The following is a 288,358-nucleotide window of genomic DNA, read 5'->3' on the forward strand; positions in this document are numbered from 1 at the left end:
TACTGCGAGCAGAGGTATAGGTCCTAGAAGAAGGTAGTTGTAAATACAAGCTTGTGACGAGTAGCAGAAACAAAGACTGTAATAGCTACCTGCGGTTCTTTCTTGTTTTGATATACATGTATATATTCTTATATATATATATCAAAAAATATATATATATATACATATTTTCCTTGTGGTTCAGCTGGTAAAGAATTCGCCTGCAGTGCGGGAGACCTTGTGTTGGATACCTGGGTTAGGAATATCCCCTGGAAAAGGGAAAGGTTACCCACTTCAGTATTCTGGCCTGGAGAATTCCATGGACTGTTTAGTGCATGAGATCACAAAGAATCGGACACAACTGGGTCACTTTCGCTTTCATATATATGTATTGTGTATTATATATAAATACACACACACTTCATTCCTGAGGTATGAGATTAACTGCTATTAACACATTAGATGATAGAGAGGGGGAAGGATATTTATATATCTGATATTTATATATAATATATATTACTATTTATTAAAATTACCAGGTGGCTCAGTGGTAAAGAATCTGCTTGCTAAGCAGGAGATGCAGGTTCAGTTCCTGTGTCAGGAAGGTCCCTGGAAAAAGAAATAGCAACCCACTCCAATATTATTGCCTGGGAAACGCCATGGACAGAGGAACCTGGTGGGCTGCAGTCCATGGGGTTGCAAAGAGTAGGACAGTACTTAGGGACTGACCATGCAAAATTATAATATAAATATCATATATAGAATATTTTTATTATCATTAGCTTTTATAATAATGTATAGTATTATAACATTATTAATATAGTAATATATTATATAATAAAATAAATATTACTATTGTATCAACATATCAATCAATAATAGAGTGTGAATTAATATATCATCACTGTATTTTTACATTAATATAAATAATGTTCCCATATTACTATATTAACATATATTATATACTGTATATGTATTATATAAATATTACTTTTAATATAATATTAATATTGTATATATAAACTAATATTTTTATTCCCCTTCTCAATTTTCTACCATGTAATATATATTAATAGCAGTTAATCTTAAACCTTAGGTTTAAAGTTACAGGCTCTCAAAGGGAGAATGTGATTCAGCTAGAAAAGGCACTGATAATGTCCAAAAACAGTTGAAGGACTTTGTATACTCTTTTGGAGAGAGGGTCGTTTTTGGTTCTGTGAGGGATACTTGTATCATGTTGGGGGAAAGCATGAATTTTCTGTCTTTTATTGAAGTTAAGTATGGTTTAAACGGGTATATTCAGAAGCCAAGCTGACGAGGCATGGACTTTGGTAGCTTCATACTGTGCCAGATTATCTAAGATGAAGCTAAATTTCTCAGAATTCCCCTCCCTATATGGTTATGAGTTGGTGTTGGCCACAAGAGACACTTTATGTGACTTTGGAAGCCAGCTTGAAGCAGAAGTCGTATTTTTCACTCTGAAGGTTGGTGCCGGGCGCTAGGCATTGGCCACCAGCCCAGATTGTTACTGCTGTGCTAGCTGACTTGGTGGGCGTGGGGCGGCAGTGGGGCCCAAGGTCCTCCACTTCTCAGGGGGTCTTCTCCTTGAGCTTTTCTGAATTCTGGGCCAAGTACATATTTAGCTGGCTTCTCTTGCAGCTTACCCATGACATCAGAGTTGGAGGTGTTAATAGACACATGCGTTCCAGTTCACCCTCATGTTTCCTTGTTGTGGTTCACATGTAGCTTTTTCCCCCTGGCCGACTTACAGTGACTTTGACTCAACACTAGATGCACAATCAACAGCTGCTCCACAAGCTCCCATGATTGTGTAGGATTTGTCTCCTATTGATTCTGCTTTTCTCAGTGAACCACATGCTAAAGACATGTCAGCAGGGACATGGGAACAGTGTGAGTTCTTATGCCAAAGGCCATTCAGTTTTCATGGGAGAAACATACATAGGTTTTTTGTATCAAGATTCATTAATTTTATTCCAAAGAGTTTCTAAGATGCTCCCTTAAAGACTACTTACTAAAACAATATCATTTTTATTGTTTTATTTTTAAAAGTTATATATATTTATGTATGTAGACAGTTTGGCAGGTCCAGGTAATTGCCTGGATATGGATAACATTTTGATGAATATCCTTCAAATCTTTCTTCACTGCATATATATATATAATGTATGTGTGTGTGCATGCTAAGTTGCTTTAGTCCTGTCTGACTCTTTGCGACCCCATAGACTATAGCCCTCCAGGTTCCTCTGTTTGTGGGATTCTCCAGGCAAGGATACTGGAGTGGGTTGCTGTGCCTTCCTCCAGGGGATCTTCCCAATCCAGGGATTGAACCCTTGTCTCTTATGTCTCCTGTATTGGCAGATGGGTTCTTTGCCTCATCTGTGCCTCATTTCTGCAAATCCACGTGGCCAAATTTCTGCACAGTTAAGCTTCTTGTGTGTATCGTGAGAAGGAAGGCATGAACAGGGAGGTCACATCAATTTAAAATACGCACAGCCTTCATTTTATAAAACAGCAAGGTGGTTCTAAACTTTTCTAGACATCTTCTGGGGATGCAACATTATCAACTAATTTTTTGGAGTCCTTCTTATACCTGCCTGCCTCTAGAATGAACCTGAATTGATTGATCTACCTTCTGACGTGAAGCTTGGAATTTTCTCCAGTTTCCCAATTTCCTTTTCTCATCAAAGACAGAGTCTACCTGTAGACCCTCTGTGGCCCACAGTATGCTGAAATGAAGTAGAATTTCAGTCCCTATCCCAGACCTGCTGAATCAGGATTTGCATTTTACTGTGATTCTCATACACATTAGAGCTTGAGAAGCACTGATACAGACTGGGACAGAGCCCACACTCAGCCCTGTACTACAGAGGTGAGGAGACCAAACGGGCAGTAACAGCCATGTCAGGGACAGAGTGTGTACCCAATGATCCACTTCAACCCTTTCCACTTTACCCAAGCCCTGCCTGCACAGGAAGTCAGCCACTAAAGATAGGCGCGTGGAGGAGCCGTGAGGACACAGGGGCCTCTGCAAGCCGATCAGCAGGGTGAAAAAGGGTGGAACAGGAAAGGGAGGAAAGCAAGTTCCTGGACTCCCAAACCACAGTTTGTCTAGGTGCTACTTTCCCCCTTATTTAGCACATAGATTTGTGAAGAGACAACCTTCCGATGACCTCTTTTCCTTTTGCATTTTGCCCTGTATTAAACGGTCACCATCTGAAACTTTTCTCCGTGAATTAGAAACTTGAAGTTGTCAGGGACTGAATGTGCCCGTTTTCCAACGGTTTCTGGCAGTTCCCCGCTTTTATGGTGTAGTCATGGTGAAACCTGAGTCATCTGAAGATGGTGAGGGTGCCAAGGAGCCGGGGAAGGAGCTGCAGCCAAGCCAGGACCCAGGAGCTGGGGCTCAGGAACTGCGGGCCACCCTGGGCCACTGGCCTTCCTTGGGGACAGGAGAGCCGCCCTAACCCTGTGTTTAAACAAATTGCTCCAAGCTTCACAGTGCTAATGAATACCTTCGGTAGCCGAAGTGTTCAGCGGCAGCCCAGAGTATGAAGCATCTCCCCACACAGTTGCTTCTCAGAGTTTCAAGGAGCAGCACCTCACTCTCACACGTGCCAGAATTTTCTTCCCCACCTTTTTTTTTTTTTAAACCGAGAAACCCACATTTTCCTGGAGAGGCAAACAATATACATAACTCTTTGTTTCAAGAGGGGAAAAAAAGTTTTCTCCCGGGTTTATTGATTCATATACGTTCAACGGCTACCAGAAAACACACCCCTGTTTGGTGTGTTTGCCATTTTCTCTCAGATTCTGACTCACAGTCTGGAGGACAATGACTGATTTTTTCCCACCTCCCAGAGCGGCCGTGCACTCTTCTCCGCACAAGGAGGGGCCTGTTTACGCCCCCCGGCATCGCCGGCGGAGCGCTCGTGTAAACAGCCGGCGGAGCCGGGTGGCCGGGGGGCGGAGCGGGGCGGCCGCGCCAGGTCGGGCGGGCTGCGCGCCTCCCGCCTCCCGCCCGGGTCTGCGGTGTCGGCCGGGGCGCCGAGGAGTGCCGCGGTGATGCGGCGGGAGGGGTGGAGCCGCCGCGCCCCGGCTTGGTTTGGAGCCCTCGCTCGGTCGGCGGGCGCGCCCAGCGCTCACTGCTGAGCCGGGAGTCTGGGCGAAGCCGGGAGGCGGTGGGAGGCCACACCCCGCGCGGCCCGCGTATTTCCTCGGGAGCCCGCGGCCGCAGCGCACACAGCGCCGAGATGCGGGGCCTCCGGCTCCTGACCGCCGCCCGCCTCTTCTGCGTGTGGAGCGCGGCGCTGGCCGCCGTCCCCGGGTAGGAGCGCGGGGCGCGCGGGGCGGGCGGGGAGCGGGGGTTCCCAGCCGGACCTCGGCCTGGAGATTTGAGCCTGCATCGCTTCAGCTCGGTCCTCCCAGGGACAGTTAACTGTCTCCACCCACGAGGTTGTTCAAGCGTCTCCGGCCAGGACTGCTTTCTGATGACTTTTTATTTTTAGTCCACGCTTCCTCTTGAGTTTGTTTCGACTTTTTGCGCCCCTCGCCCCCCTACAGTAATGTGCCTTCTTTTAAACACATTCGTGCATATTTTTTCTAAACAAGATGTCTCAACTTTAGCAATGATAAGGTGTGGCCGAGGTGGTTAAGTATGGGTTCAGGTGCAGACTTTGTAGGAAGATAACCAGTGAGACACTTAAGTAATGGAATGCACTTCCTTCCCCCTCGGAGGGTTTTGCCCTGGAGCCCTAATCCTTGGTTTGGGCAGAGAAAATGCTGTTTTAGCCATTTTTTGTGCTCTGCTCCACCTGGAAATGTCACCGCCGACAGATAGTTTAATTTCAGATGGTATATTTTAATTAGTGTTGTTGATTAGATGATGTTTTCTTGGGTAGATGCCCAAACATAAAAGTTTGAATAAGAAACAAGCAAAATCCATGTGTGTGTGTCTCTGTGTGTGTGTGTGTTTAAACCAAGAAAAAAAAAATTACCCTGGGATGATGTCTTGTATAAAGAAGTTTAGAGGCTTGTACTTTGCCAATAACTTCTGCTGTCTCAGTGTAAGCTATCCTGTGCTATTTGTGGTTTATAAAATGGAAATACTAACACAGGCCATCCTCTAGCAGTGCATACATTACTGCATTAAAATTGATTTATGGGAATGTACAACATGATAAATATAATTAACACTGCTGTATGTTATAAATGAACGTTATGAAGAGAGTAAATCTTTAGAGTTCTGATCACAAGGAAGAAAATAAGTATTTTCTCTATTTTAATTTCGTTCCTATGTGAGATGATGAATGTTCACTAAATTTATTGTGATAATCATCTTATAACATGTGTAAGTCAAATCATTATCTGTACATTTTAAACTTGTACAATGCTGTATGTCAGTTTTTTCTCAATAAAACAGGACAAAAATTGATTTAGGGGAATGATTTTCTTTCAACAGCCTTTCAATGCAGTTGATAAATGGAGCAGTGGGGCCACATTCATTGAAACAGTTACAGTTGACACTGTATAGGGAATCTATCTCACCATCTATGAAATTTGAGAATCTCAAAAGAATGAAGATGTAAGGATAAGCAACTTCATTTTTCTCTTGTTGTTGGGAACTCTTTAGGCCCAGGTTTCTGGTGACAGTCCCTGGGATCATCAGGCCAGGTGGAAATGTGACCATTGGGGTGGAGCTTCTGGAACACAGCCCCTCACAGGTCACCGTGAAGGCGGAACTGAGGAAGATGGCAGCGAACCGCACGGTCTCTGTCCTGGAAGCAGAAGGAGTCTTTGAAAAAGGTAAGATACACAGCAGAGCTCCTTCTGCGATAATTGTTCAGTTGCTCGGTGATGTCCGACTCTTTGCGACCCCATGGACTGCAGCACGCCCGGCTTCCCTGCCCTTCACTACTTCCAGAGTTTGCTCAAACTCATGTCCATTGAGTCAGTGATGCCATCCGACCATCTCACCCTCTGTCATCCCCTTCTCCTGCCTTCAGTCTTTCCCAGCATTAGGGTCTTTTCCATTGAGTCGGCTCTCCGCATCAGGTGGCCAAAGTATTGGAGCTTCAGCTTCAGCAGCAGTCCTTCCAATGAGTATCAGGGTTGATTTCCTTTAGGATTGACTGGTTTGATCTCCTTGCTGTCAAAGGGACTCTCAAGAGTCTTCTCCAGCACCACAGTTCAAAGCATCAATTCTTTGACATTTGGCATTCTTTATGGTCCAAATCTCACATCTGTACATCTGCATTAATAATTGGAGTGTGCTAATAAAGCCATGTGCTTTATTAGCACATGGTAGGGTCATGAAGAAGCCACACATTTTCAGTGGCTTACACAATACACTTTTGGTTTTGACTCATGTAGAGTCCAAAGTGATGTTCCTGGGATGCTCTTCTAGGGGGAGGTTCTGAGGCCCAGGTTGCTTTCTCTTTGTGGCTCTGTCATCATCAGTATGTGGCTTCCAAGTCTGCAGGGCAGGAACGTGGAGTTCTTCTTGTGGGAGGTCCTTGTGGGCCAGGCCTGGACATGGCTCATATCACCCCTCCTCTCATGACCACGCTGAGCTTCACAGGAGTCTGGGGGTGTAGGTGTGCCTAGAAGAGGGAAAGGGCATAGTTAAAAGCCTGACACAAGACCATATTTGTATATGGTTTATATAAACCATGTGTAACCATATGTCTTTATTGGGTGCAGAGGATTTTACTAAGTAGGCCCATGGGAAGTAAAAGAAGAACTGTAGTTAAAATCTAGTTTTATAGAATATGTTTTAATTTTTTAGGTGACAAGAAAAAAAATAATGTAAACGTGGGAGCCATTTGTAAAAGAACCCACATCTCTTATTTTAAATTTTGGTTCTAACTAGGCCCAGGATTAAATTGGGTCAATGAATATCTTCTTTTTCAATACTAAGGGCAAAATAATTTTGAGGGGTAAATAGTTGAATATATAAACTCGTTTTTTCACAATGAAACGAACACTTAATTTTTTCTAATTGAAAGAGTAATATATACTCAGTGCTGGTAACCTGGAAAACACTGTAAGTAAAGAAAATCAAAGTCACCTGGAATCCTACCACCCACCTATAAACACTATTAACTAGAAGCATGATTACAGGTTTAGTCATAGACCAGAAACTGAGGCATAAATTCCTATAATGTTGAGAGTTATCTTTTAGGAGAATAATTTAAGGGCACAGAATGAAGGGTGAATGAAATTCCACAGTAGCTCATTATATAAATGTTTACCCTTTACCAGCATAGGGAAATTAATACCATCATGAAATAAGATAAAATCAAAGTTTATCTGCATTTGAGATTCTTTCTGCATTGGCAACTTGACTGACTGGGTAGGCAAATTTGGAGCTGGAAGAGGTGATGCGTGCAGGGGCCAGGCCACTTTATGTTGTAGTGGGAAAGACAGAAAAGTTGGAGGCCTTGTCCCTGGAGAGGAAATGTTAGTGCTTAAGATCCGAGATTGAGTCTTAGTACTAGCTGTGTGATCTTAGGTAGGTTACTTAAATGCTCTGAGCCTCAGTGTCCTCATGTATAAGATGGGGATAGTGTAAAGTTAAAATCAGTATCTAGTACCTGTTAGACACTCAGTAAACAAGATCTGTGAATATTGTGAGTAGAAATACTATTGAAGAAGAAGATGCCGGAAGCATCATTTCCTATTTACCTGGGGGCCAATCTCTACTTTCATTATTGAACTGTTTCTTCTGAAAATGGATGAAATCGTGGCCTTAGGATAATGGCTAAAGAAAATACTGAAATGCCAAGTCACAGAGGACAACACAAGGCTAAAGAGGGGTGGACGGCACAATCCTGGGAGCTTAATGGATGTTTGAAAAAGAAAGAGAGAAAATGCACTACTTTCAGGGGCTGTTTCATTGAAAATACCATTGCAAGCATGCTCCCTCTTTCAAAGGAGAATGTTAACTTTGTTATCAGGGGTTGTGAGTCATTGCTCTCAGAACAGATGCTTCCTGTAAGGTTAGGACTTAAGGATCAAGACATTTCTCCCTTTCTGTCTTCACATCCTTTGCTTGATCTGATTTTTCCAGTTGTAACAATATGTAGATCAAGAAGGACTTTCTAAATTAATGGGGCCTGGATCTTCCTAGGATTCATTTTATTTCTTGCCATCTAAACACAAGCAATTAAATACATTTTAGGTCTGATTATTTCATCATTTTCTCATGGAGGCCTCCACGAGGTTACTGCCAAGAAACGACTGAGCTTCCCTGGTGGTTCAGATGGTAAAGAACCTACCTACAATGCAGGAGACCCGGGTTTGATCCTTGAGTTGGAAAGATAACCTTGGAGAAGGGAATGGCTACCGTCTCCAGCATTCTTGCCTGGAGAATCCCATGGACAGAGGAGCCTGGCGGGTTGCAGTCCCCTTGGGGTCACAAAGAGTTGGACACGACTGAGTGACTAACACTTTCACTTTCACCTTCTAGCAGAGATGGGTAAGGAGGGGGACTGTTTCTGAGTGGCTGTTTCTAGCAGCTGGGCTGTTTTTTGGGTAGGGCAGTGTTTCACCATAACCAGAACGCATTTGAATTGCAGCATGGACCTTAATGGGCTTCCCAGCTGGCGCTAGTGGTAAAGAACCCGCCTGCCCATGCGGAAGATGTAAAGAGATACCGGTTGGATCCCTGGGTTGGGAGGATCCCCTGGAGGAGGAGGACGTGGCAACCCACTCCAGTATTCTTGCCTGGAGAATTCCATGGACAGGGGAGCCTGGCGGGCTACAGTCCATGGGGTCACAAAGAGTCGGACACAACTGAGTGACTAAGCACAGCACAAACCTTAATAAAATCAAAAAGTATGGCTTGTTCTCAAGGAAAAGCCCATTTAATTGTTTGGTAGATATGGGGAGAATTTTGTTTACATTTCCATCCTTGAGGCCAGTAGCATGGACTACATTACAGTTAGTTTATTCATTTGTAAATATATCAATTCTATATTTATAGGGGATCAATTATTTTTATGTATTTATTTTTTGGTGAACAATAGCCCTTGAGAAAAAAGTGTTTTTAATAAACTTTGAGGAGTTCTAAGAGTACAGACATGGAAGTGTACTTGTTATTACCACCACCAGCAGTATCATCACCACCATCATCATCATCATTTCTATGGTGAATAGTATAAAACAACTAGTTGAGAAAATATAATTGATAAAATTCAGTGGGAAGTGGTTACCAGAGGAGAGAAGATGGAGCAGCTATGGAGATTTGAAATCAAATCAGACTATCTGTTGGTTGGAGAGCGAGTCTGTCCCCTTATTTCTTACCTTCCGGCCTTTTACCTCTTCCTTAATTGTGTCGTTGCCTGGGAGTTCCACACCAAATTAAGAAAAAAAATGTTAAGAACATTTGAATTCACAGGTCATAAGTGAGAACCAGCTCTTAAAGCATGTAAAGTAATTGAATTATTTTTGATGTCCTTAAAACCGTAATTTCTGTTTTATTTCCCATTCTCTTTTTACAGTTTGAAATGTTCATTTGTAAACGTTCATTGTTTTTCCTGAATGAGATTTACCTCAAATAATGAAGAATATACCCTTTTCCTCCACTAATGAATTCATTGTCACTGGTTTCATATACCCCTGATAAAAGATTAAAAAAAAAAAACCTAAGGAATCTCCATACTGTTTTCCATTAGTGGCTGGTCCAATTAACATTCCCACCAGCAGTGTAGGAGAGCTCTGTTTTCTCCACACCATCTCCAGCATTTATTGTCTGTAGACTTTTTAATAGCACAGGGAACTCTGCTCAATATTCTGCAATAACCTAAATGGGAAAAGAATTTGAAAAAGAATAGATACCTGTATATGTATAACCAAATCACTTTGCTATACATCTGAAACTAACACAACATTGTTTATAAATGATATTTTAATATGAAATAAAATTCAAAATAAATTAATAAAATTTATTTTCTGTCCTTCTTCCCCCAAAAAAAGAGGAAAGGAAAAAAAAAACAAAACAAAAAAACTACTAAGCAGAAAATCTTGACTGTTAACTTGAGTGCTCAGGAGGGCATCTCCTGGCCTGGAGGCACTGCTTATTTAATTACGACACCGAGCCTGCTTCCATCTTCCCACGGTCGGGTGAGGTGGACTCTGTGCGTATGTCTGTATCCTTTAATAACTTGCCTTTTCTTCTTGCCCTAAAATCTTGGAGAGTTAATGGGATGTTTATCTCCTATTTTTTAAGGATGAAACATCTTTCTTTGTCTTCTCCTATCAACTATGGGCTTTTTTGTTTTCTATCTCGATCCACGGGGATGAAAAATCAATATTTTAAAATTTGAGATGTTAGCTGGAGAACTTAAAAAATCATTCAATTCAGTTTGGATGGCTTTCTGGTGGAAACAAAGCTCCCGAACATACATTTCATGGCTCGTAGATCACAATCAGTGCCATGGTTTTTATGAGCATAGATGAATTAGCGTGCTATGTGGGCAGGTCTCCTAGGGAAGGTTTTCACAGGCAGTGTGCCAGTAGAGCTCAGTTTGAACTTGTAGCGACATGAGAATTATTTTTAAAGGGTGTGGGTTCTTCATTCACATGTCTTTGGTATTGTGTGTAATGTGTATACACAGTTCGGGACCAGAATGTGGTCACAATGAGCTTGAGCTCTGCAGCCAGGCTACCTGATGCCCTCTCGTTGGTGACTGTGTGTCTGTGGGCTGTCGCCTTTTCACTGGGCTTCGGTTTTATCATCTGAAGAGCAGTGGTTTCTGCTTTGTACAGTTACCCAGTTATTGTGAGGATGAAATGAGGTAAACATGTTTAGAGCACTTAAACGCAGAGGACCTATTCAAGGAGCTGGTGGTACCTACTGTTATTGGAAGATGATGGCAGCAGTCATGTCAGAGGCAATTCTTGGTCATGTGTTGGGACGATCTTGAACTGGGAACACTCTATAAAAGACACTCACTAGGAGGGGGTGGGAAGGGATGTAACATATTAAGTACTGAGTTTCCTTATAGTGTGGAGATTAATGCACAATCTTAACTTCAATAACCCTAGGAGGAAGGCACTATTATCTTCATTTTAGAGATGAGAAGTCTGAGGCTGAGAGAGAATAATTTTCCTGGATTAACACAGTAAATGGTATATATCGCCTGAATGTGAAGTTGGTTCTGATGGTTCTGTTGGTTCTGAATCTGAAGGTTTTCCACCGCCTGGAAGAACATGGAATAATTTTTGCTTGTTCCAGTTTGGAATATTGACGCAATGTGGTATCAGTCTTCTGTGAAAAGGATTTTTCTTGTTTGCTTGTGGTAGTTCAGAGTTGGATCTCATGAAATCTAATCTGGATCTAAGAGTTGCAAGCTGCAGTGCCAGCTCTCCTCCCGATTTAGTCTGAGCTTCGTAGAATTTGGGGGAGATGAGCCAAGTCAATCGCCTAGTTCATGGCTGAGGAGACTGAGGGGTGGTGTCTGGTGACTTGCCCAAGGTGAAATGCCCGTTGGTGGCAGAAACTGGAAACAGATCACAGACCCCCAAATTTACAATCCAGTGCTTTTTCCATTATACTCTAGGAAACTCTCCTGACATAGGGAACCGTGTGTGACTTAGGATATATTTGCAAATGTTGCTTTATCTGATACAAACAAAATATGGCTAACTAAGAAGTTGAAAATTGCTTGCCTGCATTTTTGCGCTAGTTTCTTATTTCAGCTGAAGGTGGAGTTGCTCTTTATGGACTAATGGTTCTGCGTGGGTTGGGGGCCAGGCTAGTTTTAGAAATTCTATTGCTGTGATTCTCAAAATGTGAGTCATACTTATTCAAATGTAGATTCATGGTCATCTTCTCAAGACATGGGTAGTGTCTGGGAATCTAAACTTTATTTTGAGCAACCACCACAAGTGAGTCTCAGCTGTGCTAAAATGAGAACAACTGCACTTCAGTTAAAACCGTTCTCATGGATTGTTACCAACCAAGTATTGGAAAGCCTGAGAGTGAGAGGCAAGCCTTTGCAAGTCTGTGATGATTCACAGCAGCTGAAGGCCCCGCCCAGATTTCCCTGTTTGCCTTTCAGGCGGCCTCCAGCCCTCAACCTTGGTGTTAATTTGATGCAATGGAGAAACATGTCTTGGCATTTGATTATGAAGCAGTGATGGAGTGAAGTTGAAAGTGAACAGACTGATTCTTTAAACTCCAAGTTAAACACGTTCTACTCTTCTTCTGACACAGAATGAGTCACTGAAGGCTTGTGGTGGAAACAGAAATCAGATCCTGTAAGAATTTGGGCGGGGTTGCTGTTTGATCCATTATGCTGTTAAGAAGACTTTACAATGTTGGAACTCCTTGTTTTCCTAGTAATATTTCCCGCTGCTAATTTATTATTTATTGCATGGGAGACCTGGTTTCGATCTATGGATTTGGAAGATCCCCTGGAGAAGGAAATGGTAACAAACTCCAGTTTTCTTGCATGGAGAATTCCATGGACAGAAGAGCCTGCTAGCCTACAGTTCATGGGGTCGCAAAGAGTTGGACACGACAGAGTGACTAACACATGGATTATTTGCTGTATGTGAAACATGAATGAATGGGGCGGGCAGGGCAGAAGGAAGGAAGTTTCAGAGGTGGCAGAAGGAAAAGTATAATATTAAAAGTGCAGAGGCTGAGTTTTTATTTCTTGTTTGTTTAGAAAGTTCAGTGTGGTTGGTAAGTAGTGCTTCTTGTGTGTGACCCTCTGCCTGGTTCTGTTACATTTTACATGCAGAACTATACAGATGTCCATTCATGAGCATTCCACCTCTGCTGATATATTTGGCATTTTGTGGGAACAGTTAGTTCACAGATGAGAGAAGGGAAGGGTGTGCCAGAGGAAAGCACCTGGGGCTGGGAGTGGCCGAACTGAGGAGACAGAGCTGTGTGTGTATGTTTTCTGAAAAGATGTTACTCTCTGCATTAGATGAGTGTGGGGAAACACCCTGGCGGAGAGGCCCAGCAGATAGTTTTGAAATTGTAACCAGGGAGAGAGTTGAAGGCATTGTTTTCATAGAGGCAGACCATATTCCAAGTGTTGGTGGGAAGGCGTGGCATGCCCAAGAGATAACGCTTATGGAAAGAACCAGCCTGATGAATGGAGCTTGGGAGGCGGAAGAGAAGTCAGTGAAATGGCTGGACAGTGAGCAGCCAAGACAGGGATGGGTTGGAGATGCTGAGATGTCTCAGATGACAAGGGAAGAAACAGTACCGAGAAGGAAGTTTTTATTAACTTCCTTTTATTAACTGTGAAGTGTCCTAAAGAGTCAGGGAAGAAAAGGACAGAAGGGCATTGGTGAGCCTCCAGTGAATGAATGCTTCTAAGTTGATTGTTGGAGCAAAAGCAAGTTTTTAGTAATAAATGGGTGGTGGGGAAATATAATCAGAAAATGTAGAACCACTCTTCTTTTAAAAAAAGTGATTGCAGTAGTCTCCTTGATTGTTTTCCCCCCGCTCCCTGCCGCCCCCACTGATGCCTCTATGGGGCTTCCAAGGTGGCTCAGTGGTAAAGAATTCGCCTGCCAATGCAGGAGACTCAGGAGACTTGGGTTCGATCCCTGGGTTGGGAAGCACAAAGTGGCAACCTGCTCCAGTGTTCTCGCCTGGAAAATTCCTTGAACAGAGGAACCTGGTGGGCTTACAGTCCGGTGGGGGGGAGCGGTCACAGAGTCAGACATGACTGAGCATACATGCGTGCACCCACACACATCACTCTATAGTCTGTTCTCAATCCAGTGGCCAGCAAGCACGCTAGATTTTGTTACTCCCCATCTCAGCATTAGCATACATCTATCCTCACCATGGCCTGCAAACCCTACACGATCTGTCTGATCTCACTTCGCATACCCCCCACCTCACTCTGCAGCCTCTCAGGCCTTCATGCAGGTCCTGCAACACAGCAAGAGTGCCCCCACCTCAGGGCCTCGAACTTACTCGTCTCTCTCCCTGTGATGCAGTCTGCCAGATGTCTTCATGACTCAGCTGCTTCAGGTTTTGATTCAAATATCACCTTTGTAGTACACCACTGTGAAGACCAAATGTCACTCTGTAGTGAAAGGAGAGAGGTGGAGCGTCTCTTTAAAGACACAGTAGAGGTGCTTCCCTGGTTGTCCAGTGGTTAAGAATCCACCTTGCAATGCAGGGGACACTGGGTTGATCCCTGGTCTGGGAAGATCCCACATGAAAAGTGAAAGTGAAAATCGCACAGTGGTGTCTGACTCTTTGTGATCTCATGGGACTGTAGCCTGCCCAGCTCCTCTGTCCATGGAATTCTCCAAGCAAGAGTACTGGAGTGGGTTGCCATTTCCTTCTCCAGGGGAATCTTCCCGACCCGGGGATCGAACCCAGGTCTCCTGCAATGCAGGCAGATTCCTTACCAACTGAGCCACCAGGAAAACCCTAGTGCAAGTGAGCCCGTGTGCCACAGCTGCTGAGGCCTTCGAGCCCTGGAGTCCATGCTCTGTAACAGGGAACCCCTAGCACCACAGCTAGAGGCAACCTGCGCTCAGCCTCAGAGACCTAGCACAGCCAAAATAAATAAATACATAAATACTAAAAAGACCCCCCACAGTACTGAGGTAAAGGCCAGGGGTAGATAATTTAGCGTGAGAAGTGGGCTCATGGTCAGGAGCACGGGTGAGTGGATTATGGTTAAAAGTGTGCTTTTCCCTTTGATATAAGAAAGAAACGAAAGAGAGAAATGTTTTGAAGTGTCAGCTTGAGATGAATAAAACTGAAATATGGTTTTAGAAAACCTTGCCATCAGTTCAGTTCAGTTCAGTCGCTCAGTTGTGTCCAACTCTTTGCGACCCCATGAATCGCAGCACGCCAGGCCTCCCTGTCCATCACCAACTCCCGGAGTTCACTCAGACTCATGTCCATAGAGTCAGTGATGCCATCCAGCCATCTCATCCTCTGTTGTCCCCTTCTCCTCCTGGCCCCAATCCCAATGAGTCAACTCTTCACATGAGGTGGCCAAAGTACTGGAGTTTCAGCTTTAGCATCATTCCTTCCAAAGAAATCCCATGGCTGATCTCCTTCAGAATGGACTACCTTGCCACAGTTACCTCTAAATTGTGCAGATCCATCATCTCTTTGTAGAAAGTGGGGATAAACATTAAAAGTAAAAGCTCCCTGAGGAGAGAAACACAGAACTGGAGGTGTTCCCTGGTGCTGCCCTAACCTGGGTCCCTGCTGGACTGTGAGCTAGTGAGATGCAAGAAGGGTGGATACCAGTACTGGCATCAGGGGAGGGTGCACAGGAGAACAGAGAAGAGAGGGGAGCTGTTTGTGTGGAAGTATGCCTCACTTGGGGCTTCCCAGGTGATGCTAGAGGTGAAGGACCCACCTGCCAATGCAGGAGACATGGGTTCACTCCCTAGGTCGGGAAGATCCCCTGGAGGAGGGCATGGCAACCCACTCCAGTATTCTTACCTGGAGAATCCCATGGGCCGGGGAGCCTGGCGGGCTACAGTCCATAGGGTCGCAAAGAGTCGGACACGACTGAAGCAACTTAGCACACACACACATGCCTTGTTTGAAGCTTGAGGGGATGGGGTAGGGCATTTTGCTTTCACTGTGGTTGTAAGTGTGAGAAGAAGTGGACTCGTGGCTCCTCACGTCCTGATCTGGGCTAAAAGGACCTCATACCAAAGGTGCAGTGATAGAACTGGAAGAGAGGAGATGATAGTGGGTCCTTGACCTGCCGTGTCTCTTCTGCCCTCATTCCCCTTAGGAGAATCCATGAGTTGGCTCGCTTCCTTTGCAAGAATGGGATCGAAGAAACTGATCAAAAAGGATTTGGTGGAGGTGGAGGAGTAGGGAGCTGGTGGGCAGGTCTGTGGGTCTTTATTTCTGAAGAAATGATTCATGAGTTGAAATCTGAAAACCAGAGAGGTTAAGTGCTTGGAAACAAACAATGAGGGAAGTGTTTTAAGAGCGCCTGGTAGCTTCTTTTGGCAGGATGATGTTAGGAGTTTATGAAAACGTAACAGGGAGAAATCGTTTAGTATGATTAATTTAACATTTGCTGAAATAATGTTTTAAATCTCCTCAGGAATATAGTTAAGACAGGGCATTTACTATTTTGCGAACTCCATTCATTCATTAGGCACCAAATTGTGTATGGCAGAAAATTGATGGCATAATGTTTGGTCATGCACGAAGTTCCTGTTCTCTCAGGCTCCTCACAGGGAAGCAAGGTGGGTTTCATGTCTCGTGCCAACTCAGGTTGGCGGTAGAGCCTGCTGGGAGTGCTGCCACGCTGCTGTTTTCAGATAAAGTGTGCGTTTGCTGAAGTAGAGACCAGGTGGGTTAGCTGGGTCCACCATGCAAGGGAACCAGGAATGTGGTGTGAATGTTGCAAATGAGCCTGTTGGTTTGAAGATGGATGGTCACCTGGAGGGCTACATAGGGACTCGATCCGAAAACACATGGATAAGAGAAAATATGGAAGAGTGGGTGTGTCAAGACACTAACTTGAGAGCGCAGTAAGCTACAGAGGCATGACAGGGGAGGAGTATGAGGCTTTTTGGACTGATATTTTAGAAGAACTAGCTGGGGCTGTTCTATACAGTTTGGGAGATACGGTGGGTCCGAATGGGGACTCCTTAGACACATTGCACTTCCCTGATAGCTCAGTTGGTAAAGAATCCGCCTGCAGTGTGGGAGACCTGGGTTCAGTGCCTGGGTTGGGAAAATCCCCTGGAGAAGGGAAAGGCTACTGACTCCAGTATAACGGCCTGGAGAATTCCATGGACTGTATAATCCATGAGGTCGCAAAGAGTTGGACATGACTGAGCGACTTTCACTTTTTCACTAGACACATTGGAACTGGGCCCTTACACTGCTACTTACTACCTCTGTGGCCTTGGGAAGGTCATTCATCTCATCTAGTCTCAGCTTCTTCATCTCATAAAGGCAACAGTAATGGTACCTACCTCAAACTCTGTTGTGAGGATTAAAGGAGACGATGCCTTAGACAATGCCCTGTCCATTTTGGTAGCCACTAGCCACATGTGGTTTTTGAGCTTGAAATGTGACTCATGCATATAAAGATGAGCTGTGAGTATAAAATACACACTGGATTTTGAATACTTTTAGTGCCAAGCTACTGCTGCTAAGTCGCTTCAGTCGTGTCTGACTCTGTGCAGCCTCATAGACGGCAGCCCACCAGGCTCCCCTGTCCCTGGGATTCTCCAGGCAAGAACACTGGAGTGGGTTGCCATTTCCTTCTCCAATGCAGGAAAGTGAAAAGTGAAAGTGAAGTCGCTCAGTCGTGTCCGACTCCTTGCGACCCCATGGACTGCAGCCTACCAGACTCCTCTGCCCATGGGATTTTCCAGGCAGGAGTACTAGAGTGGGGTGCCATTGCCTTCTCCGTTTAGTGCCAAAAAGTGTAGCAAAACTCAATAATTTGTTTTGGCAATGGTGGGATAATAATTATTTCAATAATTTGGTGGGAATGTAAATTGTTAACAGCCACTATTGAAGACGGTATGGAGATTCCTTAAAAAACTATGAATAAAACCACCATATGACCCAGTAGTCCCTCTCCGAGGCATATACCCTGAGGAAACCAAAATTGAAAGAGACACATGTATCCCATTGTTCATCATAGCACTATTTACAATAGCTAGAACATGGAAGCAACCTAGATGTCCATCAATGAATGAATGAATAAAGAAGTTATTGTACATATGCACAATGGAATATTCCTCAGCCATAAAAAGGAATGCATTTGAGTCAGTTCTGGTGAGGTGGATGAACCTAGAACCTATTATACAGAGTGAAGTGAGTCAGAAAGAGAAAGATAAGTATCGTATTCTAATGCACATATACAGAATCTAGAAAAATGGTACTGAAGAATTTATTTATAGGACAGCAGTGGAGAAACAGAGAATAAACTTACGGACATGGGGGGAGGGGAGGAGAGGGTGAGATGTATGGAAAGAGTAACCTGGAAACTTACATTACCATATGTAAAATAGATAGCCAATGGGAATTTGCTGTATGGCTCAGGAAACTCAACAGGGGCTCTGTATCAACCTAGAGGGGTGGGATGGCAAGGGAGATGGGAGAGAGGTTCAAAAGGGAGGAGATATATGTATACCTATGGCTGAGTCATATTGAGGTTTGACAGAAAACAACAAAATTCTGTAAAGCAGTTATCCTTCAATAAAAAAATGAATTAAAAAAACTCATTTTTTAAATGTTGATTACACATTTATTGGTAATATTTTGGTTATATGGGCCTTCCCAGTAGCTCACATGGTAAAGAATCTGCCGCACTGTGGGAGACCTGGGTTTGGTCCCTGGGTCAGGAAGATCCACTGGAGAAGGAATGCAATGGAGAAGGCAACCCTCTCCAGTATTCTTGCCTGGAGAAATCCATGGACAGAGGAGCCTGGTGGATTACAGTCCATGGGTCACAAAGAATTGAACATGACCGAGTGAATAAAATGTTATTAAAATTAATTTTACCCTATTCTTTTTCCTTTTTTTGGTTCTTTTCCCTTTTCTGTGGTGTACTGCTTTGGGATGTTCACCGCAGTGCCTGGCACAGAGTAAACACTTGGGAATGTCAGCTTGTACTGAGCATCTCCCAGCAGGCACACTGCCCTGGTGCCTCCCTTGTGAGCTCAAGCCTGTGGCGTGAGGCCAGGTGTGTCTGTATTTTTTTTTTGTATTGCCAGGTGTCTCTGTTGATGGCTCTTTGATTCTGACTGGAGTGGGCCTTCAGCCTTACTCCTCACCCCTTGAGGAAGGAGAATATATATCTTCCTAAAAAGAACACCATACTATAGGGGTCGGTAAACTTCTTTTCTATAAAGGGCTGGATGGTCAGCACAGTAGGTTTTGCTGGCCTGTGGTCTTGGTTGCAGCTACTTGGCCATTGTAGTGTGCAAGCAGCCATAGATGGTGTGAAGCAAAGGAGTGTGCTCATGTGCTAACAGAATTATCTGTGGACCCTGAATTTGGAGTTCGTATAATTTCCATGTGTCACTAAACATTGTTCTTTTTAAAAAATTTCCCAGCTATTTAAAATGCAAACTGTTTTTAGTTCATGAACTGTGCAAAAACGGGCATGGGCCAGACTTGGCCTGTGGGCTATAGATTGCTGACCTTGACATGATGAATGGCCTGTATATTTAGCAGCTCAGAGCTTGGCTTAAATGGTTTTTCATTTGTATAGCACCTAACAATTAGTTTATATTGTACCATTTTATTTACTTTATTTTTAGTGGGCTTTCATTTGACCTATTTTACACTTCATCAGTCTAAATGGAACAAAACATTGTATATGAAACTCTTATTAAGAAATTTGTAGAGCTTCTGTGGTGGCTCAGTGGTAAAGAATCCACCTGCCGATGCAGGACACACAGGTTCGATCCCTGATCCAGGGAGATCCCACGTGCTTTGGGGCAGCTAAGCCTGTGTGCCACGACTATTGTGCCTGTGCTCTAGAGCCAGGAGCCACAGTGACTGAAGCCCTTGTGCCCTAGAGCTGGTTACTTTGCAGAAAGAGAAGCCACTGCAATGAGAAGCCCGCGTGCCACAGCTAGAGAAAAGCCTGTGCAGCAGCAAAGCCCCAGTGTGGCCAATAAATAAATAAATAACTAAAATTGTAAAATTCTTTAAAAAGAAACATTTGTAAGCAAGGAGAGGCAGGAGAGAGAAAAAAGTAAAGAAGTATGTAAGGGACCAAAGGACATTTTTTTGTTTTGTTTTGCTCGAAGTACTTTTGTTTTCTGTCTAGAATGAGTTTGTTCACTGAAGAGTTCCTTGGCTTAAAAATGACATTAAATCATGAAGCAGGATCATATTTTAAGGTTTTGCCTTCCATAAATTTGTGGTGGAAACCCCATTTACCACTTTGTCCCTTTGTAATCAGAGAAAATGCTGAATAATGAGGGTATTGATGAGAGAATATTTAATTTGGTAAAGAGATCAAATTTTTTAGCTGAAAAGGTGATTTCCTTAAGTTCTTTATTGTATATTACTGAACAGCAGAGAGCTGTCAAAAGTAATTTACCAGTAAACACTAAGTCAGGCACATACATGGTAGAAAACCCTTTTTTTCCTATAGAGAATATTTCTGGACCCGGTTGGATTTCCAATTACACATTCTTCTTTCCTTCAGCGATTTTCTGCAGAGCTGTTTGGTGAGCACAGATGTCAGAAGAGGCAGCCTATGGCATAATGGAGTGTGTTTAAAAAGTTAAGGAAAGGTTAGTTTTTGAGTATGCTTATTACACGATTTAAAAATAGCTTTGACTCTATTTGTAAATCAAATGACGGCCAGCTCTCAGGCCTGTGCCAAGTGTGAAGCTTTAAAACAAGGTTTCTTTTGAGTGGTTTTGGTGGCTCTGGGAAGGCCAAAGCACTGGAGGATGTTAAGATCGACTTTCTGTGGTAGTAACACAAAAATGATCTGAGTTTTACAGAGTTATCTGCAATAACATTGAGAAGGGCTTCACAGAACATAATGTATGTTTAGTCAGTGATTAAGAATGACATGCAGCTTTTTGGGAGGTGGTTACTATTTCCTGTGTCTGAGTCTCAGCAAAAGGCCCCAGCAAAAAGGAGAAAAAATTGCTTACAACAATTTGCAGATACCATCTATTTCATCTTCAACCTAGAAGCTCCAGAGAAAGAGATGACTATTTCTCATTGGCACTCCTACCACACTGCTCCGAATTTTATATTTTGCTGCTATAAATTATTGCTAGAATGTTAGGACTTTCAAATAAGACTTACCCAGTGCCTGGGAGATTCCAAGCTGCCCTTGTAAATTTAGAGGGAAGACAGCAAGTTAAAAAAAAATGTCAAGTACTTCAAGTCGACCTTTTAATAAGGACACATGGAACAAGTGAGAGGGCTTTAAGTTGGATCTCTTTGCACATTCTTCAAGCCACTTCCTGAATCCAGCAATATTTAGGGGTAGGCAGACCTCTCTCCTGCACCCCAGCTTTTGAGGGCAGCTGTGTGTTTCTTGAGTCTATGGTGGACATGGTCACCTGTCAGAGCAGTGGGACCTGGGCTTGCAGTCCACCCCTTCTTCCAGTTTCTCTCTGATGAGAAAATCCCTCGAAACTTGGACTCTATGAAGAGCTGCATTAAAATTTGCTGTGTGACTCAGGGAACTCAAACAGGGGCTCTGTATCAACCTAGAGGGGTGGGATGGGAAGGGAGGTTCAAGAGGCAGGGGGCACATGTATACCTGTGGCTGATTTATATTGATGTTTGACAGGAAACAAAATTCTGTAAAGCAATTATCTTCAATTAAAAAATAAATAAATTTAAAAAATTAAGAAAAATTTCTATGAATGGGATTTCCTGCACTTCAAATCTGGGTAGCTGGCTTTGAATTGCTGCAATGCTTGACCTCCTATTAATCAACCTACTGGATTTATTTGGATTGTAGCCTCGAAGCTGCTTTTTTATTTTCTCCTTGCTCAGTGTCATGTAGATAAAAATAAATTGCTCTCCGTCCCCTGCCCCCAACGCACACGCACACACACGCACACACACAGCCTTTAGTCTTTGTGAGTTTGCCAGTGATGGGAGGTAACTCTCTTGGCAGAAAGGAAGCACATTGTTTCCTCCAGTCATGGGGCTGACAAAACAGGCAACCCTGATGGTTTATCTTAAAGATGTGAAAAATCAGTGACCCTCTATCATCACTCATGCTGGCTTGTTGGGAGAAGAGCTCCTTGCAGTTTAACATTTTTGATTTTATTCCACTGTGGGACACTGTGGTGGGGTGCCGTGGCCTCCCTCCCAGAACTAGCGCATCAGGGATGAAGACTTATTCTCTGAAGTCGCTGGGGGATGTTGCAGCCCACTGCCTTCTGAGCTGACTCCTCGGGGACTGCACCCACTAGGGAGATTTGCCCTGCACCCTCCTTGGGGGAGGCCCAGCTTCCCCGCCAACCCTACTCAGGACAGCTCTCAGGGGTCGGACTGGCTTCTGAGGGCTCCCGATGGGTGTATCTGGAGCCTGCGTTGCAGCTCCTTCCCTCCTCCTCCCCAGTCCTGCCTCCACAACCCCCTCTTCTCCAGGGCTGGTCCCAGGCGCATGCCTGCTTTTTCATCACCATCTCAGAATTAGCTTCCCAGGGAACCCAACCTTAGACACCTGTGGTTGTTTCCTTTGAAGGTGAGTTTTTCTGATCTTGAAGTTAACTTCAAATGTATCAAGACTGTGTAGTGTGAAGAAGGGATAAAAAGAGCTGAGAAATTGTCCAGTTGGTATCTCCTTTTCAGAAGGTTTTTGTATTACACAAATTGTTTAATGAGCTCCACCACTGCGGCTCCTCTAAGGGCAGGGAGAAACTTCATGGAAGAGTGTCTGGGTTCCCAGTGATGATTAATGTAGAGTCGAGGGGAGCAGGGAGTCCAAGAGACTGTGATTTTGAACCTGTCTGCGTGAGGGAGTAAGGAGCATACACAAAGAGGCTACCCAGGATGTGCAGCTTTTATGTAATCAAAGGTGGGTAGAGTACAAGAACGAAAGTACAACTGCTGGTAGAAGCGGAGGCAGTGGCTTAGAATCTCGGCTCTGTTACTTCTTTTTTATGTGACTCTGGGGAACTCACTAAGGTCTCTGTGATTCAGGTTCTCATTTGTAAAATAAGGATACTAATACTTAAAATTGCTAGAGAATCTTTTTTTATTTCAAATGTGTTCCAGTTATCTATTGCTGTGAATGAACCACTCAACACTTAGGAGCTTCAAACAACCATAGTTTATTATTTCTCACGAGCCTTAGTCCTTCTACATATACACACAAAATTGGTAATTTGTCTTAGTTATTATCATAATTGTGAAATTTTCTAATTCCATGATTCCTTTTACATTTATTAATTGGAATTCTATGGTAAAGAATAACTTTTTCAGAATGTATATGTATAACAGAATCTCTTTGCTCTACAGGAGAAATTAACATTGTAAGTCAACTATCCTTCAATAAAATTAATTAAAAATAGTAAAAAAAAAAAAAAGTAACTTTTTCTTCTCCCTCATTTAAATTATATACCAGCATAAATTCATAAGCTCTTATTTTATTCTGTAGGTTATACTCCATTATTTATTTGAATGTTCCAGTTATCTGGCCATTATCATCATCATATTCAATCTGAACATTCACATAATTGAAAAATTATTTTTGCAGATTTCCGATATTATTCCTGACATCATGCATGCCTAGCTTTCCCTATTATCAGTATTGCTCATGAGAATGGTACATTTTTTTCTTACCAAGGATGATCCTGTGTTGTTATTTCATAATCTCCCAAACTTCATAGTTTACGTGTTTACATTAAGATTCAGTCTTGGTGTTGTAAATTCTATGGGTTTTGTTGAATGTATAATGACAATTTGTCCATCATTATAATATCATACAGAGTATTTTTACTGCCCTAAAATCCTTTTTTTTTCTGTCAAAGATAAGTTGACTACCTAGAGTAATGAAATTAGAAGCAAAAATAAACAAATGGGACCTAATTAAATTTAAAAGCTTTTGCATAGCAAAGGAAAGAATAAACTAAAGAAAAGACAACCCTCAGAATTGGAGAAAATATTTTAAAATAAACCAACTGACAAGGGATTAATCTTTAAGATATACAAACAGCTCATGCAGCTCAATATCAAAAAAAAAAAAACCAAACAACCCAATCAACAAATGGGCAGAAAATCTAAATAGACATTTCTCCAAAGAGGACATTCAAATGGCCCACAAACAGATGAAAATATATTCAACATCATTAATTATTAGAGAAATGCAAGTCAAAATTACAATGAGGTGTCACTTTACACCAGTCAGAATGGCCATCATCAAAAATCTACAAACAGTAAACGCTAGAGAGGGTGTACTGAAAGGGGAACCCTCCTACACTGTTGGTGGGGATGTCAGTTGGTTACCGCCACTATGGAGAACAGCATGGAGGTTCCTCAAAAACCTAAAAATAGAGCTACCGTCTGATCCAGGCAATCCCACTCCTGAGCATATATCCAGAGAAAACCATAGCTCAGAAAGATACATGCACCCTGAAGTTCATTGCAGCACTATTTACAATAGCCAGGACATGGAAGCAGCCTAAGTGTCCATCAGCAGAGGAATGGATAAAGATGCGGTACAGATGTACAATAGAATATTATCAGACTGTAAAAAGGAATGAACTAGTGCCATTGCAGAGATGTGGATGGATCTGGAGAGTGTCATACAGAGTGAAGTAAGTCAGAAAGAGAAAAACAGTTGTCACCTAAAACTGCCTATAGGTGGAATCTAGAAAAATGGTACAGATGAACTTATTTGCAAAGCAGAAATAGAGTCACAGATATAGTGAACAAACTTATGGTTACTCAGGGGAGGGGGAATGATATGAATTGGGAAATTGGGACTGACATATGTACACTGCTGTGTATGAAATAGTAACTAATGAGAACCTACTGGGTAGCACAGGAAGCTCTACTCAGTGCTGTGTGTGCGTGCTAAATCCATTCAGTTGTGCTCGACTCTTTGCCATCCTGTGGAATGTAGCCCACCAGACACCTCTGTCCGTGGGATTCTCCAGGCAAGGATACTGGAGTGGGTTGCCTTCCTCCATACTCAGCGCTTTATGGTGGCTTAAATGGGAAGGAAATCTAAAAAAGAGTAGATATATGTATAGGTTTAACTGGTTTGCTTTGCCATACAGCAGAAACGAACACATTGTAGAGCAACTATGCTCCAGTAACAAGTAATAAAAAAAAATTGGTTGACTGTTCTCATGGAGTCTATTTCTAGGCTCTCAACTCTGTTCCATTGATCTGTCTATCCTTTTGCTAGTATCACATGGTCTTGATTACTGTAGCTTTATAGTAAGTCTTGAAGTCAGGCAGCATTATTCCTCCACCTTTATTCTTCAGTACGGTTAGCTAGCCTGCGTCTTTTGCTTTTCCATGTAAACTTTAGAGTCAGGTTGTTGATATCCATAAACTCCCTTGCTGGGATTTTGATTAGGACTGCGTTGACTCTAAAGATCGAGTTGGGGAGAACTGATGTGTTGATAATTGAGTTGTTCTATTTATGAACACTGAGCGTCTCTCCATTTATTTAGCTCTTTGATTTCAAAGATTTTTTTAAAAAGTATTTATTTTTAAACTTTGGCTGCATTGGGTCCTAGTTGCAGCATGGTGGCTTTCCCTGCAGCATGTGGGGCCTTAGCTCCCGACCAGGGACTGATCCCGCATTCCCTGTGTTGTAAGGCTAATTCGGCCACTGGACTAGCAGGGAAGCTCTGTGGTTGAACCTGGAGAATTAGGTAACATGTCAAGGGTAGGACTAGTGGTCTGATTGCAGAAGCCACCGGCCTGACCCCCGTTGCATGCTATGCCTGTCTGTTCCCACGGGGTAGATGCCCGTGGCCTCCAGGAGGAGAGGGGCTGTGTCTGTCTTATTTACTGGGTTACCCTTAATAAGTGTTTCTTAAATGAATGAAGAAACTGAGGGCCTGTTATCACCTATAAATTCATGTCACTTAAATGGGAACTTTGAATAAGTACTGTTTTATTTTTAACTTGGAACATTTTTCCCTAGCAGTAAATAGATTTGATGAGAAGTTGGCATGAGTTAAATTAGCAGTCTTTGTTTAGTAACTTACATGAAAAAAGTCTGCATCGTTTTAATACTAATGGGTCAGTTAGGAGTCCCAGCTCAACCCTGATGTGACTAATGCCTTCCTTTTTTCTGTCTGTCATGAGTGTATGAGAAATGTTCATTAGAAATGAACCTCAGCTTCTTTCTGTACACTGTATGAAGTGTCCCTCAAATATTTTTAACCGTAAAACAGCAAGAGGAGCAGCAGCAACACTGACACCAAAAATGAACGTGGAAAAGAGAAGCAGAACCTAGGTTTTGGGAAGAGGTTCACCCACTGATAGCCTTTTAACTCTTTGGCACAAGGATATGTATAATCTCTCAGGGGTTCTGGGCTTTAATAAAGTTGTTTTGGCTTGGCTAAATAAATTTGTGATTTAGTAAGTTTATGATACCCTGTATATTTGAAAGAATATTAGGAGAGTCTTAATGAGTTTTATGTTATATCATCATATTCAAATTATGACTGTTTTCTTCCCTGTTTTCCTTTTTAGGCTCTTTCAAGACACTTATTCTTCCATCAGTAAGTATTTATTTTAAAACTTTGGTTTCATAATTATACATCATGTCAGTGAAATGAATTTCCGATTTTGTTGACTTTCATACTGATTTGCGTGCCTTGTGAGTTTGGCTGGAGTTCAGTTCCACCTTCAGATTATTTAAGGATAATATTACTCCAGGGAGATGGGTTATTAGCCTCTTCAGACTCATCGTAGAGATTTTCCTTTTGTCAAATAGAGAACTTCCTGAGGGGAGCTGGCCTGGACTATTTGCACAGGGACCTGGGTGGGTTTGGTCCTGCTTCTGCCCTAATGAGCACAACAGTCTTGGGTGTGTCATTATTGCTCCCTCCCAGTTTCTTTGTCCTAGAAAAGGGCAGTGCCTCGCTGAACAGAATTGTTGCTTGAGGCAAAACAAACAAACAAAAATCAGTAATTGATACTGATCCTATCTTGGATTAAAAGTTTGATATTTTGTGTGTCATAATTCTGTATTGCTTTTGCTATTTATTATTGAGTTTTTTTGCTATTGAGTTACTTGATTATTGAGTTTTTTGGCACACTCTTAAATTTTACACTTGAGGCAAGTGCCTGGCTCACCTCACCGTGGTCCCAGCCCTGGAGAAGGGGATAAAAGTGTAGTCTGTTTCATAGAGGCTACCTTGGAGGTGAAATGAGATGTAAACATGCTGTGGCATCTGCTGTAGAAGTGGGAAGAGTTAGCGGATTCATGTTGATGTGTAGCAAAACCAATACAATACTGTGAAGTAATTAATCTCCAGTTAAAATAAATAAATTTATATTTTTTAAAAAAAGAAACCTGGTTATTCAATGTTGCTTAACTAGTCCTGCTTCTCATAGCTTTGATTTGGAAGTCTGTCCTTTATAACTGTTTTCTTTTGGAGCTTCACACATTTAATGTATAGTTAAACACAGCATCCACCAAGAGGACAATTTGGTGTACTTTTCTGGGACTAGATGAGTAATGACTTTGACCTTGACACATTACACACTTATGTAGGGTCAGCATCTCCCGATAAGCCAGGTTCCCCATTACCTCTTGAAGTTTGCTTATTAAGCACATTCAGAAACCACATTCATTTTGAGGGGGAGTTCTTAGTGAATGGGCTTCCCTGGTGGGTCACTGATAAAGAATCTGCCTGCAATGCAGGAGACCTCCGTTCAATCCCTGGGTTGGGAAGATCCCCTGGAGAAGGGAATGGCTACCCACTTCAGTATTCTTGTTTGGAGAATTCCTTGGACAGAGGAGCCTTGTTGGGGTGTGGGGGGAGGGCTACAGTCAGTGGGATCACAAAGAGTTGGGATGCCTGAGTGACTAACACTTTCACACTTTTCACACTCTTAGAGAATACAGTGCTCCCAAACAGTTCTTCCCCCTGGAGTAGGAAATGGCAGCCTGCTCCAATATTCTTGCCTGGAAAATTCCATGGACAGAGGTGTCTGGTGGGCTACAGTCCATGGAGTTGCAGAGTCAGACACAACTGAGTGACTGAGCACAAACAATCCGTTATAAAAAGGCCTTGATTTTATTCAGTCTCTAAGTTGTATCTGTCTCTTTGCCACCCCATGGCCTGCAACATGCCAGGCTTCCCTGTCCTTCACTGTCTCTGGAGTTTGCTTAAATTCATGTCCACTGAGTCAGTATTGCTATTTAATCGTCTCATCCTCTGCCACCCCCTTCTTTTGCCTTCAATTTTTCCCAGAGTCAGGGTCTTTTCCAGTGAGTCGACTCTTTGCATCAGGTGGCCAAAGTATTGGAGCTTCAGCTTCAGCATCAATCCTTTCAGTGAATATTCAGGTTGATTTCTTTTAGGATTGACTGGTTTGATCTATTTGCAATTCAAGGGACTCTTAGAATCTCCAGCACCACAGTTTGAAAGCATCAATTCTTCAGTGCTCAGCCTTTTTTATGGTTCAACTGTCTGTACAAGTCATCTGTATGTGACTACAGGAAAAACCATAGCCTTGTCTATACAGATCTTTGTCATCAGTGTGATGTCTCTGCTTTTTAATACACTTTCTAGATTTGTCATAGCTTTTCTTCCAAGGAGCAAGTGTCTTTTAATTTCATGGCTGCAGTCACTGTTAAAATCATGGCTGCAGTGATTTTGGAGCCCCTAGAAACAAAATCTGTCACTGTTTCCATTTTTCCCCCATTATTTGCCACGAAGTGATAGGACCATGAACTTAGTTTTTTGATCGTTGAGTTTGAAGCCAGCTTTTTCACTCTATTCTTTCACCCTCATCAAGAGGCTCTTTAGTTTCTGTTTGCTTTCTGCCATTAGAGTGGTTTCATCTGCGTATCTGAGATTGCCAATATTTCTCCCAACAATCTTGATTCCAGCTTGGCATTTCACACCATGTACTCTGCATATAAGTTAAATAAGCAGTGTGACAATATACAGCCTTGACATACTCCTCTCATAACTATTGTATTTCTTACCTATTACGTTTGTACTTACCTTACTAAGAAATATACTGCTGTAATAATAGAAAGTAGGGGCAGGGGAAATGAAGGCATAAGTAGGCAGAGTGGGGTTAAGAAAACCCCCAAACTTAATGACAATAAGATATTAGACTGCGTTAATATGACCTCAGACTTTAGGTGCTGGCTCCCCATGTCTGTGTCCCTAACTCTGTTGAAAGAATATTACAATGAGAAGATTAAAATAAATCCTGTGTGACTTAATTGTCTGATAGCAGAAGAGGGTGAGATTTAAGTTCAGGAAGAACAGCTTGAAGCATAGTAACTGCTTTCCTCAAAGAAGTCCACAGCTGCACTGGTTGGAGGGTAGTGAGGCTGGAAGGAGTAGGCGTGTGGGTGGGACCAGAGCACTTGGGCTGGGATTCCAGTAACCCTCCTCTACACTGTACTCATCCCATTTATCATTAGCTGCAAATTTCACTCCTGTTATTCTTTAAAGAAATTTTTAAAATTTATTTTTGGCAGCACTGGGTATTTGTTGCTGCATGTGGGCTTTCTCTCGTTGCAGTGAGCGAGGGCTGCTCTCTAGACAGGGTTTGCAGGCGTCTCATTGCAGTGGCTTCTCTTGTTGGGGAGCACAGGCTCTAGAGTGTAGGCTCAGTAGCTGTGGCACAGAGGCTTAGTTGCACACAGGCATGTGGGATCTTCCTGGACCAGGGATTGAACCCGTGTCCCCCCCATTGGCAGGTGGTTTCTTAATCACTAGACCACCAGGGCGGAGAAGGGGCAATGGCACCCCACTCCAGTACTCTTGCTTGGCAAATCCCATGGGCGGAGGAGCTTGGTAGGCTGCAGTCCATGGGGTCGCTAAGAGTCAGATGCGACTGAGTGATTTCCCTTTCACTTTTCACTTTCATGCATTGGAGAAGGAAATGGCAACCCACTCCAGTGTTCTTGCCTGGAGAATCTCAGGGACGGGGGAGCCTGGTAGGCTGCCGTCTATGGGGTCGCACAGAGTTGAGCTCGACTGAAGCGACTTAACAGCAGCAGCAGCAGACCACCAGGGAAGCCCTACTATTATTCTTTAAAGTCTTAACTATATGAAATACTTACCCCAGTATCTCATATTTGTCTTTAACATTATTTCTGTTGTATATAGATATAGCAATTACCTGTTGAAAACTTTACTAGAGCTTATATTTAGGACTAGATCCTTTTTTTAGTAAAACAGAACTTTAAAGACTTAGTCATAAAGTGTCTGGGAAAATTTGATAATGCTTGGCAAAAATAGAAGGTTCTGCATTTTTATGAGTTTTCAATGAAAATAGACCCATCTTTAAAAGCATACTTGCATTCTGATGTTTGCAAATATAATATTTAAAATTAGTTTTTAAGGTCCTCATGGATTTTTGCTATAAAATATGAACATTTTGGCTGTATTAAAACAAATGTGTTTTTAATATCTGACTGGCTCATTGTTTCTGCTTCTGATATAGTGAAGTCAGCCTTCAATAAGAAGTAAATAAAAAAAGCAATTTATGCTTAACATAAAGGTTGTTTTTTGTATAAAATATGCTGGAAAAAGTTTCTGTTATTCTCTTTGTAAATAAAACGTAAAATGAGGGAGTGGCTTTTAAAATTAAAATGCTTAAAATTTTTTAAAATTTTATATTGGAGTATAGTTGATTTACAATGTTGTGTTAGTTTCAGGTGTACAGCAAAGTGAATCATGTATGCATATACATATATCTATTCTTTTTCGGATCTTTTCCCATATAAGTTATTACAGAATATTGAGTATAGTTCCCTGTGTTATACAGTAGGTCCTTGTTGATTATCTCTCTTACATATGAAAGTGAAAGTTGCACAGTCGTGTCTGAATCTGTCCATGGAATTCTCCAGGCATGAATACTGGAGTGGGTTGCCATTTCCTTCTCCACATCTTCCCAACCCAGGGATCAAACCCAGGTCTCTGGCATTGCAGGCAGATTCTATACCAACTGAGCCACTTGGGAAGCCCCATCTTACATATAATAGTATGTATATGTTAATCCCAACCTCCTAATAAAATTAGAATGCTTTTAATGTTTAATTACTAATATATTTTAAAATAGAAACTATCATCTTAAGTTTCTCAATTTTATTTAGAAAGTTATTGAAATTGCCATTACTTTTGGTAACTGGAGTTATTAGTGAAATAAAGTAGGATTGAACACTCTTGTGTCGTCTCAGTTTCCTTAAGACAGTTACTCTTTCAGAGAAGGTGAGATGGTTTTAGATGGGCCAGGTTAGAGTCAGGAATCTGTTGTCACTTTGGGGTTTATTGTCCATCAGGGACTTTTCCGATCATCCCTCTGTCATTTAGAGAGCTCCCCTCGCTGGGTGGGGAGCTGTCATCCACCTGGAGGGTTTGTGCTTACGTATACCCAGAACAGACTTAGCATGACTGAGGATCAACAGTGCTCAGCTCAGGTGCTGGTTGATATCTTGTTGATCTAAGTCCCGGGGAGTGAACACCCCCAGCCTGTTGTCTTGCTGTCAGACAGTGTCTGTCTCTGGGTACCACGTCTTTTCCCAGCCCTGCGACTTCAGCTGAACACATAGGATCCAAAACCTCTGTAGGTAAATAATTGGTTCTTGTATAAGAGATAAGGAACCCCTTTATTACCAGTTCAGGGAACTCTTTTCAGTAATTGTGGGAGAAGGTGGGAGGCAGTTTACCAGCAGAGATTCAGGAGGTTTACTACCTTTGATCCTCACCACCATCGGAAGCAGGTTACAACTGACTGCGGGTCCGGCACAGGGAGACTCTTTCATGAGGATTGCTTAACATCCCCAGTATTTCCTCCAGTCTCCTTCTCACTGTGTCCTTCCACTGTTACCAGTGGATGGCCAAGATCTGTGCTGACAGGTGACACGGTGACACCCTGCGCCGTGCAGGGATGCCCCCCGATTCATGGGGACATCCCAGGTCCACTCTGACAAGTCCACATTGTTATCTCTGACTTTCCAGCCCTAGGATCATCCCCAAGACTTTGAGGATCCTGAATCGCCCAAATTTTACATATGAGGAGGTGGGATTTCTACCAGGGGAGGGTTGAAAAAGAGAATTAGGGTAACTGAAAGGAGCAGAGAGTCAGTACTGTCTCCTCTTGTGTATCAACTCCCTGAAGGAGGATGGAGTAGGAGACAGGAAAAGTCCTTGGACACCTTTGTGTCACTTCTAATTCTCTAACTCTTTGACTTTTTGTGGTTAATAAGTCTTTAGTTGCAGGCCTCTGCATCAGTAATTTGGTATAAGTCTTTAATCTACTGGAGCTTTCCTGGTGGCTCAAATGGCAAAGAATCTGCCTGCAATGCAGAGACCTGGGTTCGATCTCTGGGTTGGGAAGATGCCCTGGAGAAGGGAATGGCAACCCATTCCAGTATTTTTACCTGGAGAATTCCATGGACAGAGAAGTGTGGTGAGCTATAGTGCATGGGGTAGCCAAGAGTTGGACACGACTGAGCGACTAATACTACTTTAATCTACTGTCTGTTCTGGGGCCTCTGTGCCTCTAAAAATGATACCCAAATCATGGAGAGACATGCCATCTAATCCCGTATTTTAAAATCACGATCTGTTTATAAATCTGTGGCATATACAAGCAAATGATATGGTGGTTCCTGGCATATATATTTTCCTGCTTACCTTCCCTTGTGGCTCAGCTGGTAAAGAAACCGCCTGCAATGCGGGAGACCTGGGTTTGATCCCTGGGTTGGGAAGATCCCCTGGAGAAGGGAAAGGCTACCCACTCCAGTATTCTGGCCTGGAGAATTCCATGGACTGTGTAGTCCAGGGGGTCACAAAGAGTTGGACACGATTGAGCGACTTTCATGTGTACTCTTGTGTACATGCTTACAGAATTGAACGCTCCGTTTAAAAGAATCTGGGGACTGATTCTCATCAGTAAAAGAATCTCATCATTTGAGAGAATAGAATAGGAGGATGCAAGTGCTAGGTTAGGTTCTCAGCCCTCTAGGGTGTACATCTTTGGTTCATGTTGAATTCCAAGCTCTAAGGTGCTCAGTGAATGTTTGTTACAGGAAAGCAAAAATCAGTACTAGAGGTCATTTGAAGGTGATATGACTGTTTCTCCTAACAGTTTATTATGAAAATATTAAATATCAAAAAAACCTGAAAGAGTTTCATAGTGAACAGTCTTATAGCTACCACTTAGAATCTACTGTTAACATTTTACCGTACTTGCTTTATCACATAGTTAATCTATCTACTCATTTCTCCATCCATGAATTCATCTTATTTTTAAAATGCTTTTCTGAGTGAATTGCAAACATCAGTATTTTTCTCCCTGTTGTGTCGGCGGTTCATCAAGTTTCTTTCATATTCTTACCCGTATTGCTGGCTTTTTGGTGGCTGCTGTTGCTGGAAAATCTCCTCAGAGCCCTCTGTGGGCAAATCTTATTTTCCCAAAGGAGGCAGAATGTCATTTCAGAATCTCGGGTTTAGGAATATGAAGACGAACTAAAAGTCAGGTGTGCTAGTTATCTGCTGCTGTGTAACCTACGGTCCCCAAACGCTGGTGTAAAACAGTCAGAGAATTTTATTACTTCACACAGTTTCTGTGGGTCGGGAAGCTGGGGGCTGTGTAGCTGAGCAGGTCTGACGTGGGGTCTCAGGAGACGGCGCTTCCCAAGCTGCTGACCTCTGCAGGCGACCCTGGGCCTGGGGGTGCCCGGGAAGGTTGCTGTTCACATGGCTGGCAGGTGGGCTGTGGCTGTTGGCCTCTGTCCCTCCCCACATGGCCTCTCACGGGCCTCTTGAGTGTCCTCATCGCATGGCAGCTGACTTCCCCCAGAGCTTCAGATCCGAGAAAGAGAGAACCAGGCAGAAGGTATCTGGTTAATGATGCAGCCTCATTCTACTCCTGAGGAGCAGGTCACTGGAGATTGAGGCTCCCCCTTTTGCAAGGAGAAGGGTCAAAAAATATTTGGACGTGTTTTGTTTAAAAAAACTTTTTATTTTGTGTTGGGCTGTAGCTGATTAACAACCTTGTGATAGTTTCAGATGAACAGGAAAGGGACTCCGCCATACATGCACATGTTGGATACGTGAATGGATTTCTCCCCCAAACTCCCCTCCCAGCCAGGCTGCCCCATAACACTGAGCAGCGTTCCATGTGCTGGACAGTAGTAGGTCCCTTTTGGGTATCTATGTTAAATATAGCAGTGTGGACGTATTTTAAAACCACCACATGAAGGCTCTCGTTAGAGTATATAGCTCGTCCCGGGTCTGAATCTCAGCCAGTGACCTGGAGCAACTTCTTTCACTCTTTCAGGCCCCCCAGGTTCCTGGTTTGTAACCTGGCATTTGTTAGAGCATCCCCCTGAAGGATTGTTGTGAGGTGGAGCGAAACAGCGTGTGTAAGTTGCTGAGTGTGGCTTCTGGTCTGTCAGTGCTAGAAGGTAGGATTTCCACTGGTGACGGAAACGGTAACAGTATGGGTGCCATCAGACTTACCAGGACTGTGACACGATGCACAGGGTTGGTCAAGAGAGTGCATCTTGGCACAAGAAAGAGATCCTGGAGAGAGAATGGCAAGAAAACCGGTCTTGTGCAAATGTGCCTTTGGGCTGCCTCAGACAGGGCAAGGCTTGGAAGTGAATGCTGAAGGGTGTTCTGACTCACAGTGACTGTACGTGCAGAAGAGTTTGTACTTGGAATAGGAAGTGACAAGGTGACTGCTGACAGGGCTGTGGGGCGAGGCTCCTGCAATCCGGGAACCTCGAGATTTAACTACAGAGCAAACCCCAGGGTGTCAAAAGAGGGAAAACAAATTTTTTAATTGTGCCTAGGAGTGGCACACTTTTCAACCTTGCAATTACTTTTGATAATACTGTATATTTAAAACTTCAATGCTAACTTACAATTAAAAACATTTTTGAGGTAAAACGATGAGACCTTGGTACATCTGATGTCTTTTTTTTTCCCCCCCAGCTACCTCTGAACAGTGCCGATGAGATGTATGAGCTCCGTGTCACCGGACGTGCCCAGGATGAGATTTTATTCTCAAATAGTACGCGCTTATCATTTGAGACCAAGAGAATGACTGTCTTCATTCAAACAGACAAGCCCCTGTATAAACCAAAGCAGGAAGTGAAGTTTCGTGTTGTTACACTCTTCTCTGATTTTAAGCCTTATAAAACCTTTTTAAACATTCTAATTAAGGTGAGTGCCAGGTGGAAATGAAACTGGGGCTTCAAGCCAGCTCATGGAGCTCTCTTGGAAGTTCTGCTGACGTTATTGGTCCTGGGACATCTTAGGATTCACGTGGCTAAGCTCCCCTCCTGATGTGGGATGGTTTCCCTAGGAAGGGGATGGTAGAACATGGGTTAAGAGCTCAGGCTCCAGAGTCAGCCTGCTTGGGTTTTTGTCCTGGCTTCGTCATTGATGAATTCACTTGTCAAACATGTTAAACCTCTGTGTCCTTGATACAGAGGGTGAGTCCTTGCTCACATTGATGTTGTATCCTGGTGGGTAGTGGACAAATAATAAATTAACATACAAATATATATTAAAAAAGAATAAGTGTATGTATGTGTGAAAGAGAGGGAAAGAGCTTGTGTTTGCTGTTTTCAATAGGGTTGTTAGAGAAGTCCTATTGAAACAGAGACCTACAGGAAATAGTAGACCCTACAAACAGAGGGAATGGCATATGCAAAGGTCCTGTGGTAGGAACTTGTTAGGGCCATTGGGGGAGTAAACTAGCAGAGCACTGTTGACCAGAAAGTGAGTGGACAATATTAGGAGATAAATCAGGTATAAGTAGGTTGACTGGAAGAGGGGCTGTACAGGATTTTCTTGGCTATGATATGGACCTTGGATTTTACTGTGAGGGAAATGAAAATTCACTGGAGAATTCTAAGGAGAGGCATGATATGATTTGACTTAAGATTTTAGAAGGATCGCTCTGCTCTAAGAAGTGCTTAGAGGTGCTAGCTCTGTGACCTTGAGGAGATGAATCAAAATCTCTGAGCCTTGGTTTCCTTATTTGTAAAATGCATAAAAATAATAATACCTTTATGAGGATTTTGTGAGGGAGTTCAAGTAGAGCATTTAGAACTGTGTTTAGTGCATAGAACATGCTCACTAAACATTAGCTAGCTGTAGGAACCCCATTTGGCAGGAAGTCTTTGGCCTCTGCTGCTGGAACACTCCAAGCTCTGAAAGCAGTGTGGTTAGCAGACCGAGTGCTTTCTAGTGAGAACCAAGCTGAAGATGGCTGAGATCCAGGTGGACCTGGTTTTCTACATGTAAGCCGAGGAGAATATTAGACATTTGAAAAATGGCATAGAAATTGGGTGAGCAACTCATCCCAGTTTGCTGGGACTCTCTTTTGAAAAATCCCCTCAGTCCCAGCACATCGGTTATCCTAAATGTTCTGACGAATAACAGACTGGAAGGTAAATTTAGGCTTTTTATTTCAGTATCTTCCTATTCTTCTTAGTAGTTGTTGTTGTTATAAGTTAAACAAACACAGAAATCTAGCAAACAAACATGTATACATATAACTTAAAGCCAAGATATGTTTGTAGCAAATACCACATGGGTTGGCATGTTCAATGCAGATTTCTTGAATGGCACTGGTATTAGTTCAGAATTTGCAGCTCTGTGAATTTCTGCCTTTGCTGTGTTGGAATAAAGCAGGTCGCCATAGTGAACAGCATTTCTAAATTCATATAACTCTGAATGGTGTTTATGGATGCCATTCATACTGTCTGTCATCCTTTGTCCACAAATACTGAGTGCTCTGTGTAAAAGAAGGATTCAGAAGTTAATGTCTGTCTGTGTCTGGCTGTTTGCATTAGATCTGCCTGTTTTCTGTCTCAGTTGAGTACAAGTCAGCCCTGGATAAATGGTCTGTTCTAGGCGTTAACCCAGAAGGAACCCTGCTGATTCTGTTTTGTGGATTCGCTGGGCTCCTGTCTCAGATTTTGGACTTGGCCTGACACATTTGTCTTTCCCGGAAGTGCATGGAGAGACCTTCCTTTTGCTGCTTCTGGTTCCGAGGGATCCTGCTGGCCTGGCTGGTGGGTGGCTCCCTCGGTCAAGTGAAGTGAAAGTCGCTCAGTCGTGTCCGACTCTTTGCGACCCCATGGACTGTACAGTCCATGGAATTCTCCAGGCCAGAATACTGGAGTGGGTAGCCTTTCCCTCCTCCAGGAAGTCTTCCCAACCCAGGGATTGAACCCAGGTCTCCCGTATTGCAGGAAGATTCTTAACCAGCTGAGCTACAAGCCCCAGGGAGGAGAATTTAGACTGAAATTCTACCAGGAACCCACGGTGTTTGGGCCCCTGCCCTCCTCCCTCTGAAAACAGTCCTTTGGGCCTGGTTCATCAGACTGTGATATTTCCTACATCTTTCTTGGAAAAATTTCCCAGAAAAAAGTAGGTCTTTAGTGTAGTGAGAGCCCCTGATGTGGACAAAGTTGTACTTGCTAGCACAGCGCGCCCTGCAGGTGAGTGTGGAGAATGCATCTTGGGTCTACATGAGACCAACTGTTGGGGGCCCATGTTGCCCAGCCAAGAGTGACTCATGGTAGGATGTACCTAAAATATTGACCATCATAGCATGTTCAGACACTTCTGTGTTTTTCTGGGATCATTGGTTAATTCCTCTGATCTACTGACTGGCTTTCTCAGGAAGCCAAGGGGATTCAGGGGCCCGTTTATGGTAATATAAGCTTCTTTCTCCTAATTCTGGCCATCTGCAGCCAGTTTGTCCTTACACAATGGAAATATAAGTGTTTCAACAGTGTGACTGGGGGCTTCCTAGGTGGCTCAGTGGGTAAAGAATCCGCCTGCAATACAGAAGACACAGGAGACGTGGATTTGATTCCTGGGTTGGTAAAATCCGCCGGGGAAGGGAATGGCTACCCACTCCAGTATTCTTGCCTGGAGAATTCCGTGGACAGAGCTCTGAGCCTGGAGGGCTACAGTCCATGGGGTCGCAAAGAGTCGGACACGCCTGAGGTGACTGAGCACGACAGCGAGGTGGTCACTGGCTCGCTCTTTTCTACCCTGCTGCCCTTGCTCATGAGGTTGTTGCTCCTGGTACAGGTGGATGGTTTTGTGGGCACAGCGGCTGGCCTGGGGTCCATCCCGTCTGTGGCTGTGCTCTGACGCTTTGGCCTGGAGCAGTGGTGGCAAACCCAGGACCTCATCCTTGGCCAGAGGAGGGGCTGCCACATTTCAGTGACTTGACGTCTTTAATTCTACATGCTAGACACTTAACGTGTGTGTGCTGTGCTCAGTCATGTCCGACTCTTTGCGACCCCATGCACTGTAGTTTGCCAGGCTCCTCTGTCCATGGAGTTTTCCAGGCAAGAATTCTGTAGTGGGTTGGGTTGCCATTTCCTTCTCCCAGGGGATCTTCCCGGCCCAGGGATCGAACCTTTGTCTCCTTCACTGGTAGGCAGATCCTTGGCCACTGAGCCACTCTGTGCATAATCCGGGACTCCGGAGAGTGGCAGAGATCCTTGCCTTCTCTAGCCAGGGTTAGTTTATTGCTCGAGAGGGTGTGGCATAGGCAGCAGGCACTGTGCTGTGCAGAGGAAGCTGACGGAGAGCCCAAGCTGTGCGGAGGTGACCCAGAGAGCACGGGGGACCACTTTCCCTGTGTCTCCAGCCATGTGACTGTTCCATCTGCGACAGGGGCACTGTTCACATCACCCTTCGCTGTGCTGTGTGCATCCCAGCAGGAGGTGACCACGTGCAAATGCTCTGCTGTGGTGTGCCTGTTCAGATCCTCGTGTGCCCTGGAAGGACCTCTGGCCTTTCTCCGTTCTCTGTGTCTACCTGGTTGGTGACATGCCCAGGTCCTAGACAAGCCTGGGAAACGAGAGGGATTTATCTCATTCACACCCAACCCCCAGGTCCTCTAGGTCATCAAAGCCTTCATTGTGGGTTTCCTTTGTTTGTAGGGCTGTGGGAAAAATGGGTACCTTCACCAAAGTAATGTATCAGTAGACTGTACGCGTTTCTTTGCCTAAATTTTAAGCAACCCTGGGAATTATTTTCTTTTTGTCAGTGTGACAGAAGAAAAATGGCCTTTCATTGTTTTCACTTGCATTTCCTTAATTATTCGACAGCATGTATTTATTAGCTTTTTGTATTAGCTTTTCATTTCTGATCCTTTGAGCTCTGGGTATCACACCTTGGCAGTGGGTAGGAGAGCCAGCTCTGATTGCAGTGCCTGCTCCGGGGCTTGCCAAGCATGGTGACCTTCTGATTCTTGACCTGCTTGTGGTCTTTGGTTTTAACAGTTGGTTTCTGCCTTACTAGACCACTTACTCAGTGGTCAGCATTGTTTTCACCCCGACTTTCACACTCGCTCCTGCTGGAGGAGAGAAATTTCTTCTGACCCAAATGCTACCTAAAGTCAGAGGATAGAAATTAAGAATGGGGAAATATTTGATCCCTACTTCCAGGAGTTCATAGTCCAGGGAACAAAGAAATTCCAAACCCAAAGTAACAATGACAAAAGCATCAAAAAAACCTAGATAATGAATGAGAGCTTTGAGCACTAATAACGGGTCAAGAGGGATGAACTCCGGACGTCCTGAGGTTTCAGGAAGTGGTGGCTTCTGCCTGTTGGAGGCGTGTGGAGAAGGAAGAATTTGGAGCTCATTTCAGCAGCTGGACAAGGAAGGGAGGGCGTTCCATGCAGCAACTGTAGAGGCTTAGGTACACCGGCATTTGGAGCAAATTACAATCAAATCTGTGTGTTAGGAGGAAGATGTGCCTAGAACAGTAGATGGGGTCAGCTTACTGAGCCCTGTAAACTGTGCAAGGGCTTCCCTGGCGGATCAGCATGCCAAGCAGGAGGTTCACATTCAGTCCCTGGGTCAGAAGGATCCCCTGGAGGAGGAAAGGGCAGCCTGCTCCAGTGTTCTTGGCTGGGAAATCCCATGGACAGAGGAGCCTGGTGGGCTACGGTCCATGAGCTTACAGAACAGTTGGACATGAGTTAGCGACTACACAACAACAAACTATGCAAAGGAGTGTAGCTCTCATTCTGTAGGCAAATAGAAGTCGTTGTTACTTGGTGGTCTAGCATTATGATCATAGCCAATGTTTGTTCATTGTTACATGCCAGGAACTGTGCCAGATGTTTTAGCCACTGTGCCTCAGTCTCAGGTTTGTGTTTGGCAGTGGGGAAGGTGCATTGGAGGGGCAAGACTGTGGGAGAGAGATGAGCTGCAACAGTTAGAAATGGTGGCTGAATGTGAAGAAGGAAAGGAAGGGACAGGGCTGGGATTGGATCAGATGGATGTTGCCCATGGGGATGTGGTCTGGGAGAGCCTGGGAGACTCAGGTGTTTTTCATGCATCCTCCTGGTTAAGCACCTTCATGACATACTTTTGTTGAATCAAAAGACACATAGGTTCGAAGCCTCGATTTCATCATGTGTTCGTGCCTTGACATTAGACCAGCTGTTTGAGGTTGAGGGCTTATCTAACCTCTCTGGGGGCTACTTTTCTCAGCTATCATGTGAGGGTAATCCACCTCTGGAGGAGACTCATAGTGATTGAATGATGTGTGAGTAGTTGTGAGAAGGCTGAGTGCCAGACACACGGGGCCTCTTATCCCCACAGTGGGATTTTCTTCTACAGCAAGAGCAGCAGCATGGGTTTGGAGATGGATGTGTTGTGGTGTTTCATGTGGAAGGAAATACAGTTCCAAGAATTAAAAGGTAGAGCAGAATAAAGACATTCTAAGGAGAATATGATGAAAGAATTAACTTTTATTTGCCTTTTTTGGTAGTATTTTTGTTGTTATTCAGTTGCCAAGTTGTGGCCGACTCTTTGCAACCCCATGGACTATAGCATGCCAGGTTTCCCTGTCCCTCACCATCTCTTGGAGTTTGCCCAATGTAGAGCTGACATTTTCCAAGAGCTCCCCCGTATTGCATGTGCCTGTGGGTACTGTGGGACCTTATTCGTAACCAGGTAGGATCCACATGTTCATGGCGGGTTTTATATAGTTAACATGCATGGTTTTCATTGTAGGATCCCAAGTCAAATTTGATCCAACAGTGGTTGTCAGAAAAAAGTGATCTTGGAGTCGTTTCCAAAACTTTCCAGTTATCTTCGCATCCAATACTTGGTGACTGGTCCATCCAAGTTCAAGTGAATGTGAGTATACATACATTTTGTAGGTGGGGGAGGGGAAAGTTAAACTGTTTTAAATAAATCTGGTGGGGAAAAGATCTCTAAAGTCATTTATTTCAGTGAACAGAAAAAATATTAATATAAGTATCTAGATAATTTAAGTGATTTATTTTTAATTTGCTGTTATCAGTGGGTTCACCTGTCTTGTAACATATTGGAGTTTTAATCATGTTCTTTTGATGTAACATTTGAAGGTTAAAACATTTCATATTTTAGTATAAAGCTGATTAAATGTTTATTATACTTAGTTATTGCACGCATTGAGTATTTTAAAACTAAGTAATGAATATATAGCTATGATTTGGCAAATCTTATGTCAGGATGATGACTCCTGATGAGAGATTGGTCTAAACTGCTTTATCTTTGTTTTAAAAATGCCATTGACCTGAGACTTAGAGAATGAACTTATGGTTGCTGGAGCGGGGAAGGATGGGGGGAAGGGATAGTTAGGGAGTTTGGGATGGATATGTACACTGCTGTATTTAAAATGGATAACCAATAACGACCTACTGTATAGCATAGGGAACTCTGCTCAGTGTTATGTGGCAGCCTGGATGGGAGGGGAATTTGAGGGAGAATGGATACATATGCATGTATGGCTGAGTCCCTTCACTGTTCACTTGAAGCTATCACACATTTTTAATCAACTAGTGTTGTTCAGTTGCTAAGTCGTGTCTAACTCTGCGACTCCATGGACTGCAGCACACCAAGCTTTCTTGCCCTTCACTATCTCCCGGGGTTTTCCCAAGTTCATGTCCATCGAGTCGGTGATGCCGTCCAACCATCTCATCCTCTGTCGTCCCCTTCTCCTCCCGCCTTCAATCTTTCCCAGCATCAGGGTCTTTTCCAGTGAGTCGACTCTTCACATCAGGTGGCAAAGTATTGGAGCTTCAGCTTCAGCATCAGTCCTTCCAATGAATATTTAGGACTGATTTCCTTTAGGATGGACCGGTTGGATCTCCTTGCTGCCCAAGGGACTCTCAAGAGTCTTCTCCAGCACCACAGTTTGAAAGCATCAGTTCTTTGGTGCTCAGCCTTCTTTATGGTCCAACTCTCACATCTGTACATGACTACTGGAAAGAACATAGCTTTGACTATATGGACCTTTGTTGGCAAAGTGATGTCTCTGGTTTTTAATATGTTGTCTAGGTTTGTCATAGCTATACCCCAATGCAAAAAAAAAAAAAAAAAAAACTCCAGTGACCTTAGACAGCCACATCAGTCTTCTGTTCCCTATCCTTCTTTCCGCAGGGCTCCTCCACCTACTTCCTTTGTTTTCTGCCAGCTCCCCTGCTCTGAGATCTGCAGCACAGGCACTAGAACGCCATCCGTGTCTCTGCCTCAGGTTTTCTCTGGAGCATCACTCTGTGGTGTATGAAAAGTCATGGAATATTTTCTGATTTTTTTTTGGAGTTTATTAAAATATATATAAATTTACAAATAGGAGCTTTAAAAAATAATCCTATTAGAACAGAGCTTTTCACTGTTGATGTTACGGTAAAAAATTCCTTGTTGTGGAGCTGGCTTGTGCACTGTTGGACGTATAGCAGCATCTCTGATCTCTCTCTACCCGCTAACTGCCAGTAGCTTCTCCCCCCTCCAGGTCGTGGCAGCCAGACATGTCTACAGATAAGTGTCCCCTTTGAAAAATACCCTCTCCCTTCTCCTTTGGAGAGGGCTTCCCTGGTGGCTCAGATGGTAAAGAATCTGGCTGCAAGGCAGGAGACCTGGGTTCAATCCCTGGATTGGAAAGATTTCCTGGAGGAGGGAAGGGCTGCCCACTCCAGTATTCTTGCCTGGAGAATTCCATGGACAGAGGAGCCTGGCAGGCTAAAGTCCATGGGGTCACAAAAGAGTGAGACATGACTGAGTTACTAACACACACACACATTCTCCATCTGAGAATCACTGTATTAGAAGGAATAATCATTCATTAGCATGTGAGCTGAGGGAAAAATACTAAGTACTTAATAAAAAATGAAAACAGATTTCCTTTAGTTAGAATTTTTTGGGGGGCCACTTCTGAAAAGCAGAACTAAGTCCCCTTAGTCAGCACGTGGTTTTGGAGCGTCTGCGTGGGGATAAAGTGCACGCTCGGCTCATGGCGAGGCTGTGCTGCAGAGGAAGCGAGAAAGCTCGCGGGGAATTACGGGCAGAGAGCCAGGAGGTGAGCTCCGGGTGGCACAGAAGCCGAGCTTGTAGAGCAGGACAGGGTGTTTCGTGAGACCGGGGCTCTCATGAGGAGGTTTCCTGTAGCGGGCGGGAGGGTGGAGGAGAGCGCTGCGGCCTGGGGGCCGGGGAGAGCTGAGGGTTAGGAAGCGCGGTGTGAGTTTTAGGGCGTTAGGACTTTATTCTCTGTCCCCCCAGTTGGGCTTCACTACAATTTTCCCAGGAGCCAGCCGTTTGTCCGTCCGTCCGTCCGTCCGCTGTTCATCAAATACGTGTTGAGAGCTTCTAGTACTGTGCTGTGGTACTGGGAAGCTGACCAGCTGATCCTTGTCTTCAAAGACTATTGTGGGGGAGACGACTCACACGATAAATATTAAGTGACATGAGGGTGATGGAGGAACTTGAGGTTACGCAGCCGCAGAGGACGCGTGAGGCGCTCGGTGAGGCCGGTCAGGTTCCTGCAGAGGGAGTCTCACTCAGGCCTCCAGGGGGCAGAGAGGGTGGTGTCTGCTGTCAGCTGAGCGCGGTGCTCTGGAGCCAGCGGCCCCGCTCTGTCCTTGTGGTCACCTCATTCCCCGTGCTCTTCTCAAACGCTCTGGTCTCGGTCTGGGCTGAGCGCATTGACTCAGCCTAGTAACCATCATCCTCATCGTCCTGCAGTCAAGCCTCTGCACGGGTGCTGGCAGTTTATGGGTGGGTCACGGAGTCAGGTGTCCGTCACTGGCCCATTCAGAAGCCACCTCCGCACAGTGGTTGGATGGGACCACCTCAGCCTTATGGTAGCAGCCTCTGAGGGATTAATTTGTTCAGTGAGTGGTGCACAGAATATGCACTAGAGGAGAAAGGAGACTAGAAGAGTGGAGAAAGGCTGAGACTGTAGGGAGAAAGAATGACTGGATTTCTCATGCAGTAGTTTCTTTTTTTGTGGACTTGACCTGTGTTATTGATTTACTAGCCAAAAAAAAAAAAAAAAAAGATAAATGCTCTTAAGGAAATTTAAGTGCTTGAAAAATTAGAAAACATTCACAAAATCTTGCCTAACTCTTTGGCCTTGTTAAGGGCTGCTCTCACTCTTGGATGCTATGCTTTAGATGTATTATCCCCTAAATTTCCTAAACTGGCCAGTCTGTTCTGTCCCAGAGCCTTTCTGCTCTCTCCGGCTGGAAAGCCGCTTTTCTGCCGTTTTTCTGGCTCCTGGCATTTATCTTCAGGCATCGTCTGTGATGGCCTGACCCCTCGGGAGGTTTGCGTAGCACGCTGTGCATCTCCTGGTTCATTCCTGTCACTCGGTTGCCAGGCCCTGACAGGCAGGGGCTTGTTTCCCTGTGTCTTTGAGACCCAGCACAGTGCTTTTCCACAAGGTGGAAGTCAGTGTGTGCTTGTTATGTGGACGCATGAAAACTGTATAACAGTCATTGGTCTTGAAGTAATAATGTTCAAGACATTACTAAATGTAATGTCCTCTTTCCACAGTCTATAAACATCTTTATCCTTCTGAAGACAGGCATATTCATTAGGAACTTGTTATTGGTGTTAAGATGTGTTTTCCCTCTAGCTTTATTGAGGTATAATTGGCAAATAAAATTGTAGAATATTTAGTGTACAGTGTGATGATTTAATATGCAGAGACATTGTGAAAGGATTCCCCTAGGTGATAATAATGTTAAGGCACACAAAATGTTTAGTCATTAAGTCATGACCCACTCTTTTGCAACCCCATGAAGTGTAGCCTGCCAAGTTCACCGAATCCTCCGTGGGATTTTCCAGACAAGCATACTAGAGTGGGTTGCGATTTGCTTCTCCAGGGGATCTTCCCCACCCAGGAATCCAACCCATGTTTCCTGCATTGGCAGGTGAATTCTTTACCACTAAGCCACCAGGGAAACCCAAGGGAAAATAGACTCCTTTATTAAAAAAAGTCGCTCAGATCAGATCAGATCAGATCAGTCGCTCAGTCGTGTCCGACTCTTTGCGGCCCCATGAATCGCAGCACGCCAGGCCTCCCTGTCCCTCACCAACTCCCGGAGTTCACTCAGACTCATGTCCATCAAGTCAGTGATGCCATCCAGCCATCTCATCCTCTGTCGTCCCCTTCTCCATCTGCCCCCAATCCCTCCCAGCATCAGAGTCTTTGCCAATGAGTCAGCTCTTCCCATGAGGTGGCCAAAGTACTGGAGTTTCAGCTTTAGCATCATTCCTTCCAAAGAAATCCCAGGACTGATCTCCTTCAGGCTGGACTGGTTGGATCTCCTTGCAGTCCAAGGGACTCTCAAGAGTCTTCTCCAACACCACAGTTCAAAAGCATCAATTCTTTGGCGTTCAGCCTTCTTCACAGTCCAACTCTCACGTCCATACATGACCACAGGAAAAACCATAGCCTTGACTAGACGAACCTTTGTGGGCAGAGTAATGTCTCTGCTTTTGAATATGCTATCTAGGTTGGTCATAACTTTCCTTCCAAGGAGTAATGCTATGCTAAGTCACTTCAGTCGTGTCCGACTCTGTGCGACCCCATAGATGGCAACCCACCAGGCTCCCCCGTCCCTGGGATTCTCCAGGCAAGAACACTGGAGTGGGTTGCCATGTCCTTCTCCAGTGCATGAAAGTGAAAAGAGAAAGTGAAGTCGCTCAGTCGTGTCCGACTCTTAGCGACCCCATGGACTGCAGCCTACCAGGCTCCTCCGTCCATGGGATTTTCCAGGCAAGAGTACTGGAGTGGGGTGCCATTGCCTTCTCCGCCAAGGAATAAAGCATCTTTTAAATTAAAAAAAAAAAAAAGCCTCTCAGTCCAGTCAAAAAAAAAAAAAAAAAAAAGTCCTCCAGTGGCCACCAGAGGTCAGTATAGTCAAAGAAATGTTAGGGGAAGCAACCCAACCCAAGCTTTGGTCTCTGGTTTTTTATCTTTCTTTGACTCCTGCACAGCATTCAAAGACTCTGTTGCTTATTATTAAATTCTTTTCCTTTTAGCTATGAATAATGATTATAGAGTAAATACATTTATTATTTAAACAAAATTTTTTCAAGGCAGTGACCATTCTTGGTGTAAATCTTTGGGAGGAGAAAATACCTATTTTTGGGATAGTGTTTTGAAATTCCATTTTTGTCTCTAGAAAAAATATGGCATGATCTTAGTATTACTGCTGAAGGACAATATATTAAAAATACAGGACTTCCCAGAGCTTTGATTTGTAGTGATGTGCAGATGATCAGAGTGGCAGTATTGTAAAGCAAGTCTTGATGATTATTATTTTTAAACCCTCTTAAAATGAGTAAGATTTAGTTAGAAAGCTGACTTTGTTGCCTGATATTTATGCGTATACTTAATTTGCATAGTTGCATTGGATGAGAGTAGTTCTTGGCTACACTGGGGGCTGTACTGCTCCTGAGAACAATCCCCGTCCTGCCCAGCTGTTCCACACTTTGCTCCCTTCCCCCTTTCCCGGCCTTTTCCATCAGGTTTTCCTTAATTTCCTGGAGCACCAGGCTCTCCCCTCAGAGGTGCTCCTCCAGGTGTAATACCCCTCCCTGGTGACATATGCATGTATCCATTCTCCCCCAAATTCCCCTCCCACCCAGGCTGCCGTGTAACATTGACCATAGTTCACTGTCCTGTACAGTAGGACCTTGTGGGTCCTACTTTTTAAATATAGCTGCGTGTATATGTCTATTCCAAACTACCTAACTATCCTGGGAAGATAATTTGTTTTGAAAGTTAGGTATTGCTTGTACTTGAATTTTTTGTAGTATTTCTCTAACTGCTTTATCTTTTGACTGGTATCCTTAGTTCTCCCAAGTAGTTGCAAAATTTTTTATTTGCTCCCTATTTGTGTGTGTGTGTATAGTAAAATATATATAACAGATTTACTGTCTTAAGTATTTTTAAGTGTACAGTTCAGTGGTATTAAATACATTCACAGTCTTGTGCGACTGTCACCACCATCTGTCTCCAGAAGCTTATTCATCTTGCAAAACTGAAACTCAGTACGTATTAACCAGTAATTGCCCATTTCCCCCCTCTCAGCCCCAGGCACCCACCGTTCCTCTTCCTGTCTCTATGATTTTGACTCCTCTAAGTACCTCATATAAGTGGACTCATGCAATATTTGTCTTTTTTGTGACTTTAACCCACTTAATTTAATGTCTTCAAAATTCATCCGTGTTACAGTGTGTGTCAGAATTTCCTTTTTAATGATGAATAACCTTCTGTTGTATGTATATTCCAGATTTAGATGCCAATTTTCTGACATCTGTGATTGTAAATTGTTATTCCAGGTTACTAGAAGGCAGTTTTAGAGCTTTCTCTTTTTCTTCTTTTTTAAATACATTTCAGAGACCAGGAGATGCCTCCTCTGCTTTTTAAAAAACATTATTTACTTGGCTATGCCAGGTCTTAGTTGTGGCATTCAATCCCCTGACCTGGGGTTGAACCTGGCTCCCTGCATTGGGCGCATGGAGTCTCAGCCACTGGACCATCAGGGAAGTCCCTTAGGGTAGTATTAGAGGTTCTTTTGGAGAAGGAAATGGTAACCCACTCCAGTGTTCTTGCCTGGAGAATCTCAGGGACAGAGGAGCGTGGTGGGCTGCCGTCTATGGGGTCGCACAGAGTTGGACACAACTGCAGCGACTTAGCAGCAGCAGCAGAGGTTCTTTAAGAGAGGCTGGCGTTGGTGTCTGAATACCAAGCTTCTAGGAGGTAGGAGGGATCTTGCCAAACGGCCTTCTCCCTGTACTCAGCGTAGAGTTCCTGTACTGGCCCAGAGTTCCAGGTATCAGTGACAGTCCTCTGAGGACCCGGAGGAAGGGCAGAGTCACAGAGAGAGCCCCGCTACTGGATGTCATAGCTCTGTGCCCTCTTTCCTCAGGGGAAGGGGGAGACAACCTGTCTTTCCTCCCAGAGAGGTTGGTGTGGCTCCCGCTGCTGAAACTTAGCAGTGGTTCCTGCGTGCTCGCGTGCCTAAGAATCTGCTGACGGCAGCTCTTGTTCAGGTTATACAACCCAGGCCCCACCCCTAGATCACTAGTCAGTACTGCTGGTAGGGACCTAAGGATCTGCATTTTAGATACGGGTTCAATCCCTGAGTTGGGAAGATCCCCTGGAGGAGGAAACGGCAGTCCACTCCAGTATTCTTGCCTGGGAAATCCCATGGACAGAGGAGCCTGGTGGCTACAGTCCATGGGGTTGCAAAGAGTCGGACACGACTGAGTGACTAAGCAGCAGCAGCATTAGCACTCTAGGAAATCCTGTCTGTTTTCAGGGCTGCGGTTTGAGAAGTGCTGCTCCACGCCCGCAGCTCGGCCTCTTCAGTTTCTGTCTTCGAACGGGAGGCAGTATCAGGTCGTGGGGAAGGCCAGCCCCTGACTTATTCTTTGAGTGCCCTGGTGGTGAGACTGGGCTGCTTACCTCTCCCTGCAGGCAAGTAGCTCTGCACAGCCCTCTGGCAGCCTAGACTTCCTAACGCAGGTCTGAGGGGCACACTCGGTTTCTTCAACAGCCTCCCTGGAGATTTGGAGGCACAGCTGGCACTGGAACCCCTGAGCCAGATGACCTCATAATCTCTTTAGTCTGTAGCCGGCTGCAGTTTCTCAGCCCTTGTTTTGATCTTCGGCCAGCGCTGGGCTAGCGGACAAGAAGCAGAAGGCAGAAAGCTCGGTAGCCCCGAGGCCTGGGATCACTGTTTTTTGAGCCCTGTGTGCTAGTCTGTGGGTGTAAAGTTGTTGTGTAATTCAAAAGCAGCCTGCACGGAATCGTTCCTTTGTTGGTAACAGTGATATCTCCTTTCTCCTGAGCTGGTTGCTCAGGAAGGTCAGGTAACGGGGCACCGCCTGGCTTCTTACAGCCTTTCAGGTTCTCCTTCTCTTTCTATCTCTGCTTATCTTTCTGCTCAACTGTTCTCTGGTGAGTTTGCTTCTGCTCGCAAGGTTTTTCTGGAGCCATTGTCGTTTGCGAGAAAGCAGATCTTTGTTTGACACTTGTTGAACTTGAAACACTCTACAAGTAGCGTCTGGTGACCCCCTCTGGCTGGTGATGACAAATGAACAGGGCATGGACCCCCTGTAACATGTCACCTAATAGTATATTCTCTCTGGATTGTGGGTGTGGCCTCCAAAATCCTTTTGCCAGCTCTGCTTGAAAGAAGGCTGCTTTTGGTGGGGAGAAGATCTTAAGTTCTTGCTTGCATGTGCAGTGAAAAAAGGAAGGGGGAGTCAGTTTTAGAATTTTGATATTTTAGAGTATCAACTGGCGAAGGCAAGCAATTCCTTCTCCATTCTTCCCTGGGTGCTTTTACACAACATTTATACTGTAGCACTTTCTCATGTAGTTTTCTCTTTCTCTATTTCTCTTTTTTTTTTTCTTGTGATAAGGTGTTGATAACATAAAATCTGCTGTTTTAGCCATTTTAAGTGTATAGTTCAGTAGCATCAAGTACATTCACATTGTTGTAAAATTAGCACCATCAATTTCCAGAATTTGTTTCATCTTTCCAAACTTTGATCAGTGTAGTTTTACAAAATATGACTGCTTTATTTAATAGACTCAGAGTCACAATTTAGTAACTGTGAGCTCCTTGAAGACTCAAGTTCTTTTCTTTAATTGAAGTATAGTTGATTTAAAATATTATGTTAATTTCATATGTATATGGCATAGTGATTTGTCTTTTTTCAGATTATATTCCATTACAGGTTATTACAAGATATTGGGTAAAATTTCCTGTGTTATAAATCCTTGTAGCTTCTCTGTTTTGTGTATAGTATTGATAGTTTGTATCCCTTAATCCCATATTCCTAATTTGTCTCTTACCCTATCCCTCTCTCCTTTGGTAATAATACATTTGTTTTATGTTTGTGAATGTGTTTCTGTTTTGTATATAGATTAATTTGTATTATTATTGATTCCACATATAGTATATCGTAGTATTTATCTTTCTCTGACCTATTTAACTAATTGTAAAATTCCCTACATTTGTTCGTGTTATTGGAAATGGTAGTATTTTATTCTTTTTTATGGCCAAGTAATATTCCATTATATATATACATATATATCTATCTCATATCTTCCTAAGCCAGTCATCTGTTAATGGGCACTTGTATTGCTTCCATAAGACAGGAGTTCCATATGATTAATTTTCACTTTGATTCTGTCCTGTTGTAGTAGCTCATTTATGTTTGTAGGATGACAGAATGGATGAATGGATGGAGTGATTGAACAGTTTCTCCTAAACTGTTGCTACTGGTCATTGTCCTTTGTGAAGTTCTTTGACTTATAGTCCCACTCTTCTATATGAGACTGCAACTTAGTAGAGATATGTTCATATCTTTTCATTTTGAGGGTATATACATAGTTGCTGTATTTGATGCACCTGTAGGCCAGTAGGAAACAGGCCTTTTGGATTAATATTCTGCACTTTCTGATTTGAAGATTAAAAAAGATTTCAGTCGAGATCTGAATATCCTGGTCTCTTGTGAAATTCAAGATGCACACACACAAGTTTTGTGCTGTTTTATTCCTGTGGCTGTATTGGGTCATTTGATCTGCTATTGTCAGACCTTGGGGGTGCGCATTTTATTAAATTCTGGCTCCAGGCTATTGATGTGAGGAGTTCCTTGTCTTGCTCTTCCTTTAGAAGCTACTCCCGGGATGCCCTTCCTCTCACATGGTCTCTTACCAACCACTCTCCTGAGTCAGAAAACTTTGGGGTCAGATTTTAGCATGTCCTGATCCTCAGTGAATCAGAGAAAGCAACGGCACCCCACTCCAGTACTCTTGCCTGAAAAATCCTATGGACAGAGGAGCCTGGTAGGCTGCAGTCCATGGGGTTGCTAAGAGTCAGATACGACTGAGTGACTTCACTTTCACTTTTTACTTTCATGCATTGGAGAAGGAAATGGCAACCCACTCCAGTGTTCTTGCCTGGAGAATCCCAGGAATTGGGGAGCCTGGTGGGCTGCCGTCTCTGGGATCGCACAGAGTTAGACACGACTGAAGTGACTTTGCAGTTGCAGTTGCAGATCCTCAATGAAATGAGGTCTGAGAAGCCCATCAGCGCATCTCACAGGGCTTAAGTGCTGGAGAGGATCTTAGCGAGCCTCTTACTTAGACCCATCTCCTCTTTTGATGGAAGAAGAATCTAAGTGACTTGTTTGAATTCGGGTGGTATTATAGTAGGGTCAGGACTGGAAGCGAGGTTTCCTGATACTTTCAGCTCTATAACAGCGAACTGTTTAATATGTGCAGCAGTTGCTGTTTTGAGATGGTCGCCTTTTTGTTTGAATGCAGATGCCGATGGGGCTGGCTGGGACTCCCCTGGTGTTCCACTGTGGCTGAGACGCTGTACTCCCGACGTAGGGGACCTGGGTTTGATTCCTGGTCAAGGAACTAGATCCCATGTTCTGCAGCTAAGACCTGGAGAAGCCAAATAGATAAATAAAAAATAAGTATTTAAAAAACCAGGGCGTGCGAGATGCAGTGGTGGGGTGAATGCCCACCTGTTTCACATGATTTTCGAGTCACATGTGTCACTTCCTCAGAAGTTGGGTTGTTTCCAAAAGATCTCGGGTTCCGACCGCTGCAGGCAGGGCTTTGTGCTTTGGACTGAGGGTTTGGGTCCAGGAGACTCATGTTACAGCATATAGGTTGCCTGGTAGGGACTATGTAATATCCATTAGTGTATTTATTGAGGATTAGCTTGCTGTCACCTAGCAGACTGTATAAGCTTGGTGTTATAAGCCATAAGATTTTTTTTTTTTCAGTTCTGTGACATTAATTCTTTTTTTTAGAATTTCATCTCTTTTTTAAAAATGGAAATAGAGCTGATTTACAATGCTGTGTTAATTTCAGTTGTTAGCACAGTGATTCAGTTATACACACCTATATCTATTCTTTTTCAGATCCTTTTTTATTACAGGTTATTACAAAATATTGAATATAGTTCCCTGTACTGTGCAGTAGGTCCTTGTTGCTTATCTATCATATGTATAGTAGTGTATATCTGTTAATTCTGAACTCCTAATTTATCCACCACCTCCTTCCCCTTTGGTAGCCATAAGTTTGCTTTCTACGTCTGTGAATCTATAAGAAGATTAGTTAATTAATTAATTAGGCTGCATTGGTTCTTCGTTGTTGCTCGCAAGATCTTCATTGCTTCATGTGGGATCTTTCGTTGCTGTGGACGGTGTTTGCAGAAAAGTTTATTGCAGGGCTCTAAGCAATGGAGTGGGGGGACCAGCCACTCCAGCTGGGTCTGTGAATTGGGGCGTTTCTTAAGGAAAAGAATGAAGAGGCTAAGATTAATGGTCATCTTGTGACGTGTCTTTATTTGCAGTTTTGAGGGTCAGGCTGTCTCTGGTTTACAGTTCTCTGGCCCCGTGATCCATGGCTCAGGCATCTGTAAGCTCATCTTGCCCCAGAGAAATAGCCTGAGTTTGTGTGTTAATGACAATGTCCACAACATCAGTTTTAGTACAGCAATGGTGTTATCAACAACCACCATGATTTTAGTCATCTGACTCTGGTTGATTAGCATTCAGCTAGCACAGGCTTGAGGTCAGAGGGGACAAGAATGGGTATAAGTTTCGGATAGAGGGATTAGTCATAAACTTAGTATTGAGCTCACTTCTTGTGGGACTGGGTTTCACACCCACAAGGCTCCCGCCCCACGGGGCCTGCTGCCAGCTTTGCAGCCTGTCCCCTAGCTCTCATCCTCGGTCCACCCCCCACCCACCCCACTGGCCCCCTCTCAGCCCTGCAGGCACTCCACCTCCATCCAGTTGACACGTGGAATTTTAAGGTGTAAAGAGGCTTGCAAGTTCTCTGATCAAAATCCTCTACTTTATAGCTGAGGGAACTGGAATTTATAGTTAGAATGACTTGGCCATAGTCTCATGACTCCTCAGTCTAGAGTTTTTTGCATTCATTCTTTTTAAAAAAAGTTTATTTGTTTATTGACTGTGCTGGGTCTTCATTGCTGCCCACGGGCTCTCTCTAATTGCAGAGGGAAGGGGCTTGTCTCTAGTTGCAGTGGGTGGGCTTCTCATTGCCTGGCTTCTCTTGTGGCAGGGCACAGGCTCTAGGGCATGCAGGCTCAGTAGCTGTGGCACATGGGCTTCGTTGCTCTGTGGCATGTGGGATCTTCCAGGATCAGGGATTGAACCTGTGTTCTCTGGGTTGGCAGGCAGATTCTTAACCACTAGACCACCAGGGAAGCCTGAGCTCTTTGCAGTCTTAAATGAAGCTTTCCTTGACTGTGAGCTTCCCTGACCCTATTTGAAAGTAGGAACTGTGTCTTATCATCTTTAGATGTTTACTGACTTGTGTTTTTCCCCACCTAATATATACAACAGGAAATTTCTCTATTTTTAGCTTTATTCAGATCCCTACTAATATTCCTAATGATGATGATGTTGCTAAGTTGCTTCAGTCATGTCTGACTCTTTGCAACCCCATGGACTGTAGCCCGCCAGGCTCCTCTGTACATGGAATTCTCCAGGCAAGAATACTGGAGTGGGTTGCCATGCCCTTCTCCAGGGGATCATCCTGACCCAGGATCAAACCAATGTCTCTTGTGTCTCCTGCATTGGCAGGCACATTCTTTACCACTGGAGCCACCTGGGAAGACCTTAGCCTTAATTACCTACAGAACAGTCAGATCAGATCAGATCAGTCGCTCAGTCGTGTCCGACTCTTTGCGGCCCCATGAATCGCAGCATGCCAGGCCTCCCTGTCCCTCACCAACTCCCGGAGTTCACTCAGACTCATGTCCATCGAGTCAGTGATGCCATCCAGCCATCTCATCCTCTGTCGTCCCCTTCTCCTCTTGCCCCCAATCCCTCCCAGCATTAGAGTCTTTGCCAGTGAGTCAACTCTTGGCATGAGGTGGCCAAAGTACTGGAGTTTCAGCTTTAGCATCATTCCTTCCAAAGAAATCCCAGGGCTGATCTCCTTCAGAATGGACTGGTTGGATCTCCTTGCAGTCCAAGGGACTCTCAAGAGTCTTCTCCAACACCACAGTTCAAAAGCATCAATTCTTTGGTGCTCAGCCTTCTTCACAGTCCAACTCTCACATCCATACATGACCACAGGAAAAACCATAGCCTTGACTAGACAGACCTTTGTTGGCAAAGTAATGTCTCTGCTTTTCAATATGCTATCTAGGTTGGTCGTAACTTTCCTTCCAAGGAGTAAACGTCTTTTAATTTCATGGCTGCAGTCACCATCTGCAGTGATTTTGGAGCCCAGAAAAATAAAGTCTGACACTATTTCCACTGTTTCCCCATCTATTTCCCATGAAGTGATGGGACCGGATGCCATGATCTTCGTTTTCTGAATGTTGAGCTTTAAGCCAACTTTTTCACTCTCCACTTTCACTTTCATCAAGAGGCTTTTGAGTTCCTCTTCACTTTCTGCCATAAGGGTGGTGTCATCTGCATATCTGAGGTTATTGATATTTCTCCCGGCAGTCTTGATTCCAGCTTGTGTTTCTTCTAGTCCAACATTTCTCATGATGCACTCTGCATATAAGTTAAATAAATAGGGTGACAATATACAGCCTTGACGTACTCTTTTTCCTATTTGGAACCAGTCTGTTATTCCACGTCCAGTTCTAACTGTTGCTTCCTGACCTGCATATAGGTTTCTCAAGAGGCAGATCAGGTGGTCTGGTATTCCCATCTCTTGAAGAATTTTCCACAGTTTATTGTGATCCACACAGTCAAAGGCTTTGGCATAGTAGTAGTCATGTAATATCTTTTCTTTCCCCCTCTTTGATTTTTACCATATAATTAGCAAAGAACTTAAGAAGCTAGTAAATCACAAAAGCATCAAGAGATGTATATTGTCTTTCTTAGAGAAATGACAGATGTGCACACTGCCTGAAAAGGGGGGAAATCCCACCACTTTTCTGGTTATTCTTTGGTGATAAAAGGTCCTGTCATTTTTGGTTACATGTATGCACACAAAATTCTGCATTCAGTAATTAATATGTCCAGCCCTCTTTTCTCACCTTGGGTCTTCTCTGCTCTGGCCTCCTGTCTCTCATTCATGAGGATACATTGCACCCCTGCAGGATTAAATCAGGTGGAGGGAAGAGAGGTGAGGGATAAAAAACTCCGTATAAGGGTGAGACATATGAATTTGTTAATGTTCATTCTGTGTGCATGTGCTGCTTAGTCACTTTAGTCCTGTCTGACTCTTTGTGACCCCATGGACTGTAGCTCACCAGGCTCTTCTGTCCATGGGATTCTCCAGGCAAGAATACTGGAGTGGGTTGCCATGCCCTCCTCCAGGGGATCTTCCCGACCCAAGGATCGAACCTGAGTCTCTTAGATCTCCTGCATTGGCAGGCGGGTTCTTAACCATTAGTGTCACCTGGGCAGCCCAATGTTTATTCTATAAAAAGTTTAATATGGTTTAAAGTACTAGTGTCATCAGTTGGTATCAGAGCTTTCTGGGCTTGGCAGGCATTTAAAACGAATACCTTTTCTTCCTAGAGCTCTTTTATGGGTTTGTTGGAGCACCCCTACCATTGCTGCGAGGTCTCTCATCCAAACTGTCTTCCGTGCTTTTGACTGTCTCCTCCGGCTGGCTCTGTCCTAACAGCTACATCTTCAGCTCCTGGCTGTCTGCAGTACACCTCTGGCTGTATCTCCTGGGGTTGCCTTAGGCCTCTGGAGGCTGGTTTTGATCAGGATAGAAGCAGCCTCATGCTGCTCTCTTTTTTTTGCACACTCAGTTCAGTTGGTCAGTTGTGTCCGACTCTTTGCGACCCCATGGACTACCTCATGCCAGGCCTCCCTGTCCATCAACAACTCCTGGACCTTGCTCAAACTCATGTCCATGGAGTCAGTGATGCCATCCAACCGTCTCATCCTCTATCACCCCCTTCTCCTCCCGCTTTCAATCTTTCCCAGCATCAGGGTCTTTTCAAACGAGTCAGTTCAGTTGAGGGGAAAAGCTCCTGTTTTCTTTGCTCCCTGAAACTCAGCACAGCACCCTCTTCCAGCTCAGCCTTCTGTGCAGCGGGTCAGCAGCAGTATTTTTCTCTCTAGGATTTTTGGGCATGTCAAGTGCCTGACCTCTGTGGTTTGAGGTCGCTCCCGGGGGCAGGCATCCAGCTCTCTGGATTGTCCAACTGAAGCCCTTTTCGTTAGGCTTGAAGTGAGGGGCAGGCAATTCCCACCTGATCCCTGGGGGTAGGGTGTGTGAGACTCCTAGCACATTAGAAACTTTCTCTTAAAATTCGTTTCGAGTTGATTTTCTTTTGGTGAAGAGCTGCAAAACCAGTTTTTTGGAGCCCTCCTTTGCAAGTCCTGCCTGCTAGTCTTGCACATTCCTGGGCTTGAGAATGTGGCTATATTTGGCCTCTGCCATCTTGGGGGGCAGAGCCAAAACTGAGTCTGAAATAGTTCCATTTTAGCAACCTGTTATATGTGGATGTAAAAACTTTTAGTGCCTTTCTTAATCTTTAAATAAAAATTAAATCCAGACACGGGAGATCAATGCTAAAGCAGATTTTTTGCAAAGTTAACATGTTCATAAATGAACATAAATGTGCAACAAAAGAGAGTCCATCCAATCCTTTAATTCTGTTTCTGGCATTTCTTTTTATTCTAGCAGTGAGTTGAAAGAAGCTGACCTGCAGTTTTTAAAAATATACATCTTTAAGCAGTCAGGTCGTGTGCCATATTTTTTGAGGTTTGTTAAAAAATAAAAGCCCTCTTATAGCAGTTGGATGGCTTCATGGTTAGAGAAGGGAAATCAGTAACTGGAATAGCAGGTCTTAGGAATTCATGTGTCTCCAATTTGCTCTGTAGTCATAGCAGATATTTTAGGAAGGTAGTAAAAATAGTCTGTTTTCTGTCTTTCCCCTTTCATTTGATTGATTTCCACAATATACACCATCACCAAGAACTATTGATGTAGGGATAAAGGGATAAAGAAGTCCAGAGATTACTGAAGAGCACCTCCGGGTTCTTCTTTTCCATTCTGCTTTAGAAATTGTTTAGAAATCAAACTGAGATGGGGTCACATGTAATACAGATGAACATGTGTGCTGAAGAGCAGGTTTCCTAAGGGAGTGCTTTCTCCCTGGAAACAGTGACCATATTAAGGAAAGCAGAGCTCTGAAGACCTCGATGAGTTCTATTTTTTTCTTTTTTTTCCTGGAAAGGTGTCTGCTTAGAAGATACGCTGCCCAAATATTTAAGCCTTCAGGTCAGCTTCTCTCTCTGGTTGCTGGTAGAGTGAATGAGCACAAGCTCTTTCACGAGCTAGAATAAATATTAAAAACTCATTTTGAAGCAGATTGTTGCTTTGAAGGGATTCTCAGGTGGTGCTAATGGTAAAGAACCCACCTGCCAATGCTGGAGACATGAGAGATGCGGGTTCGATCCCTGGGTTGGGAAGATCCCCTGGAAGAGGGCACGGCAGTCCACTCCAGTATTGTTGCCTGAAGAATCCCATGGGCAGAAAAGCCTGGTGGACCACAGTCCGTGGGGTCACAACGAGTCAGACACGACTGCTTTGAAAGGGAAGGAGAGTTAAGTAAATGGAACTTTACGTCCTACGAAAGGTCTAGGGTTGTTTTTTTGCTTCATGTTTTTAGTTTGATTTAGTCAAATTTAGTTGAGTTCAGCTAGAAATAACAGAACAAAATGGAAATAAATTTTAGTTTTTAGACCAGGAGTCAGCAGCCCAACACCTGTTTCTATAAATAAAGTTTTGCTGGCACACAGCCAGTCTCATTTGTGTTGTCTCTGGCTGTTTTGCATTGCACCAGTAGGGTTGAGAAGTTGTAAGAGGGACCATATGGCTTGCAAAGGCTAAAATATTTACTGCTGTGCATTTTATAGAAAAAGTTTGCAAAAGCCTTTTCTGGACTAATGAAAGTGTTCCTGTTGGTATCTTTGTTATCTATAGCATAAATGGCTACTGATTCTTGGAATTATTATTCATTTAAAGTATTTCAGTATCTTCTATATTCTTGATTGTGTATTCTATAAAAATATTTTATAAAAAAATACTAAACTTGTGAAAATTGGTATGGCCCGATTGCCTAATGACCACATGTTGAGAATGCCCAAACTTATTTCTGCTTTTTAAACCCCTGGAACAGTAAAATAATTTCCTTCTAGATTTGCATGTCACATCTTATAAACATCCTAGGAAAACCTCATCTGTTACAAAGCACACTATCACCACTCGGTTACTAGATGATTTATTGGTTTATTGGAACAATTTAAATGACAATGGAAAGAAGCTTTTGTCTCCCACATTTTCTTCAGTTTTCTGTGATGACTGTTTTCTTCCACTCCCAGACATTCATATTTCTTCCAAATGCAGTGCAGAGAGTTAAGGTTACTTCATGGGTCACTTGGCTGATGGCTGTGCCTCCTCAAGGTAGTCTGAAGGCTCTGAATTTCTTGCAGGAGATGCTATGAGATAACTGAGGCGAATCTGATGAGCTCCCCCCCACCCCCACACCCCCGCCCCATAAGAACCAGCCTGGGGACAAAAATCAATATGTTCATTCATTAATATGTACATTCATTCAACAGACCTTGAAAGGATGCTGAATTAAGTGTAGTACCCCCAATGGCTTCATAGTCTGTTCCAGGTGATGAACACAAAGCAGATGGTTATAGTATATTAAGTAAAGTAACTGACTTATACACAGGATGTTTGGGAGAGAAGGGCATCTAATCCAACATGGGGAGAGGCAATCAAGAAAAGCTCCCTAGTGGAGACTAACTCCAGATAAAGGAGTCCAGGACATTAAAAAATATATATTTATTTTATTTTTGGCTATGCTGATTCTTCATTGCTGAGCATGGGCTTTCTCTAGTTTTGGCCAGCAGGGGCTACTCTGTACTTGTGATGAGTGGGCTTCTTATTACAGTGGCTTCCCTTGTTGGGAAGCATGGGCCCTAGGGCACATGGGCCTCACTTTTTGTAGCACATGGGCTTAGTTGCCCCGAGGCACATGGAATCTTCCTGGATCAGGGTTTGAACCAGTGTCCCCTGCATTATCAGACCAACTTACCTGCCTTCTGAAGGCAATGGCAACCCATTCCAGTACTCTTGCCTGGAAAATCCCATGGGCGGAGGAGCCTGGTAAGCTGCAGTCCATGGGGTCGCTAAGAGTTGGACATGACTGAGTGACGTCACTTTCACTTTACCTGACTTCCGAGAAATCTATATGCAGATCAAGAAGCAACAGTTAGAACTGGACATGGAACAATGGGCTGGTTCAAAATTGGCAAAGGAGTATGTCAAATCTGTATGTTGTCACCCTGCTTATTTAACTTATATGCAGAATATACTATGCGAAATGCCGGGTTGGATGAAGCATATGCTGGAATCAAGATTGCAGGGAGAAATATCAATAACCTCAGATATGCAGATGACACCACCCTTATGGCAGAAAGTGAAGAAGAACTAAAGAGCCTCTTGATGAAGGTGAAAGAGGAGAGTGAAAAAGTTGGCTTAAAGCTCAACATTCAAAAAACTAAGATCATGGCATCCAGTCCCATCACTTCATGGCAAATAAATAGGGAAACAATGGAAACAGTGAGAGACTTTATTTTTGGGGGCCCCAAAATCACTGCAGATGGTGACTGCAGCCTTGAAATTAAAAGACGCTTGCTCCGTGGAAGAAAAGCTATGACCAACCTAAACAGCATATTAAAAAGCAGAGACATTACTTTGCTGACAAAGGTCTGTCTAGTCAAAGCTATGGTTTTTCCAGTAGTCATGTATGGATGTGAGATTTAGACTATAAAGAAAGCTGAGTGCTGAAGAATTGATGCTTTTGAACTGTGGTGTTGGAGAAGACTCTTTAGAGTTCCTTGGACTGCAAGGAGATAAAACCAGTCAGTGGTTAAGGAAATCAGTCCTGAATATTCATTGGAAGGACTGATGTTGAAGCTGGAACTCCAATATGATGTGGGGAACTGACTCATTGGAAAAGATTGAAGGCAGGAAGAGAAGGGGATGAGAAAGGATGAGACGGTTGGATGGCATCACCGACTTGATGGACATGAGTTTCAACAACCCTTGGGAGTTGGTTGTTCCAACTCCCAAGAAGGACAGGGAAGCCTGGTGTGCTACAGTCTATGAGATCGCAAAGAGTAGGACATGACTGAGTGATGGAACTGAACTGAACTCCTGCATTGGCAGGTGGATTCTTAACCACTGAACCACCAAGGAAATCCAGAAGTCCAGAACATTCTCTAGAACATTCAGGTGGAAGTGTCCAGAAGATGTATTTGAGTCTAAATCTCCAGCTTGAGATAAAGTTTTAGAAGTGTTTACTGTAGAGATTGCAGTTAACACCATGGAAGTTGAACTAACTTACGGGAAGAGCACGGGGCTCAGGATAGGAAGGACCAACGTTTCAAGATCAGAAAGAACCATTAAGGAAACAAGGAATGATTCAGAAACATACTCAAGAGTACCAGGAGAACAGAAGATGTAACAACATCTATAGACAGAATGAAGGGGAGGAGACAGTAAACAGAGAGATGGAAAATCCAGGTATTGTCAGGGATGATTGGTAATGTAGGAGGCAGGAAGGGAGACTTCATTTCAGATGTAATCTAATGTAACCACTTGTGTTAAATAATTGCCTAAGTGTTGATTTCAAGGCTGTTTAAAGGAGGCCCAAACAGTGAATTTTCTACATTTGTCAAAGCTAGCACTTTTATTCAATATAAAACATGTTATTTTGAGAACTTTTTTGTATCAAAAACTCTTTTAAGTTAACATGTCAAGGGATAAACTGTGAAGGGTAAAAACATGATCCAACATGGACCTGGCCATGAAGGAACTTACAGCAAGGGAAGCCATGTACCTAAATATTTTGGATACAGGGTAAAAAGTGATGAAGAAGGGCTGAAGTGCAAGGAGGCAGAGAGATTACTTTTGTTTTAGTTTAATTTTTTTTTGTTTTGTTTTCAAACTTTGAACTCTTTATTTATTTATTGTATTGTGGTGAAACCATTTACCTCAGGTTGGGACTTGAACCCATATGGCTGGGACTCGAACCCAGCCAAAACCCACAGTGACTGGTTTCAGAACCTAATGAAGCTCAGGTTCTTGATGTCTCATCACAGAAGGAATTCAGTGAGAGACAAAGTGATAGGTAAGAAGCAGATTTATTTAGATTCAGAGAGAAGCGCACTCCATGGACAGAGTGTGGGCCGTCACAGAGGGTGAGCGCTGGCTGTGAAATGTGGGGTGGCTAGTTTTTATAGGATGAGTGATTTCATATGCTAATGAGTGGGAGGATTATTCCAACTAGTTTTGGGAAGGGGTGGAGATTTCCAGGGCCTGGGCCACCGCCACTCCTTGGTCTTTTGACAGTGTCTTGCAACTGTCATGGTGTTTCTGGGTGTGTCATTTAGCTTGCTGATTGAGAGTCAAGGTCTAATCAAAGTCGACTTCTCTGCCATCTTGGATTCATTTGACTTTAACCGGTTTATGTTGTGTCCTTGGGCTATGTCATTCTTTCAAAAGTTGTGCCTGGCCCTTTTCCTCGTGTTACAGGGGTGCAGCCAGTTAACAATGTGGTGGTGTTTCACATGCACAGTGACGGGATTCAGCCACACACATACATGTATCTGTGTGTGTTGAGTTGCTTCAGTCGTGTCCGACTGTGTGCTCCCCCACGGACCTTCAGCTTTCTAGGTTCCTCTGTCCATGGGATTCTCTGGGCAAGAATACTGGAGTGTGTTGCCACGTCCTCCCCCAGGGGATCTTCCCACCCCAGGGACTGAGCCTGCATCTTTTTGCCTAACCTGTATTGGTAGGCGGGCTCTTTACCACTAGCGCCACCTGGGAAGCCCATGTGTTCATTCTCCCCTAAACTCTCCTCCCGTCCAGGCTGGCACATAACACTGGGTAAAGTTCTATGTGCTATACAATAGGTCTTTGTTTGTTATCCATTTTGAATATAGCAGTGTGTACACGACCTTCCCAAACTCCCTAACTATCCCTTTCTCCTGGCAACCATGAGTTTGTTTTCTAAGTCTGTGAGTCTCCTTCTGTTTTGTAAGTAAGTTAGTTTATATCATTTCTTTTTAGATTCCACATATAAGGGATGTCATATGATATTAAAGAGATTACTTTTAGATTGGGGATCCAGGGAAGCACGTATTATTTGATCTAGGTCCTGGCAGGAGATTAGAGGTAGAAGTGTGTGTAAGTCAAGCGTAGGGGGCTGAGAGCAGAAGCACAGTGCATGAAAGTCTAGGGTACTGTCGCCTTGCAGAACTGCTCTGGACTGTGTCTGCTCCCTCTTGAGACTGACCCTCTGGTGCTGAGGACTGTAGTTTACCTTTACAGAGCTTCATGCCATGTTTTACATGAGATACTCACGTGGCATTTGCTATATGAGCTTAACTTGATCAGCAGACATCATCATTATTAAATTGCTTGTTCACAGCCTTACCAGTTGTAAAGCAATAAGCAATTTAAAGACTAGAATTCTCACATTATCAGTAAAATGGGTATTACATGTACATTACTTTCTTGATTTGATTTTTGAGGATAGTAAATCAGAACTTAAAAATGAATCAAAAACATGTAATTTATACCATTCCTATATGTGACATGAAAACACTTTAAGATAGAAGGGACAAATGTGAGATTCTTAAAGACTGCTCAACACAATTTCTTTGGGATCTACTTTAAATGACAACGTTGAAGCCAAGCTTTAGACAATTATTTTGCTTACGTGTAACTAGTTACATTTGTCTTATACTTTGAAATGAACTGTATTCTTTAAGCATTAAAAAAAATTGCTGGTGTGTACTTTATTTATTAAAATTTTATTATTTATTGAGGTATAGTTGATTTATACTATCATATTAGTTTAGGAGGTATAGAGTTACTTTAGATTAAATAAATAATGATTTTTTAAAAATGTTATTTATTTGCTTTGATAAATTTAGGGAATCAGAATTGGAATACACATTTCTTTAGTGGAATTTCTTAGCTATTTTGAAGTGGTTCTGTTTAATGTGTTAACTATGATTAGGAGTGGACAGATAGAAACATGAGGAGTTGGGGAAAAAAGATATTTCTAGGCTACACGTTTTCTTTTTTGTTATTGTTTACTTTGGGGAAAGCTCTCTCTGTTTAAAAAAGAGTTTTTTTTTAACTTTCACTTTGTGTTGGGGGTATAGCTGATTAACAATGTTGTGATCGTTTCAGGTGGACAGGAAAGGGTATCCATTCTCCCCCAAATTCCCCTCCCATCCAGGCAGCCGCATAGCATTGAGCAGAGTTCTAAGTGCTGTACAGTAGGTCCTTGTTATTCGTTTTAAATATAGTGGTGTGTACATGGCTGTCCTAAGCTCCCTACCTATCCCTTCTGCCCATCCCCCGGACTCTGCAACTAGAAGTTCCTCATCTAAGTCTGTGAGTGGTTTCTGTTTTGTAAATAAGTTCTTTTGTATCATGTCTTTATAGATTCCACAAATAAGGGATGTTACATGATATTTCTCCTTCTATGACAGGTCACACGTTTTCTTGTTGATCTTGGAAAAAGAAATGATATCTGTTGAAATAGGGTAGAGTATATTGACTTAAGGATTATCGTAGACAATACTTCAAGCAATTAGGAAGATAAAGGGTGTTGGTCCATGATGATTTTGTATCCTCGACTATTTTATGTATTTGAATAGTGTGTAATTTTATTTTCTTCATTGTTTAGCTTTGATAGGGATATACAAACCAAATTTGAAGTCATTTCTTGTTAGTTTGCCATGCTTCATAAATAACCTGATTTAATTTTGTTCTAATTTCACAAATGAGGAAAGTGAGGTAGTTTGTTTCAGTGACCTGCAGTGAATTAAAGAGACAGGTCACCTTTTCATGTTAGTGAATTGTTAAGAAAAACTCATGAAATTCACAGACTTCATGTTGCAGGTGATTAAAAATAAAATTTTGTAAAGTTGAAATAAATTGTTTTGTTCATCAAATAATTATAAAAGTTTGTTTAAAGTTTTTTCTAAATATTTTTGTGAAGTGAGTAAACAGATGAAGTAATTAAATAGAAACTCATTTATTTTCTTGTCTTTTTTTTCTTTCTCCCAATAGGACCAGACATACTATCAATCATTTCAGGTTTCAGAATATGGTAAGAATTCTTCAACTTATTTTGAAGGAATACACATTTGTTCCTTTCCACAGGGAAAAGAGAAATTTCTAAGAGGTGTATTATTTAAAGTAAAAACCCCAATGGAGGTAAAATACTGGTATTTCTATAGGTCTGAACATTTTTTCTCTGTAAAAGATCATTATAAAGAGTGAAGTGGGAATGAGGTTGCCTGTAGTCCCATGATTCTACTCTTATGCACAGTTATTCTGTTTTTATATTTTGCTGTGATCATAACATATTTAAATTTTTTTTTTAAAGCATAACCTCAGTGATTTCCTGATTTTCCCGTTTTTCACTTGGTCAACACTAGTAAAGACCGGGTTTAACTTGGGTAAATCCTCTTCCTGTGGGTGCCGCTTTTGTAATGTCGTAGTTGGAAACACGTCGGTGTAAACCATGTGGGACCCACCGGCTTTTTGTTGGTGCGTGGAGAGGAAGGAAGGCTGAGAGTGAATGCGTAGGATCCCAGTATTAGTTATACTTTGAACAACTGTTCTGAGGTTGTACACAAAGCTCTTTTGTCTGGTTTGTGTTATTTTTTGAGAGTGTGTCCCATTTGGGCATTAGTAATTCTGGAAAGTCATCTACTTGCACATTTGTGGCTCTGGTCCACGTGTCTCTCACAGCGCTGTCACAGCTCAGTTTCATGACCAGCTGGAACAGGGAGCAGCGAAGCTTTTCCCTATAGATGGCCAGATAGGAAAACCTGATGCTCTGTGGCTCCCATGGCTCCGTCTTAACTACTCAACTTTGCCATCGTAGCGCACAGCAGCTGTAGGCAATATGTAAGTGAAAGTGGCTGTGATCCAGTACAGTGTTATTTATGGACATGGAAATTTCGATTTCACATGATTTTCACATGTTATGAAATACTCTTCTTATGATTTTTTCCCCCAACCAATTAGAAACGCACAAACCGTTCTTAGCTCCTGCTGGTCTTTGTTTACTGACCTCTGATCTGGAACTGTTTTGTCCAGTTCAGGGTTCACTCAGCACATTGAATACTTGAAATGTGGCTGGTCCATATGCAGATGTGCTCTCAGCGTGTAAAATACCCAAGTTTGAAGATGATATAAATAAAGAAATTAATAATTAAATTATTTGTATTGATTACATGTTGCAATGATATTTTGGCTATATGAGGTTATATAAAATGTTGCAAAAATGAATTTCACCTGATTTTTTTTTTCCTTTTTAAATGTGGCTGCTGGACATTTGAAATGACACCGTGTGGCTCACATTTTGTTTCTTTTGGATAGCCCTGATCTCGAGGAATAAGTCAGAGGTGGCTGTGACTCTCATAGGCTGTTTTTATGTCACGTAGGAGTGGTGCTGGGTGGTGGTATGTTGTTGAAGGAGGTATGTCGCGGAGGCAGAATTGATCACCAACCTTTGATATCTGAGGAGGGGACATTCTGATTTCCTTGTTCTGAGGAAATTCCACCCCTGGGTGGCCCCGAGTTTTGTGCCGGTGCAGAGTCCTGGACTGGTCTTGGTCTTGGAGTGTCCGGGCCCTCCAGGGTCTTTCACCTGGAGCTGGAGGCTCTCCTGTTCTGCTGATTCCTTGGTCATCTTGTTTTGTCTCTTTTACTAATTATTAGGAGATGAATCTAATTCATTGGTCAGTGAAGTTAAAGAAGAGAATTATTTCTATAGGTTTGTTTAGATTGGTAGGAAATATTTTCTTTTAACTCCAGTGAAGTGCTTTGTATTAAATAATATTACTATTTATGAAATATTTCACAGCTTAATTGTATTTGTTGTTGTTGTTCAGTCACTAAGTCATGTCCGACTCTCTGTGACCCCATGAACTGCGGCACGCCAGGCTTCCCTGTCCTTCACAATCTCCTGGAGTTTGCTCAAACTCATGTCCATTGAGTTGGTGATGCCATCCAACCAGATTGCATTACATAATTATTACTATTTATAAAATATTTCATAGCTGAATTATATAAAGCCAGCCAAAGTAGGGGTTTCTAATTTTGGGATTACCTTCAGGAACCAGTACCTGTTGCACAAGAAAAGCATCATTACTTGTAGTCGTATCTTAGTAATTAACTAGAAATCCTAGTACACAACTTTCTCTTCATGACATTCCATTGGGTTAGACTGTCACCAGATTTGCCTTTGATGGTCTCAAAGGGTGCAGATTCTCTGTGAATGCATGTATGTCAGCCTGCAGAAGGAGAGTCTTAGGGCCTCAGGATGTGCTTTTAGAAACCAAATTGGAACAAAGTCCTCAGAAGTAGCTATTTATCATGTAATATGGAAATATTTTAACAGGTAGTAAGTGCACACTAATGGGAGACAGTTGAATGAAAAAGCCGGGTCTTCTAGCACTCAGATGGCTTTGCCTCTAGGGTTCTGGATGCAATTTATTTATTTTTGGTTTAACTTTTTCTATTAAACTTTTTATTTTGTATTTGAGTACAGTCGATGAACAGTGTTGTGATAGTTTTAGGTGAACAGTGAAGGGACTCAGCCATGCATGTACGTGTATCCGTTCTCCCCCTAAGTCCTTCCCACCCAGGCTTCCACGTTACACTGACAAGAGTTTCCTGTGCTGTGCGCTGTGTCCTTGTTAGTTATCTGGATACAGCTTAGATTCTGCCGGCGGGAGGCTTCACAGACATGACTGTCCACAGCAGCCCTGCCCTTTTGGTGTCTCGTCACCAGCCTTTTAGGGTTTCAGATTTTGAGTGGAGTGAAGTACTTTCATCAATGTGTTAATGTGTATTTGGAGGCTAACGAATTTAAGTTTAAATAATACCAACACCTTTAGGACAGTTCTATTCTCTAGTTTGTTAAACTGTAAAATAAGAGGAAAATGGACGGTTTAAAATATTCTTGCTTTTCTTTTCCAGTATTACCAAAGTTTGAAGTTGCTTTGCAGACACCATTATATTGTTCTTTAAATGCTAAGAGTTTAAATGGTACCGTCACAGCAAAGTAAGTATCATATTGCTTTTTATGACTATAAGCTGTTGTGAAACTGCATGACAGAGAGCTCATTATATACCCCAGAACATGAGCGCAACATGTTGCTTGTTAAAATACCCCAATGGACAGGAAGCAAGTATTTATAATAAATAATTAGGCATGGAACATGTCTGCACAGGTCTTTGCAGCCATCTCTCTGCTCCTAAGCTGATCCAATCATAAAATATTCCCTATAGGCTAGTGTCTTTCCAAGACTAGTCGAGAGATTTACCTTATAGATTCTGCAGGATTGGAAAAAAAAAAAAAGGCTTTATCTTTATTTATTCCTCATTCAGCTGACATGGTTAAGGCAACTTACTCTTTTAAATGCTAATTATTTTCTCTGTCAATAATTGGGGAGGGGTTTGGTTCCCTTGGGGCTTCCCTGGTGGCTCAGATGGTAAAGAATTTGCCTGCAATGTGGAAGACCTGGGTTTGATCCCTGGGTCAGGAAGATCCCCTGGAGAAGGGAATGGCTACTGACTCCAGTTTCTTGCCTAGAGAATTCCATGGACAGAGGAACCTGGCGGGCTACAGTCCATGCAGTCACAAAGAGTCAGACGTGACTGAGCGACTAACACTTTAATTGTTTTCACTTGGTTCCCTTATTGCAGTTGGCAGATGAATCAGTAGTTCACATTCATCATCCATTTCATCATGCGTACACAGAGACTTCCAACCCCCTGCTGTGTAACTTCTGTGGCTTTCATGATTTCATAATTTTGATCCACTGGCTTGAAGAGCGCAGCATTTTGTTTGCCGAGGCAAAAAGCATACTTGGATTTCCAGACCAGTGACTCTTGAAAGTGTAGGATGAACTTGCCCTCAAGTAAATCCAGCACTGATTACTTGTAGCATTTAAACATTTTAATTTTTAAAATTTTTAAAAATTTTAGTTTAAAAATTTTTTGTCCCTCCCCATTTCCCAGGGTTTGCAAGGACTTGGCTGGGGCGACACCTGTGACATGGGTCCCTCCTTGGCTACTTGTCAGTGGGCTGGAGTCGGCCTGGGTGGCTAAGGCCTCCACGGGAGAGCAGCCTGTGGGCTGGGGTCCCACCTAATCCTCTGAGGACCTGGGACCTGATGGAGCATTGCAGTACCCTTTCCTGTTCAGTTGTCCCTCCTCTGTGTCACTTGCATCTCCTCTCCCAGACCACAGGGTGGTCCCAGTAAACCTCAGCAGACTCCCAGTGACCTCTGCAGCTCTTTTGGAGAAGTACTTGCTTTTCCTTCCCAAGAAAGGCTGTGCCATGCAGCATTTATTGTGTGTGTGTGTGTGTGTGTGTGTGTTAGTCACTCAGTCATGTCTGACTCTTTGTGACCCCATGGACTGTGGCCTGCTAGGCCCCTCTGTCCATGGAATTCTCCAGGCGATAATAGTGGACTGGGTTGCTAGTCCCTTATTCAGGGGATCTTCCTGACCCAGGGATCGAACCCGGGTCTTCTGGATTGGAGTCAGATTCTATACCCTCTGAGCCACCAGGGTTTACATTTATTTATTTCATTTTTGATTGTGTTGAGTCGGCAGGGGCTACTCTTCATTGCGGTGCGTGGGCTTCTCATTGCCGTGGCCTTTCATTGCAGAGCACAGGCTCTAGGCGTGTGGGCTTTAGTACTTGCAGCACACGGCTCAGTAGTTGTGGGGCACTTTTGCACATGGCATCTTCCCAGACTGGGGATCGAACCTGTGTCCCCTGCGTTTACAGGCAGGTTCTTATCCACCAGACCGCCATGGAAGTCCTGGCATTTATTTTTGATGTGTCAGTGTCTGTACTCAGGTTTGTGAAATTTATTTAGTTTCAGAATTTATTTGTAATAGCTGGTAACAACTGTACCCCATGTCACCACTGTCCCATCATAGTATTCCTCTCTTGTTGGGGGTCTGTGGCAGTGGCAAGCGTGGGCAGTGAGTTCACGCACCAAAACGTCTGAGGACTCCTGTTTTAGATTCTTCTTGCAAACAAATCATGTGAATCCCTGTGACGTAAAGGCAAAAACGTGTCTACAATTTGTATACCAAGCTAGTTCAACTAAGAGCTAGCTTCCAATGTGAATGTGGGTACTGTGGCTGGATTTATGGTTTAGAAAACACATAAATGCCTGCTTTTTCATATTATTATCCTGCTCTTGATCTTAGCTGAAGGTCAAGCATTCTGTCTGGGTTTTATTTGGAATTCTTTGACTAACACATATAAAACTTAGAGACTGCAAATCCGCATAAACCATCTGTGTGCACATGGATTAAGTTGAAAGTGGATATCTTCTTTTTTTCTGTTTTTAGTTTTCAGGCATGTGCCAGGGATTTAGACACAACTAGTTAAAACAGTGGTTCTTAAACTCTGGTAACTGTCTAGAAAATTTATTATACACTTTTCAGAGAGGGTGAATCCCTTGAACAACACTGACAGACAGCCTCTTCCTCATGCCAAGCAGAGCCTTGGGGACCTCTTGGCACAGAGGCCTTTCTATCCCCCATTTCTTGTAGGCAAGATTCCAGCCTCCATGACCTTTCCTGAGTTCCAAAGGGCAGACTTTGGGGGACTTCCCTGGTGATCCAGTGGTTAAGAAGCCGCCTGCTAATATAGGGTACGTGGGTTTGATTCCTGGTCCAGGAAGATTCCACATGCCATGGGCAACTAAGCTCATTCCCACAACTACTGAGCACACACTCTGTCGCGCCTGTGAGCTGCGAGTGCTGAAGCCCTTGTGCTCCAGAGCCCATACTCTGTGACAAGAGACACCACCCCACGAGAAACATGCAGCCTGCATCTAGAGATTAGTCCCCACTCAGAGCAACTAGAGAAAGCCTGGGTGGAGCAACCAAGACCCAGGGCAGCCAAAAATAAGTAAATATGAAGGGCAGATGGGAACAGTTGTGGGCAGATTCCTTACCATCTGAGCCTCCAGGGAAGCCTACTATATAACTGCTTCCTATTCACCAGGGAGAGGGGGGCACAGTTCTTGAGGCGCTAGCCTACTGTGTTCCCCTTTTGTCTGGCAAAGAAGTAAAGCCACTTTTTCCTTTTCCTCTGTACTCTGTCTCCATATTTCTGTTTGACACTGGTGCACAGAGAGGCAAGGTTTGGCAGCGTGTTCCTTCAGTGCAGGGCTCTTCTGATGTCAGGTGATGATGGGCGAATTGTGACCTGACCTGGAATGAAGAGTGCATCATCAAGTAGTTAACATCTTCCGTTTGGTGGGGTTTTTAGCTCTGCTGCTGCTACTGCTAAGCCACTTCAGTCGTGTCTGACTCTGTGCGACCCCATAGACGGCAGCCCACCAGGCTCTGCCATCCCTGGGATTCTCCAGGCAAGAACACTGGAGTGGGTTGCCATTTCCTCCTCCAATGCATGAATGTGAAAAGTGAAAGTGAAGTCGCTCAGTCGTGCCTGACTCTTAGCGACCCCATGGACTGCAGCCTACCAGGCTCCTCCATCCATGGGATTTTCCAAGCAAGAGTTCTCTGCAGAAGAGCTCAAAGACATGGTTCTGTGTATCGCTTGAGGCGGAACCAGGACCCTGCCCCGAGGCTGCACTATTGTTTCCTGACTGCTCCTCCCTTGTCTCGGCACTTTCTCCCTTCCCTGATTAACAGCTGCTTGATCATGTCATTTGGAAGTCAGGAAAGGGGACACAGAAAGGTTTTTGTGCCCAGGAGCCCCACAGGGTCCCGTTCGGTTTCAATTGCATTTTGTCTAAAAAAAACAATGTACCTACCTTGATTAAAAAGTGCTTTATTCTTAAAGAAGACTAACCATCATCCGAGCCTTCGGTGAATTGTAATGTGTTTGCAGTAGTGAAGTTGATCTCTGATCACAGATCACCACGACAAATATAATAGTGACGAAAAAGCTTGAAATATTATGAGAATTACCAAAATATGTCAGACAGACATGAAGTGAGCAGATGCCTTTGGGAAAAGGGCACCAGTAGAGTTGAGTATCGAAAAGTGAAAGTTAGTTGCTCAGTCATGTCCGACTCTTTCTGACCCCATGGACTGTACCCTGCCAGGCTCCTCTGTCTATGGAATTTTTCAGGCAAAAAGAGTGGGTAGCCATTCCCTTTTCCAGGGGATCTTCCTGACCCAGGGGTTGAACTCAGGTCTCCTGCATTTCAGGCACATTCTTTATCATCTGGGCCACCAGGGAAGCCCTTGCTTATTGCGAGATTGCCACAAAACTTCGATTGGTAAAAAGCACAGTATCTGTGCACTTCACAATATCTGTGATGTGCAATAAAGCAAAGCACAATAAAATGAGGTCTGCCTGTAGTCCATTCCGAAATTGGCTTCCTATTACCCCTCCTTCCTTCAGGCTTCAGTTGCCTAGGGGTGTCCATAGTGGGGGCCAAGGAAGGCGGTCTGCCCCAGGGCAGCTCAGATCTTACATGTGAATTCAAAGGGGTGGCTCCCAAGATGGCTGAGGAGGCCCTTTGCCTGAGGTCTGTGGATAAACGGTCCTTTTCCACCCCAGCATTCATGAGTTCTCAGTCTACCAGTGTGTTTCAGGAGGGTCTGCTTTTACTCAGATTGTGTATATAATTTGCAACTTTGCAACAGATTCAGGAAATCTTTTGACTAGCAAGGTCTTTTACCAGTCTCTAAAAATTGGCATATTCCTAATTTATAAATACTGTGTCCTGAAGGAGATGGAGGTGATGACGGTGAAGTAACCATCATCCTATGTCTATTGAGAACCCATCTCTGCTTCCTTCAGGCTCATCCTTCCAGTTTGCCTTGGATTGGGTCTCTGTCGGGAGAGTCCTGGCCCACTTCCCTTCTCACCTGTGTCTGAATTCTTCCATTTGGTATCTTTAACCTTCTGCTGTTTGGTGGGATCTTCACTCTGTATTTAAACATTTCTGTCATAGAGGGAAACAAACCCTCCCTGATTATCCTGCCTCCTCCTAGCTGCTGCCCCGTCTCTCACCTCTTTGTAGAGTTCCAGCTGCCTGTTTGTGCTTCTTCCCATCCCTTTTGTTCTTCAGTCCCCTGCCTTCTGCTTTTCTCCTTCACCATGGATCAAAACCGTTTTCACTACGGCACAAAGCCCTCCTTCTTGCCTTACCTTGTGTCTGCTTTCTTAGGCTGTTACAAATTTTTGCCCCCCTTGCAGCACTGGACATTTCTGTCTTCTCATTTCCTTTCTGGCTTTTCTCCTTTTGCTTTGGTTACTCCTTTGAGACTCTTTGCAGACAATATCCACATTGTAAACATTCTTATTCCTTAGAGCTCCATCTTTGGCTCTCTTTTCTTTTTTTACACATTTACTCAGAGTTTTCTTCTCTATGGCCAGAGCTTCTGCTACTGTTTATAATTTGATGAAACCTGAATCCATACTGGGCTTCCCTGGTAGCTCAGTGGTAAAGAATATGCCTGCTAATGCAGGAGACACAGGTTTGATACCCAAGTCAGGAAGAACCCCTGGAGAAGGAAATGGCAACTCACTCCAGTATTCTTGCCTGGGAAGTCCCAGGCGGGCTCCACTCCGTGGGATCCCAGAGTCCAACACAACTAAACAACAACAACAACAACAAAATCCATCTCTCCAGCCTTCATGTCTAGCTTGACAGTCAGATCCTTATGTCTCGCTGCTCTCTGGACGTTGTCCACTGGATGTCCCACAGATACTTGAAACAGGTTGTCTTCCCCAGCCCTGGTTCTCTGCATCCTTCTCTTGGTGGACTGCACCTCCCTCTCTCTAGCTGCCCAGGTCAGCTGTACTCCTTCGACTCCCTCAGTCCCCACAGCCGCCAACATCCAGCGCTGCTGGTTCTGTCTCCTTGTGAACGTCGCTCAGTCGTGTCCAACTCTTTGCGACCCCATAAACCGCAGCATGCCAGGCCTCCCTGTCCACCAACTCACAGAGTTCACTCAGACTCACGTCCATCGAGTCAGTGATGCCATCCAGCCATCTCATCCTCCATTGTCCCCTTCTCCTCCTGCCCCCAATCCCTCCCAGCATCAGAGTCTTTTCCAATGAGTCAACTCTTTGCATAAGGTGGCCAAAGTACTGGAGTTTCAGCTTTAGCATCACTCCTTCCAAAGAAATCCCAGGGCTGATCTCCTTCAGAATGGACTGGTTGGATCTCCTTGCAGTCCAAGGGACTCTCAAGAGTCTTCTCCAACACCACAGTTCAAAAGCATCAATTCTTTGGCACTCAGTTTTCTTCCCAGTCCAACTCTCACATCCATACCTGACCACTGGAAAAACCATAGTCTTGACTAGATGGACCTTTGTTGGCAAAGTAATATCTCTGCTTTTCAACATGTTATCTAGGTTGGTCATAACTTTTCTTCCAAGGAGTAAGCATCTTCTAATTTCTTGGCTGCGGTCACCATCTGCAGTGATTTTGGAGCCCCCAAAAATTAAGTCTGACACTATTTCCACTGTTTCCCCATCTATTTCCCATGAAGTGATGGGACCAGATGCCATAATCTTAGTTTTCTGAATGTTGAGCTTTAAGCCAACTTTTTCACTCTCCTCTAGTGTTTTTTACTGAGTTCTTTTCTAGTTTCAAGTGTTTTGAAACATCTCACCCAGCCCCTCATTTCCCCTCCCAAAGTCTCCTCCCAAATTTTACCTGTGTGTCCAAGTGCTTTTTCTGACCAAGACGCCTTTACATAGGCAATTTCAGTGTGGCTTCTTGCCCCTAAGCGTCTATCCCTGGGTCACGTGGCTAGATCCCCTCTTTGAGGGTGGGTCTCTGTCGTGGTTACTACCGCACAGTGCCAGTCATGGAGTGGACTTCCAATAAATGCCTATTGAAAGAATAGATGAAACAATGTGACTCCTGAGATTTCAGTTTCAAGCTGTGTGTAGCACAGCAGAGGCCTCTATACTTAACCAAAAGCCTCTTATTTTGAGTGAACTAAGTTAAGGTGTATGGGAAATAGTTTTGGTTTTGTCACCGAATTAGAGAGTAAAGAGTAGGACTTGAAATCCAGTTGTCTTTTGTGTGTACTTTGAAAGATGAGTTCTGTTGTCTTACCACTTGGAGAGTTGTTATTAAGTTATAAATATGACTTTAAATATTTCATATTAGCTCTTATAGTCATCTCTATTAGTGGATAATAACAATTTTGGTTATTTTTGCTAGTAGCCATCTGTCCCATCAAAGTATAGTTGATGTGCAGAGGGTTACTGGAAATTTCTTGGAGAAGAAGGTTAGCACTCTCTTTTAGTTTAAAAACTTTTAGCTGAGAAGAATAAAAACCTGCATTTGTTTATTAGCTTTGATATGAACATCTGCTCAGTATTCTCACCTCATTAAAATAAATAATAGATTCTTTCTTCTCATCATAGTAGGTTTAATAGTATTGTAAAGAAAATAACATGGCATACATCTAATTACTTCCATAATCCTTATGGACAGTAGAACTTAAAAAATATTATTTTTATAATCTAAGGCTTATTGAAATGTAGTTATTATTTGATGAGTTGAGATATTTGTATCCTGGAAATGATGTGGAAAAAATGGTGGGGAGAAATATGAATTATAATGATAGGTTCACTTTTGTAGGTATTATTTTGTAAACCTATTGTGCTATGGTTGTTTTCTGGGGAAAAAAAAAAAAAGTCCATGTTTGGTTAATGATATCATAGAATATCTTTGACTTACTTTTTAAAAGTTGTTGAACTTTTCTGAATGATTAGTTTATTCCCCAAAGTATCTAGATTCTGTTTAGCACAATAAATCAGCTTAGGACTTGGAAAGCTAAATCCATGTCACATTTAAATAAAAATTAAAAATATTTGTGTCTGAGAATACTTTAAATAATGTATGAATTCTCAGCTCCCTGTACTATCATGTGATATAACTTTTAAAATATGATGTTCTGGTGTTGTAGTTACGCATTTATTTAATTTTTAACAAGATACATGCAGAGTTAGGTTTTACAAACTCTTTTGAATGTATGAATTTGATGCTGACATTGCTGTCTGGGGGTTTCCACTGACTTTATTGTTTTTGTTTGGAAGGGTGGTACATTTGAAGATGGACTGCTTTATTTTTTTAAATTTTGGAATATGCTATATTTTATTACCAGTTTTTGAGTTGAGTTGATCCAGACAAGGGGATGTTTTCTGTGATCCAATGAGGGATTCAGGAAGCAGGAGTTAACAATCACGGTTTTACAGTGCAAAATAAAATTAGCTTTCATGTTTGGCTGAGCATTTCATAATAGAAATGGAAGGAACCCAGAAAATGCATTTATGGAAGGCTTTCTGACAGTGAAATGATTTACCAAAGACTGCCTCTCCTTTACACGAAGAGACGTTCCCATCATGAGAGAGGATACAGTTAAACAGTAGAATGCAAATCAGCAAGAGAGATATCTTCTTGACTCAAGAAGATAATTTTGGTAGTATGGGTTAAAAAATTGCTCTTATTTTAAATTTCTTTTCAAAAAGTGAATTTTCAATAGCTATGAGCATATTTGATGCCCTGGTGTCTTGGTCTAATAAACTCTGATGGTTAATATTGAAACATGCAGGAATGGGCCACAGTGAAATGCAATCTTAGCTAACATTTTAAAATGTTCAAAAGTTACAAAGTTTCCTGGGCATGCAGTTAATGGACCAGTCCAGATTTCTAAGGATAAAAGATTTTCATAATCTTTTAAGAAATCTTTCAACAGGAAACTGTCACTTCTAGTTATGATCAGATTTTCTCCAGAAGGCTGGGTAAAGTGTGTGTGTTGTGAACTGTTTTGAGGTATTATAATAAAAAATCTTCCCATTTTGGAGACTTAGTATCAAGGATCACCATTTATTAAGCACATTCCTATGTTTTGGTTTTAAAAATTTTCAGTAAGAGCATGTTTTTAAATATAATTCTTTTAAGTTAGGTCCTGTTTATTATTTTTCAGGTATACATATGGGAAGCCTGTGAAAGGAGACCTAACACTTACATTTTTACCTTTATCCTTCTGGGGTGTGAAGAAAAATATTACAAAAACATTGAAGGTAACTTTTGCAGATATCTTTTAACTTGTAATGGGGAAAAACTATGTGTACATTCCCCAGTAATAAGATTTTATACTGAATTAACAAAAAGTTGAGCATGAGAAAATCAAGAGCTTTCTGTCATTGGACAAATGAGAATTTGCCTATTTATTAAAATAATTAAAGTGGAAATAGAACCTTTGTATTGTTGTGACTTAGTTTGAATTTTATTTCTAAAATTTGAAGTGTTAAAGTGAAGAATGAAATTGAAAATTTTTTTAACAAAACAGATAAATGGATCTGCAAACTTCTCTTTTAATGATGAAGAGATGAAAAAGGTAATGGATTTTTCGGATGGACCTTCTGAGTACATGTACCTGTCTTCTCCTGGGCCAGTAGAAATTATAGCCACAGTGACAGAATCACTTACAGGTTTGTAGACTTTGAAGCATAGGCAAAGCTCTGTATGATGTGCTGCTCTGTCATCTCTTATTATAATTAGCATGTTCATTTGAGGGCATTGTTGCCTAAAGATGCTATTTAATGCTGAAATTGTCATGAATATTAGTCTGACTTGCAGAATGTTTTCATAATGATTTTCTTTGAACAAATGTGCTTCAACCACCTGTGATAGGTATTCATAATTTTTTCCATCTCTACTCTTTTTTTCAACCTGAAGACTACATGGAATGGCTACCTTTTCAACTGACTAACCACCCTCCTTTTATTTTTTTTTATATAGATATCCTCTGAAATCTCACCTGCTCCTAGACCATTTTCTCTTTTAATAATAAAATAAAGGTTAATTACTTGGATCTTTCTGTTGCTATTTTAATGGCTTTCATCAATCCCCAGAAGTACAAAAAGACTATTCTGTCAGTGGCCTGACCTTGGGTGCACATGTCATTGATGGGGGGCTCTGAAGGCGCTCAGAAGGGATTCACAGAGGACATAATAGAAGTGATGTTCCTTTTTGTGGCCAAGCCAAAGAGGCTTCTGTGCTCTGATATCCTAACCCTTTGGGAAGTAGCTCAGATGGAGAGATGTGGTGGATTGAAGCTGATGGTTATATATTACTTTTACTGTCTAAATGGTGCCATTTCCAAAACAGGTATCTCAAGAAATGCAAGCTCCAATGTATTTTTCAAGCAACATGATTACATCATTGAATTCTTTGACTATGCTACTGTCTTGAAGCCATCTCTCAACTTCACAGCCACTGTAAGTTGGCATGTTTAATAATTGTCTTAAAGCAGTAAGTTCAGTTTAGTGAAACAGGATGGGAGAGAGTACTTTTAGTGATAGTACTTTTAGTACTTTTCAAAAAATTTAAGCCCAAAGTAGATAAATTACTTTTCCCCTTCAGATATATGGGGCGCACAGAATTGTTTCCAAATGACCTTTATCTAATTTATTTTTAAAAACTAGTTTCCAGAATATATTTTCTTCAAAGTATATTTAATAAGTAATATAAATTAGATGTTTAGAAATTAATTGAAGGGTTTAGATGCTAGTCAAAAAATTTCAGTTTCAAAATTTCAGTTTGATTTTTATGACTAATTTTAGTTCTAAGATGTAGCATTGAAAATGATCATCTAATCTGGGACTTCTCCAGTAGTCCAGTGGTTAAAACTGCCTTCTAAGTGCTGGGGCGTGGGTTCAATCCCTGACTGGGGAACTAAGGTTCCCCATGTTGCAGACTGCCCGCAAAAGTTAAAAAATGATCAATTCTGTCTCAGTTTTTTAAGAGAATATTGGCCAAGTTAACATTTATTGGCCAAGTGAATTTTGACAGTCTGCAAGGCATGCTGCTGGGTGAGGCTCACTGACCAAAGAAGACCCTAGTCCCAGTCCTGGAGTCAGTACTTGTGATGGTGACAAGAGAATACACACATAGCTGTAATTCAAGACAGGATAAATGTGTCATGAACACATTTCTATAGGGATTTAAAACTGGCAAATATTTTCTGCAAAGGGCGAGATAGTAAATATTTTTAGCTTTGCAGGCTACATGGTCTCAGTCACAGCTGTGCAACTCTGACATTGTAACATGAAAGTAGCCAGAGCCACTTGGTAACCAAGGGAGGTGGCCATGTTCCAGTAAAACCTGAAGAGAGACTGGATTTGGTCTTCCTGCCTGCCATAGTTTGCTAGTCCCTGGTTTAAAGAGAAAAGGGTCAGTTCTTGTTGAGCAGATGAAGACAAGTTTTAGAGTTTGCAGGTTGGTGACTGTGGAGATTTGGGGGAAAGAATGTGCTCAGAGAGGGTCCTTTCCTGGTACCTTGCCCTGAACATCGCTCCTTTTCATTTTGCTCAGTATCCTTTTATAATAAACTGGTGATCAAGTGAGAAAAAAAAAAGTTTTAGATAGCTCCTAATTTTAACAATCTTATAATTCAGACAGTTTGAAAGGATAGTTAAAAAGAAATCTGCAGAGATTGTCACCCAGGAATCTGCACATGGTAACATCCAAATGAACAGAGGGACAAAGAGAGTTCAGGGAAGAAGAGCTGGCTATGGGATGGGGTGGGGACCATTGGAAGGGGAAGATTTAGGCTCTTGGTTGCAAGATCAGCAGCATTTTCAGTGTTTGGGTGTGTGGGTAGGGAGCGGGGAACAAGATGAGCTGAGACACGCAAGGTGAGAGCTTTGGGTGGCAAGTCAGGGTGCAGTCAGGTGTCAGTGACTGGACCCGGGCAGTGGCTGCAGAGAGCTCATGTCCGGGAGCAGACAGAGAGGAAACAAGAGGCGAAGCTTGGGGATTGCAGAGGGTCCTCTGAGTCCCATGTGCTCCATGGGGATTGCAGAGGGTCCTCCATGTCCCTGTGCTCCATGGGGATTGCAGAGGGTCCTCTGCGTCCCACGTGCTCCACGGGGATTGCAGAGGGTCCTCCGAGTCCCACGTGCTCCATGGGGATTGCAGAGGGTCCTCCGCGTCCCACGTGCTCTACACAGTGAAGAGCTTGGAGCCTCATGAACGTGGGAGGGATGTGGCAAAAGCTGGATTCCAGGGTGACTGGTGGGGTCTGTGTGTGGGAGGAGGGTGGTAGCCCTGGCATGAGGACATCAGGAGCCCCGTGGTGGTGGATGTGGGTGGAGAGCTTGTAAAAGACGTATAGGACTTGGTAGGCATCAGATTCGGAAGGTGGGGACAGGGATGGGCAATGCACAGATGTTAAGTATTGGAGAACTGTGATATTAGTACAAATGGGAAAGGCAGGATGGTTTCCCAGTTTTAGATGTGTTGAATTTGAGACAACAGGGGTGTGCAGGTAGAAATTTCGTTGAGGGCTTGGAGGTACTGAATGTGAGTTCCAGAGCCAGGTCAGGATGGCAGCAGGAGTGCTGAGACCTTTGAAGGTAAATGATAACGAGGCTTTGACAAATTCCCACAATTCGAGAGAGGGAAGGGGAACAAAAACGGACACTGATACGATGTAGAAACTGGTGTGGAGTGAAGGAGGTTATTGTGGAGCCATGGAAGGCAAAAGAAGTGGAGTGGAGGCTGCCTGGAGATACCTCTGAACCTGGAAATTAGGGAACTGCTGATGACTTTTGAGAGTTCAGGTTCATGGGAACAGCACAGACGGAAACTGGATTCAATTAAACTTAAATCCTTTGCTTCTGTTGTTTACCTGAGTTCACAGTGTTTTCTTTTGACAATTAGGTGAAGGTAACCCGTTCTGATGGTCATCAGCTGACTCCTGAAGAAAGAAGAAATAATGTAGTCTTAATGGTGACTCAGAGAAATTATACTGAGTACTGGAGCAGATGGGACACTCAAAATCAGGAAGTAGGGGCTGTCCAGATCATAAATCATACTGTCCCCGCAAATGGAATCTTCAAGATCGAATTCCCAATCCTGGATGATTCCAGCGAGCTACAAGTGAAGGTGCCGTTTGTTTCTCATCATTATGTTACTGCAACAACAACATTAAAATTGCAGTCTGGTGGTAGGCACTCAACTTATTGGGAGGTTAAAGTGCGCAGGAAGTGGACACATATTTTTATTTAAAAGAGCGGGAGAAAGGATTACAAGGGATTTAACGGTGGTGGCTGAGTTAGACTGAATGCTTCCTTGTGAATTCATTTTGAAGAGCACGGTAAAATAGTGATGGAGAAGCACCCTCAACTCCCAGGCTAGGTGATTTTCAATCATTTGGAATTGTATTTTGGCAGGAGCTGAAAATGAAAGGGGAATTTTTTTTTTTTACATTTACACTCCGTTGCTGAACTGAGACTCCTCAGCCATTCCCCTTCCCTCTCTCTGGGTTACTCAGCCCCGCCACAGTGCGGCCTCTCTGTTTTCCTCTCCCCAGTGGTGGACTGAGTGAGCTGATTCGGTTGCTTGCTGTCTTGTGGGGAGAAGAAAGGATTCCTTTTCCATTTCCTTCTCTCCTCTCACAGTGTTTCCTGAGAACATACTTTTGTTTTGGAAGTAAGTTAGGACTGTGCTTTTTCCTCTTAGATGATGATGGTGAAGACCGTCTTAACACGTTTTACAGCTATCAGTTTCTTTACAGTATAAGCTACAAAATGATGAAGATCCAGTGTCTGGGGAATATATTGTTTGCTGTGTGAAGAAAAGTGAAAGTGAATGTGCCTTTCAGTGATTGTCCAGCCAGGTCACATTCCTTATCCTGAGGCTCCTAAAGATGAAACTTTATGGCTCCCTTTTCTTTTGTTACAGGCCTCTTTTCTCGATAGTGTGAGTAACATGGCAGTTCATGGTATGTTTAAGTCTCCTAGTAAAACCTACATCCAGCTCAAAGTAAAAGATGAAAATATAAAGGTAATGCTTGCAATCATTTGTTAATTATAATATAATTGAACTGTCTTGACATTGATATGTATATATTAATTAAAATTTTTTTTCTAGGTGGGATCACCATTTGAGTTGGTGGTTATTGGCAACAAGCAATTGAAGGAGTTAAGCTACATGGTAATCTCTTTTTAAAAATAATTTCCTTTATTTTTAAATTAATTTTTGGCTGTGCTGGGCCTTCGTTGCTGGGAGGGCCTTTCTCTAGTTGCAGAGAGCAGGGGTTTCTTGTTGAGGCGGCTTCTCTTGTTGCTCAGCACAGGCTCTAGGGTGCACGGACTTCGCTAGTTGAGCACCTGGGCTCAGTAGTTGCGGCTCCCAGATTCTGGAGCACAGGCTCAGTAGTTGTGGTTCAAAGGCTTAGTTGCTTCACAGGATGCAGAATGTTCCCCGACCAGGGATCGAACCCATGTTTCCCGCATTGGCAGGTAGATTCTTTACTACTGAGCCTCCAGGGAAGCCCTGGTAATCTCTTACACAATCTAAATTTATGATCTATTGTAGAATCATCTGAAATAGTGTCTATCTTATGTTTAAACTGAACTTAACTGATTTTTAAAATTCAGCCTCACACTTTAAAAAACATGTCTTAATATATATTATACATGTACAGGATGTAATATTTATATACATTCTTACAGAGTTTTCTATGTCTAAGTTGTGTATAAATTTGCTTTACAAAACTTTGCATTTTATTCCTTTTGCATCATGGAGTATTATGGTATGTTGAATATAGCTCCCTGTGCTACAGAGTAGGTCCTTGTCGTTTATCATCTTACACATGGTAGTTTGCAGCCCAGCCTCCCAGCCCATCCCCCTTCTGCCCTCCCTCCCCCTTGGCAACCTCAAGACTCTTCTCTACGTCTGTGAGTCTGTTTCTTTTTAAAAATTTTTTTAAAATTGTTTATTTTTGACTGTGCTGGATCTTTGTTGCTGTGCATGGGCTTTCTGTAGTTTCAGTGAGAGGGGGCTACTGTTCCTTGCAGTTCTTGGGCTTTTCATTATGATGGCTTCTCCTGTTGTAGAGCCCCGGCTCTAGGTGCCTGGGCTCAGTAGTTGAGGTCGGGCTTAGTTGCTCCTTGGCACGTGGAATCTTCCCAGACCAGGGATCAAACCTGCATGCCTTGCATCGGAAGGCGGATTCTTAACTCTGGACCAGCAGGGTAGTCCTCTGTGTCATATTTTGGATTCTACATAGAAGAGAGATCACGTGGTTTTTCTCTGTCTCTTTTTGACTTATTTCACTTATCATACCAGGTGCTTCTGTGTTGCTGTAAATCAGTCTATTCCTTTTTAAGCTGCCCATTTTATACTGAAGTCAAACTATCTTTTTTCTTTACCTATATTTGTATTTCCAACTTAAGATGAATAATGAAACCACCTTGCATTATGTTTAAATTTTATATTTTTATGAGGTAAGCCACATATGTTCATTATGTGTGTGTGTGTTAGTTGCTCAGTCATGTCTGACTCTTTGTGACCCCATGGACTGTACGCCAGAGCCAGGCTCCTTTGTTCATGGGATTCTCCAGGTAAGAATACTGGAGTGGGTAGCCATTCCCTCCTCCAGGGGATCTTCCCCACCCAGGGATTGAACCTGGGTCTCCTGTATTGCAAGCAGATTCTTTACTGTCTGAGCCACCAGGAAGCCCTGTGTTCATTATAGAAAATTATAAAATGTAAGAAAAATAACAAATAAAAATTGCTCCTCATAGCCTTGTAATTTTGCTAATCCAGCTCTCTCAGTCGTGCTCTGCATTCCTTAAACTCAGGAATAGATTCTTGTCTGTCAAGTTGCTGTTGCCTCAATTATGGTTACTTTGTCTTATCCTTTTCTAATGACCAGCTTATACTCCCTGTGTTAGTCAGGAAAGTTTATTTGTGGTGTGTGTATTCAAAAAGGATTTGATGTTGGCTTAAGTCGAGAATTTGTATGTATGCTTACAATTATGAAAACATAGCTGATATTCAGATTCTCATTATCTTTAGCATAAAATGAAATTCGTGTACTCTTCTTTTCAGGTAGTGTCCAGGGGACAGTTGGTGGCTGTAGGCAAGCAAAATTCAACAACCTTTTCCTTAATACCAGAAAATTCTTGGGCCCCAAAAGCCTGTATCATTGTGTATTATATTGAAGATGATGGGGAAATTATAAATGATGTTCTGAAAATTCCTGTTCAGCTTGTTTTTAAAAATAAGGTAAGATTTAAGGTAATGATGTTTAAAAACAAAACTTCATATTCAAAGTCTGCAAAATGCAATATTTCTTTAGAAAAGTATCATTAAAACAAATTGGTTATAAATTTATATTTTTTCTAGAACTATGGATAAAACTCTTCATATTTAATTACTATATGTCTATTTTCACATGTGGAATGATTGGACAATGTGGGTCTTCTGTGTATATTATTATTCTTGGCTTTAAGACTTTAATTCAAATCCACGAAGCCCTCTCAGGATTTTCTAAACAGTGGAGGCGGTATTGCTCTGGCACAGAGTTGTGTGGCCATGTAGAATGTGTATGGTGTTCATACTGGTGTGGCAGTGAAGTGAGGGCTGCAAGAGGGAGTGTGGCCATCTGCAGTGTTGCGGGGAAGCAGAGCTGGGCTTTGGTTTATCCATTTCACCAGCCTGGAGACTAACCCAGGGCAAATTTGCAATAAGCTTGGCTACTTTGCATGTGGAGATCTCTGTGGAGTTTGGTCTCCAAACACAGTAGTGATTTTTTTTTTCCTACATCCCAGAAATGATATTTAAAAATATTTCTCTATTCCTCCATTCTCATCTCACCTTTGAGAACTCTGATTAGTCTTAGATATATCAGGCACACAGCAGAAGCGACTTAGCATGCATGCATGCATTGGAGAAGGCAATGGCAACCCACTCCAGTACTCTTGCTGGAAAATCCCATGGACGGAGGAGCCTGGTGGGCTGCAGTCCATGGGGTTGCTAAGAGTCAGACACGACTGAGTGACTTCACTTTCACTTTTCACCTTCATGCATTGGAGAAGGAAATGGCAACCCACTCCACTGTTCTTGCCTGGAGAATCCCAGGGACGGGGGAGCCTGGTGGGCTGCCGTCTATGGGGTCGCACAGAGTCGGACACAACTGAAGTGACTTAGTAGCAGCAGCAGTGATTTTTTAATAACCTAAGGTGTGTAGCTTGTGTCTGAAACCCCCCTGGGCCCCAACTCTGAAAAGTTACCTAATTGTAAGATTGACAGGTGGAGTTCAGTTATCTCATGAATATTTAAATGGGCCATTGTTCTCACTAAAGGCTGCTGCCTTCTCAGGACCTCTGAAGCAAAATAATCATTATTTTAAAGTAATGATTTGTAGAGTACACTTCTTCTGGTAGCATCTTCTCCCTTAATTTTTAAAAATTTTGGGAAGTAGAAGTCGCGATCCATGTCTTTTTTATTGAGAACTATTGACTCTAATTTTTATTGTCAAAATAGAATACAAATTTATTTTCTGTCTTATGAAAAGAATTTTTAAAAAAACAGTATTGTATTCTGTTAGTTTCAGAGCACAGTTTTAGACTTCAAGTGACTCCATTAATCTGAGAAAGGCAAATTTTAAAGTAGGAGTAAGGCTTAAACCTGGAGGCCTACATCTCTGAAGGTGAGAGCAGGTTCTAAAAAATGTTGCTGTGTAAGAAGCTTTGAGGAAACAGTGTATAAATAGCATACTTCCAAGAAACTTCTTAGATATGAGCGATAAGAAATTAGTTTTGGTTGTGTTTGCAAAGATAATTCTTCAATTTTTATATGATAATGTTTACCACATTTACTCCAAAAGAAATTATATATTTGGAAATAAAATATGTTTAAACACAAGAAAATTAATGAATCTTTGTGTATGTTCAGTAATGACTGTGGAATAAATGGGTGGGATGTAGAGGGCAAGAGATGTAGTTTTAGAAATTGTCTGCACAGAAGTGCAGTTTGGAGCTATTGAGTCACTGAGGTGCAGAGTAAAGAGTGAGAAGTGCAAAGTTTGCAGATTATAAGTTCCCCTTTCACCTTATTTAAGATATGAGTGGAGAAGAGTAAACCTGACAGAGTGGCTCAAGAGGCAAGTGAAAAAAAGATTGTTAAACAGGCAAGGAAGACTTAAGACTATTGCAGTAGGGGAGAGAGACCGAACTCAACGCCACTGAAACAGAAGGCAGGGAGGTTTTTAAATACGGGGGTGAGTTAATGGAAAAGTACTGGAGGACATTGCGGGAGGGGTTGGTCAATAGGAGCAGGCCATCTATGAGTTTGTAAGTTAGGCTCCTATTCACCCACAGAGACTGGGAGATCAATCAAGGCTCTTGATGATTAACACTTCAAAGTCAAAAAGCTGGCTTAAAACTCAGCATTCAGAAAACTAAGATCATGGCAACCAGTCCTGTCACTTCATGGCAAATAGATGGGGAAACAATGGAAACAGCAACAGACTTGATTTTCTTGGGCTCCAAAATCACTGCAGATGGTGACTGCAGCCATGAGATTTAAAGGCGCTTGTTCATTGGAAGAAAAGCTATGACAAACCTCAGTAGCATATTAAAAAGCAGAGACATTTCTTTGCTAACAAAGGTCCATATAGTCTAAAAGTTATGGTTTTCCCAGTAGGCATATATGGATGTGAGAGTGTTAGTTGCTCAGTCGTGTCTGACTCTTTGTAACCCCATGGACTGTAGCCCACCAGGCTCCTCTGTCCATGGGATTCTCCAGGCAAGAATACTGGATTGGGTTGCCATGTCTTTCAGGGGATCTTCCCAACTGAGGGATCAAACCCAGGTCTCCCGCATTGCAGGTGGATTCTTTACTGTCTGAGCCACCTGGGAAGTTGATATATGGTCCAATGGATATGAGAGTTGGACCATAAAAAATTCTGAGCACCAAAGAATTGATGCTTTCAAACTGTGGTATTGGAGAAGACTCTTGAGAGTCCCCTTGGACTGCAAAGAGATCAAACCAGCCAATCCTAAAGGAAATCAACCCTGAATATTCATTGGAAGGACTGATGCTGAAGCTGAAGCTCCAATACTTTGGCCACTTGATGCAAAGAGCTAACTTATTGGAAAAGATCCTGATGCTGGAAAGGATTGAAGGCAGGAGGAGAAGGGGACAAGAGAGGATGAAATGGTTGGATGGCATCACTGACTCAATAGGCATGAGTTCGAGTAAACTCAGGGAGATGGTGTAGGACAGGGAAGCCCGGGATGCTGCAGTCCATGGGCTTGGAAAGGGTCGGACATGACTGAGTGACTGAATGACGACACTTCAAAAGGATGACTCCCAGATCTTTGAGAAAGACATTTCTACTGGTAAAACTAGCAGGAAGCTGGGAGAAGGTTTATATCTCAAAGGAGCAGAGAAAACATTTACAATTGCAGATTTTCTAAGGAAAGGGAAAGCAGGTGGTTAATGTTAGATAGAACCCTGTCCAATGTTCAGGTAAGCTGAGGGGTTCATTAAGGCCATGTTAATCGGGTGGTACAGCCACTGGGGCATGGGATTGTTGGAATAGAGGTGGGCAAGGTTAACATTCCTAGGAGGAAGAGGCCTTCTGACAAAGCCATTAGGTCCAGCCCTGGGTGAGAGGATTGATGCTCTCTAAGAAGTACCGGTAGGACTATGCTTTGCTGAGAGTTAATGACAGCAAGCTGAGGCAGCCATCGAGGCACAGAGCAGTGGGCCTGACTGGGGTTGGTCTGAGGGCCTCCTCCTGGGGAAAGGCACCCCCGCCCAGCGCAGGCAGTTCTGCGTGTCCCCAGGGGCTCTTACTTGCAGGCGCTCACTTCTGAGTCCAGGTGGCCGACGTGCAGGCACGTTCCTGTCCTCGCTCATGGATGCTGACCCTCCCCACATATGGCAGACTCTGTCTTCTCTTCAGTACCGGCCAGCAGCTATGGGGTGGGAGACGGAGAAAGGGAAGAAGAAGGGTAGAGAAGTGAAGGCAAACTTTGATATGTACCCCAGTGAGAGGTTCCATGACTTGAGAACACTGTGGGAGTGAAGTTTGTTTTTACTCCTTTCCCTGGAGAAGACTTGTGTATGGTTTTGGAATGTCCCTGAGCCAACACAAGTGTAGACTCTTCGTTAGATTTTGTCATTGATCTGCTATTGATAAGACGTGAAATGCTTCAAAAAAGTGTATTATATCAATACTGCCTTTTCACTTCCTTAGATACAGCTGTTTTGGAGTAAAGCCAATGCTGAACCATCTGAGAAAGTCTCTCTCAGGATCTCTGTGACACAGCCAGATTCAACAGTTGGTATTGTAGCTGTCGACAAGAGTGTGAATCTGATGAATGTCTCAAATGATATTACAATGGAAAATGTGAGTTTAGCCATTTTTTTCATTAAAAATACACATTGAAAGAGAGAGAAAAAAAAAGAAACTTTACTGTGTTACTTCCAAGTTTTAAAGGAAATTTCATTTTTCAAGTATAAGTCAGTAATAGTAAAGCTTCTGAATGAAAGGGAACTGCATTCCAATTGTTATGTTGGAAAGAGTCTATTGTGGTCAACTGTCTTTGCTGTCTTCCACGAAAATTGTCACCTAGAGTTTCCCCTCATTTTCAAACTATATTTTAACTGAAGACACTTGAGAAAGTACTAGGAATTGGACTTGCACATTTATGAATGACACTGGAGAGAGCTTTAGGTAATTGTAAAATGCTTTCTATTTTGGTTATACATGATGGTTATAAATAATTACAGTCCTCACTGAATCAGGAATTTGCAGTATGTTGAGGGAGTGAAATCATATTAATCTTCGAAAAACGTACAAGTCAAGAAATATATGAACATCTAATGTTATATCAGCTAATCCCCTATTCATCAGTCATTTAATTTTTATTTGTAACTCCTTTATATATCCTTGGCACTGGAAATGTAGACTGCATGAACTATATCCATTGATTGATTAACTACAGCGATTAACAGCACTTCAGGAAGAAAGATATATGTGTATAGGCTAGTTTGGACATATTGTTGTAAAATCAGTCCATTTGAGAAAAATTATGTATTTTTCTTCAGCCTATCCAGCAAATTTTTCTCATTTTCTTTAAAAGAAAAAAAGACTTTAAAACCCATCACTCACTTTTTTTCTCTTGACTTTACTTAAATTCATTTATTCTAAAAAATCTATAGCATTTTGCACTTGATTTAACTGATGATAGTATCTTTCATTTTACAACTTGCTAAATATCTTAATAAATACATTATTTCATTTTTTCTTCCATATATATGTGGACACACAGAAACACACACACATGTGCTCTCCCTGAGTCTCTGTCTCTGTATCTCACTGTGCATTTACATTAAATCCTCTCATATATAAGATTGCTATCCCGGCTTTCTTTTGTTTCACACTTGACTGGTATGTTTTTCCATCTTTTTATTTTCAACCTTCTGTAAGTTTTTAAGTATATCTTGTAGACAGTATATTATTGTATTTTGCTTTTTTTTAAAAAAATCTAATCTGACAGTATCTTAATAAACTTATTTAACCCATTTACAAATTAGTCCTTGTTCTAATTAGGACTTGTTTCTGCTTTTTAATTTGATAATTTAGACTATTTCCTTTTTGTTTCTTTTCATTCTTCTTTCCATGGTTTTGGAAGTTACACATCCTATTTTTGTTCCCATGATAGATGTCCTTATCTCATGAATTGTGCTCATATTTTTTTTATCCTTATTGTTTTTCTTTTGTATCTTTATCTGACAAGTCAAGCATTTTGGTGTGCCCTCATATTCTTACACATCCTTTTTGTCGCTCGCTGTCCCCATCTCCTTCCCCAGCCCTGGCCAGATCATATTGCTGTTGTATAGAATTTTAGTTCTTTGTCATGGTGAATTGCCTGTTCAGTCTATGCTGTCCCTTAATTTTTTGATTCTGGAAATTATTTCTTCCTATAGTTCCTCTTCTTTCCATTTCTTCTCCTTTTCAGAGATTGGCAGAGATTAGTACTTCTACTTTTTTTCCTCCATATTTCTTAGCTTTTTGTTTCATGCTTTTTTGTCTCTTTCGTCTGTCTTGTCTGTATTTCTTTGGGTGAGTTCCTCAGTTGACTCTTTCAGTTGGTAGATACCCTACTTTTATATCAGCTATTATATTGTTAATTATTATTTTCATCTGTTTTTTTTCCTTGTTTTATATTGCTAATATTTTCTCTTGTCTGTATTGACTATGTTTATTTTAAATTCTTGAGCTGACTTTTCAGTATTCAGCTCACATGCTGTATGTTGTCCAGTTGGATGTCTTTTATGGAAACTATACTTGTTGGATATAGTTTGGATATCCAGTTGGATATCTAGTTGATTTGGCAGCTGTTCTGTCTGTTGGGGAAGGCTGAACACCAGGCTCCAACCCGTGTAACTCTTGTCAGTTTAAAGAGAGGGGATGGGTTGAGCTTCAGGGACTAGAGAACTACTCTTGATTCTCTCTGTGTGCTGTCCCCTTCCACCCAGTGGTTCATTTTTAAGCTCCTCGGGAAAAGCAGCCCAGGAAGAGGTAGTCTCCTGAGGTGATGACCCACCAGCTCGGAGGGGTGGGAGGAGGCGGGGAGGAAAAGTGAATGCTTGAAGGCCAGGGGTCTGTCTAAATGTTTCCTGGTTCTTTCACACCAGAAGGGCAGAGGTGCTAACTTGGAATTATCCTGGCCGTTATTATCCTGGTATTATCAGCGGACTGCCTGCCTGCTGCCTGCTGGTTTGGGCAGTGATTTGCCAGGAATGATTGTCCTAAGGCTACCTCCTGAAGAGAAGCACAAGTAGAATTTAAAAGCCTCTTCCAGACTGCTGCGTGTATCAGTTTTCTGCCATCTGCTTCCTCCAGCACACCAACTGGAGATACCCTTCGCTCTTCCGAGGGTTTTCTTGTTCTACTCATATAAGTTTCTTGCTTGCTTTTCATATTTCTCTAGTGTTGGCTCTAGAGGAAGGAGTCAGGAGCCTATGATAATGGACCATTTTCCTTTCTTTCATTTTTGTTAAATTTATATGTGTTGTCCAGAGACTTGTCAATGCCTTGGAATAATTTAAGTGTCTCAGATCTTCCAGGACTAATCTACAGATTGCAGACTTCCCTTGCTGCAGCTTTCTCACTGAACCAGTGAGAACAAGAGCATCTCTCTTCCTTATGCAAGAGATGCTTCTTCCTAGATAATTCCATTGATTCACACCTGCATTGCACATATAGGTCTTCTGTGGCAGAGTTTGAGTTATGGAATGAAAAACTTGCCTCTCCATCCTATCTGGCTCTGGCTTCATTGACTGTAGTTGGGCTAACTGTACTGGCCAGCTTGTTGAGATATTATGAAATTTTCTGTTTTCTCATTCTGTTGCTTTCTTCTTGATGCCTATTCTAGCATCATGTTTCCTTACCATGGGTGTAGCAGTGCTGTTTTTAGTAAAGCAGAAGCAGTGGTTTGGGTGTTTAATGTTAAACTTGATATGTTTTTAAACTTAGAATCTTCCATAATTCTTTTCCCTGTCTTAATTTCCCAATCTTAATGCTAATGTAATTGAGGTAAATGTATCAAAATAGTTACCAAAAAGTTATAATATCCTAACTTTTTTTTACCATAGTAAAATATATATAACATGAAATTTTCCATTTTAACCATTTTTAAAAGTGTAGTTCAGTGGTATTAATTATTCGTAATATTGTACAACCATCATCACTGTTTATTTCCAAAATTTTCATCATTCTAAATAGAGACTCTGTGACCCTGAAGCAATAACTCTTCATTACCTCCTTCCCTTTGCAACACGGGTAACCTCTAATCAAATTCTGATCTTATGAATTTGCTTATTCTAGATATTTCACATGAGTGGAATCATGCAATATTTGTCCTTTTGTATCTGCTTTATTTCACTTAGAAAAATGTTTTTTTACTTTATTTTTAGTTGAAGGATAATTGTTTTACAACGTGAATCAGCCATAAGTATACATGTGTTCCCTCCCTCTTGGCCCTCCCTCCCACCGCATCCCCTGTCCACCCCTCTGGGTCATCACAGGGCACTTGGTTAAGCTCCCTGTGTCACACAGCACCTTCCCACAAGCTATCTGTTTTACACATGGTTATGTGTATGTTTCAAAGCTACTCTTTCAGTTTATCCCAGCCTTGCCTTTGCCCACTGTGTCTACAAATCTGTTTTCTGTGTCTGCATCTCTATTCCTGCTCTGCAAATGGGTTCATCAGTAGCATTTTTATAGATTTCATAAATATGCATTAATTAATTTTTCTCTTTCTGACTTAACTTCACTCTGTATAACTGGCTCTAGATTCATCCACCTCGCTAGAACTGACTCAGATTCCTAGCTGATATTTTTTAAGGTCTTTGTTAACCATCACACTGACGCTATTTATCTTTGTCAAAAGTACGAGTCATTTTTAATGTTGATCTCTACGTGTTGGCTTTGTCAACAAGCCCACACTTCTTAGGAACTCTTGATTACTGAACAGAATAAAATAAGTTTAAAGAAGAAGTGTATTTTTGGCTGATTGAATTATGAACATGGCATTGACATAATCATTATTTCTCCATTTGTGTCATTTTCAAATTTGATAAGCATATGGTCTATTTGATGTAGCACATTTGATAAGCATGTGTACCTGTCTGTTATTCACAGTACATATCAGAAATGTTGAGAGGGCAGAACACACTGATACGAATGCTTTCATTCTGTATATTTTATCTTCTTCTTAGGTGGTCCATGAATTGGAACTTTATAACACAGGATATTATTTAGGCATGTTCATGAATTCTTTTGCAGTCTTTCAGGTATGTTTAGTTTGCTATATAATTTGAAAAGATATTAATATATTTACTGCTACAAAACTAATTTCAGAATTAATGATCTGAATTATGAAATGTTTTTTTTTTAATTTTATTTTATTTTTAAACTGTACAATATTGTATTAGTTTTGCCAATATGTGTTGCTGAAGTGCAGTGTGTTATATAAGTGTAATTTGAAATTGAAAGATGGTCATCCTTCTAGTCTTAAAAGCAAATGAGTAAATTCATCATTAGAGAAATAATGGAATTACCATTAAACAAGTAATTTCTTTCTATCACTTTCCTTGACTTTGAAATAGCTCTTTCTGCATGTGAGAGTGTGTGTTTGTGTGCTTGTGTGCGTGTCTGTGTGTCTTGTTGTGAGAGACTGTAAACTCATGTATGTGTTTAAACTCTCAAAAATGAGCAAGAGTTAAAAAAGCAAAAGGAGATATTTTCACATGCAACTCAAAAACAAAACAGCAAGAGTGAATTAGAGGTAGAGGCAACTGACAATTTAGAGGGCATTTATTTAAAAGTTTATTTATTTTAAAAGAAAATGAAAATGTTTCTTTCTAGGAGTGTGGCCTCTGGGTATTGACGGATGCAAACCTTGTGAAGGATTACATTGATGGCGTTTGTAAGTGAAATCAGGCAAAGTGCTTTTTAAGTAATTAAGTCATTCATCTCAGGTATTTATAGTTACTTATGTAAGTATGCGTACATTCTGGTTGATTATGGATATTGTAATTTTCATTTTCTGTTCTCTTATCCTATAGTGTTTGGAGTTTAATGTACTTGGAAGTACATCTGGGCCATGACATGGAATGTTCTTCAGCTCCTGTGTAGATGTTTCTAATGATTACTTTCCATTTTCTCTCTGTAACTTTTTGACATGGTTATATTTCTGGACATATTGAAAGATCTTATGCCTCCAATTTGTATTGTAAACTGTGATGTTACTTTGGAATTAGTCAAAAGGAGGCAACATGTTTTTGAAACATTTCTGTTCTCTAGCTTTTTATTGTTCACCTAGAAAATAGCCGAGATGCCACGAAGTATGCTGTCCACACACACACACACACACACACACTCACACATACTCACACACACACACCTTCTCAGTCTGCATTCTTCTCAGGCAGGATCACATCGCACATTCCCATTCCCTGGATTGCTAAGTAGAGTTGACCACCCAACTAATTAAAGGATGTGCTTTAAGGAAAATTCATAAAGCGTTTTACTTGAATTGTTCATTTTAACTTCTTTTAAAAAATTAACTGATTGATTAGACTGTGTCGGGTCTTAGTTGCACTACGCGGGGCCTTTGTCACAACATGTGGGATCCTTTGTGTGGTGCAAGGACTCTCTAGCTGTGTCACGCAGCCTCGGTAGTTGTGGTGTGGGGGCTTAGTTGCTCCATAGCACGTGGGATCTTAGTTCCTGGACCAGGGATCGAACTCCTGTCCCCGGCATAGCAAGGTGGATTCTTAGCCACTGGACCACCAGGGAGGTCCCCATAAAATATTTTGACTGAAGGAAATATATAAATGAGAATGATTAATCCTAGAAGCTGTTCTCACTTCTTTCAGGTAAAATGATACGAAATCATCTCGAAAGACTACAGAACTATCATAGTTGCTATCCACGAATTTCTACCCCATGTTCCCCCACTAAACTCCAGACTCTCCATTTTGGGGTTGGTTCTTGACACTGTAGGACACCTGAGCCTCTGTCCTGAAGTTTTAAGAACAATTTTATATTCTTAAAGATTTTATGAAGTCATTATGATCTCTGTGATTAAAGACACATGGCACTTGTAGCTTTCTTCATATAATCATTTATCCTAGGCAGCCTTCCAGCCAATCTGATTTTCCATGCTCTCTCTGTTGGTCTCAGCTTTTACCCATCTTTGTTTATGTTTACTTATCAAATCCTGGTGCTCACTACCATACTCATTCTATTGTTAGTAACACTCACTGTAATCTTTACCCTTTCTGAGAACCTTCTACCTTTTCACTGTAACAGAAGAAACCTGATACTGTTACTGGTATATTATGTTCCTGGAAACCTTCAAGTAATTGACATTAATTTTTCTGCCTCTCTTCTGGTTCATGGTCTGAAGGTGCATGTTGTTGTTTAGCTGCTAAGGCATGTCTGACTCTTTTTGGGACCCCATGGACTATAGCCTGCCAGGCTCCTGTGTGCATGGAATTTCCCAGGCAAGAAGACTGGAATGGGTTGCCATTTCCTTCTCCAGGGGATCTTCCTGACCCAGGGATCAAACCCACATCCATCTCCTGCATTGGCTGGTGAATTCTTTACCATTGAGCCACCAGGGAAGCCCCCCACCCCCAGTAGGTGTATAGAGTTCAGTATTTTCTTGGCTACTTCAAGACCGCTATTCAGCAGTCCTCAGTTAGAAGCCCCTTATCATTTGAAACTCAAAAATTTCAATCACATATCCTTTAATGAACATTCAGTCGCCTACTTTCCTTTTCCCTCTGTCTATATTAATGACTCTCACGGAAGATTCAGAGTCTGACTGCTTTGTCTTCTTGGGGGATTTGAATGTGTGGGTGGCCCGTCTACTATGCACTATCAAATGAACATCACCATGGCAACAGTGGTCATAAGGTCATGTCATCACCTACCATGGATCTACCCCTAACATTTCAAATGCCTGTCCTTCTACTTTGTATGTGCCCTCACTCCCCCAATTCTGTTAAGTGTCTTCTTTGGTTTTGACCTCTCCTGGTTATTTCTGGTCACTGACTCCTTCTGCCCATATTTGCCCCTAGTACCTGGACCATGGGCTTCCCAGGTGGCTCAGTGGTAAAGAAACTGCCTGCCAATGCAGGAGATGCAGGTTTGATCCCTGGATAGGGAAAATCCCCTGGAGAAGGAAACGGCAATCCATTCCAGTATTCTGGCCTGGGAAATCCCATGGAGAGAGGAGCCTGGTGGGCTACCGTCCACGGGGTTCCAAAGAGCTGGAACACGACTAAACAACAACACAACAGCAACAACTGGGACCACTTGGTCAGTCAGTTTGGTAGAATTCTTCCCTAGTGCCTGGTCCTTCCCTGACACCTTCCCCATTAAGTTCAACTCTGGAACAACTTGACTGTTTATCTTACCCCTCCTGATTCTGCACCCTGATGCCCCACAAATACCTTAAATTCTATGTGTCACAAACCATTGCTCTTCCCTAATATGATTTGACTAATATATGAGCCCTTGAGTTGATACGATTCCATATATCTGTTAATGAAATCATCATGTACCCACGTGTTTGCATCAGAAACCCGAAACGCATCCTTGGTTCCTTCCTCTCTGCCAGATGCAGAACAGCATAGTGACTAAGAAAGGAATTTACCAAGAAATACTTCTGACTTTCAACCCTGGCTTTATGACACTGAGAAAATTCATTAAGCTCCCTAAACCTCAGGTTTCTCCTTAAATTATAAGCACTAATAATGTTGCCTCTATTACAGGGCTGTTAGGAGTTTAAATCCAGAAGCATGCAAAGTGCCTCGCACTTGTTTGGTACTCAGAAATCTGCAATTACCTATTATCAGTAGATGATACTCATATGTGCCTGGCATGTAGGAAGCAATGGAAGTTCAAGCTTGGTCTAGTAGGGCAAACCACGGAGAAGGCAATGGCACCCCACTCCAGTACTCTTGCCTGGATAATCCCATGGATGGAGGAGCCTGGTAGGCCGCAGTCCATGGTGTCGCTAAGAGTCAGACACGACTGAGCGACTTCACTTTCACTTTTCACTTTCATGCATTGGAGAAGGAAATGGCAACCCACTCCAGTGTTCTTGCCTGTAGAATCCCAGGGACGGGGGAGCCTGGTGGCTGCCGTCTATGGGGTCACACAGAGTCGGACACGACTGAAGTGACTTAGTATAGCATAGCATAGTAGGGCAAACCAACACACAGGTAGAAGAGTGTGCTGAGGGGTGTGATGGGGAGGGAGAGTGCGGTGGGCACACACAGAGCTCATCCAACTGGGAGGCCGAGCAGAGTTATCTTAAGGCTGTCCTTCCTCTCCTCTGCTGGGCCCCGGCTCCTGGGCAGTGCGGGAACCTTCTGTTTCTCCTGCATCCATTCCCCCATCTCTAAACCACTATTCTCACTGAGACCAGAGTTACCACTGTAAAACATGGAATAGATCATGTTTCTAATTTAAAACCTTCAGTAGATCATCACTGCTTAAAGGATCAAGCCCAAGTCCTTCAGCATGGGATAACTGATATTTTAAAATCTGGACCCAGACATTCTTTCTGTTCTCATTTTATGCCACTCTCCCCTAATAAGCACTGTCATATTCTGGACATGCCTTTGTACTTAGCTTACTTTTCTTTCCCCCTCTTGTATGGGATACTCTTTATCTGAAGATGTAAGGAAAATGTAATGCAATAAACAACACAAGATGGATTTTTTTTTCTAGCCGCACCCTCTTCATTATTCAGTTTCTATGTAAAACCAGCTCTTCTCTGCACGGTGGACGTTTTGCCTGAGTGGACTGTCACTCATGTATTTGTTTGCCTTCTCCGTAGACAGTGGGTGGAGCTCATTGCATTCATCTTTGAATCTTTGGTAACTTCTTCAGTATAATTTTATTTTTTAACGTTTTGTTTTGAAATAGTTTTAGGCTTATAGAAAAGTTGAAAGAATAGAGATAGGTGATCCAGTATCTGTGTATCAATGTGACTGTTTTGTAAGAAAAAAAGCTAATAAGCTGGATTTTTGTAGCAGCAGCAGTGGCAGGTATAGCCAAAGGCATTCAGCACTAGGAATCTAAGAAGAGAATAGCAGAATTGGAGGTAACGTTTAAAAATGGGATTTAACGTATTTTTTTGCAGCTGAACTGCAAGTAGTTTTTTAGGTATTGGTTGTAGGGCCAGAGAACTTTTTTTCCCAGCTCTGCCATAAGTGACCATGTGGCTTGGGGTAAGTCACACGACTTCTGTGGGTCTCGGGTGGCAAATGAGAAGGATTGGAGAAGATAAACTGTAAAGGCCTTGTCAGCTGAGAGATGCTGTAATTCTGTGGACTAGGTTTATGAACATTATCTACCGTGACTTTCCCCTAACAGTTGTCAATGTTTATTTTTAGATGACAGCGTAGAGTTGGCTGAGAGGTTTGTGGATGAAAATGAAGGCTACTTGGTAGATCTTCATGACTTTTCTCTGGGTAGCAGTCCACGTGTGCGAAAGCATTTTCCAGAGACTTGGATTTGGCTAGACACCAACATGGGGTACAGATTAAAGTTCTTTGTCTGAATATATTTTGTTTGGTCTTAGTTTTAAGTAAGTTTTGCCCTCTTTCTAACGTTTCAGTATAAACATAGTGTGATAAAGAACTAAATAGACCAAGAGTTTTTAAAGAATGATATTAATTGTATCTAAATATAGTATTTAATTGGAGAAGGAAATGGCAACCCACTCCACTATTCTTGCCTGGAAAATCCTTTGGATGGAGGAACCTGGTGGGCTATAGTCTATGGGGTTACAGAGAGTTGAACACAGCTGAGCAACTGAACACACGCATGCATAGTATTTAATATAGCTGTATGTGAATTGTGACAGTAAGAGTATCATCAAGGAGAAGACAGGCCTTTTCTAAAGAAGGATGATTTTAATTTCCTTAAAGTCGCATGGCTCTCACTGGGGGAAGACTGCTGGGAGTTCCGTTGTTGCTTGGGGTGGGATGCGCTCATGATTGTTCCTTCTGCCTTGTGATGCCCCATTAAACATCCCTGTGAGCCACAGGCAGAAGAGGTGTGGGTCTTGAAAAGAATTCAGCTTAGCTAACAAACTCTGTGCTACCTGGCGTGATGACTCAACAAGTAAATCATGAAATCTGCATATATTGTGAGTCAGCTATTTATGGAAACTTGAAATAAGACACGAGTCACACCTCCAAAAACAAATAACAGCATTGACAAGAATACAGAGGGAAACTTTTATGCATATTGAGGGAGACAAATGGGAGTTAAATTTGGAAAAGGGTATTTATTATCTACATAAAATTTTTGAAAATGATGCTTGTCTTGAAGATATAAATATTGTAGAAAGATTTTTATTGGAATATGGATCAGTTTGCAGTGTTATGACCTTATTATGACCTGTTCCTTGAGAACTTGGAATGTATTATTTTATGCTTAAATCTTTAAAAAAATCTAGATACATATATTATTTGGAAAATTAAAATTTCCCAAAACACGAAAATTCTTCCAAAACATGGTTTAGGTTACGTTGGCTTATTTTGAAGTGTGTCTGTTCTTGGTTTTGTGACTTTTATGTTTATCTTGACTTCAGTTCCAGGATTTACCAAGAATTCGAAGTTACTGTGCCTGATTCTATCACTTCTTGGGTTGCAACTGCTTTTGTGATCTCTGAGGATTTAGGTCTTGGACTAACAACTGCTCCAGTGGAGGTAGTGTACCAAAGAGCTGCTTATAGATGGTACAATGCCACGAAGTGAAGAGAGTGTCAACTCCTCAGTGGATTTTAAAAAAGTGATTGCTTATGATGTTGATCATAGTTTGGAGATTTCTTGGTGTTTCCTTTTTGTTTTTCATCTGTTTTACATTTTCAAGTGTGAACTGTATTAAACTGTTAACTGTGCTAGCTCTGTATTGAGATTTGGATAGTAAGTTTAGTATTGACTGAGTCCAATCACTTCCAAAGGCCAGAAGAGAGAGAATGCCCTCTTTAAAGACGAGCAGAACTCAGAATGTCCCCTAGCAAACATTCCTTCACAACTCTTTGGTCAAATTATATCCCATGTCACTTCCTAAACCATCACTGACAAGAGGAATATAATGACTGTGATTGGTCTTAGACCAGTAGCTTTCAGCTCTGTCATATCTGAAGCCGGTTTTTAAAAACATAAAAAAATAAAAACGGTTTTATTTTGTTTTGTCCCTCAACCATCTATGCAAATGAAATGCATAGAAAATTTAATATACCTTCATACTTAATTAAAACAATCAATAAGATGTCCTAAGTGAAATACCAAGGAGAAATAAAAGGAAAGTAATGTATAATAAAATAATATACTTTTTAGTATGTAAGTGGGCAGGCATAGTTGCACAAGAAAGCCTAGTAACATATTTGAATATATATGCAGTATATAGAATCACCTTGTGTGCAACAGCTGCAAAATGCAATTTGATATACATGTATTATTTTAGCAATGCAAAAACCTTGAGTGGTGCTGCCTGTGGTGATGTAAAGTTTTGAAATAGTGAAGAAGTTTTGGTGAAGTTACAAAACAAAGGGCAGTTTCCTCTTGACTTACAAAATAGTTATATATTGATAGATGCTTTGGGTTTATATATGTGTTGTCATTAGGTTTTAAGTCCAGGTTATTATAACCAGGTGCTTTATCTACATGAAAGGACATTTAAGAATCATGAGGAACACAGGACAGTTCTTCATTGTCAGGGACTGTCCAGAGCATGCAGACCTTCCCTGCTAAGTGCCAAGAGCACTCACTGTGACAGTCTGAGACTGCCACAGATTTCCAAATAAACTTCTAGGAGAGAATTAACTGCTGCCAGTGAGAAGCTTGGCCAACACTATCAGAGTTTAGGTGACCAACATATATGTATATGTTTATATGTTGGGCTTCCCTGGTAGCTCAGACAGTAAAGAATCTTCCTGCACTCCAGGAGACCCCAGTTTGATCCCTGAGTCAGGAAGATCTCCTGGAGAAGGGAATGGCTACCCACTCCAGTATTCTTGCCTGGAGAATTCCATGGACAGAGGAGCCTGGCGGGCTACAGTCCATAGGGTAGTAGACAAAAAAAGGTCATTTACTTTTCACAGGAGTCTAAGACAGATGCTGTTTCATTTGGGCAGCGGCTTTAAAAGCAGAATGATGGAATTGGCATGGCAGAGTAGTAGAAGAGGAGCCTGGCTATGGCCTCAGACATGGCGGGATCCAGTTCTGGCTCTTGGACTTGCCAGCAGCGTGCTCTTGTACCAGTTACAGAGGTGGCTGAGCTTCAGGTTTCTTTCCTGTAAAATATGACTGTAACACCTGCCTGCATAGGTGTGATGAAATAATTTAAGGTCCCTGGTTCCTAGTAGGAGTTTCATAAAACATAGTGATTACTGTGTTATAAATCACAGCAGTATGCCCCTATTTGTTTAGGATAGGTTGCTGTTTTCTGTTGGTAGGCAAGAGGACATTTCTATGTGAAGCTACTAATAAGTGTCGTAGGTTTTGTGAGATTTAAGTGTGTAAAGTGTGAAGCTCTGGACTTTAAAATCTGTATTCATTGTGTTCTTTCCAGCTCCAAGCCTTCCAACCATTTTTCATTTTTTTGAATCTTCCATACTCTGTCATCAGAGGTGAAGAATTTGCTTTGGAAGTAACCATATTCAATTATTTGAAAGATGCCACTGAGGTAATGTGCTAAAAGGTTTGTTCATCATTTACATGTCAGGAAAAAATGAAGAAAACATGCTGGCATTGGGTTATGTAGTGTTTGGGCATCTAAAAAGTGTATGCATTTCTGGAATATTGAAAATAGCCGTACTTTGCCCACCATTTCTTCAGCTTATTAATGTTGAAGGATATTGCTGGCATGTCCAGACGTTTTCCCCTTAATTTCTAGTGCGAGTTCTCTGCTTTAGTCCCACAAGTTCATTTCTTGGCATCTCTCTTCCTCTTTCCTGCCCCTTTCTCCCCACATTTTTCCCATACTGTACTCCCACACGGAGAATGTCTTACCACTTCACACTGCCATTGAGTGCCCACTGAAACTGGCGAGGATTTATTCCTTTCAAGGACTGGTTTGGAACTAAGGTGTCTTCCTTGAGGCATCTCACTCATGCTGTTAGGCTTGCGGTCCCCATATTTGTACAGTATTTTCTTTTTTTTAAATCTATTTTTAAATGGAGAATAATTGCTTTACAATGTTGTGTTGGTTTCTGCCATGCATCAACATGAATCAGCCATAGATATACATATGTCCCCTCTCTCTTGGACCCTCCCCGCCCCCCACCATCCCACCCCTCTAGGTTATCACAGGGCACTGGGTTGAGCTCCCTGTGTTAATGTATTGTGTTTCCAAGGCTTTGATTTTTGAGTCATGGTCTGGTGTCACCTCAGCCAGTCAGTTCCCTGTAGGGCAGGGGTAGGCCCACTGTTTGTGATGTGCCCATAGTGGTGCTAATGAAATGATTCTCACCCCAACCCGACCAAGACTAGGGACTGTAATTAACCTTACTACCCGAAAATGCCATCATCTCTTTAAGCACTATGTCCAATGGCACCCCCCTCCAGTACTCTTGTCTGGAAAATCCCATGGATGGAGGAGCCTGGTAGGCTGTAGTCCATGGGGTCGCTAAGAGTCGGACACGACTGAGCGACTTCCCTTTCACTTTTCACTTTCATGCATTGGAGAAGGAAGTGGTAACCCACTCCAGTGTTCTTGCCTGGAGAATCCCAGGGACAGGGGAGCCTGGTGGGCTTCCGTCTATGGGGTCGCACAGACTCGGACATGACTGAAGCGACTTACCAGCAGCAGCAGCTAGAGAATAAACTGATTCTTATTTTCTAATTTTACTTTTTAATTTTCTCAACATGGTATAGTGTAAAGAGCAAAAGATCTGGAGTCAGAAGGCCCAGATCCAGTATCTAGCTTGTCCACTTAAGAACAAGTAACTTAATTGCAGTTTACTCATCTGTTAGATAAGAAATATTTTGATAAACAGATGAGAAAATAAGTGGGAAAAACAATTTGTAAAGTCTAAGATCTGGAGAAATACTCTTCTTGATGAGCCTGGCAACTTTGATGTACTCTATGAAAGTTTACAACCAACATGTGCTTCAGGACTAGTGTCTGAGTCATACTTCTCTTGGAATAATTTTAGCAGAGATTCTCAATGAGTGTAATAACATTTCATCCTGTTTGCCTCAGGTTTTTCTAAAGGGACTAGTGTCCCAGGATGACACAGCTGAGTCAGGCTGGTGGTAGTACCATGACATGAAATAACCCAGCTCTCAGAAAATGAGAGAATTTAGTGTTAGTGGGAGTTTAATGTTAGACTTGAAGAATGCCATTTCCCCACTTGTCTTGAGGTAGGTGGAAAAAGTGTGGGAAAGCACTCGGTTTTTCCTGTACCTCTACACGCTCTTCTTGGCTGAACCTTTCTGTCTCGTTTTTCTCTAATCTTGGGCCTCACAGATTTAACTGCAATTAAAAGGGTATGGCAACCCACTCCAGTATTCTTGCCTGCAGAATCCCATGGACAGAGGAGCCTGGCGGGCTGCAGTCCATAGGATTGCAAAGAGTCGACTGAAGCGACTTAGCATGTATGCACAAAGCAGCATTTTACTGAGGAGCAATTTATTATACAGAACCTTTGATGACTTTTTTTTTTTTCTTCCAGGTTAAGGTAATCATTGAGAAAAGTGATGCATTTGATATTCTAATGGCTTCGAACGAAATAAATGCCACGGGACACCAACAGACCATTCTGGTTCCCAGTGGGGATGGGGCAACTGTTCTTTTCCCGATCAGGCCAACACGTCTCGGGGAAGTGCCCATCACGGTCACAGCTGTTTCACCTGCTGCTTCTGATGCCGTCACCCAGAGGATTTTAGTGAAGGTAAATATTTGAAGCCTAAAACGAAATGGAAATACAGAATTGGAAAGGAAGCAGAAGATGGTTTTTCTCATGGTTAAATTTGTTTTCAAGACCTAGTAGGACATCTTCTCCACCCTCCAGGAATGCCTAATGTTTTTCTCATCTAAATGTAAAAATATATCACGCAATTGGAGGTAATTGCCAATGTCTTATTCAAATTTTTAGTATGATTATAAAGCAGGTTATATTTACACTCTATGTGACATTGGAATCCTGTTAAATTGTGCCAAGTTGATATATAGATTTTGAATTTTTGAATTCCTCAGTACAGGTAGAATAGGTTTTGTAGGTTTTTTCCAGAGAAGACAGGATGCACAAAAAGGCAACTCAGCATAGTGAATAAGCACTGGTGTTCTGGAGGGAGGCAGCCCTGGATTTCATCCCAGCTCTGTCAAGGGTGCCTTTGGACAAGGTATTTAATCTCTGTCTTTAAATAATAAAAGGACCTATTTCAGAGGGTTTTTCATCCCCTTTTCATCTTCTCCTTTATCATTTCCATTGCCATTCTGTGAACTATTTTCTCTAATTTAAAGAGAAAGTAAAAATTTATTAATGGGTTTGAACCAAGACCTTGTAGGCACTTATCTAACCATACACAGGCCAGATGATTAACTCATTATCTGTCTATGCTGCTGCTGCTGCTGCTACTAAGTTGCTTCAGTCGTTTCCGACTCTGTGCGACCCCCATAGACTGCAGCCCACCAGGCTCCCCCGTCCCTGGGATTCTCCAGGCAAGAACACTGGAGTGGGTTGCCATTTCCTTCTCCAATGCATGAAAGTGAAAAATGAAAGTGAAGTCGCTCAGTCGTGTCCTACTCTTAGCGACCCCGTGGACTGCAGCCTACCAGGCTCCTCCATCCATGGGATTTTCCAGGCAAGAGTACTGGAGTGGGGTGCCATCGCCTTCTCCGTTATCTGCCTATAGTTTTCTCTAAACAGAGAAATAGAGACCATGTTAATTGTGTTACTTTTTATCAACAGGCTGAAGGAATAGAAAAATCGTATTCACAATCCATCTTGCTGGATTTAACTGACAGCACGCTACAAACTACCCTGAAAACACTGAGCTTCTCCTTTCCTCCTCACACAGTGAGTGGCAGTGAGAGGGTTCAGCTCACTGCAATCGGTAAGAGCAGAGTATATCACCGTCACTACTGGTTTATTTGTATGTGATAATACACATTTCTGATTTATTTGTACATGCATTTTCTTTTTTAATGAATTATTTAAATTGAAGTACAGTTGATTGACCGTGTTTTGGGGGAACAGTAAAGTGATTCAGTTATACATATGTATACATATATATTATTTTTCAGATCCTGTTCCATTATAGTTTATTACAAGACATTGAATATAGTTCCCTGTACTATACAGTAGGCCTTTTTAGGTATATTTTCTTATTTAATCCTAATTAAATAAGGAGTTGCAAAAACATTTTAGTTGCTGCCAACCGCTGATTACAGTGGAAAGGCAAGTAAGGGGTGTGTTCTGGACCAGTTCTTCTCAGTCTTCAAGGTGCACATGAATCTTCTGGGGACCCTGTGTGAAGGCAGATTCTGGCTCAGTAGGTGTGGGGTGAGCCCTGGATCTGCATTTCTAACAGGCTCCCGAGTGTTGCTGATGTTTCCGATGTGCAGTCCACTCTGAGTAGCCAGGCCACAATATTGTTGTGTGGCTGGAGGGAGGAGTTGTTCTGCCTTTGTGGCTCTCAATCACTGGTGAATATCACAGCCTCCTGTGGAGCTTTGAAAATACGCAAATATCTGGGTTCCACTCCCAGTCTACTCGATGAGACTCCCTTGGGCTATGGCTAGGGCATGCATGTTTTGAAAAGGTTCTGCTAGTGCTTCTGACAACCAGAAGTTGAGGACCACTGTCTCGAGTGGTTCTCTGTGCAGAATGCAAGTACCCTGTACCACTGGAAGCTACCCACTGACTTAGTCACCTTCTCCTAGTTGCCAAAGTACTTTCAACTATTAGAACTTCCACAGAAATGGCTTATTTGTATAGTTGTGCTTTACAAATAACTGAAAGAAATGTTTAGATTTTGTTGTTCAGTTGCTCAGTCGTGTCCGACTTTGTGACCCCATGGACTGCAGCACGCCAGACTTCCTTGTCCTTCACTATCTCCTGGAGTTTGCTCAAACTTGAGTTGATGATGCTATCCAACCATCTCATCCTCTGTCGCCCCCTTCTCCTCCTGCCCTTAATCTTTCCCAGATCAGGGTCTTTTCCAATGAGTCAGCTCTTTGCATCAGGTAGCCCAAGTATTGGAAATGTTTCGATTAATGACATCTAAATAATTTGTCAGGTCTTTGAGGTGTCAAGACCTAAGGCACTTTTTCAGAGGTTCTTTTGAATCTCACCTGCAGGTGTCGTGCTTTTTATTATTACTCCAAACAACCAGTCCCTCTAGAGAGGGCTTTTTGGGGAGACTTAGATATAATTCTTAAAAATAAATAAATGAACTCTCTGTTGAGGAGAATACATTCTGCTTAAGCACCTCCCACAGTGGTGGGGTGCTGGGAGATGGTATGGTGTGTGTGCACACATACAGAGGGATGAGCCTTGAAGTTTTTTCTTTTTTTCTTTTTAAACTTTTTATTTTGTATTGGGGTAAAGGCTACCCACTCCAGTATTCTGGCCTGGAGAATTCCGTAGGCTGTATAGTCCATGGTATCAGAAAGAGTCAGACATGACTGAGTGATAGCTTACAGTGAATGGTGTCGGATTTGTCATCTCCGAAGAAGACTTAACTTTGGGACCAGGGACCAGGCTTGATCACTCAAGAGGTTTTGTGTAGCAGAGTTTTATTAAAGTGAAAAGGAACAGGGAAAGCTTCTGACACAGACGTTGGAAGAGGAATGGAGAATGCCCCCCTTGCTAGTGTTAGCAAGGGAGTTAAATATTTTTTAAATTGGTTATTACAGTAAATCAAAAGAATGTCTCAAGGTTGTAAACACCTTACTAGACTCACTTCCACAATATACATTTTAAGATAACAGGATTGGTCAGAAGATTTTCAGGAAGGAGAAACATGTCCTCAAGCAGAATACCTTATTGTTATATAATCCTTACTAAGGAATGTAGGAGGAAACGTTTGTCCTTTCCTCCTTGAGAATTTCAGACCCCTATCTCCTCCTTGAGAACCCCAGACCCCTTTCTCCTCCTCGGGGACCCTGGACTTCTTATCAACCTGCCTGGGAATTGATTCTCTCATGAGCGACTTTCACTTTCTTTCAGAGCCAGTTAACAATGTTGTGGTAGTTTCGGGTGGACAGTGAAGGGACTCAGCCATACATACACATGCATCCATTCTCCCCCAAAATCCCATCCCATCCAGGCTGCCACATAACATTGAGCAGAGTTCCATGTGCTATATAGTAGGTCCCTGTTGGGCATCCATTTATAATATAGCAGTGTATATATCTGGAGAAGGCAATGGCAACCCACTCCAGTACTGTTGCCTGGAAAATCCCATGGATGGAGGAGCCTGGTGGGCTGCAGTCCATGGGGTCGCTAGGAGTCGGACACGACTGAGTGACTTCATTTTCACTTTTCACTATCATGCATTGGAGAAGGAAATCACAATCCACTCCAGTGTTCTTGCCTGGAGAATCCCAGAGACGGGAGAGCCTGGTGGGCTGCCGTCTATGGGGTCGCACAGAGTCGGACATGACTGAAATGACTTAGCAGTAGTGTATATATGTTCATCCCCAAACTCCCTAACTATCCCTTCCCCCCAAGAACCTTGAAGTTTGAGTGTGTACCATCTTTCCTTATGTTGGAATGAGTCTGCCTGTGGTTGTTGAATATTCTGAAGTTTAAATTTTAAAGTTTGATTTAAAATAATGTTTTTTTTCAAGTTTTATTTTTATATAGTATTTATTTAAAAAACCTGTTTGGTTTTTCATTTTCTATTAAAAAACCTGTTTGTGTTTTATTTGGTGAATATTGGCTTGCTTCTTTGAATATTAAAAGTCCAAGTTTATGTTCACTTTGAATATTAAAAGCATACTGTGCAGTGGTGGTAATAATAAGGAACAAAACCTGCACTGGTATTTACTTCTCCAAGTTAACGTCTAAAGTTTAAGACATGGTACGCTAGCGTGACTGCAGCCCACCCACATGAAAGTCTTCCTCTCTTATTTGGATTCACTTTTTTAGGAGCAAGTTTTCAGTAGGTATTTGGACTTGGAATGGTGAAGTTTTTAAAGTAAACCACACTGACGAATATTCTTCTCTATACAGTTCAACCATAGTGAGGTCAAAATTAGAACTCAGCCTTTACATTTCTAAATTTTTACTTATTTTCTTGAGTCATGGTGTTAGAATGTGGGTAGAGGAATGTGGGTAAGAGTGTGTTTTGTTTAACTGTATGTTACTCACTTTGAAGAATACTTTTAACCCGTTTTGATCCTGAGATTCACTGAAACATATATACCAGTTAGTTCTACTTTGTTGTTGATAAATAGAGCACACTGAAAAATACCACAAGCCCTGCCCTTAGAACGTCATTTCTCAAGAATTTATAGTGTATTAGTAAGGAAGTCAATATAAAGTTCTATTTATATGAAGAATACTCATAGTAAAACTTTTCTTCCCTGTTTAAGAATGATGATTTCCTAATGCAAATCCTGACATTTTGGTTAGAAATTTTAAAAAAACTTATAGTTTGCTTATATGTGCTGTATCTTTGAGCTAAAAGTCTCCTAATTTGTTGCATAATCTACAAGTTCAGTACCACCGTATTCTCATTTATTTGACCAGTCTTCCTAAAAGCTTGATGTAAAGTTTCTGCTGTGTTCCTGGCGGTGGAGCAGTCATAGTGCTTCAGTGTCGGGCGCCTTCTGCTCTCTTTGCCACTAGGAAGTATGTTTATTGGGGATTTGCTGACCTTGATAAATGTCTTGTGCTTTCAGGAGATATTCTTGGTTCTTCCATCAATGGCTTAGCCTCCCTGATTCGGATGCCTTATGGCTGTGGTGAACAGAACATGATAAATTTTGCTCCAAATATTTATATTTTGGATTATCTGACTAAAAAGAAACAACTGACGGAGAATTTAAAAGAAAAAGCCCTTTCTTTTATGAGGCAAGGTAAGCATTTTAGAAATATATATATTTTTTTTTTTGTAAAAATACATTTGTTTCTGTTTTTGGTTTGTTTTTGGTCAGAGTTGACTCTAGACTGTATTTCAAAATGGACAGATTTTGTCTTTGCTGTGTGATTGTGACATGAGATGGTGTGGAGTGTGCTAGAAGTGTTAACAGCTATCACTACTTGTCCTCAGCTCCAGGCTCACTGACTGCTGCTAAGATGTTTGTTAAAGGAGTTTGATCCTGGAGGGGCTTATATTTTCATAAGGGATTGGAAATTTAAAGCCACTTAAAAATCTGATGCTGAAGGACAGGCAAGGCTGATGTGCTGCAGTTCATGGAGTCGCAAAGAGCTGGACACGACTGAGCGACTGCTACTTTGCAGGAATTTATGACATCTCATGCCCAGGTCCTTAAGTCCTCTAGGAAATTCTCAAAGATGTAGCAATTGGTACTTTCTGTACTGAAAGAAAGTGAAAGTGAAGTCGCTTAGTCGTGTCCGACTCTTTGCGACCCCATGGACTGGAGCCTACCAGGTTTCTCTGTCCATGGGATTTTCTAGGCAGTAGTATTGGAGTGAATTGCCATGTCCTTCTCCAGGGGATTTTCCCAACCCAGGGATTGAATCTGGGTCTCCCGCATTGTAGACAGACGCTTTACCATCTGAGCCACCAGGGAAGTACTGAGCTGCCTCTTAAAAATTATTCTCCTTTCTGCATATGTTTGTGCATCAGCCATGTTTTTTTCAGTTTAGCTATTAATTTATTTAAAAAGAATGGTAAAAAATCAAATGTTTATCATATATGCAGAAAACACACGTTATTAATGTTTCAAGGAAAATGGTACTTATATACTAAGACATTTCCTGTTTTCCAAGTACTATGGTCTTCATGTAATGCATCTTTGCATGTCCTCTACCTGGAATGGCCTTCATGATCTATGAATTATGTTTGCTTGATAAAATCCACTGATTTTTAAAGTGATTCAGTCATATTTTAAATATATAAATACAGGAGCTGCTTTTTTCCAAGAGGCAAGCTTATTGGAAACAGGGTAACAGGGTAAGTTGTTATCATTATTACACAGCAGTTAGTTTAGGATAAACGTGTCCCTTCATAATGAGGGAACCTGGAAGAAAAGCTCACATTAAAATAATGTCTTTACTGAGTTTTCTAATTCTTAACTGTGGAAAAGTCAGCCAATTCACTAACAAGCTTGCCTTAAACTTATAATTAGTTTAAGCAGTGGTACCAGGGACTCTTGGTATAGTGTTCAGTTCAGTTCAGTCGCTCAGTCATGTCCGACTCTGCGATCCCATGAACTGCAGCACGCCAGGCCTCCCTGTCCATCACCGACTCCCAGAGTCCACCCAAACCCATGTCCACTGAGTTGGTGATGCCATCCAATCATCTCATCTTCTGCCGTCCCTTTCTCTTCCTGCCCTCAGTCTTTCCCAGCATCAGGGTCTTTTCCAATGAGTCAGCTCTTCTCATCAGGTGGCCAAAGTATTGAAGTTTTAGCTTCAACATCAGTCCTTCCAATGAACATCCAGGACTGATCTCCTTTAGGATGGATTGGTTGGATCTCCTTGCAGTCCAAGGGACTCTCAAGAGTCTTCTCCAGCACCACAGTTCAAAAGCATCAATTCTTCGGTGCTCAGCTTTCTTTGTAGTCCAACTCTCACATCCATACATGACCACTGGAAAAATCATAGCCTTGACTAGACAGACCTTTGTTGGCAAAGTAATGTCTCTGCTTTTAACATGCTGCCTAGGTTGGTCATAACTTTCCTTCCAAGGAGTAAGCAAGCGTCTTTTAATTTCATGGCTGCAATCACCATCTGCCATGATTTTGGAGACCCCCCAAATAAAGTCAGCCGCTGTGTCCAGTGTTTCCCCATCTGTTTGCCATGAAGTGATGGGACCAGATGCCATGATCTTCGTTTTCTGAATGTTGAGCTTTAAGCCAACTTTTTCACTCTCCACTTTCATCAAGAGACTTTTGAGTTCCTCCTCACTTTCTGCCATAAGGGTGGTGTCATCTGCATATCTGAGGTTATTGATATTTCTCCCGGCAATCTTGATTCCAGCTTGTGCTTCTTCCAGCCCAGCGTTTCTCATGATGGACTCTGCATATAAGTTAAATAAGCAGGGTGACAATATACAGCCTTGACTTACTCCTTTTCCTATTTGGAACCAGTCTGTTGGTCCATGTCCAGTTCTAACTGTTGCCTCCTCACCTGAATATAGGTTTCTGAAGAGGCAGGTCAGGTGGTCTGGTATTCCCATCTCTTTCAGAATTTTCCACAGTTTATTGTGATCCACACAGTCAAAGGCTTTGGCATAGTGTATGCCACATTAACGGAGAAGGCAATGGCAGGCCACTCCAGTACTCTTGCCTGGAAAATCCCATGGACAGAGGAGCTTGGAAGGGTGCAGTCCATGGGGTCACGAAGAGTCAGACATGACTGGGCGACTTCACTTTCACTTTCCACTTTCGTGCATTGGAGAAGGAAATGGCAACCCACTCCAGTGTTCTTGCCTGGAGAATCCCAGAGACGGGGGAGCCTGGTGGGCTGCCGTCTATGGGGTCACACAGAGTCGGACATGACTGAAGTGACTTAGCAGCAGCAGCAGCATTCCACATTAAGATCAGGTGAGATGTTGGTATAGTGCCATAATAGTTATAGTTATGGAGATGAATAAAAACTATTTTTCATAACTGTGCATCTTTTAAAGACAAGATTTTGACTTGTATTTGAAATTTAGTTTGGCTGATTTCAAGTAGAGAGTGTGTAGGCACTAGACTGGTGCTTTATAACTTGATATATTACCTTCTTTGAGATATTCTTTGATATATTACATTCTTTGAGAGAGTATAGAGAACAGAGGAGCCTGGCATGCTGCAGTCCATAGGGTCACAAAGAGTAGGACAGTGACTGAATAACAACAAATAAAATAAAGTGAAATATTTTAGAAAATGCCACTGATTGCATATTTTATATGTTTCTGGAATGTTGGCCAATCAAATATCAATGCTTTAAAGAAACAGAGTAAGTTTTCTAGCATGAACCATTTGGAGTGAAAGTCGCTCAGTCGTATCCGACTCTTTGCGACCACGTGGACTATACAGTCCATGGGATTCTCCAGGCCAGAATACTGCCGTGGGTAGCCTTTTCCTTCTCCAGGGAGTCTTCCCAACCCAGGGATCGAATCCAGTCTCCCATATTGCAGGCAGATCCTTTACCAGCTGAGCCACAAGGGAAGTCCATTAAGGAACAATAATTTACGCCTTAAAAATTTGAGTTTCTGTACTGGACACTTTGCTGTGGGTTAGTATTGACAGATGCCCTAAAAAATGAACACTCCAAGTCCTCAGTATCTGTTTTTTGTTGTTGTTCTAAAAGGAGTGCTGGTCCTCCAGACCTGTCCCAGCAAGTAGGTGCCAAACTGCAGTTTCAAAGCAGCTCTGCATTGCATTTGCTGGTTGTTAGAGGGCGCAGAGCCTCCAGAGGGCAGTAGAGGCTGTGTGGGCAGCAGGAAGAGCCCTGGAGCTGGGAGGTGGGTGAGCCCCCACCGCGCAAGGTGGAGCCATGATTCTGGCTTCCGTGGGGGCTGTCAGCCCTGGGCTCTGAACCCTGCCTCCTGCTCTGGGCTGGTTTCCCTAGCCTCGTTTTTCGACCTGTAAGATATGGGTAAATGAGTACCTACTTCTTAGGGCTGTTTTGAAGACTAAATGAAGTATTTTAACACAGAGTAAATGCCCAGGAACTATCAGCTGTAGTATACCTAGTTGCATCTAAACAAGGAGATAGGGTCTCAGGTCAGCAAGTAAATTCTGTCTGTTCTGCCTCTAAAAACAAGTGTGAAATTCCTCCACTCTCTCCGTCCCAGGCTGATGGCTTTCTTCTGATGCGTGGTTGCTCCCCAGCTACTCCAGTGGCTTCCTAAATAACACTCTTTGCCAACATGCTCACCTTTAATACAGTTTCTGCATATTTTATAATAAAAAGGATCTTTGGATAATGTCAAGATCATGAGACTTTCTTAAATTCTCCTACGGATTCCTGGCCTGGGCTTGCAGGCCCTGAGTGAACACCAGACCCTTCTTTCACTTCTCCTGCAACTATCCCATCAGGACTCTGTCCTGCTGTGTCTAGTGTGCCCCCAGGGCCACAGTGCTCAGGGTCTTTCCACCTGTCCTGCCGTCTTCTGGGGTGCTCTTACCCCACATCTTTCCAGGGCTGGCTCTTTCTGGTCGTCCAGGTGGTGTTTTCCTCAAAATGGCCTTCCCTGGCCTGTTGGTAGCTCTGACTTAAATTATGCCATTTAATATTCTTAAATTATGCCACTTAATATATTCTTCATCACACTTGACATTGTTTAAAATGTTTTTGTTTTTCTGTTATCTGACTGTCTCCTGCTCTAGAAGGTAAGTTCCCTGATAGTGGGGACTGCTTGAATCTCTTCTGCACGGGGTCATCATTTGGGCCCCTCAGTATGTACAGAATGGGTGAAGGCATTCGTATCAGCATTAACTTCATTGGGCTTTAGGTTGATCATCCTGATGTGGAGGTTGAGGGTCTAGAAGATCTCTCAGGTGTTTCCGCGATACCTGGCTATTTCCAACCACCACAGTGTCTACCTGGCTTTGGCAGGTTTTTATGAACTAGGAAATGTGACTAGGGATTTGAGCCTGTTGCCTTTTGAGCTGGTGAAGTGGCTGGACTCTGTCCAGCTGTTGTCGTTGTTCAGTCACTCAGTCTTGTCCAGCTCTTTGTGACCCCATGGACTGCAGCACGCCAGGCTTCCCTGTCCTTCACTGTCTCCCGGAGTTTGCTCAAACTCATGTCCACTGAGTTGATAATGTCATCCAACCATCTCATCTTCTGTCGTCCTCTTCTCCTCCTGCCTTCAATCTTTCCCAGCATCAGGGTCTTTTCAAATGGGTCAGCTCTTTGTATCAGGTGGCCAAAGTACTGGAGCTTCAGCTTCAGCATCACTCCTTCCAATGAATGTTCGGGATTGATTTCTTTTCAGATGGATTGGTGTGATCTCCTTGCAGTCCAAGGGACTCTCTAGAGTTTTCTCCAGTGAGCTCCTCAAAAATGCATCTTTTCACATGATGAACTAAATCATATTAGTTATAGAATAGCAGACAAAAACTTCTTGGTGTTGTGATTTTCATTATGAGATCAGTGCCTCATTTCAGAGACTCTGTTTTTCCTTTTGCCATCACGTTTGCCAAAGTTTTAAAAAATATACCATAGTTGTTTTAATTTTTTTAAGGGATTAAAGTGGCTTTCACACAAGTCATGATTATATTATTAAATATCATTTGTGAACAGCACATGGTTTTCCTTAAATCATGCTTGGCCCAGGAGCCCTGTGACCTAAGCCTGTATTTTTATTTTTTTTTATCAAAACAATAACTACATCATTGAATGAAGTGTCTCTTACTGTCAAAAAGAAAAATAGAATCATAAAATGAAAACTTGTTCAAATATTTAAATTGTAGTTCCTGCAGCTCATATTTTCAAGTAAGACTCAGACCAAACTTGGTTGGAAACACATTATATTTTCTCTGTTGAAATAAAGACAGGGAATAATAGGTTTCAGAACTCTGATGCTGCATTTGGCCTTCACAAGAATGGCTAGAGGCAGTAGTGAAGATGCTGAACAGAAAATGTTGGTGAATTTCTCACTGTCCATTTCGTGTCAGAAAGAGTAAGGAAGCTGATAATGAATACTTTTCTTTTAGTATAGAGAATATTTTAATTCCTTTTTTTTTTTTTTTTTGGGCCAGAGAAAGATACTGATACAGCCACAAACAGCTGATTTTACTTCTTTTATTTGTATGCAATTATGACACTTGTCATAAACTAAGACAAATTATGTTTAGAACTTTACTTTTCTATGTGCTTCTATGAGTGGTCCTTTCCTCTTTATTATGATAAATTGTAAATATTTTACATTCATGACTATTCCAAAGAAAATTCATGGCCCACAATGTATGTATCTTGTCCGACCCTTTATAAATAACAGTTCATGCATCATTATTTTAAGTTTTAGAAGCGTCTGTTAATTCTGATTATATATTACTTTCTAACGCAAGAGCTCTTCATAAAACTATGAACTTAAAGGCAATACTCTTATTTCTTCATACATTTTGGAGATAACCATGTTTTTGCCTTTCTCACCTGGAGATGAAAAGTCTCCAATTTAGGTGACTACCCTGGAACACTGAATTACTATACAAACAATAAAGCTTACAGCCAAGCAAGCTGTCTGTTTCTCTTATGGAATTGGATGGCTTGGAGGACAAGTAGCCATGGGTTCTCTCATGATGCATGGGTGGCTTCAGACAGGGAAGGGCGCCTCACTGGAGATCCACTTCGTTCTGGTTCCTTCCTCTTTTGCCCAGGGAGCAGAGCTGGAGGATTGGAGTCTCAGTTTCACCTAAACCAGCTCAGGAAATGTACTCCATACCTGGAGACTATCTGCGAGTCATCCCCCTCCTCTGGGCTGGCTGCTCCTGGCAAAAGAACTGTGCCAGTTGTTGATATTAATGGCGATGGTTGGAGGTCAGCCACCTGAGGGGTCATTTCCCTACGCGCTGATCTCATCTTTCTGAGGGTTTCACAGGAACCCGTCCTGGGAACTGCCGCTGATGTGACTCAGGCGAGTCACTTGGTCCTCCCCTCAGGTTGGTCCATCTTCCCACAGAAGCACCTCCTCTAGTGCTGGAGGGACCTGGAGCATCCCTTCCCTTTTCTCCCCTTCTCTTCCTCTCCTTCCTTTAGTTGATCATCTGTCTTTCAACTCTGCCTCTAGTGTTTTGCCGTGGGAAAGTTTTAAACAATTTTGTTGCTATTATCAATTTTTTTTTCTTAAATTTGGATGGTTAGAAAGTCCTTTTCTATACCCATGTTAGAGAGCAATGTCTATTGTTTTTTGAGAGCATGTAAAAGGTACTGTGCAAAGGACTTTTTATATATATATAAATTTTTTATTTTCTACTAGAGTATAGCTGATTGACAGTGTTGTGATAGTTTCAGGCAAACAGGGAAGAGACTGAGCCATACCTATCAGATCAGATCAGTCGCTCAGTCGTGTCCGACTCTTTGCGACCCCATGAATTGCAGCACGCCAGGCCTCCCTGTCCATCACCAACTCCCGGAGTTCAGTCAGACTCATGTCCATGGAGTCAGTCATGCCATCCAGCCATCTCATCCTCTGTCGTCCCCTTCTCCTTAATCCCTCCCAGCATCAGGATCTTTTCCAATGAGTCAACTCTTTGCACGAGGTGGCCAAAGTACTGGAGTTTCAGCTTTAGCATCATTCCTTCCAAAGAAATCCCAGGCCTTATCTCCTTCAGAATGGACTGGCTGGATCTCCTTGCAGTCCAAGGGACTCTCAAGAGTCTTCTCCAACACCACAGTTCAAAAGCATCAATTCTTCGGCGCTCAGCCTTCTTCACAGTCCAACTCTCATATCCATACATGACCACAGGAAAAACCATAGCCTTGACTAGACGAACCTTTGTTAGCAAAGTAATGTCTCTGCTTTTTATATGCTGTCTAGGTTGGTCATAACTTTCCTTCCAAGGAGTAAGCGTCTTTTAATTTCATGGCTGCAGTCACCATCTGTAGTGATTTTGGAGCCCAGAAAAATAAAGTCAGCCACTGTTTCCACTGTTTCCCCATCTATTTCCCATGAAGTGATGGGACCGGATGCCATGATCGTCATTTTCTGAATGTTGAGCTTTAAGTCAACTTTTTCACTCTCCACTTTCACTTTCATCAAGAGGCTTTTGAGTTCCTCTTCACTTTCTGCCATAAGGGTGGTGTCATCTGCATATCTGAGGTTATTGATATTTCTGCTGGCAATCTTGATTCCAGCTTGTGTTTCTTCCAGTCCAGCATTTCTCATGATGTACTCAGCACATAAGTTAAATAAACAGGGTGACAGTACACAGCCTTGACGTACTCCTTTCCCTATTTGGAACCAGTCTGTTGTTCCATGTCCAGTTCTAACCGTTGCTTCCTGACCTGCTACAAATTTCTCAAGAGGCAGATCAGGTGGTCTGGTATTCCCATCTCTTTCAGAATTTTCCACAGTTTATTGTGATCCACACAGTCAAAGGCTTTGGCATAGTCAATAAAGCAAAAATGGATGCTTTTCTGGAACTCTCTTGCTTTTTCCATGATCCAGCGGATGTTGGTAATTTGATCTCTGGTTCTTCTGCCTTTTCTAAAACCAGCTTGAACATCAGGAAGTTCACGGTTCACATATTGCTGAAGCCTGGCTTGGAGAATTTTGAGCATTACTTTACTAGCATGTGAGATGAGTGCAACTGTGCGGTAGTTTGAGCATTCTTTGGCATTGCCTTTCTTTGGGATTGGAATGAAAACTGACCTTTTCCAGTCCTGTGGCCACTGCTGAGTTTTCCAAATTTGCTGGCATATTGAGTGCAGCACTTTCACAGCATCATCTTTCAGGATTTGGAATAGCTCAACTGGAATTCCATCACCTCCACTAGCTTTGTTCGTAGTGATGTATCCATTCTCCCTGGACTCCCCTCCCATCCAGGCTGCCATGTAACACTGAGCAGAGTTCATGTGCTGTGTAGTAGGTCCTTGTTGGTTGTTATACCTTGTTGGTTGGGTGAAGTAAGTCAGACAGAGAAAGAGAAATAGCATATGACATCCCTTATATGTGGAATCTAAAAAGAAATGATACAAACGAACTTATTTACAAAGCAGGAACAGATTTAGAGAGAACGAACTTATGGTCCCTGGGGGGAGGGGTGGTGGGAAAGGACTTTTCATATATTAATTATTGAAAAAGCTCAGTGAATTAGTAGGAAGCAGCGGCTTTGGAAACAGATTGACCTTGGCTAGTGCCTAACTTCAGTGCCTACCAATGTGTGACCTTGCACATGATGTATTCTGAGTTCCTGTCTCTTCATCTCTAAAAAATGGGATAATCATAGAGTTGTGGGAGTACCAGAGTTATACCTGTAAAGGGCTTTGACTAGTTCCTGACACACAGTCAGTGTTGACTTAGCATAATATTTCATATTAAATTGGGCTTCCCTGGTGTCTCAGACAGTAAAGAATCCGCCTGCAATGAGGGAGACCTGGGTTCGATCCCTGAGTTGGGAAGATCCCCTGGAGAAGGGAATGGCAACCCACTCCAGTATTCTTGCCTGGAGAATCCCATGGATAGAGGAGCCTGGTGGGCTACAGTCCATGGGGTTGCAAAGAGTTGGACACGACTGAAGCAACTTAGCATACAAACATTGAAACCATTGTAGTTAATGCCAGACTTAAATATTCCACTTTTTAATTTACTTGCTTTATTTTTAAAAAACATATTTATTTATTTATTTGACTGTACCAAGTCTTAGTCATGGCGTGTGGGATCTAGTTCCCTGACCAGGAAACGAACCTGGGCCCTCTGCACTGGGAGTGCAGCATCTTAGCTGATGGAGCATCAGGAGAGTCCCTAATTTACCTGCTTTTGAATGGCTAGAAATGTTAGCCATTTCTAGCTAATGTATAGTGTAATGGTATTCTGACTTTATTCCAGTTTGGGGCTATCTCAGTTCTTAATTTGTACATTCTACTTGGAAAGTGCTGATGTTCTTAATCTCCCACAGTACATAATGTGGAAAGTATTCAATGTTATTTGATTTCATGTCTTCTTTCCCATTGTCTGCCCATGTCTCCTCAATATGGAGTCATGATTAGAAACTTCCATTCATTGAAACTTGATTACATTGATGATCTGTTTTGTTGTCTTCAGGTTACCAGAGAGAACTGCTCTATCAGAGGGAAGATGGCTCTTTCAGTGCTTTCGGAAATGATGACCCTTCTGGAAGCACTTGGTAAGTGTTTCTGCTGGTGGAACAAGTGCATGTCATGGAATGGACTCTTACTAGGTCATGATGGCCATGAAATTGACAGGTGAATCTCTGTATCTGCTTGGAGCCTGCGTTTTCCAGAGCCTGAATTTAAGAGATTCTCCCTTTCAAATATGGCTTTAAAACACTAATAAATCAGATGCTTTTATTTAGAAAAGATAAGCCATAAATTCTCTCTCTCTCTTTTTTTTTTTTTGGTGGGAAAAGCAGCAATAAAATACTTTATGATGATGGTGCAGCTGGCAAGATAAATTGGTTAGAAATACAGGGTATTGGGACATAGTTCTTTTAAGATTTTTTTTAAAGATCACTTTGAAAAATGCTTTATTTATTTATTGGCCTCACTGCACGGAATGTGGGATCTTATTTCCCCAACCAGAGATTGAACCCATACTCCCTGCGGTGGATGCTCAGAGTTTTAACCACTGGACCACTTGGGGAGTCCAGTTTTTTTTTTTAATCAGAGACAATGCAACATGAATTTTGTGGTAATACAGTCAATGTAGTTTCTTTAAGGTTATTTTTTTGTGAAAAACCATTGAGGGGGTCAAATAATGAACATTCAGAGTTTCCTCCAGAATGAAAGCTCTGTGTGGCTTATTTGGAATGATTACTCTCTTCTTGAACTATCTTCAACTTCGGTTACATTCAGAAAAAGACAGGCTAATTATATCAGTAGAGTCAGTTAAAGTGTGCTGTGGTAAAAACCTTCTAAATCTCAGTAGTTGATTAGCAAATGTTGTGCGCATGCTGCATTTCCACTGTGGGTCACCAGGGGGCTCTGCATCTTTGTTTCAGCCACTGTCTCCCTGTCTCACCCAGAGCCTCCAGGCTTGTTGCAGTCTGGGATAGAAGGCTGGGATATCCAGCACTGGCAATCCAAAGCTTCAGCCTATGTGTACAATTTCTTATCACTTTATTGTGATCAGAGCTGGTCCTGGGGCCATGCCTAACTTCATGGGGGCCTGGAAGTGAATTCTTCTGCATACCCAAAGTTAAAGAGAACTACATCACATTGAATATTTGTAATATTTACCACACTAAATCTTTTATAGGATGAAACAGATCTGCTTCAGATTTTCTTTTGGCACGAGTCAGGATATAGATCCATTAATAGAAAGGTTTCAGTGTTTTATTGCTTGATGTTCTTTTCACCTCGATATTTGGTGTTCTGTAGCAGTGATTGACATACTTTTTCTTTAAAGGATCAGATAGTAAATATGCTAGGCACTGTTGGCTACATAGAACCTTAGTTGTATGTTTTTTCTTCTTCCCTTCACCCTCTCTTCCTTTTTCCTTAAAAAAAAAAAAAGCCATTTTAGGAGGAGGGTAGGGGTGGGAAGAGGTACGTATAAGGAGACGGCGGGCTGTATTATTTGGCCCAGACAGTACTGGCCCACAGACTGTAATTTGCCGATTCCTGCCCTGTAGGATAGAAATATCCATTTGCTCTACTTAAAAGTACTACAGTTGATTGTGGATTAAACATACTTCTTCCATTGCTTTGGGGTTGAACCAAACGTGCAATGAGATCTTCCTGGGTAAATACCCAGAACAGTCCACAGGTGAATAACCTTGGACAATTTATTTAACCCTCTCTGAGTTTCAGATTCTCAGCCTATAAAATAATGAGGTGGGATGAGATGATTTCCAGGTTCTTCACCAACTCTGCTGTTTTGTGAGCTGACCTGGAATTTCCCTGCCGCACTTACGGGAAGCTATGCCCACTGCCTGGCTGAGTTGTTTACTTTCTGTCTCTTGGTTGTTTTCTGTCCTTCTGCTCCTTCTTCAGTGACTGGCCCTTTGGAGAATCTTTTGATGGGGGAAAAGTGTTATTGTTGGTGTTTTCTTGCTTGGTGTAATTTGGAGGACTTCATAAAGTGTATTTTATGTAATTTTTCCCCCCTTTCACCAAGGTTGTCAGCTTTTGTTTTAAGATGTTTCCTTGAAGCTGATCCTTACATAGACATTGATCAGAATGTGTTACACAGAACATATACCTGGCTCAAAGGACATCAGAAATCCAACGGTGAATTTTGGGAGCCAGGAAGAGTGATCCACAGTGAACTTCAAGGTGGCAATAAAAGTCCTGTAACTCTTACAGCTTATATTGTGACTTCTCTCCTGGGATATAAAAAGTATCAGGTATTTAATATTTAATAAATAATGGGTGGGAAATCACAAGAAAGGTAGGTCTTGATGGGTCAAATACATGTCTGGAAACGTAAAGAATTTTGCAATATTCCATCACATTTGAAGTCTTGAATTGGAATATTCTTTTGCTTTGCATTTGTGGACACATTCCAACAGCTGAGAATGAAAATATCAACCCACTCTTTTGAGTAAGCTAAGAGCATTTTAAAAATGCTTGGTAACATTAAGTGTTCTTGTTATTGGTAAGATAAGTCAACACATATTTTATCATTGGATAATGATAATTAATTTTTTAGAGGACAGAAAAGTCTTCAGAATTTGGGAATATGTTCTAGCATACTTAGATTGTGAAGGGCTTTTTTTTTTTAATTTCTAAAATACCCTGGAGCAATTATAATGTCTACTAATTTAGTAAAAAGTACAGGCGTGTGTGCTAAGTAGCTTCAGTCATGTCTGGCTCTTTGTGACCCAGTGGATTATAACCCGTTAGGCTTCTCTGTCCATGGGATTCTTCAGACAAGAATACTGGAGTGGGTTGCTATGCCCTCCTCTAGGGGATCTCCCCACCCAGGGATCGAATCTGCATGTCTTATGTCTCCTGTATTGGCAGGCAGGTTCTTTACTAACCTGGGAAGCCCCAGTAAAAAGTACACCCACTAAAAAGCATGTTAAGTGGGCATGGATGTCTGGGTGAGGATGGGTGTGCCCAGAAAGTTATGCGAATGAGCTTAATTTTGCTCCAGAGCTGTCTCAGTGATTGATGCCTTTTACTGCTTATTGCCGACTGCAAATGATCAAAAGCAGCCATTCTCAGTATTAAGCTCCTGCAGTTTTCCTAGCCTAGTTCTAGGCATGTGGGATATAACCTTTCCCCTCAATTTAGAGCTTCAGCACCTTAGATCATATATGTGAAGTATCTTTCTCAGGATACCTTTTATGTCCTTGTCTTAGTTCATGATAGTCAATGGGAGAAACACTGGCAAAAACACCACTTCTTATTTTTTATTCCCTCTACAGCATGGTGCCTGTTTGCTTGTAGAACCTGAAAGTGGTATTTTTTCAAAATACATGGCAGATCTTTAATTGTCAGTGATCAGGGGTGATTTCCATTGTCTAAGACAAAGTCAGGTGCTTAATAGACACTGAACTTGTTTTTGAATGAATGTTTGAAAAAACTTTTTATATAAATATGTATGTGGTGACAGGTTATGTTGAATAGTAAAATGTGTATTCTTTTCTTTCCAGCCTAATATTGATGTGCAGGAGTCTATCAACTTTTTGGAGTCTGAATTTGATAGGGGAATTTCCGACAATTACACCCTGGCACTTGTAACCTATGCACTGTCATCTGGGAGGAGCCCTAAAGCCAAGGAAGCTTTGGATATGCTGACTTGGAGAGCAGAACAAGAAGGTAAAGCGTGTAACCCCTGTGCATTGTGAAATGTGTGCATGATATGAGAAAGTTTTGTACACCAGATATGGAGGTGATTACACTTAACATCTGAATGGGATGAAAATGCAACGCGGGTAAAATCACGATGGGCTGACACGGTCACCCTGCTGCTGCTCTCCCCAAGATGTTTTCTAGAGAGTTTCGTGCCTTGGGTGTTTCCTTCTTTTAGACACGTTCTGCCTTGTGTCTGTTACCCTTCGAGTTGTCTGATGCCATTTCTGGTTTTGTGGCCTTGAGTGATCATTAAGGCTATGGTTTTTGGAAAGACCTGGGCTCAAATTCTGGTTCTGTTACCTTTCTGAGCTTCAGGTTCCCTATCTGTCAGAAGGGAATAACACCTCTTTTAGGATTGGTGTGAGGATTAAATGAGATAATGTGCAGGCCTTACCATGTAGCAAGTGTTCAAAAATGTGAATTAAAATGCTAACAGAAATGCAAATATCAGAAATGCCATTAGCAAGCTGTGTGTATGATTTTTTAACAGCACTGCTTGTGGGCTACGATAGGACAAAAAGTACACATGTTATTACTTCTAAATGGCCTCTACAGTCAGGGATCAGTTGTGTGTGTGTGTGTGTGTGTGTGTGTGGTGGAAGGGGATGGGGTGGGCAAAAATAATTTTAGGTGATGTCGACTGATTTTGAATCTCTTTGAATTCAAAACAGGCTAAATATGGAAAGTGCTTTAGAGGCTTCTGAGACTGTAAAAAATATTGTGTTATTATTAGCAGTGCATGTGTCCTCAGTCGTGTCTGACTTTTGGTGACCCCCTGGACTGTAGCCCTCCCAGGCTCTTCTGTCCATGGGATTTCCTGAGCAAGAATGCTGGAGCAGGTTGCTGTTTCTTCCTCCAGGGGATCTTCCCAACCCAGGGATTGAACCCAAGTTGTTAGCAGTAATTTAGGTTAAATCCTATTACCAGTGCTGGGAACTAGAAGATTTATTACCTAGAGGCTGAAGTAGTTCTTGACATTTCTGCTTCTCTGCTTGGCTAAGTGGTAGTTGTGTTACCTTCCACTCAAATGTAATCGTCATCTAAATGGTAATATTTGAGAGAAGGGGGAGTGGGTACTAAGTAGGATGTTTCTCCCGGAGACTAGCAGGACCATCTCTAGGAAGATTGTTGAGCTGGCCAGGGTCTCTCATTTTTTTATTGGGGTCTTGGATTTTGAACTTATAACACTAACTTTCAGATAATGGAAAAAGAAGTGTTTCCTAGAATGTTAGAGCTGCTTAATGGCAGATTCCCAGAATAAGTTTCTTTCCAATGTGTCCGAAAATATTTGGGGATGGTCTGGAATATACTAGGGTTTTTTCAAAAAATTTATAGCTGTTTAGTCTTAAGCCAGACATATGGAATTTCTCTTGGGAAAATATTTTCATCAAAATGTCCTCATATATAAGTAATAGGAAAAGGATGAAAATTTATAAATTTTAATAATTTTAAGAAGAGACATGTTTATTTGTATGTGTGTGTGATTATACATATATTTGCTTGGCAGAAATGTACACATGTATAGAAATACGTGTATTTTTATGCTAGTCAAGGAGAACTTGGACCAGTGTAGGAATGTTCAATGGTATCAAGTGTAATTTTTCTGTAATTGGCCAGACTGTTACTACTTTTCTCCTGCAGGAGGTCTGCAATTCTGGGTGTCATTGGTGTCCAGACTGTCTGAATCCTGGCAGCCGAGCTCCCTGGATATTGAAGTTGCAGCCTATGCACTGCTCTCACATTTCTTGCAGCATCGGGTTCCTGAGGGAATTCCGATTATGAGGTGGCTAAGCAGGCAGAGAAATAGCTTGGGAGGTTTTGCGTCTACCCAGGTGAGTGATGATCGCTTTCAATTTCTTTAGCTATCTATCTATATAAATAACTATATATATGTAAAACTAACTCTGCTCTGCTGTGCTTAGTCATGCCTGATCCTTTGCAACCCCATAGATTGTAGCCCGCCAAGCTCCTCTATCCATTGGGATTCTCCAGGCAAGAATACTGGAATGGATTGTCATGCCCTCCTCCACGGGATCTTCCCAACCCAGGGATCAAACCCAGGTCTCCCGCATTGCAGGCAGATTCTTAACCATCTGAGCCACAAGGAAAGTCCAAAAATACTGGAGTGGGTAGCCTATCCCTTCTCTGGCGGAACTTCCTGACCCAGGAATTGAACCAGGGTCTCCTGCATTGTAGGCGTATTCTTTACCAGCTGAGCTAGCAGGGAAGCCCAAAACTAATTAAATACAAAATTAAATGTATATGTTGTTGTTTAGTTGCTCAGTCGTGTTTGACTCTTTTGTGACCCCATGGACTGCAGCATGCTAGGCCTCCCTGTCCCTCACTATCTGCTGAAGTTTGCCCAAGTTCATGTCCATTGAATCAGTGATGCCATCCAACCATCTCAGCCTCTGCCACCCTCTTTTCCTTTTGCCTTCAATCTTTCCCAGCATCCGGGTCTTTTCCAGTGAATTGACTCTTTACATCAGTTGGCCAGAGTACTGGAGCTTCAGTGTCAGCATTAGTCTTTCCAATGAGTGTTCAGGGTTGATTTCCTTTAGGAATGACTGGTTTGATATATATATATATAGTGAATATATATATATTTACTATATGTGGTTCCTTTTTTTCATGACTTCATAAAATAACATGGCAGTTTAAAGGTTTAGTAACTTTAAAGGCTTAAGTTATTAATTTTAATTTTTTTCCATCATTGATATAGACATCATATCTGATACTCATATAGGATAAATTAGTTCCCTGTGGTATCTGGTACAGTAGGATCTCAGTTCTAGTCAGCAGATGTTTTCTGAGTCTTTCCTGTATCCAGGTCAACCAAATTCAAAGGTGGACCTAGGTGAGGTCCTCACCCAAGAAAGGTGGATGAGTGTATAGTGGTATCCTAAACATTACTGAAATTTACTCTTTGGAAGCCTTAATGTATGCTTATGTGCACAAACCTTTTTTTCCCCACAACAGGACACCATTGTGGCCTTGAAGGCCCTATCTGAATTTGCAGCTTTAATGAATGTAGAAGAGACAAATATCCAAGTGACTGTGGAAGGGTCCGGTTCACTGAGTCCTGTGAAGTTTGTGATTGACACACAGAACCGCTTTCTCCTCCAGACGGCAGAGGTGTGGACAAGGGGGTGGTTATCTGAATGTGTAGCTGATCCCTTCTGCTGATGATTTCCTTTCTGTTGACTTCAACAAAGACTTGTTCCCAGAGCCCTCTCCTCACAGGAAGGAGTACCCTTCTGTGGTTGAATTTGCTGAGCGGGGGAAGGGAGAAGGGGATGAGAACTTTGCAAAGATTTGGAAAAGGCGAAAACATGGGTCCTGTCGTATTGGGACGTGAATGAATACCCTTTGAGCTCCTACTCTTTTCAGACCCTGTGCCAGATTTCTTTGTGTGTGTTATATTGTATTTACTTTTCAAACCAAGACTGAGAAGCAAATACTTTAATCCCCACTATACATATTATAAAACCGAGGCTAAGGGAGTTTAAGTAACTTGCCCACAATCATGTTGCTAGTAACAGTAGAAATAAAATTTGAACCCATTGTTTCAAAGACCATGTTCCTTTTGGTTGTACCACACTCCTCTTCGGAGTTGATAGAACCAGTAGTAGAATTTTTTCCTTAAACATGGGATAGAGGACTGTACTAGACCCTAACTTTATTCCCTGGCTAACCTTGCAGGAAGTTGAGGGTAATGGAGGAAAGCAGTAACTTCAGGACTAGAACCCGAGGGAGAAGGGGTGATAGCAAAGGAAAAGGAAGGAATAGTGTTGGTCCAGGTCAGTGACGGCATGTCATTGTGTTCTCAGAAAGGCCAGGGACTTGGGTGCTAAGGGAGGCTTGAGGAGGAAGGGATGGCTTCTGTTTCTCATCTTTCTTGCTTCAGTCCCTGCAGAAGGGCTTCCATAGCACTGATGTGCACTTCCTCTGCCTTCACCCCTCTTACCTGGTTTACCCATAACTTTTGACTTGTGGGGCTGTGTAAAGTTCTTTTTTTTTTTTTTTTAATTATACTCCCAAATACACTTTGTTAATCTTGTATCAGTACTGGACTGTATTTTCAACTTCTTGCTTTTCATCTCCTACCATGCCTGATCCAGGTCTAAAGAAAATACTTATTTACTGTTTAACATTTGTGGGAGGAAGTAAGGTGAGTGGGGAAGGAAGGAGGATTTTATTGACTTGAAAAATAATTGTGTGAAGCCTTCTATTACACACAAGATGAAGCAGCAATTTGATTCATGTGCGCTTTTGATTAAATAGGATAGAGGAAAAAGCACAGAGTCTGTTTAGGCATTATAGAGAGTAATTGTTTGAACTGTATTCTTCTTTATTGAATATGTAGTTTTTATTTGTTGAATGATAACATTTCAGGCTACAGAATGCTTAATTTCCATGATGCTAATTAAAACCAGCACATGTGTATCTAAGTGATTTGTCTAGACAAAGAAATAGGCAACCTGCGATCTGTTCTTTTTTATGGAATAATCAGTTCTCCTCAGTTTAAAAAAAAAGAAAAAGAAATGTGTGATCATAACATTTTGCTTACAACTTGCTAATAATCATTATTATTTTATGGATTCTTGTTTATCTAAGTTTCATATGTGTGAAGGTAATTTAAACCATGAACAGAAATTAGTAGTGTTTTTAAAGACACTGACCATAATTTTGTATATTTACATACCAATGAAATTATTTGCAGAAGAGTATTTTTAATTGTCAAAACATATAAAAGGTATTACTTTTGTCATAGTAATTATTATTTAATCATCATCAAAATTGACTTTCATAGTGACCTGTGTAAAAGAATTCCTTTTTTTACATTAAAATTTTTAGAGACTCTGTTATTGGAGTATAATTGCTCTGTTAGTTTCTGCTGTACAACAAAGTGAATTAGCTGCATGTGTACATATATCCCCTCCCTCTTGAGCTTCTCCCTGCAGCAGTCTCACTCCTCTAGGTTATCACAGACCTAGCTGGGCTCCCTGTGCTGTGCAGCAGCTTCCTACTACTGTACTTTCCTATATGTATTTTCCATGTAAAGTTAGAGCTTTAGCGTGCAGACAGCTCACACTCCTGATGAGGGAAAACAGTGGTCTGTGCTGGTTGGGGGGACCTGGATATGGATACTTAGCCTTATTTACTTTTTTCTCACTTTTATTCAGCTTGCTGTAGTACAGCCAACTACAGTTAATATTTCTGCAAATGGTTTTGGATATGCTATTTGTCAGGTATGTAATAATGTTTATTTTTTGTTTTGTTAAATATGACTTGCTATAATAATTCTTTGGTTTGAGGCACTGGTAAATCTTTAACTTAGATGACAAAATTATTAAAGGTTTATTTATATGACAGCAAAATCAATCACTATCTTTAATAAAAAGTGTGAGAGCTATTACTAGCTAGTGAGTGGACTAGCAACTATATGACTTAATGTGTCAGAAGAATATTTCTTGAGTATTAAATACTTTTTGAGGTGAGGGTTAAAATCCTCCAGTATGAGTCATGTGAATTGTTGGGAACTCTCACCTTTTTTTGTGTGAAAATATAGCTCAAACATAATGCTGGGTAGAGTTTCTATTGTGACTTGATGTAGTATTTTACTTACCATTTCTTAATATTCATCTAACAGTATTATAAGTAATTGACTTGAAGATAGGAAATGTGTCCCTTTGATGTAAAATTTTATATTATTGTAAATAAAACAATCAGAGCATAATATGTTCAGTGCTCTATAGGAAGAAAATTCAAAGAAATCTACCCTTTATGGTGTAACTGGGATACAGTTAAATGGAGGTAGTATATAAAATACTGAATGGAAGTTATTTTACTTAATGATACATGAAAATCATGGGGACTTAAAATCCATTTTGCATCCCAGTAACATGGTTTTAAGTCCCCATGATTTTCATGTATTATGTACTTGGTTGGAAAAAACAAACCAAACAAACCCTGACAGCTTTACTGAGAAAGTTGTTGTTTAGTCACTAAGTCATGTCCGACTCTTTTACGACCCCCATGGACTGTAGTCCTCCAGGCTCCTCTGTCCATGTGGGATTTCCCAGGGACATTGGAGTGGGTTGCCATTTCCTTCTCTAGGGGATCTTCCCAACCCAGGGATTGAACCTGTGTCTCCTGCATTGGCAGGTTGATTCTTTACCCCTTAGCCACCAGGGAAGCCCTGAGAAAGTTTTTTAAAAAGACTGTTACAGAGAAAAGATACTTTTTCAAAAACCAGTACAACTATCCTGGTCGAGAGAACAGATGCTTTTGCCAAGCATCTGTTGTGCCCTAAGCATTGTGTTAGGGCACAATGGTCAGGTATAATTTGGAAACTTAAAAATAATATGAAGATTATTTTGTACAATACTCAAAATACAGTAAATGTTTTCTTTTAATCAGGAAAAAAAAAACAAAGGGAACAGTATTCAATGGAAAGGATAGAAAGAAGAAAGAGTGAATAATTTGTATTGGTCTTTACCAACAAAGACCATGTGAAAATACTCATTCTCAATCTATCTTTTGATGTGAATAATAAATCCAAAAGTAAATACACAGGATATTTTAGATAAGCTTGAAAAATTATACATACTTAAACCACCAAATTGGTTTGAATTCATTCTTGATAAACAATATATAGATAAATTACTATATAGATAAAGTCAAGTAATTTTTATATGAGGTCTGAGGACACAGCAGTAAATTTGGTACCTACTGGTCAGAATGTTCACCAGTTGTGTGTCTGTATCAACACGAACCAAACAAAAGGTAGGGACCAATAGGTACTTCTTGTAATGGAGAAGAAAATTGCAAAAAAGCTGGGTACCCAGAAATAGGTATTGACATTTCCTTTAGTTAATGTTTTTGAAAGTGCTCTGGAAAAAGGAGGGCAAGGAAGACTCTCAGGTTTGCAGTAATGTTGACCCCTTTTGAGTGATAAAAAGCAAAGCTGTTTTTTGGAAATAAACTGCCAAATTTCGTGAATATAAAGACCCACTTGACTTGAAATCCATTATTTATTTTATCATCTTTGAAAAACACTGTATGATCAAAAAGAAGCCTTAGCAGTTGAATAGGTTTCTGTTCCACCAAGGCTTTTGGATAAAGATACTTTGATTTATCTTACCAATAGTTCCAGTTTGTGAACAATGACTCCAGCTGGGCAACAGAGCTTAGAAATTAGTGGATACTTTCAAGAAACTTGGCAGTAGTTTAGCTTGTTCCCTCGTGGGAATGTTTTACAGTATTTGAAAAAAACAATATCTGTGAATATTGTCTGCGATGATCTATGAAATTTTGAATATTCCCTAACAATTTTTCTCAATTTTAAAAATCATTGTTTATTAACTTTTATAATTATATTTGTAAATAATGATACTTTGCTAGCTAGTAAAATTAAGCTTTTTTTTAGATTGAAAATTACAAATTCAGTTGAGTTTATCCCAGAGAATCATTACTTAATTTTTAGAATATATAATTAAACCAGTTTATTGCTAATGACTTATTACTTATGCTTCTTTGTTACTTATTGCAGCTTAATGTTATTTATAATGTGAAAAATTCCAGATCTTCTAAAAGCCGAAGATCTATCCAAGATCAGGAATCATTTGACCTAGATGTTGCTGTAAAAGATAATAAAGATGATGTCAATCACTTGGATTTGAATGTGTGCACAAGGTTGGTATCTAAGTTCCCCTTCTTTCTTCTTAAAAAATAGATTTGAATATTTAATTAAATATATATGACTATTTATGGAGAAGGAAATGGCAACCCACTCCAGTATTCTTGCTTGGAGAATTCCATGGACAGAGGAGCCTGGTGGGCTATAGTCCATGGGGTCACAAAGAGTCAGACATGACTGAAGTGACTTAGCAGCAGCATATGACTATTTATATATTTAACTATATAACTATATAGTTATCTCTATAAGGAGTTATATTTAGCAAAGATTTCAGTTACACAGTACACTTCTGATTACAAACTAGAATGCTAATTGTATTTAAGCCTTTCTCCACATGCCAAAATTATCAATATTTGCAATTTTTTCTTGTATTTATAATAAGCTTTAATAGAAAAGTTTAATAAACTCAGGTTTAATTTATAAAAACTTTAATTGTCGTTTAGTTGCTCAATTATGTCTGATTCTTTGCGAACCCATGGACTGAAGCACACCAGGCTTCCCTGTCCATCACCAGCTCCTGGAGTTTGCTCAAACTCATGTCCATTGAATCGGTGATATTGTCCAACCATCTCATCCTCTGTCTCTTCCTGCCTTCAATTCTTCCCAGCATCAGGGTCTTTTCCAGTGAGTTGGATCTTCGCATCAGGTAGCCAAAGTATTGGAGCTTCAGCTTCAGCATCAGTTCTTCCAATGAATATTCAGGTTTACTTCCTTTAGGATTGACTGGTTTGATCGCTTTGCTGTCCAAGGGACCCTCAAGAGTCTTCTCCAGCACCATAGTTCAAAAGCATCAGGTCTTCGGCACTCAGCCTTCTTTATGGTCCAACTGTCACATCTGTACATGACTACTGGAAAAACCATAGCTTTGACTATATGGATCTTTGTTGGCAAAGTGATATTGCTGCTTTAATATGCTATTTAGATTTGTCATAGCTTTCCTTCCAAGGAGCAAGCGTCTTTTAATTTTGTGGCTACAGTCACCATCTGCAGTGATTTTGGAGCCCAAGAAAATAAAGTCTGCCACTGTTTCCATTCAAAAACCTTAATGAATCATGATTAATATTCCAAAATAGATTATTTCTTTTTGTTGGTCATTTTTCCGTTAAGCAATTATTCCAGGTTCGCATTTAACTTTTTGTATTATGCACTTAACTTAGAACTTCATAAAAGTATGCAAGTTCAATGAAGAGCCTAGTTTTTTTAGACACAGTGAAATAATTCTGATTTAGAAGATCTTTGCATTGGATATTTAGGCACTTATTAGGCACTTATTAAATGCTTCTGGGAGCATTTAATAAAGTGACTATTAAATTTGGTCTGTGTCCAGAGCATCTGTTGCTGCTGCTGCTAAGTCACTTCAGTCGTGTCCGACTCTGTGTGACCCCATAGACGGCAGCCCACCAGGCTCCCCCGTCCCTGGGATCCTCCAGGCAAGAATTCTGGAGTGGGTTGCCATTTCCTTCTCTATCAGAGCATCTGAGGATCTTGTTAAGCAAAAAGTATCCACTTCAAGACTACTGACTTCACAGATTCAGGGTCTATGAAGCCACCTTCAGCCTTCTTGCTTATTCTGATGCATACAGCAGTTTGAGAGCAACTCCTTCAGAAAGTTCTCAAATCAAGAGACTTTATAGTTTCTTCTTTGTCTATCTACTATGGTTAAGCTGGGTGTTACTCTGTTATGCACTGATCTTGACGAGCTGCTGCCTGCCCTTTTTAAATATCCCATAGTGTCTGATTGGGCTTTCCTGGTGGCTCGGACAGTAAAGAATCTGCCTGCAATGCAGGAGACCCGGGTTTCATCACTGGGTCAGGAAGATCCCCTGGAGAAGGGAATGGCTACTGAATTCAGTACCCTTGCCTGGAGAATTATATGGACAGAGGAGCCTGGCAGGAGTTGTCCATGGGGTTGCGAAGAGTCAGACATGACTGAAGGGGTAACACTTACTTACTATAGCATCTGATTGACCTTGGACTCTTGGTGGGCTGGATGTCACTGATGTGATACTGAATCTCCAGGTCCTCTTAAGGTCATCTCTAGGTGTTCCTCCAGGTGGTCAGTCTTCTTAGCCATTGCCTGAACCCAGTCTTCTTCATTACTGCTACCATTTCTACTATCTTGGGTCTCCTTGTTCCTGATGTTAGTATAAATTGCCACATGTGTTTACCCCCTTCCTCACCTATTTGGGCATTTTGAACCAGCAGCACGGGGATATCAGAATCTCTGCGGTGGCTTCCTTTTTAGCTGAGAAAGTAGGACTCCCGTTACACTTCACTAAAATTGAAGCTGGGCTCTGTTCCAGAATAACAACATCAAGTTATTATTATTATTTAAACAACACCCACCTGCATTTGGGCTTCCCCAGTAGCTCAGACAGTAAAGAATCCGCCTGCAATGTGGGAGACCTGGGTTCGATCCCTGGGTTGGGAAGATCCCCTGGAGGAGGGCATGGCAACCCACTCCAGTATTCTTGCTTGGAGAATCCCCGTGGACAGAGGATCCTGGCAGGCTGGTATCCATGGTGTCTCAAAGAGTAGGACACAACTGAGTGACTAAGCACAGCACAGTATCTGCATTTATTACAAACTTACATGCTAGGGATTGCACCATGACTTGCACATGCAAATCATTTAATCCTTAGAGTTATTCTATAAAGTTGGTGCTATTATTATCCCTGCTTTTCTCATTCAGTCCTTTAGTCATTAATTCACTCAGTAAATATTGGCTCAGTTTCCATTATGTAGTGTCAGGATTTGGAATATTAAGGTTAGCCAAAATGATACAGCCTTATCTTCACATTTGAAAGAGGAGACAAAAATTAATAAAAATGATTCCTGAAAACAATGTTACTGAACTCAGGTTTGGCTGCTGGCTGTTTAGAAATCAATACCCAAGAGACAGTTGCTGGTCGAAAGGAAAGATGCTTTATTAAGAAAAACTGGCAGTCTGGGGAGAAGGTGGACTCATGTCCTGAGACCAGCTCCGAGGATTCTGCTCAGTAGTAATGGTTTTTAAAGGGAAACTGGGAAAACAGTCTCAGTCAGTCATTGAGATGGGAGTCAGAGCCATCACCACCTTGCCCTGCATGCAGGCTTGTCGACTTCTTACGATCCTCCTCTAGGTTCTGTCTTGTTCACACAGTTTGTTCATGAGGTTACTAAAGGGGAAGCTAGGGAAGAGATCTGGCCATCTGTTAATTCTTTATTCTTCATTTGTACTCCTTTGATCTATGGAAAGAACCAACAGGTTGGGCAAGATACTGTGTGATCAAAAGATTTGGGAAGTGTGCTTGGGCCAGAAGTGAGCAGAACCTGGGGGTGCCTGGTTTAAGGTTAGTTACAATACAGCTTTGCTAAAATGACAAGAAAAGAGCTTTCCTGAGGAGGGTGGTTTCCTTCAAAGAGCTGTTAGAGCAAGTCAATAAAATTCTAGTTTTGAAAAGGGCAAATTGCTCTTATGGGGCAATGAGATGGATTTTACCTCTTAGGGAGGTCAGGTGAAGACAGAAGTGAAACTGAGATTCAGACCATGATGGGACTTAACTATAAGGGGCTCAGGTAAAAATGCAGGATCATTATTCCAGCATCAGGAGTCAGATGGGCAACAAACTTTGCTATGTAGAGGACATCTATATCTTTTGTGTGTGTGTGTGTGTGTGTGTGTGGAGGATCTGGAGAAGGTAAGTGTTTTAATCAGGGTTGGGGGCTTTATAAAAAGGATTTAGACGCTGCAACTAGTCTTCTGAGAAAAATCTGCCATGAAATACAAATAGCATTCTAAATGAATTCTTTCAGTGACACTTTATAAAAAGAAAAACTGGTGTTTCAGGTACTTTATTCTCATCAGTAAGGTCCAAGCTCTTACTCACCTCAGACGGGGTTTCTCTGTGGCATGGCAGTTTAACAAGTTCTGCCCCTGGCTGGTGGAAAGACCAGGTCAGCTAAGGCACTTCTGATGATACACTGCAGTCGTTGAATCTAGGCAGGTTGGCTGTTTTTCTCGTCTCTAAAAGCCTTCCAATTTTAATGCCCATATTGGTTTTCAACAGCATCTCTTCTTGAGCACATTACCAGCAGATGGTTTTGACTGCTGGGTTGCCAGCCAGCCACAGTCGGCACTTGTACTGTATGGCTTTTCAATCAGTCATGTTTGGCAGGCATCGGTTTGCTGCTTTGAAAAGCAAGATTTTCTACTGGCCCTTCTTGCTTTTGCCATTTAAAGGACAACAGGAACTTAACTGAACGATGCTGAGACTTCCATCTTGGAGACAAACTCCTTTCCATAACGACACTGGGCTCCTTCAGATCCAAAGTAAAAGCTCTTGCCACCTAGTCTTTATTAGAAAAATATTTATTTTAAAGAAGACAAAACGTTGTTGGTGCCCAGATGCTTTGATGCTCACAATATGTACAGCAGGGTTAGAAAACAAGCAGTGTAATAAAACTTTCCCAGGCTTGTCATTCTCCCAAGGCGACCAAAGAAAATACAAAATTTGCACCAAGTATGTGGGAGAAGAAAGGGAAGGACCTTCCCTACTGGGTCTTCTTTTTCTAAAACCGGATGAAGAAAAGGTTGTTGAAGACTTGGCCGCCATCTCCTGCTAACTGGTCAAATGATGCCTCTTTTTCAGTTCCTAGCCTTGAGCCGGGGAGGTTAGTGCCGTCAACTTTGGAGAAAATGAAAAATGCAATGTGGTTTGGAATCAACCACTGGAAAACAGAGTTGCCTGCTGAAGGGGCAAAGGTTGCCCTCATTACAGCCCAGGGCCCAAGCCGGCTGTGTTGTAGGCATTTCATGCTGGCTGACAGGTGGACCCATTGTTCTCTTCCTCACATGGTTGAAAGTTATAGGAATTTCAGACCTGTAAAGAAAGGGTTATCTTTTTACAGTTTTCTACAGTAACTTATTTCAACAAAACAATAAATATTTGGAATAACACTTGGCAGTTTTAGTTTCTAATAGTTTGCCATCAGCTGTAGGTTTTTCCTAAAGGGTTTTTGTCCTTCCTGTCATCCTTGATTTAGGTTTCTGGGCCCAGCCAGAAGCGGCATGGCCCTTATGGAAGTCAACCTGCTCAGTGGTTTTACTGTGTCCTCAGATGCCATTCCCCTGAGTGATACTCTGAAAAAAGTAGAACATGACCATGGCAAACTCAACCTCTACTTAGACTCTGTAAGTAATGAAACCTAAGTTTCACCCCCATAACCACTGACAGCACCACTCTTTACTGTATTCAGAAGAACCTTTACTTTATACGTTTTCTTTATGTCATTATTTTGGCTTTTGGTGTCCCTGAGTGACTTTCACATGGCAACCATCTATTGTCAACACTAACAAGACATTATTATAAAATTAAAGAGAATTACTATTAATGATGAGCCTAATGAAAGTCTTGATAATGAAATTATTTCATACCAGATGTTCAACCCAGAAATTGTTGTGATATGTTTTCCACAATATAGTCCAGATCTCAAATAGAGAACTCCTGTGCTTCAAGGAATTGCTGAACATACTTATTTAAATGCTGCTGATGGTGAAAGCTTTAATTACATGTTTTAAAACGCTCATTAGGGACTTCCCTGGTGGTTCAGTGGTTAAGAATCCTCCTGCCAATGCAAGGGACCCAGGTTCCATCCCTGGTCTGGAACTAGGGTCCCACATGCCACGGGGCAGTATATACCACAGTTCCTGAGCCCACGTTCTAGAGCCCACAAGCTGCAACCGGAGAGAAGCCTGAGCATCCAGAGTTGGTGCTCCGCAACAAGAGAAGCCACTGCAACGAGAACTGCAGACCACAACTGGAGAGGAGCCCCTGCTCGCTATGGCTAGAGAAAGGCCACAGCAGCAGTGAAGACCCAGTGCAGGGTGCTTTCATGAAAGAAAAAGCGTTTAATACATCCCAAAGGATTAACATTCCTGCACTGAAAAGTTAGCTGCTTGAATCATAGAATATTCTCAGAGGTTTGGTCTTTACAGAAAATCATTATATAATATAATTATATAATTTTCATGTACTCTTCCCATTCCTGTATGAAAATTATGGATTCAGGAATAAGGTGCATAAAATATTGTGAGAAAGATAAGTGTGGAATTCAAGACTCTACTTGTTATGTCTCAAAACTGCTGCCATGAAAGTTTATTCTTCTGACATCTACATGAAATTTATATATGGAGTTGAAATTGAGTTTTAAGTGTTCTTAGGATTTAATGTTACGAAGGGGGAATACATATGTTTCTTATTCCAGTTTTGCAAAGTGTGAATCAGAATTATATTGCTTTAGCAGTGATTCTGCTTTTAAAAAGCTAGTTCCTAAATATTCTAATTGTTTTAAGACTTCAAAAACCACTTTGGTTATAAAGCTGTTAAAACGAATTTGAAGTCTCTTTGCTGTTCAGTAATTTCCATATATTAAATACTGCTTGACAGTCATGGGCCTAATTTAGAGTTTGAAAAATGCATTTAATGTTTATATATTTAATAATGTAATTATGTTTGGAGTTTGTCCTATGTCTGTGATGTTCTTGTTAATGGTTATTTTTAGTGTCCATTACATTTTTACTGATTGACTTTTCACTACCTGCTAATTGGTATGGAATGAAATGTTTGAAGGAATGTATTAATTTCAGATTCCTTAACTAGTATTTTTTGCCAGATTGGCATTAAGTATCTTTCCTGGAAGCAAAGAGGCTGGCCTTTTGTACCTTACTGGTTGGGGGCTATGCCACCCTGACTCTGAGGTTACTTCACTTAGTGGATGAGGTGGCTTCTATGAGCTGAGGGTGATTCTCCAGAGAAGGGGACTGGGGTGAGTCAGTAGCAGCAACCAGAATGGGGTGCAAGACTGAGAGAGGGTTTTTGGTGAAGCACCAAGGCCAGGGGCATGCACCCTGGGCTCCTGCATTCTTAACCACTCTAATTCTCAGTATCTGTTTCAGTAAAATGGAAGTAAGAACCATACTGATCATGCAAAGATTGTTTTACAAAACAAATGATGTGATTTATGTAAAGTGCTTACCATAGTACTGGGTGTGTAGAAATGCTCCCTAAATGTTAATTTCTATAACTGTTTGATAAATGATAAGAGAAAGAAATGTCTTTTATCATGAACACAGTCTGCCACCTCTTTAAAAGTCTTCTGTATTTTTCAAGGTAAATGAAACCCAGTTTTGTGTTGATATTCCTGCTGTGAGAAGCTTTAGAGTGTCAAATACACAAGATGCTTCAGTGTCCATAGTGGACTACTATGAACCAAGTAAGTGTGTTCTGGAGTTCCCAGTACTTTAGGAGTTAAGCCAGCCATTCATTCATTCATTCAAAGTGACCAGCTATTGAATTAGCTTTGTGGGGGAGGGTGTAGTTGGGGTAGTGAAGGAGGTGGTGCAGCAGGAGGTGAGCTTTCCATTTAAATGAAAACAATGGATAATTAAAATATAAAAATGTAATCACAAGATAGCACTTTGCATATATTAAAATGATGTTTTTGCTCATAATATTTTAGGTTTTCAACTCACAGTTAAAAATAAAAAAACTGACACAGAGAGTCTAGTTATGTTCAGTTTCCAAGGTTCTCTTGTTCCAAGCACCCACTCCATCTGGTTCTGGTTTTAAAACAAGACTTCTTCAGGAGAGAACGTGAACACCATCCGTGTTGGCAAACCTCAGTGGGGTTTAGCTGTTTCTTCACTGAGGGAGATTGTTTTGCTAAAATGTATTTATTATAACAGTTTTTTTTTTATCATTTCAAGAAAAATATAGTCTGAAAAATAACTTGAGCTTCTTTGATTTTATTGGTAACTTTTACTTTATAAAGCATTAGAACTTTAGAATGTGAAAGTAGAGATCTGATCAGGACAAATCTGCATTCAGTCAGGGAGTGACTTTTTGTCAGTGTGAGACCTGCAGGCTAACTTTTCTGCTTGTAATCACATTCATCCTGAGTAAGCTAAGCACTCCGAGTGGCTCAGAATCATCAGAATGCATGAGAATCGTGAACATTTTCATGTCCCAGGCAATTATAGATAATTACACTTAGAGTACGAGGAACCTGTCCGCATGGTTGGGAGTCTTCGCAGGTTATTCAAGGGGTGGCACCACCTTGCTCTCCTCGTAAGTCAACAAGCCAGTTCCTCTCATCTTTTGCTTCCTGTTGGAGTTGAGGTAGAGCATTCACCCAGTTCTTGTGGGACATTTTGGAAACAAACTGATGCTTTTTTTTTTTTCCCTGGTGAAAGGATGAAAGACTCAGGTAGAGACTCAGTGACAAAATAACGAATTTATCCAAATTTCTTCTTTAATAACCTAGTTGAAAGATTCTCCAATTGATATTTCTCAGGTATATGGAGAACATTTTAAACATTTAAGAAGCAAAAAAGATTCAATCTCTGTAAAGTTTTTTTGTGGAAAATGACTTATGTATTGGGGGGCATTTAAAATGAAAACATGGGTAAGATCAGGATAATAAAACCCATTCTGAAAAACCCTAGAGTCAGAAAGCATATTTATTAAATTTAAAACAATGAAAAACCATGAAGGAATTTGAAAACAGTTTCTTAAAAACTGTAAAAATAAAAATCATTTATGCTTTATAGTAAGTTTATTATAATACTATTGGTGCTTTATCTAGTTTTTTAAAATATTAGCTTGTACTATAAAATTTACTCAAGTTCAGTAGTTTTAGAGACTATGTGCTTAACATTTTAAGACACTGAAACGAGACATGACAGAGTTCTTTTCATATTTTTGCATTTTAAAGTCCACGTAAATATATTTCTCTTCAGTAGTTCTAATGATTAGAACTTTACTTGAAGGCATAGAAAATGTCATCCAAAAAAGAAGTCTCAAGGAGGTTAAAACATCCTCAAGGTACAGCCTTTCCCTTTCCTGGAAGGGTTTCAGGTTGCGCTTGACCTGAGCTGTGCAGCTAGGGTTTGTTTTTTTCTCTTTTAATGCCGGCCAGCTGCTGGTGGTACCGAAACAGGACTTCAAAGCACTGTTTCTCTCTTGGACTTGCTTCGCAGTTTGGGCTCCTTGTGAGCAGTTTTGCTGTTTTTCTTGTAAAGAAAAATAAAATTACGTGAAGAACAGAAAACTCAGAAAAGTGTATCGAAAGGCTCTTAAGTTTTGGCAGATTACCTGTTTCTAAACTCAGAGGGCACCTAAAGCGACGTCTGCCTCTTTGAACAGGGCGGCGAGCCGTGAGAAGCTACAACTCCAGAGCGCAGCTGACCTCCTGTGACCTCTGCGGGGACGGGCTCGCCTGCGGCCCCTGCGACCTCGCGGCCGCGGCCCACCTCCCGCGCCTGACCGCCGGCCTCCTCCTCCTCTGCCTCGCGCTTCTGTTCCTGCAGCGTTGGCCGTGATTTGTTTCCTAAAGACTCCATGAAACATTAGCATTTCCAAAAGCCACATGCGACTGTCTTGTCTTCATAATCAGATATTACCTCTGGAAAATCAATATTTTTCTTTTTATGAGTTGGGAGAGGGGTGGAAGTGGGGGAGATGTATTAGTAACAACGGGTCCTTGTATGTGTAGCTGCATAGATGGTTTTTCCCCCCTGACTTCTGTGTGGAACAAAAAAATAAGAATTATTGCAGCTGTATTCTTTTATTTCCTCCTCTTAAAATCTTTTAGGATTTTTTTGGAGGTGTTGTTTTCTCCAGAATAAATGCATTATTTTAGATGATTCTTTTCATTTTTTCTAGAGGAAATGAGCCTGGTTTCTTAAGCACTGCTATATGTCAGTCTCTGCTTTAAATGGTGAAACAAGCTCAAGGGAAGAGCTTGTTCCTTCCCTTCTGTATCTGCCCCAAACCCCTGCCCACCCCACCCACCCCAGCGGTCTCAGTGCTGTGCTCTGCTGTGCTAAGTCGCTTCAGTCCTGTGCGACTCTTTTTGATCCTGTGAACCCACCAGGCTCCTCTGTCCATGGGATTCTCCAGGCAAGAATACTGGAGTGGGTTGCCATGCCCTCCTCCAGAGGATCTTCCCCACCCAGGGATTGAACCCATGTCTCCTGCATTGGCAGACAGGTTCTTTCCCACTTGTGTCCCCTGGGAAGCCCATGGTCTCAGTACATCTTTCTTGATCAGATGTAGTGTTTTTCTTTAGGATGGAGGTGGTGATTTTTTTTTTTTTTTTTTAAGGAAAATGATGTTGTTCCACTCTAGATGTAGTCACATACCCCATCCCTTGGTTTTTGCCTGTTTTCCCTCTGGAGAGAAGCAGAGAGACTGGTCTTTACTGTGCTGCCCATGGCTCAGAGGTTGAGGTCGCTGAAAAGTGATCAGAGGAGCCCTGGGTGATCTCTGTGTACCCAGCCTCCAGCCCCACACACAGGCTTTGTTCTGGCTGAGGGTCACAGAGCATTGCCACATGTGCCTTATGGGACTTGGACAAGAAGATCCTAGACCAGGAGACACATGTGAGTCATGGGGAATGCTCAGTTGGAAAATGAAAGTGTTAGTCACTCAGTCATGTCTGACTTTTTACGACCCCATGGACTGCAGTCCACCAGGCTCCTCTGTCCATGGAATTCTCCCCAAGAATGCTGGAGTGGGTAGCCATTCCCTTCTCCCGGGGATTTTCCCAACCGAGGGCTTGAACCCAGGTCTCCTGCTTTGCAGGTGGATTCTTTACCATCTGAGCCACCAGGGGGACACAACTGAATCCTGTATGAGATGCAGCAGACTGACCTCCCTGTTGTCTGGGAAGGAAGCTGGGGTTTGATGGGGGTCAGAGAGATGTGAAGTACTGTACACTGTTGGCCAGGGTCCTGTGGAACCTTCTAGATTCAGGTATCTGAGCATCAGACCACCAGCTGTACACTGACATCTAATGCTTGCTCTGAACCTTACAGAAGATTCTTGAATTTTGAGTATCTGGCTCATTGGTTACGTGGTACAGAAGAATAATACTCATTAATGTGAGTGAAGTTTTAAAGAAAGATTCTTTTCTTCTTCCTTTCCTGTTTGTCCTCTTTTCTCACCTCTTTCTTTTTTTTTTTATTTTTCCTTTCCTTCTCTTCTTTGTTTCTTCTTTCCATTTGAAAAATATTGAAATATTTTAGATACATCAAAAAATGTAAAGATCTTTTACTAAATCCAAAAAGTGGTTTAATTTTTACTCCTGAACTCAGCATTTATCTCAAGGGGATGTAGAAATGTAATTATCATGGGCTCCAAAGAAGCTGCGTTATACTATTTTCGGCTGTTTAAAAATAAATCCAAAATTAAAATATATAAATAATATATTTTAAAGTGAATTTTGGAAAGAATGTTTTTATTTTAGTGACTTTAAAGAAATTACAGTGGAGTGGATATTCATGGATTGCTTATGGATATTTTGGACACAAAGGTAGGAATTACTAATATTCAGGTTTTTAAAGCTTGAATTCTGAATGTAGAAAATAGATCCTCAGAGGGTGGTCTATGGAGAGAGAGCAGTTAAATAACAAATATATAATTTTCTTGTATATACTTTCAAGTGGGGAAAAGTTTTTAGTTGTGTTACCCCTTTGAAACAGTCTGATCTGAAAAAGACACTTGGGTTTGGGCCTCCATGTGTGGGATTTTTGGCTTTTATATGTTAGGACTTCTTTGGAGGTGAAAATATCTTAAAATGAACTTGGAGGAGGGTTGGCAAAGGATCCCGCTTCCCCAGCCCCACTACCTAGAGAAACTCTGACTACCCATCAACAGCTTTCTATTCTGTAGCTCATATACTGTTCATACCAGACTTGAAGTATAGAATCTTAGGGAACACAAGAATGGAAAACCATTGGAAGACGGTGTAGCTTTTAAAAAATGTATTTCCTCATTTAAAAACTAGAAATCCTATATTTTTCTGTGAATTATTTCAGAGTTTCAGGTTAAACACTCACTTTGTAACTAATATTTTAATGTATTAAAAATTCATTACAGATGTATTAAAACGTATTGAAAGTGAGGAGGAGGATGGGATTGAGGAGGAAGAGCAGGAGCGGACGGAGTGGGGGAGAGGGCGGTCCGTGGCTGGAGGTGTGCAGGCAGTGGGGATGCCTCTTGGAGGCAGGCTCTGTGACAGCCGGGCTGGGATGAAGAGGGTCCAGAAAAGCCGCAGGCGTCTGGGTTAAAGGAGAGCAGTAGTAGCAGGAACTGGCGTCATTCACTCTTTTCTGCACGTGCTATGAGTAACAATACTAAAAACCTTGTTTTGCCTTTTACTTTCCTGAAACTTCTCCAGTGCCCTCAGTTTCATTCACTGATATAAATCTGAAGTCTCTCCTTCTTTCCTGCTGAGTGGGAACCTCATTATTAAGACACCAGCATATGTCACTTCCAGTTTTGACTGGCCAGGGGTTCCAGACACGGAATGTTGGGAATAACTAGTAGCCACATAAATTCAAGGACAGATCAACGCTAGTATATTTGGTTTCAGCATGTTACTGCCTTTAGTTATAATTCTAAAAAAGTAATTAAAACCCATTAAAATATGTTGGGTCAGTGAAAAGATTCCTTTTATTGTATTGTCCTGTTATACTTAATGTTTTTAAAAATACTCTAACAATAAATTTGGTTTAGTATTTTGGTTATATTTAATCTGTGGAACATTGTGTTAAAATCCAGATATATGCTTATTGCCTAACATTTTGTTACTTACGTATGCAGTGCTATATTCTACATGTGGGAATTTTCAGAATTGTACATAGCATAAGTCTCCCTGCTTCCATTTTTTGAGCCTGAGTGTAATGATTTTTTTAAAAAGGTTATCTTTAACCATAATTACTTTTTATGTTAAGTTTAGTTACAAATATTCTGGCAACAGAATGCTAGTAATCTTTATTTTGATTATTTTGATCCAATTCAATTATTTTGATATCATTCATTTTGATATCATTCAACATTTCTGACTATCCAGTTTTAAAAATTGGAGCTATGATTTTTCTTTATCATTCTTTAAAGGAGCCATTTTATTAGTCTTCCAGCATGTAATCTGGAGTTTTTTGTAATAACCTCACTTCTAATTGGCTTTATTAAAGTTTAATACTGATTTTTATAAAAATATGTTATAAATACCTCCCTGACAAGGTTCTTTATCATAAAGACAGTACTTACTTGGAGTTCATCAGGTAGCTCCCATGGGTCCAGGTGCCATTACTTATTCTTGGGTGCATCATTTTCTTGCATTTTGTAAATTTAAGACAGTTAGTAGACTGACTCTTGGAGAAGCTTCAGAACCTTAAGTATATGTACCCTTATATACCCTAAGAGGCTTCTATTAGAAGAATATACTATTTTTTGTTTGTTTTCAAATCCAGTAAAGCATACCACATTTAAGAACTTAAAAATTTCCTGTCATCTACTCAATTGATATTCATGTTAATATTAAATATCTTAAGTTGTATTGGGAGTAATTTGAGGTGCAGTTATTTTTATCACTACTTTCTTCAGGAAACTAAGCAATAAATATACATTTTTAATGAAGAATATATCAGTTGTGAGTAGGCTTGTTTCAAAACTATTCTAGCCATTGAGTTGTGTTTTCATGTGCCTCATCAGAAGACGGTGCCACATGCATTGTTCCATAAAATGTTGCCGTTTCATTTCAGTAGTTATAATACAGGGAAATAGATATTTCCTGGGTGATTTCTGAGTTTCTCAATTCACAAGACACTTACACATTGGTATGTGTGTGTCTTTGTAATGGTATTGGTACATATTTAAGAAAAATTCCGTGTCATGAGGCCATGATTTACCACCCTGCTGTCAGGGTATTGAATCAGTGGTAGAGGATAGATCCATGTTCCACTTACAGATCTTTAGATTTAACTTTGATAGATTTAATAGAATGTGGCTCTATTCTGGTCCTTCACACCTTTATGTTTTGGATTTTTACTGGGGTGCAGTTGATGTGGTAGAGTCAATTTCTTCTGTACACAGTATGCTTTATAAAATTTTATTCATAAATCTATTTTAGGACCTTGTTTGCATATAAGAAGGATACTATTGAAATAAAACTTTTTCACAGAAACTAAAGCTTTATATATTGAACCAGGGTGGTTCTGAAAGTTTAAATTTTAGAGTGCTGTTATATTGTTAATTGTACTTGATTATGTATTCAATAGGAAATCATGGTTTATCAATAAAAATGAAAATTTCCATTGATTTATTACCAGTGCTGTTTTTATTTTATATCATGTGTATAGCGCATCTCTTTTACCTAAACCTATTTAATGGTGAGGAATGGGATGTCTGAAAGTAGATTTGAGGGGTGATTATTGTTAGATTTTGACATAATGAAGAGAAACTTGGCCTCCAGCTGCCTTCACCTCCGCCCTCATTCTTTGCACTTGTTGTTGGAGTGGGATGTGTGGAGAGGTAAGTGATACACAAATGAAAGATGTGAGGTGAGGACTCACTTAGCTTCTGGAAATTATGCGGAAATACAGAATGCACGGGCTTCCCAGATGATGCTAGTGGTAAAGAATCTGCCTACTAGTGCAGGAGACGTGAGAGATGCAGTTTTGATCCCTGGGTTGGGAGTAGTAAATGGCAACTGGCTTCAGTGTTCTTGCTTGGAAAATACCATGGACGGAGGAGCCTGGTGGGCCACAGTCCATGCGGCCACAGACTCGAACATGACTGAGTGACTGAGCACATAGAATGTGCAGTTTGTATACCCAGGAAAATGGAGGCATGGACTCCTGCATCCACAAACATTTCAGGTATATTTTCTTGATTTCTCCTTGGTGTTAACAGTTTTCTTGCCACAAATTTTCTAGGCTTCTGTGAAATGTTAAAGATAGTGTGCATGCCTGCACAGTCTGACTCTTTGGGACCCCATGGACTGTGGCCCTCCAGGCTCTTCTGTCCATGGAATTTTCCAAGTAAGAATACTGGAGCCAGCTGGTATTTCCTACTCCAGGGGCTCTTCCTGACCCAGGGATTAAACCCACGTCTTCTTCATCTCCTGCACTGGTAGGCAGGTTCTTTACCACTGAGCCACCTGGGAAGCCCCCTAAAGACAGTATAGTGGTTCTCAACTGGGGATGATTTTGACCGTGGGTGACACTTGGCAATGACTGGAGATGGGTTTTTTTTTTTGGTCACAACTGAAGATAGTGCTACTGGCATCTAGTGGGTAGAGAACAAGGCTGCTGTTAGACATCCTGCAGTGCCCGAACCCACAACAAAGGGCAGATATCAAGAAAGGCAAATATCAATAGTTCTATGGTTGAGAAACTCCTTAGCTAAATGATGCTGGGAACTTCTAGATCACTGAGTCAACTTAATGACTCGAGTTAATTAATTCAATGTCTCAATTCAGTGTCAATTAATGAATTCCTTAAATAAGTCATTGGAATCACTGAGAAGATATTCATATTTAGATTAACAAATAAATCTGTATCTCAACCCTAGAAAACTTAGATTGGAGACTGGGGAGTCCCTTGTACTGTAAGGAGACCAACCAGTCCATCCTAAAGGAAATCAGTCCTGAATATCCATTGGAAGGACTGATGCTGAAGCTAAAACTCCAATACTTTGGCTACCTGATGTGAAGAACTGACTCATTTGAAAAGATTCTGATGCTGGGAAAGATTGAGGGCAGGAGGAGAAGGGGATGGCAGAGGATGAGATGGTTGGATGGCAGCACTGACTCAATGGACATAAGTTTGAGTAAGCTCTGGGAGTTGGTGATGGAAAGGGAGGCCTGGCGTGCTGCAGTCCATGGGGTCACCAAGAGTCAGACATGAGTGAGTGACTGAACTGATGTGCATAACTCTGGGTAGAAGGTAAAGGAATTCTCTCATTCTCTAGTTGAGTTGTTCCTTCTGGGTGGGTCCCTTTGAAGCTCACAGCCTGCTCTGACATAATCTCTGATACTCACAACGGACGAGATAGGGTGCTCTGCTGGGGCGGATGGGTTCTCTTCTCCTTCCTACTCTTGCCCCGGGTCATTGTTTCTGCTAAGGTGATCCAAAATGGGTCCTTGTAGAAGTTTCAAGTAACGGTATATTCAAGGTCGTTGCTATTGTTTTAGTTGCTAAGTCTTGTCTGACTCTTTTGCGACCCCATTGACTGTAGCTCACCAGGCTCCTCTGTCCATGGGATTCTCCAGGCAAGAATACTGTAGTGGATTGCCATTCCCTTCTCCAGGGGATCTTCCTGACCCAAGGATCGAACCCATGTCTCCTGCATTGGCAGGTGGATCCTTTACCACTGAGCCACCTGGGAAGCCTGTATTCAAGGTTACCAGTGATGAATCCAGATTATGGAGGTTCAGATATGGGGCTCTTGTGCCCTTTGATCTAGTTTTGTTGATCCCACCGACTGTATTAGGAATGTGAGGCATCGCCTCCCAGACTCTGCAACGTCCCCGCGAGGACCCCTCCTGTGCTGGCAGAGCACCTCTGGGTGCATCCCTGAGGCTCTCTGTAAGCCATCGCCCTCTTCTTCCCAGGTCTACCATCTCTGTTTTGCATTCTGAAGTTCCCGTCATTTTTCCCTTTCTCTGTCAGTGACTCCCTCTCAGGCAAGCACTGTGTCTCCCCTTTTGCCTTCAGCTTCTTCACGTCCCATGAGCTGGGAGCCAGAGCCTTCTCTCTTCTGGCTGTTCTCCTGTGAGGTCACGTCCCCAGGGAGGAGGAATACTGAGAGGACTTTGGAAGATTCTTTGCTCTGATTGGTAGAGACTTTTACTCTCTTTGATTTTCTCGAAGTTTGGAGAACTGCATGCGTTCAGGATGAGGGGGACATCAAGTGGCAGAACACACAGAAGAAGACCGGATGGCTTTTTTCCGAGTCATTGACAAGAGAGCAAATGCCTCCAGTTTCTCAACAAGGGACGTGATTCATTTCAGTATACCCTGCACGTTTCAGGGTGTTTTGCCTGGTGACTATATCACAGTTTAAGAAGGAAGACCAACTGGAGTCCACATGGGACAGAGCAGCCATAAAGGTGTCAGGATGAAAGATGAAGGGACGTGGGGACACTGAGCTGGTGAAAGAAACTACATGGACTTGGACACTTTCCTTCAAATATCCCAGAGGCTGCCACCTGCAAGCTCACATGGGAGAATTGCTACAAGTGGGCCGATTTGGGCACAATAGGGGGAATCAATTTCAGGTGCTGGTAACTACATGGTCCCTAGAGTTGTTAAGCAGAGGCTCATGATCATTGCAGAGAAGGCAATGGCACCCTACTCCAGTACTCTTGCCTGGAAAATCCCATGGACGGAGGAGCCTGGTAGGCTGCAGTCCATGGGGTCGCTGGGGGTCTGACACGACTGAGTGACTTCACTTTCACTTTTCACTTTCATGCACTGGAGGAAATGGCAACCCACTCCAGTGTTCTTGCCTGGAGAATCCCAGGGACGGGGGAGCCTGGTGGGCTGCCGTCTATGGGGTTGCACAGAGTTGGACACGACTAAAGCAACTTAGCAGCAGCAGCAGCAGCAGCAGCATGATCATTGAGGGCTGATGCTTTTTAAATTGGTATCTTATCCATTGCTTTTTTTTTTTTTTGCATTATTTAAAATGGTGGGGGTGAAGAGGTTTTCTGGTTGAGCCCTGGTTATGGATTGAATCATGTTCTCCAAAAGCCATGTGGAAGTCCTAACCCTTGGTACTCCAGAATGTGACCTTATTTGGAAATAGGATAGTTGCATTATAAAAGAAGATGGCTGCGTGAAGACAGAGAGCCAGAGGGAGAATTCCACGTAACTACAAAGGAAGAGATATGAGTTATGGGCTGCAAGCCTAGAAATGCCAAAGAGCGCCCAAAGACTGGAAGTTGGAGAGAGGTAAGGAAGCATCCGTCTGCAGGTTTCAGGATGCTCCTTTTCAGGAGCAAGGTCTTTCTGACACTTTGGATTCAGACTCCCAGCTTCAGAACTGTGAGACAATACTTTCCTGGGATTTTAAGCCACCAGTTTGTGGGACTTTGATACGGCAGTCCTAAGAAACTAATACAGCTCCCTAGAGAGGTTAAGTGCTGGGTACAAGTTCTACAACTTCTTTTTTTGGTTTTGCAATTTAAGAGGAAAATTGGGACTTCTGCCTGGCAAGTACCAGGCATTCAGTAACAGCAGTTGACCAAGCACTGATGGCTAAGCACCCACATTTATCCTTTGCTCTCGGCATCCCTGCCTCTACCCCTTCACTCCCAGGTAGGGGGACTGGAACTGCTCTCCATTCAAGATAGTGATGGCAAATAGAGCTCTGTTGAATACTTGCTGTAGTCATTTGATAATGACGGTCTGGAGGGGTTCTGCCAGGGATTTTGAGGCCACTATCCAGGTGGTGCTTATGGTAAAGAATCTGCCTGCCAGTGTGGGAGATGCAGCTTTGATCCCTGGGTTGGGAAGATCCCTTGGAGGAGGAAATGGCAACCCACTCCAGTATTCTTCCCTAGAAAAATTCCATGGAAAGAGAAGCCTGGTGGGCTATGGTCCATGGGGTCACAACGAGTCGGACGCGACTGAGTGCACACACAACCGGGACCCACTGATAAGAGTTAGAACCTCCAGAGCATAAAAGCCAGAGTCAGCTGTGAATGTTTGTGTGGGGGAGGCAGGGCCAGGTGGTGGCACCTGAGCTGGGAATTTACCATGCCAGATTTAGGGTCTCAGTGTACAATTGAGCTTTTAAATATTAATATATTACCTGGACTTGAACTAACTGTTTGTATTGGTGTTAGTGGCTTCTCAGGTGGCACTAGTGGTAAAGAACCCGCCTGCCAATGCGGGAGACATACGAGAGGCGGGTTCCATCCCTGGGTCGGGAAGATCCCCTGGAGGAGGGCATGACAACCCACTCCCGTATTCTTGCCTGGAGAATCTCATGGACAGAGGAGCCTGGTGGGCTGCAGTCCATGGGGTCTCAAAGAGTTGGACACAACTGAAGTAACAGCTTGCAGTCTTGGTTCACATACCACATTTTGAGCCAATGCTCTCATCCTATACCACAGACTTTCTCTCCCTGTTTCCATATTTATGGTAAATGCTATCTGATTCATGTACCCAGAGTATTCTGTAGGTTCTGAACTGTAGACTTATAAATAATAAGAAAATAATAATAATAAAGGTATGTACTAAAGGCCCTGGCATGCTTCTAAACCACAATGTTGCAGACACTAATTGCTCTCTTTTCACAGTCATGTTTCATCTCTTACAGCCCCTAACACTGCCTCTAACTCACTAGATACTGAGAAATGTTTAACTAATTGATAGAATTTGAAGTAACTGCAATTAAGAACATATCCACATGAATAAGTAAGCTATAGGACTGGAGTTATAGGACGTAAGGGTGGAAAGAAAGAAATGCAGAAGGTAGAGAAATATGGACTAGATCTGAGCATAACCATCATGTTCCTTATTAAATTTCAGTTATGGTATTTGGAGAATTTCAGCTGATTCCCACTATAGATTTATATATTTTAAAGATTTATTTAGTCATTTGATTTTTTGGCTACGGTGGGTCTTACTGCTGTGTGTGGGCTTTCTCTAGTTGCAGCGAGCTGGGGCTACTCATGGTTGTGGCGTGCAGGTTTCTTATTGAGGTGGCTTCTCTTGTGGAGCACAGGCTGTAGGTGTTTGGACTTCAGTGGTTGCAGCACGTGGGTTCAATTGTTGCAGTTCAAGGGCTCCAGAGCGCTGGCTCAGTAGTTGTGGCACATGGGCTTAATTGCTTCGAGGTGTGTGGAATCTTACCGGACCAGGGACTGAACCAGTTTTCCTTGCGTTGCAAGGTGGATTCTCCACCACTGGACCACCAGGGAAGCCCCCACTATAGATATTTAAGACATGCGCTTTAAGTGCTAAATAAAAAGTTCACCTGAGTTTATAAAGTCATGAGCAAATGTGTCTCCATGTGTTACTGCACTGTCTAACTTCTTCTTGCCCTTGCCCAAGTCTGCAGGAGCAAGAAGATTTCGATTCTTCTTAGCTTTAACTAAGTAATGAATATTGTAAAACAAAGAATGTTGCCTACCATCCGGTTCTAGAAGGACTAAGTCTTTAGCATTTCAGTCACGGATGGACAGTGTACCCCGAAAAGAATTCAGGGTGAAAAATAGGATGAAGTACTCTGTGTTTTGGAAGAACAGGCCCATTAGATAGTGTTATGTATATCTTAAGGAGAATTTTAAGGAACCCAGATTCTTGCATCTTTCCACACGTAGAAAAGCACTAAAATCATTAACTGAAATATCTGTTCCTGGTGACTAGTGGTATTTTACTTAGATGTGTGCTTGACTTTTTGTATTCCCTATCCAAAGATCACATATACACTGGCTTCTCTCCCTGTCTCTTCAGAGCAGTTCCCTCAGAGCTACTGAGGGGTTGTTTTTCAGGCTCTTAGAGGTCAATAAGGTTCTGAATACAGATCCAACTTACAGCTCTTCTGTTGTGCATTTTCTTTTCTTTTTTCTTTTAATTTAAATTTATTTAATTGGAGGCTAATTACTTTACAATATTGTGTTGGTTTGCCATATATCAACATGAATCTGCACATACACATGTATATATACATGTTTGTTGTTCAGTCACCAAGTCATGTCCAACTCCTCCCAATCCCATGGACTGCAGCATACCAGGCTTACCTGTCCCTCACCATCTCCAGGAATTTGCCCAAGTGCATGTCCATTGAATCAGTGATGCCATTCAACCATCTCATTCTCTGTTGTCCCCTTCTGCTCCTGCCTTCAATCTTTCCCAGCATCAGGGTCTTTCCAGTGAGTAACACATATATCCACTATTTTTTAGAATTCTTTTCCTATATAGGCCATTACAGAATATTGAGTAGAGTTCCCTGTGCTAATAAGTAAGTCTCTATTCCGTTCAGTTCAGTTCATCGCTCAGTTGTGTCCGACTCTTTGCGACCCCATGAACCGCAGCACGCCAGGCCTCCCTGTCCATCACCAGCTCCTGGAGTTTACCCAAACCCATGTCCATTGAGTCGGGGATGTCGCCCAACCATCTCATCCTCTATCATCCCCTTCTCCTGCCCTCAGTCTTTCCCAGAATCAGGGTCTTTTCCAATGAGTCAGCTCTTTGCATCAGATGGCCAAAGTATTGGAGCCTCAGCTTCAACATCAGTCCTTCCAATGAACACCCAGGACTGATCTCTTTTAGGATGGACTGATTGGATCTCCTTGCAGTCCAAGGGACTCTCAAGAGTCTTCTCCAACACCACAGTTCAAAAGCACCAATTCTTCTATGCTCAGCTTTCTTCACAGTCCAACTCTCATATCCATACATGACCACTGGAAAAACCACAGCCTTGACTAGATGGACCTTTGTTGGTAAAGTAATGTCTCTGCTTTTGAATATGCTATCTAGGTTGGTCATAACTTTTCTTTCAAGGAGTAAGTGTCTTTTAATTTCATGGCTGCAATCACCATCTGCAGTGATTTGGAGCCCAGAAAAATAGTCAGCTACTGTTTCCACTGTTTCCCCATCTATTTCCCATGAAGTGATGGGACTGGATGCCATGATCTTAGTTTTCTGAATGTTGAGCTTTAAGCCAACTTTTTCACTCTCCTCTTTCACTTTCATCAAGAGGCTTTTTAGTTCCTCTTCACTTTCTGCCATAAGGGTGATGTCATCTGCATATCTGAGGTTATTAATATTTCTCCTGGCAATCTTAATTCCAATTTGTGCTTCATCCAGCCCAGCGTTTCTCATGATGTATTCTGCATATAGGTTAAATAAGCAGGGTGACAATATACAGCCTTGACATACTCCTTTTCCTATTTGGAACCAGTCTGTTGTTCCATGTCCAGTTTTAACTGTTGCTTCCTGACCTGCATACAGATTTCTCAGGAGGCAAGTCAGGTGGTCTGGTATTCCCATCTCTTTCAGAATTTTCCACAGTTTATTGTGATCCACACAGTCAAAGGCTTTGACATAGTCAGTAAAGCAGAAATAGATGTTTTCCTGGAACTTTCTTGCTTTTTCAGTGATCCAGAAGGTGTTGGCAGTTTGATCTCTGGTTCCTCTGCCTTTTCTAAAATCAGCTTGAACATCTGGAAGTTCACGGTTCATGTATTGCTGAAGCCTGGCTTGGAGAATTTTGAGCATTACTTTACTAGCGTGTTAGATGAGTGCAATTGTGCAGTAGTTTGAGCATTCTTTGGCATTGCCTTTCTTTGGGATTGGAATGAAAACGGACCTTTTCCAGTCCTCTGGCCACTGCTGAGTTTTCCAAATTTGCTGGCATATTGAGTGCAGCACTTTCACAGCATCATCTTTCAGGATTTGGAATAGCTCAACTGGAATTCCATCACCTCCACTAGCTTTGTTTGTAGTGATGCTTCCTAAGGCCCACTTGACTTCACATTCCAGGATGTCTGGGTCTAGGTGAGTGATCATACCATTGTGATTATCTGGGTCATGAAGATCTTTTTTGTACAGTCCTTCTGTATATTCTTGCCACCTCTTCTTAATATCTTCTGCTTCTGTTAGGACCATACCATTTCTGTCCTTTATTGAGCCCATCTTTGCATAAAATGTTCCCTTGGTATATCTAATTTTTTTGAAGAGATCTCTAGTCTTTCCCATTCTGTTGTCTTCCTCTATTTCTTTGCATTGATCGCTGAGGAAGGCTTTCTTATCTCTCCTTGCTATTCTTTGGAACTCTGCATTCAAATGGGTATATCTTTCCTTTTCTCCTTTGCTTTTTGCTTCTCTTCTTTTCACAGCTATTTGTAAGGCCTCCTCAGTTCAGTTCAGTTCAGTCACTCAGTTGTGTCCGACTCTTTGCGACTCCATGAATCGCAGCATGCCAGGCCTCCCTGTCCATCACCATCTCCCAGAGTTCACTCAAACTCACGTCCATCGAGTTGGTGATGCCATCCAGCCATCTCATCCTCTGTTGTCCCCTTTCTCTTCCTGCCCCCAATCCCTTCCAGCATCAGAGTCTTTGCCAAAGAGTCAACTCTTTGCATGAGGTGGCCAAAGTACTGGGGTTTCAGCTTCAGCATCATTCCTTCCAAAGAAATCCCAGGGCGGATCTCCTTCAGAATGGACTGGTTGGATCTCCTTGCAGTCCAAGGGACTCTCAAGAGTCTTCTCCAACACCACAGTTTAAAAGCACCAATTCTTCAGCACTCAGCTTTCTTCACAGTCCAGCTCTCACATCCATACATAACCACTGGAAAAACCATAGTCTTGACTAGACGGACCTTTGTCGGCAAAGTAATGTCTCTGCTTTTGAATATGCTATCTAGGTTGGTCATAACCTTTCTTCCAAGGAGTAAGCGTCTTTTAATTTCATGGCTGCAGTCACCATCTGCAGTGATTTTGGAGCCCCCAAAAACAAAGTCTGATACTGTTTCCACTGTTTCCCCATCTATTTCCCATGAAGTGATGGGACCAGATGCCATGATCTTCGTTTTCTGAATGTTGAGCTTTAAGCCAACTTTTTCACTCTCCACTTTCACTGTCATCAGGAGGCTTTTTAGTTCTTCTTCACTTTCTGCCATAAGGGTGGTGTCGTCTGCATATCTGAGGTTATTGATAGTTCTCCTGGCAATCTTGATTCTAGCTTGTGCTTCTTCCAGCCTAGCGTTTCTCATGATGTACTCTGCATATAAGTTACATAAGCAGGGTGACAATACACAGCCTTGACATACTCCTTTCCCTATTTGGAACCAGTCTGTTGTTCCATGTTCAGTTCTAACTGTTGCTTCCTGACCTGCATATAGGTTTCTCAAGACTGATCTCCATAGTGCCTGTAAAAATTTACATTCCCACCAACATTGTAGGATGGTTTCCTTTTTTCCACATCCTCTCCACAATTTATTGTCTATAGATTTTTGGTGATGGTCATTCTGACCAGTGTGAGGTGATACCTTGTAGTAGTTTTGATTTGCATTTCTCTAATAATTAGTGATGATAAGCTTGTTTTCATATGCTTTTTAGTCATCTGTGTATCTTCCTTGGGGAAATGTCTATTTAGGGCTTCTGCCCATTTTGTTTTTTTTGGTTCAGTTTGATTTTTGATATTGAGCTGAATGAGCTCTTTGTTTATTTTGGAGATAAAGCCCTTAATGGTTACTTCATTTTCAAATACTTTCTCCCATTCTGAGGGGTTGTCTTTTCATTTTGTTTATGGTTTCCTTTGCTGTGCAAAAGATTTTAAGTTTAATTAGGTCCCATTTGTTTATTTTTGTTTTTACTTTCATTAGGAGGTGGATCAAAAAAGATTTTGCTGTGATTTATGTAAAAGAGTGTTCTGCCTATGTTTTCCTCTTAAGAGTTTTATAGGAGCTGGCCTTTCATTTAGGTCTTTAATCCGTTTTGAGCTTATTTTTGTGCATGGTATTAGGAATTATGCTAATTTCACTTGTTTACATGTAGCTGTCCAGTTTTCCCAGCATGACTTACTGAAGAGACTGTCTTTTCTCCACTGTATTGTCTTGCCTCCTTTGTCATAGATTAGGTGACCATAGGTGTGTGGGTTTATTCTGGACTTCCTGTCCTGTTCCACTAATCTATACTTCTATTTTTGTGATAGTACCATACTATTTTGATGACTGTAGCTTTGTAGTATAATCTTAAGACAGGGAGCCTGATTCCATCAGCTTCACTTTTTCTAGAACTGAAGATTCCTTTGGCTGTTTGGGGTCTTTTGTGTCTCCATAAAAAGGCTTCCCTTGTAGCTCAGTTGGTAAAGAATCTGCCTGCAGTGCAGGAAATCTGGGTTCGATCCCTGGGTTTGGAAGATCCCCTGGAGAAGGAAATGGCAACCCCCTCCAGTATCCTTGCCTGGAAAATCTCATGGACAGAGGAGCCTAGTGGGCTGCAGTCCATGGGGTCGCAAAGAGTTGGGCACGACTGAGCAACTAACACTTACTGTGTCTCCATACAAATTGTAAAATATTTCATTCTAATTTTGTGAAAAATGCAATTGGTAATTTGCACTGAATCTGTAGATTGCTTTGTGTAGTTTAGTAATTTTCACAATATCGATTCTTCCAAACCAAGAAAATGCTCTATCTTTCCATCTATTTGTGTCATCTTTGATTCCTTTCATCAGTATCTTATACTTTTCTCAGTATAGATCTTTGCCTCCTAAGGTACGTTTATTCATAGGTATTTTATTCTTTTTGATGCCACGGTAAATGGAATTGTTTCCTTGATTTCTCTTTCTGATCTTTTGTTGTTAGCATATAAGAATGCAAGACATTTCTGTATATTAATTTTCTATCTTGCAACTTTACCAAATTCACTGATGAGCCCTAGAAGTTTTCTGGTAGCATCTTTAGGGTTTTCTATGTATAGGCTCATGTCACCTGCAAACAGTGACAGTTTTACTTCTTCCAGTTTGGATTCCTTTTCTTTCTTTCTTCTTCTTTGATTGCTGTGATTAGGAATTCCAAAACTGTGTTGGATAATAATGGTAAGAGTGGACATCCTTGTCTTGCTCCTGACCTCAGAGGAAATGCTGTCAGTTTCCACCATTGAAAAGAATATTTGCTGTGGGTTTGTTACATATGGCCTTTGTTATGTTGATGTAGGTTCCCTCTGTGCCTACTTCTGGAGACTTTTCATGATAAATGTGTGCTGAATCTTTCTGAAAGCTCTCTCTGCATCTATTGAGGTGATCATATGGTTTTTATTCTTTAGTTTGTTAATATGGTGTGTCACATTGATTGATTTGCATATTTTGAAGAATCTTTGCACCTAGGATAAATCCCACTTGATTATGGCATATGATTCTTTTACTACGTTGTTGGCTTCCATTTGCTAGTATTTTGTTGAGGATTTTTGCTTCTATGTTCACCAGTGATGTTGGCCTGTAGTTTTCTTTTTTTGTGTTATCTTTACCTGGTTTTAGTATCAGGGTGATGGTAACCTTGTAGATTGAACTTGAGAGTGTTCATTTCGCTTCAAATTTTGGAAGAGATTCACAAGGATAGATATTAATTATTCTTTAAGCCTTTGATAGACTTCACCTGTTTAGCCATCTGGCTCTTGACTTTTGTTTGTTGGAAATTTCTTTTAAAAAAAATTTAGTTATTCATTAATTCATTCACTTGACTGTTCTGGGTCTTACTTGTGGCATGTGTGATCTTGTTCCTTCCGCAGGGATCAGATCTGGGCCCTCTGCTTTGGGGGCGCAGAGTCTTAGCCCCTGGATCACCAGGAAATCCCTGTTAGAAATTTCTTAATCACATTTTCAACTTCAGTACTTGTGTCTGTTCTTAGTATTTCTCCCTAGCTCAGTCTTGAAAACTTGTATCTTTCTAAGAATTTGTCCATTTCATCTAAGTTTGTCCATTTCATTGGTGTAAAATTGTTTTTAGTAGTCTCTTATGATATTTTACATTTCTGTGGTGACAGTTGTAACTTCTCGTTTTTCATTTCTGATTTTATTGATTTGAGTCCTCTCCCTTTTTTCTTCGTGACTCTTACTAAAGGTTTATCAGCTTTGTTTACTTTCTCAAAGGACTAGCTTTTAGTTTCCTTCATTTTTGCTGTTATTTTCTTTATTTCACTTGTTTCTGCTCTGATCGTTATGATTTCTTTCTTACTAACTCTGACATTGTTTTGTTCTTCTTTCTCTAGTTGCTTTGGGTGTTAGGTTGTGGGTGTGCATGCCAAGTCACTTCAGTCATGGCTGTCTCTTTGTGACCCTATGGACCATAGCCCGTCAGGGTCCTCTGTCCACGGGATTCTCTAGGCAAAAGTACTGGAGTGAGTTGTTGTGCCTTCCTCTGGGGGATCTTCTCGACCAAGGGATCGAACCTGCGGCTCTTATGTCTCCAGCATTGACAGGCAGGTTTTTACCAATATTGCCACCTGGGAAGCCCAGGTGTAAGGTTCGTTTGTTTATTTGAGATTTATCTTGTTTCTTGAGGGAAGGCTGTATTGCTATAAACTTCCATCTCAGAACTGTTTTGCCATGTCCCATAGGTTTTGCTGTTTTGTGTTTTTTGGTCATTTGTGTCTAGGTATTTTATGATTTCCTCTTTGATTTCTTCAGTGATCCCTTGGTTATTTAGTAATGTGTTGTTTAGCCTCCACGTGTTTGTGTTTTTAATGTTTTTTTTCTGTCATTGATTTCTAATCTCATCATGTTGTTGTTGGAAAAGATGATATTCCAATATTCTTAAATTTATCAAAGCTTGACTTGTAATATATCTTGGAGAACGTTCTGTGTTCAGCTGAGAAGAAAGTGCATTCTGCTGCTTTTGGATGGAATGCTCTATAAATAGCAATTAAGTCTAACTGGTCTAATATGTCATTTAGGGCTTGTGTTTCCTTACTGATTTTCTGTCTGGGTGACCTGTTCATTGGTGTAAGTGGGGTGTTTAAGGATCCCCACTATTACTGTGTCACTGTTGATTTCCCTCTTTGGACTGTTAGCATTTGCCTTATATATTGAGGTGCTCTGATATTGGGAGGTATGTATATTTATAGTTGTTATATCTTCTTTGATTGATCTCTTGATCATTATGCAGTGTTCTTCCTTGTCTCTTGTAACAGTCTTTATTTTAAAGTCTATTTTGTCTGATATGAGTATTGCTATCCAGCTTTCTTTTGATTTCAAGTTGCATGGAATAACTTTTTCTATCCCTTCACTCTCAGTCTCTATGTGTCCCTAGGTCTAAAGTGATCTTTTATAGACAGTATATGTATGAGTTTTGTTTTTGTATTCATTCAGCCAGTCTGTCTTTTCTTTGGAGCGTTTAAGCCATTTACATTTAGGGTAATTATTGATACATATGTTCCTATTGCCATTTTTCTTAAATGTTTTGGGTTTATTTCTGTAGGTCTTTATTCTACCCTTCCTCTTTGTTTTCTTCTCTTGTGGTTTGATTGCCATCTTTAGTGTTGTGTTTGGATTGCTTTTTCCTTTTTATGTTTGTATCTATTGTAGGTTTTTGGTTTGTATTTCCCATGAGATTTTTTTTTTCACTTGCTATTTAAAATGTATTGAGCACAGACAGTGTGTCATTGAAGTACTTTATTAAAAATTTATAGTCTTTGCCTTTGAGTTTTACATTCTTTATATAATGTACATTTAAAAAAATACAATATAGTACATGGCATCATAAAAAGATTATGTGAACCTAGACTGAGTCCCTTTATGGTGAAATTTTGTAAGATTCACTGTGTTTTATTTACATCATGGTAACTGATGACTAAAAGTCTGGATGAAAATGGAGCACTTTATGTGAAAACAAAATGGAAACCAATATGTCAAATTATGTGTGTAATTCTTTAACTTTTGACCTCTGTAGGCTGAATCCTATAATAATAGCCATCTAATGACCACTGGGATCAATTACAAGCACATTATCTTGGAATTACAATGCCCTCATTTTTCACAACGATGTACAGAAACAATAATATAGGGTTGACATGTATACACTACCATGTATAAAATAGATGGCTAGTGGGAACCTTAAAACTCAACATTCAAAAAACTAAATCATGTCATCCAGTTCCATCATTTCATGGCAAATAGATGGGGAAACAATAGAAACAGTGATAGACATTTTTCTTGGGCTCCACAAATACTGTGCATGGTAACTGCAGCCATGAAATTAAAAGATGCTTGCTCCTTGGAAGAAAAGCTATGACAAATCTAAACAGTACATTCAAAAGCAGAGACATCACTTTGCCAACAAAGGTCCATATAGTCAAAGCTATGGTTTTTCCAGTAGTCATGTATGGATGTGAGAGTTAGACCATAAATAAGGCTGAGCTGAAGAATTGGCTTAAGAATTGATGTTTTTGAATTGCGGTGCTGGAGAAGACTCTTGAGAGTCCTTTGGATTGCAATGAGATCAAACAAGTGAGTCCTAAAGGAAACCAACCTTGAGTATTCATTGGAAGGACTGATACTGAAGCTGAAGCTCCAATACTTTGGCCACCTGTACCAACTCATTGGAAAAGACCTCTTTGCTAGGAAAGATTGAGCGCAAGAGGAGAAGGAGGAGACAGAGGTTGAGATTGTTGGATGGCATCATTGATTCAATGGATGTGAGTTTGAGCAAACTCCAGGAAATGGTGAAGGACAGTGAAGACTGGCATGCTGCAGTCCATGTGGTTGCAAGGAGTCAGACATGACTGAGTGACTGAACAACAACAATTGGGAGCCTGTTACAAAGTACAGGAAGTTCAGTTCTGTGTTCTGTGATGCCCTAGAGTGGTGGGATGGGGATATGTGGGAGGGAAGCTCAAGAGGGACCCCTTGAGCTGTGCACATATAGCTGATCCACTTTGTTTTTCAGCAGAAACTAACAGAGCATTGTGAAGCAATTATACTCCATTTAAAAAATTTATCCTTCAATACCCACAGTAAGTGGATTTTTAAAATTTTGTTTAACAATATGGGTAACCTCGATCAAAAGATTTAAAACTGCCTCCTTTTTTGCTTTAGTCAAACTAAAACAGTGAAGAAAACATACTTCCAGAAATACACAAACCAAAGAAATTATTTATCAACAAGTGTTCCCATGAGATTTGATAAAGTTTATATATATATATATATGTTTGTTTGTTTTAAGTCACTGATGTCTTAATTTCAATTCCATTCCCTGCATTTGTAGTGTCTTCTTCTCATGGTTGCTGGGTTTGATATCATATTTGTATGGGTGATTTCCCGCTTTTGCTGTATGTTTGCCTTTGCCAGTGAGCTTTCCCATCTGTTATTTCTTGTTTCTAGTTTTGGCTTCTTTTTCTTCCTGCTGCCTAGAGAAGTTCCTTTAGCATCCATTGCAAAACTGGTCTGATGGTGCTAAATTTTCTTAGCTTTTGCTCATCTATAAAGCTTCTGATTTCTCTGTCAAATCTGAATGAGAGCCTTGCTGGGTATAATATTCTTGGTTGTCTGTTTTTTCCTTTCATCAGTTTAAATATAATATACCACTTCTTTCTGGCCTGCAGAGTTTCTGCTAAAAAATCAGCTGATAACCTTATGGGGAATCCCCCATATATTGTTTGTTGTTTTTTTTTTATCTTGTTTTTAATATTTTTCTTTGTATTTAATTTTTGTTTGATTACTAATGTCTCAGTGTGTTTCTACTTGGGTTTATCCTGTATAAGACTCTGCATTTCCTGGACTTGAGTGACTATTTCCTTGCCCAATCTAGGGGAGTTTATGACTATCATCTCTTCAACTATTTTCTGAGGCCCTGCCTCTTTTTCTTCTTCTGCTGCTGCTGTTGAGTTGCTTCAGGCGTGTCCGACTCTGTGCAACCCCATAGACTGCAGCCCACCAGGCTCCCCTGTCCCTGGGATTCTCCAGGCAAGAACACTGGAGTGGGTTGCCATTTCCTTCTCCAATGCATGAAGAAAGTGAAAGTGAAGTCACTCAGTCGGGTCCTGAGACCCCTATAATTGGAATGTTGGTGCATTTAATGTTGTCCCTGAGGTCTCTTAGGCTGTCCTTTCTTTTTATTCTTCTTTCTTTATTCTGTGCCAGTGATTTCTACCAATCTGTCTTCCAGCTTACTTTTCTGCACTTCTGTCTCAATTATTCTGCTATTTATTCCTTCTAGTATATTTTCCATTTCAGTTATTGTATAGTTAATGTCTTTTTTTGTTCTTTAGTTCTCCTTGGTCATTGTTAAACATTTCTTATGTCCTCTCGATCCATACCTCTATTCTTTTTTAGACATCTTGGATCATCTTTACTATCATTACTCTGAATTCTTTTTCAGGTAGATTACCTATCTCCTCTTCATTTACTTGTCCTTTGTAGATTTTTACCTTGCTCCTTCCTCTGCAACAAATTTTTGTTGTCTCATTTTGTCTAATTACTGTGTTTTTGGTCTCCTTTCTGCAGGCTGCAGGATCATAGTTCCTCTTACTTTTGGTGTCTGCTTCCTGGTGGGTAAGCCTGGTCCAGAGGCTTGTGCCTTTCCCTTGGTAGGGGGTGTTGACTGGTGGTGTGACCAGAGCCTGCCCTGGATATTGAGTGGGGCCTTCTTTTGCTCTGTGGTTCTCACTGTCCTTTCAGAGGTGGGGTCTGTTCCCTAGTTGTTGGAGCAGATATCCCCAGATTTGTTTCTTAGGTGTGTTTCTGATCTGTGGTGTGAGGCAGGTGGGATTGGAGTGCTCCTATTGGGAGAGAAGCCACTGAGTATTCCTCCTGTGGAGCTGTTCCCCTGTGAATGTGCTCTGTTGTGTTCCCTCTGGCCTGTTGTGTGGGTTCACAAAGTACACGGTTGCTGGCACTGCTCCTGGTCTCACCTTCACCATGGGAATGCTGGCAATTGACCCTGGTGACTCTCAGGCGTTTTTTCACCAGCCTGCCAGTGCAGTCACTGAGTCAGGTCCCAGGACTGCTGCAGTCATGCGCCTGGATCTGCTATGGGAGCTGTGGAGGCAGCTCAGACTCTACCCTGCCCATCCCCTCTGTGTACGTGCCGACAAAGCCCACAGCTGCTAGAGTCAGGCCTTTCCCAGCTGCAGGAGCGCTTGTTGTCCTTTCAGATGTTCACAGGCACTAAATTTAGGAAGCCTTCAGCGGAGGTGTAGTTCCACAGTTGACACAGCTGTGAGGAGAGATTTCAGCTCTTCTTTTTCAGTCACATGGCCCCTGGGGCTCAGTTGTGGTTTCAGCCCCACCTCTGAGTGTGGACCATCCCCCAGAGTCTGCCCTAAAGGTTGCTGGAGTACAGAAGCCCATTGGGCAGGAAGGAACCAAGTTGACAATTGGGGCAGGAGGGCTGCCCAGGTGGGAGGGTGCTGGGGTAGCGACTGAAACTCCAATGCCTATCAGTTGGGGATCAGAGTGAGTAGGGACAGGGTGGAGGAAGCGATGGAGGGGGACCACAGGTCAGCTCCAGTGGGAGCCCTCCCACGTGCCCATGGAGGCAAGGGCTGGTGCATGAGAAGAGCCCTGCCATTTGCATGTCCCTCACTAATGGCACTTTGCTTCTACGGAGGTCCAGGCTTCCTCCATGAGCACTTCTGGTTGTGGGGCTCCTCACTCCTGTCTCCTCAGGCTGTCTGCTCATTGTCAACAGCAGTCCCCTTCCCCGGGTTGCTCTCCAAACCCCACATTCCAGCACCCAGCCCCTCCCATCCCCCCCCAGTCCCTCCCAATCTGCATTGGTGGACACCCATCTTAGGCTGGGGCACACAGGGCTGTGGCAGGGACCATTTGTGTAGGCCTCACTCTGTCCTGCTGCATTCTCCTCTGCATTCTCTGCTGCATTTTCCTCACAACCAAATCTCCCCTTCTGTCCCATCTAACATCCCTGCTTGTGAGGGGGCTTTCCCAGATGCAGGAACCTCTTCTCACCGAGAGCTCCCTGCTGAGGGCACAGGTCCCATCCAGCTTCCTCTCTTCTTTCTTTTGTTCTACGTGTTATGTGGGGATCTTGTTCTTTAAGGTGTCTGAACATCTGCTAGTGTTCAGCAGTGTTCTGTGAGACATGTTCCATTTGTAGATGTTTTCCTGATGTGTTTGTGGAGACAGACAAGCTCCACATCCTCCTACTCCTCCACCATCTTGGAAAGTCCTGTTTACTTTCAACTGACACTTTCAGAGTTATGAATTACTAAGTATATTTTGGAGTATTAAAATAATTATAAAGCAAACGCTATTGTGGAAAAAAGTAATTATGAGTCTTTACCGGGAGAATTTTAAAAACTCTTGAGGCTTGCACATATTAAAAACTGTGTCCCTGTCAGCCATCACTCTCTCTTCTTCCTTTAGAGTCAAACTTTGATAGAATTTTCTGTATTTATTACCTATCCTTCCTCATTTCTCATTCGTTCTTCAAACCACTGAAGCCTGGACTTACTCTTTCAAGGCCACTCTGAATAAAGTGGTCAGCTCCTTTCTTTTTTCTCTGTGTCTAGAGGACTATCTCCTTCCTCTCTTCCTGACATCTTAATAGCATTTGATACTGTGGACCACTCTCCTATCTGAATCTTCTTTTTCCTTCAACTTCTGTGTCTGCACACTCCCTTAATTTTCCTTCCACCTATCAAATGCATTGTCTCAGTCTCTTTGAAATCTTATTTCCCATTCTATATTTTAAAAATTCAGATGAGGTATTTTGGGGGTATTATCAGGAAAACTTCAGAATAGATTGTCTGTAGAAAGTGAGGAAAAGAAGGGTCAAAAACTAGGGTGGGGGGAGATAATTTAGGAGTTTGGAATTAACATATACACACAACTATATATAAAATAGATAAACAACAAGGACCTGCTGTATAGCACAGGGACTATTTTCAATATCTTGTAATATGTATAGGTCTCTGTCTCTCCCTCTCTCTCTCTCTCTCTCTCTCTCTCTATATATATATATATATATATATATATATACACACACATAAATGTCTCTCTCTATATATAGGTGTCTCTCTCTCTATATATATGAATCACTTTGCTGTACACCTGAAGCATTATAAATAAACTATACTTCAGTACAAATTAAAAATTAAAGAAAAGTCTAGGAAATGAAGGAGAGGCATTTACTGAGACAAAGAAGAAAGACTAGAAAAAGTGTATGTGTGTGTATATCAGGTATTCCATTTTGGGTTATTTTATCTCATTGAATTCCCAGTGAAGAGAAACAATATATAGTATTGAGGTAGAAATTACTAGGCAGTCAGTGTAGAACTCTGAGACCTTGGTCTTACTTTCAGTAAACACCCTTCTCCATTGTCTTGAATTCCTGTAATGTGTCTTTAGTCTAATAAATTATCAGCACTCAGATCCAGGCAAGGGCAGTAATTAAATTCTGCTCCATATGCATGAGGGAAAAAACCGCTGATGATCATTAATCTTAAGACCTTACATCTGATAAATGGCCAGGGGGCATGAAAAAGCATAGTGACTTAATACAAGGATCAAAGAGGCCATAAGGATGTTAAGTACTTGACCTTTATTTTTTTTTAATTTTATTTTATTTTTAAACTTTACATAATTGTATTAGTTTTGCCAAATATCAAAATGAATCCACCGCAGGTATACATGTGTTCCCCATCCTGAACCCTCCTCCCTCCTCCCTCCCCATACCATCCCTCTGGGTCATCCCAGTGCACTAGCCCCAAGCATCCAGTATCGTGCATCGAACCTGGACTGGCAACTCATTTCTTACATGATATTTTACATGTTTCAATGCCATTCTCCCAAATCTTCCCACCCTCTCCCTCTCCCACAGAGTCCATAAGACTGTTCTATACATCAGTGTCTCTTTTGCTGTCTCGTACACCGGGTTATTGTTACCATCTTTCTAAATTCCATATATATGCATTAGTATACTGTATTGATGTTTTTCCTTCTGGCTTACTTCACTCTGTATAATAGGCTCCAGTTTCATCCACCTCATTAGAACTGATTCAAATGTATTCTTTTTAATGGCTGAGTAATACTCCATTGTGTATATGTACCACAGCTTTCTTATCCATTCATCTGCTGATGGGCATCTAGGTTGCTTCCATGTCCTGCCTATTATAAACAGTGCTGCAATGAACATTGGGGTACACGTGTCTCTTTCCCTTCTGGTTTCCTCAGTGTGTATGCCCAGCAGTGGGATTGCTGGATCATAAGGCAGTTCTATTTCCAGTTTTTTAAGGAATCTCCACACTGTTCTCCATAGTGGCTGTACTAGTTTGCATTCCCACCAACAGTGTAAGAGGGTTCCCTTTTCTCCACACCCTCTCCAGCATTTATTATTTGTAGACTTTTGGATCGCAGCCATTCTGACTGGTGTGAAATGGTACCTCATAGTGGTTTTGATTTGCATTTCTCTGATAATGAGTGATGTTGAGCATCTTTTCATGTGTTTGTTAGCCATCTGTATGTCTTCTTTGGAGAAATGTCTATTTAGTTCTTTGGCCCATTTTTTGATTGGGTCATTTATTTTTCTGGAGTTGAGCTGTAGGAGTTGCTTGTATATTTTTGAGATTAGTTGTTTGTCAGTTGCTTCATTTGCTATTATTTTCTCCCATTCTGAAGGCTGTCTTTTCACCTTGCTAATAGTTTCCTTTGATGTGCAGAAGCTTTTAAAGTTAATTAGGTCCCATTTGTTTATTTTTGATTTTATTTCCAATATTCTGGGATGTGGGTCATAGAGGATCCTGCTGTGATGTATGTCAGAGAGTGTTTTGCCTATGTTCTCCTCTAGGAGTTTTATAGTTTCTGGTCTTACATTTAGATCTTTAATCCATTTTGAGTTTATTTTTGTGTATGGTGTTAGAAAGTGTTCTAGTTTCATTCTTTTACAAGTGGTTGACCAGATTTCCCAGCACCACTTGTTAAAGAGATTGTCTTTAATCCATTGTATATTCTTGCCTCCTTTGTCAAAGATAAGGTGTCCATATGTGCGTGGATTTATCTCTGGGCTTTCTATTTTATTCCATTGATCTATATTTCTGTCTTTGTGCCAAGTACTTGACCTTTAAACTGATTGGTTAGAAAGAATGTGATTTAAGGAAGGATATAAAACTGCTGCAAGTCCTGACTTGAGGGGACTTTTTACCCCCTCTCAGTATCTATGCTGAGAGCTTTGTACTTTCCTCCTCTTTAATAAATCCTATTTGCTTGCGATCATGAGTGTCTGCATGTTCATGGATTCTATTCTTTGGCTCCGCAGACAAGAACTCAGATTCCTGTTTCAGTGTGACCCTAGAGTAATCACCAATGCAAAGAATAGCAGCAATATGTTATCTAATTATTCCTACAGGAATAATATGCTGCTACTGCTGCTGCTAAGTCGCTTCAGTCGTGTCCGACTCTGTGCAACCCCATAGATGGCAGCCCATCAGGCTCCCCTGTCCCTGGGATTCTCCAGGCAAGAACACTGGAGTGGGTTGCCATTTCCTTCTCCAATGCAGGAAAGTGAAAAGTGAAAGTGAAGTCGCTCAGTCGTATCTGACTCTTAGCAACCCCATGGACTGCAGCCCACCAGGCTCCTCCATCCATGAGATTTTCCAGGCAAGAGGACTGGAGTGGGGTGCCATTGCCTTCTCCGATAGGAATAATATAGGAAATAGGAAAAGGAATACATCAAGGTTGTATATTGTCACCCTGCTTATTTAACTTATATGCAGAATACATCATGAGAAACTCTGGGCTGGAAGAAGCACAAGCTGGAATCAAGATTGCCGGGAGAAATATCAATAACCTCAGATATGCAGATGACACCACCCTTATGGCAGAAAGTGAAGAGGAACTAAAAAGCCTCTTGATGAAAGTGAAAGAGGGAGTGAAAAAGTTAGCTTAAAGTTCAACATTCAGAAAACTAAGATCATGGCATCTGGTCCCATCACTTCATGGCAAATGGATGGGGAATTGTGGAAGCAGTGTCAGACTTTATTTTGGGGGGCTCCAAAGTCACTGCAGATGGTGACTGCAGCCATGAAATTAAAAGATGCTTACTCCTTGGAAGGAAAGTTATGACTAACCTAGATAGCATATTAAAAAGCAGAGACATTACTTTGCCAACAAAGGTCCATCTAGTCAAGGCTATGGTTTTTTCAGTAGTCATGTATGGATGTGAGAGTTGGACTGTGAAGAAAGCTGAGCACCAAAGAATTGATGCTTTTGAACTGTGGTGTTGGAGAAGACTCTTGAGAGTCCCTTGGAAATAGGATCCAACCAGTCCATTCTAAAGGAGATCAGCCTTGGGTGTTCTTTGGAAGGAATGATGCTAAAGCTGAAACTCCAGTACTTTGGCCACCTCATGTGAAGAGTTTACTCATTGGAAAAGACTCTGATGCTGGGAGGGATTGGGGGCAGGAGGAGAAGGGGACGACAGAGGATGAGATGGCTGGATGGCATCACCGACTCGATGGATGTGACTTTGAGTGAACTCTGGGAGTTGGTGATGGAGAGGGAGGCCTGGCGTGCTGCAATTCATGGGGTTGCAAAGCGTCAGACATGACTGAGCGACTGACCTGAACTGAATTATTCCTATAGAGTGCTGTACTCTTGTTGGTTTGTTTGTTTGTTTTGGTAATCTAGAGGAACTTAGAAAACTCCAAGGGAATTGCTGGGGAGAAAGAAATTTTCCTCTACCATTCTAGATTCTTCTGTATGGTCTAAGAATTATATTGACATGAAACAGATTAACAGGAGAAAGTGAAACAAAGGTTTAATGGCATGTATAGATAGGCAAGACCCAGGAAAATTCACTAACTCAACAAAATGGCTGAAGCCCTCACCTTAAATACCACCCTCAGCTAAAGACAAAAGAGGGTATTGAGGATGGGGGCAGTTATAGGAGGTGACCTAGAAAAGCACAGTAAGCAAGGATAAGGTTGTGGTGCAGATTTGAATCAGTTTCCTTCTCCATTGATAAATGTTCTGGAGACTTGGCCATCTTCCTTTTTCTGGTACAGAGGTACCAGATAAAGATTTCTCTTGTAAATGCAAACATTTCTTAGAAAAATGTAATTTATTCTTTGTTATCAGGGTCTATCCATGTTTACTGTTTCTTAGAAAATAAACAACTGAAAATAATGTGCTAAAGAGACACATTTTGGGGTGTCAAATTCTATTCTCTTATAGAATTCATATAGCAAAATCCTTGGTGTAGTTTGATTAAAAAACTTTTTATTTTGAAATTATTATAGGCTCACAGGAAGTTGTGAAATCATACACAGAGGTCTTCTGTGTCTCTCTGCTGGCTTCCTCAGTGACTGCAGTACACTGTGGGAGCCAGGATGGCACAGCACAATTCACTAGATACAGGTTGTGTTTTTATGATCTTTTCACATGCATTCATTTCCTTATGTCTTTGTGTATAATTCTGGGATGTTTTATCACATGTACATGGTCTAAATGTGTCCCCACAGAATTCTTATTATGAAACCTAACCCCTAAGATATTTGGAAGTGGGGCCTGGGGGAAGCCATTAGTCATAAGGGATGAGTGCCCTGTCACAGAGATCCAAGAGATTCCCATACCCTCATCCCCCTTGAAGTTACAGAGAAAAACCTGCCGTCTGTGAACCAGGAAGCAGGCTCTCACTGAGGCAGGGGGTAGATGGCCCCACACCAGGATAAAGCAATAGTAGATTTATTCTTTGTGGACAAAACCCCCTAGAAGAGAACAGCAGGACAATTAAGAGGTGAGGTTTGGCTATACCCAGACCACATATTTTTCATTCTCAAAGTCAGGAGACCTCTTTGAAAGTGCAGAAAGTCTCTTTGGAGGTCAAAGGGGAGTGATGTCAAGATACATTCTGCCCATAGGCCTCTGCGGTAGAATCTATCTTGCCTAAGAGATGTGTGCCCACCTATGGGAGGATCCTGAGATATATCAAATATGGACTGTGAACCAGGCAAATCAAAGTTATTGGCCAAAGGGGACCTGGAAGAAATGCCCATGTAAGTGATTTAGACTGCCATGAGTGTGCGACTCAGGGACTCTGCCTCTGAGTTTGCTCAGAGGGAAAATATTTGAGGTAGAGGTGTTGTAATGTGTCTATTCACGCATACTGTACTCTTTTTCCTGCTAAAAAACACTTTATGTTCCACTACTTTCTGTCTTTGTGGGGATTTCTTTTCTGCAAAGCCAAATGGCCAGGGACTTGGCACGGACCACTGGTCTAGTGGTTAGGATTTGGTGCTCTCACCTCTGCAACCTGGATTCAGTCTCTAGTGAGGAACTGAAGCCCCACTTCAAGCTGCTGCAGGCCAAGGCCACCCAAGATCACTGTGTGTGTCCATGTGTTCGACTTTGTGGAAGATTTCTTTGGTGTGGTGTATATGCTCAATCGTGTCTGACTCTTTGCGACCCCATGGACTGTAGCCTGCCAGGCTCCTCTGTCTATGGAATTTTCCAGGCAAGAATTCTGAAGTGGGTTGCCATTTCCTACTCAAAGAGATCTTCCTAATCCAGGAATCGAACCAGCATCTCCTGCATTGACAGGCAGATTCTTTACCACTGAGCCACCTGGGAAGCCCAGAGATCATTACCAGCCACCAGATCTACTGGTGCCTTGATCTTGGAACTTCTAGCCTCCAGAACTATGAAAAATAAATATTTGCTGTTTACAGGCCACTCCATCAGTGGTGTTTCATTAGAGCAGCCCAAATGGACCAATACGTGTAGATCTGAATAACTACTATTACAAGTAAAATACAAGTCCTTTTTATCACCACGAAGGCACTCCTCCCCGTTTTATTGCCACAGCTTTTGTTTCCTCCCTTGTGCTAAGTCACTTCAGTTGTGTCCGACATTTTGCAACTCCACGGACTATAATTCCCCAGGCTCCTGTTCATGGGATTCTCCAGGTAAGAATACTGGAGTGGGTTGCCATTTCCTTCTCTAGGGATCTCCCCAACCCAGGGATCAAACCTGCATCTCCTATGTCTCCCGCACTAGAAGGTGGATTCTTTATCATTAGCGCAACCTGGGAAGCTCTCCTCCCTTCATCCCTGGCAACCACTTATCTGTCTTCATGTCTATAATTGTCATCTTGAGAATGTAATGCAAATGGAATCATATAGAATGTGGCCTCCCCACCCCCCATTCAGTATAATGCCCTTAAGACCATCTATGCTGTCCTGTGTATGTTTCATCCCTCTTACTGCTGATTGGTGTTCCAAGATTTGATCTCGAGAGCCTGCTGCAGTCCTAGGTATGGAGTGTGCATCAGCTTGGCAACCTGATATCAAGTACTCAAATGAAACAACTGAAGTTAATACAGTGGGGAATAATCAGTGTGATAAAGGAAGAATAGTAGGGAAGGAAATTCTTAGCCATTCTCAGGAGAGAACAACGGGCTGGAAATAAAGCTTACATGCTGACATTTCCCAAGGTGAGTTTACCGGAAACCAGCAAGTCTAACATAAAAAGAGTGTTTAGCGCCAAAGTCTAGAAAATCACAAAAACTGTCACTGCTGTGGGACTGATCTTTAACATGATGATGCATATTTAGAATTCTAGAAGAGGACATGATATTCTCTGCTTTCCAAACCTTTAGACCAGCACATTAATGTCCTTTTCCAAGAATATTTCTCTCTGGGAGTTTTCCAGGGAAAATATTTGAGGTAGAGTTGTTGTAAGTTAATACACAATATTTAAATTCTAAAATGATCATGCAGTTTATTACACAGTCAAATGTGTTTATCAAGTTGATTTTAAGGTTTATAATAGGCATAAAATACCGAGATAACTCTACTGCTGCTGCTGCTGCTAAGTCGCTTCAGTCGTGTCCGACTCTGTGCGACTCCACAGACGGCAGCCCACCAGGCTCCCCCATCCCTGGGATTCTCCAGGCAAGAATACTGGAGTGGGTTGCCATTTCCTTCTCCAATGCATGAAAGTGAAAAGTGAAAGTGAAGTCGCTCAGTCGTGTCAGACTCCTAGTGACCCCATGGACTGCAGCCTACCAGGCTCCTCCATCCATGGGATTTTCCAGGCAAGAGTACTGGAGTGGGCTGCCATTGCCTTCTCTGGAGCTAACTCTACAGAGCTACATAAAACAGAGCTACTCTACTCTGGTGGTGGAAATATAACAATGAAATATTCCTAAAGGCAAGCCCCTTCCCCCCAAACATCAAAGAACACACTCATGGCACCAGAGAGTATAACAGTGGTTTCCAGGAGGTGGGGGTGAGAAAATGGGGAGATGTTGGTCAAAGGGCACAAACTTTCAGTCTGTGAGATAGTTTCTGGGAGTCTAATATACAGAAAGATGACTATAGTTAACACTGAACTGTATGCTTTAAGTTTGTGTATATTGTATACAAACAAAATACACTTTATATTGTATACAGAGTGTACTTTACATTGTATACTGTATACTTTGAGGAGAAGGCAATGGCACCCCACTCCGGTACTCTTGCATGGAAAATCCCATGGACGGAGGAGCCTAGTGAGCTGTGGTCCATGGGGTCGCTAGGAGTCGGACATGACTGAGCGACTTCACTTTCACTTTTCACTTTCATGCAATGGAGAAGGCAAGGGCAACCCACTCCAGTGTTCTTGCCTGGAGAATCCCAGGGACGGGGGAGCCTGTTGGGCTGCTGTCTATGGGGTCGCACAGAGTCGGACACGACTGAAGCGACTTAGCAGCAGTATATTTTGAAGGGTAAATTTGTGTTCTCATCACACCAAAAACAAGGTAACCATATTAAGTTGACTTTGGTAATTACTTCAGAATGTATACATAAATCATCATATTGCATGTGTTAAATATTGATACATGCAGTTTTTATCAGCGCCTCAATAAAGCTGAAACAAAATTACATAAAATATATTGCCACTAGGGGGCAGAAGAGGATTAGAGGAAAGGGAAACCTCCCAATTGTTGCCTAATTAAAAAAAAAAAAAGTGTACCTAAATGAAATGAGATCTGAGAATCTTTTTTCTCCTTTCTGTGCAAACAGATAATAAAGTTGTTAAATATTCTTTGTATTTATTACCATAAAACAATGCTTATTTTGCAATGTACATAAGTTATAAATAATATTTTTTTGTTTTTAGAGTAAAAGATATATCTAGGCTGGGAGCTGCTGTTCGATTTTATAAACATAAATCCTGATTTTCCAAACCTGAGAGCTCATTAACCTTCAGACAGTTTAGAAAGAAATACTGTTACCATATTCTATTATCATTTTCCCAGCTTGTTTTGGTTAGGGAATAAGTTACAGCAAGTCAAGTTTGACCCGGAATTTGTGGAATTTTAACTTTCTGATGGAATCAAAGAGTCTCTATTAATCTTCTAACATATATTAATTACTATATTTTCCCGCCAACTTTTGCTTTGTGCTTGAAGTGTATTTTTTCCTCTTAATGTTTCTTCTTTGGTAATCACAACTGGATAAGAACAAATATAACTGAAAAGATAGCAAAATGGACTGATCAGTGGAGGTCTGGTTGCCCGGTGAGCTTTTCAAAGCCTGTCTTTGCTTACTTCACCAGGGCCACCACCCCCCACCCCATCCCAGCCCTACCCTGCCCCACCCTTCTTCAGCCTGGACCAGCTTATTTGTATAAGAATGTTTTATGAGAATCCAGGAAACTCCTCTCATTTAGAAGGATTGTCTAATAGTAAAGTTTGACATTGTAATGGAGAGACACTCCCTCCATGGATCCCAATTCTTCCTTTTTCTAAAGTGAATGCTTGTCTGTGATACAGTTTTCCTGGTGAGCAAAGTTCCAGACAGGGGCTGTTGTTGAGTCACTTCGTTGTGTCCAACTCTTTGTGACCCTGTGGACTGTAGCCCGCCAGGCTCTGCTATCCATGGGATTTTCCAGGCAAGGATCCTGGAGTGGGTTGCCATTTCTTCTCCAGGGAATCTCTTCCTGACTCAGGGATGGAACCCATGTCTCCTGCATTGGCAGGTAGATTCTTTATGACTAAGCCGCCAGGGAAGCCAGGGGTTGCGTCTCTTCAAAGGTGGCTGTTATTCCCTGGGGGCAAGTTGTGGGTCCTCAGACAGGAAGACAGAAATCAGGAGGTGGGAGCTCCTGCCTTTCTTTTGGTGGTGGTCTCTTGGGGCTGGTTTCTTAGGGGTGTTTGGACATGCTTGATGGTGCTCCCAGATTGGAAGGGAAGGCTGGGATGCAGGGAGGAGGCTGAAGATGAGGGAATCACACCGTATACGCCGGAGTGAGTTTTTAGTTGCCCATTTATTCTCCTCCTGTTCTCCCTTATATGTTTGTGGTTTATAAATGCTTTGGCCTTACTTCAGTTGAAGGGAATTTAAGGAAGAGTTAAACTTCCAGATGAGAACAATGCCTCCTTGTGAAGCAGTTTGGAAGTGATAACTTTCACATACAAGACACTGAAAGCAGGAATTTGCATGTCAGGGTCACAGGTCTAGCCCTCTGTCTGCACCAGAGTCCTTGTTCGTTGCCACCGTGAAGGCCAATTGAGTCCTCTCAGACACTGAGAACAGCACATGTGGAAAGAGGGGGTGGTGATGTTTCCTTCCCACACAAAATGCTGCAGAGAGCTACCCTCAAAGCTTCTTCCTTGAAAAAGTTCATTCAAATCTCAGGTCTTAGGATGAGGAGATCATGTAGGTGATTTATCTTTATTTATTATTAACTCAGAATTGACTCCCTCATCCAAACAGGTGAGGAAACCAAAAACTGGTTCTGAGAGATCAAGTGATGCCCCTAAAGTCACAGGGTTGAAGTCAGGGTGGGGCTAAAGCTCAGGTTTCCAGGCTCCAAGTTGTTCTGACATTGCCCATGGTAGGGAGGTTTCTACTTTCTTGGCCAAGTGTTCCTCTGCCATGAGACAGAATTTGCAGGATATAGTCAACAGCTATTTGGGCTTCCCAGGTGGCACTACTCGTAAAGAACCCACCTGCCAATGTGTTCCATCTGTGAGTCAGGAACATCCCCTGGAGGAGAGCACGACAACCCACTCCAGTATTCTTACCTGAGAATCCCATGGACAGAGGAGCCTGGTGGGCTACAGTCCATGGGGTCACAAAGAGTCAGACATGACTAAAGTGACTTGGCATGCATGCATGCACCAGGTCTTTATTTCTACTCAGGATAGTGCTAAACAATATTAGACATTAATTGTGGTCTGCAGCCCTGTGTGGAAAGAGGAATTCTTTCAAGGACTTGGGGACCCTGAGCTGTGTGGGTCATTGGTTGAGGGGATTGACATAGATTTTCCTGCTGGCCCCACAGTCAAGCCTGGAGGTCTGACAAAGTGAATGCTTTAGAGGGAGTGTGTGTGTGTGTGGTGTGAGGAGTGTGTGTGTGTGTGTGTGAGAGAGAGAGAGAGTCCTTTCATTGCCACCAAGAACTGGTGGGCTGGGGGACATCAAATCCTTATTATCTCTCTTTGGACAGTACGCTGAAGGGCAAAATCCTCTGTTGTTAGTCAGACATGGAAGAAGGACGTCATCTCAATTCCAAACAAAAGGGCACTGAGCAGGCATAGCTAGATGTACCATTTTCTCCTCCTTGGTGTACTTTATCTTTATCTCCTGGGAAAGAAACGCCAAGATGTTGATGACCATTACTTAATGATCACAGCTTATTGACGCCATGTGTTTCTGTGAAAAGGAAAACCATTGTGTGGTACTGTCTGTGCTCCCAGACTCGCTCCAGCAGGGAGCCCCCTGGGGCAGCCTGTGTCCCTGAGCCTCAGCTGACATGGATCACTGCCTACAATGTGTCAGCATCACTTTAGATTCTTCACATGTTTCATAAACCTTCCATATGCCTTGTAAGATAGGTGCAGTCTACAGATGCAGATGCTGATGAGGTTATGTGTGCATCACACGCTAGGAGGTGGAGAGCCTGACTCACGTCCTAGCAGCCTGGTTCCAGAGTGCAGGCTCCTAACCCCTCCACAGCTCTTTCCCCCACTAGCATCCACCTGACTTCCACAGAGCCCTGTGGACCTAGATTAAATCCTGCAAATTTTATTCACAATCCTTTAGGTTCTGATGTGATCACATCCACGCAAGTGACTGGTTTGGGGAGAGCAACCATATAGTAAGAACTGGGGATGAAAAAAGATCACTCTGATACATACTCAAGAATAATGTGACCTTGGGTGTCATTTCCTAAATTTGACTCATTAATACTATTTTCAAATAATGAAGCTAATGATTATTGAGATATTATTGAATACTTAACTAAATGTAAAAAGTCCTTTACATATATCACCTCTTTATCCATCCAGCTATCAAATGAATGTAGTATTAGTGTCCTGAGTTTAAAGATGAATTTAGACTTATTGAGTAATTTTGCAATGTTATACAGCTTCTTCAAAGGCAACACTGTCTCCAGTGACCACATTCTTAGCCATTGAGCTATATCAGTGCCCTTGATGGCTGGTTTGCAGTTCAGGATGGACATCTTTCCAATTAGTTAGCTTTCCTGAAAACTTGGGAGCAGGATAAACTTGGTCTCTGTGTTCCTGAATTTTGTTTTGCTGATTCTGTTCTGCTCTTGAACCATCTGTGTACCATTCTTTCTTTCTTTAGTATTTAGCTTTCATCATCTGGCTTTAATTTGCTCAAACTCTTTCCTCTATGCAATTTGTATTGTTTTGGTTTCTTTTTCTATGGAAACCATTTTTTGGGTAGTTAATTTAATAATAGATGTTTTTACTACTTTGAAGTCTTAGGCTTTCACTATAATAACATAATTTATATAGGACTATGGTAGATGGTTTCAGTAAGAATTATTTATACATACATAATTTTAAATTTATAAAAATTTTTTGGGCCCTACAAGTATCTTTGTGAATTGTTTGTTCAACTCCCTTGCCAATGTCACTTTTTCCACATGGCAAGATTTGAGGGGTATAGAAAAGTGTCTGCCTTATATACTTGTTAATGGCACAGAGAAATAAAGTATTATATCCAGAGACATAAAATATATCCAGAAATGCCTCTGAAACAAAGTCATCCCTGAAGGACCATGTACTAACTTACAGTGTTATAACAGCCAAACAAATTGCTTCAAGTTGCAGAGGGTGAGGCAGGACCTTTGGTAAAAGAGGTCTGAGACAGGTAAATTCATCCCAGGGCAGAACACTTTACTTAAGGCATGTATGTGGATCAGAGAGCATGGCAGATCTGAGAGTCTTGAAGAAAGTGGGTTGCAGCAGGAGCAAGGGGTGCAGAGAGAATAAGAGGAAGTTGAGAAGGCAAAAGAAGTTACATCTGTGTGTGGACTTGCAGGGCACATCCCCATGCTCCGCTCACAGTTCTTCTTTTCTGATAAACTTTCACCCCTCCCCTGGTCTCCCCGCCAACATCCCAGCCCAAGTGATAGTGGGAACAGCCAAGTTTACACCACATGTCTTTGCTTTCACAGCTGATTGGGCAAATATGGGCCAATATGTTCCTTCTCAAATCTCTGAGCCCAAGAGATTCTAGACAGTTGGCTGTTCTCCCAAACAGAGGAGATATAAATCAGGACTTCTGATTTGTATCTCTGAAGATACAAACTTCCACTGAAGAGGAAGAATGAGGGAGACCCTAGAGCTGGAACTCTTGGTTCTCCAGTGCTCTAGCTGCAGTTTGGTCTAATCCATTTCATAGGACCGTTTGTAACTCTGCCCTTGGCATTGGTCCTCTGCTTTTTTGCTTAATTGATTGCACTTCTTATCATTTATAACTGGTCACTTTTTTATGTGGTCAATACATATAACATAAAGTTTACCATTTTAACCATTTTTAATGGGTTCAGTCAATGCCATTAAGCTCATTAACATTGTAGTGTGATCATTGCCTGCACCCATCTCCAGGACTTTTTTCATCTTCCTAAACAGAAACTCTGTACCTGCTAAACAGCTCCGCATTCTCCTCTGCCCTCAACCCCTGGCAACCACTACTCTACTTTCTGTCTTTATGAATATGATGACTCTATGTACCTCATGTAAGTGAAACCAACAGTATTTGTTCTTTTGTGACTGGCTTATTTCCCTTAGCATGATGTCTTCAAAGTTCATCCACGTTGTAGCATGTGTCAAGGTTTCCTTTCTTTTTAAGGCTGAGCAATATTTCCTTGATTGCGTATACCACATTTGGTTTATTTATTCATCCATTGAAGGGCCCTTGAATTGCTTCCACATATTGGCTGTTGTGTATAATGCTGCTATAAACATGAGTGTACAAATATCCTTTTGCATCCCTGCTTTTGATTCTTTTGGTATGTACCCAGAAGTGGAATTGCCAGATCATATGAGAATTCTAGGTTTAGTTTTTTGAGAAACTGCCATATTGTTTTTCCACAGCAACTTCAACATTTTACATTCGCACCAGAAATACCCAAGGGCTCCAATTTCTTCACATCTTTGCCAACACTTACTGTTTTATGTTATTTTTACAAAAGCCATCCAAATGAATTTGAAGTAGAATCACATTGGGTTTTGATTTACAGATCCTTAGTGATTTGTGATGTTAAGCATATTTTCATGAGTTTATTGTCTTATAGTATATCTTCTTTGGAGAAATGCTTATTCAATTATTCATTTAAAAATTGTTGTTGTTGCTCTCATCGAGTCCTTCATATATTCTGGATATCAACCCTTTATCAGATATGTGATCTGCAAGTATTTTATCCCATTCTATGTGCTGCCTTTTCACACTATTGACAGTGTCCTTTGATACAAAAATTTAAAAAATTTTGATGTAGTCTATATTATCTTCTTTTGCTTTTGTTAATGTATTTTTGGCCTCATAGTCAAGAAATTATTGCCAAATCCAGCATCATGAAGCTTTCTTCCTTCTGTTTTTTTTCTAATAGTTTTAGCTTTTATATTGAAATCTTTGGTCCATTTTGAGTTAGTTTTTGTGTTTGGTGTAAGGTAAGAGTCCAGGGTCATTCCTTTGCATGTGGATACTCAGCTTATTCAACATCATTTGTTGAAGACTGCTTTTGTCATTGAGTGATCTTGACACAATGGTAGAAAATTATTTGACCATATATGTAAGGGTTTATTTCTAGGCTCCATGTTTTATTCCATTGATCTAAATGTCTGTGTTTATGCCAGTATCATAGTTTTAAAGTTTGAAATAAGAACGTGTGGATTTCCAGCTTTGTTCTTCTGTTTCAAGATGGTTTTGGCTATTCAGGGTCCCTTGTGAGTCCATATAAATTTTAGGATGGATTTCTAAGTTTATGCAAAACACATTTTTGAAATTTTAGTAAGGATTGTCTTGCTTGAACTCTTGCATCTTTGCTTTGAGCTTCTATTTTAAAAAAGTAATTAGCTTGTTAAGTTTTAAAATTTGCTTTTATTTGTTCCATGAGTATTCTTTGCCGTTTGTTTCCCCAGTCTCTCCTTCTTCCCTAGCCGACAAACATTTTGGTTGTATTTTAGTGACATTTATTCAATGATTCCTTTTTATTTCTTCTTTGCATGCTTCTGTGCTAAGTCACTTCAGTTGTATTTGACTCTTTGTGACTATGGACTATAGCCTGAGAGGCTCCTCTATCCATGGGATTCTCCAGGTGAGAATACTGGAGTGGATTGCCATGCCCTCCTCCAGGGGATCTTCCCAACCCAAGTATTGAACCCGCATCTCTTATGTTTCCTGCATTGGCAGTAGGTTCTTTACCACTCATACCACCTGGGAAACCCTATTTCTTCTTTATTCAACCCTAAATGAGTAGAGTTGTTTCTGCACCATGTATTATAGAAGGTTCAAGCTTGTAGAAATTTTGCACTACAAGTTCTTTATGATACAGGGTTGTGTGGGTAAATTCTTTGAGGTTTTCTTTTCTCCCAGCTACTTGAGATTGTCAACCACATCGCTATCCATAATGTACTCCACTCTGTCCTACCTTTTGAAAACTTCCTAAAAATCTGAGTGATTCCTCCTTTACCCCGACCTTCCCTTCTCCTCCTTGACCCAGGCTTCACACCCTCTCAGGTTGTCCCACTGGCCCTGGAGACCTGTGCTCTGACAGCTTTGTCATACTTGCTGCGTGTCTTGCTATACCTCTGTTAGACTTTCAATGTATTTGGCAGCCCATTCTCATGTACTGTGTTTTGGAAGTATAAAAGTCCCTGAATTTTATTAAACATGGAGCTTAACTCTCTGTTACTCATTTTCTTAGGGTTTTTTATTTTTTGGTGATTTCCTGAAGGAGGAGAGACTAGCCTTATAATTTCCAGCAATGAATCTGGGAGGCAAAACTTTAGCTTGTTGAAATAACAATCATAGAAGGTTGACTTTCATGAGCAAGAAATGTGAGGAGAATGGGTAATATCAGAATAGCAAACAATTTAAGGGAAACTCTAGTTAAGTGAAGACACCTGTGAGATCTGCATGAATGACAGCACGTGGAATGCAGAACTGGTGTGCATTAGCTGTCATTGGCCTTCATAGTCAACTTTAGGATACTCTGTAGATCTCTGCTCTAGGCTTATGCCTATTTATGATTTTGTTTTCCAATCTAGTATTGTCATTTGGTGTTTCCAAGTCTAAAATTCCTGGCTTAAATGCTTTCCATATTCTTCCTTTCAATCCATTGAATCCATTGGCTGTACCCTCCTTTTATCCTTTTGCTGCTGCTGCTGCTGCTGCTAAGTCGCTTCATTCGTGTCCAACTCTGTGCAACCCCATAGACGACAGCCCACCAGGCTCCGCCATCCCTGGGATTCTCCAGGCAAGAACACTGGAGTGGGTTGCCATTTCCTTCTCCAATGAAAGTGAAAGTGAAGTCGCTCAGTCATGTCCGACTCTTAGTGACCCCATGGACTGCCTACCACCAATCAACTAGTTTCTGCTTAGCAGATTGGGTGAGTTTCTATGTTTTCAAGGTAATATGAATGTGACAGGGCAATAGGTAGTTTAGTCTTCATTTCCATTTTCTATAAGCTGGAATTATGAAGAGGATATGGGAAGTCTACCTTACATTCAGGATATGAGCAGAAGGTGGAATCAAGTATGAATAAGGGAGGTTATGATTTCCACATGAGATTGGAAATGTTTAGATAATAATAGTGTTTAGCCCTGGAGAAGGAAATGGCAACCCACTCCAGTGTTCTTGCCTGGAGAATCCCAGGGACGGGGGAGCCTGGTGGGCTGCCATCTATGGGGTGGCACAGAGTCGGACACGACTGAAGTGACTTAGCAGCAGCAGCAGCAGCAGTAGCAGTGTTTAGCCCACCAGAGAGAGTTATTCTAAGGGAGGTTGTGTGACAGAGAAGCTTAGATGAGGGTTTGTTTCCTTTATAGTAGGCACCTGTAGGAATATTATCTAGGACAAAGTGCTCAATAAAGCACAGTAATGAGTAGCAGTACAGTGGAGTGGTGGGGGAGGGGAGTGGTTGGGCAGAGATTCAGTGAAGCAGTGGATTTTTATAGATGTTGTCATAAAATAATCCATAAAACATGTATGGGAATTCCCTTTTCCTTTTCCAACTCTGCCCTTCTCTCATGCTTCTCCTTGTTTTTCATTTTTCCTTCTAGTTTGCCCTAAGTATTCATTTTGCCTTGTATAGGATTGTGAAATATGGTAGATGACTGAAGAGAATAGTCAGTTCAGACTTGCAGAGATTACCCTTATTATATCATGTAGACTCCCTAATATTATAACAGTATATAGAACTATTCAACCATGGTCATAAAATTAGTTTTTGAAATACTGGAAATAGAATACTTACCTTATTTTCAAATTTTAAATTGGAAGATAATTGCTTTACAATATTGTGTTAGTTTCTGCCGTATATCAACGTGAATCAGCCACAGATGAACATATGTCCCCTCCCTCTTGAACCTGCCTCCCACCTCCCGCCCCATCCTACCCTCTAGGTTGTCACAGAGCACTGGGCGTGAGCTCCCTGTGTCATACAGCCAGCGGACATTTGCTATTTTATATATGGTAACATATATGTTTCAATGTTGCTCCTTCAATTGGTCCCTCCCTCTCCTTCCCCCACTTTGTCCACAAGTTTGTTCTCTATGTCTGCGTTTCTAATGCTGCTCTGCAAATAGGTTCATCTTTCTAGATCCATATATATGCATTAATATACGGTATTTATTTTTCTCTTTCTGACTTAGTTCACTTTATATAATAGGCTCTAGGTTCATTTACCTCATTAGAATGGACTCAAATGAGTTCCCTTCTATGGATGAGTAATATTCCATTGTATATATGTACCACAACTTCTCTATCCATTCAAAAGTTAGTAGAAGAAATCATAAAGATCAGAGCAGAAGTAAATGAAAAAGAAACCAAGGAGACACTAGCAAAGATCAATAAAACTAAAAACTGGTTCTTTGACAAGATAAACAAAATTGACAAATCATTAGCCAGACTCATCAAGAAAAAAGGGGAGAAGATTCAAGTCAATAAAATTAGAAATGAAAGAGAAGTTACAACAGACAATGCAGAAATACAAAGGAGCATGAGACTACTACAAACAACTATATGTCAATAAAATGGACAACCTCAAAGAAATGGACAAATTCTTAGAAAAGTATTACCTTCCAGAACTGAACCAGGAAGAAATAGAAAATATGAAGAGACCAATCACAAGCACAGAAACCAAAACTGTAATAAAAAAAGTCTTCCAACAAACAAAAGCTCAAGGCCAGATGGTTTCACAGGTGAATTCTACCAAAAGTTTAGAGAAGAGCTAACCTCTATACTGGGAGAAGGCAATGGCACCCCACTCCAGTACTCTTGCCTGGAAAATCCCATGGATGGAGGAGCCTGGTAGGCTGCAGTCCATGGGGTCGCTAGGAGTTGGACACGACTGAGCGACTTCACTTTCACTTTTCACTTTCATGCATTGGAGAAGGAAATGGCAACCCACTCCAGTGTTCTTGCCTGGAGAATCCCAGGGATGGGGGAGCCTGGTGGGCTGCCATCTATGGGGTCGCACAGAGTCGGACACGACTGATGCAACTTAGCAGCAGCAGCAGCAGCAGCAACAGCAGCAGCAACATCTATACTGCTCAAACTCCTCTTGAAAACTGCAGAGGAAGGAAAACTCCCAAACTCATTCTACAAGGCCACCATCACCCTGATATCAAAGCCATACAAAAAAGAAAATTATAGGCCAGTATCACTCATGAACATAGATGCAAAAATCCTCAACAAAATGCTAGTAAACAGAATCCAACAACACACAAAAAGGATCATATATCATGATCAAATGGGCTTTATCCCAGGCATGCAAGGATTCTTCAACAGCCATTTATGTAAAAACTCTCCAAAAAGTAGGTATAGAAGGATCATACCTCAACATATGATGGTGGGAAGGATTGATGCTGAGGAAGATTTCCTGATGCTGGGAAAGATTGAAGGCTGGAGGAGAAAGGGATGACAGAAGATGAGATGATTGGATGGCATCACAGACTCAATGGACATGAGTTTGAATAAACTCCAGAAGTTGGTGATGGACAGGAAGACCTGGCATGCTGCTGTTCAGAGGGTCGCAAAGAGTCGGACACAACTGAATGACTGAACTGAACTGACCTCAACATAATGAAGGCCGTATATTACAAACCAACAGCAAACATTATTTTCAATGGTGAAAAACTGCTGAAAGCATTTCCTCTAAGATCAGGAACAAGACAAGGGTGCCCATTCTCACCACTATTATTCAACATAGTTTTGGAAGTCCTAGCCATAGCAATCAAAGAAGAAAAAGAAATAAAAAGAATCCAGATGAGAAAGAACAAGTAACTCTCAGTATTTGAAGATGACATGATACCATATATAGAAAACCCTAAAGATGCCACCAGAAAGTTATTAGCATTAATCCATGAATGTAGTAAAGTCATAGGATATAAAATTAATACTTAGAAATCCCTTGCATTCCTATATACTAACAATAAAAAATAAGAAAGAGAAATTAAGGAAACAACCCCATTCACCATTGCAACAAAAAGAATAAAGTGCCTAGGAATAAACCTACCTAAAGAGGTGAAAGACCTGTATGCAGAAAGCAATAAGACATCAACGAAAGAAATCAAAGACAACACAAAACAAATGAAGAGATATACCATGTTCTTGGACTGGAAGAATCAATATTGTGAAAATAATTATACTACCTAAAGCAATCTACAGATTAAATACAATTTCTATCAAACTACCAATGGTATTTTTCACAGGAATAGAACAAAAAAATTCACAATTTGTATGGAAACACAAAAGACCCTGGATAGGCAAAGCAATCTTGAGAAAGAAAAACAGAGCTGGCTTCAGACTATACTACAATGCTACAGTCATCAAGACACTATGGTACTGGCACAAAAACAGAAATACAGATCAAAGGAACAAGATAGAAAACCCAGATATAAACCCACACATTGATAGACACATTATCTTTGACAAAGGAGGCAAGAATACACAATGGAGAAAAGACAGCCTCTTCAATGAGTGGTATTGTGAAAACTGGAGGAGTACTTACCTTTTAAAGCATGGTTACAATCCTATAGTAATTTTGTTAAAGCATATTGCATCTAAATGCTACTTCTAGAGACAAATAATGTGTCTCATAGTTCCATGTATTAAGGAGAAAAAAGGTGCATAAGTTGTTATCAAGGCAAACATTATCAGGTGCATATTTTCCAAATTTTGTTTTCAATTCTTTAAATTTTTCATGAAGAGGATTTCTGTAATATGCAAGTCATTGTCCATTAGCATACTGACCATTATACAGTTTTCAAATGAGTTCAATTTTTAAAATGTTTGAGATAAAATCAAGAGTTCTAACCAAGTTCTATCCCTCTAAAGGATAATATCAGTTATATCAGAATAAGTAAGGGAGAAATCATATACATATTTTTTAAATGAAATAATATGGTGTCACATTCTTTAAAACTTATTTAAATTCTCTCACATGCTGTATCTCTTGAATTGATCTCATTCTTCTATGTCTCATTTTATTGTACTGAATGTATGTTTTTCAAGTTCCAGGAAAAATTCTTTGTTAAATTTATATTTGGCCTCTTTACTCCCCAGAGCTTGCAAATGATATCAGAATGGGAAATATTGTGAATTATTCTAAATAATTGGAACTTTGGAAATGAAATTTGTTCTCCAATGCAAGTAAAATAATTGTTTTTTCCTGGAGTGCATTAATTCTAATTTTATTACCTATCCACTTTATGAAGTTTCTCTACTTTTTATGTGGAAAAAGTAAGAAATAGAATTGCTATACACATTTCAATTATGAGAAACTCTATAGTAGCATAAGCCAAAATTAAAGAATGTCTTCCATTTTAGAACAATTATTTCCATCTTTATTATATAGAAAAGGGAATCTTTCAGTCCCATTTCCCAAGTGAGTTATTGTTTTCTAAATAGCACACGCTAGAATAGTTGGATGATGGACCCAGATGTTAGAGGATTAGTTTAACTTTTCAAATGTTCAAGGTGAGATGAAATTCAGAGTTCTAATCAAGTTCTCTTCCACCTAAAGGGGAAACATAATGCCTCTATTTTTCCTTCTCATACATAGAATCTTAGAGTTGGCAGGGGTCCCGAAACGTTATTTTTTTCTAAGCTATTTGATCCAAGAATGATGGACTTCTTCCTGATTGTTTAAATTTGGCCATTTGGGGGTCTGATTCAGAAATTAGAAAGTCCTAAATTGGTCAAGGATTGCCAAACTATAACATCAAAGAATTAAGCTTAGTTAAAAAAAATAAAAACTGTGAATTCTGATTGAGTGCTAAACTTGGCAAATAGCTTTGGAGAAATCATCTGCCTTACATAAAGTGGGTTTGTTTCTCCAGAAAATGATGCCCATTAACTTTTTTTTTTAAACAAATACTAGTCATTTATTAATATAATAGTATGAAAAGAAAGAAGAGTATTAGAGTCACACAGCCTTAAATTTCTTTCAAATGCTTGAGCTATTTGTTCCACAACATCTTATTTTTTTTTTCAAATAATGAGCGCTTGATAATGAATTTTTGGTAGTCAGGACCTATAAGGCTCTTTGTCTTCCAGATGCTATTAGGACTATACTGAAGCAGTCTTGTAGTTATGTGTATTTAATGCCCTAAAATTGGAAAATAAATGCACAGTTAATTTTACTAGTGCAGGTAATAAATCTGTATATCTATTTTTGGTTTGTTTTTAAAAATTAATTAATTAATTTTAATTGAAGACTAATTACTAATTACTAATTAGTACTTTACTAATTACTTTAGTGTTGTGGTGGTCTTTGCCATACATTGACATGAATCAGCCACTCATGTACATATGTCCTTCCATCCCGAACCCTCCTCCCACCACTCTCCCCATCCCATCCCTCTGGGTTGTCCCAGTGCAATGACTTGATTGCTCTGTTTCATGCATTGCACTTGGACTGGTCATGTTTCACATATGGTAATATGTATGTTTCAATTCTATTCTCTCCAATCATCCCACCCTTGCCTTCTCCCACAGAGTCCAAAAGTCTGTTCTTTACATCTGTGTCTTTTGCTGTCTTGCATATTGGGTCATCGTTACCACCTTTCTAAATTCCATATATATGCGTTAGTATACTGTATTGGTGTTTTTCTTTCTGGCTTACTTCACTCTGTATAATAGGCTCCAGTTTTATCCACCTCATTAGAACTGATTCAAATGTATTCTTTTTAATGGCTGAGTAATACTGCATTGTGTATATGTACCACAGCTTTCTTATCCATTCATCTGCTGATGGACATCTAGGTTGCTTCCATGTCCTGGCTATTATAAACAGTGCTGTGATGAACATTGGGGTACACGTGTCTCTTTCAATTCTGGTTTCCTCAGTGTGTATGCCCAGTAGTGGGACTGCTGGGTCATCTGGCAGTTCTATTTTGTTTTTTAAGGAATCTCCACACTGTTTTCCGTAGTGGCTGTACTAGTTTGCATTCCCACCAACAGTGTAAGAGGGTTCCCTTTTCTCCATACCCTCTCCAGCATTTATTGTTTGTAGACTTTTTGATGACAGTCATTCTGATCAGCATGAGATCGTACCTAATTGTGGTTTTGATTTGCATTTCTCTGATAATGAGTGATGTTGAGCATCTTTTCATGTGTTTATTAGCCATCTGTATGTCTTCTTTGGAGAAATGTTTGTTTAGTTCTTTGGCCCATTTTTTGATTGGATCGTTTATTTTTCTGGTATTGAGCTGCACGAGCTGCTTGTTTATATTGAAGATTAATTCTTTGTCAGTTGTTTCATTTGTTATTATTGTCTCCCATTCTGAAGATTGTCTTTTCACCTTGCTTATAGTTTCCTTCATTGTGCAAAAGCTTTTAAATTTAATTAGGTTCCATTTGTATATTTTTGCTTTTATTTCCATTACTCTGGAAGGGGGTCATAGAGGATCTTGTTCTGATTTATGTCAGAGACTGTTCTGCCTATGTTTTCCTCTAGGACTTTTATAGTTTCTGGTCTTACATTTAGATCTTTAATCCATTTTGAGTTTATTTTTGTGTATGGTGTTAGAAAGTGTTCTAGTTTCATTCTTTTACAGGTGGTCGACCAGCTTTCCCAGCACTTGTTAAAAAGAGTGTCTTTTCCCCATTGTATATTTTTGCCTCCTTTGTCAAAGATAAGGTGTCCATAGCTGTGTGAATTCATCTCTGGGCTTTCCATTTTGTTCCATTGATCTATATTTCTGTCTTTGTGCCAGTACCATACTGTCTTAATGACTAACTTTGTAGTATAGTCTGAAGTCAGGCAGGTTGATTCCTCCAGTTCCATTCTTGTTTCTCAAGATTGCTTTGTCTATTATAGTTTTTTTTGTGTGTGTGTTTCCATACAAATTGTGAAATTATTTGTTCTAGTTTTATGAAAAATACCATTGGTAGCTTGGTAGGGATTGCATTGAATCTATAGATTGCTCTGGATAGTATACTCATTTTCACTATATTGATTCTTCCGATCCATGAACGTGATATATATTTCTTCATCTATTTGTGTCATCTTTGATTTCTTTCACCAGTGTTTTATAGATTTCTATATATAGGTCTTTTGTTTCTTTAGGTAAATTTATTCCTAAGTATTTCATTCTTTTTATTGCAATGGCAAGTGGGATTGTCTCTTTAATTTCTCTTTCTGTTTTCTCATTGTTAGTGTATAAGGATGCAAGGGATTTCTGTATATTAATTTTATATCCTGAAACTTTACTATATTCATTGATTAGATCTAGTAATTTTCTGTTGGTGTCTTTAAGGTTTTCTATGTAGAGAATCATGTCACCTGCAAACTGTGACAATTTTACTTCTTTTCCAGTCTGGATTCTTTTTATCTCTTTTTCTTCTCTGATTGCTGTGGCTAAAACTTGCAAAACTATGCTGAATAGTAGTGGTGAGAGTGGGCACCCTTGTCTTGTTCCTGACACTATAGGAAATGCTTTCATTTTTTCACCATTGAGGATAATGTTTGCTGTGGATTTATCATATATGGCTTTTATTATGTTGAGGTATGTTACTTCAGTGCCTTTTCTGGAGAGTTTTTATGATAAATGGGTGTTGAATGTTGTCAAAGGCTTTCTCTGCATCTATTGAAATGATCATATGGTTTTTATTCTTTAGTTTGTTAATTTGATCTATCACATTGATTGATCTGAGAATATTGATCAATCTTTGCATCCCTGGGATAAAGCCCTCTTGGTCATGATGGATGATCTTTGGAATATATTGTTGGATTTCTGTTTGCTAGAATTTTGTTGACAATTTTTGCATCTGTGTTCATCAGTGATATTGGCCTGTAGTTTTCTTTTTTTGTGTTGCATCTTTGTCTGGTTTTAGTATTTAAATACTAAGTATTTAGTATTTAGGGTGATGGTGGTTTCATAGTTTGCGAGTCTACCTTCCTCTGCAATATTCTGGATAAGTTTGAGTAGGATAGGTGTTAGCTCTTCTCTAAATTTTTGGTAGAATTCACATGTGAAGCCATCTGGTCCTGGACTTTTGTTTGTTGGAAGATTTTTGATTACCGTTTTGATTTCTGTCCTTGTGATGGGCCTGTTAAGATTTTCTGTTTCTTCCTGGTTCAGTTTGAAAGGTTATACTTTTCTAAGAATTCAACCATTTCTTCCATGCTGTCCATCTTATTGGCACATAGTTGCTGATAGTAGTCTCTTATGATCCTTTATATTTCTGTCTTGTCTTGTGATTTCTCCATTTTAATTTCTAATTTTATTGATTTGATTCTTCTCCCTTTTTTTCTTGATGACTCTGGCTAATGGTTTGTCTATTTTATTTATCTTTTCAAATAACTAGCTTTTAGTTTTGTTGATTTTTTTTGCTATAGTCTCCTTTGTTCCTTTTTCATTTATTAATGCTCTAATTTTTATGATTTCTTTCCTTCTACTAACCTTGAGGTTCTTAATTTCTTCTTTTCCTAGTTGCTTTAGGTGTAAAGTTAGATTATTTATTTGATGTTACTCTTGTTTCTTGAGGTAAGCTTGTATTCTATGAACCTTCCTCTTATACTGCTTTTACTGAATCCCATAGGTTTGGGGTTGCCGTGTTTTCATTTTCATTTGTTACTATGCATATTTTGATTTCCTTTTTTATTTCTTCCATGATTTGTTGGTTAGTCAGAAGCATATTATTTAGTCTCCATATGTTTGTATTTTTAATAGTTTTTTTTTTCCTGTAGTTGACTTCTAATCTAACCACTTTGTGATCAGAAAAAGATGCTTGAAATGATCTCAATTTTTAAAAATTTACCAAGGCTAGATTTATGGCCCAGGATGTGATCTATCCTGGATAATGTTCCGTGTGCACTTGAGAAAAAGGTGAAATTCATTGTTTTGTGGTGAAATGTCCTATAGATATCAGTTAGGTCCATCTGGTCCATTGTATCATTTAAAGCTTGTGTTTCCTTGCTAATTTTCTGTTGGTTGATCTATCCATAGGTGTGAGTGGAGTATTAAAGTTTCCCACTATTTTTGTGTTACTGTTCATTTCCATTTTCATACTTGTTAGCATTTGCCTTACATATTGAGGTGCTCCTATGTTGGGTGCCTATATATTTATAATTGTTATATCTTCTTGGATTGATCCTTTGACCATTATATAGTGTCCTTCTTTGTCTCTTTTCATGGTCTTTATTTCAAAGTCTGTTTTATCTGATATGAGTATTGCTACTCCTGCTTTCTTTCGGTCTCCATTTGCATGAAATATTTTTCCAGTCCTTCACTTTAAGTCTGTATGTGTCCCTTGGTTTGAGGTGGGTCCCTAGTAGACAGCATATATAGGGGTCTTGTTTTTGTATCCATTCAGCAGTTTTTGTCTTTTGGTTGGGGCATTCAACCTATTTACATTTAAGGTAACTATTGATAAGTATGATCCTGTTGCCATTTACTTTGTTGTTTTGGGCTTGATTTTATAAACCTTTTCTGTTCCCTGTCTAGAGAAGATCCTTTAGCATTTGTTGAAGAGGTGGTTTGGTGGTGCTATATTCTCTCAGCTTTTGCTTGTCTATAAAACTTTTGATTTCTCCTTCATTTGTGAATGAGATGCTTGCTGGGTATAGTAATCTTGGTTGTAGGTTTTTCCCTTTCATCACTTTAAGTATGTCCTGCCATTCCTTTCTGGCCTGAAGAGTTTCTATTGAAAGATTAGCTGTTATCCTTATGGGGATCCCCTTGTGTGTTATTTGTTGCTTTTCTCTTGCTGCTTTTAATATTTGCTCTTTGTGTTTGATCTTCATTAGTTTGATTAATATGTGTCTTGGGGTGTTTCACCTTGGGTTTATCCTGTTTGGGACTCTCTGGGTTTCTTGGACTTGGGTGACTATTTCCGTCCCCGTTTTAGGGAAGTTTTCAACTATTATCTCCTCAAGTATTTTCTCATACCCTTTATTTTTTTCTTCTTCTGGGACACCTATGAGTCAAATTTTGGGGTGTTTAACATTGTCCCAGAGGTTTCTGAGGTTGTCCTCATTTCTTTTAATTCTTTGTTCCTCTCTGCTTCTTTCATATCTACCATTCAATCTTCCACTTCACTTATGCTCTCTTATGCCTCAGTTATTCTCCTGATGGTTCCCTCTAGAGTGCTTTTAATCTTAGTTATTGCATTATTCATTATTGATTGACTCTTCTTTATTTCTTTAGGTCCTTGTTAAGCATTTCTTGCATCGTCTCAATCCTTGTCTCTGGTCTATTTATCTGTAACTCCATCTTGTTTTCAAGATTTTGGGCCATCTTTACTATCATTATTCTGAATTCTTTTTCAGGTAGACTCCCTATCTCCTCCTCTTTTGTTTGGTGTGGTGGGTATTTATCATGTTCCTTTACATGCTGAATATTTCTCTGCCTTTTCATTTTGTTTGCATTGCTGTGTTTTGGGTGCCCTTTCTGTAGGCTGGAAGTCCATGGTTCCTCTTTATTGTGGAGTCTGCTTCCTGTGGGTGGGGTTGGACTAGTGACTTGTCAAGGTTTCCTGGTTGGGGGAGCTTGTGTCTGTGTTCTGGTGGGTGGAACTGGATCTCTTCTCTCTGGAGTGCAATGAAGTGCCCACTAGTGAGTTTTGGGGTGTCTATGGGTTTGGCATGGCTTTGGGCAGCCTGTCTTTTAATGCTCAACATTGTGTTCCTGCTTTGCTGGAGAATTACCAAATTGTATGTCTTGCACTGGCACTTGTTGGCTCTTGGGTGGAGCTTGGTTTCAGTGTAGGTATGGAGACTTTTGGGTGAGCTCTTGTCTATTAATGTTCCCTAGAATCAGGAGTTCTCTGATGTTCTCAAGTTTTAGAGTTAAGCCTCCTGCCTCTGGCTTTCAGTCCTTCTCTTACAGTAGCCTTAAGACTTCTCCATCCATACAGCACAGATAATAAAACATCTAGGTTAATGGTGAAAAAATTCTCCACAGTGAGGGACACCCAGAGAGATTCACAGAGTTACGCAGAGAAGAGAAGAGACAAGAGAGAGATAGAGGTGACTAGGAGAAGAGGGGGAGTCAAAAAGGGAGAGAGCAATCTAGCCAGTAATCAATTCTCTAAGTACTCTCCATAGCCCTGAACACCCTGAGAGAGTCACAGAGTTACATAAAGAAGACAAGAGGGATGAGGGAGATATAGGTGACCAGGAGGAGAAGAGGGGAGTCAAAAGGGGATAGAGCAATCTAGCCAGTAATCAGTTCCCTAATTGTTCTCCACAGCCCAGAACACCGAGGGAGATTCACAGAGTTAAGCAGAGAAGAGAAGGGGGAAGAAGGAGATAAAGGTGACCTGGGGGAGAAAAGGGAGAGTCAGAAGAGGAGAAAGCAATCAAGACAGTAATCATACCCCTAAGTGAAAATGGATACTGAAAATTAGATTCTTAACGGTACAAAATTAATAAAAAATACCAAAATGCAAAGATTAAAAATCTAGAATAGAGGTTTGACTCTCAAAAATACAAAACAAAATCAATCACAAAAACTTAAAAAAATATGAAATTTGTTTTAAAAATAGGGTCTTTTTTTGCAAGGTAATAGTAGGTTATAAAAATGAAAATTAAAGGAATAATAAAGAACTTAAATTTTTTTTTAAAATTAAAAAGTGATAATAAAAATATATCTAAGAATTTCTTTGGAGCTGTTGTGGGCAGTGTGGGGTCAGTTCAGTTTCAGATAGTTCCTTGTTCCAGCTGGTACTTGTTCTCAAGGTCTATAGGCCCCTTCCACTGCACAGTCAATATTAACTGCAGGGTTTCAATCTGTCCTACTTTTCACTTCCATAGCAGTTCCCTCTTCTTTGTTTATTTTGGCTTTCTCTGTTTGCAAGTCTCTTCAGTGTCTAATTTCTGCCCCGACACAAGGGGGCAAAGGTGGTCACTTATTTAGGCTCACTTGTTTAGTTGTGTTGTGGGAGGGAGGGACACTGCAAACAAGTATCATTGTCATGTGTGGAGAGTGCTCACAGTGTATGGCCCATGCTGGGTTTGCCACAGCCCAAGGTGGTGTGTGCTTCCAGGGTCTACACTGGTCAGGCTTCTGCATGCTCTGAAGGACCACTGTCCCAAGTGGGCCTGGCATTTTGTGCATTTCCCAGGTCTAAGCCTTTCAGGTTCTCGGGTACTCTGCAAGGGCACAACCCAGGTGGGCTGTGTGTTTTATGCCCTTCCCAGGTCCAAGCAGCTCAGGTGACCGGGTGCTTGGCAAATGCACTATCCCAGGTGGGCCATGCATCTTAATCACCTCCTCAGTCCTGGCTGCTCAGTGTCCAGGGTACGCCACGAGAGCATTAATTCTTTGTTCCTCTCTGCTTCTTTCATATCTACCATTCTATCTTCCACTTCACTTATGCACACAGGCATGCCATGTGTCTCCTCTGGGGAGCTGATCTTAGGCTGTGACACTCCTGGCAGGTGTCAACCATCCAGAATCCCAGGAAGATGTAGTTAGCAACTGGGAGTCTGCTCACAGTTTGGTGGAAGTGCCGTCTCTGTGGCAAAAATTGCAGAAGCCCCTTGCCTTTGGCTCTGGCTGTCACAGGCCTGCCTCTCTGCCTCTAGGGTTGGGAGGTGGGGAGCTATATGCATCCAGCTAGCTCTCCTTTAATATTTGCTCAATCCTTTGTTCTGTGAGCACACCTGGCTGCACTTTAGAGCCTTTTGTGGGAAAGATCTTTCTTTTTTTTTTTTTTGGTTTCTCTGGTGATCCCATGGTTTGGGTTGCTATCTCATGTTAGCTCCCTTAGATTGTTTCTCAGGGCATTCAGGCCTGGTCCTTGCCCTAAGGACCAATGATGCAGCCTGTGCCTCCCTGCCTAGCCCCCACTTGCTGGTGGCAGACACTAGCATCTGGGCTACTTTTCCACTGGCAGTTGCAGTCAGGTGTGTATTCTGTGGTTTTTTGTTTTTTTCTTTCTTGGTTATGTTGCCCTCTGAGATTCCAAAACTCCCCACAGACCCGCCTGTGAGAGGGTTTCCTACTGTGTGGAAACTTCTTCTCCTTCAAGACTTCCTCCCCAGAATGGGTCTCCATCCCTAACTCTTTTGTCTCTGTTTTTGTCTTTCATATTTTGTCCTACCTCCTTTTGAGGAGAATGGGCTGCCTTTCTGGGTGCTGGTGTCCTCTGCCAGCATTCAGAAGTTGTTTTGTGGAAATTGCTCAACATTCAAATGATCTTTTGATGAATTTGTGGGGGAGAAAGTGGTCTTCCTGTCCTATTTCTCCACCATCTTGGGGCCACCTCACCCATTAACTTTTAAGATTGACCAGATGCTCTCTAGGAGTCGGATACGACTGAACGACTTCACTTTATTTTTTCACTTTCATGCACTGGAGAAGGAAATGGCAACCCACTCCAGTGTTCTTGCCTGGAGAATCCCAGGGACGGCGGAGCCTGGTAGGCTGCCGTCTATGGGGTCGCACAAAGTCGGACACGACTGAAGCGACTTAGCAGTAGCAGCAGCAGATGCAGTTCTAGTAAAGCTGGCATTTTCATTAAGCATTTGTAACTTAACTGTTAATACTGACAGTCTGGACTGTGACATATAGGAGAAGTGAATATAACAAGATGAATCTATTTATTGTTAAGTATTGTTAAGCATTATGTAATCAGAAAAATTTGAGGTCATAAAATTCCCTTTTATATACATGTTATAGTGAGTGAGTGAGGTTGCTCAGTTGTGTCCGATTCTTTGCGATCCTGTGGACTGTAGCCTACCAGGCTCCTCTGTCCATGGGATTCTCCAGGAAAGAATACTGGACTGGGTTGCCATTTCCTTTTCCAGGGGATCTTCCTGACCAATGGATTGAACCTGAGTCTTCCACACTGCAGGCAGACGCTTTACCCTCTGAGCCACCAGGGAAGCCCTTAAAAAGCACAAGCTATCATATAAATATGAATTTACAGCAGTAGGTTTATACATGTCTAATAAATATTGTAAAGCAAGCTTAAAAATTTCACCTAAAGCCTATTATATAGAGTGAAGTCAGAAAGAGAAAAACACAATCATGTATTAACACATATGTATGGAATTTAGAAAAATGGTGTTGATAAACCTATGTGGAGGGCAGGAATAGATATGAGATGCAGATGCTGAGAATGGACTTGTGGACACAGTGGGGGAAGGAAAGGAGGAGACAAATTGAGAGAGTAGCATTGACGTATATACACTGCTGCTGCTGCTGCTAAGTCACTTCAGTTGTATCCGACTCTGTGCAACCCCATAAACGGAAGTCCACAAGGCTTCCCTGTCCCTGGGATTCTCCAGGCAAGAACACTAGAGTGGGTCGCCATTTCCTTCTCCAATGCATGCAAGTGAAAAGTGAAAGGGAAGTTGCTCAGTTATGTCCGACTCTTAGCGACCTCATGGACTGCAGCTCACCAGGCTCCTCCATCCATGGGATTTTCCAGGCAAGAGTACTGGAGTGGGGTGCCATTGCCTTCTCCACATATATACACTACCATGTGTAAAATAGCTAGCTAGCAGGAAGCTGATGTATTAGCACGGGGAGCTAATTAGCTAATTAGCTAACAGGGAGTTTGGTGCTCTGTGATGACCTAGAGGGATGGAATGGGAGTGTGGGAGGAAGGCTCAGGAAGCAGGTCATATATGTATACATATGGCTGATTCACAACTTTGTACAGCAAAAACCAGCACAACATTGTAAAGCAATTATATTCCAATAAAAAAGAGAAAAAATTCACATTCTTGTTCTATCAGATCATGTGTGGTATTTTAAAGAATCTTTTAAAAATGAAATATACATAAAGTAATACAATGATTGCAAAACTTATGAATACCAGAACTTAATCTACCCCTTCAAATTAATATCATGTGATTGATTAATTTCTTGATCAACTCTGTAATTATTTTTATCCCTTTCTGGAATTGCAGCACTTCTTACACAACCCAGAAGAAATAAGAGCCACTTTAGGCTGTAAAGTTACTGCTTTGGGGATTTGGAATTTAATATGATACCTGAGGGCCCTTCTAGGATGAGTTGATCAAGCAGGTGTTTTTTAGGATAAGCCTAGAAAGATAGGTTGGTGTGAAATTGTGTGGAGTCTCAAATGCAAGGCTTGGATTTTAAACTTATTTTGTTAGAAACTATTGCTTTTTTTAATTAGGGAAAGTATGGAATGAGGGTTGTGCTTTAGGAAGATTGTAAAGCTTCAAGTTGTTTTCATTTGCTTCAGTGTACAAAGTCTACTTTGAATAATTGTAGAGATTTCACTTCTGTTCTGAAAAATTTCTCCCAGATTTATTGAGGATGGTTGATAAACAAAAACTGTGATATATATATATATATATACACACACACACATATACATATGAAGTGACAAATGTATGTATTTAAAGGTGTACAATGGCTTAAATCTCAACATTCAGAACTAAGATCATGGCATCTGGTCCCATTACTTCATGACAAATGGAAAGGGAAAAAGTGGAAGCAGTGACAAATTTTCTTTTCTTGGGCTTGAAAATCACTGCAGATGGTGATTGCAGCCATGAAATTAAAAGACACTTGCTCCTTGGAAGGAAAGCTATGACAAACCTAGACAGCGTATTCAACAGCAAAGACATCACTTTTCAGACAAAGGATAAACCGCACCAATGTTTTCTTAGATAAGTATCTCAAGACAATAGAAATAAAAACAAAAATAAAAAAATGGAACCTAATCAAACTCACAAGCTTTTGTATTAGCAAAGGAAACCATTAAAAAAAGGCACAAAGAAAACCTACAGAATGGGAGAAAATATTTCCAAATGATGTGACAGATAAAGGCTTAAGTCCAAAATATACAAATAATTCATACACTCAAGAAAAATAAAAAAAACAAATAACCCAGTTGAAAAATGGGCAGAAGACCTTAATAGACATTTCTTCAAAAAATGATATGAAGATAGCCAGTAGGTACATGAAGAGATGCTCAACATCACTAATTATTAGAGAAATGCAAATCAAAACTATAATGAGTTTTGATATAATGACCACCTCACACTGGTCAGAACGGCTTTCATTAAAAAGCCTATAAATAACAAATGCTGGAGAGGATGTGGAGAAAATGGAACCCTCCTATATTGTTGGTGCTAATTTAAGTTGGTAGGGCCACTATGGAAAACAGTATGGAGGTTCCTCAGAAAACTAAAAATAGAATTACCATATGATCTAGCAATCCCACTTTTGGGAATATACCCAGATAAAACTAATTAAAAACAATAATGCAGCCCTATGCTCATAGCAATACTGTTCACAATAGCCAAAACTTGGAAACGACCTAAATGTTCATTGACATAAAGAAGGTGTGGTACAAATATATAGTGGAATACTATTCAGCCATCAAAGAATGAAATAAGTCCATTTGCATCAACATGAGTGCAACTAGAGATTATCCTATGAAGTAAGTTGGAAAGAGAAAGACAAATATCATCTGATATCACTTATATATGGAGTTTAAAATATAGCACGATGAACCTATCTACAAGACAGAAACAGACTCATAGGCATAGGGAACAGACTTGTGGCTGCCAAGGTTGGGGGAGGGAGAGGGGTGGACGGGGAGTTTGGGGTTGGTAGATGCAAACTATTACATTTAGAATGGATAAACAGCAAGGTCCTAATGTATAGCACAGGAAACCATATTGAATATCCTGTGATAAATTATAATGGAAAAGAATTTAAAAACTAATACAATTATGTAAAGTTTAAAAATAAAATAAAATTAGAAAAAAAAAAGAACTACTTGATTACTCAGAAAAAAAAAAAAAAAGAATGTATGTATGTGTATAACTGAGTCACTTTGCAGTACAGCTGAGATTGGCACAGCATTGTAAATCAATCATACTTCGATAAAGAAGAAGAAACAACAAGTGGTGATCATATTTTTAAAATGCTGTTAGAAAGTGTAGTCGCTCAGTAGTGTCTGACTCCTTGTGATCCTATTGACTGCATATAGCCGCCAAGCTCCTCAGTCCATGGGATTTTCCAGGCAAGAATACTGGAGTGGGTTGCCATTTCCTTCTCCAGGGCATCTTCAGGACCCCAGGGATCGAACTTAGGCCTCCGGCATTGAGGGCAGGCTCTTTACCATCTGAGCCACGAAGGAATCCCGCTGTTAGAAAGTCCATCTCAAGATGTACCAATTTTGAAGTCATATTTTAGAAATGAGAAGCTTGGTCTTGCATTAAGATTTGTGACATTGTTGTCAGATTTTATACTTTTAAACTTTTTTTTTCTGTTTTAGAGATATTTCAATTTATTTAAATTGCTAGGTAGACTATGAAACCAAATTTGTAGTTAGTACCAGAGAATGGACTTCACTGGGGTTTAAAGAGAACTATTTTTACACAGACTCACAAAATACTTACAGAAAAAGGGGTAAAGCCCTAATTTTAAGCAAATAGGATTCATGTTTCAAACAGACTAGACAAAAATGGATTTATACCCCAGTTCTCCCCTGCCTTTTTTTTTTTATATTTAGAAAGTACAGATTTAACAAAAGGTAGCCATATCCTTTGTGTGTACAACACAGATTATAATTGTGCAAACAACAAAACTATCAGTCTATTACCCCCAAATTCCAGTGTTTGGGGCCTGGTTATTTTGAAAAAATTTCAAACCTTGCAAGAGTAGAAAAATGAATTCATGCAAACTGTTCACCTAAATTCACCATTTCTTAACACTCCACCTGTTTTCTTTCTTCTCTCAATGTGTATGCATCTACATGTTTTATGTTTACTTATTTTCTTTGCTCCTAAAAACAAGATAGAATTAGAATGTGTTCGCTCAGTCGTGTCCAACTCTTTGCGACCCCATGGACTGTAGCCCACCAGGCTCCTCAGTCCATGGAATTTTCCAGGCAAGAGTACTGGAGTGGGTTGCCATGCCCTCCTCCAGGGGATCTTCCCAACCCAGGGTCAAACCCGGGTCTCCCACACTGCAGGCAGACGATTTACTGTCTGAGCCACCAGGGAAGCCCCCAAAACAAGATACATATATATATTTGGTCACTCTGTGCAGCTCACAGAATCTTAGTTTCCTGACCAGGGATTGATCCCTGGCCCCTGGCAGTTGGAACTTGGAGCCCTAACTACTGGACCACCAGAGAATTCCCAGAACATGGAATTCTTTGCATAACCTTAATCAACATATGAGAACCAATGGTGTAGATTGACTAATAGAAAAGTAACCAAGAAAGAAAAGAAGAAAGGAAAACAAGTGTTTGTTGATTCTGTTATTTTCTTGTTTTTATTTTTCTGTTAAATATTCTAATTAAAAAATTTCAAAACAGAATGTATTATATAGACTTGAAATTTGCTAAGAGAGTATATCTCAAGTGTTGTCACCACAGAAAATCATGCTAACTGTTTGAGGTGAGGGATATGTTAATTATCTTGATAATATAATTATTATACAATATATATTTGCATATAATCATTTGCATAAAGCTCAGGCTTTATTCTGTACTTCCTCCTAAAGTCAAAAGTTCCTAAAAATAAGTATAATCAAATTGAGAAGAGTTAAAATCATTATATTATCTAAATATAGCCCTTATTCAAAATTTGCCACTGTGCCAGCATTAACATTTATAGCATGCTATATCTCTCAGATCTTCTTTAATCTGGAATATTTTCTGTTTTATGGGGGGCATTTATGACTGACATTTCAGGAGAAGACAGACCAGTTATTTTGCAGAATACCCTCCAATTTGGATTTGCCTGACCTGCATTTTTGTTCGGGTTATGCATCTTTGGCAGCATTAGTACTATGTAAGTGGTACTGTGTCCTCACTTAATTATACAGGAAGTACCTAATGCCAGCTTGTCATATTATTATTTTACATTATTAAATTATTCAAAAATTAATTTTAATTAAAAGTAATAAAATTTAAAATTAATTAATTTAATTTTTGGAAGTATAATTGATTTAAAATGTGTTAGCTTCTGGTGTAGAGCAAAGAGATTCAGTTATATATAAATATATTTTCTTTTTCATATTATTTTCTGTTATGTTTTACTATTAATGATATTTGACTAAGCCAGGGTGGTTTCCTCCAGATTTCTTCATTGCATTTTTTGCATCTTCATTGCATTTTTTGCAATCAATAAATTGCACCCAGCATCCAGTGATGGTTCTTGCTTGAAACAATTGTTGGTACAAAGATTGAAAACAGTAATGTTCTAGCTCTAAATTCCCTGTACATTTATTAGTTCACTTTCTATTTTAAAGAACATTTTCTCCTAATTAATTTGTTGCTTGTTTTGATAGAAGTATGAGGTCAGGCATTATTTTTCAACGTGCTATAATCTATAGTTTTCAAGATTCATGTTGGTGCTACAAGCACCACAAGTTTGGGCACTGGGAGCACTGTTAGGTAGGCTGCTGTGTCCTTTTTAAAAGTTCTCATCAGTTTTTGCATTTCTTTTTCTTGAGGATGGTCTTGATCACTGCTTCCTGTACAATGTCACGAACCTCTGTCCATAGTTCTTCAGGTACTCTGTCTATCAGATCTAATCCCTTGAATCAACTTGTCATTTCCACTGTACAATTGGAAGGGATTTGATTTAGGTCATACCTAAATAGTCTAATTTCTTCAATTTAAGTCTGAATTTTGCAATAAGGATTTTGTGATCTGAGCCACAGTCAGCTCCTGCTCTTGTTTTTGCTGACTAAATAGAGATTCTCCATCTTTGGCTGCAAACAGTATAATCAATCTGATTTTTGGTATCGACCATCTGGTGATATCCATGTGTAGAGTCTTCTCTTGTGTTGTTGGAAGAGGGTGTTTGACCAGTGGGTTCTCTTGGCAAAACTCTGTTAGCCTTTGCTGTTCTTCATTTTGCACTCCAAGGCCAAATTTGCCTGTTTCTCCAGGTATCTCTTGACTTCCTACTTTTGCATTCCAGTCCCCTATAATGAAAAGGACATCTTTTTTGGGTGTTAGTTCTATAAGGTCTTATATGTCTTCATAGAACCATTCCACTTCAGCTTCTTCAGTGTTACTGGTTGAGGCATAGACTTGGGTTACTCTGATATTGAATGGTTTGCTTTGGAAATGAACAGAGATCATTCTATTGTCTTTGAGATTGCATCCAAGTACTGCATTTCAGACTCTTTTGTTGACTATGAGGGCTACTCCATTTCTTCTAAGGGATTCTTGCCCACAGCAGTAGATATAATAGTCATCTGAATTAAATTCACCCATTCCCATCCATTTTAGTTCACTGATTCCTAAAATGCTGATGTTCACTCTTGCCATCTCCTATTTGATTACTTCCAGTTTGCCTTGATTCATGCACCTAACACTCCAGGTTCCTATGCAATAGTGTTCTTTACAGCATTGAACTTTACCAGTCACATCCACACTGACTGTGTTTCCGCTTTGGCTCCATCTCTTCATTCTTTCTCATTCATTCTTTCTTCTCCACTAGTATATTGGGCACCTACCGACCTGAGGAGTTCATCTTTCAGTGTCATATATTTTTGCCTTTTCATACTGAGAAAGACTAGGGATCTCTTCAAGAAAATTAGAGATACAAAGGGAACATTTCATGCAAAGATGGGCACAATAAAGGACAGAAATGGTATGGACCTAACAGAAGCAGGAGATATTAAGAAGAGGTGGCAAGAATACACAGAACTATACTAAAAAAATCTTCATGACTCAGATAACCACAGTGGTGTGATCACTCACCTAGAGCCAGACATCCTGGAGTCCGAAGTAAAGTGGATCTGATGAAGCATCACTATGGACAAGTTTAGTGGAGGTGATAGAATTCGAGTTGAGCTATTTTGCTGCACTCAATATGCCCACAAATTTGGAAAACTCAGCAGTAGCCACATGACTGGAAAAAGTCAATTTTCATTCCAATCCCAGAAGAAAGGCAATGCCAAAGAATGTTCAAACTACTGCACACTTGCACTCATCTCACACGCTAGCAAAGTAATGCTCAAAATTCTCCAAGCCAGGCTTCAACAGCAAGTGAACCGTGAACTTCCAGAGGTTCAAACTGGTTTTAGAAAAGGCAGAGGAACCAGCGATCAAATTGCCAACATCCTTTGGATCATTGAAAAAGCAAGAGAGTTCCAGAAATACAGCTACTTCTGCTTCATTGACTACGCCAAAGCCTCCCCCCACCCACCTTTTATGCCAAATCCTTTGACTGTGGAGATCACAACAAACTGTGGAAAATTCAGGAAATGGGAATACCAGACTACCTTACCTGTCTTCTGAGAAATCTGTATGCAGGTCAAGAAGCAACATTAGAAACAGATGTAGAACAACAGACTGATTCCAAATTGGGAAAGGAGTATGTGTGTATATATATATATATATATATATATAAAGGAGTATATATATCAAGGCTGTATATTGTCACCCTGCTTATTTAACTTATATGCAGAGTACATCATGCAAAATGCCAGGCTGGAAGAAGCACAAGCTGGAATCAAGATTTCTGGGAAAAATATCAATAACCTCAGATATGTAGATGATCCCACCCTTATGGGAGAAAGTGAAGAAGAACTAAAGAGTCTCTTGATGAAAATGAAAGAGGAGAGTGAAAAACTTGGCTCAAAACTAAAAAAACTAAGATCATGGCATCCAGTCCCATCACTTCATGGCAAATAGATGGGGAAACAATGGAAACAGTGAGAGACTTTTTTTGGGGGGTTCCAAAATCACTGAAATTAAACACAGCCATGAAATTAAAGGATGCTTGCACCTTGGAAGAAAAGCTATGACCAACCTAGACAGCATATTAAAAAGCAGAGACATTACTTTGCCAACAAAGGTCTGTCTAGTCAAAGCTATTATTTTTCCATTAGTCATGTGTGGATGTGAGAGTTGGACTATAAAGAAAGCTGAGCGCCGAAGAACTGATGCTTTTGAACTGTGGTGTTGCACAGGACTCTTGAGAGTCCCTTGGACAGCAAGGAGACCCAACCAGTCCATTCTATAGGAAATCAGTCCTGAATATTTATTGGAAGGACTGATGTTGAAGCTGAAACTCCAATACTTTGGCCACCTGATGCGAAGAGCTGACTGATTTGAAAAGACCCTGATGCTGGGAAAGATTGAAGGCAGGAGGAGAAGAGGATGACAGAGGATGAGGTGCTTGGGTGGCATCACTGACTCGATGGACATGAGTTTGAGCAGTCTCCGGGAGTTGGTGATGGACAGGGAAGCCTGGCGTGCTGTAGTCCATTCAGTCACAAAGAGTTGGATGCGACTGAGCGACTAAACTGGCTGACTAACTGATCAGTTTTTGAGGCCTACCTTGCTTGCTGACACAATAATATATTTCAGATTCAAGTTACACTTTCCCTGGAATCAGCCTCTCTCCTTTTAATTAGAAATGGCATTTGGAAAATAAGATCTGGGTGTCAGGTGTGCCCACTGATTTTGGGGGGACTTCGCTTCTATACCTTTTCAGTAGCCAAGGTTAGAAATGGATTTCTATCTTTTTTCAATTTATAAATTATTAATTGTGGTCAAATACACATGATATTTACCATTTTAACTATTTTAAAGTGTACAAGTGAGTAGTTTTGAGCATATTCACATTTTTGTGCAAGCAATCTCCAGAACTCTTTCATTTTGTGAGAATGCAAGTATCCATTAAATAAGGACTCCCCATTCCTCTATTCGTCTAGTACCTGGAAACCACCATTCTAGTCTCTTTCTGTGAATACGACTGCTCTTGGTACTTCATGTAAGTGGAATCATAAGGTCTTTGTCTTTTTCTGACTGGCTTATTTTAATTTAGATTTCTTTTTAAATCATGAATTCAGCATGAGTATTTTTGAAGTATTATGTAATGGACTTTTACTAAAGTTCAAAGTTTTTTGACAAATGCCATTTTAGAAATAGATGAAACTTTCAGATACATTTTTTATAGTTAAGTGTTGATCAAGTAATTGGTATCTAAAAATATTTGTCAGTTTCACTGAATAATAAATACTTGGCCTTGGTAGTTAATGAATCTCATCTACTTTTCCTAAATACACTTATGAATGTATAGTACTTAGGATAGAGAATATTATTTAAAATCTGTCTCTCTTAAAATAGAAAATGATAAATGGATTTGTAAGTAGTTGGTAAAACTATCCCAGATAAGCATGATTTTCATGTCATATTTTTCTAACTGGAGCTCTAAAAAGTCACTTAATCATTTAAAAAGAAATATCACATATATCTGCATAGCTATGTAGAGGTGTGAAATATCTAACTTTCTAAGAGAGTGTTCCAAATATATGAGGTGATGCTTTTAATAATTGACCAGAGATGCCAAAAATTATTGAAGACTATAAAAGACAGACAATTCGGAAGTGCATGTGATTCAGAAGATTTTTGGATGAATTCCCAAAGTCTACACTAGGCAGAGTGTTTGAACAAATTTGGATTTGATTTGTGAAAAGTTTTCTTAACATATTATTCAGTTATGTATTTATCATGTAATAGTGAAAGTCACTTGAACACTGGTTTAATATGATCAAGATGTTCTAAGCATCCCCTTTCTCTTTATATAGCTAAAACTTTCAGTTCTACCACAATGTACAAGTCCTTTATTTTATTAAAGTATAGTTGATTTATAATGTCATGTTAGTTTGAGGTTATAGCATGGTGATTCAGTTATATATATATATATTTATATATATATACACACATTTTTTTTTCTGATTCTTTTCTCTTATAGGTTATTGTGATATATTGAGTACAGTTCTCTGTGCTATACAGTAAGTCCTCGTTGATTGCCTATTTTATATATAGTAGTGTGTATATGTTAATCCCAAACTCCTAATTTATCCTCCCCTTTCTTCTTTGGTAACCATAAGAGGTTATGGTCTATGTCTGTGGGTCTATTTCTGTTTTTGTATTGGTTTTTAAAGTGATATAAATTAGCATTATCTTTTGGATTTGGACTGAAGAACTCTGATGAAATGCACTGTGAAGTATGGGACCAGGCAGTGGGGAGTGGGAATTGGTTCCCTGCAATAAGTTTTTCATTAAGCCACTTAATCACTAGGCTAGAAGGCTTCTGGCACTTTAAAGATCCTCTAGCCCCAAATTCTTTACCTCTGTCTTAAAAAGATTGCCAAACCTACATGCTCATCCTTACTTAAGGTTTATCTTTCCATCTTTAGAAAACTCCTGACTGCTAGAAAATGACCTCCTTATAGTTTTCACCCCCTTATCCTGGTCCAATTCATTGGAACCATAGAGAAATGTCTTGTCTCTAATCATGACCAGATTTTAAATATTTAAAGACAATATGACTTCATTTTCATCAACTGGAATCTTCCATCACTGTTAGCCAGAGCCCAGCTCAAAGGACACAGCAGTTGTAGAAAAGGAAAACAAAGGGAACCGGCAGAATTTAGGATCTGTTCTCTCCCGCTGTGAGTCAGAACAGGGTGTGTTGTGCCAGACAGGTGTAGTCAGTTCCACGCCCTACTGCTTCCATGCAGCCCAGCCCCTGTTTTCAGTCAGCCCAGTGCAGATGTATTCCAAATTCCATGGCCAACCTCTCACAGTGCTTTGTTGCTTTTAATGGGATAAAGCTGGCACTCATGGATAAATAAAATATATACTTTCCATGTGGCAATTCAGGGATGAGCATAACATGCCATTTCACAACTAAGCAGGGCACTGGTAATCATCATTCTTGACCAAACAGGAGGGACTAAGAGTGAAGGAGCATCTTCAAGCTGTCATGGTGATGAGAGATGCTCTGGAATTTAGACAATGAAGACGAGGGATGTTAAATGGCCTGCAACTCATGAAAGTCCTACGAAATTATTAACCTACCAAAAATGCCTTAAGTATTCTCCTTTCACCCTTTTGTGTGATTGGAACATTGATTTTCCGAATATGTATCATGTTTGAAGTGCTGATTGATAGAAAGTCATGTGAAATCTCTGTAAGACATGATGTATAAGAGCTCATCAAGAAAGAATACCTAGAATTTGCTTCCAGTATTCTTCTCTTAACCATCTCACTTGCTTTCAGGGCAAAGCAGGAGCTAAAGGTGCTTCTCACACAGCAGAACACTGGTGTCCTTGAACGATTCATCCACCACAGGATTATGGGCCTCGGAAAAGGCAGGACCCATATCCAGCTCAGGGTCCAGTGTTGGTGATCTTCAAAGGTGGGTGGCGGATGTATTAGGCATTTTTGGTAGGTTAATTCTTTATTTTGTGGGACTATTTCATGCCTTGCAAGGCATTTAACATCCCTATCTTCATTGTCTAAATCACTACCCATCACCACGATGAATAAAAATGCTCCCAAATATTTCTAGATGCCCTTTGTGAGCAGGGGGTGGAGGAGAGATGTAAGAGGGTGTGATGACGAGGTGGGTATCGGTAGTCTCACATGACAACCATCAGTCAAGTGCAATCACAGTGGCCTCTTTCCTCTTGCTAGTGATTGCAGAAGGCAGGGAATCAGATACAATTCTGGCCAATGAGATGAGAGGGAATCTGTGGGGAGTGCTTCTGGGAAAAGTTTAACACATTGATAAAATGAGAAGAAACAGTTTCCAGTCTATGTCTGACAATTGTGATAAAAACATAGTGCCTAGAAACTGGTTTCCATTTGCTTGTGGCTGAAGTGAATCTGCTGAAGGAAGCTGAACAAAAAAGGGGAAGGAGCCTGAATCTTTATGGTGCCAGTGAGCTGCTAAATCAATCAGTCCTGGAACTGTTTTATATTTTGACTTTTTACTATGTGAGATAATAAATTCCTTATTGATTAAATCAACTGAGCCAAAGTTTTTAGTTAAGTTGAAAGCATATTGAATGATACAAAAGGCATATTGAAAGCCTTATCCTGCTTTCTTCCTCCCACCCCCAATCTTAAGACCACCTTATTGAAACAAATAAAATTATTAAAAATTAAAAAGGAACACAAATTTAAAATATTCACACCTGAGGCAAATACCAGTGCTCTTTGAAAGACAAAGCTGGGTGGGTCATGGTGGAGAGATCTGACAGAAGGTGGTCCACTGGAGAAGGGAATGGCAAACCACTTCAGTATTCTTGCCTTGAGAACCCCAAGGACAGTACGAAAAGGCAAAATGATAGGATACTGAAAGAGGAACTCCCCAGGTCAGTAGGTGCCCAATATGCTACTGGAGATCAGTGGAGAAATAACTCCAGAAAGAATGAAGGAATGGAGCCAAAGCAAAAAGAATACCCAGCTGTGGATGTGACTGGTGATAGAAGCAAGGTCCAATGCTGTAAAGACCAATATTGCATAGGAACCTGGAAAGTCAGGTCCATGAATCAAGGCAAATTGGAAGAGGTCAAACAAGAGATGGCAAGAGTGAATGTCGACATTCTAGGAATCAGCGAACTCAAATGGACTGGAATTGGTGAATTTAACTCAGATGACCATTATATCTACTACTGCAGGCAGGAATCCCTCAGAAGAAATGGAGTAGCCATCATGGTCAACAAAAGAGTCTGAAATGCAGTACTTGGATGCAATCTCAAAAATGACAGAATGATCTCTGTTCGTTTCCAAGGCAAACCATTCAATATCACAGTAATCCAAGTCTATGCCCCAACCATAGAAGCTGAAGAAGCTGAAGTTGAACGGTTCTATAAAGACCTACAAGACCTTTTAGAACTAACACCCCAAAAAGATGTCCTTTTCATTATACGGGACTGGAATGCAAAAGTAGGAAATCAAGAAACACCTGGAGTAACAGGCAAATTTGGCCTTGGAATACAGAATGAAGCAGGGCAAAGAAGCACTTGTCAAGAAAATGCACTGGTCATAACAAACACCCTCTTCCAACAACACAAGAGAAGACTCTACACATGGACATCACCAGATGGTCAACACCGAAATCAGATTGATTATATTCTTTGCAGCCAAAGATGGAGACGCTCTATACAGTCAGCACAAACAAGACCAGGAGCTGACTGTGGCTCAGACCATGAACTCCTTATTGCCAAATTCAGACTGAAATTAAAGAAAGTGGAGAAAACCACTAGACCATTCAGGTATGACCTAAATCAAATCCCTTATGATTATACAGTGGAAATGAGAAATAGATTTAAGGGCCTAGATCTGATAGATAGAGTGCCTGATGAACTATAGACTGAGGTTTGTGACATTGTACAGGAGACAGGGATCAAGACCATCCCCATGGAAAATAAATGCAAAAAAGCAAAATGGCGGTCTGGGGAGGCCTTACAAATAGCTGTGAAAAGAAGAGAAGTGAAAAGCAAAGGAGAAAAGGAAAGATATAAACATCTGAATGCAGAGTTCCAAAGAATAGCAAGAAGAGATAAGAAAGTCTTCTTCAGCGATCAATGCAAAGAAATAGAGGAAAACAACAGAATGGGAAAGACTAGAGATCTCTTCAAGAAAATTAGAGATACCAAGGGAACATTTCATGCAAAGATAGGCAAATAAAGGACAGAAATGGTATGGACCTAACAGAAGCAGAAGAGATTAAGAAGAGATGGCAAGAATACACAGAAGAACTGTACAAAAAAGATCTTCACGACCCAGATAATCACGATGGTGTGATCACTGACCTAGAGCCAGACATCCTGGAATGTGAAGTCAAGTGGGCCTTAGAAAGCATCACTATGAACAAAGCTAGTGGAGGTGATGGAATTCCAGTTGAGCTATTTCAAATCCTGAAAGATGATGCTATGAAAGTGCTGCACTCAATATGCCAGCAAATTTGGAAAAGTCAGCAGTGGCCACAGGACTGGAAAAGGTCAGTTTTCATTCCAATCCCAAAGAAAGGCAATGCCAAAGAACGCTCAAACTACTGCACAATTGCACTCATCTCACACGCTAGTAAAGTAATGCTCAAAATTCTCCAAGCCAGGCTTCAGCAATATGTGAACCGTGAACTTCCTGATGTTCAAGCTGGTTTTAGAAAAGGCAGAGGAACCAGAGATCAAATTGCCAAGATCCGCTGGCTCATGGAAAAAGCAAGAGAGTTCCAGAAAAACATCTATTTCTGCTTTATTGACTATGCCAAAGCCTTTGACTGTGTGGATCACAATAAACTGTGGAAAATTCTGAGATGGGAATACCAGACCACCTGACCTAACTCCTGAGAAATTTGTATGCAAGTCAGGAAGCAACAGTTAGAACTGGACATGGAACAACAGACTGGTTCCAAATAGGAAAAGGAGGACGTCAAGGCTGTTTATTGTCACCCTGCTTATTTAACTTACATGCAGAGTACATCATGAGAAATGCTGGATTGGAAGAAACACAAGCTGGAATCAAGATTGCCGGGAGAAATATTAATAACATATGCAGATGACACCACCCTTATGGCAGAAAGTGAAGAGGAACTCAAAAGCCTCTTGATGAAAGTGAAAGTGGAGAGTGAAAAAGTTGGCTTAAAGCTCAACATTCAGAAAACGAAGATCATGGCATCTGGTCCCATCACTTCATGGGAAATAGATGGGGAAACAGTGCAAACAGTGTCAGACTTTATTTTTGGGGGCTCCAAAATCAGTGCAGATGGTGACTGCAGCCATGAAATTAAAAGACGCTTACTCCTTGGAAGGAAAGTTATGACCAACCTAGATAGTATATTCAAAAGCAGAGACATTACTTTGCCAACAAAGGTCCGTCTAGTCAAGGCTATGGTTTTTCCAGTGGTCATGTATGGATGTGAGAGTTGGACTGTGAAGAAGGCTGAGCACCAAAGAATTGATGCTTTTGAACTGTGGTGTTGGAGAAGACTCTTGAGAGTCCCTTGGACTGCAAGGAGATCCAACCAGTCCATTCTGAAGGAGATCAGCCGTGGTATTTCTTTGGAGGGAATGATGCTAAAGCTGAAACTCCAGTACTTTGGCCACCTCATGCGAAGAGTTGACTCATTGGAAAAGACTCTGATGCTGAGAGGTATTGGGGGCAGGAGGAGAAGGGGACGACAGAGGATGAGATGGCTGGATGGCATCACTGACTCGATGGACATGAGTCAGAGTGAACTCCGGGAGTTGGTGATGGACAGGGAGGCCTGGCGTGCTGCGATTCATGGGGTCGCAAAGAGTCAGACACTACTGAGCGACTGATCTGATCTGATAGATTCTTTAAGGGATAGCATGCCATACAAGTCACAAGTTTTGGGATCAGTACTTCAGTTCTCATCCCGTTTTGGCATTTTCAGATGTGTGATACTAGACCAACTATTCACTTCTGTTTCTTTCTCTGTGAAATAGGTTTAAAAATGTTAGCTCTGCTTGTTTTGAGGGGCTGTTGTGAGAATTAAATGGAAGGATGTGTTCATAATAGGTATTAAAAACAGCCACAGCAATCCCAGCAACAACATCCTGTTAGGTGATTTTTTCTTTTTTTCCAAATAAGAACCACTGCAGATTAAAAAAAAAGAAACAAAAAACAAAACTCTATTTGTTGCTAGAACTACTTTCCCCCTTTTGTCATTCAATTAACTCATTGTGCATTATCAACCTCTTCTCAGATATGACTTTACTCCAAAAGACTCTGCTTCTCCTGAAAAGTGGTCTAGATCAGTTGGGTTCATAACCCCATCACAGTGCTTACTCATCTCCATCTTGCTCTTTGGCAGTGGTTCTCAGGGTGCCTGAGAACATCTGGGGAGCTCAGAAAGAGGTTACTGGGCCCACTCCAGAAAATCCTGATTCAGCAAAGCCTGATACCTGGGAGTATGAGTGTTTTACAACAGGGATTTAAGAAAAAAATTTATTTACTTGGCTATGCTGGGTCTTAGTTGCAACATGAGGGATGTTTAGTTATGACTTTGAACTCTTAGTTACAGCATGTGGAATCTAGTTTCCTGACCAGGGGTTTGAACCCAGTTCCCTTGCCTTGGGAGCTCGAAGTCTTAGCCACTGGACCACCAGGGAAGTCCCAGCAGAGGATTCTGATGAGACATCTTTAGGCCACGCTTTGAGATCTCATCTCAAAGATGATCTCCCTGAGGGCCAGGCTCTAATTTTCTTCTTTGTATCCCCTTTACTTGGGGATAGGTGCTTAGTAGGTGCTCAGTTGACAAGTACTAAAAGAACACCAAAATTTTTCTGAGGTTCAGTTTGTAGAAATATATAATTGGATTTTCCACACACAATTTATACATAGTACAAAGAGCAATACACTCCTAAGCAATTGTGCCTTTTGTAGCCTGGTGGGCTGCCATCCATGGGGTTTCGCAGAGTCGGACACAACTCAAGTGACTTAGCAGCAGCAGCAGCCCAAACATTCAGATTTCTGAAATGATTGCATTCTGTTAAAACAGAAAGGAAACCTCTCAGCCTTTTTTAGATGTCAGAGAATTGCAGAGAATATTCATCTATTAAAAAATAATTTATCAAGTGCTTCCAACATGCATACATTATGTTGGTTGCCACAAAGATGGAGGAACTACAAATAAATATAAGCAGGATTTCAGTTGCTCAGGAACTAGACATTCTGCAAAAATAAGATAAAGCCATGTGAAATAGGTCTGCCTTAATAGGAATGCTGGAGCAACCATTGGGGGGTGGTGCTGGGGTAGGGATGTTTAGGAAGGGATCTGTGGAGCTGCTGAGTCCTGAACTGGAGAATGAGAAGGGACTCAACACCAGGCCTGACTTCAGCAGAGAGGGTACGTTAGAGCAGTTATGAGGTCTTGGCAAATAGTGCTGCCACCACCCTTCCTTCAGTTCAGATCAGTCGCTCAGTCGTGTCTGACTCTCTGCCACCCCATGAATCGCAGCACGCCAGGCCTCCCTGTCCATCACCAACTCCCGGAATTCACTCAGACTCACGTCCATCGAGTCAGTGAGTCCATCCAGCCATCTCATCCTCTGTCCTCCCCTTCTCCTCCTGCCCCCAATCCCTCCCAGCATCAGAGTCTTTTCCAATGAGTCAACTCTTTGCATGAGGTGGCCAAGTACTGGAGTTTCAGCTTTAGCATCATTCCTTCCAAAGAAATCCCCGGGCTGATCTCCTTCAGAATGGACTGGTTGGATCTCCTTGCAGTCCAAGGGACTCTCAAGAGTCTTCTCCAACACCACAGTTCAAAAGCATCAATTCTTTGGTGCTCAGCCTTCTTCACAGTCCAACTCTCACATCCATACATGACCACTGGAAAACCATAGCCCTGACTAGACGGACCTTTGTTGGCAAAGTAATGTCTCTGCTTTTGAATATACTATCTAGGTTGGTCATAACTTTCCTTCCAAGGAGTAAGCGTCTTTTAATTTCATGGCTGCAGTCACCATCTGCAGTGATTTTGGAGCCCCAAAACATAAAGTCTGACACTGTTTCCATTGTTTCCCCATCTATTTCCCACGAAGTGATGGGACCGGATGCCACGATCTTTGTTTTCTGAATGTTGAGCTCTAAGCCAACTTTTTCATTCTCCACTTTCACTTTCATCAAGAGGCTTTTGAGTTCCTCTTCACTTTCTGCCATAAGGGTGGTGTCATCTGCATATCTGAGGTTATTGATATTTTTCCCAGCAATCTTGATTCCAGCTTGTGTTTCTTCCAGTCCAGCATTTCTCAAGATGTACTCTGCATGTAAGTTAAATAAGCAGGGTGACAATATACAGCCTTGACGTACTCCTTTTCCTATTTGGAACCAGTCTGTTGTTCCATGTCCAGTTCTAACTATTGCTTCTTGACCTGCATACAAATTTCTCAGGAGGCAGGTTAGGTGGTCTGGTATTCCCATCTCAGAATTTTCCACAGTTTATTGTGATCCACACAGTCAAAGGCTTTGGCATAGTCAATAAAGCAAAAATAGATGTTTTTCTGGAACTCTCTTGCTTTTTCAATGATCCAAAGGATGTTGGCAATTTGATCTCTGGTTCCTCTGCCTTTTCTGAAACCAGCTTGAACATCAGGAAGTTCACGGTTCACATATTGCTGGAGCCTGGCTTGGAGAATTTTGAGCATTACTTTACTAGCGTGTGAGATGAGTGCAACTGTGCGGTAGTTTGAGCATTCTTTGGCATTGCCTTTCTTTGGGATTGGAATGAAAATGGACCTTTTCCAGTCCTGTGGCCACTGCTGACTTTTCCAAATTTGCTGGCATATTGAGTGCAGCACTTTCACAGCATCATCTTTCAGGATTTGAAATAGCTCAACTGGAATTCCATCACCTCCACTAGCTTTGTTCATAGTGATGCTTTCTAAGGCCCACTTGACTTCACATTCCAGGATGTCTTCCTGTAGGTCAGTGATCACACCATCGTGATTATCTGGGTCATGAAGATCTTTTTTGTACAGTTCTTCTGTGTATTCTTGCCATCTCTTCTTAATATATTCTGCTTCTGTTAGGTCCATACCATTTCTGTCCTTTATTGAGCCCATCTTTGCATGAAATGTTCCCTTGGTATCTCTAATTTTCTTGAAGAGATCTCTAGTCTTTCCCATTCTGTTGTTTTCCTCTATTTCTTTGCATTGATCGCTGAAGAAGACTTTCTTATCTCTTCTTGCTATTCTTTGGAACTCTGCATTCAGATGTTTATATCTCTCATTTTCTCTTTTGCTTTTCGCTTCTCTTCTTTTCACAGGTATTTGTTAGGCCTCCCCAGACCGCCATTTTGCTTTTTTGCGTTTTTTTTCCCTGGGGATGGTCTTGATCCCTGTCTCCTGTACAATGTCATGAACATCATTCATAGTTCAGGCACTCTATCTATCAGATCTAGGCCCTTAAATCTATTTCTCACTTCCACTGTATAATCATAAGGGATTTGATTTAGGTCATACCTGAATGGTCTAGTGGTTTTCTCCACTTTCTTCAATTTCAGTCTGAATTTGGCAATAAGGAGTTCACGATCTGAGCCACAGTCAGCTCCTGGTCTTGTTTTTGTTGACTGTATAGAGGTTCTCCATCTTTGGCTGCAAAGAATATAATCAATCTGATTTCGGTGTTGACCATCTGATGATGTCCATGTGTAGAGTCTTCTCTTGTGTTGTTGGAAGAGGGTGTTTGTTATGACCAGTGCATTTTCTTGGCAAAACTCTATTAGTCTTTGCCCTGCTTCATTCCGTATTCCAAGGCCAAATTTGCCTGTTACTCCCTTTTTGCTGAACAAATGGAATAAACAAAGGAGCAACAGAGGAGAAACCAAGGCGTCATCTTCTTTTCCAGTAATGACTGGATCCGAGATTCTATCTTAGTGTAAGAGCCTAAAGCTCCGCTAACCTATTCCTGTAGGATAGCACAGTGGGTGATGTCCACAGGTGGCTTAGTTTTTAGGAAGAGGAAAGGACTGAAGTGGGCATGCTCCCCCGCATTGCCGTAAGTCACTGCATCTCCCTTACAGAGAGACGGAAGGGGCAGCAGAGGGTCAGAAGTGTCAGCCCAGTGGTGCTCCCTTCACTTAGGAGGAAACAAGAGTGGGGAGAAATATTCCTTCTAATATTCCTCTTCTTTGTGTTCCCCTGATCCATAGGTTTAACCGTTAAGCTCAGGGTCCAGTGGGGGCATAGCTATCCCCCTTAACTGAGACGATCTGCTCTCTTTCAGGACATCCTCAACCCACTTTCACATAGACACCCCTTACGACCAACTGCTGCTCTTTAAGGCTTTATTCTGGGACCGGTGGTGGGCAATATAGAAATGTGACCCAGAAGATACAGAAGTCAGTTAAAAAATATATTAACTAAATAAAAAGAAACTTTGTGTCCAAGAGTGAAAATCATTTTCTCTTATTCCCATTCTAACTTTTATCCAGCTGTGTGTCATCATCTATTGATGTTTCAGAGAAATTAAATAGGACTTTTAAATAAATCCAATAATAAAACCCAGCAGAGATCCTTTGCTTCTAAAGCAGGTCTTAATTTTGTTCTTTCTATAACAATATAGAGATGTCCAAAATCTGAATTTAAATTCATGCAATTATAAAATTCCCTGAAATTAAAGATCCATATTGCACGATATTAAGGTCCCAAATTAGATTATCTTGGCTTTGTGAGTTAAAAGTATAAAGAAACTACAGTCCTTCCCATTTCTCATTTGACTCCGTCTCAGAAGTTCTTGGCCCCTGTGTAGACACCTAGACCTATGTGTCACTCACATGAATGAGTACAATTGGTTCAAACTTCAGAAACTCTGATGCCAACTCTTGGACAAACCTCCTTTAAGAAACAAGTCCAATGGGTCAATAGAGCCCCATAGCACTGCTCCCAATATGGAAGAAACCCAATAGTATCTGACGCAAGGAGACTAGATGGAACAAAACAATACCAGCTAACCAACCAACCAAAACACAGTAACAAAAACTTGGTTTTAGTTTCTCCAGGATACCACTACTACCAGGCAGAATGGGGCGAGGATTCAGTCGTAGGTTCAGATTCTCACACACGCTTTTGGCCTGCTGTGTCTCAGCCAGGTCTGCAAGGCAGCAGAGTTCTGTGTGTGCTGCTGAGAATTCTCAAGTTCTAGATCTAATTCTTTAGTGCCAGAACTAGGTAAGCAGCACGGGACAGGCTACACAGAAAGTCCTTATGCGATTCAAAGAAGGGAGCTGTAGCAAAACTACAAGGAACTGTAGTTTCAGTTGTCCAGAAACAGCAATGAATGAACTTAAGGTCAACTGGTAGAAATTGTTCACCCATGTTGTTTGGAGGAAAAATCCACCTTGTTTCCACTCATAGAAAGTGGTACATGAGACACTTCTGTCTTCTTCCAAAGTTTAGAAGTTTGCAGTGGTGGCAGCCCTTCCACTCTCTTGTGTGCAGACATTTTGGTCCTGTGCCCCAGTGGCTATTTCCCCACCTCTTCATGTGAAATTGCTTAGACCTGTAAAACCCCTTCCTGGGGAAGGCTTCTGTCCCTTGTGCGTGTGTGTGCTCAGTGGCTTCAGCTGTGTCTGACTCTTTGCGACCCTATGGACCGTAGCCTGCTAGGCTTCTCTCTTCATGTGAGTGTGTTGAATACTGAAGTGGGTTGCCATGCCCTCCTCCAGGGAATCTTCCCAACCCAGGGATCAAACCCATGTCTCCTGCATTGCAGGTGGATTCTTTACCACTGAGGCACCGGGAAAAACTCTCATGTGTGATTGATTACATTTAAAATCCACCTGCCAGCCCTTGCTAGTGGGTGACTGCAGACACATTGACAAACTGGTTGGTTTTGCTACAGCTCCCTTCTTTGAACTGCGTAATGACTTTCTGTGCAGCCTGTCCCGTGCTGCTTACCTAGTTCTGGCACTAAAGAATTAGATCTAGAACTTGAGAATTCTCAGCAGCACACATAGAACCCTGCTGCCTTGCAGACCTGGCTGAGACACAGCAGGCTAAAGGCGTGTGTGAGAATCTGTTTGAACTTACGACTGAATCCTCACCGCAATCTGCCTTGGAGGCTCACTAGCTTCTGCTGGAGCACCAACTGCCTCTTTCTGCTGCAACTTCCCTCAGATAGGCAAGTTTAAGGTTCAGCTCTGCAGCTGTGCCTTGAGGCTGTCTCTGCCTTGAGACCTCTTGTTTGGCTCAGCCCATCCCTACATCTCATTCATCCTTTAATTCAAAGTGGGAGCCCCACATTCCTGCCTGGGCAGCTCATAGGCTTACTTAGGCTGCTCCCTATTTGCCTCTCATTATCCTCAAGGCCGGGCTTGCTGAAGACCCTCACCTTCACTGAGGCAATAGCTCACCAATGCCTAAAGAGACCCAATCCCACTTCAGGTGGTCCAGGTGGTCCCATTTGCCTAAAGAGACCCAATCCCAATCCCACTGTGTCTGTGTTCAGCTGCATCAAGGAGAGTTCTGTGCCAGTCATAGCATCTTGTGGGCAGGCATTTGGAGACAGGGTGGGCCTTGACTGGGTGTTGTGGTGAGGCATTTGGACTTTACAGGTAGTGTTTTTATTGTTGCTATTTAATTAGTTAATACCTTATTTATTATTGAGCTGGAGAGTATTGAAGTAAACTGTGTAAAATTTTTCTTTTTATAGATAAAGGTACAAGTGGTATGTGAGTTGATTTGGGGTGGATATAGAACTTTTGGGAGGCTCTTCCAATAATCCTGGCCAAAGAGGTAGCAGGACAAAGAACATGCTTCTGAGACATTTCCAACAATTAAAATGGATAGGTGCCAGGGTCAGGGCATGCAAAAATCCCACAGAGCAGTAGATGTAAGAGACACAGTTTCGATCCCTGCATTGGAAAGATCCGCTGGAGAAGGGGATGGCAATCCACTCCAGTTTTCTTGCCTGGAGAATCCTGTGGACAGAGGAACCTGGTGGGCTATCGTCCATAGGGTCACACAGAGTTGGACACAACTGAAGCCACTTAGCATACACACACAATCACAAATGCATTGTGGGATTTTTGCATCCCACTGACCCTGCTGTCTAGCCATTCTAATTTGTGATTGTAGACGTCGGAATACTCTTCATCTCCTTCTCTCCGCGTTTATGGTTGCTGGTGGGAGAGGGCACATCGCCTGTGGGGTCAAAGGACAAACATTTATTAGGTGCCAGTGGAGTGGTTATAGCAGATGTCGTGGAAGATTGTTAGCATGCCTGAGCTATTCTGACTCAGAGCACTGGAATGCATGTCTGTTTTTCCCTCTCGGTAGTTGAAAGATGCCCTTCTGGCCTGAGATCTGATCCATCCCGAAGGTAGTTCTAGACATCTGGTGCTACGACAGCACTCTTGACAAATAGCTAATGTTTTAAATAAAGGAAAATATGACATCAGGGGATTCCACTTATTTCTCAAAACCAAATGGCACCAAAGTCACTAGCTCTGTCATTGTTAAATGGTTTTATGGATTCCAGGGAGGTGATAGTAATGAGAATTTTGCAACTTCTCCAACTTTCTAAGCTCTGATTTAAAGAGCATTTCCTGACAGGCTCATCTTCTGCCTCCTGTGAAGGGAGAGAAGTTACTTTTTATCCAATGAATATTTGGCTCTCATGTTAATGATGTCCACCTGTTTTCTACAGACACAGGCTGTTTTCTTTCATTCCAGGAGAGCTGGGCATGAAGTGTCTCACCCACTGTCAGCACTTGGCTTGGAGAACCTGACCAGAATCCAGATTGACATAAATTCCCAGCCATCTCCTAATGAAATGCAGCCTTACAATCCATAAGCGATGTGAAGTATCTTGACTAAAGCTGGGTCATGCGTAGTTTGCTCCAGGAGAAGTGGGGATGGGATGTTTTTGTCTCAAGAGATTTTCCCACTTCTGTCCCCAGGGGCCATTAGTAACCCATCACTGAGTATTTTAGTGAATATCATGATTTACTAAGTTCCTCGTTAGAAGGGGAATATCTGGAGGAAAACAAGAGTCAATTTTTACATAATTTAAAGGAAAGTGTCACTTGATAGTTACCACGAAAGTGGATCTGAGCCGTGCTTACAGATAAGGCATTGGGTCTAATGTTGAACACAAGACAGGCATGAAGAGGACCTAGTTCCTGCCCAAAGGAAATTTGCAGAATCGCTGGTACTTGCCATTGGCTGGAACTTTAGGATGCGATTCCCTCAACTGGCTGCCTACCCCCATACCTACCCCCACAGACTTCAGTGGAGACCCTTTCCGTATATCCTGTGCCTCAGTCTCCCCAAGACCCATGAAACTAGCTTTCTGCAACCTTATTAACGGGCCCAGGCAATTTGAAAAAGGGAATTAAACAAAGGAAGGGGGAAATAGAGTGATGTACTTAGTGAAAGTGAAAGTATAGCTGCTCAGTCATGTCCGACTCTGTGACCCCATGAACTGTAGCTCGCCAGACCCCTCTGTCCATGGAATTCCCTAGGCAAGAATACTGGAATGGATTGCCATTTCCTTCTCCAAGGGATCTTTCCAACTGAGGGATTGAACCTGGGTCTCCTGCATTGTAGGCAGATTCTTTACCATCTGATTTTCTTGGAGTTCAAAGGGCAAGTAGTTAGAAAGAAGTTAAGGTCTTCTTCCCCTGAAGGTTTGGAGCATGGGTCTCTCTCAGCCGGCTGAGAGTGAGTGGGGAGCCCCCTTTTCCAGCCTGTGTCCTTGGTTGATGGGTGGTGGGTAGGCGGTGGGCTGATTTTTCTCCTCATTACTCCTGTTAGAACCAGAAAGTACTCAGGAATCTCCCAGGGTTAAGTTTCAATTCTCAGGCACTGGATAGTCTAAACTTCTAAAGAAAACAAAGTTGTTATTATTATTATTAGTCTTAGAATATGTTTTGTCTTTGTGTGCAGGATAGAATTGTTTTTATTCCTGTTTCCAGATCAATATACTTTAGGGGCTGAAGGAATAGGAAAGTACATGCTCTTTTCTGTTTCTTTCTTTGCAAACACCAAGACAATCTGTGAGATGACAATTTCAACAAAGACTTTTCTTGGTCTGTTTTCATCTGAGGAAGGGAAGAAAAGGGCTACTAGTCCAGTGACATCATTTCTAATCTTGTCAATGAATCTAAATATCTTAATTATTTAATTAGCATTTTTTGGATTGCTAATGAAGTTGAACACATTCCCATACATTTGTCTGCCCAGTTGTATTTCTTTAGAAATTGCTGTTTGAGTATCTTCCCATTTTCCTATAGGCATCATATTTTCCCTCATGATGTGTAAAAGTCTACATTTTTCATAGTGCATGCCATCATGCAAAGTGAATGTGTCTTCCTCCTTAATGTATAATAACTACTGTGTTCTGAGAAACTTAGGCCTTGCCAGACAAAGCCCTTCCAATTCTGGTCATGGTAGAATGTCTCAATTGCCAGGAATTGGATGGAGAGTTTGTATTGAGTAAGAAGTACAGTAACTTATTTATATACTGTTTTACAATTTAAAAAGATTTTTATACAGACAACCACATTTGGAACCAAATGAGGTGTTCTCTGAGTACTTAAACCGAAAGGAATGAAGTCTCTTTATATATCTCACAAGAATGTGAGCTGCAATGGATTGGTATTGTTTATATTTCATGGGATGCTAACCTCTTTGGCCCTTGGCCCTGCATGGAATGAGCTGCTAGAACTATACGCCTGGTCAGTGCTGAGTGACCAAGACAATGGAGCCTGTTCTTTGGCTCTGAGGTTCAATTTGATAGATTCAGGATTAGGCTGAGATTTAATGTGTTTTAGTTGGAGACGCCACTGCATTTTTAACAATTATTTTTAATTGCAGTGAAATATACATAGCATAAATTTACTGTTAACTATTTACAAGTTTACAGCTCAGGGGTAGTAAGTACATTCACGTGGGGGTGCACCTGTCACCACTGCCCACGTCCTGAACTCTTCATCCTGTACAGCTGAAACCCGGTACCTTTCACTAATAACTCCTTATTCTCCTGTATTGTTACTCCCTGGCAACCACCATTCTGCTTTCTGTCGCCATGGGTTTAACTACTCTCGGCATCTCGTATAAGTGGACTCATAAGTATTTGTCTTTTTGTGGCTGGTTTATTTTACTCAGGACATTGGCATTTTGGGCAGAGCAATTCTAGGTTGTGTGCAACTATCCCCTGCGTGATATTTGGCTCCTTGTGCGACCCTGGGATAGTAGGACCCTGGAACACCTATGGAAACACGCCTTGTGACAGTCAGAACTGAGGGATGCGAGTGCTTCCTTGGCGGGGACTTCAAATAAAACCTCCAAACCATCTGAAGTTGATTCTTTTGAAAGCAAATATGTATTTGAGATGTAAATTGCTCCTTATCCCAATCTGTGTAAACAAACCCCAGACGCCATGCTCTCAGACCTGAGAAAGTCAAGCCAAGTTTCATCAAAGGCTCTTGCAAAGTCCAGTTCCTTACCAGGCACTTGTAAACAAGTTTCAATTCTCTGCTCGGAGTGCATGGTTCACATGGTTCATGCTGGGCTGTTTAGAGTCCTTGACCTCTTGCAGGGAAAGTGGCTACATCATCAGCGTCTCTTCCTCCTCAGCCTCTTCCCCAACCAGCCATTCAATAGTTTCACTTAATGCTCTCCACATGAACAGTTTATTACCAGTTTATTGGACTTACCAGATGGTGCTAGTGGTAAAGAACCTGCCTGCCAATGCAGGAGACATAAGAGACTCAGGTTCCATCCCTGGGTTGGGAAGGTCCCCTGGAGGAGGGCATGGCAAGTCACTCCAGTGTTCTTGTCTGGAGAGCCCCAGGAACAGAGGAGCCTGGTGGGCTGCAGTCCAAAGGGTTGCAAAGAGTTGGGCATGACTGAAGTGACTTAGCAAACATGTACCAGTTTATTAATTGTTGCATTTTTCAATATACATATGTATTTTTTTTTTTACCAAAATACCTCAGATAGCTTTGACCAAATAGCTTGTCTTAAAGGCCAGAGTGGACATGGACTTGAGACAAACAGCCTTCCTGGTATAAAAGGGCACCTCCCATGATTCTGGGCTTTCATGAGTCTCAACTGAACTTGGGGATCTTATTATTGTCACAAGTTCTCATCAACTAAGCCTTTCTTTTTTAAAAACATGTTTGTTTTATAAAAGTAATGTGGCTATTATTAAAATATAGAAAATAAAGAAAATTGCGAATAGAAAGAATAAGGAGAAGGAAAAGTTCAGTTCAGTTCAGTTGCTCAGTCGTGTCTGACTCTCTGCGACCCCATGAATCGCAGCACGCCAGGCCTCCCTGTCCATCACCAACTCCCGGAGTTCACACCGACTCACATCCATCGAGTCAGTGATGCCATCCAGCCATCTCATCCTCTGTCGTCCTCTTCTCCTCCTGCCCCCAATCCCTCCCAGCATCAGAGTCTTTTCCAATGAGTCAACTCTTCGCATGAGGTGGCCAAAGTACTGGAGTTTCAGCTTTAGCATCATTCCTTCCAAAGAACACCCAGGACTGATGTCCTTTAGAATGCACTGGTTGGATCTCCTTGCAGTCCAAGGGAGTCTCAAGAGTCTTCTCCAACACCACAGTTCAAAAGCATCAATTCTTCAGCGCTCAGCCTTTTTCACAGTCCAACTCTCACATCCATACATGACCACAGGAAAAACCATAGTCTTGACTAGACGAACCTTTGTTGGCAAAGTAATGTCTCTGCTTTTGAATATGCTATCAAGGTTGGTCATAACTTTCCTTCCAAGGAGTAAGCATCTTTTAATTTCATGGCTGCAGTCACCATCTGCAGTGATTTTGGAGCCCAGAAAAATAAAGTCTGACACTGTTTCCACTGTTTCCCCATCTATTTCCTATGAAGTGATGGGACCAGATGCCATGATCTTTGTTTTCTGAATGTTGAGCTTTAAGCCAACTTTTTCACTCTCCACTTTCACCTTCATCAAGAGGCTTTTTAGTTCCTCTTCTCTTTCTGCCATAAGGATGGTATCATCTGCATATCTGAGGTTATTGACATTTCTCCCAGCAATCTTGATTCCAGCTTGTGCTTCTTCCAGCCCAGCATTTCTTATGATGTACTCTGCATATAAGTTAAATAAGCAGGGTGACAATATACAGCCTTGACGTACTCCTTTCCCTATTTGGAACCAGTCTGTTGTTCCATGTCCAGTTCTAACTGTTGCTTCCTGACCTGCATATACATATAGGTTTCTCAAGAGGCAGGTCAGGTGGTCTGGTATTCCCATCTCTTGAAGAATTTTCCACAGTTTATTGTGATCCACACAGTCAAAGGATTTGGCATAGTTGATAAAGCACAAATAGATGTTTTCTTGGAACTCTCTTGCTTTTTCGATGATCCAGCCCATGTTGGCAATTTGATCTCTGGTTCCTCTGCCTTTTCTGAAACCAGCTTGAACATCTGGAAGTTCATAGTTCATGTATTGCTGAAGCCTGGCTTGGAGAATTTTAAGCATCACTTTCAGTTCAGTTCAGTTGCTTAGTCGTGTCCGACTGTTTGTGACCCCATGAATTGCAGCATACTAGGCCTCTCTGTCCATCACCAACCCTGGAGTTCACACCGACTCAAGTCCATTGAGTCGGTGGTGCCATCCAGCCATCTCATCCTCTGTCATCCCCTTTTCCTCCTGCCCCCAATCCCTCCCAGCATCAGAGTCTTTTCCAGTAAGTCAACTCTTTGCATGAGGTGGCCGAAGTACTGGAGTTTCAGCTTTAGCATCATTCCTTCCAAAGAACACCCAGGACTGATGTCCTTTAGAATGCACTGGTTGGATCTCCTTGCAGTCCAAGGGAGTCTCAAGAGTCTTCTCCAATACCACAGTTCAAAAGCATCAATTCTTTGGCGCTCAGCTTTCTTCACAGTCCAACTCTCACATCCATACACGACTGCTGGAAAAACCATAGCCTTGACTAGACAGACCTTTGTTGGCAAAGTAATGTCTCTGCTTTTGAATATGCTATCTAGTTTGGTCATAACTTTCCTTCCAAGGAGTAAGCATCTTTACTAACCTGCAATAAAGGGTAGGTAGAAGGAATTCAGAAGGGTGGATAGAAGGACATTAGACTCCAATGACAAATTTTGCCTACATCCAATTTTGCCCAGAAGCAGGCCTGGGGGCAGAGAGTTTGCTTCACATCCAGCTGTTTGGAGAAGAGCTACATAGAAAGAAGGGCATGTGTACCGTCTCATAGGTAACTCCACTTTGCTTCCTTTGCTGTTATGCTCATTCTGCCTTCATTTTGTCATTCAGGCCTAGGCTCAAGGTAATTTCTCTGAAAGACTTTCCCTGTCTATTCAACCTAAAGTTGTCCCATCCTCCACATCTCTGAAGCAACCACTTTCTGTTGCATTGTTGCTTAGGTGGTCTTTGTCATTAGTTGAAAAGATACAAATTCCTCTATTAATTTACTTATCTCAGTGATCTACTTTCTTGTTCATGGTAAGGTTGCCAGTTCCTAGAACACTACCTGGTGCTCAAAAAGTGGTGGGTTGAATAAATAAACAGATGAATTACATGCAATTGCAATTAGCTGTAAGGAGATAGTCAAATATTTTGTTGAGTTAAAATTTTGTTATTAAATATTTCTTTAGAACTAGAGCTGGAACTGCTTAAGTATAATTTCTTGTAGGGTAATGAAACTTGAGCTGTTTTTATAATGGTACCTATTACGTTACTGCTGGATGATCACAACTTATTGTGGTTAGTAATGAGAATGGGCAACAGCAATATAATGTTAGGAAACAAAAAATGGACCAAGTGTAAGACTCTCTCTCAGTTTTCTTAATAGTCAAGTGGCATAATTGGATGACTGATGGTCTCAAGGGGCCTCTGTAATTCTGTGAGCTCTTTGTAAGAGGAAGCAAGAATGAACAGAGAGAATATAGTATGTGCATTGTAAACAGACATGTTAAAACACTTCTTTAGACAAAATAGGACATCCTTTAAAGCCATTGTGAAGCATGTCAATTGATGAGCTGATTATGGCTCAGTTATTTATAGGAAAAGCTTACAGGGAATATGAGATAGGAGATAATTTCTGACAGCTATCATTATTGAATAGACAGCTGTCTAGTCAATACAGGAATTTTCCTTCAATTTAGACCCTCGTTGATGACATAAGTTGGCAAATCCAAGCATACTGGGAAATTTGTGGCCAAAGTTGAAGATTTCTTTAAATCATTTGTTTTAATCAGAACTTATATTTCTAAGTCAAATAATACATTGATTCTGCTCTTCTTCCCAGCTGCAGGCCATTGTTTTCCTTTTTATCTGTTTATTATCTTGGCACAGATACTAGTTTGGTAAGTGTGCTCACAGAAGAATTTGCAATAGAAGATAGTGGAAGGCTAATGCTTCATTGGTAGATGCAGTCAGTTAAACCTTTCTTCTCTTTTTTAAAACCACCACAGTGATTAAACAGAACAATGACAATGCTTAGTGGAAAAAGTTGCTGTCAAAACATTTACAGTGGCATCAGTGTGAACTGTGATAGCAGCATGACAAATGAAGATGGGATATGATGTCCAATTCAGATGGAGGGTCTCTGGACATAGGTAATTATGTTTATTAGATAACAGGTCTTCTACTTTCTCTATAACATATACCTTCAATATTTAAGAAAATAAAAATTCACCTTTCTTAGCTTCTCATTGTTAATAAGCATTAAACCGTTTTTTTCTAAATACATGGAAATAATTGACTTATACAGTAAAAATCCAAGGCAGGAAATTCTGATTATTTAATTTCATTTATTCCTGCTGTGTTTATTTAAGTAAAGCTGTAAATACCACTGATGGGTTTACAGGGAGACACAGATGTGTTCTATTAAATAATTACTCAGCAAAATTATTTGGTTGTGAATTAAAACATGCTGACTTTAATGAGATTTCCTTTAAAAATTGTCTTCAAAATATTTGTATGCATCATTATTAGAAAAGCAACATAGTAGAGTGGAAAAATTTTTTGACTGGTGGTCAGAATATGTGGGTTCAAGTCCTGGCCATGCCCCTCAAAATGGAAACTTCTTATTTGTAAAATTTCCTGATTTGGATTTCTTCCTGCCAAATAAATATATGGCATTTAAGATGCCATACATTTTAAGATTTATGTAAAAATTATTTTGATTTTTGTAAAAACAAATTTGAGGGAATGAGAATGAAGTTGATCTTAAGATTGCCATTGACTCATTAGGATTTCCTAATTTTTGCCTCATCTTTTTTACAAGGGAGCACAAACTCCCTATAAGCTTTAGGGAAAAATGTATTTTTTCCCCTATCCAGGTAAGGGATAGAGTTGATTTGTCCTGGTAGTGATAGTGAGAAACATAATCCATCTAAATAGTGCTCTTCTTTTGGCCTCCAATTGAAAGGCAGAAAGAAAAGAGAATAAACTAGAAAATCCTGGGATGTGGTTTGGCATTCCCAAACCTTGGTGCCTTCGGGGCTGTGTGCTGTGTGGCTTGGGGACTGTGCCAGCAGCATGTTCTGGTACAGCCTTCTTAATGGACTGGTGTGTGTGTGTGTGTGTTTGTGTGTGTGGGTGTGTGTCTGTAGAGGGTGGGTAGAGGGTGGATCAGGAATTCATCTTTGTATGCCTGGCAGGATATATTGGTTTTGGCCTTTTTTCTTGAAGAATTAGCTTCATTAGGTTTTTTAATTACTCCCCCTAAACGGATAAATGAATGACTCTTTTCCAAAGAGTTATCATTTGGTGCCAGCGATCAAGCATTACTCCATACCACTCCATGTGACACAGGATGTGGTCTGATATTTAATCTAAGTGCAGGCTCCACTTTTTTGCTGGGTAGAGTGAATAGACTTATAAAGCTTCTTTGTTATGGAATGACTTCTTAGCAAACTGCCTTCTCTTTTACTTAGAAACCAAATTACTAGGATAAAAAGAAAAAAGTCCAGACATTATACACTTCTTGGCCTCCCACAGCCATTTTGGTAGAAGGTGATGAATGCGTTTTAGTGGATTAATATTTCTGGAATGTGAGCAGGGTCAGTCCACAGCAGACTGAGCAGGATTGTCACTCCAGGGACCTAGTCAGGACTGCTGATCTCTCTATAACATTCAGCCTGGAAACAAAGCCTGCACCTCTCAATTGCCCTTCCATATTTCATTTCCTTGGATCTTACCCTATGGAAAGTAGGTGGAGTTGGAATAAGTGGAATGAGCATAACAAGCCAATCTTTTCATTTATCTATGTTAGCTGTATGCTACCCTTCTATATAATAAAATGTCTAAAGTTAGTAATTGCACTTACCTAGAATTGCACATCACTTAGATGGCAAATAGATGGAGAAACGATGGAAACAGTGACAGACTTTATTTTCCTGGGCTCCAAAATCACTGCAGATGGTGACTGCAGCCATGAAATTAAAAGACACTAGCTCCTTGGAAGAAAAGCTCTGACAAATCTGCTGCTGCTGCTGTGTCGCTTCAGTCGTGTCCAACTCTGTGGGACCCCATAGACGCCAGCCCACCAGGCTCCACCGTCCCTGGGATTCTCCAGGCAAGAGTACTGGAGTGGGTTGCCGTTGCCTTCGCCACTGACAAACCTAGGCAGCATATTAAAGAGCAGAGACATTACTTTGCTGACAAAGGTCCATATAGTCAAAGCTATGTTTTTTTCCAGTAGTCATGTATGGATGTGAGAGTTAGACCATAGAGAAGGCTTAGTGCTGAAGAACTGATGATTTTGAACTGTGGTGCTGGGGAAAACTCTTGAGAGTCCCTTGGACTGCAAGGAGATGAAACCACTCAATACTAAAGGAAATCAATCCTGAATATTCATTGGAAGGACTGATGCTGAAGCTCCAATACTTTGGTCACCTGATGCAAAGAGCAGACTCATTGGGAAAGACCCTGATGCTGAGAAAGGTTGAAGGCAGGAACAGAAAGGGACAGCAGAGGATGAGGTGGTTGGATGACATCACTGACTAAATGGATATGAGTTTGAGCAAGCTCTGGTAGATGGTGAAGGACGGGGGAGCATGGCAGTCCTGGTCCATGGGGTCACAAAGAGTTGGACATGAGTGCATGACTGAACAAGAGTCGCACAGTTGTTGAAGAGATCAGTTCAGTTCAGTTGGTCAGTTGTGTCCGACTCTTTGTGAACCCATGGACTGCAGCACACCAGGCATCCCTGTCCATTACCAACTTCTGGAGTTTATCCAAACTCATGTCCATTGAGTCAGTGATACCATCCAACCATCTCATCCTCTGTCATCCCCTTCTCTTCCTGCCCTCAATCTTTCCCAGCATCAGGGTCTTTTCAAATGAGTCAGTTTTTCCCATCAGGTGGCCAAAGTATTGGAGTTTCAGCTTCAACATCAGTCCTTCCAATGAACACCCAGGACTGATCTCATTTAGGATGGACTGGTTGGATCTCCTTGCAGTCCAAGGGACTCTCCAGAGTTTTTTCCAACACCACAGTTCAAAAGCACTCTTTGGCACTCAGCTTTCTTTACAGTCCAACTCTCACATCCATACATGACTAATGGAAAAAACATAGCCTAGATGGACCTTTGTTGGCAAAGTAATGTCTCTGCTTTTTAATATGCTATCTAGGTTGGTTATAACTTTTCTTTCAAGGAGTAAGCGTCTTTTAATTTCATGGCTGCAATCACCATCTGCAGTGATTTTGGAGCCCTCAAAAATAAAGTCTCTCATTGTTTCCACTGTTTCCCCACCTATTTGCCATAAAGTGATGGGACAAGATGCCATAATGTGATGGGAACAGATGCCATGATCTTAGTTTTCTGAATGTTGAGTTTTAAGCCAACTTTTTCACTCTCCTCTTTCATCTTCATTAAGAGGCTCTTTAGTTCTCTTTCTGCCATAAGGGCGGTTCCATCTGCATATCTGAGGTTATTGATATTTCTTCGGGCAATTGTGATTCCAACTTGTGCTTCATCCAGCCCAGCGTTTCCCATAATGTATTCTGCATATAAGTTAAATAAGCAGGGTGACAATAGACAGCCTTGACGTACTCCTTTTCCTATTTGGAACCAGTCTGTTGCTCATGTCCAGTCTGTTGCTTCCTGACCTGCATATAGGTTTCTCAAGAGGCAGGTCAGGTGGTCTGGTATTCCCATCTCTTTCAGAATTTTCCACAGTTTATTGTGTTGCACGCAGTCAAAGCCTTTGTCATAGTCAATAAAGCAGAAATAGATGTTTTTCTGGAACTCTCTTGCTTTTTCTATGATTCAGCGGATGTTGGCAATTTGATCTCTGGTTTCTCTGCCTTTTCTGAAACCAGCTTGAACATCTGGAAGTTCACGGTTCACGTATTGCTGAAACCTGGCTTGGAGAATTTTGAGCATTACTTTACTAGTGTGTGAGATGAGTGCAATTGTGCAGTAGTTTGAGCATTTCTTGGCATTGCCTTTCTTTGGGATTGGAATGAAAACTGACCTTTTCCAGTCCTGTGGCCACTGCTGAGTTTTCCAAATTTACTGGCATATTGAGTGCAGCACTTTCACAGCATCATCTTTCAGGATTTGAAATAGCTCAACTGGAATTCCATCACTTCCACTAGCTTTGTTCATAGTGATGCTTTCTAAGGCCCACTTGACTTCACATTCCAGGATGTCTGGCTCTAGGTGAGTGATCACACTATCGTGATTATCTGGGTCATGAAGATCTTTTTTGTATAGTTCTTCTGTGTATTCTTGCCACCTCTTCTAATATCTTCTGCTTCTGTTAGGTCCATACCATTTCTGTCCTTTATTGTGCCCATCTTTGCATGAAACGTTCCCTTCGTATCTCTAATTATCTTGAAGTGATCTCTAGTCTTTCCCATTGTGTTTTTTCCTTTATTTCTTTGCATTGATCGCTGAGGAAGGCTTTCTTATCTCTCCTTGCTATTCTTTGGAACTCTGCGTTCAAATGGGAATATCTTTCCTTTTCTCCTTTGCTTTTCACTTCTCTTCTTTTCACAGCTATTTGTAAGGCCTCCTCTGACAGCCATTTTGCTTTTTGCATTTCTTTTTCTTGGGGATGGTCTTGCTCCCTGTCTCCTGTACAATGTCATGAACCTCTATCCATAGTTCATCAGGCGCTCTGTCTATCAGATCTAGTTCTTTGAATCTATTTCTCAGTTCCACTATAAAATCATAAAGGATTTGATTTAGGTCGTACCTGAATGGTCTAGTGGTTTTCCCCAATTTCTTCAATTTAAGTCTTAATTTTGCAATAAGGAGTTCATGATCTGAGCCACAGTCAGCTCCTGGTCTTGTTTTTGCTGACTGTGTTGAAGAGCTAGTTTTTATATAAAGCAATTAAAATACCCATCACATTAAAACAGTATAGCTGGATGATTTGCCTACAGGTAAGAATGGGTGTTGGTATTTTCAATAATTTTATGATATTTTTAATGAAACATAGACCATCAGCAAAAGGGTAGAATAGGTGATCTTCAACTTGAGTTGCCTTCATAGAAAGATGAACTAGCAACAGTCCATGGACAAGATACTTTTGTGAAAATCTCACAGCCCAGGGATGAGACTTAAGTATGATGGACCACAGAAACAAGGGCCTGCATTAGAAGAGCAGTAGAAACATTTTTCACTTTGATTACCTTGTTCCTCTTGCAGGATGGCACAGCTCCACATGGAGAAGCCCCACCCCCCACCCACCATGGGCCCAAGGTTTCTCAGGGGCTACAAGGATCCTAAAGTGGACATCCATTTCCCCTGTGCTTCCTAGGAAACCCATTTTGGTCTGGCCTCATAGGGACCACCGGGGAACTGGTGGGGCTGGACCTCTACAAAGAAAAAAGCAGCAAGGAGGGGCCTCTAGCAATCAGCCTATAGATTGTGGTGAATTGCATTCCTGCTGGCAGTGAGGCCTGAGCATTGATCACTGTCAGTGGCTCTGTCCATCTGTAGAGCTGAGATGGTGGCCCTGTCTGTCCAAGGAGCTTGATCAGCAGTTCTGCCCATTTTTGTCTCCCAGACAATGATCCATACTGGCTGTGAAGCCCATTCTATGCTCCCACCTGAAGAAAGAAGCAAGTCAGCAGCCCCTTCCAACTGCTGAGCATAGCCCTCAGCATTTGTTATTTTTCTTCCGAGGTGCAATCCCACCAGTTCCCCACAAGTCTGTTCGCTAGGTCTGTGTCTCTATTCCTGCCCTGCAAATAGGTTCATTAGTACACATGTATTCGTCAATATATGATATCTGTTTTTCTCGTTCTGACTTGCTCTACTCTGTATAACAGGCTCTAGGTTCATCCACCTCACTACAACTGACTCAAATTCATATCATTTATGCCTAATATTCCATTGCATATATATATTAATACTACAACTTCTTTATCCATTCATCTGTCAGTGGACATCTAGCTTGCTTCTGTGTCCTGGCTATTGCAAATGGTGCTACAATGAACATTAGAGTACATGTATCTTTTTGAATTATGGTTTCCTCAGGGTATATGCCCAGTAGTGGATTTGCTGGGTCATATGGAAATGGCAACCCATTCCAGTGTTCTTGCCTGGAGAATCCCAGGGACGGGGGAGCTTGTTGGGCTGCCGTCTATGGGGTCGCACCGAGTCGGACATGACTGAAGTGACTTAGCAGCAGCATGGTAGTTCTATTCCTAGTTTTTTAAGGAATCTCCGTACTGTTTTCCATAGTGGCTGTCTCAGTTTCCATCCCTATGAACAGTGCAGAGGGTTCCCTTTTCTCCACATCCCCTCCAGTATTTATTGTTTGTAGATTTTTAAACGGTGGCCATTCTGACTTGTGTGAGGTAATACCTCATTGTAATTTTGATTTGCATTTCTCTAATAGTGAGAGATGTTGAGTATGTTTTCATATGTTTGTTGGCCATCTGTAAGTCTTTGGAGAAATGTCTGTTTAGGTTTTCCACTCATTTTTTTTATCAGGTTATTTGTTTTTCTGATATTGAGCTGCATGGACTTCTTGTATATAGTGCTTCATTTACAATTATTTTCTCCCATTCTGAGGGTTGTCTTTCATCTTGTTTATAGTTTCCTTTGCTGTGAAAAGGCTTTTAAGTTTAATTAGGTCCCATTTATTTGTTTTTGTTTCTATTTCCATTACTTTAGGAGGTGGGTCAAAGAGAATCTTGCTTCGATTCACTTCAAAGAGTAATCTGCCTATGTTTCCTTCCAAGAGTCTTATTGTTCCTGGCCTTACATTTAGGTTTTAAATGCATTTTGAGTTTATTTGTGTGTAAGGTTGGAGAAGGCAATGGCCACCCACTCCAGTGTGTAAAGTGTTAGAAAGTGCTCTAATTTTATTATTTTTTTTTGCATGTCACTGTCCGGTTTTCCAGTACCATTTATTGAAGAGGCTGTCTTTTCTCTATTGTATATTCTTGCCTGCTTTGTCAAAGATAAGGTGCTCATAGGTGCATGCATTTATCTCTGGGATTTATATTTTTTTCCATTGATCTATATTTCTATTTTTGTGCAGTACCATACTTTCTTCCATACAGAGGAAGTCAGAAATAGATTTAAGGGACTAGGTCTGAGAGACAGAGTGCCTGATGAACTATGGATGGAGGTTCATGACATTGTACAGGAGACAGGGATCAAGACCATCTCCATGAAAAGAAATGCAAAAAAGCAAAATGACTGTCTGAGGAGGCCTCACAAATAGCTGTGAAAAGAAGCAAAGCAAAAAGCAAAGGAGAAAAGGAAAGATATTCCCATTTGAATGCAGAGTTCCAAAGAATAGCAAGGAGAGATAAGAAAGCCTTCCTCAGTGATCAGTGCAAAGAAAAAGAGGAAAACAACAGAATGGGAAAGGCTAGAAATCTCTTCAAGAAAATTAGAGATACCAAGGGAACATTTCATGCAAAGATGGGCACAATAAAGGACAGAAATGGTATGGACCTAACGGAAGCAGAAGATATTAAGAAGAGGTAGCAAGAATACACAGAACTATACAAAGAAGATCTTCATGACCCAGATAATCATGATAGTGTGATCACTGACCTAGAGCCAGACATCCTGGCATGTGAAGTCAAGTGGGCCTTAGGAAGCATCACTACGAACAAAGCTAGTGGAGGTGATGGAATTCCAGTTGAGCTATTTCAAATCCTAAAAGATGATTCTGTGAAAGTGCTGCACTCAATATGCCAGCAAATTTGGAAAAGTCCGCAGTGGCCACAGGACTGGAAAAGGTCAGTTTTCATTCCGATCCCAAAGAAAGGCAATGCCAAAGAATGCTCAAACTACCACGCAATTGCACTCATATCTCATGTTAGCAAAGTAATGCTCAAAATTCTCCAAGCCAGACTTCAGCAATACGTGAACCATGAGCTTCCAGACATTCAAGCTGGTATTAGAAAAGGCAGAGAAATGAGAGATCAAATTGCCAACATCCTCTGGATCATGGAAAAAGCAAGAGAGTTCCAGAAAAACATCTATTTCTGCTTTATTGACTATGACAAAGCCTTTGACTGTGTGGATCACAATAAACTGTGGAAAATTCTGAAAGAGATGGGAGTACCAAACCACCTGACCTGCCTTTTGAGAAATCTGTATGCAGATCCAGAAGCAACAATTAGAACTGGACATGAAACAACAGACTGATTTTAAATAGGAAAAGGAGTACGTCAAGGCTGTATATTGTCACCCTGCTTATTTAACTTATATGCAGAGTACATCATGAGAAATGCTGGGCTGGAAGAAGCACAAGCTGGAATCAAGATTGCCGGGAGAAATATCAATAACCTCAGGTATTCAGATGACATGGCTTTATGGCAGAAAAGGAAGTAGAACTAAAGAGCCTCTTAATGAAGATGAAAGAGGAGAGTGAAAAGGTTGGCTTAAAGTTCAACATTCAGAAAACAAAGATCATGGCATCTGGTCCCATCACTTCATGGCAAATAGATGGGGAAACAGTGGAAACAGTGTCAGACTTTATTTTTTTTGGCTCTAAAATCACTGCAGAGGTGATTGCAGCCATGAAATTAAAAGACACTTACTCCTTGGAAGGAAAGTTATGACCAACCTAGGTAGTATATTAAAAAGCAGAGACATTACTTTGCCAACAAAGGTCTGTCTAGTCAAAGCTACGGTTTTTCCAGTGGTCATGTATGGATGTGAGAGTTGGACTGTGAAGAAAGCTTAGTGCCGAAGAATTGATGCTTTTAAACTGTGGTGCTGGATAAGACTCTTGAGAGTCCCTTCACTGCAAGGAGATCCAACCAGTCCATCCTAAAGGAGAGCAGTCCTGGGTGTTTCTTGGAAGGACTGATGCTGAGGCTAAAACTGCAATACTTTGGCCACCTCATGAGAAGAGTTGATTCATTGGAAAAGACCCTGATGCTGGGAGGGATTGGGAGCAGGAGGAGAAGGGGATGCCAGTGGATGAGATGGCTGGATGGCATCACTGACTCGATGCACATGAGTTTGGGTGAACTCCGGGAGTTGGTGATGGACAGGGAGGCCTGGCGTGCTGCAGTTCATAGGGTCGCAAAGAGTCAGACAGGACTGAGCGACTGAACTGAACTGAACTGAACTGATACTGTCTTAATTACTGTAGCTTTATAAGTATTGTCTGAAGTCAGGAAGGTTGATTCTCCCAGGTCTTTTTTCTTTCTCAAGATTGCTTTGGCTATTTAGGGCCTTTTGTGTTTCTATACAAATTCTAACTTTTTTTTGCTCTAGTTCTATGAAAAATGCCATTGGTAATTTGATAGAGATTGCATCAAGTCTGTAGATTGCTTTGGGTAGTAGTCATTTTCACAATACTGATTCTTCCAGTCTAAGAACATGATATATCTCTTCATCTGTTTGTGTCTTTCTTTGTTTTCTTTCATTAGTGTCTTACAGTTTTCAGCACATAGGTCAGCAGGTTTATTAGGTAGGTTTGTTCCTAGGTATTTTATTCTTTTTGCTGCAATGGTGAATGGGATTGTTTCCTTAATTTCTTTTTCTGATTTTTCATTGTTATTGTATAGGAAGGCAAGGTATTTCTGTGTATTAATTTTGTATCCTGGGACTTTACTAAATTCATTGATTAGGTCTTGTAATTTTCTGGTGGCATCTTAAGTGTTTTTTATGTATAGTATCATGTCATCTGCAAACAGTGAAAGTTTCATTTCTTTTCCAATCTAGGTTCTTTTTACTTCTTTTTCTTCTCTCATTTCCATGACTAGGAATTTCAAAACTATATCGAATAGCGGTGAGAATGGGCACCCTTTTCTTGTTCCTGATCTTAGAGGAAATGTTTTCAGTTTTTCACCGCTGAGAATAATGTTTGCTGTGGGTTTGTTATATACGACCTTTACTATGTTGAGGTATGTTCCCTCTATGCCCACTTTTTGGAAAGCTTTTTTCATAAAGGGGTGTTGAATTTTTTTGTTTTAATGTGGAATGCTTCACAAAAGTGTGTGTCATCCTTGCACGTGGGGCCATGCTAATCTCTGTTTCATTTCAATTTTACTATATGTGCTGCCAGAGCCAGCACCGGGTGTTGACTTTTGTCTAAAGCTTTTCCTCCATCTCCTTTAAAGACTCTTTATGTGGATATTACTAATTCTACTTTAGTCTTCATAGCTCTAAGCTTTTCACATTTTATCCTTTTTGCTGCCTTTTGGGGAATTGCCTTATCTCAGTTTTCTTGCAATTCATCTTTAAAGTATCTGCCTGTTACTACCCTGATCCACTATGTTCTTTATTTTGACTGCGTTATCTTCGTGTCTAATATTTCCATTGGGCTATTTAAATTTTTTTTCTGTTCTTGTTTCATTTTATTCCTTATCTCGTAAAGAATATCTATCATGCCTAATTTAAAACATTTCTGTTCATTCCAATAATTCTTCTTCAAATGATGTATGTTTTCTAGTTTGTTCACTTAAAAGAAAACAGATGTTATACTCCTCAGATGCCTTGTTCATCATTTTGAGCTTGTATGTCCTTGCTCTTCGGGGGTTACCAGCTGTTCTTTATGGTAATGAACATTGGAGAGGGGATGAGGACAAGTCCCTGGTCAGTGCCAGTAGCAGCAAACTAGGAAGGGGAGAGGGGAGAAGCCCAGGAACCATAGTGCCCTCACCAATAATTCCTGCTTGCTCCATCCTCTGGGACTGCCTTGGTGGCTAAGATGGTAAAGAATCTGCCTGCAATGCAGGAGACCTGGGTTCAAATCAGGGAGATCCCCTAGAGAAGGGAATGGCAACCCACTCCAGTATTCTTGCCTGGAGAGATCCAAGGACAGAGGAGCCTGGTGGGCTACAGTCCACAGGGTCACAAAGAATAGGACACTGAGCGACTGATGCTTCTATACAATTCCTGTTTTGAAACATCTTATGCAAGGGGTTAATATCTTGCCTGGCCAAGGTGGGTGGTTTTAGTCAGTTCAGTTCAGTAGCTCAGTCGTGTCCGACTCTTTGCAACTACACGGACTGCAGTATGCCAGGCCTCCCTGTCCATCACCAACTCCCAGAGCTTACTCAAACTCTTGTCCATTGAGTCAGTGATGCCATCCAACCATCTCATGCTCTGTCATCCCCTCTTCCTCCTGCCTTTAATCTTTCCCAGCATCAGGGTCTTTTCAACTGAGTCTGTTCTTCCCAGCAGGTGGCCAAAGTATTGGAGTTTCAGCTTCAGCATCAGTCCTTCAAATGAATATTCAGGACTGATTTCCTTTAGGATTGACTGGTTGGATTTCCTTGAAGTCCAAGGGATTCTCAAGAGTCTTCTACAACACCACAGTTCAAAAGCATCAATTCTTTGGTGCTCAGCTTTCTTTATTGTTCAACTCTCACATCCATACATGACTACTGGAAAAACCATAGCTTTGACTAGATGGACCTCTGTTGGCAAAGTAATGTCTCAGCTTTTTAATATGCTGTCTAGGTTGATCATAGCTTTTCTTCCAAGGAGCAAGTGTCTTTTAATTTCATGGCTGCAGTCACCATCTGCAGTGATTTTGGAGCCCCCCAAAATAAAGTCTGTCACTGTTCCCATTGTTTCCCCATCTATTTGCCATGAAGTGATGGGACCGGATGCCATGATCTTAGTTTTCTGAATGTTGAGTTTTAAGCCAACTTTTTCACTCTCTGCTTTCACTTTCATCAAGAGGCTCTTTAGTTCTTCTTCACTTTCTGCCATAAGGGTGATGTCATCTGCATATCTGAGGTTACTGATATTTCTCCTGGCAATCTTGATACCAGCTTGTGCTTCATCCAGCCCAGCTTTTCTCATGATGTACTCTGCATATAAGTGAAGTAAGCAAGGTGACAATATACAACCTTGACCTATTCTGTTCCCAATTTGGAACCAGTCTGTTGTTCCATGTCCAGTTCTAACTGTTGCTTCCTGACCTGCACACAGATTCCTCACAAGGCAGGTCAGGTGGTCTGATATTCCTATCTCTTTCAGAATTTTCCATAGTTTGTTTTGATCCACACTGTCAAAGGCTTTGGGTAGTCAATAAAGCAGAAATAGATGTTTTTCTGGAACTCTCTTGCTTTTTCTGTGATCCAGCGGATGTTGACAATTTGATTTGGTTCCTTTGCCTTTTCTAAATCCAGATTGAACATCTGGAAGTTCATGGTTCACCCTGTTATCCACTATCTTGGATCCCTTGTAGCATCAGAGAAGACAGCCTCCAGGATTATAATCCACAGACCTGTGCTTTGAAGTGTTGAGGATGGGTGGTGCTATCTATTTTCAAAATTTCTCTACCATAGCTGGGTTTGTACACTGCTCTGACATTTCCTCTTGGTGATCACACATGGCCTCAGTGATTGCTACTGATAACTGTGATATACAGTCAAGAAAAGAGTCTCTAAAGACAAATTGAGCTGAGGCAAGAACAGAATTTAAAAGGCTTTCCTACAGCCTATTCTCAATACATCCCAGGTGGCTCAGATGGTAAAGAATCCACCTGCAGTGCAGGAGACCTGGGTTTAATCCCTGGTTGGGAAGATCCTCTGGAGAAGGGAATGGCAACCGACTCCAGTAAATCAAGTAAATCAAATTATCCTGCCTGGAGAATTCCATGGACAGATAAGTCTGTTGGGCTACTGTTCATGGGATCGCAAAGAATTGAACAGGACTTAGCAACTAATGTATGTATTCTCTCACTTCTCATTCCTGGGCTTCAGCTACCCAACTCTCACTCAAGTCATTTATGGTGAACATCAGACTCTGGGTTTATCTTATCTTTTTTATGTTATTGATTTATGCAATCTGTGTTCTCCTTAAGCATCTGTAGTTTTTCTAGAGCTGATTTTGGAGGATGGAGCCAGCAGCTTGTCCTATATTAATTCTTGTCAGGGACCAGGTCTGTCTTGCTCTTTCTTCTGCCATAGCCCTGCCTCCATTAATAGCTGTTCAGGGAGGAGGCTAATGTTTGGGAGCAAATTCAAAAGCCAACCTGTGTTCATTCTGTGCAAAGAAAATCATTCAGGCAGCTGGGAAACCCTGTTCATTCTCTTAGTAGGGACCAGGGACCTCAATTTGACAGTAGCATTTAGTAGGAAAAGCTCCATCCTTTTAAAATTTTCCAAAAAGACATCTGGGAAGTACATTTAAAAGTGGATGGAAGTTAAGCAGCTCTGTTGTGACGAAAGCCACTTTTGGTCAATGAAGTGTAGGGTTCAGTTCAGTTCAGTCACTCAGTCGTGTCTGACTCTTTGTGACCTCATGAACCACAGCATGCCAGGCCTCCTTGTCCATCACCAACTCCCGGAGTCCACCCAAACCCATTTTTACAGTTTAAGACACCATCAGTTGTGTATTCTATTAACTGCAGTCAGACAGATTCCTAATGAAACCAAGTCTATCTAATAAGTAAATTAAAGCATGTTTCCTTCAATCCCCATCTTGATTTAATATGCTTAGTAAGTTTTTATCACAAATAAAATGTCAGCTGGTCATCACAAGTCCAAATACATGAACTTTTACCTTTTCACAATATTTTCATTTTTCCTTTGGATACTCCATTTTGCTGTAGGCAGGACTGGTTTTGTGGGAAAATGTTTTGGGCAATATTCTAGAACTTCTGTCTCAGAACAATGCAAGTCAGAATGGTGTTCCAAAACCTTGTTTTAATCACACTGAAATTGCTGACATAAATATAATGGTAAAAATACATAATAAACATATTTATTTGTAACATTATCCTTATTAATAAGAGGAATTGTATTTTCCTCTGACGTGTTTTCAGAAGCTGGTATGCAGCATCTAATGCTTTTCTTCATTGGGGTCTAGTTGATTTTAATATTGTATAACTTTCTGGGATACAATAGACTGATTCAAAGTTTTAAAGGTTATATTCCTTTAACAGTTAGTATAAAATATTGAATATATTCCCCGTGTTGCACTATATATCCTTGTAGCTTATTTATTTTATACATAATAGCTTGTACCTCTTAATCCCCTCCCTCACGTTGGCCCTCCCTCCTCCTTCTTCACTGGTAAATGTGAATTTGTTTTCAACATATCTGTGAGTCTGTTTCTTTTTTGTTACATTCACTAGTTTGTTATATATATTTAGATTTAATATTTAAATGATATCATACATTGTATGTCTTTGTCTACCTGACTTATTTCACTTAGCATAATGCCCTCCAAGTCCATTCATGTTGTTGCAAATGGCAAAATTTCATCTTTTTTTATGACCGAGTAATAGTCTCTTCTTATATATACCACACTTTCTTTATTCATTCATATGTCAATGGACCACTAGATAGTTTCTATATCTTGTGTATTATAATAATGCTGCCATGAATGCTGGAGTGCATGCATCTTTTGGAATTAACTTTTGAGTGGGGTTTCTTCTAGATAAATACCCAGGAGTGGAATTGCTAGGTCATATTGTGGTTCTAGGTCATATGGCATCATTGACTCAATAGACATGAGTTTGAGCAAACTGTGGGAGGCAGTGAAGGATGGGGAAACCTGGAGTGCTGCAGTTTGTGGGGTCACAAAGAGTCAGACAAGAATTCATGACTGAACAATGACAACAATAATAGTTCTATTTTTACTGTTTAAAGAAACCTCCATACTGTTTTCCACAGTGGTTGTGCCAATTTACATTCCCACCAGCAGTGTACAGAGGGTTCCCTTTCCTCCACATCTTTGCCAACATTTGTCATTTGCAGCACCTTATACTTTTTCTCACTCTGATGTAAGATGCTTGTTTCAAAATTCAAAGTATAGGGCTTGTGCTTATCGATTTTGAGCCCCAAGACAGCTAAGCCTCTACTTTCAAATTCTGAGTATATTGGGGCCTTGGGTGGGAAGAAGAGGTATAGAATCTGAAAGACGGAATTTTGAACCAGCAGTATGAAAAGTCTGTTTAATCGAGAACTTTGATGTGGGATTTCATGGATCAAGAGATCGTATAGAAAATCACTGTGAGTAACAAATATTTATTGCCATATATAAGAAATTTATCATAGATAATGTGTGAATTCATGAGATTGTTTCCTGTCATAGTAAACTCTCTTTAAGTTACTCTAGATGTTCTTAGTCTCATGATGATTGACTTTGTCTTCTATTTAAATTTATGCAAAAGTTATATCTCAGTATTTTTTTTAGTGAAAAAACAACAACAACAATAACATTCTCCCTAGTCTCATACTCTTATTTTTCCTGGGTTTTGTAACTTAATATAACCTATTTCTCTGAAAATATTCCCTTTCCAAGTTATGTTTTAGACAAAAACCATCAGAGTACCAACCTAATGATAGATTTCCAGATAAGTTTGAACAACTGAAACATTAGTTTCTAGAAACATTTCGCAGACTTCTTTGGTAATGAATTTATGGCTTCTGATACCTTTTCCTCACGGTTTATATATCTAAAATAAGGTACCACTAATGCCATAAAACTGTCCAAGATACACCAAAAAGAAACCTGTGTGCCATACTACATGCAGTGTTTAGTTGCTCAGTCGTGTCTGACTCTTTGAAACCCCTTGGACTGTAGCCCACCAGGCTCCTCTGTCCATGGGGATTCTCCAGGCAAGAATACTGGAGTGGGTTGCCATGCCCTCCTCCAAGGGATCTTCCCAACCCAGGGATCGAACCCATGTCTCCAGCATTGCGGGTGGATTTTTTTTTTTTTTTAACCATCTGAGCCACCAGGGCTTCCACTCAGGAAGCCCTGAGTGACATGGTAGGCAGAATTCTAAGATGACCACCCAGCCCTTCCCCCTGCTATGACACCCCTTACTGTTGTACAGGCATCAGTTCAGTTCAGTTCAGTTGCTCAGTCATGACTGACTCTTTGTGACCCTGTGGACTGTACCACGCCAGGCTTCCCTGTCCATCACCAACTTCTGGAGCTTCCTCAAACTCATGTCCGTTGAAACTGTGATGCTATCCAACCATCTCATCCTCTGTTGTCCCCTTCTCCTCCCACCTTCAGTCTCCCCCAGCATCAGGGTCTTTTCCAATGAGTCAGTTCTTTGCATCAGGTGACCAAAGTATTAGAGTTTCAGCTCCAGCAAAAGTCCTTCCAATGAATATTCAGGATTGATTTCCTTTAGGATTTACAGGTTGGATCTCCTTGCAGTCCAAGGGACTCTCAAGAGTCTTCTCCAACACCACAGTTCAAAAGCATCAATTATTTGGTGCTCAGCTTTCCTTATAGTCCAACTCTCACATCCATACATGACTACTGGAAAAACCATAGCTTTGACTAGATAGACCTTTGTAGGCAAAGTAATGTCTCAGCTTTTTAATATGCTGTCTAGGTTTGCCATAGTTTTTCTTTCAAGGAGCAAGTATCTTTTAATTTCATGGCTACAGTCACCATCTGCAGTGATTTTTGGAACCCAAAACAATAAAGTCTGTCACTGGTTCCATTGTTTCCCCATCTATTTGCCATGAAGTGATGGGACCGGATGCCATGATCTTAGTTTTCTGAATGTTGAGTTTTAAGCCAACTTTTTCACTCTCCACTTTCACTTTCATCAAGAGGCTCTTTAGTTCTTTACTTTCTGCCTTAAGGGTGGTGTCATCTGTGTATCTGATGTTATTGATATTTCTCCTGGCAATCTTGATTCCAGCTTGTGCTCCATCCAGCCTGGCATTTTGCATGATGTACTCTGCATATAAATTAAATAATTAGGGTCCCAATTTGGAACCAGTCTGTTGTTCCATGCTGGTTCTAACTGTTGCTTCTTGACCTGCATGCAGATTTCTCAGGAGACAGGTAAGGTGGTCTGGTATTCCCATCTCTTGAAGAATTTTCCACAGTTTGTTGGGTTCTATACAGTAAAAAGCTTTGGTGTAATCAATAAAGCAGAAGTAGAACTTTTTTCTGGAATTCTTGCCTTTTACATGATCCAAAAGATATTGGCAATTTGATCTCTGATTCCTCTGGCTTTTCTAAATCCAGCTTGAACATCTGGAAGTTCACAGTCCACATAATGTTGAAGCCTGGCTTGAAGAATTTTTAGCATTGCTTTGCTAACATGTCAGATGAGTGCAGTTGTGGGAGAGTTTGAACATTCTTTGGCATTGCCCTTCTTTGGGATTGGAATGAAAACTGACCCTTTCCAGTCCTGTGGCCACTGCTGAGTTTTCCAGATTTGCTGGCATAATGAGTGCAGCACTTTCACAGCATCATCTTTCAGGATTTGAAATAGCTCAACTGGAATTCAATCACCTCCACTAGCTTTGTTCATAGTGATGCTTTCTAAGGCCCACTTGACTTCACATTCCAGGATGTCTGTCTCTAGATGAGTGATCACACCATCATGATTATCTGGGTCATGAAGATCTTTTTTGCATAGTTCTTCTGTGTATTCCTGCCCCATCTTCTTAACATCTCTGCTTCTGTTAGGTCCATACCACTTCTTTCCTTTATTATGCCCATCTTTGCATGAAATATTCCCTTGGTATCTCTAATTTTCTTTAAGAGATCTCTAGTATTTCCCATTCTATTGTTTTCTTCTATTTCTTTGCATTGATCACTGAGGAAGATGTTCTTATCTCTCCTTGCTATTCTTTGGGACTCTGCATTCAGATGCTTATATCTCTCCTTTTCTTTTTTGGCTTTCACATCTCTTTTCACAGCTATTTGTAAGGCCTTGTCAGATAACCATTTTGCCTTTTCGCATATCTTTTTCTTTGAGATGGTCTTGATCCCTGCCTCCTGTACAATGTCACAAACTTCTGTTTATAGTGCTTCAGGCACTCTGTCTATCAGATCTAGTCCCTTGAATCTATTTCTCAGTTCCACTGTATAATCATAAGGGATTTGATTTAGGTCATACATGAATGGTCTAGTGGTTTTCCATACAATCTTCAACTGAAGTCTGAATTTGGCAATAAGGAGTTCATGATCTGAGCCACAGTCAGTTCCTAGTCTTGTTATTGCTGACTCTATAGAGCTTCTCCATCTTTGGCTGGAAAGAATATAATCAGTCTGATATCGGTATCTGATGTCCATGTGTAGCGTCTTCTCTTGTGTTGTTGGAAGAGAGTGTTTGCTATGACCAGTGCATTCTCTTGGCAAAGCTCTATTAGCCTGTGCCCTGCTTCATTCTGTACTCCAAGCCCAAACTTGCCTTTTTTTCCAGATATCTCCTGAGTTCCAGGACTTTTGTGTTCCAGTCCCCTATGATGATAAGGACATCTTTTTTGGGTATTAGTTCTAGAAGGTCTTGTAGGTCTTCATAGAACCATTCAACTTCAGCTTCTTCAGTGTTACTGGTTGGGGAATAGACTTGGATTACTGTGATATTGAGTGATTTGCATTGGACACTAACAGAGAGCATTCTAGTGTTTTTGAGATTGCACCCAAGTACTGCATTTCAGGCTCTTTTGTTGACTATGAGGGCTACTCCATTTCTTCTAAGGGATTCTTGCCCACAGTAGTAGATATAATGATCATCTGAGCTAAACTCACCCATTCCTGTCCATTTTAGTTCACTGATTGTTAAAATGTTGATGTTCACTCTTGCCATCTCCTGTTTGACCACTTCTAATTTGCCTTGATTCATGGACCTAACATTCTAGGTTCCAATGCACTATTGCTCTTTACTCATTGGACTTTACTTCCATCACCAGTCATATCCACGACTGGGTGTTATTTTTGCTTTGGCTCATCTCTTCATTCTTCCTGGAATTATTTCTCCACTGTTTTTCCAGTAGCATATTGGGCACCTACCAACCTCGGGAGTTCATCTTTTAGTGTCATATCTTTTTGCCTTTTCATACTGTTCATGGGGTTCTCAAGGCAAGAATACTGAGGTGGTTTGCCATTCCCTTCTCTAGTGGACCACTTGTCAGAACTCTCCACCATGACCCATCCATCTTGGTGGCCCTACATGACATGGCTAATAGTTTCATTGAATCAGACAAGGCTGTGGTCCATGTGATCAGTTTGATTAATTTTCTGTGATTGTGGTTTTCATCCTATCTTCTTCCCTGGTGGCTCAGAGGCTAAAGCATCTGCCTGCAATGTAGGAGACCTGGGTTCGATCCCTGGGTAAGGAAGGTCCTCTGGAGAAGGAAATGGCAACCCACTCCAGTATTCTTGCCTGGAAAATCCAATGGACAGAGAAGCCTGGTAGACTACAGTCCATGGATCACAAAGAGTCAGACATGACATGATTGCTTGCTTGCTTGCTTTCTGATGGATAAAGATAATAGGCTTATGGAAACTTCCTGATAGGAGAGACTGACTGAATGGGAAACTGGGTCTTGTTCCGATGGGTGGGGCTATGCTCAGTAAATTTTTAATCCAAATTTCTGATGGGCAGGGCTGCATTCCCTCCCTATTATTTGACCTGAGACCAAATTATGGTGGAGGTAATGAAGTTAATGGAAACGTCCTTCAAAAGTTCCTGTCCACGCAGCTGCACTCAGTGCCCCTGACCCTGCAGCAGAGCACTACCTACCTGTGCCTCCACTGGAGACTCCTGGACACTCACAGGCAAGTCTGAGTCAGTCTCTTGTAGGGTCACTGCTCCTTTCTCCTAGGTCCTGGTGCACACAAGGTTTTTTTTTTTTTTTTTTTTTTAATTTTATTTATTTATTTATTTTTACTTTACAATATTGTATTGGTTTTGCCATACATCAACATGCGTCCACCACGGGTGTACACGTGTTCCCCATCCTGAACCCCCCTCCTACCTCCCTCCCCATACCATCCCTCTGGGTCATCCCAGTGCACCAGCCCCAAGCTTCCTGTATACTGCATTGAACCTGGACTGGTGATTCATTTCTTATATGATATTATACATGTTTTAATGCCATTCTCCCAAATCATCCCCCTCTCCCTCTCCCACAGAGTCCAAAAGACTGTTCTATACATCTGTGTCTCTTTTCCTGTCTCACATACAGTGTTGTCATTACCATGTTTCTAAATTCCATATATATGCATTAGTATACTGTATTGGTGTTTTTCTTTCTGGCTTACTTCACTTGTATAATAGGCTCCAGTTTCATCCACCTCATTAGAACTGATTCAAATGTATTCTTTTTAATGGTTGAGTAATACTCCATTGTGTATATGTACCACAGCTTTCTTATCCATTCATCTGCTGATAGACATCTAGGTTGCTTCCATGTCCTGGCTATTATAAACAGTGCTGCGATGAACATTGGGGTACACGTGTCTCTTTCAATTCTGGTTTCCTTGGTGTGCATGCCCAGCAGTGGGATTGCTGGGTCGTATGGCAGTTCTATTTCCAGTTTTTTAAGGAATCTCCACACTGTTCTCCATAGTGGCTGTACTAGTTTGCATTCCCACAAACAGTGTAAGAGGGTTCCCTTTTCTCCACATCCTCTTCAGCATTTATTGCTTGTAGACTTTTAGATCGCAGCCATTCTGACTGGCATGAAATGGTACCTCATTGTGGTTTTGATTTGCATTTCTCTGATAATGAGTGATGTTGAGCATCTTTTCATGTGTTTGTTAGCCATCTGTATGTCTTCTTTGGAGAAATGTCTATTTAGATCTTTGGCCCATTTTTTGATTGGGTCGTTTGTTTTTCTGGAATTGAGCTGCAGGAGTTGCTTGTATATTTTTGAGATTAGTTGTTTGTCAGTTGCTTCATTTGCTATTATTTTCTCCCATTCTGAAGGCTGTCTTTTCACCTTGCTTATAGTTTATTTTGTTGTGTAGAAGCTTTTAATTTTAATTAGATCCCATTTGTTTATTTTTGCTTTTATTTCCAATATTCTGGGAGGTGGGTTATAGAGGATCCTGCTGTGATGTATGTCGGAGAGTGTTTTGCCTATGTTCTCCTCTAGGAGTTTTATAGTTTCTGGTCTTATGTTTAGGCACACAAGGTTTTGATTGTGCCCTGCGAGAGTCTGTTTCCCTAGTCCTGTGCAAGTTCTGTAATCAAATCCCACTGCCCTCTGAAGTCAAATTCTCTGGGGGCTCTCAGTCCCTTTTCTAGATCTCCAGGTTGGGAAATCTGTTGTGGGTCATAGAACTTTCTTGACAGTGAGATAATTTCTTTGGTATAGGCATACACTTGAGGTATTGCAGGTTCAGGGCCAGAGCACCATAATAAAGTAAATACTGCAATAAAGTGAGTCACATGATTTTTTTGATTTTTCTGTGCAAGGGTTATATATATATTATACTTTCAGCTTGAAAAAAGATCCTAGAAAGAGCAGTGCATGCATGCTCAGTCACTCACTCTTGTCCAACTCTTTGTGACTCCATGGACTGTAGCCTGCCTGACTCCTCCATCCATGGAATTTTCTAGGCAAGAATGCCGGAGTGGGTTGCCATTTCCTACTCCAGGGGATCTTCCTGACCCAGGAATTGAACCCATGTCTCCTGTGGCTTGTGCATTGGCAGATAGAATCTATACCACTGCGCCATCTGGGAAGCCCTATACTTTGGTCTGTTAGGTGTGAAAAAGCATTATGTTTAAAATGCAATGTACATACCTTAATATAAAATATTAATGCTTTATTGCTTAACAGTGCTAACCATTTCTGAAACTTCAGTGAGTTCTAATCTTTTTGCTGGTGGAGAGTTTTGCCTCAGTGTTAATGGTTGCTGACTGATCAGGGTGGTGGTAGCTGAAGGTTGTGGGGCGGGGGGGGGGGGTGCTGTGATAATTTCTTTTTGGTGACTGCAGCCATGAAATTAAAAGACGCTTACTCCTTGGAAGGAAAGTTATGACCAAACTAGATAGCATATTCAAAAGCAGAGACATTACTTTGCCAACAAAGGTCCATCTAGTCAAGGCTATGGTTTTTCCTGTGGTCATGTATGGATGTGAGAGTTGGACTGTGAAGAAGGCTGAGTGCCGAAGAATTGATGGTTTTGAACTGTGGTGCTGGAGAAGACTCTTGAGAGTCCTTTGGACTGCAAGGAGATCCAACCAGTCCATACTAAAGGAGACCAGCCCTGGGATTTCTTTGGAAGGAATGATGCTAAAGCTGAAACTCCAGTACTTTGGCCACCTCATGCGAAGAGTTGACTCCTTGGAAAAGACTCTGATGCTGGGAGGGATTGGGGGCAGGAGGAGAAGGGGATGACAGAGGATGAGATGGCTGGATGGCATCACTGACTTGATGGACGTGAGTCTGAGTGAACTCCGGGAGTTGGTGAGGGACAGGGAGGCCTGGCATGCTGCGATTCATGGGGTCACAAAGAGTTGGACACGACTGAGTGACTGATCTGATCTGATCTGAGTTTATTTACCATATTATATTAGTTTCAGTCACATAACACAATGATTCAAAATGATATCTTAAAATAAGAAAACAGTGAAATTTTCTGCATTGGTTGATCCTTTCACGAATGATTTCTCTGTAGCATGCAGTACTGTTTAATAAGCATTTTACCCATAGAAGAAATTCTTTCAAAATTGGAGTCAATCCTCTCAAACCCTTGTGCTATTTTATCAACTAAGTTTATGTCATAGTCTAAATCCTTCATTGTCATTTCAATAATCTTCACAATAATCTTCACCAGAAATAGATTCCATCTCAATAAACAACTTCCTTTGTTCGTCTAAGAGAAGCAACTCCTCACCCATTAAAGTTTAATGCTGAGACTGCACACATCTTCAGTAACTCCTAATTCCAGTTTTCTTGCCTTTTTCACCACATCTACAGTTATTTCCTCCAATGAAATCTTGAATCAAAATTGCCTATGAGAAATCAACTTCTTCCAAACTCCTAGTTAATGTTGATATTTGCACCTTTTCTCATGAATCATGAATGTTTTAATGGTATCTACAATGGTGAATATTTCCAGAAGGTTTTCAATTGACTTGGCTCAGATCCATCAGAGGAATCACTGTCTATGGCAGCCATAGTCTTATGAAATATATTTCTTAAATAATAAGACTTGTACATGGAAATTACTTCTTGATTTATGGGCTGTAGAATGGTTGTTGTGTTAACAGGCATGAAAAAAACATTAATCTCACTGTATATCTCCATTAGAGTTCTTGGGGCCAAGTGCATTGTCAATGAACAGTAATATTTTTAAAGAAATCTTTTTTTTTTTTTCTGAGAAGTAGGTTTCAACAGTGGGCTTAAACTATTCAGTAAACCATGTTGTAAACAGATGTGCTGTCATCCAGTCTTTATTGTCCATTTATAGAGCACAGGCAGAGTAGATTTAGCACAATTGTTAAGGGCCCTAGGATTTTTGAAATGGTAAATAAGCATTGGCTTCAACTCAAAGTCATGAGCCGCATTAACCTCTAATCAGGGAGTTAGAAACTTTGAAATCAGGCATTGACTTCTCCTCTCTAACTATGAAAGTCCTAGATGGCATCTTCTTTCAATAGAAGGCTATTTCATTTGCATTGAAGATCTGTTGTTTAGTCTAGCCACCTTCATGAATTATCTTAGCTAGATCTGGATAACTTGCTGCGGTTTCTACATCAGCATTTGCTGCTTCACCCTACACTTTTGTGTTATGGAAACAGCTTCCTTCCTTAAACCCCATAAACCAAACTGTTAGCTTCAGAGTTTTCTTCTGCAGTTTCCTAACCTCTCTCAGCCTGGAGAGAGAATTGGAGAGAATTTGAGCTTGAACTAGTTTCAGCTTTAGCTTAAGGAAATGTTGTGACTGCTTAGATCTATCCAGATTTCTGAAACTTTGTCCATATCAGCTGAAGGCTATTTTGCTTTCTTATCATTCATGAGTTCACTCGAGTAAAACTTTTAATTTCCTTTAAGAACTAACTGTTCCTTTGCCTTCTCAAGTTGGCTGTTTGGCATGAGAGGCCTAGCTTTCCACCTCTCTCAGCTTTTGATATGCCTTCCTCACTAAGCTTAATCTTTTCTAGCTTTTGATTTTTTTTTTTTTGGCCAATAAAGAACCAATTCTTTTATTTGCCCAAGGCCAGGTCTTGACTGGGGCCCAGGACTTCCAGAAGGGATGGAGGGAAGAGGGCCAAGCCATCCTGCCTATCAGGTGCTGCCTGCCCTCATCCTGCTTCCTGCAGGAGTGAAGGGAGATAAATTATACATTTTTGCTATCAAGTGTCTCCCCAGTTTTAAGGAAAAGACCTACAGAAAATAAACCCAAAACAATTAAGAAAACAGTAGTAGGATCATACACATCAATAATTACCTTAAATGTAAATGAATTAAATGCATGAAACAAAACATACAAACTGGCTGGGAGGATGAAAACCTGCCTGCATGCACTTCCACTTACTATGTTAACTCTGCTTGACCTCCCAAATTGTATGTAATTATTTTATATTGTTAGGTTAATCATATTTCCATTATGGCTTGCAATTGTAATTATCTTTTTTTGTCTGAGTATTGTTTGTGAAAATTGATAAACATCTTTTAATATTGTTAAAAACAAAGAGTCTCCCCAGTTTTCAGATACTATAAAAATTTGGTTGTTGCAAATATCTCTGTATAGAGAACTATAAAACACTGATGAAAGAAATCAAAGATCAAACAAATAGATGGAGATATATACCATGTCTGTGGATTGGAAAAATAAATATAGTGAAAATGAGTATACTACCCAAAATAATCTATAGATTCATCGCAATCCATGTCATGCTACCAATGGTGTTTTTCACAGAACTAGAACAAATAATTTCACAATTTGTATGGAAACACAAAAATCCTTGAATAGCCAAAGAAATCTTGAGAAAAAAGAATGCAACCGGAGGGATCAACCTTCCTGACTTCAGACTATAATACAAAGCTACAGTCATCAAGACAGTATGGTATTGGCACATAGACAGAAATATAGATCACTGGAACAAAATAGAAAGCCCAGAGATAAATCCACGCACCTATGGATACCTTATCTTTGACAAAGGAGGCAAAAACATATAATGGAGAAAAGACAATCTCTTTAACAAATGGTGCTGATGAAACTGGTCAAACAACATGTAAAAGAATGAAGCTAGAACACTTTCTAACATCATACATAAATTGAAACAATTGACAAAGAATTAATCTCCAAAATATATGAGCAGCACATGTAGCTCAATACCAGAAACATGAACAACCCAATCAAAAAGTGGGCCAAAGAACTAAATAGACATTTCTCCAAAGAAGACATACAGATGGCTAATAAAACATGAAAAGATGCTCAACACCATCCATTATCAGAGAAATGCAAATCAAAACCACAATGAGGAATCATCTCACACCAGTCAGAATGGTTGCCATCAAAATGTCTGTTAACAATAAATACTGGAGAGGGTGTGGAGAAAAGGGAACCAAATACACTGTTGGTGGGAATGCAAACTGGTACAGCCACTGTGGAGAACAGTGTTGAGATTCTTTAAAAAACTGGAAATAGAACTGCCATATGACCCAGCAATCCCACTACTGGTCATACACACTGAGGAAAACAGAACTGAAAGAGACACATGTACCCTAATGTTCATTGCAGCACTGTTTACAATACCCAGGCCATGGAAGCAACCTAAATGTCCATTGGCAGATGTATGGATAAGGAAGTTGTGGTACATATACACAATGGAATATTACTAAGTTATAAAGAGGAGTGCATTTGAGTCAGTTCTAATGAGGTGGATGAAACTGGAGCCTATTATACCGAGTGAAGTAAGCCAGAGAGAGAAACACCAATACAAAATATTAATGCATATATATGGAATTTAGTGTGGCGGCTGCGACAGCACAGAAGCGTGGCCAAGAGGAGCTACCTCACGTCCAAGGTCAGAAGCGGCGGCTGCTTTGATGGAGCAGCCATGAAGAGATACCACACGTCCAAGGTAAGAGAAACCCAACTAAGAGGCAGGCACTGAGAGAGGGCATCAGAGGGCAGACAGACTGAAGCCACAATCACAGACAAATAGCTAATCTGATCACACAGACCACAGCCTTGTCTAACTCAATGAAACTAAGCCATGCCCTGTGGGGCCACACAAGACGGATGGGTCATGGTGGGGAGGTCTGACAGAATGTGGTCCACTGGAGAAGGGAATGGCAAACCACTTCAGTATTCTTGCCTTGAGAACCCCATGAATAGTATGAAAAGCAGAAGGATAGGACACTGAAAGATGAACTCCCCAGGTCGGTAGGTACCCAATATGCTGAGATCAGTGGAGAAATAACTACAAAAAGAATGAAGGGATGGAGCCAAAGCAAAAACAACACTCAGTTGTGGATGAGACTGGTAATAGAAGCCAGGTCGATGCTGTAAAGAGCAACATTGCATAGGAACCTGGAATTTTAGGTCCATGAATCAAGGCAAATTGGAAGTGGTCAAACAGGAGATGGCAAGAGTGATCATCGACATTCTAGGAATCAGTGAACTGAGATGGACTGGATTGGGTCAATTTAACTCAGATGACCATTTTATCTACTACTGTGGGCAGGAATCCCTTAGAAGAAATGGAGTAGCCATAATAGTCAACAAGAGTCCGAAATGCAGTACTTGGATGCAATCTCAAAAAGGACAGAATGATCTCTGTTCATTTCCAAGGCAAACCATTCAATATCACAGTAATTCAAGTCTATGCCCCGACCAGTAATACTGAAGAAGCTGAAGTTGAACAGTTCTATGAAGATCTACAAGACCTTCTAGAACTAACACCCTAAAAAGATGTCCTTTTCATTATAGGGTACTGGAATGCAAAAGTAGGAAGTCAAGAGACACCTGGAGTAACAGGCAAATTTGGCCTTGGAGTACAGAATGAAGCAGGGCAAAGGCTAATAGAGTTCTGCCAAGAGAATGCACTGGTCATAGCTAACATCCTCTGCCAACAATACAAGAGAAGACTCTACACATGGACACCACCAGATGGTTGACACAGAAATCAGATTGATTATATCCTTTGAAGCCAAAGATGGAGAAGCTCTATACAGTCAGCATAAACAAGACGGGGAGCTGACTGTGGTTCAGATCATGAACTCCTTATTGCCAAATTCAGATTTAAATTGAAGAAAGTGGAGAAAACCACTAGACCATTCATGTATGACCTAAATCAAATCCCTTATGACTATACAGTGGAAGTGAGAAATAGATTTAAGGGACTAGATCTGAGACACAGAGTGCCTGATGAACTATAGATGGAGGTTCGTGACATTGTACAGGAGACAGGAATCAAGACCATCCCAAGAAAAAGAAATGCAAAAAAAGCAAAATGGCTGTCTGAGGAGGCCTTACAAATAGCTGTGAAAAGAAGAGAAGCGAAAAGCAAAGCAGAAAAGGAAAGATATAAGCATCTGAATGCAGAGTTCCAAAGAATAGCAAGGAGAGATAAGAAAGCCTTCTTCAGCTGATCGATGCAAAGAAATAGAGGAAAATAATAGAATGAGAAAGACTAGAGATCTCTTCAAGAAAATTAGAGATACCAAGGGAACATTTCGTGCAAAGATGTGCTCAATAAAGAACAGAAATGGTAGGGACCTAACAGAAGAAAAGATATTAAGAAGAGGTGGCAAGAATACACAGAAGTACTGTACAAAAAAAGATCTTCACAACCCAGATAATCATGATGGTGTGATCACTCACTAGAGCAAGACATCCTGGAATGTGAAGTCAAGTGGGCCTTAGGAAGCATCACTACAAACAAAACTAGTGGAGGTGATGGAATTCCAGTTGAGCTATTTCAAATCCTGAAAGATGATGCTGTGAAAGTGCTGCACTCAATATGCCAGTAAATTTGGAAAACTCAGCAGTGGCCACAGGACTGGAAAAGGTCAGTTTTCATTCCAATCCCAAAGAAAGGCAATGCCAAAGAACACTCAAATTACTGCAGAATTGCACTCGTCTCACACGCTACTAAAGTAATGCTCAAAATTCTCCGAGCCAGGCTTCAGCAATATGTGAACCGTGAACTTCCTGATGTTCAAGCTGGTTTTAGAAAAGGCAGAGGAACCAGAGATCAAATTGCCAACATCCGCTGAATCATCGGAAAAGCAAGAGAGTTCCAGAAAAACGTCTCTTTCTGCTTTATTGACTACGACAAAGCCTTTGACTGCATGGATCACAATAGACTGTGGATAATTCTGAAAGAGATGGCAGTACCAGACCACCTGACCTGCCTCCTGAGAAATCTGTGTGCAGGTCAGGAAGCAACAGTTAGAATTGGACGTGGAACAACAGACTGGTTCCAAATAGGAAAAGGAGTACGTCAAGACTGTATACTGTCACCCTGCATATTTAACTTATATGGAGAGTACATTGTGAGAAACACTGGGCTGAAGGAAGCACAAGCTGGAATCAAGATTGCTGGGAGAAATATCAATAACCTTAGATATGCAGATGACACCATCTTATGGCAGAAAATGAAGAAGAACTAAAGAGCCTCCTGATGAAAGAGAAAGCAGAGAGTGAAAAAGTTGGCTTAAAGCTCAACATTCAGAAAACAAAGATCATGGCATCTGGTCCCATCACTTCATGGGAAATAGATGGGGAAACAGTGGAAACAGTGACTGACTATTTTTCTGGGCTCCAAAATCACTGAAGATGGTGATTGCAACCATGAAATTAAAAAATGCTTACTCCTTGGAAGGAAAGTTATCATCAACCTAGATAGCATCTTAAAAAGCAGAGACATTACTTTGCCAACGAAGGTCCATCTAGTCAAAGCTATGGTTTTCCCAGTGGTCATGTATGGATGTGAGAGTTGGACTGTAAAGAAAGCTGAGCGCTGAAGAATTGATGTTTTTGAACTGTGGTGTTGGAGAAGACTCTTTTGAGTCCCCTGGAGTGCAAGGAGATCCATGTAGTACATCCTAAAGGAGATCAATCCTGGATGTTCATTGGTAGGACTGATGTTGAAGCTGAAACTCCAATACTTTGGCCAACTGATTGTGAAGAACTGACTCATTGGAAAAGATCCTGATGCTGGGAGGGATTGGGGGCAGGAGAAGAAGGGGATGACAGAGGATGAAATGGTGGATGGCATCACCGACTCAATGGACATGGGTTTGGGTGGACTCCAGGAGTTGGTGATGGACAGGGAGGCCTGGTGTGCTGTGGTTCATGGGGTTGGGAAGAGTTGAACATGACTGAGTGACTGAACTGAACTGAACTGGTGGAATTTAGAAACATGGTAACAATGATCCTATACGCAAGGCAGCAAAAGAAACACAGATGTAAAGGATTCTGTGGGAGAATGAGAGGGCGGGATGATTTGAGAGAAAAGCATTGAAACATGTATATTACCTTACGTGATATAGATGACCAGTGCAAGTTCAATGCACAAAGCAGGGCACTCAAATCCAGAACTCTTGGAGAACTCAGAGGGCTGGGGTGGGGAAGGAGGTGCGATGGGGGTTCAGAATGGGGGGACACATGTGTGCCTGTGGCTGATTCATGTTGATGTATGGCAAAACCACCGCAATGTTGTAAAGTAATTATCCTCCAATTAAAATAAATACAATTTTAAAAGTTAGTTGTTGCGGAGGAAACTGAGGTATATTGACCCCTCACCAGCACCTCAGGTCTCTGCCAGACCAAGGTCTAGCCTATACCCTTTTCCCCTCTACCCCAGCAGAATGAGCTGCGTGTAGGCAGCCTTTTTCTGGAGGTGGGGAGGGTCTCAGGAGTCTATCTGGTGGCCTGTGTGAAGGGAGGCAGGTCAGGTCAAGGGCTTGGATGGGGGAACAGGAGGAAGGGTGTGGTTGGAAGAGCAGCTGCTATGTGTGTGTGTGTTGGGAGGTGCGTGTCAGCACTGCATAGGGATCCCCAACTGAGGTTCCATAATGGTATCACTGGGGAGACGGCAGAGTCCTCTGCTGGGGAAACTGAGATGGAGACACCTTCTACCTTTCAGAAGGGAGGAGCCTACCATCAGCTATTGAAGTTTATTCATATTCCTTAGAAAGACACTGTGGTCTGGGAGCAGAAGTGCCTTGTCAGCAGTCACATAGTATCTAGACTGAGCCACAAGGAGTGGAAAGCTGTTGGGTCATCTGGCCACACAGACAGACACTCCTGACAAGCTGAGGGGCACCTCCTCCCCTCTTTGTCTTGAAGAGGGCACTGTCTTGATCCTGAAGCTGGTAGTCCAGTTCACCCAGCGGTTCCCAGTTGGTATTGTTAATCAGCCACTAGAATTCCTGGCTGCAGGCTGTCTCCTGCAATGAACAACTCTGGCCTCTCTTTTAGCAAATTCTTCTTGACCCAGATAAGGAGGTTCTGGATGTTCCAGGGTTCCTCCTGTCCAGGCAAGGTGACTTGATGTTTCTTCATACCCTGGAACAGAAGCTCCGCACCACCTCCAAACTCCACCTCCATTACAAGGGTGCTGTCATGTTGAGGAACTAGCTTTTGATTTAAAGTAAGAGATGCAAGTCCCTTGGACTGCAAGCAGATCCAACCAGTCCATCCTAAGGGAGACCAGTCCTGGGTGTTCATTGGAAGGACTGATACTGAAGCTGAAACTCCAATACTTTGGCAACCTCATGTGAAGAGTTGACTCATTGGAAAAGACCCTGATGCTGGGAGGGATTGGGGGCAGGAGGGGAAGCGGATGACAGAGGATGAGATGGCTGGGCAGCATCACTGACTCGATGCACATGAGTTTGGGTGAACTCTGGGAGTTGGTGATGGACAGGGAGGCCTGGCGTGCTGTGATTCATGGGGTTGCAAAGAATCAGACACGACTGAATGACTGAACTGAACTGAACTGAAGCTGTGGGACTTTTTTTTTTTTTTCTCACTTGAGCACATAGAGGCTATTGTAGGGTCATTTATTTACTTAATTTCAATTTTACTGTGTCTTTGGGAAGAGACAGGCCTGAGGAGAGGGAGAGAGATGAAGGAATGGCCAGTCAGTGAAGCTGTTAGAACATACATTTATCAATTAAGTTTGCCATATTAAATGAGTGTGGTTCGTGGTGCCCCCAAACTATGATAATAGTAACATTGGAGATCACTGACCACAGATACCATAGCAAATAAAATAATAATGCAATGGTTTGAAATACTGTGAGAATTACCAAATGTGACACAGACAAAAGTGAGCAAGTGCTGTTGGAAAAATGGTGCCCCTAGACTTGGTCAACTCAGGATGGCCACAAATCCTCAATTTGTTAAAAAACAAAAAGTATCTGAGAAGCAAAATACAATTAAAAGAAACATGCCTGGATAGCCCTCTCCCCTCTGAATGTGGGCAGAGCCTGTGTTATGGGATATCACATTCATGGTTATGTTATGTTGTATGGCAAAAAGGAAGACTATCCTGAATGAGCCTGACCTAATCATGTGAGGCTAGTGAAAGCACAGTGTTTTCTTTAGCTAAAGAGTAGGGAGTCAGAGAGAAGTGCTCTGAATGGCTTGGAAGAAAGTAAACATCTATGTTGTGAAGTGCCAATGGTGGTCACATGGCGAGGAACAGGGGTGGCCTCACAAGGAGTTGGAAATGGTCCCTAGCTAACAGCGATCAGGAAATGAGGGACCTCAGCCCTACAACTATAAGGAAATGAATTCTGCCAACAACTAATGAGTCTAGAAGAGGATCCTGTTCTGTAGGTAAGAACTGAAGCTCTGGTTGACACTGTGATTTCACCCTAGTGAGACCCTGAGCAAAGAATACAGCTATATGCCGTTCCTGGATTCCTGACCAACAGAAACTGAGATAAGACATTAATGTTGCTTTTAGCTGATAAATTTGTTATGATTTGTTGTGCAGAAATAGAAAGCAAATACAAAGGGGAAAAGGGCATTTAGAGAAAAAAAGATGATGACAGTTCTGCATTTGGATGTGGTGATGGTACCTGTGGGCTTCCCTGGTAAAGAATCCACTGGTGGCTCACTGGTAAAGAATCCATCTGCCAACGCAGGAGACGCAAGATGTGAATTCGATCTCTGGGTGAGGAAGATCCCCTGGAGAAGGAAATGGCAATCCACTCCAGTATGCTTGCCTGGGAAATTCCATGGGCTATAGTCCATGGAGTCACAAAGATTCAGACACAGCTTAGTGACTAAACAACAACAATGGTATCTTGATGCTCTGTGTTCACATGGTTCATTTCGGTAATGTTGGCTATTGTAGGCTAGATGCCTACATTCTGTGACTAAGCATCACAGGTTTAGAAAGCTGTTTGGAGTTCTCTCTTCTCTTTGGATCCTTTACAAGGTTTTGCAGCACATACTTTATCCCTCACCTGAATGTTCCCAGTTTAATATAATTCAAAGATGATTATTTAGAAGCACAGCAAAAGCAAAAGCATTCGACACCCTTTCTTGTTATTCCCTTCATGACTCTTCGTGATTTCTTGATGGAGAAAATCAATATGGAAAACCCAAAGTGCTTTATATTTAGTGAACAAAAAGGTGATATACTTAGTTGCTCTCACAATCAGTTAAATTTAAGATATATCATACTCTAGATGAGAGTTTAAAGTCAATAACCTGCAAAATAATTATATATAAATAGGCTGAGAAGACAATAAATACCAAAAGTAGAAGACTAGAAATCTTGAGAAAGCCTTCTGTAAGAAGATCTTTAGGATCTTCTTAAAGATCATAGATCTAGCAAATCCTAGAGTCTTCTTATATATTGAATTGTATTCTCCCCAAAGATATGCTGAAGTTCTAACCCCCAGATCTCAGAATGTGAACCCATTTGGATATAGAATTGTTGTAAATATAAAGATGAGGTCATATGGGAGTAGGGTGGGTCCCTAATTCAATGTGAATGTTGTCCTTATAGCCACATGAAGGGAGAGACACAGAGAGAGCACCATGTGAAGATGAGGACTAGAGTGATGGAGCCACAAGCCAGAAAACCTCAGAGGTTGTGGTTAAACCACCAGAAGCTAGGGAGAAGAATTTAAGGTAAAGAATCTGCTTGCTAATGCAGGAGACACAAGGGATGTGGGTTTGATCCCTGCATTGGGAAGATCCCCTGGAGTAGGAAATGGCAACCCACTCCAGTATTCTTGCCTGGAAAATTCCACCAACAGAGGAGCCTGGTGGTCTACAACCATGGGGTTGCAAAGAGCCGCACATGACTGAGCAACTGAGCACCCTTGGGTGCACACACTGGTTTCCGAGGGAGCATGGCCCTACCGACACCTTGACTTTAGATTTCTAGCATGCAAAATCATGACAATACATTTCTGTTTGTGGCATTTCGTTACAGTAACCCTAGGAAACTAATATCTGCTAAGGCTTTTACTGAGTTTAGAAAGTCTGACTCACTTGCATCTGCTCTGACAGCATTACGTGCAGGAGGTCAGTCACCACAGAGCTTGGCTAGCTGCTAACTGCAGAGTGGAAGGTGGCCAGGTTATCTGCTGGAAATGTCCCTCCCCTCCCAGTCAGTCCTTCCAGTTTCAGTTGTATGTAATCCCAGTTAACAGTTTAATATTTCATCAAAGTATCCACTGGAGACCCTTTGAGTTGACTAGCACTGACTTCAGGTCACAGAAGGCTAGATCTTTCCCCATTTATTTACATTTATTTCCCATTTATTTATCTAGAAATGTCTATCTCCTTCCAAATTCCAACAGTTCCACTCTTTTGAGAATAATTTTCTACCACCAACATATTTGCTAATGTATTGAGCAATGTTTCTCAACGTCTGTTCTGTGGACCATGAAAAGGTAGAAAGACTTCTGAGGTCAAATAGGAAATGATAAACTAAACAAAACGAGGCATATTTCTTCCTCCCTTCTTTTTTTTTTTTAAGTAATTTTATTTATTTATTTTTGGCTGTGCTGGGTTTTGTTGCTGCACAGGCTTTCTCCAGTGGTGATGAGTGAAGTGGTGCACCAGCTTCTCTGCAGGGGCTTCTCTTGTTGCAGAGCATGGGCTCTGGGGCACATGGGCTCTAGGGCATGTGGGCTTCAGTAGTTGAAGCATATGTGCTCAGTGGTTGGGGCTCCCGGGCTTTACAGCACAGACCCAATAGCTATGGCACAGGGGCTTACTTGCTCTGCCGCCTGTGGGATCTTCCTGCATTAGGGTCCAAACTCATGTCTTCCACACTGGTGGGTGGATTCTTTACCACTGCACCACCGGGGAAGCCCCTTGCTCCCTTCTTTATAAAGTTTCTCATGACTTTTAATATGTTCACATGTATAAGGAATCTTTAAGGGATAAGATGAAGATGGGAAGACGTTTATAGGATTACCCAAAGTCAATACACTTTTTATTTTGAAGGAACATACCGAAGGCTGTGTGTTTGTATGTTAGTCATGTCGTGTCTGACTCTTTTTGAGCTCATCGATTGTAGCTGTCCAGGCTTCTCTGTCCATGAAATTCTCCAGGCCAGATTACTGGAGTTGGGTTGCCATTCCCTTCTCCATGGTATCTTCCTGACCCAGGGATTGAACCAGGGTCTCCTGCATTGTAGGCACATTTTTTACTGTTTGAGCCCCTAGGGAAGCCCATATTGAGGGCTAATGTTCCCCAAAATATAGTTTGAGAAATACTGGCCAAATCATAGGATTTTTGGAGCTGGAATACAATTCAGAAGTAATTTATCCCAGTCTTGAGACTTTAAGTTATCTAAAGTCACACAAATACTTAATGGCAGACTTAAAGCTCAGGTCTCCTGAAGCTCAACATTGTCATTGTCAACTATTTCATACAACCCACACTTGAAAATAGAACTCTTAAAATTACATACATTTACTGTGGCAAAGCAAAAGAATTAAGCCAGAAATTTTAAAGTTTAAATAAATATAAAACTGATGCTCTTCTAGTCCAAAACCTTTGGTCAAATTCTTGTAAGTACCCATCTCATGAGCAGCCTAATTTTTAAATCACATGTGCCCAAACATTTTCTGCAGCCTGATTAAATTATAGTTCCAGCTCCTTTGTAAACTGTTATTTTTCAAGTGTTACTAATACTATTGCATTTAATAAAATACTGATTGCATAGTTTAAAAAAAAAAACAACCTGATGTTCTTTCTGTTACCCGAATAACACTCTCTAGAGTTGTTGGCATTTCCTTTTTGATCAGAACTATGCCTGCTTTTCATGAGAGGAATGTGTTACCATTAGATTTTAGCATTGGCTGTCCACACAGAAGGAAATTCAGGAACAGATGGGGACCAGAGGTCTACAAAAGGGAGTCAGGAGAGTGGGGGAGTGGGAGATAGAGAAAGAGCCTTCCAAATGAATGCTGTTGGAACAGCTGAGTCAAACCTGAGCTTTATTAAGGTTTCCTGTTTCTGAGCTGAAATTTGGAAATATTAGCATTCTGCCTTCCCCTTGGGGTTTGCCCCAGCTTTTTCACAGACAAGGGAGGCAATGGCAAACAGCTTTTCTCTGTGTCAGTCACAGCAAGCCTGTACCTCCAGTCCTCATGCTCTGTGTGCCTGCCAGCAAGTTGATAACTTCAAGAAGCTGATCTCATCTCAGGCATTTGAGAAAGAGTATGTGTCCTAGGACTGGGAAAATCTTTGTCAGCTCAGTCTATTGGGAAACATCACAGATAACCATGGCAGTCTTCTCAAATCATTTCCCTTCTGTCTTATCTTCCTGACCTGATATAGGAAAACCCATAAAACTGAAAGATTAAATGGACCTTTGGAGAGGTCTAGTATCTAGTTCATGGGCTTAAAACCATCAGTCCATGGACCATTTGAAGGCCCATGCATGAACTTCAGAGAATCTAAGAATCCCTGAAGTGGTATGCAAAATTTTCTACCAAGTTCATTTTTCTGGGAAATGTTTATAGCTTTGATCAGATTCTCAGATAACTGGATATCCTCTTGAAAGTTTAAGAGCCACTGATCTAGCCTAACCTTCCTAGCTTAGAAAGTGGAGGAAACTAAGTCTGTAAGATGGGGAATGCCTTTACTAACAAAATCATACAGTTTTTGTGGGCAGTTAGGCTTGTAGGCTCTTTCAGTCCAATTCAAATAAGTTAGGCTCTTTCAGTTCAATTCAAGTGAACCATCAAGCATTAGGTGAAAGACAAAAAACAAAACAAAACAAAAACCAACACAACATTTCTTAGTATGTGGGCATTAAAATTTTTAAGAAAATCTGGGTTCTACATGGGATTTTCTATCCTCAGATGAGATTCTCAATAATTGTAAGATATTCATGAGTGAAATATAGCACAGTGGTAAGGAATCTGCCTGCCAATGCAGGAGATGCATGAGATATAGCTTTGATCCCTGGGTGGGGAAGATCTCCTGGGGTAGGAAATGGCAACCCACTCCAATATTCTTGCCTTAAGAATCCCATAGACAGAGGAGCCTGGTGGGATTGGAAAGAGTCATACACGACTGAGTGACTGAGCACAGCACAGCACAGTATATAAGTGAAAAGTGAAAAGATAGAGTTACTCCCTCTGCTATATTTTTGTTCATATTCTTTCCTGTACTCCTCTGTGAAACATCTATTTTCCCCTAGTTACTTAAAAATAATTATCATGAGAAATAAAAATTATTTCCCTGATAGCTCAGTTGGTAAAGAATACACCTGCAATGCAGGAGATCCCAGTTCAATTCCTGGGTCAAGAAGATCCACTGGAGAAGGGATAGGCTACCCAGTCTGCTGTTCTTGGGCTTCCCTTGTGGCTCAGCTGGTAAAAATCCCCCTGCAATGCGGGAGACCTGGGTCCGATCCCTGAGTTGGGAAGATCCCCTGGAGAAGGGAAAGGGTACCCACTCCAGTATTCTGGCCTGGAGAATTCCATGGACTGTATAGTCCATGGGGTTGCAAAGAGTCGGACACGACCGAGCAACTTTCACTTTCAGTCTCATTTTGTGTTGTGGCTTAGGTTCTGTACCAGTCTGAATCCAGCAGGAAATAATATAAACACTACAGGCTTTTCAGCAGATGGGATTTAGTAAAGGGAATCAATCACATAGGTGATGAAAGAGCTCAGCCACCAAACAGAGGAAGGAAGGCATCCAGAGAATGACAACACAGCATACCGTTCCCACTATTGTGTCAGAAGGTTGGTGGGGAGAAGTGATGTTTCCACATCCTAAAATTGGGGCTTTCTCGAAGGATCTAGAATCATGGTGGGGGCTGTCCAGTGGGAGCTTCCACCACAGAGGAGACACAGCCATAGCTAGTAATACCACCAGAGACAGGGGGCAGGAGAGTGAGGGATGGATGAAGTCTTTGCCTTCTCTCCACCAACACTCCAGTCTTCTGCCAGAGCCTCCTATTGGCCAAACCTACCTGGAAGGCAGAGGGGAGGAGATCCTGTCCCTTAATATACAGAACACAGTAGAAGATGGGGCTAAGATAGACCTGGGAGCAAAAAGGAATCTAAAACTAACAGGAAAAGCTAGGTTATAAAGAGGCTAATGCCCTTAGGAAAATGCCACTTTGGAGATGAGCTCACATCCCTTATGAAGTTTAGCACAGCTAGTTTACCTCTGGTGTTAGAACAGAAAATTCTTTTTTTTTGATTGAGCAATAAGTGGCATATTTGACTTTGATCTGTGGTCATCCTGTATGAAAAATATGAATATTTTAAGGTACAAATCCCTCAGCTCAGTGACATGACCATACCTTGAGTTTGTAGAATCTGAGAAGAAAAACACACCTGACACTTCACACTTCCTCAGAAATCTCAACTGTCCTCTCTTGCTGTCTCCCTCGGTAGATGTATGCACGCAGCAGAGTGTATGGGAGACTCGTCTGTACTACAAAATCGCTAATTAATTCCCTCATCATCCTTCCTTTCATTCTTTCTCTTTTTCCGGAGACCATATACTTGAAACTCATGTAAGTTAAAGGGTGCTATAATGCTGCTTAATTCCATTGAATTTGTCTATGTAATAAGTATTCTGTTCAGAGATGAAACTAGAAAATGAGTTAGACATGGTTCCCAAATGTAAAGGGCTTGCTTGGAATCAGAGTTTATGCAGACTACTGAAAAAAAACCTCAAGAGAAGACTGTGCAAAGCCAGTTTATTTTGTGCGGTAGAATATTTTTTTGTGGGCGAGCATATTCTAAAAACTTTGTAATTTGAAGTGTGTTGATATAACAGATCTAGTGACAATCTAGTGACACATCAAGGAACCACGTGCCATATGTAAAGCAATATTCAGGTAAAGACTGCTAATTTAATGACTCCTCATCCACATAAAATTATTATAAAGAATGGTATAATATGCCACTCATGATTTATTCTTAAAGTCTTGCTCATCCATTGGTAAAATAATCTATTGAGGGAGTGGCAGGATGTTACTTTGACAAAGGCAGGAGAAATCAACTAGAAGCCTTCTCTGGGTTGACAAACTGTGATGGTCAGAAATAGTTTGGAAGACTCATTAGACATAGTCCATGGATAGGCCTTTGACCCAGACCTTAACTGTGATGATTGACATTGTGATTGTGGTAGCTGGAAAAAAGAGATGTAGTCAGGAACCAAGTAAACTGTTGGAGACACTTCCAGCCACATAAGTTACAGCACTGAATCCCAGTTCTCAGGTAAGTGTACTCATATCAATAAATGTAGCCTGATTCGAGATTATAGTCTGTTTGGTTTCAGGTTCATATCTACACATGTATACATATATACATATATGTATACATATATATGTATATATATGTGTGTGTGTGTGTGTATATATATATATATATATATATGTATGCATGCTAAGTCACTACAGTTGTGTCAGACTCTGTGACCCTATGGACTGCACCCCACCAGGCTCTTCTGTCGTTGGGATTCTCTAGGCAAGAATACTGGAGTGGCTTGCCATGTCCTCCTCCAAGGGATCTTCCTAACCCAGGAATCAAGCCTAAGTCTCCTGTGGCTTCTGCACTGCAGGCAGATTCTATACTTCTGACCCCCCAGGGAAGCCTATACATACACACACACACACACATACATATAAACTAATATATATGGATATATATATTACTGATATATATTGTCTATTATTATATATTACTAATTATATATTATTACTACATTATATATAATTATATAAAATATGATATATATTTTATAAAACATACTATATTACATACATAATTATATAATATTGCTAACTATATAATATTAAAATTACTAATATATATGATTATATATAGATAGGTATACTAGTATATCTATGTATGTTAGTAAAACTTTGCAATTTTTTGGTATATAAGTTATATCCTTCTAGGGTCAAACTCTGTCTTTCTCTTTCTGGAACATGACAAGTTATGACTCTCTGGGCCTAATGGCAACAAGATATAGTTACAATGGGTCTTGATAAGAATGGAGACCCTTTGTAGGATATCTGCCCCAGGAGAGGCATTACTTGAATTTCAAGCAACAAAGGATTAGTCTCCTTAGACCTAAGAGGCAAGCTACTTCTGCCAGCAGCTAGCTCTACCTGGATTTTAAATTTTCAAGTGAGGGAGTGCTTAGAGATGAAGCTGACTCAGGGTCATACAGTAAAATAATCAACTATCTTCTGTGATAGAGTGCAGTTTCCAGCAAATCATGCTTCAAACATCATGCTGATGCACATACTTTATACTATCCTTCTGAGAAAGAGGCAAGTAGAGGAAATTCAAACCAAACAAATAAAACACCCTGGTCTTTGAGTCATTTCCAGAGGATAATTGCTGCAGTATCCACTGAGCCTCTTTCCAGTCAGTCATAGGACTTCTTCTGTTGCTAGAATTCTATCTTTAGAATAGTCCAACCATGAATACCCAAATGGACCAAGTTCAAATACAAAAGGCTAAGTTACATTTATTGTACTGTATTCATTTTCACCACAAACTTTAGAAATTTAAATTTCTGTTGAATCCACTTACCTAAGCAGTTACTGACAACAGAAACATCACTGAATTTTTTTGTTTCCTATGTTCTTTGTTGTCTTATCTTCCCCCAAACTTGCATCCCTCTGGTCACTACCCAAGCTGAAATGTTTGGAGACAGCATGTAAACCAGAACTGCTTTTAGATATCTTCATTTTTTTCTTTCCCAAGCAAAAAAGAAATATATATATATATATAGTTATGGCCTCTTGCCTTTTATTGGAGTGTGATTGTCCCTTGTGTATCTCTCAAATTCAGCTGCATTCTCATAGCATAACGTCTACTTTCATTCCTCTTGTCTCCACTTTTTCTTAAGAAAGTGTGTTTAAAAATGATTCACTCACTTTACAGACCCAGAGTTTTGAAAAAGGAAAAGACTCACCATTAGATTATTTGGTTTCATCTTCCTGCCTGCTCCTACCAGAGCTGTCTCCATAATGTATTTGCAAACAATAATCTTGGTTCATTTAAAAAATTTTAAGCACTAGCATTTACAATTTTCTTTTGGGGTATTATACACAGAGCAAGAGGCCTCATGTAAGAAAATTTTTCCTTTTCCATTATAAACATACTTTGTGTGCACGTGTGCTCAGTTGCTTCAGTTGTGGCCGACTGTGAGCCCATGGACTGTAGCCCACCAGGCTCTTTTGTCCATGAGATTCTCCAGTTGCTATACCCTCCTCCAGGGATCTTCCTGACTTAGGGATCAAACCGGCATCTCCTACATGTCTACGCCATTGGCAGGCAGGTTCTTTACTATTAGCGCCACCTGGGAAGCCCTTTCCCTTGCTATTCAGACCTTTTAACTCTCTCCTTTGTCTGCATTTCTGGCATTGTTCCCAGGCCCTGACTCTGGTGGATTTGTGTTATTCATAATTCCCATACATATTTGTGCCATAAAGTGGAAGATAACTTGCTGTAATGTAGGAACTTGGTCTCTTCCACCTCTGTCAGTGAGCTCATTGACAGTAAGCCAACACAGATGTACTGCTAGGTGTGGGAATGAACTTAAAAATTCCATTTTCTTATATTTTTTTTCTTGTAGTTTGATCATATTTTTGTGGCTGGCTTAAAAAAACTGTAATAATCTACTTGTTCATCTGATTTGATACACTTAGATTTCTAGTAAAATACTTGTGACTCCATGGTTTGGAATGTTGTCTAGTAGACCTAAAGGTTTTGATTGATCCCTTCAGTTTCTCTGTGAGAAATTTTAAATTTGGCATATGACTTTCTTATTATTAGATATAAGTTGAGCTATGTATATGGTAAACTTGAATACAAAAATAGCAGAATGCAATTAACCAGCTGCTGAGTTAAATTTCCACTAATTGTAGAAAGCTTATTCAGACTCTTCCAGGAAAATGTAGTTCAATTCAGTTATTTTCTTTTCTGTTGAAATTCAGGATGATGTTCTTATATTTCAATTCACCAGCTCTATTAGGCTGTTCGTGCTTGCTTGCTGTCTCATGGAGACAAGTGTTTATATATGTATGTACATATTGTATCTGTAGGTGTATGTTTAGGCATGTGTAGGTGTGTGTTGGTGCGCATAGGTGTGTGTTTCTGGTATGTATAGGTGTTTGTGTATATGTGTGTGTTTGTGTGTGTGCATGTTAGGTGTTTGTAGGTGTGTATAGATATTTGTGTGTAGGTGTGTGTTTGTATGTGGGCATATTTAGGTGTATATTTGTGTAGGTGTGTGTTTAGGTGTATACGATGTGTTTGTGTTGGTGTGGGTATGTGTGTATTAGTGTGGGCATGTGTGTGTGTTGGAGAAAAACCCTCTTCTGTGACTGGCCACATACTAGGAGTGCAGAGGGCTTGTTTTGTCTAATCTCAATGGCTCCACATCTGTGTGGTGTCTTTTCTGCTAGGATTGTCACTCACCATCTGCTAGGATTTCCCCATGTTGATGATGGTGTTCGATGCAGGCTCCATGAAGGGGCCATTAGGTGACCTGGGGTTTCCTCTGGGACCTCTGCATAGTTTCCTAATATGGGTTAACTCCCAAAAAGGCAGCATTCCTCAATTCCCACCCCAACTTTCACAGAGAGGCCATCGCCCCCACTGCTGAGGGGATTGCTGGTGAGGTGGCTCATTTTCCCAGTTAATTCTGGGCTCACAAGAAGTGCATAGACTTCCCACTTCAAACTTGACTGTAGGAAAAACTTTTGGGACGTATTTTAGAATATACTTTCCCAGGTTGCTTGGAGCCCAGACTTCATAGGAGAAGTACTTACTTCTTGTACCTACTTCTTGTACTTCACACTTTTACCTACTTCTCTGAAGACCAGACCTCCCACCCAACCCCACAGGTGGGGAGCAGAGGTGATTAGCAGTGACAGGCAAAAACCCTTTACACTTTCTCTGACACTTCTCCTCCCATGGGTTTTATACCCTCTTCTCTGACAGTAGGGGAGAAAGTCCCGTTATATGGGTTTGCATGATCCTCCAGTTGTTTTACCCTGCCTCACAGTTGTCACTGTCCTAGGAAACCAGTATTTTAGAATTTAGTCTTCACTTTAGCAGCTTATGCAGGTGGTGGCTTGAATGGAAGATGCCGTTGGAGATGTAAAATTTAGTGTGCTAAAGGTAACCTTTTGTGTGTCCTATTTTATTGGAATTTTATAATGCTTAATTTTTAACATGTGTCCGGTCGATCTCTCTGAGCAGTGCAGGACAAGAGATATAAGACAAGGGATTCTCTGTGGAGTGAACACTATTCTGTGACAATCAAGCTTTCTGAAAAGAAAAGTGGTTTCATGGAATCCTACCTCTTCATTGCTTGATGACTTCCATTCTCTACTTCTTAAGGGCATCACAAAAAAGAACATAACTCAAGCGGGCCTAAGGGGCTCTTCTCTTCTGGGAGATCTTGTAGAAATGAATGCTGTACTATTCCCAAACAGTCCTTCTGTCTTCTATCTGAAGAGGCCCCAACTGCTCTTAGACTCCAGGTTATGTGCTCTTCCACCATCTTTAGGGTCTGAGGGAGAGGAGTGGCTGGGATTAGGGAAATGATTAAGACACACGGCCCACCTGAAATGGTGCATTTGCCAAGCACCTGGTTGCCTGAGCTGCTCAGACTTGGGAAGGGCACAAAACGTATGGCCAACCCAGAGACTGAGCCAGAACTGTGACTGAGTGTCTCCTGTGGAGGTACGGGTCAGCAGTGGCCTGCCACAGGGTCAGGGGCTCTGGGTGCAACAGACCTGGGTATGGCATAAGCCCTTTTGGAGGAGGTCACCATTAACCCCACCATAGAACCACTAGAGCTTACACAGGACTGGGGAAATAGACTCTTGGAGGGCACAAACAAAATCTTATACACACCAGGACCCAGGAGAAAGGAGCAGTGACCCCAAAATAGACCGACCCAGACATGCCCATGAGACTCCAGGAGTCTCTTGTGGAGTTGTGGGTTGACAGTGGCCTGCTGCAGTGTCGGAGGCAATGAGAGTAGCAATGCGTGCATGGGGTCTTTTGAAGGAGGTCACCATTATCTTCATTACCTCCACCATAGTTTGGCCTCAGGTCAACAATATGGAGGTAACAGAGCCCTACCCATCAAAAGAAAATTGGATTAAAGGTTTGCTGAACATGGCCCTGCCCATCAGAACAAGTTTCCCACTGAGTTTCCCACTCAGTCAGTCTCTCCCACCAGGAAGCTTACATAAGCCTCTTATCCTTCTCCATCAGAGGGCAGACAGACTGAAAACCACAATCACAGAAAACTAGCCAATCTGATCACATGGACTACAGCCTTGTCTAGCTCAATGAAACTATGAGCCATGCTGTGTAGGGCTACCCAAGATGGACAGGTCATAGATGAGAGTTCTGAAAAAATGTGGTCCAGTGGAGAACAGAATGTAAATCACTTCATTATTCTTGTCTTGAGAACCCCATGAACACTATGAAAAGGCAAAAAGGTATGGCACTGAAAGATGAACTCCCCAGATTGGTAGGTGCCTAATATGCTTCTGGAGATCAGTGGAGAAATAACTATAGAAAGAATGAAGAGATGGCGACAAAGGAAAAACAACACTCAGTTGTGGATGTGACTGATGATGGAGGTAAAGTCCAATGCTGTAAAGAGCAATATTGCATAGAAACCTACAATGTTAGGTCCATGAATCAAAGCAAATTGGAAGTGGTCAAACAGGAGATGGCAAGAGTGAACATTGACATTTTAGGAATCAGTGAACTAAAATGGACTGGAATGAGTGAATTTAACTCAGATGACCATTATATCTACTACTGTGGGCAATAATCCCTTAGAAGAAATGGAGTAGCTATCATAGTTAACAAATGAGTCCAAAATGCAGTACTTGGATGCAATCTCAAAAATGACAGAACGATCTCTGTTCATTTCCAAAGCAAACCATGCAATATCACAGTAATCCATGTCTATGCCCCAACCAGTAATGTTGAAGAAGCTGAAGTTGAACAGTCCTATGAAGACCTACAAGACCTCTAGAACTAACACCCCAAAAAATGTCCTTTTCATTATAGGGGACTGGAATGCAAAAGTAGGAAGTCAAGAGCTACCTGGAATAACAGGCAAATTTGGCCTTAGAGTACAGAATGAACCAGGTCAAAGGCTGACAGAGCTTTGCCAAGAGATGCACTGGTCATACCAAACATCCTCTCCCAAAACACAAGAGAAGACTATACACATGGATATCATCCATGGACATCACCAGATGGCTAACATGGAAATAAGATTGATCATAATCTTTGCAGCCAAAAATGGAGAAGCTCTACACAGTCAGCAAAAAGAAGACCAGGAGCTGATCATGAACTCCTTATTGCCAAATTCAGACTTCAATTGAAGAAAGTAGGGAAAACCACTAGACCATTCAGATATGACCTAAATCAAATCCCTTATGATTATATAGTGGAAGTGAAAAATAGATTTAAGGGACTAGATCTGATAGAGTGCCTGATGAACTATGGATGGAGGTTCATGACATTGTATATGAGACAGGGATCAAGACCATCCTCAAGAGAAAGAAATGCAAAAAAGCAAAATGGCTGTCTGAGAAGGCCTTACAAATAGCTGTGAAAAGAAGAGAAGTGAAAAGCAAAGGAGAAAAGAGTTCCTTTTCTGGAATTCCTGTGGAATGCAGAGTTCCAAAGAATAGCAAGGAGAGATAAGAAAGCCTTCCTCCGTGATCAGTGCAAAGAAATAGAGGAAAACAACAGAATGGGAAAGACTAGAGATCTCTTCAAGAAAATTAGAGATACCAAGGGAACATTTCATGCAAAGATGGGCTCGATAAAGGAGAGAAGTGGTATGGACCTAACAGAAGCAGAGATGTTAAGAAGAGGTGGCAGGAATACACAGAAGAACTATACAAAAAAGATCTTCATGACCCAGATAACCATGATGGTGTGATCACTCACCTAGAGCCAGACATCCTGGAATGTGAAGTCAAGTGTGCCTTAGGAAGCTATGAACAAAGCTAGTGGAGGTGATGGAATTCCAGTTGATCTATTTCAAATCCTAAAAGATGATGCTGTGAAAGTGCTGCACTCAATATGCCAGCAAATCTGGAAAACTCAGCAGTGGCCACAGGACTGGAAAAGGTCAGTTTTCATTACAATCCCAAAAGAAGGGCAATGCCAAAGAATGTTCAAAATCTCCCACAACTGCACTCATCTCACATGCTAGCAAAGTAATGCTCAAAATTCTCCAAGCCAGGCTTCAACATTATGTGAACTGTGAAATTCCAGATGTTCAAGCTGGATTTAGAAAAGGCAGACGAATCAGAGATCAAATTGCCAACCTCCGCTGGATCATAGAAAAGGCAAGAATTCCAGAAAAACTTCTACTTCTGCTTTATTGATTACACCAAAGCCTTTGACTGTGTAGATCCCAACAAACTGTGGAAAATTCTGAAACAGATAGGAATACCACACCACCTTACCATCTCCTGAGAAATCTGTGTGCAGGTCAGGAAGCAACAGTTAGAACCAGCATGGAACAACAGATTGGTTCCAAATTGCTAAAGGAGTACATCAAGGTTGTATATTTTCACCCTAATTATTTAACTTATATGCAGAGTACATCATGCGAAATGCCAGCCTGGATGAAGCACAAGCTGGAATCAAGATTGTTGGGAGAAATATCAATAACCTCAGATATGCAGATGACATCAACCTTATGGCAGAAAGCGAAGAAGAACTAAAGAGACTCATGATGAAAGTGAAAGAGGAGAGTGAAAAAGTTGGCTTAAAACTCAACATTCAGAAAACTAAGATCATGGCATCTGGTCCCATCACTTCATGGCAAATAGATAGGGAAACAATGGAAACAGTGACAGACTATTGTTTTGGGTTCCAAAATCACTGCAGATGGTGAGTGCAGCCATGAAATTAAAAAATACTTGCTCCTTGAAGGAAAAGCTATGACCAACCTAGAAGCATATTAGAAAGCAGAGACATTACTTTACCAACAAAGGTCCGTCTAGTCAAAGCTATGGTTTTCCTAGTAGTCATGTATGGTCATTAGATTTGGACTATAAAGAAAGCTGAGTGCCATAGAATTGATGCTTTTGAACTGTGGTGTTGGATAAGACTCTTGAGAGTCCCTTGGACTGCAAGGAGAGCCAACCAGTCTATCCTAAAGGAGACCAGTCCTGGGTGTTCATTGGAAGGACTGATGCTGAAGCTGAAACTCCAGGACTTTGGCCAGCTGATGTGAAGAGCTGATTCATTGGAAAAGACCCTGATGCTGGGAAAGATTGAAGGCAGGAGGAGAAGGGGACAACAGAGGATGAGATGGTTGGATGGCATCACCTACTCAATGGACATGAGTTTGAGTAAACTCCGGGAGTTGGTGATGGACAGGAAAGCCTGGTATGGATTTGTGAAGAGTTGGACATGACTGAGCAACTGAGCTGAACTGAACTGAGAGAGAAAAAGGGGAAGATCAATACAGAGAGTTAAGTGTCTTACTCTAAACACTAACCAGGCAGAGCAAGGTTAGGGACTGGGACATTATTCCAATCTGCTCCTGCCTGTGTGTAGGTGTCGACTCAGACAGAGTCAGAAAAGCCACTTGTGGCATCTTGTGTCAGTGACTCATTTTCCTTGTGAAGTAGTTAAGGCCGTCAACCCAAAAGTGGGGGAGAGGCAGCACGACTGAATACTGGAAAAGACTGATGATGATATGGAATGGCCTCAGAATGGACTATGGGAAGAATGCTCTCAAGGACAGTGAACTGTCTGTCAGCTTTAAAAATCCAACTGGAGTCCTGGGCCAGAAATAAGTAGATGTTCAGATTCTTTCATCTTGTAGTTCATTTGTGAAATCTTTCTATCCAATGGGGCTTCCCAGGTGGCACTGGTCATAAGAACCCCCCTGAAAATGCAAGAGACACGGGTCAATCCCTGGGTTAGAAAGATACCCTGGAGGAGGAAATGGCAACCCATTCCAGTATTCTTACCTGGGAAATCCCATGAACACAAGAGCCTGGTGGGTTACAGTCCATGGCGTTGCAAAGAGTCAGACACAACCGAGTGTCTGAGTATGAATGAATTCTTTCCAATGGCACTTGCTGCTGCTACTGCTAAGTTGCTTCAGTCATGTCCGACTCTGTGCGACCCCACAGACGGCAGCCCACCAGGCTCCCCCATCCCTGGGATTCTCCAGGCAAGAACACTGGAGTGGGTTGCCATTTCCTTCTCCAATGCATGAAAGTGAAAAGTGAAAGTGAAGTCACTCAGTCATGTCCGACTCCTAGCGACCCCATGGACTGCAGCCTACCAGGCTCCTCCGTCCATGGGATTTTCCAGGCAAGAGTACTGGAGTGGGGGTGCCATTGCCTTCTCCATCCAATGGCACTTAGCAACTTGTACATGGAGCCAAGAAGAGGAATGGCTAGATTGATCCAGAGCTGGAGTACTTCTAGAAAGACAAAATAGGAAGAGAGTTTGGATTTAGTAAAAGTGTATTTTAAGTGAGAGAGTGAACAGGAAGGAAAATAGAAAGTGAAGGAATAAGCTGCATTGGAAGACGCATTTAAGCTGAAGAATAAGCTCAGCATGAAAAAGGGGTTGATAAAGCAAGGTGGACAAGAGTGCAGTGCCCTGAAATGTAACATCTCAGGGCTGGAGAAGGGCTAGGTGAGGTTAGGGAGCCAGGCAGGGCCACTGGAAGAAATGGGGGAAGGAAGGTGGAAATGAAAGTTATGAAAAAATAAAAAGAGGTCAGGGAACAGAGATCTTGGGAGGCCCTCTAAATACTGAACTACTTCAGGAAAATGACCACCAGGATGCCACATAGCCTTGCTTTTTGCCCCAAAATGAAGATAGCTGTTCCTGAAGTATGCACAAATAAAGCATACATTGTCTCTTACTCATGTCTAGAATCTCCAGTTGAATAGCACATTGCCTGGGATGTTAATGCTCAATAAATATTTGTTGAATGAATAAATGACCTAGAGGTGATAGGAAAGTTTATGTTCTTTCAATCCAGTTGTTTTTCATATGAGACAAAGTAAATGGTCTTCCTCTGTTTTTCACCCAAGAAAGGATTCCCTAGTAGCTCAGTTGGTAAAGAATCCATCTGCAATGCAGGAGATCCCAGTTCAATTCCTGGGTTGGGAAAATCCATAGAGAAGGGAGAGGTTACCAAGATCAGTATTCTTAGGGCTTTCTTTTTGGCTCAGCTGGTAAAGAATCTATCTGAAATGTGGAAGACCTGGGTTTGATCCCTGGGTTGGGAAGATCTCCTGGAGAAGGGAAAGGCTACCCACTTCAGTATTCTGGCCTGGAGAATTCTGTGGACTGTATAGTCCATAGGGTTGCAGAGAGTTGGACATGACTGAGTGACTTTCACTTCACTTCACTTCACGTTAAGAAAGGATTGGAAAGAGTAACATGGAAACTTACATTACCATGTGTAAAATAGATAGCCAACAGGGATTTGCTGTATGGCCCAGGAAACTCAAACAGGGGCTCTGCATCAACCTAGAGGGGTGGGATGGGGAGGGAGATAGGAGGTAGGTTCAAAAGGGAGGGATATATGTATACCTATGGAGAAGGCAATGCCTGGAAAATCTTGCCTGGAAAATCCACTCCAGTATTCTTGCCTGGAAAATCCGATGGATGGAGGAGCCTGGTAGGCTGCAGTCCATGGGGTCGCTAAGAGTCGGACATGACTGAGCGACTTCAGTTTCACTTTTCACTTTCCTGCATTGGAGAAGGAAATGGCAACCCACTCCAGTGTTCTTGCCTGGAGAATCCCAGGGACGGGGGAGCCTGGTGGGCTGCCCCTATGGGGTTGCACAGAGTCAGACACGACTGAAGCGACTTAGCAGTAGCATGGCTGATTCATTTGAGGTTTGACAGAAGACAACAAAATTCTGTAAAGCAGTTATCCTTCAGTAAAAAAAAATAGATTAAAAAGTAAGTGAAGCTTAGAATTTGCAGAACGTATGAGTGATCCTAGCTGAAGTATTTGTGATTGTCACCATTGAGGATTTCTGTACCTAAATTTAGAATAAGAAAGATGGTAAACGAGGTCAACCTGTGCAAAATTCCTATTTTCCATGAAATGTTTCTGTGGCCTTGGCCATCAAGATCTGGAAACACAGGGCAGTAATTGGAAATAGAATGAAGTTAGGGTCTTTTTCTGTGGTCAAGAAAAGCATTCCTGCATGGAGTTCCCTGGAGCAAAGAGTCAGTCCTGCACCTTCTGATCTTCAGCTTCCCTGTCTTTTGCTTTCCAATCTCACATCCACTCCTAGTCATCAGGGCAGAGAAGCTAGAATAGGAATTGCCAGAAATGGACTCTTGGCCATGAGATTCCAGAGAGATAGAGGAGATGAGCTGAGAGTGTCTTTTAAAGAGAACTGATCCAAGTGGACTGGTGGGCCTTCAGAGATGCACACTGAAGAAACATATCTGGAGCCTCTTGCTGAACTTAAATGAGCCCTGGACTGTAAGGCAGTTTTTCCAAAGATGGACCTGAGAAAACATCAGCCTTTCCCTGATGTCTGTATGACAGGTTGGATGGTGGTAGAAAACGGGCACATTCAACTCGTTGTCAGTCAAGCTTGATTGCATCACAGGTTGCTGACCCACACATGGTAGCCGCCCAGCGGCATTCATAGAGTCACTGCCACCCAGGCTTCATCTCCAGGCTCGACTTTACTTCCTTTGTTACTTTACCTCCTGGTGCCATTTTTTGTCTTTTTTCAATTCTTCTACGATTTAATTTCTCTGGATCCTTTTTTCAGTTCTTGACATTTGGCTCATTCTTTCTGGCAAATTTATTTCCAATGCCCTGTCTTTTGGGGATGGTAACAGTGAGGATAAGGTGAGAGGAGGATCTGAACAGGTCCCTGAGGGGCTTCACTTACTTTATTATGAAGATCTCATTGATATTCCAGTTATAAAGACTTGGTAGTAACACCAGACTGCATAGCTGTTTATGAATATGGTTGCTTTTGTTGTCTTTTGTAGTATTTGCTTCAATATGAAATATATGGAAAGCATTCATAATGCATTCAGTAGACTTGTTAACATTTCCCAGGGGGCATCTAGGTTTAACATCTCTGCAACAGCCTATTTTGTGGTACTGCTCATGGGTTGTTGACCAGACATCTGCTTGCTATCATCCCTGTGGATTTGAGATAGAGAAGAATGGTCAAATTTTATTACTTGTATCTTTTTGGACCTTACATGGGTGATATTCAGTTCAGTGAAAAGGTAGATTTCTGAGATTCTTTTTTCTGAAAACTTTGGGGCTTTAAAAAGAATTTCCTAAGCTCAGCTCTGATGCTCTCTCTCAGTTCTTGCTGTGGATGACCTCCATGTGGACAACTTACACACTTTTACCTCTGCAGATCTGCTTTCATTCTGAGTTTTTACTTGTCTTCCCTCGCATGCATTTTTGTTCTGTAATGTTACAGCAACAGAGAGGAATAAGTCTGCCTCGGGCAATTGGGAATTACCACAGGGCCAAAACAAAGGGGTTTTTTGTTTTGTTGTTATGGCATGTTCAGGATTTCACTAGTTGGTCTAGTAATAAATTCTAAATATTTAAATATTTTGGAAGTCTAAATCTATTTTCCATTTTATCTTTTCAAATTACTTTTACTTTAATCATATTATTCTAGATATGACCTTTAAAAAACTTTCCTGCTCTCAACACTTGCTTCTCCCTAGAAAAAAGAGCCAAGGATTTCATGTCAGTAATTTTTATCTGTTGATTGATAGTTTGATTGCATTTTGAAGCTCATTTACTTCAAAGCATTACCACAGTTGGCATATGTCTGCTAGGACTTTCTAATTAAAAAATTAAAAGATTTTATTTTTCCTCTTAAACAATTTCAAGTATCAGATGAGGAGATAAAATGCAGACACCACCTCAAGGCTGCAATCAATTTGGTGTTTGAAGGGTGGGGTTGAGTTGGATAAGTGACAAAGGAGTTGGCCAGGGAGTCTCCTAGAGTGCTCCCTATACCCTATGTGAGAGGAGGTCACTGATTCAGTGGAGGATGTTGGGAGCCTTTAATTTGTCACCAAATTCTTCCAGAACTGAGAACTACTTGGCTGTAAGTACCAAAAACCTCAAGTTAGAATTTTTTTCTCCAACATTCATTTTTCAGGTACACCATTTTTGTGGATCAAATTGTATAAACTCTTCTCCCAAAGATGTGTTGAAGTCCTAACCCCCTTTCCCTAGCAACTTTGACTACAAACTTATTTGGAAATAGGGTCTTTGCATACATTATCAGGGCTTCCCTAGTAGCTCAGTTGGTAAAGAATATGCCTGCTATGCAGGAATCCCTGGTTTGATTCCTGAGTTGGAAAGATCCCCTGAAGAAGGGATAGGCTACCCACTCCAGTATTCTTGGGCTTCCTTGATGGCTCAGCTGGTAAAGAATCTCCCTGCAATATGGGAGACCTGGGTTCGATCCCTGGGTTGTGAAGATCCCCTGGAGAAGGGAAAGGCTACCCACTCCATTATTCTGACCTGGAGAATTCCATGGACTGTATATAGTCCATGGGGTCACAAAGAGTTGGACTCGATCGAGTGACTTTCACTTTTTCATACATTATCAAGTTAAGATGATGTCATATTGTTTTAGGATGTGCCCTAAATGGGAATTTTGGACTTAAAGTCACACAGTGGCAACCCACTCCAGTAATCTTGCTTGGAAAATTCCATGGACAGAGGAGCCTGCTGGGCTACAGTCCATGGTGTCACAAAGAGTCAGACATGACTCACTAAACAACAATGACAAAGACACACAAGGAGAATACTACATAATGATGGAGTCAGAGATGGAAATGAGGTGTCTACAAGCCAAGGAATGCCAAGGATTGCTCAGCATAATGGATATGCAGATTAGAAATACAGCTTCACTTGAAAATAAGGGAAGAAACCCTCTCACTCTTTCCTTTTCTTACTTACTTTAGAAAGTTATTAAGTATAAATTGTTTTTCTATCTCTTCCAAATGTATGTGAATCTTTCTAAAAGCTAAATAAACATCCCCCACCCCTCTCTCTTCAGCAATGTCTTTCTCAAGGACTTGAAGTGTGATCATTAAGGAAGATAATGTCCCTGCCTCCCAGTTCCTTGGGGAGCTTCACTTCTGTAGGCCCCTCACTCCTGCCATAATGACATGAGCTTAATTTTCCTTTCCGATTAAGCCGATTAACAAATAGAGATGGCCACTCCAGTGTATCAGGTTGAACTGTGTGTGACAGGAGTTGTTAAGTCCTTTTACTTGAGGACCAGTCATTGTTGATCTTGAGAACACGTATGGAATGGGTTGTATCTGCTTGGCTTTGTTAAAGGTGAGATTTCTTTCTGGCTTTGCAGTTTCTTCGTGGATTGCCTGTAATGAGCATCACTTCAGGCTTAAGGCTTATTCAGCAGTAGCACTGCTTCTTTCTCTTCTGATTTATAGAGATGTTTCTGGGCTTGGGAGATTTTACCTTTAATTACATTTTCACCAGCAACCACCAGAAGCTAGGAAGAGGGAAGGAAGACTTGTTTCCCAAAGGCTCTGAAGAGAGCATGGCTCTGCCGACCTATAGGATTTGGACTTCTAGCCTCCAGAACTAAGAGTGCATGAATGTCTGTTGTGTGATGGCAGCCCTAGGAAATGAATTCAGGCATCGAGCGCAGGTATGGCAGCTCCACTCCACAAAGTCTTCAGGTGTGAGACCTCTAGGCTTTTGTTCCACCAATTAGAGGGTGTGTTTTCTATGCTCATAGTTTAGATGGAGATCTGACCACTGAAATCTGTATTCCAACAGCAGAATAGGGTTAATATCAATTGTTTCTTACTGAAGATTCCTGAAAAGCTGTCACAGGAACTTCTACATTAGTCTTCTTGGGTAGAGCTTAAGGATCACACAGACACCTCCAATTACTTGGAAACACAGTGTCTATTCTCTGTGGCCATGTGTATAGCTAAAAATAGGTTACTCTGGAAGAAAGGAAAAAGTGGATTTTAGGGGGCACTTGTAGTTTCTGAATTGCTCTCTGCTTGTATACATTACAAACTCTTTCTTACTTTCCTAACTTCAATTTACCACCTCTCACTTTTTCTCTCCCTAGGATGGTCAGAATCATAGTCTGTAATTTCTACTGGGTCTGTTGTTATTTGCTTTAGGTAAAAAATATTTTCATATTCACACCACCCTGCCCTTAGTTTGACATCCTGAAATGTACTCCCATGACTGGAAAACAAGGCCCATCTCAGGCAGGAAGTGTTCCACCAGCAGGAGGACACTGGAAATTCTTCTCTAATTATGGCACTGTTACCATGAATGTGCTTTCTCAGAGAAAAAATGAATTCAAGAGAAATGAAATATGAAACTCCTTAAATAATCCATACATGACCTAACTTAAAAAAAAGCTATTACATTGCAGCATGTGGTACAGATTTTAACTAAACTTTTGTCTTCTGTAGGCCTGGGTATTCTAGAAAATAGAAAAAAGATCTTTAAAATGTTCTTAGCTTTATGTAAGAATTTATAGACAAATTATAGAATATTTTAATCTTTAGCTTTTATTGTACTATAAAATTAAATTGATGTGGTCTCTTAAAAGTCTAAATTTAGTTTTTTTTTAATTGAATATCAATTTTGAAAAGTGGAGTAAGTGGCTGTGGCAGGATTTCTGGGTTTCTAAACTTGGTCCTTCAGTTTCATATTATATCTAAATTTTCTTGCCAAATAAAGTTCCCATCTGTTTCACAAAACATTGAAAGACATTTAAATGGCATTCGTAAGCACATCTTTGAATGAAGAGGATTTTTCTTCTTCTTCTTTTTTTTTTTTTTAAATGTGTTGAATCCTTGGTTGCGCTCTCCTCTCACTTTAGTCTCTCTGTTTCTGTTTTGTTTCAGTAATGTGTACAGCACATTCTTGTTTGCAGTAAAAAGTTGTCATATGGATTGTTTTGACTGTTTCCATGACATGCAAATGGACAAGGATTTTAAAAAATGTACTCAGCCCTAAAGCAAACCATATTTATCTACACATCCAGGTAACCAGACCTCCTCTTAAACTTTATCAATTTTTCTTCTTCTAGCTGAAAAGAGAATATTTTTTGTACTTTTTATGAGAGAGATTGGCAAAATGCCTGCTAGCCCTCTGACCTCCTGCTAAGTATCACTGTGGACTTTTACCTGCTTTATAGCTTTTTAGCTATTAATAGTGCCTGGGACAAAGTCTACTCCAGGGCTGCCTATAGTCATTGGTCAGAATTTGGACTGGCTAAGGCTTTCAGATTTCCACACAGCAAAGTCTTCTACAGGATCTCTAAGGTCCGCACTGTCCGTTTGGAGTAGCAGAAAGAGGAAAACACCAGGGGCTGGTGTCACAATAAGCTATCCTGTCACGTATGTCTGAACTAGCAGTGCAGATTTGGGAGTCACTAGTGTAGAGATGATTAGTTGAAGGTTTCTAAAAAGGGAAGTTCAAACAAAACCTTAAGAAACTCTGCTGCTGCTGCTGCGTCGCTTCAGTCGTGTCCAACTCTGTGAGACCCATAGACGGCAACCCACCAGGCTCCGCCATCCCTGGGATTCTCCAGGCAAGAACACTGGAGTGGGTTGCCATTTCCTTCTCCAATGCATGAAAGTGAAAAGTGAAAGTGAAGTCGCTCAGTCGTGTCTGACTCTAGGGAGAAGGAAATGGGTCCAGAAAGGTCAATGGTGATAATGATTGAACACAGGGTCTCCAGCTGAGAGATCAGTTTCAGTGCATGTAGGAAAAGGAGCCTGATTTTAAGAGGCTGAAGAAACAAGTGAACAGGAAAATGCACACAGGGGTATTTGCACACATATGACTTCTTGGGCAGGTGGGTGGTGAAGGGGAGAAGCAGAAGGGGAAAGCCAGTGCAGTTACCCATAAGCAGACAGTTTTTCCCCAGACTAAGAAAGTTCTTGATGGCCTTGTGTGCAGAAGCAGAGGAGAGATCAATCATGCAAGAGAACTGAACAAGGTCAAGGGCAGGCTGTTTTGAGAAGGGGAAGATCCTGACAGTGCTGGCTAGAATCCTGGAACTATACCATTTGGGGCAAATGAATTGATTCCCCTGAGTCAGTTTCTTCATCAGTAAAATGATGAAACATAGTAAAATAGACTGATCCTAATATATAGTAGCGTAAGAGACATGAAGAGATCTCAGACGTTGTCTAATGGCAACACAGTTGTTTTACAAGCAAAGGAACTACACCCCGAGGAGTAGAATGACTTGCTTAAAGACTTGCAAGTAGTTAGAGAACTAGAATCTGCACCCAGAATTTCTGATTCTTGGTTCTCTTCTCTTCTGTTGCGGTGTTGACAGATAGAAAAACTTACAAGATGAATATTGTCAGTAAAATCCTATGTTGGCTTAAACCATGTGAGTTTAGGAAGGTGGAGAGGACAGCTGACTTGCCCCAGTTCCTATGGGAAAGATGTAGGGGATTTTAGCTTCCACAAGTGCAATGAGTCAACAGAATGAGCCACTGCTGAGAAGAGTGATGTGGGCATGTTCCTTACCATGCCAGGGATGCCCAGACAGATGGGGTCAGGCCATGCCAGAGGGCTCTGTCCAATGGGTGTCTTCTCTGAAAAGAGGGTCACTACGCACTTGATATGAAACCAAGATTGAGGAGGAGGGGATTGAGGCAGAGACTTACTTTGAAGAGTCTTAGGGATAAAACCATAATATTTAAAAAAGCTATCTTGGCAAAGAAGATAAACTTGCAGCTTCACAGAGATCCATCTGGGACCTTGGAAGAGATTAGGAACAAAGCAGAATTTGGTTGAAAATGAGGAAGAATCAAGAATTTTAAACATGCTATGGAGTGACTTCCCTGTGACACAGTGCCTGTGGGAAGCATTATCAGGGCTTGTGTAGGAAGCTGCTTTTTATTTTTTTCAATAACCTTTCTTTTAGAATAGCTTTAGACTTAACAAAAAGCTGCATAAATAGTAGAGGATTCCCAGCAACCCCACTCATAGTTTCTAGAGGCAACTTCCAAAGAGAAAAGATCTATCCAGGACTGAAAGAGTGAAAACTGTCTCAGTGAGAAAAAGGGAAAAGCAGCTCTGTGGTTCACCAGGCTGGGAGGACAGACCCAGAGAAGTCAATCAAAAAATTAAGAGGAGACATGGTTTCTCCCGAGGGCCTATAACAGCTTTCACATTCTTTGTCACGTGCCTGGCTTTCAGTGACTGCCTTTTATGAATGATGCCCCCAGACTTGCTTTTTATACACATCTATTCCTGCGGATGGGTTTCTCTGGTGCCTCAGTGGTAAAGAATCTGCAAATGCTGGAGAAATGGGTTCAATCCCTGCACTGGGAAGATACCTTGGAGAAGGAAATGGTGCCCCGTGCTAGTATTCTTGCCTGGAGAATTCCATGGACAGAGGGGTCTGGAGGGCTACAGTCTACAGGGTCACAAGGAGTCAGAAATGACTTAGCGAGTAAACAACAGCAACGATTCCTGGGGATATTTAATTGCTAAGCTGACCTTGCTTTCACCCATGACTGGCTTCCAGCATGTCATGGATGCTTCCATGACAGCATCCAGTCCTTAGTTCCCCATTTCCCCTAATCTTGTCCCAGAAACAGCAGCCAACACAGGGCTGGTCTCTACTTCCCTTAGATTCTCTTTCCACAGAAGTCAAACTTTGGAAAATTCTTCTCTCTTCCTGCCTCCTTGTTGAGCTTTGTTGTTGTTCCATGGCAGCTCAGGAGTGCCCTCCCTTGACTCATCTAGTCAATAAATCTGAGTTTGTCAGACCACAGCTTGCCCTGGTGTCTTTGCCTGGTAAGACTTTAACAAATTGTACAATAGGAGCTCTGGGGGCATCTGCAGTATCTTTTAGGGACTTGAAGCTGACTTTGTAGATGAATGGATTGGAATGGCCTATTTGATGTGATTCTGGGGCAATAGATGAGTGAGATAGCAAGCAGGCTTTTAGAATGTTGGAAGGGGGTGGTTTGGTTGGTAAAGATGGAGCAAAAACGCCCTGCTTTTCTAGCTTAGCATTTTTAGATACTGCTTCTGTTTTGGTCAGTGGGCAATTAGTGATGGCCATAACCCCAACAGCTGCCTCTGTCTCTGATCAAGCAAGTAGAATGCACTGAACAGTGTGCTAAGTCCTTCCAGACGTCATTTCTGGGATATCCTCATAGCATTCCAGTTTTTAGATAGTGAGGTTCTGAGACATTAAATTATTTCTCCTGGGTTGTAAATAGCAGAGTTAGTACTTGAACTTAGCATTGTGTGACTCTATATACTCTTAGCTACTGTTAAGCTACTTCTTTACAGATTTTCAGTAGCTCCCAGCATGGCAGGCTTCAACTGTGGATTCTCCCTACCTCACCTCCCATCCTCTGCCAGAATTATAGTTCAGAAAATATTTTAAATTTTCTTAATTGCAGACTAGGTCATTAGTAGACAAGGATCCCTGGATGCTCCACTGCAGAGGTAGCAGCAGTTTCTGCCTTGTGCTCCAATCTGGCTTTCGTTTCCATGATCTTCTTTGATGTCTCCATGCAGACCAGTGTCACCAAAGCGGTTAACACCCCACGTTGACCTAGTGTCCCTCTCAAACTGAGGTGTATCAGTTCAGTTCAGTTCAGTCGCTCAGTCGTGTCCGACTCTTTGCGAACCCATGAATCACAGCATGCCAGGCCTCCCTGTCCATCACCAACTCCCGGAGTTCACACAGACTCACGTCCATCGAGTCAGTGATGCCATCCAGCCATCTCATCCTCTGTCGTCCCCTTCTCCTCCTGCCCCCAATCCCTCCCAGCATCAGAGTCTTTTCCATTGAGTCAGCTCTTCACATGAGGTGGCCAAAGTACTGGAGTTTCAGCTTTAGCATCATTCCTTCCAAAGAAATCCCAGGGCTGATCTCCTTCAGAATGGACTGGTTGGATCTCCTTGCAGCCCAAGGGACTCTCAAGAGTCTTCTCCAACACCACAGTTCAAAAGCATCAATTCTTCGGTACTCAGCCTTCTTCACAGTCCAACTCTCACATCCATACATGACCACTGTAAAAACCATAGCCTTGACTAGACGGACCTTTGTTGGCAAAGTAATGTCTCTGCTTTTGAATATGCTGTCTAGGTTGGTCATAACTTTTCTTCCAAGGAGTAAGTGTCTTTTAATTTCATGGCTGCAGTCACCATCTGCAGTGATTTTGGAGCCCCCAAAAATAAAGTCTGACACTGTTTCCACTGTTTTCCCATCTATTTCCCATGAAGTGATGGGACCGGATGCCATGATCTTCATTTTCTGAATGTTGAGCTTTAAGCCAACTTTTTCACTCTCCACTTCCACTTTCATCAAGAGGCTTTTGAGTTCCTCTTCACTTTCTGCCATAACGGTGGTGTCATCTGCATATCTGAGGTTATTGATATTTCTGCCGGCAATCTTGATTCCAGCTTGTGTTTCTTCCAGCCCAGCATTTCTCATGATGTACTCTGCATATAAGTTAAATAAGCAGGGTGATAATATACAGCCTTGATGTACTCCTTTTCCTATTTGGAACCAGTCTGTTGTTCCATGTCCAGTTCTAACTGTTGCTTCCTGACCTGCATACAGATTTCTCAAGAGGCAGGTCAGGTGGTCTGGTATTCCCATCTCTTTCAGAATTTTCCACAGTTTATTGTGATCCACACAGTCTAAGGCTTTGGGATAGTCAATAAAGCAGAAATAGATGTTTTTCTGGAACTCTCTTGCTTTTTCGATGATCCAGTGGATGTTGGCAATTTGATCTCTGGTTCCTCTGTCTTTTCTAAAACCAGCTTGAACATCAGGAAGTTCATGGTTCACATATTGCTGAAGCCTGGCTTGGAGAATTTTGAGCATTACTTTACTAGCATGTGATATGAGTGCAATTATGCGGTAGTTTGAGCATTCTTTGGCATTGCCTTTCTTTGGGATCAGAATGAAAACTGCCCTTTTCCAGTCCTGTGGCCACTGCTGAGTTTTCCAAATTTGCTGTCATATTGAGTGCAGCACTTTCACAGCATCATCTTTCAGGATTTGGAATAGCTCAACTGGAATTCCATCACCTCCACTAGCTTTGTGTGTACTTAACATTATTGCAAGTTTCAATGAACTCTTCTAAATCTCCAATAAATTTTTAAAATCTTTTGCTTAATTAGGAGAAGCCAGTGGTACAGTCTGCTTCTCTGACTTCTGGGTTCATTTCTAGAAGAACCTTGAACTACCCTCAATCTGGAAGAAGTTGTCTGGGACATGGTACAAATTGATTTTCAGGGTAATTCTTGTGGTTGTGGCCCAGTGAAATGTTCTCTTAATGTTTGGGAGATACTCAAAGGCAACCAGAACTTTCTTCTCCTTAGGAATTCCTTCCTTCTCCTTAGGAATTCCTTCCTTAGCCTTGTGGTATTTCAATGGGTCAGTCAGTAGTTCCATGAGAACCAGAGCACTCATGTGGGCCCTTCCCTACTCCCCTTTCCTAAAAAAATGTAGGAGCAAGTGTTTGCCAGAAATGTGAGCGCTCACATGACTCCTGAGGATACCGAGCATCTCCTCAGGTTTGGTTTCAGGTCACTTTGCTCTTTTTCAAAATCTTTACTTGTGACAGAGTCTCTTCACCTCTGTCCCTCCTCTGGAGTGAAGTGACAGCTTAAGCACTGAAGAAATGATTTTCCTGAGAAGAAATAGCAGAACACTTCCATCTAAAAAGTAAGAGAAGTTAGAGAATGGGCAACTCTAGCAGCAGGTCTTGAGATGGGAGATGGGAAATATTTGAGTTTTTATGAGGCAATCTTGGATACTGGCAGGATATTTTTCATGAGAGGTATGCAATAGGGACTTCCCTGGTGGCTCAAATGTTAAAGAATCTGCCTGCAATGCATGAGACCTGGGTTGAATCCCTGGGTTGGGAAGATCCCCTGGAGAAGGAAATGGCTACTTACTCCATTATTCTTCCTTGGAAAATTCCATGGACAGAGGAATCTGGCAGGCAGCAGTCCATGGGGTCATAAAGAGTAAGACATAACTGAGTGACTTTACTTTTTTTCATATAATAGGAAAATGTGTTATTTATTATAAATGTGTTTGGAACAATAAATGCTATATAGGGAAAAATCCTATTCTTTGCAGGAAGTTATACTCCCTGACCTTAAAGGTTTTTTTTTCCCTTATCTAATTCATCTGATTAAATCAAGGCTTGTGACTTGTGAGGAAATATGTCTAGAGGCTACAGCTTCAATAGAGGAAGGTCAGAAGATCAAATCTTACTTTAAAATATATTCCTTAGTAGGGATCAGTAGAATCCATATAATAAACAACACGCAGAGGCAAGATTTGAAATTAGAAAGATCTAAAATAAAATCCTTACCTTGTTTCTTTCTGTGTAATGTGCAGTTTGCATAATCTCTCTGAAAATCAATGCAAGTGATGCAACAGTAATCTTACAGGGCTTTCATTAATAAAAATCTGATTTATGATTATGAAAATTTATTTTATAATTAAAAGAATATAAGTAGGAAGTATATATTGGAAAAAAAGTGGTAATTTTTATTATTATTATTTAGGCCCTATAAATGAGAAGAAGCCTCAAAGTCAAAGAAAGGTGGATGAGAACAGGAAAATTTAAACTGTAGGATGAATAATTCCTTTAAAATTTAAGGTATACTTGCTGCTGCTGCTGCTAAGTTGCTTCAGTTGTGTCCGACTCTGTGCGACCCCATAGATGGCAGCCCATGAGGCTCCCCTGTCCCTGGGATTCTCCAGGCAAGAACACTGGATTGGGTTGCCATTTCCTTCTGCAATGTATGAAAGTGAAAGTGAAGCCGCTCAGTCATGTCCGACTCTTAGTGACCCCATGGACTGCAGCCCACCAGGCTCCTCTGTCCATGGGATTTTCCAGGCAAGAGTACTGGAGTGTGGTGCCATTGCTTTCTCCAGTAAGATATGCTTAAATTGATGTTAAAATGAGATGAACAATAGTTTGAACTAACAAAAGCCATTTTTGGGGGAATGAAGGCATAGTTGGTGGCCCTTAGGATGTGGGAGCAGCCTGAGTCTCCAAAGGGGAGCCTGGCCCCACCCTTTGGCATAGGCAACCCTGGGAGGGATGAGTGGGAACTTCACTAATGGTACCTGGCTCTATAAACTCATGTTTCCTTTCAAAGATGATTTAAGAGTCTGGCAATTAGGAGCCTCTCTTTGGTTAATAGGAAGGCTTGCAGGAGTATTCTTAGAGTTCAATTACAGGAATTTAGTTCCACTTACAACTAGCCAGTTGTTGCTTAAAGTGTTAGTCACTTGGTTTGACTCTTTGCAGTCCCATGGAGTGTAGCCTGCCAGGCTCCTTTGTCCACAGAATTTTCGAGGCAAGAATACTGGAGTGGGTAGCCATTCCCTTCTCCAGGGAATCTTCCTGACCCAGGGATCTAACCCAGGTTTCCTTCATGGCAGGCAAATTCTTTACTGTCTGAGCCACCAGGGAAACCCGAGTTGTTGCTGAACTGAGGGCGAATAAGGAAGGGTCTAATGACTCACATGGTAGTAACAATTATACTTTATCTTTTTCATAAAGATCTTCACAAATTTTGCTCAGTGATATTTGATCAGCATACAAAATGGCCCATATTTGTAGGCCACTTCCTTGGAGAAGGAAATGGCAACCCACTCCAGTATCCTTGCCTGGAAAATCTCATGGACAGTGGAGCCTTGTGGGCTGCAGTCCATGGGGTCGTAAAGAGTCGGGCACGACTGAGCGACTAATACTAACACATACTCCTTGAGTCTATATCATTAAGATCCATTTTCCTTCTCTTTGTGTTAAGACATAAATCTCCCTTCCTACAAAACACTTCTTCACTGTCTCCAGGCCCAGGGATTTGATCATTTGTCTCCAAATTTTATTCAAAATACACCTAGTCTCACTACAAGCTTTCCCCAGTTTCTCCTGTTCTCATGGATCTCTTTTCCTTCCTTCGGATCACTTAAGTTTGCATAGTTGCTAACTGCTGCATTTGGGTTATTTTTCTCTCCCTGACTGCATTGTAAATGTAAATGCTGGGCTTACATCTCTTCCTTCTTTTGTGTTTCCCATGGCATAGATCTTGGAGTTTCTCAATAAAAAATTGTTGATTACATGATTTTTGGCACAAATGTTAATATTATAGTATGTTGAAGCAAAATAAATTTATTGAATTAACAGAAAAATAACATGCAAAGAAAGTATGAAAAACAGCAATTATCTTTTTTAACTTATTTTGATTTTGCTTGGATTTAATGGGATTGGTTTTTGATTAGTCCAGCACAAAATTAATCTGTTTTCTAAAGTCTTGGTAAGAAAAGACTCCACCATGATTCTTTTAAGTTTTCGCCTGAGATAGGGTTTATTCTGGGCTATAGTACAAGCTCCTGCCCTGTTCTTAGTTTTTTAAAAAATTGTTACATTTATCAATGAGTACTATTGATTGTTTTCAAGAAAGCAATTCACGATGACTGTGATACATCCACTAGATGGCAGGCGATCCTTAGAAACAGAAGAGGGAGAACTTAAATTATTGTTTTTTGGGATTGGTATATTTCCACTGAGCTGTCTCAGTCAAGAGGACTTGCCAATAACTCCTTAATTTCTATAAAGTTCTTCAGGACTAGCTTTCCAGAGATTTTAAAAGCGATTGCAAAACATTCCATGAAATATACCGGCCAGATATTTTTCCACTACCACATCTAACTCTCGTCTGACCTTTTATTCCCCCCAATTTTCTTAAACCATAAATGATGTCCTGATCTTCCATGGGAGTTAAATTAATTTATAATGAACAGAAATGCCTTATTCAGAAAAGTGAAGAAATTATATAAGTTCTTATACAAGACCTTCAGGTTAAAGTTTATTTTGAAATTAGTGTTCAAGACAATGGAGTGAGATACAGTTTTGTCTCCAACTGTCTAAGGGAGGTTCGGGACGCCTTGGGACACCGCGCCTCATGTTTGTCAGCATTTGATCTGTGAAAGTTTGAGATGATCGTGAACCCTGTCAGGGAACTCTCCATTCCACCTGTGTGCTCACCTCCCAAAGAAGTCAGAAGTGTGCCAGTGTCTGTGCATCTTGACAGGCCTGGTATGATTGCCTGCACCCTAGTTCTGTGTATCTTTCTTCTATCTTGGCTACAGTTTCCATACGTCAGTCTTCTAGGGATGTTAATAAAATTCAGAGAAAACTTGGGAAGCTCTCCCTACACCTCTAGATTCAGTGAAATGAACGTGAACCATTCAAGCGTGCTGGCTCCCACGGCTTCTTTAGAGTCATGGAGTTCCCCATCATCATGAATGACACTTGGCGATGAGTTAACTAATTCACCAATTAATTTACAGCATTCAGACTATTTCTTAGACTCTCTATGTGTTTTATTTAAAAACACATAGTGGAGTCATTTCTTACCATTACTGTAAATGGGCTGATCACAAAGTTTATATTTGTTGTCGCCAACATTAGCAACCATATCTGGTCTATTTAGTTGAAAGTGGAGGTCTGTAACAACAGCCAGACAAATAAGCCTTTTGAAATTTTAGAAAACTAAGTTTTGAAATTAAGAAAATTGGACGTAGTGACTAAACTCTCCTCTTCAGACAAATGTTTACTATCATAAGAACAGAGGTGAATAACGCATGCATTACACACCTTGGTCATCCAGGGTTTTTTCCTGGCAGAATGTTGAGCAAGTATTGAGGAGAGAAGTGTCTGGGGCTGAAGATGCTACTTGGCCAAGGGCAGGACCTGTATTCTACCATGCTCTGCTGTTAGATGTTTCTGATGGATATGAAGAGACCAAAGCCTAGGATTATCCATCTGACCTTTCTCAATCCTGCCCACTATATTTTATGCATTTAACTGCTATTTTTCAGTATATAATGTATTAAAGAATTTTCCCAAACTCAGAGGATATTTGTCTAGTAGAATAATGCTCTGTGGTGACCTAAATGGAGAGGAGATTCAAAAAAGAGGGGATATATGCATACATATAACTGATTTAATATACTGTACTGCAGCAATGAACACAGCATTATAAACCAACTATATACATCAATAAAAATTAAAAAACAGACAGACATGATTGCAACTATTACTGCATTTGTACATACACATACTAAAGAGGCATTGTTCTGGAAGCAACCAAAGCTAGCCTTTGGCAAAATCTTGTTAATTTAGCCTAAAGAGTCAATGAGGAAATACATTGAGTGAAAATTAATTAAGCAATTTATTCTTTAGTAAGTATTTACTTAGTGTCCAAATATTACCAAAACAAAATAGTTTCTTGAAAGAACTAGAAGTCCAAAGACTCAAAATTCTTGCAACAATTTCCACCCTGGTCTTCAAGACTTTTTGACTCCACAGGAAAGAATCTCACCATTAGATCAAGAAGGCAGAGTAGGAAGATCCTGAGCTTATTTCCTCTAACGGGCAAATCACAACTTATAGAGCACCTGTCTCTGAGAACAACCTGATGAAAAGTAAAGGTTTCCCACAACTAAAGATATATTAAAGGAGCCACAGCGAAATGGATAACAGTGATAGAGACACGATGCAGTCAGGACACACACCCTTGGGGTAGTAATGCAGACGCAGGAGAAAGTGACAATCACTGAGGTTCTTCTGAGATTGAGGAGTCCAGTGCCTACACTGTGCTCTTCAGCCTGGGGGTCCTGCAACAGGAAGAGAAGCTCTCAAAACATCTTACTTTGAACACTTAGGGCTTACACTTGGAGGAGCCCATGGCCTGTAGGAAACTGGGCTTCTGTTCTTAAAGGGCAAAAACTCACTTGCTCTGAGTTCCAGCGCAGAGTCAGCAGTTTGAAAGGCACTGATGTTAGACTTACTTGTTTACCTTGGACAACTTCCTGGAGGGGCAGGAGGCATCTGAGACTCCTCACAGCGAATGAGACACTAGAGGTAGCCATTTTTGTGACCATATTCTACCACGCGCATACAAGTGCTGGTGGGTGTCATTTTGGAGTCCTTCTAGTGTATCAGTACTAGGGTTTGTCCTACCTACCAGCGTGCTTGTAGCATTTGCATGCCACCAGGCCTCATGCCAGCCATGCCAGGGGCCTACCCCGCTGCCTACCCCTGTACCAGCTGCATGCCATTGGGCTCCAGACGGTTGGGCTGGGAGCCTGTACTACTCACCAGTGGTCATGTGACACTGAGACTCTCAGCCAGCTGCACTGGGGCTCTGCCTGCCAACCAGTAAGTTTCCGGTAATTACATGCCTTTGGGCCCCAAAACCAGCTGTGCCTGGAGATTGTTCTGCCCCTGCAGCATACCTGCAGCAACAGCGCAAAGCAGGGCCTTGCATTCAGCCAGGCTGAGGGCCAGCGCTGCATTCCAGTGTGCTGAGAGCAATCAGTATCTCCAAAACAGAAAGGTGTACACAGCCTACACAGGAAAACCCCTGAAACACCTGGTTCTGGTGGCCGGAAGGGAAGGTGCTGTTGGACTCCATAGCACATTTCCTACTTAAGTCTGTTCCTTCAAGATGGAGACAATCCATTTTGGAGAACAGAAACAGATCCACACCAATAAAATGTCAAAAATTAAAGATGAAAACAGAATCAGAAACTAGTACAATATTGCAAAGTAATTATATTCCAATTAAAAAAAGACAGAATGTTAGTAGCAGCAAGAGAAAAATAACCAGTTACATACAAGGGAAGTACCGTAAGTCTTTTCAGCAGAAACTGCAAACCAGAAGATGTGCATGATACATTCAAAGTGATGAAAGGCGAAAACTCCTACAAATAAGAGTATTCTACCTGGCGAGGTTGTCATTCAGATTTAAGGAGAGATAAAGAATTTTACATAAAATCAAAAGCTGAAGGAGTTCACTACTGAATCAGCCTTTCAAGAAGCATTGAAGGAGCTTCTCCAAGTGGAAGAAAAGGCCAGCTAAGAAATAAGAAAAATTATGACAGAAAAAAAAAACCTCATTGGTAATAGAAAGCATATAGGAAAGGTAGTGGATTAGCCACTTATAAAGCTAGAAGGAAAGTTAAAAGTAAAAAAGTAGTAAAATCATCTATATCTACAATAGTAGTTAAAAGATACACAATATATATATAAAATTTGATATCAAAACATAAAATGTGGCAGGAGTAAAAATTTAGGACTTTTAGAATGTATTCAAACTTAAGGAATCATCAAAATAGGTAGTTATATACATAGGTTGGTATATATGAACCTCTGGGCTTCCCTGGTGGCTCAGTGGTAAAGAATCCACCTGCCAATGCAGGAGACATGGGTTCAGTCCCTGGGGTCAGGAAGATCCCTTGGAGTAGGAAATGGAAACTCACTCTGGTATTCTTGCCTGGGAAATCTCATGGGTAGAAGAGCCTGGCAATCCATGGATGACAAAAGAGTTGGACATGACTTAGCAACTAAACAACAATATATGAACCTCATGGTAACCACAAACAAAAATTTTCCATAATACACAAAAAAATAAAGAGGAGGAATCCAAATATAGACTTAAAGACAGTCATCAGATCACAAAGGAAAAGAGCAAGAGAAGAAACAGAGAA

The 288,358-nt window shown here is 41.3% G+C and overlaps 1 protein-coding gene and 1 non-coding gene across 2 annotated transcripts; one reads left to right on the top strand and one right to left on the bottom strand.

The window, feature by feature from the left end:
* Nucleotides 1-3,950: 3,950 nt before the first annotated feature.
* On the top strand, nucleotides 3,951-142,843 carry CD109 (CD109 molecule). Its single transcript, XM_086316820.1, has 33 exons — nucleotides 3,951-4,324; nucleotides 5,630-5,802; nucleotides 26,150-26,178; nucleotides 34,600-34,830; nucleotides 40,674-40,799; nucleotides 64,099-64,138; nucleotides 67,024-67,108; nucleotides 76,009-76,105; nucleotides 76,375-76,516; nucleotides 77,196-77,305; nucleotides 79,752-79,976; nucleotides 80,775-80,876; nucleotides 80,964-81,026; nucleotides 82,929-83,105; nucleotides 87,088-87,240; nucleotides 91,620-91,694; nucleotides 92,269-92,329; nucleotides 96,819-96,960; nucleotides 98,024-98,141; nucleotides 100,009-100,122; nucleotides 102,113-102,331; nucleotides 103,352-103,496; nucleotides 107,293-107,469; nucleotides 117,279-117,360; nucleotides 119,313-119,541; nucleotides 120,796-120,961; nucleotides 122,639-122,829; nucleotides 123,977-124,132; nucleotides 126,184-126,249; nucleotides 128,553-128,695; nucleotides 133,725-133,872; nucleotides 135,851-135,953; nucleotides 137,885-142,843. The coding sequence occupies exons 1-33, from the start codon at nucleotides 4,251-4,253 to the stop codon at nucleotides 138,058-138,060; spliced, it is 4,338 nt and encodes a 1,445-aa protein (XP_086172946.1). The 5' UTR covers nucleotides 3,951-4,250; the 3' UTR covers nucleotides 138,061-142,843.
* An 88,719-nt stretch (nucleotides 142,844-231,562) lies between these two features.
* On the bottom strand, nucleotides 231,563-231,667 carry LOC147365603 (U6 spliceosomal RNA). The gene has a single exon (XR_015133530.1). It is a non-coding gene; the product is annotated as a U6 spliceosomal RNA (small nuclear RNA).
* Between the last annotated feature and the right edge of the window lie 56,691 nt (nucleotides 231,668-288,358).

Source organism: Bos grunniens, chromosome 9 (genome assembly GCF_055505025.1).
Source record: "Bos grunniens cultivar Pamir isolate PY7600 chromosome 9, Bosgru_T2T1.0, whole genome shotgun sequence".
Classification (NCBI taxonomy): Eukaryota; Metazoa; Chordata; class Mammalia; order Artiodactyla; family Bovidae; genus Bos; species Bos grunniens.

What these genes read in the sequence shown, in the direction of transcription:
- CD109 (XM_086316820.1), top strand. Translation starts at nt 4,251, where the DNA reads ATGCGGGGCCTCCGGCTCCTGACCGCCGCCCGCCTCTTCTGCGTGTGG. An exon ending in ATATTACAAAAACATTGAAG is followed by an intron (nt 76,106 to 76,374) that starts GTAACTTTTGCA and finishes TTAACAAAACAG; the next exon opens with ATAAATGGATCTGCAAACTT. An exon ending in GGTTCAGCTCACTGCAATCG is followed by an intron (nt 103,497 to 107,292) that starts GTAAGAGCAGAG and finishes TTGTGCTTTCAG; the next exon opens with GAGATATTCTTGGTTCTTCC.